The 279238-nt window shown below is 48.0% G+C and overlaps 12 protein-coding genes and 1 long non-coding RNA gene across 51 annotated transcripts in view; 7 read left to right on the plus strand and 6 right to left on the minus strand.

The window, feature by feature from the left end:
- The first annotated feature begins 12505 nt into the window (after positions 1-12505).
- On the plus strand, positions 12506-25517 carry LOC113598527 (uncharacterized). Its single transcript, XR_008298588.1, has 5 exons — positions 12506-15369; positions 15499-15580; positions 23755-23877; positions 24608-24660; positions 25061-25517. It is a non-coding gene; the product is annotated as an uncharacterized LOC113598527 (long non-coding RNA).
- A 36670-nt stretch (positions 25518-62187) lies between these two features.
- MRPS18A (mitochondrial ribosomal protein S18A) lies at positions 62188-78573 on the plus strand. Of its 3 annotated transcripts, none has more exons than XR_008298589.1 (6): positions 62188-62344; positions 69646-69677; positions 72071-72178; positions 73512-73573; positions 74036-74475; positions 74849-74972. XR_008298589.1 is itself a non-coding variant. In XM_015071199.3 (6 exons), the coding sequence occupies exons 1-5, from the start codon at positions 62233-62235 to the stop codon at positions 75243-75245; spliced, it is 471 nt and encodes a 156-aa protein (XP_014926685.1). In that variant the 5' UTR covers positions 62190-62232; the 3' UTR covers positions 75246-75281; positions 78209-78350. The 3 variants fall into 3 exon arrangements, 2 of the variants coding, with proteins under 2 accessions (XP_014926685.1, XP_014926683.1); XM_015071199.3 differs by lacking the exons at positions 73512-73573; positions 74036-74475 and adding exons at positions 75151-75281; positions 78209-78350 and having other exon boundaries at positions 62190-62344; XM_015071197.3 differs by lacking the exons at positions 73512-73573; positions 74036-74475 and adding exons at positions 75212-75281; positions 78209-78573 and having other exon boundaries at positions 62192-62344.
- Positions 78574-79052: 479 nt separating this feature from the next.
- RSPH9 (radial spoke head component 9) lies at positions 79053-92199 on the minus strand. 2 transcript variants are annotated; one of them, XM_015071203.3, is made up of 5 exons: positions 91339-92190; positions 87843-88008; positions 85491-85620; positions 84886-85032; positions 79053-79287 (listed from the first exon to the last, which is right to left on the minus strand). In XM_015071203.3, exons 1-5 carry the CDS (start codon positions 91755-91757, stop codon positions 79127-79129), a joined length of 1023 nt encoding a protein of 340 aa, XP_014926689.2. In that variant the 5' UTR covers positions 91758-92190; the 3' UTR covers positions 79053-79126. The 2 variants fall into 2 exon arrangements, with proteins under 2 accessions (XP_014926689.2, XP_026913467.2); XM_027057666.2 differs by lacking the exon at positions 79053-79287 and adding an exon at positions 79297-84666 and having other exon boundaries at positions 91339-92199.
- A 1973-nt stretch (positions 92200-94172) lies between these two features.
- Positions 94173-101200, minus strand: MAD2L1BP (MAD2L1 binding protein). Of its 3 annotated transcripts, none has more exons than XM_015071205.3 (3): positions 99314-101200; positions 98545-98997; positions 94173-95099 (listed from the first exon to the last, which is right to left on the minus strand). In XM_015071205.3, exons 2-3 carry the CDS (start codon positions 98875-98877, stop codon positions 94587-94589), a joined length of 846 nt encoding a protein of 281 aa, XP_014926691.1. In that variant the 5' UTR covers positions 98878-98997; positions 99314-101200; the 3' UTR covers positions 94173-94586. The 3 variants fall into 3 exon arrangements, with proteins under 3 accessions (XP_014926691.1, XP_026913469.1, XP_026913471.1); XM_027057668.2 differs by having other exon boundaries at positions 98545-98810; positions 99314-101196; XM_027057670.2 differs by having other exon boundaries at positions 98545-98850; positions 99314-101196.
- Positions 101201-103076: 1876 nt separating this feature from the next.
- GTPBP2 (GTP binding protein 2) lies at positions 103077-116347 on the plus strand. 4 transcript variants are annotated; one of them, XR_008298591.1, is made up of 12 exons: positions 103077-103308; positions 105077-105103; positions 105402-105586; positions 105940-106048; positions 106245-106442; positions 106741-106915; positions 107076-107295; positions 107706-107841; positions 108188-108246; positions 108854-109025; positions 109499-109617; positions 114459-116347. XR_008298591.1 is itself a non-coding variant. In XM_027057662.2 (12 exons), the coding sequence occupies exons 1-12, from the start codon at positions 103123-103125 to the stop codon at positions 110027-110029; spliced, it is 1809 nt and encodes a 602-aa protein (XP_026913463.1). In that variant the 5' UTR covers positions 103078-103122; the 3' UTR covers positions 110030-116347. The 4 variants fall into 4 exon arrangements, 2 of the variants coding, with proteins under 2 accessions (XP_026913466.1, XP_026913463.1); XR_008298590.1 differs by lacking the exon at positions 114459-116347 and adding an exon at positions 109853-109991; XM_027057662.2 differs by having other exon boundaries at positions 103078-103308; positions 109453-109617; positions 109853-116347.
- POLH (DNA polymerase eta) lies at positions 111107-151885 on the minus strand. Its single transcript, XM_015071207.3, has 11 exons — positions 151609-151885; positions 144728-144868; positions 144362-144496; positions 139027-139244; positions 125450-125619; positions 123630-123733; positions 122341-122460; positions 121460-121583; positions 120859-120924; positions 116851-117020; positions 111107-115138 (listed from the first exon to the last, which is right to left on the minus strand). The coding sequence occupies exons 2-11, from the start codon at positions 144862-144864 to the stop codon at positions 114244-114246; spliced, it is 2139 nt and encodes a 712-aa protein (XP_014926693.3). The 5' UTR covers positions 144865-144868; positions 151609-151885; the 3' UTR covers positions 111107-114243.
- A 108-nt stretch (positions 151886-151993) lies between these two features.
- On the plus strand, positions 151994-200388 carry XPO5 (exportin 5). 3 transcript variants are annotated; one of them, XM_015071212.3, is made up of 32 exons: positions 151994-152296; positions 154037-154158; positions 155045-155117; positions 156844-156981; positions 157126-157308; positions 161003-161029; positions 161422-161607; positions 162595-162671; positions 166228-166327; positions 167515-167598; positions 168334-168459; positions 169437-169527; positions 170916-171044; positions 172297-172415; positions 175875-176030; positions 177195-177236; positions 177560-177649; positions 178391-178590; positions 179412-179511; positions 180381-180562; positions 190066-190166; positions 191943-192039; positions 193464-193600; positions 194250-194347; positions 194903-194949; positions 195397-195494; positions 196051-196113; positions 197247-197329; positions 197788-197895; positions 198030-198167; positions 198349-198513; positions 198673-200388. In XM_015071212.3, the coding sequence occupies exons 1-32, from the start codon at positions 152192-152194 to the stop codon at positions 198808-198810; spliced, it is 3603 nt and encodes a 1200-aa protein (XP_014926698.1). In that variant the 5' UTR covers positions 151994-152191; the 3' UTR covers positions 198811-200388. The 3 variants fall into 3 exon arrangements, 2 of the variants coding, with proteins under 2 accessions (XP_014926698.1, XP_026913462.1); XM_027057661.2 differs by lacking the exon at positions 161003-161029; XR_003419602.2 differs by lacking the exons at positions 198030-198167; positions 198349-198513; positions 198673-200388 and having other exon boundaries at positions 195397-195457.
- Positions 200389-201404: 1016 nt separating this feature from the next.
- Positions 201405-205411, minus strand: POLR1C (RNA polymerase I and III subunit C). Of its 2 annotated transcripts, none has more exons than XM_015071216.3 (9): positions 205262-205411; positions 205075-205146; positions 203505-203612; positions 203136-203268; positions 202728-202847; positions 202485-202637; positions 202161-202310; positions 201931-202047; positions 201405-201782 (listed from the first exon to the last, which is right to left on the minus strand). In XM_015071216.3, exons 1-9 carry the CDS (start codon positions 205328-205330, stop codon positions 201664-201666), a joined length of 1041 nt encoding a protein of 346 aa, XP_014926702.1. In that variant the 5' UTR covers positions 205331-205411; the 3' UTR covers positions 201405-201663. The 2 variants fall into 2 exon arrangements, with proteins under 2 accessions (XP_014926702.1, XP_026913486.1); XM_027057685.2 differs by having other exon boundaries at positions 201564-201782; positions 205075-205167; positions 205262-205354.
- A 49-nt stretch (positions 205412-205460) lies between these two features.
- YIPF3 (Yip1 domain family member 3) lies at positions 205461-210199 on the plus strand. Of its 3 annotated transcripts, none has more exons than XM_015071213.3 (10): positions 205461-205702; positions 206316-206513; positions 206710-206816; positions 208128-208173; positions 208313-208405; positions 208554-208685; positions 208883-208996; positions 209195-209318; positions 209411-209538; positions 210011-210199. In XM_015071213.3, exons 1-10 carry the CDS (start codon positions 205622-205624, stop codon positions 210071-210073), a joined length of 1086 nt encoding a protein of 361 aa, XP_014926699.2. In that variant the 5' UTR covers positions 205461-205621; the 3' UTR covers positions 210074-210199. The 3 variants fall into 3 exon arrangements, with proteins under 3 accessions (XP_014926699.2, XP_014926701.2, XP_014926700.2); XM_015071215.3 differs by having other exon boundaries at positions 205462-205702; positions 210007-210146; XM_015071214.3 differs by lacking the exon at positions 210011-210199 and having other exon boundaries at positions 205462-205702; positions 209411-209636.
- A 1-nt stretch (position 210200) lies between these two features.
- On the plus strand, positions 210201-215252 carry LRRC73 (leucine rich repeat containing 73). Its single transcript, XM_053222763.1, has 6 exons — positions 210201-212253; positions 212882-213042; positions 213385-213507; positions 213896-213991; positions 214139-214366; positions 214515-215252. Exons 1-6 carry the CDS (start codon positions 211982-211984, stop codon positions 214583-214585), a joined length of 951 nt encoding a protein of 316 aa, XP_053078738.1. The 5' UTR covers positions 210201-211981; the 3' UTR covers positions 214586-215252.
- A 49-nt stretch (positions 215253-215301) lies between these two features.
- On the minus strand, positions 215302-238505 carry TJAP1 (tight junction associated protein 1). Of its 17 annotated transcripts, XM_027057674.2 has the most exons (13): positions 238414-238505; positions 237806-237901; positions 229691-229801; positions 229470-229598; positions 222729-222826; positions 221867-221992; positions 220236-220264; positions 219340-219501; positions 219059-219125; positions 218795-218824; positions 217967-218074; positions 217782-217865; positions 215302-217023 (listed from the first exon to the last, which is right to left on the minus strand). In XM_027057674.2, exons 6-13 carry the CDS (start codon positions 221963-221965, stop codon positions 215926-215928), a joined length of 1677 nt encoding a protein of 558 aa, XP_026913475.1. In that variant the 5' UTR covers positions 221966-221992; positions 222729-222826; positions 229470-229598; positions 229691-229801; positions 237806-237901; positions 238414-238505; the 3' UTR covers positions 215302-215925. The 17 variants fall into 17 exon arrangements, with proteins under 17 accessions (XP_026913475.1, XP_026913474.1, XP_053078728.1 ...); XM_027057673.2 differs by lacking the exon at positions 229691-229801; XM_053222753.1 differs by lacking the exon at positions 238414-238505 and having other exon boundaries at positions 237806-238325.
- A 15631-nt stretch (positions 238506-254136) lies between these two features.
- DLK2 (delta like non-canonical Notch ligand 2) lies at positions 254137-259204 on the plus strand. Of its 3 annotated transcripts, none has more exons than XM_053222766.1 (6): positions 254137-254255; positions 255304-255433; positions 255703-255766; positions 256756-256886; positions 257336-257480; positions 258283-259204. In XM_053222766.1, exons 2-6 carry the CDS (start codon positions 255358-255360, stop codon positions 259016-259018), a joined length of 1152 nt encoding a protein of 383 aa, XP_053078741.1. In that variant the 5' UTR covers positions 254137-254255; positions 255304-255357; the 3' UTR covers positions 259019-259204. The 3 variants fall into 3 exon arrangements, with proteins under 3 accessions (XP_053078741.1, XP_026913494.1, XP_053078743.1); XM_027057693.2 differs by lacking the exon at positions 254137-254255 and adding an exon at positions 254544-254805; XM_053222768.1 differs by lacking the exons at positions 254137-254255; positions 256756-256886 and having other exon boundaries at positions 254997-255433.
- ABCC10 (ATP binding cassette subfamily C member 10) overlaps positions 259129-279238 on the minus strand; it is a 24299-nt gene continuing 4189 nt past the window's right edge. For 4 of the 8 annotated variants that reach the window (XM_053222764.1, XM_027057687.2, XM_027057688.2 and 1 more), the window contains 21 exons: positions 278880-279051; positions 275248-276466; positions 273696-273923; positions 272914-273070; positions 272521-272630; positions 270823-270902; positions 270000-270171; positions 268522-268620; positions 267937-268126; positions 267091-267168; positions 266737-266931; positions 266182-266335; positions 265807-265996; positions 263485-263828; positions 263027-263196; positions 262377-262537; positions 261793-262046; positions 260473-260618; positions 260280-260377; positions 259920-260032; positions 259129-259616 (listed from right to left, as the gene is read on the minus strand). In XM_053222764.1, the coding sequence (XP_053078739.1) occupies positions 259463-259616; positions 259920-260032; positions 260280-260377; positions 260473-260618; positions 261793-262046; positions 262377-262537; positions 263027-263196; positions 263485-263828; positions 265807-265996; positions 266182-266335; positions 266737-266931; positions 267091-267168; positions 267937-268126; positions 268522-268620; positions 270000-270171; positions 270823-270902; positions 272521-272630; positions 272914-273070; positions 273696-273923; positions 275248-276466; positions 278880-279051 (4484 nt within the window). In that variant the 3' untranslated portion in view covers positions 259129-259462. Of the gene's footprint in view, positions 259617-259919; positions 260033-260279; positions 260378-260472; positions 260619-261792; positions 262047-262376; positions 262538-263026; positions 263197-263484; positions 263829-265806; positions 265997-266181; positions 266336-266736; positions 266932-267090; positions 267169-267936; positions 268127-268521; positions 268621-269999; positions 270172-270822; positions 270903-272520; positions 272631-272913; positions 273071-273695; positions 273924-275247; positions 276467-278879 lie in introns of those variants that run through there. The other 4 variants (XM_027057690.2, XM_053222765.1, XR_008298592.1 and 1 more) reach the window with 4 other exon arrangements.

Genomic DNA, 279238 nt, shown 5'->3' on the forward strand with positions numbered 1-279238 from the left:
ATGGTCATGACCATGAGAATGTGGAGGCTTCCTTTTTTTTTCAGGTCAGAGAGGAGTTGTCATTCTCCGCCACTCTAAAGACTTACTCAGAAGCAAGGGGAAGCTGTGAAGCACATCTATCATTTTCTCTAAACCTACTGTCCCAACCCCTCGCCACCAGAGAATCCTGAAGAACCGGGGGCCCCCCATCCCAGTTACCCATTTATCAATATCAGCTATCAGATCTTTTAAAGGGGTTCCTTTCCCAAGAGAATTTGCAATTTAACAAGGAGGCAGTCTTAAAGAAAGCAAATGTTAATTGGTGAAGTTTCAAGTATCAGCTGGTGGGTGGAGGGAGATGTTTTGATAGGGAATATAGAGCTTTGTTCCTGCATCCAAAAACACACCCCTGCCCATGTGGTAGGATTGATGTTAATAAAAGCATGGCATGGGACACGTGTACCTCCCCCTACAGCTAGGAACAGAGCAAGAATCCACAAAATGGACAGGATCCAGAGTGGGGGGCCGGAAGGAATCCCCAGTGAGATGACAGGAAATTTGTGAGACGCCCCATGCCCTGGACAACTTGACAGAATAAAAGAAAAGCTTCTCTCACTGTCTTCCCCACCTGAGGCCCCTTCTCCTGCACCCCTACGTGTCAGGCTGGCTTGGGGTGGGAGGGTGTCACTCAGTCTAGAAGCACAGGGAAGGCTACCATGGCTTGGTCATTTTTTAGGCCCCCAACCTCAATACCAACCCCAAAGAGAGTGGGCCCCTTTCCGCAAGTCCAGCCCACCCCCTACTGAATGATGGAGAGGGTATCTTCTGGATCTGGCAGCCTCTCCCTACTTTGCCCGATTCCTACTACTGAAGCCCAGAGGAGGGGCCCCCTTTGCAATGCTTTCCTCCCCACAATTGTAGCCCACAGTTTCCCCGGCCCAGAGAAGGGAAGCCTGTGTGCGTGTGTGTGCGCGGGCGCACGCACGTGTGCGTGCAAGTGGGGAAGGGTGGGGGTAATGGAAAAAGGAGGAAGGGAGGAAGATGCGCGCAGCTGGGGGGCTGGCCTTCTGGCATCCTGGGGGAGTCTTCCTCCTTAATTGCTTGAGTTCTACAGCTGTCATCGCTAACGAGAAATTAAAATGCACCCTGACCCCTGCCTCCACCCCTGCCCCCACACCCCACAAGTGCTCTCTCAGCACGTTGCTCTCAGAGAAGCACCCGGTGGAGGATGCTGTAGAAATGTGGGACGCCTAGGGTGACCACCTCCAGCCCCCTGATCCTGTGCAGCCGGCATCTGGCCATCTGAGCTGGGACACAGAGGCAAAAAAGAAGCCCAGACCAAAGGAGGGTTCTGTTTGCAGGGTACAGACTAGGTCCTAAGGGAGGCAGGAGGCCACAGCAGGGAAGGGAGGTGGGAGGGGGTCCCAGCTTCTCTACTGTGTTCTACTTTGGGCTCTGGTTTTCTGGATGGCCCTGTCTTATATATCCCGCTTCAGAATCCCCGCAGCTCTTGTGGGACTTGTCAGACCTCAGGCCCAGATCTGGGGTTTGGAACTGCAGATTGAAAATCTACACTCAGCTGCCCTGGGCACGGTGAGCAATTATATATAATGGAGAGAAACGAAGACGGGATGGTCAGAAACTACAGCAAAAGGGATCTCAGCACAGGGAAGAATTTCCCGGCTGTCTCTCACATGGGCACCCAGGAAGGCACTCTCCTCTCTAAGGATAAGGAGCCTGGGCTCAGCATCAGCACGGGAGTCTGCAGGATCTAGCCCCTGCCTGCCTCTCTCTCCACACCTCCCCCCCCCCCGCCCCCGCCCCGGGTCTTGAGACCAGACACTAACACACTTGCTCTCAGAATGGACTTCCCAATACCTACACACTCGAGACCTCAGCACAGCTCCGCCACCCACCCTCCCCCTCCTCCCCCAAGGACGACTGAATTTTCATGAGCAAAATGCTGTGTTCTAGTGTCTTCCCTTCCCACTTCTCACCTGCCCCCCATGGTTCTGCACAGGACAGCTAAATGCGGCATCACGTACCCAGCTTATGGACGATTTCCCCCAATGGATCCTAGTCCTTCCACTTTAAATAACAACAGGAACATCTTTGTTCACAAAGTGGAATGAATACTATCCCTCAATGCCTTTGCTATTGTTGTTCAAACTTGTGTCGATTCTATGGAGACCAATGGCATGCCAATTCACTCAGATTGTTCCTCTGACCCCATCATAGCTTGCTGCCTTCACAGACTTTCTCAGATGATGGATACCTGTCGTCTGAGTTTGGCAATATTTTGGAGTTCGGTGACATTTTGACGCTTTTTATTCATTTATTTATTTTAATTTTTTAATGTTTATTTTTGAGAGAGAGAGAGAGAGAGAGAGAGAGAAACAGAGCACGAAAGACAGAAGGGCAGAGAGAGCGAGAGACACAGAATCCGAAGCAGGCTCCAGGCTCCGAGCTGTCAGCGCAGAGCCCGAAGCAGGGCTCGAACTCATGAACCGTGAGATCATGACTTGAGCTGAAGTCGGACGCTTAACCGACTGAGCCACCCAGGGGCTCCATAAAGCTTTTTAGTGTTAACATAGGGTTTTCCAGCTACAGATACAGCAGGGATCTGGACATGAAAACCGACCCCTGCTGTACCCGTGCAGTGCCCAAATCAGGTTAGTGTTCCATTCTGGCAGATCTTATGTAAGTCTGTTTTTATATCAGTCAGAATCCTTTCAAATCAGGAGATAAATGAAGCAGGTATCTGCTTGGCAGCAATGTAAACATGGCAGGGTGGGGGGACGGAAACCCGTCTAGTGAGGGTGCCCGTGAACGAGGGTTACTTCGGAGTGAAGGAGCAAGGAGCATGACACGCGAGTCTACACCCTGTCAGCCAGTGCTCTCGGTCACCAAGGCTGCTGGAAAAGCTTGACTCAGGCTGAGTTTACATAAGTCAGCCTTGCATAAGCGTATAACCTACGAAGACATTGGAAGGTACCAGAAGAAATGTAAATAGCTGGGATTATGGGCGTGAGTTTAATTTGGGGTACCTGCTATTGCAAGACCGCTTTAAAAATAACGTAAGCGTACTCAAAACCTGCCTTGGGCAGAACGCCCACTATGCACCCAGCCCTGTGGAGGGGTGTCAGATAATTAAGAGAAGTTATGAGACAGCCCCGGCCTTAACCAAGCTTATGTTCACGTTGGGGAAGGGAGCGCCTGATTTGCTAAAGCAAGCTTCCATTTACCTCCCTCTCAACTGGGCCCAGGGTCCAGGCCACCATCTTTCATGTTTAATGCCCCTCCCCCTCTCCCACACCACTCCTTAGCCAAACCCTTCCCTCATACTGTCCCCTGCCTTGTCCCCACAGAGGAGTAATCCTCTCCATTTGGGAAGAGGGCTATTCATTCCTTGGCTGATAGTCACAGCTATGACAACATCTATGACAAGGTCAAAAGACACACACACACACACACACACACACACACACACACCCAGAGCCCCCTCCCTCAACTTCCTTCTTTGCCTCTCCAGTATCTTTGGGGGCACACCAGTGTTTCTGACCTCTGTCCCCAGCCTCCTCCCCAAACACAGCCGGGCAGATTCAGATCAGGGATTGGGGGAGGGAGGGACAGACAGGCCTCCACCGTCTGCATGTTCTCAGCAATCAGTCCTCCCCAACGCCCATCCCTGGAGGGGGGGGGGGGGCGACTGCTGAGTCAGGATATTCCTCACATTCCCTCCCTTCTCCCCTGCTGGCCCAAATGCCACAAACCCTGCCTCTGAGTGACGGGCCTCAGCTGAGTGGCTGCTCTCCCTCCCCCTGACCCCAGCCCAAGAGCAGCCGTCCTCCCTCACACCCCTGAGGGGGAGGCCCACTCTCCTTTGGGGCCCTGCTGGCAGGAGGAATATGCAGCCACACTGCCTCCTGCTGCCCCTGTTTCCTTCCCTCACCCCTGACTCCATTTCCCCCAACCAACCTCACTCACAGGATCTGCTGCCCCTGATCAGGAAAGGACAGAGAAGGTGGCAGACAGCCAGGAGCAGCACCCCCCAACACACACAGCCACCTGGGTATCAACATAAGGGCACACTCATCCCCTTAGTGCAACATCAGAAGGATCTCGGCTTGGCAAGCAGAGGAGAGCCTAGAGGGAGGCCCAGAACTGCCAACCCCAGGGAGCCCCCAGTCCAAATGAAGGGCCTGCCCTGTCCTCAAAGAGCTCCTAGTCTGAGGAGGGAGACCTGGAGAGGCTGGTGGGCACGGGAGGAAGGAGGCTGTTCTCTCTCATTAACATAGACTAACATATAAAGAGAGAAGTTCAAGCGTAGAGCTGTGTGTATGAGCCTGGAAGGGGTAAGAAGCATGGGAATAATCAGCAGGTAAAACTGCTCTAAACAGGAAAGAAAGGCTCCTTGAAGAAGGAGATTGTGAGGGACAGAGAGCATTTCAGGAGGCTCAGAAGCAAGCAAGGAGGGCAGGAGGAAGAAGGTCCTCCGAGGGCAGTGGGGCCCAGGGACGAGCACTGGACAGGGAGCAGGAGTCCCAGGCTCCATTCCGGGGTGCCAGTGGCCAAGACCCTGCCTCTCTCAGGCCACAGACCCCTCCTTGGGACAGTGTGGGGCTTGGCCACAGGAGTCCTAGGGTGTCTCCAGCAAGATGTGTGTGATCGGCCCCCATGCTCAGCGTAATGTTCTGCTGTTGAACGAGAGACCTGCATTTTCATTTTGCACCGGGCCCACTGGGGCCAGTTTCACCCCACAGCTAGGAAGGTCTATTTTTCTTCCTGTCTTCTCCTCTGGAGAAGCCCTAGTGGGGAGGAAAATAGGAGGGAGGCCTGAGGGACTTGGCTCCCCACTCCCCAAAGCTCCCTGCTCCTAGAGGCTGATGCAGGGAGGAGATGGGCCCTCCCTAAGGCTGAGGCCTGAGCCCTGGCTCCCACAGGACCCCAGCCTGACCCTTGGCAGCCTGTAATGGCCCACTCAGCCCACAAATGGCCTCATCTCTTGGAGGGCCCAGCAGGATCATTTCACAACTATATGCACTCAATGGAGCCTGTTCTTGGAAAGCTAAGGACAGGACAGCTCAGTCCTGGGTGTGAGAAAGGCTTTGGCCCCTAGGGTCTGCACTTGAACAACAAACAACGGAGGGCCTGCTTGGGTAGGAGAGAGGGGACAGAGTTTAGGGAACGCTCTGTGGCTGGCTGGGGGGAGTCAAGGGTCTCTTGAAGAGCTTAGCATATACAGCCTCTCTCCCTCAACAGGAATACCCCAGTCTGATGGGGGACATAGGATGGGTCCCCACTGGAGGAGGTCGGGATCCGAGGAGTGTGTTGTGACAGAGGAGGATATCATAGCCCCGTAGGTGGAAAAGGCTCTGAGGGCAGGGCCACCCCTGCCTGTCACAGTGTCTGATTCCCAGGAGCCCACCAGAAGGGTTTGGGAGATAAAAACTCAGAATAAAGTCAGGAGGGCAGTATCCCAATGCCAGGTCATCTATCCTGTGTGGCCATCTGAACCATCTGGCCATCTGAACTGGGACACAGAGGCAAAAAAGCCCAGACCACACGAGGGTTCAGTGTGCAGGGTACAGACTAGGTCCCGAGGGCACTAAGAAATAGCTGACTGGGGGCCAGGCATTCTCAGAGAAGCTTCCTGGAGAAAAGGCTTAAAGCCCTCTTTGTAACAAAGGGGACTGAGGCTTTACACAGAACGGGCTGAGGGTGTCCTGGCAGAGAGGACAGCATCTGCAAAGGCCTAGGAGTGTCTGGGAAATGAAGATGCCCTCCCCTGTTGTGGGTGAGATTAGGGATGGCGAGAGGGGAGGAGCTGCCCTTCTTGGCTGATCCATGGAAAAAAAGCCCCTAATGAGGAGTCAGGGCCATTCCGCCTTTGATGTGCCAGTTCAAATAGCTGAGGCCTGGATTGTCCTAACAGGCAGAGGCCAGGCTGGGGCCACATGGGAGGTGCTGGAGGAGGGGATTTAGCAGTGCCTGTGAAGGCACAGGTGCTCAATAAATGTCTTAATGAATGAGTTGACCCAATGACTGATTGATTGATAGGGGTAATGAGTCGGGATGGTGCTTCTCTGAGAGGCTGGCAAAAGGGGTCTTTGGGCTCAGCCCCCTTCCGATGCCTCCTTGGGGATTACACTGTAACCCCCTAGGTACACTGTATATTTCACCCATGGAATAGTGCCTCCTCCAAGCTGCCTCCTTGGCTCTCCTGACGCCTCTGCCTTTAGCCACTTGTGTTCCCAGAGACCTTGGCCTCTGAACAGTACAAAATTAGCAAAAAGGACTTCCATGTACATGTAATAGCAGTAGCAACGATGGAGAGCGTTTCGTGACCGTTGACTATGCGCCAGGCACCGTGCTGATTTACATGCTTAATCTCATAAACCTCAGAACAACCCTTCTAAGTAAATGCTGGGAGAAGCAGGAAAAAATGTGTGTCCAAGAGAAATGTTTTTAGCTTTTATTTTTGTTCTCTGACACACATTTTTGACATCTTAACATCACTGAAATCAGGATGCGCCTTGCAATCAATAACAAGAAGGCACTGGGTCATAGTTTAATTAGCAGTGTTCTTCCTTTTTGGCGGCACGTTACTTAACCATGTGTCTTGCTGCTGATGAGATATAGTTGATTATGTCCACGGTCTAATGACTAACCACCTGCCCCTTTGAGTCAATAGTGGATGACACACCGTGCACGTTTCTGTTTGCAGGCCTGTGTCTCAGCCCCTCAGTCTGGAAGCTGCCTAAGGATGGGTTGTCTTCTCTTCCTGGGGACCCCAGCAATCCCTGGCCCAGCACCCCCAGCTAGCACCCAGTAGACCTGGGGGATGGGTGGGCCCCGAGAACCTTGGGCCTCCCGAAGAAGCCCACTTTAGGCATTATTCAAAGAAGAGCCCTAGGAAGCTGCTGTCGGCAGTCCAGGGGGAAAGGAGGTAAAAGGGAAGGAACAGGATTACTCCACATCCACAAGGAAGCTCTAGGCCAATGGAAACGTTGCCAGCCTGGCCCAGGAGCCAGTTGTGAATGCTGGCCTCAGCCTCCTCCAGCAATTGCTATGCTTACCTGCTAGAGTGTGTGTTCCCCTTGGCCTTTGGAGGCCCCAGGAGGGGAGGCAAGAGCAAGGGAGGAAGTGATCAGCCCTATTGGAGAAACCCAAGGAAAATAAGGGTGCCCTGGGTACCCACGCTTACCCTGTAGGCATCCCTCAGTGGGGGATCTCCAGGGTGGCAAGGGGCGAGGGAAAGAGAGAAGTGTCACTTGCCAGGGACTCTCCCACTTGGTCAGAACATTGCCATCACCTCCTCCTCTTTTCCCTCTTTTCTTAGGATTCCTCCCCTCAGAGGCCTGTCTTCTCCCTCCTCTACTTCCCAGAAGCTCTACCCTGGGTTCTGGTGGCCCTCAGATGCCCGTTGACGACTCAGTCAGGTGCCCAAGCCCAGTCTTATGGGTGGGGGTGGGGGAAGGGCCAGTGAAACCATGGTTGTTTGTCCCCTTCCCGCTAGACCTGGGGGTAGAGGCCTCTGAATCTGCAGCCGGCAGACGGAGGATTAGGGTCTTTAATGAGGACCAGGGACTTAGAGGGTTAGTAAAAAGAGCTTGCATTCTGGCCTGGGTGGGGGAGGGGAGCCCACTGTCAGCACCGACACCCTCTCGCCTGTCTTTGGAAGCCTGCTGAGGTACAAGTGGGAGGCCACCTATACATAATGGCGGCCCCTCCTGTCCATGGCCCACCAGGACTCAGGCAGGGCCTCCCAGAGCCACACTCTCAGATCCCCACTTACAGCTGTGGCCCTTAAAGACAAAGCTGTCCCTCCTGCCCATCTCATGCTTCATACCCCTGCAGGTGAGTTCAGAAGTACCTTCCCTTCTCTCCTTGCCCCCTGGCTGTGGGCCTGGCAAAGGGGTAGGAGGGTGAGATGTGCAGGCACAGGGACCCAACTGCTTCCTCGGGTGACATTGAGCTTAGTCCCATGTGCAAATGGAGGCAGAGAAAGAGGAGTTCGGGGTTCAGGCCATGGACTGGGAACTCAAGTCCCAAGACTGAAGCTGGAACTGGGGAATTGGGGCTGGGGCCCCTCAGACATGAGTGAAACAACTCCCCATTTGTCAGGGAGAAGTTGGTCCCTACGAATGGGGAGGGCAAACCCCACTTACAGAGGCTGGACCCCAGGGACAGAATCTTAAGATCAAAAGCTCTCAGAGGCGGGAGGAGCCTTGGAGAGGAGTACATACCACTCCTGATCTTACAGCCTGGGAGACTCAGGCCCACACAGCGAAAAGGGCTTGTCCGAGGTCCCAAAGGGCATTGGGAGTGGGCCAGGGATCGACCTGGGGCTCCTAACTCCCAACCTAGTGCCGCTAACCCATAATAATGCAAAGAACTATAGAGGTATTAACTCGTATAATTCCTCCTGTGACGAAATGGAGGCCCAGGGAGGCCAAGGATCTCGCTGAAGTCACACTCAGGAGCCTGCTCTAGAGCTTGTACACATCTGATTCACAATTATCTGTCCAGGTTGCATCATGGGTGTACGTAGTGAATCCTAACGTAAAAGCTGGGGATGCGGGAGTGCAGGGAGTGGGGGCTGACCCAGAAGCTGGGGGGTTTCCACCCAGCTCAGTCACTGGACCTGTCAGCACCATCTCAGTCCTCACCCAGAGGATGTGAGGCACCCCAAGTCCAACCTGCTCACTGCTCCCTGACTGCCAGCTCGACCTTGCTCTCCTAGCACAGAAGGCCACACTGGGGGTAAAGCTGCCCCTCGGCGGTCAGCTGAGCCTGGGCTTTGCTGGGCCCTGACCTTCCAGCCCATTCTAGCCCACCCCATTCCAGCCCACTTCCAGTGATGCAAGGAGACACTAGGTAGCAGAAGGAGGTGTCTGCAAACAATAACCTCGACACAGAGCCAAGTGCTATAAGGGACGTATCTTTCACCGGCTTATCTCCAGCCCCCTGGCACGGTGCCTGGCTTTTGAAGGCACTCAGTAACTGCCGCATGAATGACTGAGAAAACCGAAGATCAGTGAGGCACAGCCCCACCCTCCAAGAGGTGACAGTCTGATGGAAGAGTTAGTAATACAGACTGTTAATTATAACACAAGGCAAAGTACAGTAGGAACCCGATGGAGGAAGGGATTAATTCCGACTGCAGAACTGGGGAAGGCTTCGTGAAGGAGGGCAGCATGGGAGCTTTGTAATAACAAGAGTGATGACCGGATGTGTCTGGTACACTTCTCAGTGCTTCTCATGCATTAGCACGTTTATTCTTCAGACGATCATCAGATGTACATACTATTAACATACCCATCTTACAAATGAGGAAATTAAGCCTCCAAGTGACTTGCCCTAAGTCACCCAGCTATAGGAAATAGGCAGAGCCATGACTTGAGCCCAATTCTGGCTTAAAGGGGTTGCAGGGCAGTGGGGGAGGGGGATGCGGTTACATTTGCCCGGTTGACGTTCATTCAACAATTCTTTATTGAACGCTGCCCTGGGCCAGGCAGTCAGAAGTTACCTGACCACAGAACCAACCCCGACAGGTGATTCAACAGGAATATAAATAACCTTAACATAAGGCCGGAAGTGCAAGGCAAGGGTGATAGAGGCTTCATGGGGAAGGTGGCCTGTGAGCTGAACTCTGAAGGATGGATGGGATTTGGATGCCCAGAGATGGCAGAGGGCATTCCAGGCCAAGGGAACAGCTTAAGCAAAGGCACAGAGGCAGGAGTGGGAGGGGCATATACACGAAACAGGAAAGGTGCAATTTGGCCAGATGGGAGGTTGCAAACTGGCACCCGTGGACCACATCCGGGCCCTCAGACGTGTTCTGTCTGGCCCACCCCGCACTGGCCTGCAGGGCGTCCTTGAAAAAGGCGCAGTCCATCTCCAGAGCCAGAAGGTAAACAATGAGGCTGGGGGTGGGGGGAGGACGGGCTTTGGAATCTTAAATTCCAGAAATGCAACAACCATTGAGAAGCTGAGTAGCACACCTCCCCCTTCAGTCCAGTCCACTTCCCTTGTCCCCAGTTACCTGTCTGGCCCCTGGAAGGCATCTGAGTTTGAGGACCTGGACAGGAGCCCAGGGCACCGAAAGGAGCAGCAGTGGATAACCATGGGAAGGTGCCTTGAGGTCTGAACACAAAGGGCCTTGAACATCAGGCTAGAGAATATGGGCTTTATGTTGGCAACGGCTCTGTAATTACACCCCCTCCACCACCAGCAACTGGGTGAGAAGGGCATGCACGCACGCACGCACACACACACGGGGTTTGGGGACAGTCTAAATTGGTGTCAGCTGAACCAGAGTGGCCTCAATGTGCCTTTATACACATTGTGTTGGCCTCAGCCTCAGATTTCACGTCTCTGCCGCCCCCATACGGAGCCCCACCGCTCCCCAGCTGTGCCCATACCAGCCCTCCTTAAGCGAGCCACTCTTTTCTTGATGCAGAAGGGAGTCCCATAGGTGTGCCCTGGCCCCAGTAGCTCCCCAACCCCCAGTGCAGAGCTGGCTGGCCAGGGTGAGAATTCCGGACAGGATTTAGGACTGGAATTTCCCTCTATGGGCGGGGCCATCAGGTGAGCCATGTTACAGGGCTGGGGGCTGAGTGGAAAAGTTTGGTCTGTCCCATCCCCTTGCCCCAGTGACTCAGGGCCCCAGTGGTGGTGAGTCTGGGGAGGGGACAAGACAGAACCCACAGAAAAATTTTCCCTTGTCTCTCTGGCTCGGCCACTGCCCAGTTCCCCTCCCCCATTCCACACACACCCTGCCTTGCCACTCACACAACCACTGTCTGTACCTGCAGTAACAGCCACGGAGCCAGCACAGGGCCTTCTCAGGCTGCCTGGGAGCAGGACGGCCAGCCCACTGGAAGCTGGGCCTTCCCCATTTGCAGGCAGCCTTGGGGAGACAGGTGTCCCTGACAAAGGCCATGGTGGGTGTGGGGATAGGATTGCCAGGTTTAGCAAATAAAAAATACGGGACACCTATTGTCCCATGCAATATTTGAGATGTGCTAAAACTTATTTGTTATTGGGGCGCCTGGGTGGTTCAGTCAGTTGAGCGTCTGACTTCCGGCTCAGGTCATGATCTCGCGGTGTGTGGGTTCGAGCCCCGCGTCAGGCTCTGTGCTGATAGCTCGGAGCCTGGAGCCTGCTTCAGATTCTGTGTCTCCCTCTCTCTGCTCTTCCCCTGCTCTCTCTCTCTCTCTCTCTCTCTCTGTCTCTCAAAAATAAATAAACATTTCAAAAAAGTTTTTTAATTATTTCTTTATTCTCTCCTCTATGCAGAAAGGGGTCCCAGAGCCAAGAACTCTGAAATTCAAATTTAACTGGGAACCCTGAATTTTGTCTGGCAACTTTTTGTGAGGGGCAGGAGTGAGAATAGGGAATACCCGAGTCACCCCCATCACTCAGGCCCACCCATGTCCAAGAGCTTCGGACCCCCGCCCCCTCACATGCACCCCTGCCAGACCTTACTATGCTTCTTTGACCTCAAGATCTCTCTTAGAGGTCTTACTTAGAAGTAAGTCCCCAGGCACCAGGCTCTTTCTCCCAAAGACAGAGTCCTGGGACCACAACCCCCATGCCAGACAGGGAGCCAGCAAGGATGTGGGACATAGTTTCCTGGGAGTAACCGTCTACGTCTGAGGAGTCGCCACCCTCACAGGATTCAGCTTCCAGCTAGAAGAATTGCGGGAAGGAGGAGAAGGGTCCACAGCTCCAGTGGATCTCTTAGGGGATCCAACACCCCACCTTCAACCTTCTTCTGAGTTTCTACCCCATCTCCTCCTCTGGATGAAACAATGTTTCTCTTACCCTCTCTTCCTCTGGATCCTACATGGCTCCCAAAACACACTTGCCCGTGACCTCATAATATCCCCCTTTACTGAAATATTGGAGCCCCAGCCAGAGGCTGGGTACAGGCCAGGGTACAGGAAAGCAGGCAGGGGTCAGGTTCCACCAGCCATCCCTGCCTGCACCAAATGAGCATGTCTCATGGCAGACATTGTGCTCGACCCCAGAACAGCAGCGGCCGGTGCTCACAGCCTGCTGGGAGACAGAGGACGTTCCCCTGCCCGTGAGGGAGAGGCAGAGAGAGATGAGAGAAGGACAAAGGACACGGCTGCCTTTGGGGCTGGTCCGGGAAGACCTTCTGTGGTTTTACAAGGCAGGTGTATCTGGCCAGCCATGTGTCCAGACTGTAGCTATGGGGGCTCCTCTTTCCCCTCCTCCTCAGGTCTAAATTGGGCCTCTGTCTGCCCCAGCCTGTACCTGCTGGCTGGGTATGACAGTAAACTCTCCGAGGGCAGGGCCACAGCCTGCCCGCTGCTGTGTCAGATGTTCTCTGGAGATGGAGGTGTTCTGACTCAGGACGGGTTGACAATTGTCTCTTTGGAGGCAGCTGCCTCAGGCTTTGGGGTGAGGGGTGGGTAAGTGCCGAAGGACCATCTTGTCCCAGAGACCCACCCTCTCCTTCCTAGAGATTTCCACACCCACCTGTGGTCGAGAGAGGGCAGGGCAGAGACCCATTGTCCAGATGGAGAGAGCAAGTCCCAGTGACTCACCTAAAGTCATACAGCCTGGGGTGGGGGAGAGGGGGGGTATGGAGCCCAGGGAAGAGCCCCAGGAGCCCAGAGCACACCCCAAGACTCCCACAGCTTCCCTCCCCCAGCTCGCTGATAGCTGTGTCTGGTGATGCTGGCCAAAAGGGAAGACATTGGCTGTTACTGTAGTGAGGCCCTTGCACTCCTTCAAGCAGGAAACAGAAGTCAGAGGGGGAAGAGAGGCATTTCCCTGAGGCCTTAGGGACCCCTCTGCACTCCAGCCTAGGTCCTGATCCTCAGAGGGGGCTGGGCCAGGGCAACACAGCAGTCTGGACCCCCAGATACCTGATTCTGAGTTTGACTCAGCCAGCCCTCCCCTACCTGGAATCCTGACTTCTGACCCTCACGGGTCCTTCCCGGGTCATTGCCTCCATAGCTGTACACACCCTCCCCACACCTTGGGGTTGCCTTAAACAATCGTATTCTGGCAGAAGTCAAATATATCAGGCATCTGTCAGACTCCAGCTGGATTATCCAATGGGCAGACCACTGAGCTGTGAACCCAGCAAAACCAATCTGGCCACTGCCCAAAGCGGGCACTCCCCACAAAACTGCCTCTGGACCCTTAGTCCACAGGAGGCTTTTGTTGAAAACAGAGGCTAAACCTGGTGGAAGGTTCCTTTTCCTTCACCCGACCCCCAGCCACCTCCACCAGCAAGCCTAGGCACCTCCGCAGGGGAAAATAAGCTGGGAGGGAGGAGAGATTCTGAGCAGGCTCCCAATATCAGAGCTAGAGGGGAAGCAGGAAACTCCTTGGCAATCCTTCAATACACAGGGAAATGAAGGCTGCAGGGTAAGGAAAGGAGAGTAGCATCTGAAGTTCTGGGTTCTAGCATTAGCTTAGCTACTGTGTGACCCTGAACAAATGCCTTCTGCACCCATGCTCTGGGGTCTCCCCACCACCTTGCTGTGCCAGGGTTCTAGTTAAAGCATGTAAGGAGCTCAGGCCTGACCGCTGCAGTCAGTCGCCTGTGGAGTCCTCTCCTGACCACCCCTCCAGCTCCTACCCCCACCCCAGGTCCTGGGGACTTAGGGCAGGTGGGGTGGGGGGAGGGAGGATGTGGTGTCACCCCAGGGAGGGGCAGCAGGGAAGGGAAACTGAGTGTGTCCCTAGCTTGCCCCAGCCTGTCCCCTGCATCCGGGGAAGGGTAAGAGTGACTGTCAGCTGGGGAAGGGGGGCAAGAGGGGCAGGCTGGGAGGGGCAGGGAACCCCCGTCTGGACTTGCCGGGACAGCCGGGTGCAGCTGTTTCCGGCTGATGAAAGGGCCCTGATTGATATGGCAGCAGTGACTGACGCTAACCCCCAAATCTGAGCCCTTCCCATCCTCCCCAACCTGGGCACGCCCAGGGGCCCCCTTTAAGCCAGGGAGAAAAGAAGAATGGGGCTCCTGCTGCCACTGGGTACCATCCTCCAAAGGCAGGGAGGGGGGGCTTGTCTCATCTTCCCTGCCCTAGCCCAGCAGGGGCAGGGAGGCTGGGGCTGGGCCAGGGTCTGGGAAGACAGGGCTAGGGAAGAGGGGCAAAGGGCTTGCTCCCTCCTCTCCCCACCCTGCAGTGCATCCACACACGTTTGAACATTCACATGCATATCCGTCTAGCCTCTGGGGATGGCTGAGAGGAGAACAAAGCTTGTTACTGAGCATTCGTTTTACAATCTAGCCATCTGTGTTTTGCTAAACAATAGCTAACGTATATTGAACCGGTCGTGCGTGCATAGTATCCTGCTAAGACCTTTAGGTACACAGCCTTATGAGGTAGTGCTCACCTCACCCCCATTTTATAGATGAAGATGTAGAGGCCCAGAGTGGTTAAGGAATTTGCCAGTGGTCACACAGCAGTCAGAGGCAGAGTGAAGATGTGAACTCAGTCTCCAGGGCCTGAGGCCCTAACCACTGTGCTATACTGCCTTCAGAGGCAACTTGTAACCAGCTTATAAACAAATAATGACCTTATAATTGGGATTTCTTTTTTTAGAATTTTTTTAAGTTTAGTTTGAGAGAGAGCAAGAGGGGGAGGGGCAGAGAGAGGCAGGGACAGAGGATCTGAAGTGGGCTCCGTGCCGACAGCAGAGAACCTGATGCGGGGCTTGAACCCCACATGGAGAGATCATGACCTGAGCTGAAGTCAGATGCTTAACTGACTGAGCCACCCAGGCACCCCTGGGAAAGGTTTTAAATAGAGATGTACAAGGTACAATGAGTCCTCAGAGGAGAGGCACTGTGGATGGGGATGGGGGGAAAGGGAGAGGAGAGGTTTCTAGGACAGTAAACATTTGAAATGGAATTGAAGGGTTTTCCCTAGTTTAGTTATTTTTTTAACTTTTTTTATAGTAAAATATACAAAACATAAAATTTAGCATTTTAAGCATATAATTCAGTGGCGGTTTTTAATTTTGATGGAGTCCAATTAATCTTTTTTCTTTTGTTGCCTGTGTTTTGGGCATCATACTAAAGAAATCATTGCCAAATCCAAGGTCTTAAATTTTTTCCCTAGGTTTTCTTCTAAGAGTTTCAAAGTTTTAGCTCTTAAATTTGGGTGACTAATCCATTTTGAGGTAATTTTTAATGTTTATTTACTTTTGAGAGACACAGACAGAGTGTGGGGGGGGGGGGAGGGGCGGAGAGAGAGGGACACAGAATCCAAAGAAGACTCCAGGCTCTGAGCAGTCAGCACAGAGCCCAAAGTAGGACTTGAACTCAAGATCCATGAGATCATGACCTAAGCCGCAGTCGGAGGTTTAACCAACTGAGCCAGCCAGGAATCCTTTGAGGTCATTTTTATATATAGTAAGGTAGAGTCATCTGCAAACAGATAATTTTACTTCTTCCATTCCAATTAAATGTCTTTTCTTTCTTTTTCTTGCCTAATTACTCTAGCTGGAATTTCCATTACTGTGTAGAAGCAACAAAAAGCAGGCATCTTCATTTTGTTTTGGATTGCAGGGGAAAAGCTTTCTGTCTTTCACCATTGAACGACATTAGGTGGGTGGTTTTCATATATGGCCTCCGTTGTGTTGAGAAATTTTCCTTCTATTCCTAGTTTATTGAGTGTTTTTTACATTTATTTTAGGTATGTATGTATTATGTATGTATATTGAGAGAGAGTGATCAAGCAGGGGAGAAGGGCAGAGAGAGAGAGAGAGAGAGAGAGAGAGAATCTTAAGCATGCTCCACACCCAGTACAGAGCCTGATGAGGGGCTTGATCTCACTACTGTGAGATCATGACCTGAGCCAAAATAAAGGGTTGGATGTTGGATGCTTAACTGACTGAACCACCCAGATAGCCCATTGAGTGTTTTTAATCATGAATTTGTTTGTATCTTTGTCAAATGAATTTTTCTGCACTAATTGAGATGATCATGTGTCTTTTTCCTTTTGTTCTATTAATGTGGTGTATTACATTGACCGATTTTTTTTTTTTTTATTGAGCCATCCTTGCATTTTAGGGGTAAGTCCCAGTTAATTGAGACGTGTAATTCTTTGAATATGCTGCTGAATTTGGTTTGCTAGTATTTTGTTTAGGATTTTTACATCTATATGCATAAGTAATACTGGCCTGTAGTTTTCTTTTTTTGTATTGTTTTTGTCTGGTTTTGGTATCAGGGTAATGCTGACCTCATAGAACAAGTTGGAAATGTTCTCTCCTCTTTAATATTTTAGAAGAGTTTGAGAAGGATTGGTGTTAATCCTTTACATTGTTGGTAGATTTCACCAGTAAAGCCATCAGGTCCTGGACTTTTCTTTGTTGGGTTGTTTGGTTATTGATTCACCCTTTTTAATTGTTGTACTGTCTATTTCTGTTTAAGTCAATTTTGGATGTTTACTTGTTTCTAGGAATTTGTCCATTTCATCTAGGTTATCCAATTTGTGGCATAAAACTGTTCATAGTATTCTCTCTTTTTTTAACTTTTAAAAAGTTGTTATTTATTTAAATAATCTCTACACCCAACATGGAGCTTGAACTCATGACCCCAAGATCAAGAGCCGCATGTTCCTCAAACTGAGCCAGCCAGGCACCCCCATCATATTCTCTCATAATCCTTTATATTTCTATAAGGTCAGTAGTAATGTCCCCACTTTCGTTTCTGATTTTAGTAATTTGAGTGTTCTCTCTTCTATCTTAGTCAATCTAGTTAAACATGTGTCAATTTTGTTGATGTTTAGTTTTTAGTTTTATTTTCCATATCGCTTTTCTATTCTCTATTTCACTTATCTCTACTCTAATATTTATTAGTTCCTTCCTCTATTAGCTTTAAGTTTACCTTGCTCTTCTTTTTCTAATTCCTTAAGGTGTACACTTACATTATTGATTTGAGATCTTTCTTTTTTTTTAATGTAGGCATTTACAACTATAAATTTCTCTCTGAGCACTGCTTTCTCTGAATCCCGTAAGTTTGGATATGTTGTCTTTTCATTTTTGTTCATTTCAATGTTTTTCTCTTTCTTATTGTTTTATTTCTCTACTTTTGAGAAAGAGAACACAAACAGGGGAGGGGCAAAGAGAAAGGGAGACACAGAATCTGAAACAGGCACAGAGCCTGACACAGGGCTCGAATTCATGCACTATGAGATCATGGCCTGAGCCCAAGTCAGATGCTTAACTGATGAGCCACCCAGGTGCCCCTCAATGTGTTTTCTAGTTTTCGTTGACATTTCTTCTTTGACCCATTGGTTGTTCACAAGTGTGTTGTTTGATTTCCACATATTTGTGGATTTTTCAATTTTCTTTCTGTTACTAGTTTCTAGTTTCATCTCATTGTGATCAGAAGAGATACTTTGCATGATTTCAATCTTTTAAAATTTGTTAAGATTTGTTTTGTGGCTAACATATGATCCATCCTACAGAATGTTCCATGTGCACTTGAGAAGAATGTGTATTCTGCTATTATCAGATGGAGTGTTCTATATATGTCTGTTAGGCCTAATTGGTTCATAGTGTTGTTCAAGACCACTTGACTTTATTGACTTTCTGTCCAATTGTTCTACTTGCTGTTGAAGGTGGGGTATTGAAGTCTTCACCTATTGTTGTAGAATTGTCTATTTCTCCCTTCAATCGTGTCAATTTTTGCTTCATATATTTTGGGGGTCTGTTTTTAGGTATATAGAGGTTCATAAATGTTATATCCCCTTGCTGATAAGAAACTTTTATTAATATATAATGTCCTTCCCTCTCTCTTATGTTTTTTGACTGACAGTCTATTTTGTATGACAATATTTATAGCCACCCCAATTCTCTTTCGGCTACTATTTGCATGGGATATCTTTTTCCATCCTTTTACTTCCTATCTCTTCATGCCCTTGTATCTAAAATGAACTTCTTATAGACAGTGTATGATTTTTCAAATCTAATCTCTACCTTTTCATAAGAAAGTTTAATTCGGGGCACCTGATGGTTCAATTGGTTGAGCGTTTGACTTCAGCTCAGGTCATGAACTCATGGGTTCGTGAGTTTGAGCCCTGCATTGGGCTCAGTGCTGGCAATGCAGAGCCCGCTCAGGATCCTCTGTCTCCCTCTCTCTCTGCCCCTCCCACATTCAAGCTCTCTATCTGTCCCTCCCCCACTTGTGCTCTCCCTCTCTTTCAAAAATAAAACATTTTTTTAAAAAGGAGAGTTTAATTCATCTGTATTTACTGTGAATACTGATAAAGAGTGATTTAATTTTGCCATTTAGCTGTTTTCTGTATGTTTTTTCCCCAAGTCCTTTATTACTGCCTTTTTTTTCCCACTTAGTTGATTTTTTTTGTAGTATACTATTTTGATACCCTTCTTTTTTCCTTTTTTGTGTATTTTTTATTATTTACATAGTGGTTACCTTAGAATTACAATTAACATCTTAAATTTATAACAACTTGGTTTTAATAATATCAGCTTAGGGGGCACTGGATGGCTCAGTCAATTAAGCATCCGACTTCGGCTCAGGTCATGATCTCATGGTTCATGGGTTCGAGCCCCACATTGGGCTCTATGCTGACAGCTCAGAGCCTGGAGTCTGCTTCAGATTCTGTGTCTCCCTCTCTGTCCACACCTCCCCCACTCACTCACTTGTCTCTCTCTTTCTCTCTCTCTCTCAAAAATAAACATTAAAAAAATTTTTTAAAATACCAGTTTAGTTTCAATATACAAATACTCTGCTCCTTTACGCCTCCATCTCTCCCCCTTTATGTTATTGTCACAGATGATATCTTTATACGTCGTGTGCCCGTTAACATAGATTTATAAATATTGTTTCACGCATTTTCCTTTTATATCAAATGATGACCTACAAGGGGGAAAGGTTTCAAAGAAAGAGATACAAGGTGCGATGAGTCCTTGCAGGAGGGACACTGTGGATGGGGGCTGGAGGAGAAGGAGAGAGCCAAGAGATCCTTCCAAAACAGTAAACATCTGAATTGAAATCGAGTTATGAAGAAAAAAAATTACTATATAAAAATGATTATTCACAGGAAAAGATATCCAAAATATTTCATTTTGGTAGCTTACCAAATAGCACAAATGATCTCATTTTTGTAAGTATGTGGTATATACATGTATTTAAAAACATATCTATCTACAGAAAAAACTCATGATTATACTCATAGTACTTGAATAATGATTATCTCCAATTGTTGGAACTGTGGAAAGAGGAAACACTTCCTTTTTTTTCCCGAATGTATTCCATATTGTTTATTTCCAATAAACATGCATCACTTTTATAACCAGAAAAGGCAATGATGCTTTTTTTGTTCTGAAGGGTAAAATGAATGAGTGGGCATTCACTGTAGAGATAAAGTCAGAAAAGACCTGCTAGGCAGAGGGAACAGCATAAGCAAAGGCAAAGAGGGATGAAAATCCTGCTTTATTACAGGAACGGCCAACATATGGCATGGCTGGAGGGCACCGGGTGGCCTGGAAATGAAGTGTTTCCAGGGCCCACATAACCAAAGGCTTAATGTTTCATAAAAAAAAAAGTTTAGTCAGTTCTTGGCATGAGGGCAGGAGAGTGACAAGTTTTGATTTACATATTAAGCAAATTAGTTAATAGAGGTGAGAAAGAGTCCAGAGGCTGAGAGGCCCGTTGGGGAGACTGTTGCAATAATTGAGGAAAGAGAAGATGGGGTGGGAACTGAGTCAAGGCTTAGAGAGTAGAGAATAAAAATGGAAATAGGAGAGAAGTGGAGGCCAAATCAGACAGTAATTATCTATGAATGGGAAGTGGATTTATCTGTCTCCAGGGTTGCCAGTGCTGGCATATGAATGGCAGGAGACCAGTTGTAAAGATGATCCTGATCCTGATCATGATCAAGATAATGGTGACTCATGAGGAGGAAGTGGAAAATCCCATTAGAAGAGCCCCGTAGCCCTTTACAGTTTGCAAAGGCCTCTGACTTCGGTCTCCAAACACATCACGATGCGTGTTCCCATTCTACAGATGAAGAAACTGAGGCCTGGAAAGGTGACACAGCCAAAGCAAGACGCAGAGAACATCATTTACTGGCCACACAGATGGACAGCCACTGCTTTTCCCAGCAGAGCCTGAGCAATGACCATGTGACACTTTTTAGTCAGATGACCTTGTGTAATTTACATAACCTCTCTTGTGCCTCAGTTTCCTCTTCTATAAAATGGAGAAAATAATGCAACTTACTTCATATGTTGCTGAAAGGATTAAGCTACTTAACGCATGTAAAGAGCTTAGAGCCTGGCACATAGTTAGTGCTCAGTAAACATTCAGTCATTTTTTTGTATTAGTATCTACACACTACCCCAGATAGATCACCTGGAAAGAACGAATAAGGGGAAGCCATGCTCCTGGCATTGCGCCTTCCTTACTTCTCAGACCCTAACTCCTGTGGAAAAGACACAGAGGCTAGAATTTGCCTCCTTGGTCTAGTTCGCTAGGGCTTCAAAGGCTCTTTGCAAGACCCATCTTTTCTAATCATTTCCATACATCTTGGTACCAACTTGTTCATTCATTCATTCATTCATTCATTCATTCAGCAAACACATATCAAGCCCTGATGTGGGCCTATGCTTGGGAGCTAAGGTCACCAAGAAAATGAGCCTGTCTTCGAGGAGTTCACTATGTAGTTGGCTCAACTCACTCCCTTACTCACTCACTCGTGTGTTCATCACTTACGACGACGAGCCTCCTCTGGGCCACGCACATACGCTCTGTTTATATCTCCTGCCTTTGGACATAAAGCAATTAGATCTTTTCCCAGCAGTTGTTATGTTTCCAGTCTCCTACTCATACTTTGCCCCCCTGTACCCACTCTGTGCCCACACACAAAATCACACAGGGAAACCAAAACACACAGGGAATTTAACCAAGAAGGATAAATTCTTCCCCCATATATCCTGTGGCTGAACATCTCTCACTAGTTCCTAGAGTCTGAAGGGGACACCAGCAACAACTGAATTCTCTGGACCCTTTTACATTCTTTGACTCATTTAGCAAACTGCTTCCCGGTCTCCATGCTAGGCCAGGGCCTGTGCTGGGCAGCACAGGAGTAACAGAGTGAACCACGGGACATACCCTCAAGGAGTCCCCACTGAGTGGCTCAGCACCTCGTTCTCCCCGCAAATATTTACTGAGTATCTACCATCCACCAGGCACCAGGACAGACTCTGGAATGTGAATAAGAAAGACAAAGTCCCTGGCCTCATGGAGCTTGCTGTGTAGACAGAGAGACAAACAATGAGTAAGCAAACACACGAACACAAGACAACTATCTATGATCAAGGTTCTGAAGAAAATAAAACAGCGTGATACGATAGTGATTGGAATTAGACAGCACAGGTTATTTGAATCTGAGCAGGACACGCTTCTCCGAGCATCAGTTTCCTCACAGATAGTGTTTGTACATACCTCTGCTGTGAGGAGGAAATGAGTTAATATATGTGGAGCCTAGCACCCAGCAAGCACTGTATGCTATTACTACTTTTATTTTAAATGTTTATTTATTTTCGAGACAGCGCAGGCAGGGGAGGGGCAGAGAGAGGGGGACAGAGGATCCGAAGCAAGCTCCTCGCTGACAGCAGCGAGCTCCACGTGGGGCTTGGACTCACAAACCGCGAGATCACGACCTGTGCCGAAATCAGACGCTCAACCGACTGAGCCACAGACAGGCGCCCCTATCATTACTTTTAAATAGATGCATAAACAGATTATCAACCACGAGGGAGTTGGTGCAGGATAAAGTGATACAGACACAAGGCATTCTGGGGGCACTGAGGAGGAGCCCCACAGGGGGCCTGTGCAGCCTGGCCAGGGAGGGAGGTGAGGACACTGGACACAGATGCCCTTCTTCCCCTTCCCTGGCCCTGCAACCCACCGGCTACCCTAAAGAATGTTGCCTCTCTCAGAGACTGGAGCAGGTGGAACGGGACAGAAAAAACAAACATACCTCACCTCCCTCAAGGACAAGAGTGGAGGGAGGGCTCCCAGGTGGCCGCTGAGATCCTCGCCAGGCACAGGGCAGGCAGGACAGTGCCTGCTTTTCCTGTTCATCCCCTTCTAGGTCCCCTGGCCCTTTAAAGTGCCCGTTGCCCCATCTGATGCTGAAGATGCTGTAAGTGAGGGTGCCCAGATGCTCAATCCATGTGGGATTGAATGAAAGGGCAACGCTCATTCGTAAGACCCCTTCCTAGATATCCTAGCGTCCCTTCCAACAGCTCTGTGGCAGAAGCCTCATTGCCCCATCTCTCAGACATGGAGGCTGAGGAAGAACAAGGATCCTTCTCACTCATTCTGTTCGGAAACAGCAGTGGGCAGTTGGAATCTAGCCTGGCTGCAATATGGCTGCTTTTTCTCCTCCCCCATTCTGCTTCTCCTCAACGGGGGAATATGCAGGAAAGACCATGGTTCGGGGGTTTGGGGGTTCAGGAAGGTAGAAGGAGTGAAAGACAGATATTGCTGTGCAGAATGAACTGGAACTGAGGTGAGGGCTCCAGGAAGGGGGGGTGGGGGGGAGGGGTCAGTTTTCCAACCGGGAAAAGATGAAACAGACGGAACCACAGAGAGGAGGCCCCACTTGCCCCCACCCCCATCACAATAGGCATCTAGGCAAACAGGATGAGGATGGGACGAGCCCCCCTCTCTGCACCAACACCCTCCTCCAGCATCAGCCGGCCAGGCAGCCCCATTTCAAGCCCTGTGCCCACGGGGACCAGGATGTGGGCACCCAGGAATGGACAAGCCCTGACGTAGACAACTCTGCGACCCCCGTGCCTGGCCTCCACAGCTACAAGCCAAATACTCCTTGTGGTTTGAGCCCCAGCCAAGCGCCCACACCCCAGCTCACGGGACCGCAACTTCCCTGTTGCATCAGGTTTCTAAGCGCGTGCACACACCCCAGAGCTTGTTACACAACCGTGGTGCGCGTACCCAGCACCCACACAGCCCGGGTGGCCTGACGGTCCCACAGAGGAAACTGCAGCCTTGCTCGGAGGGCACAGGCCCCTCTCTACAGCCTGCTGGCTTCGAGAGCTGGAGGAGAGGTGCGGAGGGCACCTGGCCAGGACCCAGGATTCTGCCGGCTCTACCACTGGCTCGTTGTGAAGCCCCAGTAAGCCACGTCCCCTCTCAGGGCCTGTTCCCCCACCTAGAAAGGAAGATCTCCTTCTACCCTGATTATCTGGGTACCCACTTCTCCTCCATGCCACTCAACACCCGCTAAACCACCACCAACATCCTCTGTCCCCCTAGGGATGTCCGCAAGAAAGGGAGGCAAGAATTGCACAGCGTGGAGACAGAGGATTGGATAAGACGACCCCTAAACAGGGCTCTCTTCTGCTGGGGAGAAGCCCAGAAGTACACCACCAGTGGGTGTACCTCCAGGGGAAACCCCACGGTCACCTCCTGCTCCCTAGAAAGAGGGAGGACAGTGGCCAGAGCTTTCTGAGGTAGCTCTAAGGAGCAACAGCTGGGGGAAGCAACTTTCCTCTTTGCACTTTTGATTTTTTCCTTTTCTCCACAACAAGCATGTGTTACACATTACTTTACAACAAAAGGTGGGGGGAGGGGGGGGCTGGACACACTCACCTCCTAGGGCATGCGCCCTCTGCCCAGGACGATCCCTTAATTCAGTATTTCCCTAAGCATGTTGTGAAAACGTTCCCATAAGCCCAGGAAACCGGGGCCAAACAAAGCCTGACAGGTTTTTTTGCCTGCAGGACTCCTCTGAGCCTCCAACACGCTAATCTGGGCCACGACCCTCTGAGGGGAGGAATGAGACAAGGAAACTCGTTTGGTCTCAGAGCTCTTTATAGAGAAGCATCTCAAGAGACACTTGCAAGGTACGGCCGGAACTCAGGGTCCAACGAGGTGGAAATTCAGGCACACACCCAACATAAGGGCCTCCATCAAAGAGAGACAGCTCAAGCCCTAGAGGGCACTGAAGGCAGCCATCCTCGGCAACCACCTCCAACTGCATGAGCCAAACCCCAAACCCACTGCCCAAAACTGGCCTGAGCCCCACATCCCGGCGATGACAGTTACTGAGGCAGGTAGTAGTGTGAGAGGGCCCTTGGGTGGCCTGCAGCCTCCCTGAAGTTATTTAGATCTGCAGTGACCCCTGCTGGCTCTGCCCAAAATCACCCCTCCCCTTAGTCCTCACCCTCCTGGCCTCCCTCACCCTCCTCTCCAGTCCCTGGCCTTCCAGCATCTTCTCACTAGCCTCGACCCAGCCCTACTGTGATCCACCCTGACCACACCCTCCCACCAGGCCCCCACTCTTTTCCCCATCCCTGGGTTTGGAATATGGCTGGACTTTGATAGAGCCCACGAGTGAGTTCTGAGGTCTGAACTGGGGCACTCGGACGGCGTGAGGAATGGGGGGCTCTGAAGACTGCCTGCGCCCCTACCAAGGGCGTGAAACAAACCCCCAGGGTCACTGTAATAACAGCAAATATTCTGGGGCACCCATCTGGCCCAGTCAGTGGAGGAGGTGGCTCTTGATCTTGGGGTTGTGGGTTTGAGACTCACAGTGGGTGTAGAGATTACTTAAAAGAAATTTTTTTTTAATAGCAAACATTCACTGAACACTTACTATCTTCTAAGAACGCGGCTAAACCCTTGAGGTAGATTATTCCCTTTAATTCTCATAAGAATTTTAAGAAGTAGGCACTATTCCTGTATGAACCCAATTTTCAGATCAGAAACTGAGACTCAGAAGTAAAAGGGTAAATGGCAAATCCAGGTGGACTCAAGTGGAGTTTCTGACGTTGGAGTCCATCCGCTTAACAACTACACTCTTTTACCGTCCTTACATTTGCCCCCCACCGAAACTACCTGTTCGTGCAAGTCTCTGCCTAGTACTCACTGCCTTGAGGAAGTATGCCTCAGTAGCCTTGCCCCATGCCCTCAGGTATGACTCTGTGACCCAAACCTGGCCATCTGTAACCTTCCCCCTGGTAAATTAGACTGCCAGTTTGGTTGCCAAGCCCAGGACCCATCCCCTCTTCTGATGATTATGTCTAGATTTATTTTTGGGCAACACCGAGGACCTCAGTAAAAGGGGCTTCGATGAAGATGCCTCCCCCCGCCCGACCATCTCCAGGGGGAGCCGTGTGATTCAGCCCTGGCCACTCAAGCACCAAAATATCTTGGCTTCAGTGATTGGCTCAAGAAGGACAGACGACCCAAACGAGGCCAACAGGGCTAATCCCCGGAGTTCGCTGGAGTCACCAGTTTTCTGCTCTGGAATTGCTAGTGGGTGCGTGTCTGGCAAGAGCTGCCAGGAGTCCTGTCTAAGGAGGTGATGCCTGAGGAGGGAGCTGACACAGGAGAGCAGACCTGATGACATTGTTCGAACTGTGCCAAAGACAGGTCCACCCCTGGACTTTTCAGTGATCATGAGCCAATAAATTACTTTTGTGTTGTTCTTGTCTTAAGCAAGTATGAGTTGGGTTCCTTCCTTTGAAACGGAGATCTAGCAAAGCCTCCCCACCATTCTTAATCATTATTAACAACTGTGTCTCCTTCTTGCCTGTTCCTGCTATGCTTATTTAGACATACTGGACATTTTTTAAATAAAAATTGACACCGCTGGCTACTCCTTCCTTTGAGATATACCCTTTTGCTTATTTTTGTGAAACCTCACTCTCTTAGTTTCTCTCGGGCCCCTCTGAAGTCCTGCTCGGTTCGTTTTGCTTTTGCTGGCTCCTCTTCATTTGCAAGTAACAGAAACCAACCCTGGCATTTATAAGCCAAAAACTAGGGGGGAAAAAAAGAGAATTTATCGGAAAAATATTGAGGAACTAGCTAGGGAATGAACTAGAAGGCTAGAATACCTCGCTTGGAAATGGAACAGAAATTACTTGGCTGAACTCCAAAGGCCTCTTCCATGCTAGCGTCAGGTGCTCACGATGCCCAGTCCCGAGAGAGAATCTGTCCAGCTGAGCTTAGGTCACATGGCCACCTAGACTCTGGACCATCCCATGGAGGTGAGAGGGAGGGTCTGGTGGTACATGTCTCTAGGGATCCTTCCAAACTATGGAATGGGAGAGCAAATCATCTGATATATCATACCACAAAATGGTGGAAAGATAATGCTTCCAAAGGGAACCAGAGACCAGGAGGCCACAAAATGAGGGTGAACATCTTCCTTGGGTTCTTGGGGCCATGCCCTAGGTGTTTTCTCTACACTGCTCCTTGGGCCTTCTCATTCCCTCCCATAATGGATGAAGTTGCCACTGACAATGCCACTACAATTCCCAACAGAGACCTGTCTCCTGAGCCCAGACCCTGTATCCACGAGCCTCCCTACATGGATGGCTCACAGGCCCTTCAACTCAATGGGTCCAACACTGAACTTGTCCTGATCACCAAACCTGCTCCTTCTTCAAGGTCCCTTAGCTCAATAGATGCAGTCACCAAGCACTCAGCTGATCACACTAGAAACAGGGAGTCAAGGAGTCATTCTCAAGGCCCTACCTGCTTAAGGGGCTTCAAACATGGAAATCCCTCTATCTTGACACTCTCGTCTTTATCAACCCCAGCTTTCACCCCAACTAATTCCTTGTGGCATAGACTTCTATCCATCACCTCCTCTTCTTCTTTAGAAATAAAACTGTTGATCTGTAGCTAGATCCATGCTGCCCAGAATAGAGACAAATTCCCAAGCCTCCTTTTTAGCTAAGTATACAGCAACCTCTACACAGTGGTATATAAGTAGAAATGATGTGTGCTACCGACAAAGATGTGTCCTTAAAGGAAGGGCATGCCCTTCTCCCTCTTCTTTTCTCCTTCCCACTGACTGGACTGTGGGCATAATTGTTGGAGTTCAGCAGTCATTTAGGACCATGAGATGGAAGCTGTGTATTTGACAATGGTAGCATGACATCATTAGATAGAAGGCTGGATCCTCGATGGTTATGGGGGATGCCCTACCAGCCCTGAATGACCTAGCTCTGAGTTTCATTTATGTCAGAGAAAACTAAACTTGTATCTTGTTTACATCACCATTATTTGTGGAATTTTTCTGTCACTCACGGCTGAACCTGACCCTAACACACTATTCTCATCCTATACGTCTCAGCTGAAATGTCATTTCAATGTCATTTCCTCAGAGAAGTCTTCCCCAATCACACAGACCCAGAGAGGCTCTTTCCCTTAAAGTTCTGGGATCATCTACTCACCACAGCCAAGTTGGCCCTAACAGGTCTCAGGATTCCAGCTCAGCAAACAGGCTACTGTCTTGCTAGAAGTCTCCAGCAAGGAGGAAGATGGCACCCACCATCCTCCTCCCACTCAAACACTGGCCCAGGCAGATGTCAAAAGGGTTCCAGGGCCAGGTGCATCTGTTGTGTGGCCTACTGTCTCCAGATCCCACTCTTGCTTCTTGCTCTGGTGCCCCCAGATCTACTCTGATCTCCAGACCCCAGAGAATCCCTCTGTCCACCTCTGTCCCCTACCTTTAGGGATCCTCCAAAGGCATGAGGGTGTGGCTAAGTGATAACGTATGGAGAGTAAGGAATGAGGGACTGGTTTGGGCTCCTCAGGGCAGGAATCAAGCTTTATCCCCGTCTTCTTGCACCTGGCGTGGCACCTGGCACATAGTGGGCACTTAGCAAATCTACTGGATAAATAGAAAGGCTCTCCAGGGTGTGGTTTGGAGGGGAAGAAAGGGCTTAGTGCACAAGGAGGATAATTTGAGATGCTGCCCACTGGGTGTTCTGAGGACTGGAGAAGAGAAGGATGGAAGGGTAGTGAGAGCCAAGGGTCTGACCCTATCCCTACCACTGCCTTTGTGGAGGTGAGCACAGTCAGAGGAGGCTGGTGGGAATCAGATGCCAGCAGACCCTCTTCCTGCCCCCACTGCACACCCAGATGGGGGTCTGGGTAAGTGAGCAAATTTGGCCAATGTCTCTGATCTGTGACGCTGCTGCTCCTCTTGATAGAAAAGAATTAAAGAGGCAGCCACCACAGGGACACAAAAGAGCTGTCCAGACACATAGGTCTTTCAGGCCATTGTCTTCTCCTCAACTCCCAGCTGTTCCCAGGGGCCCAGGATGATCCCAGGGAGGCCCGACAAACAGGAGTTCCAAGCTAGGGGGGGCACAATTCCAGGTGGCACCTACAAGGTCCTTCAGGAAGCAGTAGGTTCAGTGCAAGGCCCGCACAGGGCAGATAAGGAAACTGAGGCCGGAGAACAAGGACTGGCCCACAGCCACAAAGCATGCTAGAGGTACAAGACCCCAAGGCTCCTGGCTCCCAATTCTGTGCTGTTTGCCACACCAGGTGGGACACTGGGGAAGAGGCAGGGGTCTGCAGGTTTAGAGTAGGGACTCAGGACTTCACAGGAGGACATCTACCCCCACCCCAACATGAAGCAGAGAAGAGCATGAGCTCTGGAGTTCAGATGGAATGAGCCAAATCCTAGGCTCACTTCTCATCAACACTATAACCTTCAGCAAACATCAGAACATATCTGTGCCTCAGTTTCCTCAACTGTAAAATATAGATAACACTAATGGTATTAATCTTACAGAGATACCGGGGCGGGGGGGGGGGGGAATTAAATGAGTTGATATGCACTTGGAATGGCACTGCTATATAGTAAGTGCCCAATAAACACCTGCTGTTGCTATTGTGTGGTCATCAAAAGGTCCTCGTGACCTGCCAAAGTCTTTCCTGACTTAGCAAAAGGCCTTCCCCTGAGGAGTGATTTGCAGTGGTGAGTGGGAGGTGGCTCAGCCACACCCATTTCTCAGGGTCCGGGGCAAGCCGAGGCCCCTCCCCAGTGCTTACTGACCGAGACCTCCAGTCTCTGGGACTCAGTGGCCCCTCGGCCCCCCTCCAGTCGCCAGCCTGTCTGCCGGGCTTTCACGCCTGATGCAGAGATAAACACATCCCACGATAGCATTGTTCCCCACTTCCCGAAGTTCTCAAGTACAATCCTAGAGGGTGGGATTAGCTTGGCATTTGGGCAGCTCAAGGGTTTGGAAGGATTGAGAGAGGCTGTTCCCAGAGCCATCCAGTCCCATCCTTAAAGGTGGTGGAGGTGGCTGGGCATACAGGGAAGGGGCAAGGGAAGCAGCTGTGGCTTGAGCTTCTGGAAATTCTGCCACACTCTCATCACACACGTGAGCATTCACGCACACGCACGGGTGCGTGCACCCACACTTGGCTTAAGGTAGAAGGAGGGGTTGCACACCTGAGTAGAGAAATGAGACACCTGTCTCCCATAGTCAATTCTCTCTCTGCCCCCATATCAGAGCTGTCTGGTCCCTGCATTCCCTCAGGTGGCTGAACTGAATAGCCAGGTATCTCTGGGAGAGAGTAACTCAGAGCCCATAGCACTGCAGAACTTATGAGGAGCCAGGCAGGCAGAGGGGAGGGGAGTCGGGGGGGATGGAGCATCAAAATGTGCTTACTTCATCATTTTGGGTAGAGTCAGCCTGGGGAGAGAGGCCTCCTTCCTCTCCCAGCCAGGGCGGGCCCCTTCCTCCTGTCCCCACTCCCCAGTGCTCCCAGTACAACCACTCGCATGACCTCACTGCCACGGCCAGGCCAGGCTGATGGCCAGCAGCCAGGGCCCCGCCAAAATCCACATCCCCAGAGACTAGCACGAGCCAGGCAGGGCCTGAATATGTCACTCAAGCAACCTCCACCCGCTGAACCCACGCCTGTGAAGACAGCCTGTCCCACTAAGTGTTTACTCCGGCCAGGCAGGCTCACCTCCTCTCTCAACAAGGCTGAACTCAGAGCAGTCTTCTACCCCTGATGGTGTCTGTCAGCCAGACCCATCCTGACTCTGACTTCTCCCCTGCTAAATCCTGCTCAGCTGCCCCATCACAGGACAGCCCCCCTGAGTCCCCTGGCCCACCTCTGGCCTCTCCGTTGTCTCACGAAGCCAAGGCAGCGGTGGCAGGGGTCGAGCAGAAGGGATGGGGGTGGCTCCCGGGACGTGGCAGTGCGGCTCTGACAGTGGCTCCAGCAGTTTCGGTGGCACTGATAGTGGTCATGGTACCAGCGATTACGGTGGGGGAGGATTGTTGGTGACAGTGGGGCTGGTGATGGTGACGGCAGTGGAGGCAGTGCGGCTGGTTGGAGCGGTGAGATTGCGGCAAGTAGGGGTGTGTCCCTCCCCTCCCTGAGGCTTCGGGACATGAACAGACCATCACAAGGGTCCCTGAGGGCTACAGGAACAGGGGTGAGTAAGACGATCCGGTCACAGAAGGCCCCCGGAACAATGGAGTAATGACCCCTGGCCCCATTCTGCACTGAGGCCTAATATGTTCCCCCTCCTGGACCTCTAGAGACCCTCCCCGCCACCCCAACCTGAAGCACATATCATCTGACCTAGAAGCCCCCAGAACTCCCCTTGAGAGAAAGTGGGAAGAGGCCAGGCTTGGGAGACAGAGGATGCAATACTGGAATCCCAACTATTAGAAAACAAACTTGGGCCTGAACTTCACCAAAGAATGGGAATCATAATTCTTACTGGCAGGATCATTGTAAGAACTGAGATAAGTATCTCTAAAAGTGCCTGGCACAGAATAGTAGCACAATAAATAATAAATCTTTTTCATTCTATTTTCCAGGCCCTGTTCCCACATGCCTCCCTATACCAGTTTTCTGGAGGCGCTGTAGCAAACTGCCACAAACCCGGTGGCAACAGAAATGTATTCTCTTGTAGTTCTGGAAGCCAGAAGTCTGCAACCAAGGTTTCAGCAGGGTCGTGCTCCCTCCAGGCGCCCGAGGGGAGAATCCTCCCTCGTCTTGTCCAGCTTCCGAGCAAGGCGTACCCTGGCTTGGAGCTCCAGCCTCGGCCTCTGTCTTCATGCGGATCTTCTTCACATGGCCTTCTCCCCTGGGTTTCTGTATGTTCTTTCCTGTTTCTTACAAGGATTCTTCCACGAGATTTAGGGCCCACCTGATCCAGCACGATCTCATCTCAATCCTTACCTTAATTACACCTGCAAAGACCCTAGTTCCAACTAAGACACACTCAGGGGTTTCAGGTGGATATAAATTTTGGGGGGGGGAACTATTCAACCCGCTACACCCCCTCCTCAACCTCTGAGTGAGCCGAACCTAATTCCCCAACCACCCCCCCCCCCCCCCCGCCACATGGCACAGTCACGGCCCCCGCCCCTCTATCCCTCCCCAAGCCTGATCCTGGACACCCCTACGCCACCCCGACCCCCATAGCATCCCAGGTCCTCAGGCCCTGTGCCCCGGGCTCCCTGGTGCCATGCGTGCATGTCTGTATGCATGTGTACAGATTCTCTTTTTCACTTGGCGATGATAAAGGGGGATTCTAGGCTTGAGTCGGAGTCCACAGGGGCCTCTCTGCTCGGAAATGCTTCTTCCTCTCCCCCTGGCAGCTGTTTGGTTTGGCGGGGGCCCAGCTGGCAGGCTCTGCAGCCAAGGAGCCCTGGGGGGCAGGGGGAGGGAATGGTGGGGGGCAGGCAGCTCCCTCCTCAGGCCCAGGCCCTGAGAGCTGGGCCAATCGCAGGCCTCCGTGCTGGCCAGCTCCAGCCCCCCTCACTCTTGGTTTTCCTCCTCCCTGCTCTCCTGTGCTCCCCATATGACAAAGGGGAATTCTGGAGACCCTCCACTACCCCGTCCCAGCCAAGGGGAAGACGTGCAGAAAAGGAGCAGCCACTGGCAACGGTAGAAACACACACTGAGAGAAAGATCAGTCAGCGGACCCTGGCGCTTTGCTCAGGGGGGCTCTGGGTACTCTTTGAGGCCACCCCAGGACAGTCTGGACTCCTTCCAGCCTCTGGATACCCTGTCCTCTGCCCCTCCCACGGTTCTGAAATCTCCTGTTCTTAGTACCCTGTTCTAGGGCACCTGCCTTTTCCTTCCGGGGCCCCCTCTGGACACCCAAACTGTTGCCAGTTTTTCTGAATCAGTCTTCTCTTCAGATAAGCGGGAATGAAAATGATTGCCTCCCAGTCCTCAGCAGGTCCTACAACTTTTTACCACTGATGGAAAAATAGTAAAGAGGGGCACCTGGGTGGCTCCGTCAGTTAAGCCCCCGACTCTTGATTTCGGCTCAGGTGATGATCTCACGGTTTGTGTTTGTGCGTTCGAGCCCCGCGTCAGGCTCTGCGCTGACAGCTCAGAGCCTGCTTGGGATTCTCACTTCCTCCCTCTCTCTCTGCCCCTCCTCTGCGCATGCGCTCTCTCTCTTTCTCTCAAAGTAAATAAATAAAGATTAAAAAAAAAATTTTTTTTAAATAGTAAAGAAACACAGGGAGGGACACAGGATCCTGAGCCCAGGTTTTAAGGTCTAACTGGCCTGGCTTTATGTCAAAGCCCTGCCACTTAACACCTGTGTGACCCCGGACAGATAATTTACCTCTCTGAGCCTTGATTTCCTCTCATAAAAATGCGGGTACTCGTAGGTAACTTCCAGGTTGCAAGGATAAAATGGCAAAGCTTCTGAAACAAGGAAGGTGTCCTCTAAACAGTACTAACTTACCACATGCCAGGCACTGCGTTTAAGTGCTTTGCATAGATTATCACATTTAGCCCTAAGAATAACTTCAAGAAGTAGAAACCGTTTCACGGCTAAGGGAGCTGGGCACTTTACCTTGAGTGTCGGAGCTGGAGAGCGGCTGAGCGGGGGCCCTGAGCTCTAAGCCACCACGCTCTGTGCCTCCACCCCTGGTGGGATGGCCAAGGTGGAGTGTTACTATTAATATTGTTGGGGAAAACGTGTATTTTATGTACGTTTTGGAAGGAATCTGTGAGAAGGGCATGATTTTACCCTTATTTCGGCTTCATTTTAAAACTTCTGGGGCGCCTGGGTGACTCCGTCGGTTACACGGCTGACTCTTGACTTCGGCTCAGGTCATGATCTCACAGTGAGTTCGAGCCCCTCATCAGGCTCTGTGCCGTCAGCACCAAGGCCTGCTTCGGGTCCTGTCTCCCTCTCTCTGCCCCTCCCCCCACCTCTCAACAATAAACGTTTGAAAACAATTAAAACTTTTTTTTAACCCGGTTACATCACTTGGTTTGCTAGCCTCGGAGAAGAGGTCTGAATTTTTGACGGGGGGCTAAAGGTTCAGTGTTGCCATGGCTTGTGCCGGCCCACGGTGCCACAGTCCCGTCGGAGATGAACCGTGGCCCCAGCGCGCATTCTTCCTTGTCAGTCCTGAACCCAAGATGTCACCAATCCTAGTTATTTGTCCCCGCGTAATTGGTGTTGATTGGCAACTTTCCCTGAAATGGGGCAGAACTGCTTGGTTGTCTCTTCCAGGCAGCTTAAGTGTAGTAATATAAATAAAACAATAGTTGAATGTTAAAAACGAAAAACAGAAAACAAAAAAACAAAAGCAGACCACGGAAAGCAGCTGGGCCACAGGGGTTTTCCCACAGGCCCCTGCAGGTGCAACACGAAGGTCTCCTTCACTCTGCACACATGGATTTGCATGCAGTTTTTGAGTAGGGGATCTGCCCAGCTGCCTTGGCAATTCTGAAGTCCTGGTCGCGGGGCCCAGCCCATCCCAGCCTCCCAGCCACGGCAGGAGACCATGGGGCTGGAGGCTCCCTTGGCTCTCATGCCCTGGCACATCTGGAAGCTGTTAGCTTCCATCCCTTCTCTCACTTCCCCCTCCCTTCTCCAGCTGTTCCTGGTGGCTGATTCTGGGAAGTACCCCTCAGTTGTGGACGCTTGCAGAGGACGGGGTGGGGGAGGGGGGTCCTCACCGCTGTGTTGGTGGGTGGGAGGGAGGTGGGCAGGCTGTAGAGGGTTCATGTGAGTCACTCAGAAGAGTTGGTCTCCTCCTCCCCTGGCCCTGCGGACAGCTGGTAGGGTTACTAGGGGTTGAGTAATGAGGAGGGGAAGACAGGGAGGAGGCAGGGGTGCGTGTGGAGAGAGACCAGGGAGCAGAGACCGAGAGAATGTTTCTGCCGGAAGAGATGGCCAAAGGGTCATCTGATAGTGTCCATTCCCCTGCTGCCTGGGGGTCACGACGACCGGGTAGTGGACAGAAGGCAGCCTTTGTGGTTGAACAGAGCTGGGTCACGAACCTAGCTGCATCGCTGTCGGTCTACGTGATCTTGAGCAAAGCCCTTATGCTCTCCAGGCCTGAGCAGCCTCCTCAGCGCAATGGACGGACGGCACCTCCCTGGCAGGCGGGTTCCGTGGCCCAGCCCACACTCAGTGTTTACTCAGTCCCTCCTAAGTACTGCCGGAAGTTGCACCAGCCACCTTCCCCACTCTCTAGTGCCTCCAGCCCACACCTGGACCCGCTCTGAAAGCCGCACCCTCCCCAGATGGAGTCTCACTCCCCCTCCCCTCGGCTCGGCTCTGCCCTCCTCACTTCCCAAACTTGCGGAAGATGCCTTCCCGAGGGAGACTGCCCCCGAATCTCCCTCTACCTCATGGCACCCGTGGCCTTGGGGAAGCTCCTGAACACCTCTCCGAGACCCGATTATCCCAGAGGTTAAATGTCATCACTGCTGCAAAGATGTCTCCCTATGTGCTTTCGCGTGCCATCTTCCCAGCCATTCTGGGACACGGATTTCTCAGCCGCCCTCTTGGACACGTGGAGGGAAGGACGGATGCTAGCATTCACTGAAGGCCTGCTATATACCAGGCCATGTGCCGGGCCTGAATGAAATCCTAGCTTCTCCCCTTAGACCACAAGTGGTTTCAAAAGCCAAGGACTGGTTAACAGCTCCTACAGGTATCACTGCAAAGAGGCAGTGCCCCCAGGTGACCAGACAGCCTGCCGTTCATCATCCTGGCTGGGACACTCAGAGAACCGTCACTCGGTCCCAACCCAAGGAGCTGGTCTGTCAGCTGCAGTTAGGTGCCCTCTATACTCCGTTCCAGAGCAGCTCCCCTTGCTGCTGTCCCACAAGCTCCAGTCCCCTGGAACGATGAAGTCACACCACCCTGCTCCAGCCTCACTCTTGGCCCTTTCTCTCCTAGCCCTTCCCGGTCCACACCCCTTCCACCCATCCGAAGATTGACCTGCAGGAGTCAATCCACGTTGGTTCCTTGTTATATCGTCACTACCGTTCAAGTGCTTCTTTTGTGCCAGGCACTGTGCTAAATGCTTCACGGCTACTGTGTCATTCAATTCCCCACAACAACCCCCAAAATGAGTATTATTGAACAAATCTTGCCAAAAATGAAACCGAGCCTTAGAAATAGGGCCACCCAGGGCACCTGCATGGCTCAGTCAGTTGAGCGTCCGACTCTCGATTTCAGCTCAGGTCATGATCTCATGGTTCGTGACTTTGAGCCCCGTGTTGGGCTCTGCGCTGATAGTGTGGAGCCTGCTTGGGATTCTCTCTCTCCCTCTCTTTCTCTCTGTCTCTGTCTCTGTCTCTCTCTCTGCCTCTCTCTCTCATAACAAACAAATAAACTCTTAAAAATGTGAAAAAGAAAAGAGGAGAAAAGAAAAGAAAACAGGGCCACCCCATAAGCCATGCAGTCTCAGTCTATGGGAACAGCACCCTCTGTGCCCAGCAGCAGCCCTGCACAGGTGTTCAAGAGCAAACTCAAGTCCACGCATAGCAAGGGATTCTAGGCCTGAATAATTAATTGCCTGTGTGCATCAGTGTCACCAGGTCCCCACTAGACTGCTCAAGTTCAACATGTCCAAAACCAAACCCCTGATCTTTCCCTCTAGATGTACTTCACTCACAGCTTCCCCATTGCTGCTAATAGCAACTCCATCCTTCCAACTCCCAGGGCCAGAAATCTTGGAGCCTCCATTAACACACGTCCCCAAGATCTCACCTTCAAACATCTGAAAGCCTTGTTGGCTCTACCCTCAAAATATGTTCAGAACCCACTACTCCCAATCACTGCTTGCACCACCTGCCCCCTGCTCTCAGTGGACGACTTCAATGCCCTCTTATAGCTCTCGCTTCTTCTGCCATTGGGCCCTACTGTCTACACAGTAATCAGAGTTAGAGTTGACCTTTTAAGCCAACCCATCCCTCTGCTCAACACCTTCCAGTGTTACTTCCCACTCAGAGTAAAAGCCAGGGTCTCACAATGGCCTCCAGGACCCAGACCATCTGACCTCTGCACTCTCCCCCCCAGCTCTGCCCTCTGTTCCAGCCTCGCTGGCGTCAAACACTCCAGGATACACTCCTCCCTCAGGGCCTTTTCTTCAGCTGTTTTCCTTGCCTTGAATGCCCTTCTCCCAAATATCTACGTGACTCACTCCTTCACCTCCCTCAGTTTTCAATCCTAACTCTCATCTCTCAATTAGGTCTACTCTGACCAAGCCATTTTTTTCTGTAACTATCTCTCCCTCAATACTCTCAATCTTCTTCCCTTATCCTGTTCAACTTGATTTCCAAAGCCCTTATGGGTTTCTAATATACCTATGATTTACCTATTTTTCTTTTTAAAATTTTTCTAATGTTTATTTTGAGAGAAAGAGAGAGAGAGACAGACAGAGAGAGAGAGAGAGAAAGCGCACACACACACAAGCAGAGGAGAGGCAGAGAGCGGGAGAGAGAGAATCCAAGCAGGCTCTGTGCTGTCAGCACAGAGCTCGACGTGGGGCTGAGATCATGACCCGAGCTAAAATCAAGAGTTGGATGCTTAACTGACTGAGCCACCCAGGTGCCCCTATGATTTACTTATTTTTGTTTTCTTCTTTATGATGTCTCTTGCCCACTGGAATTTCAGCTCCACGTGGGCAGGCAAATCTGTTTTGTTCACTGCTGCATCCCAAGTACCTAGAATTATGATTGGCGCATGGTAGGTGCTGAATATTTCTTGAACGAATGAGGCAACTGAGCTGCTATATATCCTCAAGTCACCTTTGGGACAGCACATCTTGGGGGATTCAGGTAAATCCATTCTTTTGGTCAACACTTTTGGAGGGCAGCCATGTGTCAGGTCCTGTGCTAAGTCCAGGAAAGTGATCAGGGACAGATGTAGTCCCTGCTTTGGAGACTCTTTATCCAGAAGAGGATACAAGTACCACTTCCATTATCTCTAACAATGGGGTGTTGCAGGGGGAAGGGCGGCCATTCAACTTAACGCAAACAGTAATCGTTGAGCACACAGCATACATAAGGCTTCTTGCTTAGACATCAGTTTTACTTTGCCCTTAAAATACATTTCACAATTGAAAACACCTTCATATCCATATCTCTTGGGATCCTCACTATCACTACCACTGTATCACCCCCCACATTCTTCCTTCCATCCTGTCTTCCTTCCTTCCTTCCTTCCTTCCTTCCTTCCTTCCTTCTTTCCTTTCTTCCAGAACACTTCCCAAGCACCTGCTCCTTCCACAACACAGCAAGGTGCGGGTTGTAGGCTACCAATGTGGTTCCAGAGCCTAGGAGATTTAAAACTTTGCCCACAACAATTTCAGTAACAAGACTAAGCTGTTAGATGAGGAACAAGAGAAGCTGTAGCCCTCAAGAGAAAGTAGCCTTGATCAAAGATACAGGAAGTTCTCCTGGAGAAAATCCATCTGAGGCAGATCTTTTAAAAAAGGATTTTCAGATATTCCAATGTTGAAAGGAGGAAGGAAAAGGATGCCAGGTGAAAGGCAGAGCTTGAACAAAGGTTTGGAGAAAAGAATGAGCCTAGCATGGAGGGCAATAATCTGGTTGCCACAGCAAAGTTGTCTGAGGGGTGGTGGGATTCAAGGAGCACTTTGCCCAAATGATGAATGGGAAGGCCAGCAGGTTGGCCGGATTTGCAGCAGGGATGGTGTGCAGACCTGGGTTCAAATCCTGACCATGCTCCTAGGGCAAGTGGCTTTCTCTCTGTCTTGGATTTCTTGCCTCTAAAATAGAGATGATAATTCCCTGCTCACACAGTATTTGTGAGGATTAAATGAGGTGACATATATGAAAACCTCTGGCATGGTGCTTTGTAGATGCTTTTTTTTTTTTTTAATGTTTACTTAATTTTGGAGAGAGAGAGTGCAATTAGGGGAGGGGCGGGGGGTGGGTACAGAGGATCCAAAGTGGGCTCCACGCTGACAGCAGCGAGCCCAACGAGGGGCTCGAACTCACGAACGGTGAGATCAGGACCTGAGCTGAAGTCAGACGCTCAACCGACTGAGCCACCCAGGCGCCCCTGTAGATGCTTTTTTTTTTTTTTAATGTTTTTGAATCTGAGAAAATTAAGGCAGTGGGTGTGAACCCTCATTCAAGAAGTTTAGTCACGAAAAGAGGGAAACATATTGCACAATGGCCACAGAGTGCAGAGCACGGTCAAGTGAAGCTTTTTTTTTTCTTTTCTTTTTTTTTTTTTTAAAGTTGAGGAAGACCTGCGGGTGTTGGGAAGCTGAGGAGGGTGGGTGCTGCCAAAAGACGGGCTGGTGATGAAAATGCTCTAAAACTGATTGTGGTGACGGTTGCACAATTCTGCCACTAGACTAAAAACCACTGGATTGTCACTTTCGGTGGGTGAATTGTCTGGCATGTGATTTACATCTCAATAGACCTTTAAAGAAAAGGCGGGCTGGATAGAACCACAAGCTCCTTTGGGACTCAGGAAGGGGCGGGGCGGGGGGGCGGTACTCAGCAGGGGCCAGACTTAGAGAACAGAGGGGGGGATGCAGCATTCCTCGGAGACCCAGTGGCAGGCTGGTGGACTCACTAGTCACTTCCGTGGGCTTTAATGAGTGCCTACTAAGTGCCAGGCACCATGGCAGGAGCTGGGAGAACTCAGATGCCCTCAAGTTGCTCACACTGCTTGGGCGAATCCGACATAAGCAGAGCTGTGAAAGGGCACTTGGAGTGTGCTGGGAGCAGGAGGATCAGGTGGGAGCAGAGCGAGGATGGCTTCCCTACCCCAGGTCACAGTCTTCACCCATCGGAATGAGCTTGATCTCTCAATCACAGATAGACTTGCAGGTGGGCTTAGAGCTGCAGCAGACAGACAGATGCTTGGGCTGTGACTGGGGAGCAGGGACCAGTAAGGCAGGGAGCTCCATAGCCTAACTGGGAGAGTTGTTGGAAGTGCCCCAATTTGAAGAGGCCAGACAGTCCTGAAGCCATCATCTCCAATTCTCAAGTCACTTCCATTAGCCCTTTTAAGGAAGGGGTGGGGGTGGGGGGCTGAGAACATTTAGGAGTGCTCATGATGCATACAGTTCTAACCTGCATGTGGTTTCTTCGTTTCCTTGAATAAAGGCTGCTCCCCACCAAAATCGCTATGGGGTCTGCTTATGTGGTAAAGCGATTCCACTGATGATAGGTGGGTAGAGAGGGACCTGGTGGGTTTGGGAACAGGGCAAGGAGCCAGTGTGGGCCACAGAGAAGCCACCAAGTGGACAAACTACAGTTGGGAGAGCACCGAGAGTCAGATATATCTCTTGAACCAACAGCAAGGGTCTTTGGGACACACCCCAGACCAACCTGTAATGTTCAGCATGACCCCGAGCACCAGGATGCCCCCATGATCACCACCCGGAACTAATCACAGCCTTTCTCTTCATCCTCACAGACCCGCACCCCTGTTGGCCCTTTCCCTACAGTTCATCAGGCAAACTGAGGCAGTGTGCTGGAGAGAGGTGGTTCCTAAAAGGGATCCTGGATTCTAGATCCCCTGGCTCTGCCCTCAGCTTGCTGTGCGGCGTCCCCCCTGGGCACCGTCTCCTCACCCATGTAAGAGGTAGAATGAGGAGAGGTTCAGAGCCTGGGTTCCACACCAGACTCCCAGGTTTGGATTTCCAGCTCTTCGCTTACTAGCTTTGTGAACTTCAGAATGTGACGTATCCTCTTTGTATCTCATTTTCTGTATCTAAAATGGGGATAGTAGCCACCTCAAAGATTAGTGTGAGGATTAAATGGGTTAATCAATATAAAGCACTTGGAATGCTGCCTGGCGCAGAGAAAAGTCTCAATACCTGTTAGGTATTTGTGTTATTATGACCGTGAGGGAAGAGTGCTCAGTGTTTTCCAAGGATCCTTCTAGCTCTGGCATTCTATGACCTTGAGATTCTGCCTGTACGTTCATATTTGTCCACATTTCTAATTCTGTTGCCATTATTTGAGTAACCCGGGCATCTCGAACCTGATTACTTGACCTTGGGCTTCCTTGACTTACCTTTTCCTATAAACATCCCCTAGGATGCCTTGGGCCCCCATCCACATGCTGTGGGAAGTCAGGGCCTTTCCCCGAACCCCTGAGGGCTGGGATTGGGGTGTTCTCCGAAACCTTTCCTCGCGAAGGCCTCAGCTGTGTGGTGATCTGCTCCTTAGCCTCACCAGGCCCACATCTGTGGGGCAGACTTTCCTGAAGGTCCAAGTGTACAGTGGGAAATTACAGCACAGAGCAGGAAGCAACTTGAACGTCAAGGGGAGGCCATAGGAATCTGGGTGAATAAACCTCTGTGTGCAAACACAGTAGAACACCATGCAGCTGTCAAAAAGTGAGAAAACTCTGCTGCTCGTGGACTAATCAGTAAGCAAACACTAAGCTAAACAAATGCTGAGTAAATACAAAGCTAGGTGCAGATACCGTGAAAGACGTATTTGCGAAAGAAAGGTAGAGAAGGGGGAAGGAAGATATGTTTATGTACATTTGCCCTATATACATAGAATATCTCTGGGAAGCCACATAAGAAACTGGGGGAACCTTAGTGGCCAGGGGCAGGGGGAGAAGGAGACTTTTCATTATAGGCATACACCTCTGTGCTCTGAAATTTTTGAAATATGTAAATATATTATCTACTAACAAAAAATAATTTTTTTAAAAAAATCAAGACGAGACTTACTTCTACCTAGAGATTTCTTCACTGGTGCTCAACCGCTGGCCCTCTTTCGAGGGCCCTACCCACAGCCCTCTCTGCCCAGCTGCCTCAGACTTGTCAGTTTCCTGACCGCTTCAGGTTATGCAAAACTTTCATTCTGCCTGAACCTTCATCTTCACCCATTGAGGCCATGCCTTTCTCACCCAAAGGGCCCATCGCTGTGTTTTCCCCACAAAAGAACCACTTCCCCAAGAGGAAACATACTGCATTCCTAGAAAGCAGAAAGAACGGCAGTCACTCCTGCGTTAGACGGCCCTTTAGTTTCTCTGCCGGATCCATTTCCATGCCAGCCTCCCGTCTGGACTGTGAGTTTCTTTTTTTTTAATGTTTGTTTATTTTTGAGACAGAGAGAGACAGAGCATGAGCATGGGAGGGGCAGAAAGAAAGAGGGAGACACAGGATCCAAAGCAGGCTCCAGGCTCTGAGCTGTCCGCACAGAGCCCGATGGGGGGCTCGAACCCATGAACCACGAGATCATGACCTGAGCCGAAGTCGGACGCTCAACCAACTGAGCCACCCAGGAGCCCCTGGACTATGAGTTTCTTGAGGGCAGAAACCTGTCCTGTTCACCCCCTATCGCCAGCATCACAAGTGCTCGCATGCACACCACGTCAGGTCTCCGGGAAGACAGTTGCCGTGGAATAAGAACAGCTCACACTTATTGAGTTTTTTACTCCGAACTGGGTACTCCTCTACATGCCTTTGGCGCATTAACTCCTTCGGTCTTCAGAACAACCCTAACATCAGCCCTATTATCATCCCCCTTGTATAGATAAGAAAACTGAGACACAGAAGATTAAGGAACTTACCCAACATCACCGCTAATAAGTGGCAGAGCTGGGATTTGAACCCAGTCTGAGCCCAGAATATATGTTCCCGATTCCTCAGATCATCTCACATGACCACAGTATGAGCCACATGCTATCCAGAGAGAGGCTCTCCTGGCCAGGCCGCCACACAGATGAGTCCCAGCCAGAACCTAAGACTGAGAAGTGGGGAAAAGGTCTCATGGAGTCTCCTTCTCCAGAGACTTTTGAAGGGAAGGGCGGACCCCTCTCAGTCTCATCCTGCCTGGAGGCAGAAAGCTGGACAAGATCCCCTTCCAAGGTTTTCAGCATCTTCTGATTCTCACCTACGCTGAAGGCCCTAAGAGACACCTGTGTGCAGCGTCTGTCACTGGGTACCGCATGGAGCGGCCACCAATGCCAGAGGTTAAAGGTAGGGAGCAACACAGCTCCTGAGAAAAGACAAATGTTGGTCTGGTCCCAAACCCGTGCTTAGCAGTCAGAGACCCCAATGAGGCTACCAGGAAGCAGGCAGGGGGCAGAAAAAGGCTGGTCTTCCAGCTCCCAAACTGCCAACCCCTTCCCGACCCCCTTCCCCAATGCCCACACTCCCAAGTGTGTGCTCACAGAGGTCCCGGCCCAAGCAGATGTGCCCCACATCCCCTGAGGGTGCAACACCCCTCAGCTTTGACATGTACCAGTGAGTACATGGGCCAAGAAATCCATGCCTCCCTCCATGCTTCATTTCACAAGTTTCCGCTGGGCTCGCGAGGGCACAAGCCCCACATAAGGCACCAGGGATGCGGGCCCACGTAGAGGTCACCTGTCTAGTGGAGAAAAGCAGCACCTGAACAAGGAAGCAGACTAAAGGTCCCCATCGGCTGGACGGCTAGAAAGGGAATAGGTGAGACCAGTGATGCAGGAGCCCACAAAGACTTCTTTTTTTTTTTAATTTTTTTTAACATTTATTTATTATTGAGAGACAGAAAGAGACAGAGCATGAGTATAGGAGGAGCAGACACAGAATCCGAAGCAGGCTCCAGGCTGTCAGCACAGAGCCCGGCGCGGGGCTCGAACTTACAGTGAGATCATGATCTGAGCATAAATCGAGAGTCAGATGCTTAACCGACTGAGCCACCCAGGCGCCCCCGCACAAAGGCTTCTTAAAGGAAGCAACGTTTGTGCTGAGCCTTAAAAGAAAAGTGAATGAGGGCAGGGGAGCAGGGGTGAGGATGAGCTTTCCAGCAGCAGCTGGAGCCCATCTCTGTCTGGACGGAATATGCTTCATATTGTGGGAGACTGAGGGCCAGCTGGGGAGGGTAGATCATCTGGGGCGACGGGCATGTGGAGCCCAAGAGTAACAGCCACACACAAGATGGAGAGGGGAGGGAAACAGAAGGCTGGGAGCCACGCAGGCCCTACAGGGTCCTGGGCTTATGCTGCAAGAAACAGTGAACTGTGGAGGGGCGGTAAGCAAGGGGGTGACATGGCCTTCTTTCTGGCTTAGAAAGACCTTTCTGGCAGGGCAAACAAGGATACGAAGGGGGAGAACTCTGGGCCTTATGAGTCAGCCTCACGGTCTACAGGCCCCTCCTGCCCTTCACACCAAGCAGGACTCTGTCCACATGTGTGTGAGCCACGTTTTCATCCACAAGCGTGTTAAGGGAAAGGAAGATGGCCCCATACATGGCTGGTCTGGGCACTGTCTTGGGCCCCAGAAGTGCACAATGCTGGATCCAGCTGGTCTCCACCAGCAGCTGTAACCCCAGCAGGGGCTCAGAGGAGAGCAAGAGTGAGCCTTTCATGGGGGAGGTGGGGCTGGAAAAGGCTAGAGGTTTAAGACAGCAGCAAACACTTACTGAGTGCTCAGCATGTGCTAGGCACTGTCTCAAGACTTTATACATATTAATCCTATGAAGTAGGTTCAATTGCTGTCCCCATGTTGCAGAACAAAGCAAGTAAAGCACAGAAAGGGCCCGCACTGTCCCCCGTGGGGATTCAAACCCAGAGTCTGGCTCCTTTCGTTTAGTCAGTAAATACTTACTGAGCATCTACTATGTGCCAGGCACTGTCTAAGCCCTTAGAACACACTGGTGGATACATAGTGAATTTCCGAACGGGCCACACAGTCCACAACTCTGCTGTGCTACCTCCCTGGGGTGTCATGAACAGCAGCGAGGGTCAGTCCTCATGGTCGACGAGACTGCTCAGTACCCCAGGGCATTATTGGTCCAGTTACCAATGAAAAAGAGTAACCGCTCTACTGAGAGGCTGGTGGTCTCCAGGGTTCACGACCCTGTCTGCTATCTAGGCTACTAGACAGAGGACCCAGGGCTTGGGCCCTGTGGCACCCTCACCACTGGAAAGAGTGCCCCTCCGACCGTCTCTTGGGGCCGTGCCCAGGCTCTTGGAGGCCACCAGGGAGAGTCAGGGAGTGAGACAGGCAAAGAGCAGTTTGTTAGACTTCCTAGAGGAAACAGGGGTGACTCAGTTTCTCACTCCCCCAGTCTGCTCCTGACCCTGTAATTCAGGGGGCCTCTCTCAAGTAGGCAGGGGGAAATGGCAGGACACTGGGGCAACTGGGCTGCTCTCCTGCCTGGGTGATCGGTAGCTACCTCTGCAACGGTCATGAGTGGCTGGCTGCTGAAGGGGGCGCACGGGAGACAGGGCTTCAGTGCTGCAATCTTGCGCCAGCTGCTCCAGGCAGGCGGGCTGTGGGCCAAGTCAGCCTCAATTAGTCAGCAATCTGAATTTATTGACTTCATAAGCCAAGGGCAAGAAAGACATTGTCCGAATTTGTATTCCTGCCGCAGGCTCGAGAGAGCCCCCGCCCATGCCCTTCTCCCAACCGGTTCCTTTCTTCCCTCCCTGTGCCTGAGAACCTCCCTGAAATGCTGCCTCCTCCAAGAAGCCTTCCTGAACTGACAGGAGTTAATGCTTCTCCTTGCCTCTGATCCATGTGCTGATGCGTAGCCTGACTCAGGGCTTCTCCAGTGTTTTGCTCAAACTGTCAGGAAGTATGACCCACTGTCCATGCGTGGGCCCATGCGTCCTGACACGATGGTCACACTGTGACATCTGATCTTTTTTTACCTTCAAATATATGTGAGCTTTGCATTCTACTCCGGGATATAGCCGTATCTCTTATCAGATTTTCAAAACTACCTTAGGTTACTTAAGATGTGAAGCATGATTTTTCTCCTAAAATCTTCCAAGAAATTGATGCTCCAAGAAGATGTCCCCTGTCCAACCTGTAACTTTGTAAACCACCTGGGACTTCAGCAGGACCATCACGTATGCCTCAGCTGGAGGACCAGTGAGGCAATAAACAGCCGGAAGGACATAAGGGTGTCTTGCTGGTACAGAAACACTTAAGCCCCACGGTTCTCAGGGGCAGCTGGGGCCCCCTCTGTTGTCACCTCTGCTGACAGGGCTGTCCAAATACAGTCTCATTCTAGGGGTGCCATGACGTGACTGCGGTCAGGAAGCAGCTCTCGAGAACACTGCTTCTCCAACTTGACTGTAAATTCGAATCACCTGAGGATCCTCTAAATGCCCCCCCCACACCCCCTCCCCGCCCCTGATGCTCAGGCCACAGCCTCTACCAATTAAATCGGCATCTCTGAGGATGAAAACAAGAGTAGTTTTTAAAGCTCTCCAAAGGATTCCAATGTGCGGCTGAGTTTGAGAACCAGCATCTGAGCCAACGCCTTTATAATGCAGATGGGCTGCTGAGACCCAGGGAAGAGAATCGCCCAAGGTAACACAGCATGGCAGCGACTAGACTGTCTTCCAGTGCCCAGGGCAGGCCTCCTTCTGCCATGCCCCCGCCCGGACCCTGCATGTTGCCCTGGGAACTGAGCCGACCTACGGCAACTCCCACCTGGACCTGACCGGGGAGTGTTTGGCTCAAGTCTAGCTCAGAGGAAGGAATCCAGGAGAGGCTGACAGAGCCCCCTCACCCCAATGTGCTCTCCTTCAAGCAGTCCCAAGGCTGGTGACCTTAGGGCAGAGCCCAGCTTGGAAATTCTCCAAGCCTTGACACCAACCTGGATTTAACAGGCCATCAGGGAGACTGGAGGATAGGGGAGGAGGGGCGGGAATGGGTGGGACTTGGGGCAGGGACACCAAAGAGAGATGGGCTATGTGTGACCACAGGCAAAAGCTGGGGGTGGGAATGGATGATGACTTCGCTGACCCCACCCTGTGGGGCCCTACTACTCCCCACTCCCCACCCTCTTAATGACGTCCTGACCCCTGCCCTCCACCTCACTACCTTCACCCCCCGTTTGGGGAGGTGACCAAAATGCCGGCAGCCTGAAGGCTATCAACAACTGTTTTCATTCCAAGGTTTGGCTGGGCTTGGCAGGTCCATCCAGGGCCCCACAGCCCCCTGTGTCTAGGCTGCGGGGCACACACCCACGAAATGGAACCCCTGGAAACAGAGGAGGAGGCATTCCGGGGGTTCTGGGCCACTGGACTTGGGGCATTCATGACCCTCGGGGAGGGGGGGATTTGCAGGGGAAAATAAAGACCTTCTGTCCCCTTCCTCTCCTGTCTGCTAACCCTGCGATTCTCAACCCTGACAACACAGAGAAGCACCTGAGGAAATTTTTTAAATGCGGGCGCCTGGGTTCCAGCCCAAGAGAGTTCAGTTTAACTGCTGAACTCAACTCTGGGGAGAAGCTGGGGCATCTTCTGCTTTTAAAGCTCTGCACGTGAGGGGCACCTGGGTGGCTCAGTTGGTTAAGCGTCCGACTTCGGCTCAGGTCATGATCTCACAGTTCGTGATTTCGAGCCCCACCTCAGACTCTATGCTGAAAGCTAGCTCAGAGCCTGGAGCCTGTCTACTGATTCTGTGTCTCTCTCTCTGACCCTCCCTCACTCATGCTCTGTCTCTCTGTCTCGTCTCATCTCTCTCTCTCTCTCTCTCTCTCTCTCTCTCTCTAATATGTATAAAACATTAAACAACATTAAAAAAAAGAAATCAGTGCTCTTTAAAAACCACAGAATTAACTTAAAAAAAATTTAAAGCTCTGCAGGTGATTCTAATGTGCAGCCAGGAGCAAGAACCCCTGCTGGAACCATGATGGAACCATGCAGACAGGAAAATGGATGCTCTCACTGGGCAGAGGGTCAAGGAAACAGTCTGCTCTTTCTGGGGCTGCAGGGCAGGTAATAGACCCTGAGACTCCTTCTTCAAGTCCACTGTAAGAGGTTGGGCCTAGAGCATGGGCAGGTGCTGGTCCTTGCTCCCCCTTGCCTTGCCTTGGGCAATCTGGCTTCTCAGGACCTCAATTTCTCCATCTGTAAAACAGAACAGTTGCCACCTGGCAGGTACTTGTGATAATGAAGTGATTAAGCCTACACACTCCTGAGCATAGAGTAAGCACCAAGAAAAGGTAGGCTTTGATTATAAAAAATAAAAGCCGATGTGCACACTGGTGTTCACAGCAGCTTTCGTCACATTAGCTAAAACATGGAAGCAACCCAAACGTCCATGACAGATGAGCGGATGAGCAAAAGGTGGTATATATATATACCCCAGAATATCATTCAGCCCTAAAAAGGAAGGAAATCCTAACTTCCATGGCACCACGGATGAGCACTGAGGACATTATGCTAAGTGAAATAAGCCGGTCACAAAAAAAGACAAATATTACTGTGTGATTCCACTTATACGAGCTACTTGGAGTAGTCAAATCAGAGAGGCAGAGAGTAGAATGCAGTTACCAGGGGTGGGGACGAGAGTCAAACGGGGAATTCGTATTTATGGGGACAGAGTTTCAGTTTTAGAAGACGAGAAGATCTCTGGAGATGGACGGTGGCGATGCTTGCACGACACGAGGAATGTGTGGGGCACAGCTGGGCTTCACGCTTCAAAATGGGTCCGACGTTGAAGTTTCTATTATGCGTGCTTTACCGCCGTGAAACAAAACGTGGCGAAGAAAGAAAATCGAAGCCAGAATCGGCGATACAGCTGACTACTGGTCTGAGTGCGAGTGAGGCTGTTCCCAGGGAAGAGCAGACACATAGCCCTGCCTTCGGGCCTCCCCTTCTGAGATAGATGGAGCAGGACAGATGCGCAATGAACGAACCCAGGATTTACACCACTAATAAACAGGAACTAATACATGGGTTTAAATATTTACACGGCACGCAGGCTTCTGGGCAAGGACATTCTCGGGGAGGGCAGAGAAGAAGAGGGGGAGGAAGGGGCAGGAGATAGAAGAATGAAAGGCCTCGGGGGAAAAAGTGGGGGTTGAAGCTGCCCAAACGCGTTTCCAGTGCACCCGGGAAAAGAGGGACAGCTACAGGAGGGGGAAACCCCTGTCCAGACCCAGGGGAGTATGACAGAAGCCTGGGCCATGCTGTTCCTTCCTTCTGTGGAGATCCTTGTTTACCCTGAGAGGCTGGAAGAGAATGTAATCAAATTATGACTCGTTATTCTAAATTACTGTCTCCAGTGGGAAAGGCAGGCAGGCAGGAAGCCTGGAAAGGGGAGACAAGTTGTTTTCTAGGACATTGTTTGTTTGCTCATTCTCTGGCTCCCTCTGTCCCCAAGCCCTTTCCCTCCCTTTCTGCCTTCCCCCATCCTGGCCTCTCCCTCCCTCCTTCCTGAGCTCTGCTCCCTACCCCACCCCCACCCCCAGCTCTGGGGCTGACTCAGGGTGGGGGGTGGGCAGAGCAGACACTCCTTAGTCTCAGCAAGTGACCCTGGGTAGGACCACAGGAATATCCTGTCCCCCAGGACTACAGGACCAGCCAAACAGAAATTCTCCAGCCTCCCCCACCTCCCAACCAAGGAGAGCAAATACTGAATCTCTCTCTTTCTAGATGGGCAGGTCAGTTGGTTGACCAGGACTCTGTCTCTAATTTGCTGTGTCACCATAGGCAAGTCATTTGTCCTCTCTGGAGCTGAGAGGTCATTCCAGAAAGGGGACCACCCTCTCTGCCCGCCACTTCTTGCCTTCCAGGACCCGTGTAAGACAGGGGGTGACTCCCTCACCCGGAGACCCTGGGAGCCTGGAAGACTGAGGCAGATGACATGCGCAGGCCTTCAGGGACAGGGACAGCTGGGGTCATAGAATGGCCTGTGCCCTGGCCCCCACAGGGATGCCAGGACCAAGCTCCCCTGGAAGCCACGAGCTCGATGCCCCTTGAAGGGAGCACCCCACCTATCTCCTTGCCTCCACTCAGGCCTGCAGGCAGATTCTCAGAGAGGGGGCAGAAGAACAGATGTCCCACTGAGAGGTCAGATGGGCTAGAAAGGGGAAAGGAGAGAAAGCACTCCCCTCTCCCTCTGCTCACTGCCTTCTGGTCATTGGGATTCTGTGTCTCCCTCTCTCCCTCTGCCTCCCCCACTCGTGCTCTGACTCTCTCTCTCTCTCTCTCTCTCTCAAAAGCAAATCAACATTAAAAAAAATTAATAAATAAAATAAATTCACCCTGAAACTATCAGATCCAAAGGTCACCCAGAAGTTGCCACGAGCCAGGAAGGACGATGTTGAGGGAGTCTCCTCACCTCCCCCATCTCCCGCCACCCCCAACCCCACCCCCACCCACCCCCTTCCAAAGCCTGTCTCCTGGGGTGCCCGAAAAGGCCTCTGCAGGACCAGCAGGGCCAGCATGAAGGAAAAGAGAAGGAAGCTTACTCCCCTACTCCCAGCCTCTCCCTTCAGCCCATCCTAACCCCAGCAGCAGAAAAGCAAAGGAAGGACTTCAGCTCTAGGGTGATCAAGCCACACAGTGAGAGATGAGCTCAGAGACGTCCTACCCGACCTCACTCTTCGGGGGAGGTCACAGGAGTCCAGAGCAGTCCAGGGACACACCCCTGGTCACATGGCCAGTCAGGGGCAGGCCCGTCACCCAGACCCAGGTCTCCTGACTCTACTCCTCAGCAGTGCCTCCCAGGTATTCTTCAGCTGCGCCCTTCCTCGCCTGCTACCACCACTGCCCTCGTCAGCCCCGCCTGCTGCCTTCCGGCTTCACACACAGACATTCATTTCTCACAGTTCTGAAGGCTGGGAAGCCCAAGATCAAGATTCGGCTCTTGGTGAGGGTATGCTTCTTGGCTTGTGGACGGCCCCATTCTCGCCAGGTCCCCACAAGGCAGAGAGAGAAAGCCCTGGTGCCTCTTCTTCTTATAAGGGTGCTAATCTCACCATGGGGGATCCACCTTCATGACTCATGGAAACCGAATCAGCTCCCAAAGGCCTCGCCTCCTAATACCATCACACTGAGGGTGAGTGCTCCAACATATGAAATGGGGGGGGGGGGGCACAAATATTTAGTCCTTGACAACCACTCTGTGACTTTTGTCCCCCACCAGGCCTGTCTAGGACTCTGAGGAAAACCATTCCAAACAGTAGAGCTCCCAGGGGCCCTTGCCGGCCGGTCCCTCAGGCTGCCCCCCTCTCACCTAGATGCCCACCCCTGGCCTGGGACCCTAGTGACCTCCGGGCCCTCTGATAACTCCCACAGTAAACCAGATAAAGCTGGAGATCATGGGAGGGTGTGGGAGTCACCTGCAGACTCAGAGCAGGTCGTTTAGAAGAGCTCCCACCAGAGCTGGATCATGGCCCACGCTCAGCCCATCCCACCTGGTGACTCCCCCGACATCATTCTTTATGGGAAGAGAATCTGAGGCTCTGTAAGGTGAAAGGACTGGCCCAGGCTCACCCAGCAGAGCCCCCAGGTCTTCCACTCTGTGGTAGATGCCGTGATGCATTGTTCGGACTCCATTTTAGGAACAAAGGACCTATTTTTCCAGCTGCTTAGAGTGCTGTAGGCAGAAACCCCTGAGCTGCCAATTCCTCTCTGGCTGAAGAGGGACCCACACCGATGGCTGATCATCATCAGGACAGGAAGACCTGGCCATCTTGTCCCTACTTGAGACAATCCTGAAGGATCATCTCGGCTTCAGGGCTCCCTGTGGGAGACTGGGACATTTCACCGAGACCCCACTGCAGCTTGACCCCTCCCTATGTCCAATCCTCCTTCCTTCCCTCCCTTTAGGGCAGACATCGGTCCTAAGAGCACTCCCTAAAAAAAAAAAAAAAAAAAAAAAAACCATGCCATGCTCTCCAATTGAGAGAAGGTTGGATGAAACAAAGTGATGGATCATCTGTAGCTTTCCAAACCTGTCTTGACACCAGTTCTGTTCATTTGATTATGTCATCATTTCTTAGAGTCTTTGTTAGACAAATAAAAATATTTTCTTTGGTAAACAAACAAACATTGCACGCTAACCTCCGTCTCAGAGGCCACTTCTAAGGAACCAAGTCTGCAACATACTCTGAAGCCAGGGTGTTTTCCAATTGCTCCGAGAGGCCCCATGCCTTACTTAGGGAGGAAAGAAGCTTACCCAAAGGAAGACAAAAAATAAGCAGCTCCAGGGGGGACATGGAAGATGGCTCCTGACCTGGCAGACGTCAGAAGGAAAAGCAAATCTACCCGCTGACAATGAAGGCATTAAGGGAAGGCTCCACAAGAGCAAGACGGGCAACTGGCATAGACACTCGTAAAGACCAACTGTGGAGTCAGCCTGCCAGAGGAGCAGGGTGCAGAGTGTGAGCATCACGGCACCATGATGACCACAAGAGGGTAAGTGTGAGGACAGCCAGCCAGCAACAAGCCCATCAGACACGAGATAGCACCTTCTCTGTCAATCTTGATGGATTGGCATGTTGACGGATGTAGCGTGTTGAGATGGGGCTTTACCAAAAGCCCAATTACATCCTCTACAGGTCACACGACATCCGGGACACGGGGCCCAGCTTAAGGAGAGGGTCAGAGAGAGGGAGACACAGAATCTGAAACAGGCTCCAGGCTCTGAGCTGTCAGCACAGAGCCCGACGCGGGGCTCGAACCCACAGACCACGAGATCATGACCTGAGCCGAAGTCAGCCGCTCAACCGACTGAGCCACCCAGGCGCCGCTGACCACTTTTTTAAAAAAAGGAAAAAAAAAAAAAAAAAGGGCCAGGGGAGGCACCTGGGTGGCTCAGTTGGTTAAGCGTCCAAGTTCAGCTCAGGTCATGATCTCCCGATTTATGAGTTCAAGCCCTGCATCGGGCTCTGCTGTCAGCACAGAGCCCACTTTGGATCTCTGTCCCTCTCTCTCTCTCTCTGCCCCTCTCCCGCTTGCTCGCTCGCTCGCTCGCTCACTCTCTCAAAATAAATAAACTTAAAAAGAAGAAAGAAAGAAAGAAAGAAAGAAAGAAAGAAAGAAAGAAAGAAAGAAAGAAAGAAAGAAAGAAAAATACTGACCAGCCTCAGCTGCACACCAGGGTACTGAGGTCTGGAACTTATGAGAGAAAAACAGAAGATAAGGATAATTGGAGCAAAACCTCCTTGGGTGCCAGTGCTGTCTTCTAAAAATTTAAAGGCCATAGTGTGGAAAAGAGTTAGAGGGCAGAGCAAGGACCAGCAGGTAGAAGTCAGAGCAGGGCAGATTTGAACTGTCCCAAAAATGGAGCAAGTCGCCTTGCATAGCAATTTGTTCCCCGTCAGCTGGAAATGCACCCTCAAAGCACGTCATGGATTATGGTCATGGTACAGGCTGCTAATTGTCCAACGCCCATTCCATCCTTCTTCCTCAGTGCGTGACAGCACCTCTGTTTTTTAGCCGTGCGTATGGCTGCCCAGAATTAAGGCATTTCTCAGAAACCCTTACTGCCAGGTATAGTTATATGTCTAAGTTCTGGCAATATGAGGGCTAGAAGCTGCAATGTGTACAACTTCCAGAAGGCGTCTTAAAGGATGGCGGGTCAGGCCATCCTTCGTGTATTTCTCCCGTCCTCTCCCTAGACTATATGGGCAGAGTGGCTGGTGTTCAGGCAGTCTTCTAGAACTATGGCAGAGCAGCAAGCTAGAGGGAGCCTCTCTCCCCAGAGCCTCCTTTGCATCTTATTTAAGTCACTGTTCTTTGGGGTTTCCTGTCGTGCATGGCTGACCCGACTCCTAACTAGCACAGTTAGCGTGACAAGTGGGTGATCATTGGTTAATTTTTCTGTCCAGCATTTTTCCTTTTTTTCTCATTTTTGTTTTATTTTGAGGGGGGGGGGCAGAGGATCTGAGGCGGGCTCTGTGCTGACAGCAGCGAGCCCAATGTGGGGCTTGCATTCACGAACTGCAAGGTCATAACCTGAGCCAAAGTCAGACGCTTTAACCGACTGAGCCAGTCGGTTAAACAGTACTTCTTCTCTGGGGAAATGTCCCCTCTTTTGCCTTTCCTGCAGATTTTCCATACAGTTCCCCCGGGGCCTGCCAATCTTAATATCTCCACCCCTATGTCAAGGCTAGGAACCTCTGGCAGCCTTATGGAGAAAGAATGAGTGAATAAAGCCACAAAGCAGAGAGAAACAGAGACCAGAGAAGGAGGCGATGGGCCTGGTGTTTCTGAGTTTCTGGCTCCAGTTGCCCCAAGGCCCCACGGAACCGTGCCCATCCTGGGTCGGTTATAAGAGGTAGCACGTGTCCTCCTGCAGGCTTGATGACCGTCACGTACAACCCAGAGAGTCCTGGCTCATGTGGAATAGCGTGTAATTGAGTAGCCAGAGGTAGGAGCAGCCCAGCACTAGAGTGGCCGGTAGGCAAGGGAGAACACACAGACAGAAAGATCAAATGCAGGAAGTCCTGACAAAGGAGGGGAGAAGTGGGCTGGGCCTTGAAAGCAGGGGAGGTGCCCCTGAAGAGGAACATGGTTGAGTTCAGGGTGGGGGTGGGGGAGGAAAATGGGCACAGGGTGGGCTTTGAGGATCCATGTGGGAGAAGGGGGAGGAAGTGGGGAAGGTGGCAGGGCCACACTGCAGAAGGAAGGCCCCGTATGTCAAGCTGCAGAGTTGGCCTTATAGTTCTCAGACTTTAGTATCCCAGGACTTCTTTAAAAAGGCAGATTCGGGGGCACCTGGGTGGCTCAGTCGGTTAAGCGTCCAACTTTGGCTCAGGTTAGATCTCGCCGTTCGTGAGTTCGAGCCCCGTGTCAGGCTCTGTGCTGACAGCTCGCAGCCTGGAGCCTGCTTGGAATTCGGTGTCTCCTTCTCTCTCTGACCTTCCCTCGCTTGCACTCTGTCTCTGTCTCTGTCTCTGTCTCTCTCTCTCTCAAAAATAAATAAACATTTAAAATTAAAAAAAGAAAAGCACACAGATTCAGAGGCCAGCTGTGGATAATAAGATGCCATCAAGCAGGGAAGTGGCCAAGCATGTTTGGGAAAATTAGACGGGGACAGTCGAGTAGACTGGAAAGGGGGAAAATGAGGGCAATAGGCAAACAGGGGTTTTGGAAAATGACAGATATGGAGATGGTGAAGGAGGGGAAATCAGAGTGTAACTGTGAGATTTGCGAAACGAATGAAAACATTGGAAACTGGATGGGAGCAGTAGATGGTGACTGTGCGAGTGACAGGGAGACTTCGAGCATTGCTGGCTGGCATTTATCAGGAAGACGGCGGTGGCCCTACTTAGGCACAGCGCACGCTTAAGCTCTTCCAGAAGAACCAAATAGAAATTTCTATAGACAGTTGGAGATGGAGGCTGGGGCTCAGAAGAACATGGCTGTGGATTTGGGGCTGACCAGCATGGAGGGGGACACTAGGGTGAAAGTGAGGTCTCTGAAGGGGAGCAGAGTGGGGAGGGGGAAGCTGAGGACTGGACTCCCCTGCTCTGTGTCTTTATGGAATCAGAATCCTAGAACCAGGCAGGACTCCTGAGGGGGAAACTGAGGCCCAAACACATAAGTGACTTAAGGTGGCCAATGGGGAGAGCAGAGGTTCGCTTTCAGTCTGCAGCTCTTCCCCTTCTGTATGTGTCCCCATGTGTGAGCAGGGGACAGCATCTGCCTAGGGTGCCATTTTGGTTTTTGTTGTTGTTGTTGTTGTTGTTGTTGTTTTAACGTTTATTTATTTTTGAGACAGAGAGAGACAGAGCATGAACGGGGGAGGGTCAGAGAGAGAGGGAGACACAAACTCTGAAACAGGCTCCAGGCTCTGAGCTGTCAGCACAGAGCCCGACGCGGGGCTCGAACTCACGGACCACGAGATCATGACCTGAGCCGAAGTCGGACGCTTAACCGACTGAGCCACCCAGGCGCCCCTAGGGTGCCATTTTGTACCTAGTAGAAACAATGTGCCAACAATTCCAAAGTGCTCTGAAAGGTAAAAATCTCCTTACGCAAGAATTGAATTCAGGCACCAAGAAAAAGAAATCTGATGAGTTCCTCAGTGTGACAGGGACACGAAGACCCTTTCAAAAGGGGCATCCGGCCCTCTGCAGAAATGTCCAGCCACAGCCAGGACTGCTTGTGGTCCAGCCTAGAAATGAATCGATTTTGCCTTATGATGAATCTGTTATATGGGACATTTACATTTTATGTGCTTTTGCTTTTGCTGTTTTTTAAACTTTTTAAAAATGTTTATTTCTTTTTGAGAGAATTCGGGGGGGGGGGGGGATGCGCAGAAGGAGAGGGAGACAAAGGATGCCAAACAGGCTCCGTGCCGACAGCAGAGAGCCCGAAGCGGGGCTTGAACTCTCAAACCACAAGATCATGACCTGAGCCAAAGTTGGACGCTTAAGCGACTGAGCTACCCAGGCGCCCAAGCTTTTTTTCTTTTAAGTTTATTTATTTATTTAAGTAATCTCTACACCCAATGTGGGACTCGAACTCACGACCCCAGATCAAGAGTCGCGTGCTCTTCCAACTGAGCCCGCCAGGTACCTCTTATGTGCTTTTTCTGAACATATTTTATTTTCAAGAAAAAAAACATGCTTTTTAAAAAGTGGGGGAGGGGGAGAAAAAGCAAATAGATCCCAGGGCAATCATCTCGAAACAAAATAGTTCTTTGTCAGACAAGAGCTTTCACCTCTGGGGAGTATCCCCTGGTGCATGTAATCATTTGTTTACAAAAGGCACATAGTAGCTCCTCAATTGATACTTGCCCGCCAGAGGAATCAATGAAATAAACGAGGGGATCCGGTGACTAACTTGGACAGCCTGAGAGTCCCAGTGAGGAAGAGAAACAACTCTGAAAAATGGATAGGCAACACTGAATTACCCAGGACTCTACACATAGCCTAATAGTTCCTGGGCCCATTGAGTCAAACAGGGGACACCTGTGGAGAGGCTCCCACCACGCCAAGGGGTTTTCTGTCCGAGGTCTCCTCGCCCACCCCTTTTCTACCTGCGGAGGCAGCAGCCCAGACAAGCAAGAAACTGCCCTTTTTTAAAGGTCATGAGAAACACGGGTAAGCAGCCAAGGGAGCCCAAAGCAAGCAGCCCCTGGCTGTCCCCCCAACCTCTCATGCTCTCCATTGAGGTGCCGTCCCTTTCCCTCATCTGCACAAAGCCAGTTGGGGAGGAGGGGCAGTGACTACAAATGAAACCAAACCTTTCTTGGGAGGCTCACAGCCTCAGCTCCTGGCCTGCGCAGGCCAGGCCATGTGTTGTTATGGTTGAGTCAACCAGCTGGGAATCAGCAGGGGTTTGTAAGGAAACCACGTTAATTAAGAGAAAGCAAATAGGACAGTCATTCACTCTGTCAGGCCTTTCTTCTGACTTCTCTTGCAGCCTCCTCCCACCTTGGTCTCTATCAGCTCAGCTCTCTCCACCTTCCCATGCCTTTTCTCTGCCTCTGTCATTGTCATTCACAGGGAACATCTGTGTGGCTCTTGGCTCTGATCCACTCTTCCTGGGCGAGGTGGGAGGAAGGCTGAAAGAGCATCTTCATCCACAGCTGGGACCAGAACTTCCTCAGCCCCGAAGCCATAGACAGGCTGACCCACCCGTGGCTTCCCAGCTTTTGCCTTTGCTCTGGCCTCAGCTGGTTGGCCTGGTGCCTGGCAGCAAGTCTTCAAACCAGATCATTTCTGCCGCGAGTTTAAGTTTCTCTTGGCAAAATGAGCGTTTCTGGGCTCATCCCTCGTGAATGTTTCCCCAAACATCTTCGTTAGGACAGTTTTCTCGGGACTTGAGTTATCTCCAGATTTTAGATATAGGTTCCAGAACAAGTAATGGACAAAAGAAGGAAGATATCCCTGGCAAATGGGGTAGAATTGAGGGGGCTGGGCTCCTCAGAAGAAGGGGTGGAGGGGCCCCTGGCTGGCTCAGTCCCTTAAGCGTCTGACTTTGGCTCAGATCATGATCTCACGGTCTGTGCATTGGAGCCCGCGTCGGGCTCTGTGCTGACAGTTCAGAGCCTGGAGCCTGCTTCAGGTTCTGTGTCTCCTTCTCTCTCTGCCCCTCCCCCTTCTCAAAAATAAATAAACATTTAAAAAAGGAGGGGGTGGATAGGAAATTTTGTCAGGATAAGGAGAGGTTCATCAGTCTTCCTTCTCTCATGTATGTGCATACGAGGTCACTGCTGCTCTTCGAGTTCCAGGATTGCAACCGCAGCTGGAAACAGGTAACCCCATGCAGGAGAATGACTCTGCCAACAGCCCAGAAACTCTGGCTCTTGAAAAGACCCTTCCTTTGCATGGTAGCTACCATTCTACAGCCCCCAGAGAAGGGTCCTCACTCCCTCTTATTCCACAGCACAGTTTTACTTAAAAAAAAAAAAAAACCCACACCATACTGAGGGATATGTAAGACTCACCGATGAAATAGAAGATGCTATTTTTGAAGTTGGGAGATCAGTCTTAGAAAATACGTTTAAATTAAAAGCAACTTAAATGTCTAGCAATTGGGGATTGGTTGAGTAAGTTATGACACTTCCAGACAATGAAATAGTATACAGCTATTTAAAATAATGTTAAAGATGGGGCACCTGGGTGGCTCAGTTGGTGGAGCATGTGACTCTTGATCTCAGGGTTGTAAGTTAGAGCCCCACATTGAGTGCAGAGATTACTTAAAAATAAAATCTTAAGGGGCGCCTGGGTGGCTCAGTCGGTTAAGTGTCTGACTCTTGATTTCAGCTCAGTCATGATCTCAAGGTTCTTGAGATTGAGCCTTCCATTGGGGTTCCCCACTGACAGCCCTGTGTGGGGCTCTCTGCTGACAGCACGGAGCCTGCTTGGGATCTTGGGATTCTCTGTCTCTCTCTCTCTCTCTGCCCCTCCCCTGCATGTGTGCATGTATGTTCTCCTTCTTTCTCTCAAAATGAATACATTAAAAACTAAAAAAAATAACATTTTAATTAATTAATTAACTAATTAATATAATGCTAAGGGATAGAAAAAGAGATCAAAGAGAAATTCCAGGAACAGATCTACACCAGATAAAATGCAATGGAGGAATATATGATGCTTTTAATAAATGATGCCCAGTCAGTTAAATATTGCTATGAGAAAAAAAAATGAATCTTAATCCCAACCTCAGATCATATAATAAAATTCCAGGTGAGTGTTGATCCAATGTAAAAGGTAAAACAATAAAGTTTTTAGAAGAAAACATAAAAGAACATCTTCATGATTTTGAAGAGGACAAATTTTTAAATAAGGAGGGGTAGAAAAAAAAGGGGGAGGACACCTGGGTGGCTCCGTCGGTTAAGCGTCCGACTTTGGCTCAGGTCATGATCTCATAGTTCATGAGTTCAAGCCCTGCACTGGGCTCTGTGCTGACAGCTCAGAGCCTGGAGCCTGCTTCGGATTCTGTGTCTCCCTCTCTCTCTGCCCCTCCCCTGCTCGCACTCTGTCTCTATCTCTCTCAAAAATAAATAAACGTGAACAAATTTTTTTAAAAAAAGAAGAAGGGGTAGGGGGCCTCGCTGGCTCAGTTGGTGGAGGGTGCAACTCTTGATCTCAGAGTCATGAGTTCCCCACGTTGGGCATGGAACCTACTTAAAATACCAAAAATGCCAACGACAAAAGAAAAAACTGATAAATTACACTGTATTAAAAAAATTTTTTAATGTTTATTTATTTTTGACAGAGAGAGAGAGACAGAGCATGAGCAGGGGAGGGACAGAGAGAGAGGGAGACACAGAATCCAAAGCAGGCTCCAAGCTGTCAGCACAGAGCCTGACGCGGGGCTCGAACTCACAGACTGCAAGATCATGACCTGAGCCGAAGTCGGACGCTCAACTGACTGAGCCACCCAGGCACCCCTGTATTAAAAAAAATTTTAATATTGCTTATCAGAAAAATATACTACAGAAGGCAACTCAGAAAGGAAGATGACATTTGCAGTACTTATAGCCAACAAAAAACAAGCATCCAGAATATACAAAGAACTTGTACAAACCAAGAAGAAAAAGACAGGCAACCTAATGCAAAATGGGCCAAAGACTTGAACAGACATTTTACAAAAGAAACTATCTAAATGGCTTATAAACATATGAAAAGTGACTCGTCTTCATTAGGCATAAGGGAAATGTAAATTAAATGCCCAGTGAAATCCTATGGCATACTCACCAGAATGGCCAAGGTGAAAAGTACAAAAAATATCAAATATTGATAAGGAAGTGGAGCAACTAGAACTCTTATACACAAGTGGTACCAGAATAAAGTGTTTGGTAGTATCCACTATCTAGTATCTAAGTATATACACACCCTATGACCCAACGGTTCCACTGCTAGATCTATTCCTGAGAGAAGTTTGTTCTTGTGTTCACCAAAAATCATACAGAAGAATGTTCATCACAGCACATTTTGCAGTAGTCCCAACTGGAAAGTATCCAAATTCTATTAACAAAAGAAAGGATGAATAAAGTACAGTATAACCACAGTAGAACATTATATAGCAATGGGAATGAACAGATGACAAGTATACATAACACTCGGGATGAATCTCACAAATATGCTGTTGGTGAGTAGATGAAAGCAGACCCAAAAGTGTACATGTTACGTAAGATTCTGTTCATACCAAGTTCAAATGCAGGAAAAAGTAGTTTATGATGCCAAAAGTTAGGGTAATGGTTACCCTTGAAGGGGGGATAGTGTCTAGAAGGGGACACCAAGGGGTCTTCTGAACTGCTATTAATGTTCTTTTTTTTTTTTTTTTTTTTTTTTTTTTAGTTTATTTATTTTGAGAGAGAGAGCACGCGTAAGCCGAGGAGGGGCAGAGAGAGAGGGAGAGAGAGAAAATCCTAAGCAGGCTCCGTGCCATCAGTGCAGAGCCCTGCGTGGGGCTCAAACTCATGAAACTGTGAGATTATGACCTGCGCATAAACCGAGAGTCAGACGCTGAACCGACTGAGCCACCCAGGTGCCCTATGAACTGCTGTCAATGTTCTACTTGTTGGTGTGGGTAGTGTATTCCCTTTTTGAAAATTCATCAAGCTGCACACTGATAATTTGTGTACTTTCTCATACAGGTTATTGTTTAATTAAAAAAAATTTTTAAGCTAGTCTCCTGAGCAAAATAGGGTCTCAAAGAATTTTTTTTTCATGTAGCAACTAATAACAAATGGATTCAGAAAAATATATATATTACAAAAAAAAGTATTATTTCATTTTGCTAAACGTACATAATGTTTATCTCTGGATTATGAGTGATATGTATCTCCTTTTTACCTTACTGTTTTATTTTTTCTATAATAATCACATTACTCAGCATTATATAAAATACAATTTGTTTTTTAAATATTTATTTTGATAGAGACAGAGAGTGTGAGGGGGGGAGGGGGAGGGAGAGAATCCTAAGCAGGCTTTCACCGTCAGCACAGAGCCTGATGCAGGGCTTGAACTCATGAACCATGAGATCATGTTCCAAGTCAAATTCAGATGCTTAACCAACTGAGCCATGCAGGTGTCCCACAAGTTGTTTTTTAAAATAAAATTTGATTATAAGAAGTCAGGATAAGATAATGAGGAGAGGGTTGGCACTCAAATACTTTAGCTCACTGTGCCCCAAAGACAGGGCTGTCTTACTGCCCTGGTTGTGACTGGATCCCCAGAAGCTGGAGACTTGTAAAGAAATGGGAAACGGGGGTGCCTGGGTGGCTCAGTCGGTTAAGTGTCTAACATCAGCTCAGGTCATGATCTCTCAGTCCATGAGTTCGAGCCCTGCGTTGGGCTCTGTGCTGACAGCTCGGAGCCTGGAGCCTGCTTCAGATTCTGTGTCTCCCTCTCTCTCTCTCTGTTCCTCCCCCACTTGTATTCTGTCTCTCTCTCTCTCTCAAAAATAAATAACGATTTAAAGAAAAAAAGAAAAGAAAAGAAATGGGAAACAGTACAAGCAGGAAGGGCTCAAGGTCAACATACAGAAGAAATGTGGAAGTTATAGGGAGAGGCCACGGCTTTCCTGATCCTGGCCAGGACATTTCGACATACACCCCACCAAAACCTTCTCCTCCACTCCTAATCCATGTGTCTCACTCACTCTTACGGACCTTTCTCTCCAGGATCTGCCTTTGCCGAATGCAATGTTTTATGGTAACCCAATGCCACATTTCTACTGTTCTCCTTGTCCATGGTGGTATCACTCAAGCTCCCCATGGAGCAGCTGTTCTGCATCTCCCTAGTCCACCAGGGGTGACAGTCCCAACTGGAAGATGGATTCCTTCCCTCCCCTTTGTCAGGAAACATGCTCTGCCATTTAATGAGCTTGGTTCTCCCATTTATGAGTCAGAGTAGGAAAACCATAAAATCCCCCTTTCAGGTTAATTATGGAGAGTGGGAGAGGAATATCCTAGCCACCAAGTGGAAGAATTGAGCTGTGTGTGTTTCTTATGTAGCTCTAGGGGAGCATATTATTTATCCTGCAAATCCAAAAGAGAGAAAACCAGGCCGTTGTGGTTTAAGTACTGCAAGCTTGCTCATTATGCAAGTGCATCAAACTTATGTAAAGTACCTAGCACGTGGGCCATCTCAGTAACTGCCTTATAATTAGCTTCTGTTTATTGAGCACTTAGGTCTTATCTAATCTTCGCAACCCTCTAAAATAGATTCTACTCATTCATTGTTCAACAACTATACGTTGCATTTATTATGTGTCAGCACTGTGCTAATTGCTGGAGATAGAAGTCAAAACAACAACAACACAATATCCCTGCCTTCGTGGAGCTTACAGTTTGGTGGAGAAACAATATTATACAAATAGATGTAAAACCGCGACTGTGCCAAGTACTAAAATGGAGTTATCTAGTGCTGAGAGCCAGTAACCCCTGTTAAGGAAGACTCTAATGTGGAAGTGAATTTTGAGCAGGAGAAATAAGCAGTTTTACCAGGTGGCCAAAGAGCAGGCAGAAGAAATAGCTATACGAAGGCTCTGAGGCCAAAGGGAAGTGTTAAATATAGGAGAATGAAAGGCAAGTGTGTATTGGGGTTGGAGGAGAGATTGATGGAGAAGGGAGGAATTAATTCTATGCCAGATCTACCTGATACCTGATGTTCCAGAACCGGAGTCCTAACCATTGTACAGGCCTACCCCCACCCACAAGAAGCAAAAAATCCGCATATGAATTTTAAAAGCTTTAAGGAAATAGGTGTAGTGTATGTGATTTTACAAAGAAAACCTGTCAGGGAACGAAAGAGACCTTGAGACTTCGAGGCCTGGCATATGAGAACTAGAACACCTGCCCAGGACCCTCGGAATGACTCAGACTTCACACAGGGCTCCAGGCTTAGCCCCAAGGCGGAGAGGCGAGGAAGCTAGAAATTCAAGGCTACCGGGGCGAGACTCCCACAGCCGCACACTTCCTGCTCACCATTGCGGCTGCGCGCGCGCCGTTCCGGAAGCGGAAGTGCACTAGGGGTCACCGTTAATTGTCAAGATGGCGGCTCTCAATGTGCTGGTGTATTCTTGTGGACGGCTGCTCCGAGGGCTCCTGGCTGCTCCAGTCGCGACCTGCTGGGCTCGGCCTCCAGCTCGCGGGTTCAGGGAAGGTGAGTCCTGGGTCCCGGCTACCTTCCAACGTTGAGGGAAAGAGCGGGGGAGGTTGCTTCTCTCAGCCTCCATACGCCCCTCCCTCCCTTTCCTTAGCGCGGTTCTGAAACGCGGGAGATGCAGGCGCTCTGGGGGTGCTTGGAAGCACTTTCCGGACCCTGAGGCTATTATCTTGACTTCCCACTGCTCGCAAGTGTTCTCACTAGTAGGGGAGGACGGGGGGGGGGGGGGAGGACGGAAAGAAAGGCCTGCTTAGTTAGCAGGGCAGGAAGAAACCTGTCCCGGGGTTCAGAAAAGTTTTCGGTAAACGTCTGCATGTTAGTTTTGATTTCCGTATTCTCCCAGCTGCTGCCTCCCTCGTTTAAAAAAAAAAAAAAATCCCTGAACCATAAGCGAAGGACATGTGGCTACCCTCCCCAGTTTCTCATCCGAAAATGTTGTGTTCTGATGGCGGCTTTTTCCGCCCTGGCCGCTAGTCTCCCAGAGAAGTGGAAGCTAAGGTGGAAAAGCCACTGAACAGCTGAAGCAGGCACATGCTAGATGGTGGTTCTCCTTTTCTATAATCGTTAAGTCTGGAAAGGCAGCCTGCTTCCAGCATTGAACTGAGAGCTTACAGAAGGCCAAGTACTGGACTTCAAATTGTCAAGGGATTCTGTCTGGAAAAAGAAAAGATACAGCCCCTTTCCTGAGAAGTTAGGTTCTAATGAGATGATATGTATATGCTCCAACAAATGCAAGTTTTTACATGACTAAATATAGGGAGATTTGGTTACTAGAAACAGAAACCCAATTGGAAGTTTTACTGAGGGGAATGTGTCTTGAACAGGCTTTGTAAAAAAAGGATGGACTGGCAGAGTGAAAAGGTCTTTTGGGACATAGCCTTCCTTTGTGCATTGCTGGAAGCAGGAAAGGATGAGTGGTGTGCAAAAGAAGTGATACTGGTTTTTGGTTTTGTTTTTTAAGATTCTGGCATAGTATTGGCCGACGTATCCTTCAAAGCTGAAAGGTATCCAGAGGGAAAGGGTAATCCTTATTGTCAGAGGGAACAGAAAAGTCCAAAAAGAAGAACCAAATGAAGCGTCCATTGGATTTGTCTCAGAAAGGGTCTCTTTTTAGCTTTCAGACAGCAGTGGCAGACCGGGCTCCTGGTAGGCCTGGCCCCAGCTAGCTGGGCTTGGCCTCCAGCTCGCAGATTCAGGGGAGGTGAGGGGGGTCCCAGTTTGGGGAAATCAAAGAGAGATCTCATGAAGAAACAGAAATAGGTATGTTAGAAGAACTTAGCGGTGAAGGGAAAATGGAACATTTACCAGAAAGAACAACATAATTCAGATGCTGCCTGGTTAACATTAGACAAACTAATCCATTAATAAAGAAAGGTACCGGGGCGCCTGGGTGGCTCAGTCGGTTAAGCATCCAACTTCGGCTCAGGTCACGATCTCGCGGTCCGTGAGTTCGAGCCCCACGTCGGGCTCCATGCTGACGGCTCAGAGCCTGGAGCCTGTCTCAGATTCTGTGTGTGTCTCTCTCTCTGACCCTCCCCCGTTCATGCTCTGTCTCTCTCTGTCTCAAAAATAAATAAACGTTAAAAAAAAATTTTTTTTTAATAAAAAAAAAGGAAAGAAAGGTACCAAAGAGATCATGCTGATGACAGAAGGACTTGGTAAGATGTTTCATCTCTACCCCCATGCTGCACAATAAGCATATACCCATAAGATTTTTGAGGGTGTCTACCAAGCATCAGGCTCTAACACCTGCTGTTTACATATCCATTGTGAAATTGAAAGTTGAAAACAGTTTTTTGCCATGTTTCCGGAGAATGCACGAGAGGAATCAGGGTTTCCTGATTCCTGATCAGGGTTTGTTTGTTTGTTTACAAAAGAGTATTTGAGATTCAAATTTTTTCAGCTGGAGATTTTGTGAGATGATGGACTGTATAATCAGATTGGTCTTTGAACTCTTTCTCTCCGTAAATATCTGGGTTGGTAACTCTTTGGTGTTACTTGCCGTCAGACCTAAAAGCTAAATCATTGAATCATGTGACCTTACATAAAGGCATTACCATATTCTTTATTCTGCTTGAGAACCACCTGTCTTCAAAGCCTTTAAATGAAACCACTTTGTCTTGATACACTATTTAAAGTTGTGGGGAGGAAGCTGGTGTTTTGCTGAAAATACTCATCCTACTTTTTAGAGTATCAGACAGTACTCTCTAATTATAGGCAGAGTTCATGAACACCCAACACTTGCCTGTAGAGACTCTCAGGCTAAAGCAGTGGTTCTCAACCGGGGGCAGTTTTGTCCCCCAGGGAACATTTGGCAATGTCTAGAAACACTTTTGGTTGTCACAACTGGTAGTCCTGGCATTTGGTGGGTAGAGGCCAGGGATGCTGCGAAACATCCAGTGCACAGGATGGCATCCCCAGGAAGGGACAGCCTGGGCTGAAATGTTAGTTGTGCTGCTGGTTTAAGGTTGATCAGAGGGACACAAAAAAAGCAAAAAAGATCCTGGAAAAAGCAAAAGTGAAGGAAGATAAAAATGGAAATTGTGGTTTAGTATGCGCCCTGCTGCAAGCACTGTGCTAGGTTTTCCACATACATTTATTCAGTCTTCTCAATTTTTTTTTTAATGTTTATTCTTGAGAGAGACAGAGACAGAGTGCAAGAAGGAAGAAGCAGAGAGAGACGGAGACACAGAATCCAAAGCAAGCTCCAGGCTCTGACCGTCAGCACAGAGCCTGACACAGGGCTCAAAATCACAAGCCATGAGATCATGACCTGAGCCGAAGTCGGACACTTAACCGACTGAGCCACCCAGGCACCCCCTTCTCAACAGTTCTTACAGGTGGATATTACTAACATTTTTACAATGAGAAAATCTGGCCCAGAGGAGTTCAGTAGCTGCCCAAGATCACACAGCTAGTAAGTGATGGCCTCAAAGTAGAGCCAGCACTCTTCCCTCTCCACCATTAATATCACTGGGCTACTCGACAGAAGGGCTTCCCTGTGGTTCTCCCCCAGTGAAAACTCTCATCACTTAACTCGCCGAGGACCATTAGTACTTTTTATGGGAAAGATTGTGTTAGATCTCATTCCTGCCTTATCACTCTTGGGAAGGAAATGTATTTAAATTTTTTTTTATTTTAAGTTTATTTATTTTTGAGAGAAAGAGTGAGTGGGGGAGAGGCAGAGAGAGAGAGAGTGAGAGAGAATCCCAAGCAGGCTCCACACTGTCAGCATGGAGCCCAATGCAGGGCTTGAACCCCACAAACCGTGATACCATGACCTGAGCTGAAACCAAGAGTTGGGTACTCAACTGACTGAGCCACCCAGGCGCCCCATGGGAAGGAAATGTATTTAAAACAAGAAAAATAAACAGACGTGACTATCTGAATGAATAATAATCATCTATCAGAAACCAGTGCAGAGTATGTTGAAATGAGTAATGGCTGAGGGAATTTTCTTCATCTTTTCCAGTTAGCTAAGGGGTTTTCTGGAGGACTTAGCAATTCAGACAAGGATGTGCATGTCAAGTGGACATCTCTATAGCTAAAAGCTTTAAGAGACGAGTGTGTGAGTTGGAGGCTTTCCAGACTTGAAGGGACATAGTCCAGAGTAGCCTGCTAGTGGAAAAAGCATAGTAAAGTGTAATACACAGGGACATTCCCATCAGAGGTCCAAGGGAAAAGAACAGGCTAGGTGATTAGGGAATCAGAAAACTTTGGTAACAGGGGCGCCTGGATGGCTCAGTCGGTTAAGCGTCTGACTTCGGCTCAAGTCACGATCTCGTGGTCTGTGGGTTCGAGCCCCGCGTCAGGCTCTGGGCTGATGGCTCAGAGCCTGGAGCCTGCTTCCGATTCTGTGTCTCCCTCTCTCTCTGCCCCTGCCTCATTCATGCTCTGTTTCTCTCTGTCTCAAAAATAAATAAAACGTTTAAAAAAAAAATCTATAAATAAAAAAGAAAAAAAAGAAAACTTTGGTAACAGAACTAAAGATGAACAAAAGGGAGTGGGGAAGGAGTTTGAGAAAAGTAGTCAATAGCCAGAAGTGCTGCCACACATCCCAAACCCCCACTCGACTCCCTGGCCCTGCCCTAAGACTTGTAAGTGCCGCCTGTTAGCCATCAGTGACTCCGTTCTGTAATACTGTGCTTGGGACTTGGTTTCCATGGATCCTGTCCAAGAAGGACTTGGTCTCTGGGCACTTGCTGTGGCAGCGCCCTCCACATCATTCATGGGTCCTCCTTCCAACTTTACTAAACAGTTGAGTCTTTATACTGCCGCAGTTCACTGTGTCTGTGTTTATGTGGCCATCAAGGTCTTTCTGCGTTCACTGCAATCTCACCACAGCGCTGTTTGCTCTCGACTGTTACAATTCAGTTATCTTGGATTCCATCCTAGGCGAGTATTTATTGAAGTACTCAAAGGACCTCTTTACAAGGCATGGACTTTTATTGTAGTGAAGTTCCCATACTTGGTTTCATTCCTTTTTCTCCTCTAGGCCAAAGACTGTCTTCCTGTTCTGTTCTAATTCTCCACAGTAGGTAGAGCAGGGCTGTACCCTCCACAGGTGCTCAGCAACTTGTGTTGTCTCACTCACATGGGACGGATGATTTGATGTGTATGAGAAGTGCCTATCTTAGAAGATTCGACCCCTAATTCCAGTTTAGAAAACTGCTTCATGTCTTTCCTTAGTTTACTTGATAATAGCCACACCTCAGAGCACAAGGGTGATTCCATCTTTTTCTAAACAAGTTTTCCGTTAGTACCTGAACCTCTTAGTCCAGCTTTTCATGGCCATCCCTATCTTGAACGGAGAGGAGGTCAGGGACAAAATGGATCTCAGGGTTTGTTTGGTTTTGACTTGTTTTTGTATGCACACTGAAAATCAATACTATTTTGATTCCTATCTCCTGTTTTCGGAGGCTTAAAATCTGCTAGGGGCCTCTTCAGGCTCCAGCCAGGCCTCCTGCCCCTGCACTGAGACACAGCCCTGATCACTCTCAATCCTGCAAGAGTTCTCGGGTCATTCCTTCTGGTTTGACAAGTTGTCTGCATAAGATAAGCATCTGCCTATTGTTTTACCCACTGGATTATAGTAAGATGATTCACTGGCTCAGGGTTGCTGTGTGGGGAGCTGGCCACAGGCTTTTGATCTCTCTTCCAGGGGCCAATGAGATGACTTCAGGGTTTGGTTCTTTGCCGGGAGTGATGTGTGTTCTGTTAGATTTGTTTACCTCATGGTTAGGACCCAAGTGCCTCCACAGAGAGGGGAACCACATGTTTATCCGCTTCATGTTTCAAGACATCGTTCTCCTGCTGGCTTGAGTGTACCAGAATGTGTCTCTCCTTTTGTTTCCTACCGGGATTATTAAAAACTTGCCCCTCACCTGTTGCTGCTTAGATTTGGTTGCTCTCTGCCCCTCTCCCAAGTTGGTTTTTGCAAAGTTTCCGGGGTGCCTGGAAGCCCTGCTGAGCTGGGGCTGAGTCCTTTTTCTGCTCCCCCCGCGTTTGTACATTGACACGTTCCAGTGACCGTCTCCCTGCAGCTGTGCTGGCCTCCTGACTGAGCATCAGTCTGAGTCTCACCCACATCCCGCTTAGGCTGGTCTCTGTTCTGAACAAGTAGATCCGTGTGTGGGGTGACGCATTTTCTTTTACAGGGAGAAAACTAGTTTGTCTTTGAATGGATTAGTAACTACAGTGTTCTGGAGGAAGCCTCAGGGCCTTTCTGGCCATCATTACTCCTTTGTGTATCTGGAGTGGGAACATTGAGGGGCTCTCAGGTTGGTCGTTTTGGAGTAATGAGTCTTTCTGAATGGTCTTGCCCAAAAAATAAATGGGGGACAATTCCAGACAGTCTGTGTCCAATTAGGTGTTGGTCACAGAACTCAGTGATCACAGATGCTGCCCTGGGCCTCCAGTTGAGTTAGAATTGCCTCATTTTTTTCTTAGACATTCTCTTTCTCTCTTTTTCTTGTTTATTATTTATTGCAAAAGCAGTACGTGTTTATTTTAGAAACTTTAGAAAATACGGACAGGCATAAAGAGAATAAATTCACGTACTGCCACCACTGAATGAAAACAGCATTACCATTTGGGTACACAGCTTCAGGGGTCTGAGCCTCCTGAAGTCTACGTCTGATTGTATGCTCATCAGCGTGTTTCCAGGAAAAGATCCATAATTTTCACTAGATTTTTTTTTAATGTTTATATATTTTTGAGAGAGACAGAGCAGGAGTGGGGGAGGGGGAGAGAGAGAGGGAGACACAGGCTCCAGGATCTGAGCTGTCAGCACAGAGCCTGGTGTCGGGCTCAAACCCACCAACCGCAAGATCATGACCTGAGCCGAAGTCGGACACTTAACCGACTGAGCCACCCAGGCGCCCCTCCAAGAACTTTGTTTGATCATGTTTGCCGAACATGCACCATGGGCTTGGTTCTTCTTTGAATATTGTTGAAGTTGTCATTCTGCATCCTGGTTGAGTACACCAGGAGTAAATACATACAGCCTGATGGATGTGTGTGTGACTTACTGTCTTGCCCTCAAGTTTTCTTCTGACTGCCTCAGACCTTAACAGGTGGAGAGCTCTGTCTGGAATTGCAGTGCTCTCCTGAAAACTCAGCCTGGACCAGCGTCTGCAGGGCCCTCTCCCCCACCACCCTCTCCAGTGTACATGCAGCAAAGGTACAACCCTGCAGGAGAGGAGTGGAGAAGGACAGAGGAGTTAAGTCACACTGCTACCTCATACAGCTATAACCCGGCTTCCCAGGCTGAGTTCTGGGAGTGCCATCTGCTTGTCTGCTGTGGGGCCGCTGGCACAGCATTAGGTCAGTCCTGTGTCTGAAACGTCAGGGTCAGAAGCCATGTTTGTCTGATTCTTGTCACGAAAGGACACATGCAGTAGGTACTTTTGAAGACCTTTTAGATGCTTCTGTCCCCACCCCCACCTCACCACCTCTGAGGTCACATCGCTAGGCATGGTAGGGTAGGATCTTGCCAATTCCCCTGGTTTAGAACCAAGATGAATTCTGGCTCAGAACAACAAAAACAATGTGGAGACCCTTAATCCCAGAGAGATGATATTACTTGGGGATCTAGGCTTGTCCCCACCTAGCCTCAAGGGCATAGAGCCTTGGCACTTGGAGGTGAACCCTGTACCCTTTTCTCTTCCAGGTGGGGATAGTGGGAGAGTGCAGACTGAAAGCTCCGTTTTTCTGCATGTGTAGAATTTGAGCTATTATTTGAAACTCCCTGTTCCTTATTAAATGGCTGACCTAATTTTTCCCCTTTATCTCTGTAGTGGTGGAGATCCAAGAAGGGAAGACAACTATAGTAAGTATCATTGAGCTGGCCACTACAGCCTCTTTAATGCTTGTAGCTGCCTGGGAGGGACAGATGGACGGAGGCCCAAACTGGACTCCTGGCTTCAGGAGCAGCTCCCTCTGTCATCATAAATCCCACAGTCTACCATTTTTCAAGCTGTGCACTGTAGTGGTTGAATCAGAAACAGTCACTGTGCCTGGACTGAGGCCTCTGTTATTTGATTAAAGTGGCATTTTGTATGACAAGGTCTCAGAGGTCTTTGTTGATACGTTCTTTGGTGGGTGATTAATCAGTTTTCTAAAGGGGAAACTAAGGCAGTGGTGAGACTGGAAAGCCCAAATAAGCTGACCCATGGTGGGGAGCCTGGATCTCAGTCCCTTTCTTTCCTGCCTAGAATGACCAAGCTACTTCTTAAGTGACACAGTTAAAAGGTGACACTGTCTGGGCCCTGGGCTCTCTAGCTAGTGCGCTGGCTTGTCTGTTGGTTAAGTAGTTAGAATGATTCTTCATCCACCTACTCCCCCCTTTCCCTCAGTAGGCCCATCTCACCTCCCTTCCTCGGGGAGTCATGGGGCCTAGATTATCCTATAATCCCTAAAAGACAACGTTGTTTTCACATGGCCTGCCATGCTTCCAAGAAACCCTCAACTACTCCACAGAGCTCCCAGAAGCCTCTGACTTCCATGTCAACCAGGGATTTAACCCTTCTGGCAGCCAGCCACGCTTGATTCTCCTCAAGGCAGTCTTATCCCCAGGACAAGCCCTCTTTGGGTTCCCTCTTTGGGTCTTCCCCAGAATACTTCCTCCAGCTTTTCACTGGTTAACCTCAAAACAGTTCTTTTTAGGGGGCTCCCATCCCTCTGGGCACCTCTTTTGGTTCCCTTATTCAAAGCCAAAACAAGCATTCACCCTAGAAACTCCATGCTGGTGGAGAAAAATATATCTGACCTTTGAATATGGAGTGTTTTTCCATATGGAGCGTGAATTTGCTATTTGCAAAATAAACGTGGAGACATTGTGGCACTGTGAGACCCCTGGCTAACTTTGGGTACTGCTCACTTTCTGGGTCTCACTGTCTTCATCTATAAAATAATATTATGATGCTTCCCTCACTAGGTCATAGGGGTGAAATGGGGTGATACATGTGAACCATTATTAGCACAGAGCCAGGCATACAGTGGGGAGTCAATAAATGTTAGCTCTCTCCCCCGTCAGGTCCGCCTTAACTTCCTCCCAAGACCTACCATGCGTCTCCACGTTTTCCCCAATGCACTTCTCCATTTCTGGCATGGCTGTGATGGCCTTGGTAGAAAGTTAGGTAGCAGTGCCCGCACAGCCTTGCATTGCATCCAACCCCCTTTCCCTTTTGCCAGTTCTCCCCCAAGAGACAGTATTGCTTTCCTCCCAGAGCCCAGCCTCGCTCTCATAATCCATGGCCTCAATCAGCAAGGTTTTCTAAACTCCCCCTCTTGTAATCAGAGCTGCCTCCCAGATCATTGGCTTATTAATTCCAAGGCTGTGTCACAGGATACAGCAGCAGTGGCGGAGGTCATTGCACACGTGGCCTCAGCAGGATTTGAAAGGTGGCATCCAAAATGATGAAAGCAAGGAGGAAGGCGGGGGAGTGTATCTTCCCACGTGTGTTTTAAAGAGAGAGAGAAAAAGCAGGAGGGTACACGATACCTGCTTGTAGAGGGATAGATCAGGCTTTCTCAGCCTCAGTGCTGTTGGCATTTGGGGCTGGCTAAATCTGTTGTGGGGGCTGTTCTCTGCCTTGTAGCACAGTTAGCAGCTTCCCAGCTAGATGCCAGTAGCACCCCATCCCCCAGCTGTGGCAATCTAAAATGTCTCAGACATTGTCCCACATCCCCTGGGGGGCAAAATCCTGCCTGGTGGAGAACCACTGGCATAGACTTACCTCTGTAAGATGAAGCTGGAAATGGCACTGTCCTCTGAGAAGGATATGTGGGATGGGAGGGAGACTTCCTTTTAACTGTGTATCCCTGCACAGTTTGAAACTTCTTAGCATATGCATTTATTACTTTTTCCCAAAGCACGAAACATGATGTTCTGGTGTTTTCTTTTGCTTTGTTTTGTTTTGTTTTGTTTGAGGAAGGGAAGATAGTGTTCAGCTGATAAAGCAAACCCCTCCCTCTTGCCATCAACATTAAGTCTAATTGCCACTACTCTTACATGCCACCGTGTGTCTCTGGCCACCCCTAAGGCCCAGTATACAAAAGCTGCAGAACCACCAGCACAGTTCGGGTGGAGAGACCTATCAGCCACTCCCACATGTCCCCAGAGATGAACTTTCCCCAGCATCTCACCATTTTGGGGGTTGCTCAAGGATCTGAAGCCCCACGTGGCCTTCTCCTCACTGGCTCTCTTTCTCTGCCTCCTAGATTGAAGGCCGGATGACAGGGACTCCCAAGGAAAGTCCAAACCCCCCTAACCCCACTGGCCAGTGCCCCATCTGCCGGTGGAACCTGAAACACAAGTATGGCTATGAGGTGAGTCTACTCAGACATTCGGTTCTGCATGTCATGGAGGTCATGGTCCCTGGTTCACTTAAGCAGCATCCCCACTCCCCAACCCCAACCCCCCCTGCCAGCCACTGCATCTCATGGAGCCACCAAAGACAGGAGCATTTTGTTCAATGGCTCTCAACCCTGGCTGTGCCAGGGAGCTTAAAAAAAAAAACAAAAAAAAACCAGCCCCGCCCCAGACACTGATTCCATTGGTCTGGGGTGGAGCCTGGCCATCATGATTTTTTAAAGCTCCCAGGGTGATCCTAATGTGTAGCCAGGGTTGAGAGTCACTAACTTAGATCATGGTCTGGTTGCATGCAGTTCAGACCACCAGGGCCCTGTAACCCAGTCTTGCAGGGCGTGTTCCCAAGGGAATGAAATCAGAATCTAGATTTGACTTTTTGCCTTTTCTTAGGAGGGTATATTTGGAGAGTCCTCACTATGCTCTGGGGACACATTACTGTCTCTTTCCATACGAAGCTATAAAGGCTCCTGTTCGCTCCAGCTCTTCTAGAGCTGTTGTCTCCACGGAAAGGTGATAATGGTGAATAACAACAAGACGTAACCCGCACTGAGTGCAGGCTCCATGTCAGGCACTGTTGTAAGCATTTACATGTCTTAATTCACTTAGCTTTCACAATATCCCTGTGAAATAGGTATTTTTTTCACCCTTGTTTTCTAGATGAGGAAATTCGAGGCATGGAAAAGTTGGTGAATTTGCCTCAGTTCACCCAGCTAGTATCAGAGCCAGGATATAAACTCTAGGGATACAAAACCCAGGCAGAGCCTACTATCCTGACTGCTGTTCGCCATCCTCTCTAGAAACAGGGAGGTCTTGGGGGAAGGGACGCAGCCCTAGAAAAATCCATACTTGTCCTTCAGAGTTCTATTGGTGACATTAAGCACCCTATTTTTAGCTTTCAGGTGATTCAGGCTCTGGGCCAATTTGACCTGCAAGTTGTCCCTGTGCCCCTCTGTGGAATGGGATGACTAAGGGCAGAGATCCCGGTCAGGTGGTAAGAGCAGGAGAGGCCACATGCCCATGGGATCTGAACAGAATGACCCGACTAATCTCCTGGGCCGGGAGCCTTGGCTCTGGGCCACCCAGCAGGGAGGGGGGCTCCTTTCACTCTGCCCCGGGCCCTTCTGCTCATAACTGCCTGAAGTAATCGGAAGCCTGCAGGTCACGGAGCAGTGTTGACAGCTTCTTGTGACATGAAGTTAGTGGGGTTGTGTCCATACTTAGAATCCCAGCTGAAAATGGGGAAGTGAAGCCCACACCTGCCTAACCACCATGGGGCACTCTTTCTACCAGCCGTTTCCAGGAAATGGATTTGGCTGTGTTTATCCAGCAGAAGAAATCCAATCCCCTCCGAGGTAAAGGCTAAAGTTGTTTTCCTTTTACCCCTTTCCACTCAGGACAATGTTAGCCTGAGCTGCACAAAGCTGTCGGCTTGCTTGGCAGCCTGCAGTGGGGGGGCTGGGGCTGTGGGCCCAGTTTATTAGCCCTGGATAATCTAATCCAAGTTCTTTTCACCAGATTCTAAAGATTACAGGGGTGGGAATTGGGGGCTCGGGTCCCTGAGGAGCTGTCCAGTGATTAAAACAAATCTGCGGTTATACAGCGAGGCGCCTGCCAGGGCAGCAAGTCCGTTTGTGGAACATGACTGCTGAGACTGGCATGCCAGGCCCCTCAGGGTGGGCGGGGCTGCCATCTCCATCGGGAAGTAATAGCCTTTTATTTAACCCCCTCAGCCACCCTATGAAAGTTGGAAGGGGAACTCAACTCTGGTCTTGATTTTGGCTCTGTTTGTCCTTGTTTCCTTCACTTGTCCAAAGCGGTCTCACAGTCCAAAGGAAGCCTGAGGATCCATTCACATCTGCTCACAGGGGGCTTAAGAAGATGTGGCATTCAACTTCACAACCCTCGTCCCCTCCCACTCGGCTCATATGCTGCCTCGCACTTCCAAGGGAAGAGCATAGGTTGGAGGGGTGGTCTGTGTGTATTCTGGTCCCATGGCATGTAGGCTTTGGGGTAGAAATGGTACCCATTTTCCCACTTTCCCTCTTGTGTGTAAATCTGTGACGTGCCCCCTATCTCACCCAAGGAGAATAATAGACGTTTCATTACCAAAAAAGATGCTGCTGGTGCTCGAAAGATTAATGCACTTTTTTTTTTTTTTTTAAGAGCAAGCAGGGGAGGGCAGAGGGAGAGAGAAAATCTTAAGCAGGCTCCACGCTCAGCACAGAACCCAACATGGGGCTCAGTCTCACAAACCGTAAGATCATGACCTGAGCTGAATCCAGAGTCCAGTGCTCAACAAATTGAGCCACCCAGGTGCCCCAAGATTAACCCTTCTTGAAGAGTTTGTTTTCTAATCTATCAAAGATTCTTATGGAGGAGCTGAGAGCCTTTGGAGTTGGTTATGGGTTAGAAAATCTTATCAAGGTGGGATTTAACTTTTGTTAGGGTAAAGGTGGAACAGTGTGCAAAGCTCTATATAGAAGGTGTGGTATCAGGTTGGTTCCTGAGGGAGACCTCAACCCCCTGGAGTGCTGGGGTGGGACGGCCTCCCCTGTAGGCCACAAGACCCTGGTTCCCTATATCAAACACCTACCAGCTGAGTGTCTGCAGTTTTCCCTTTCCACCAGGATGTTCTGCTGCTCAGTCAGTTCATCCGGCCTTGCGGGGGCATGCTGCCTCGAAGGATCACAGGCTTGTGCCAGGAAGAGCACCGCAAGATTGAGGAGTGTGTGAAGATGGCACACCGGGCAGGTAGAATGCCCCCTCGGGGCTAAGAGGGGCAGAGGGCTATCGGTGCCATCCCCCCGATCCCACCCCTCGCTGGCCACCCCATGTTCCAGCCCCTCCTGGAAGAGAAATGGACATCCAGAGTCTTCATTATACCCGCCACCTGGTGCCAACTTCCTGCCCCCCTGGGCTTTCCCTCTAGCACCCGAGAGCTGCAAAGGGAGCTACAAGACCATCCCACATGTGCTCTTGCTTCCACTCAGGTCTGTTCCCAAATCACAGGCCTCGGCTTCCTGAAGGATTTGTTCCGAAGAGCAAACCCCAGCTCAATCGGTAAGCAAACCTGGGTGTCAGCACCAGGAGCATTTGGCAGGCCCTCTGCTCTCACTGTATTCCACTGGGGAAGCCATTTACTGGAGCTCGTCCCACAGCTCTGAAAGCTAGAGGGCTGCTTGGCTGTCCGTTCCATCCCTCCCAGCATGAGCACCCACCGCCGCTGCGGTTGACGCCGTGCACACTTCTGTGAGCCTCCCCTGCTGGCCTCAGCCTCTCTCCTCTTCCCTCCCCAGCTGGGCACTTAGCATAGGGGCAAAGAGGGTAAGAAGGTCTGCTGGTTGGGCATTAGAATGTGCTAATCCCCTGTTTATGACATCATACTGAGTTGCTATGGGAATGTCAGAGCACTTCTACAAACTTCGGTATCCCAGCACTAGGGTTACTAAAGGGCAAAATGAGGCCTTAGAAATGGGAGGGCTCTTTGGGGTAGGGCCACTGTGCACGTCCTACACTACAGAGCTTTAGCATCCACATAGACCAGATTTGCAAATGGCGCTCCCTAGAGTCCTGCAGTTAACCTGCAAGGCTGTTCATGGCAGCCTGGGAGGTCCTGAGCTTATGTAGAGGAGAGGAAGGCCCCTAGATCCTGGAATCAATCAGTCTGCCTTTCAGCCTAAGCAGGGTGGCCCCCTCTGGTATAGAAACACATTCCTGTCTCACACTCCCAGACAGCTCCTTTACCATACTCATGTCTTCCTAGATCTGTAATACCCCCTTGTTGAGAGTAGATCTGGGTTTATAAAGTTGATTTTGGTCTTCCTTCTTGTCCCCCCCCCCCCCCCATCAGCAGCCCCTCCCTGCCCTCCGCAGTCTGTCCAGCTGCTACTATAACTGCTGTCTGTAGGGGACCAAAGATGGTTGAAGCAGAGCAAGACACCACACCCACAGCGAACCTCTAAGGCTGATCCCCAACAAAATGGCAGACACAGAGGGTGGGAGGCCAGGCAGCGGACCGGGGGTGCAGGGCCAGAGCTGGGTCTTCACTGACACCTCACCAGCACCCTGGCCCCATGCCCATCTCCACCTGTACCTCCCACGTTGCTAGCTGTGTCATTTGCCCGCAGCCCTGGGGGAGCAGATCATATTAACCTCTTCCTGCCTTTCCTGGACCATTTGGGGGTTGAGCCTACCCTCCCTTCTGACTTGTAAAGAGACAGCAGCCGGCCTGAGGACACAATCCATCCTGCCCTCAGGCCTTTGAAGCAAGGCCAGGCTCCCTCCCATATATCCGGTGTCCTTTAACGTGACACGGGATTGATGATGTGTGGGGGCTCTTGAGTTGCAAAAGGCCACTCGGGGGGGGCGGGGGGGGAAGTCCTGACTACGAGGGAGTTTGATTCCCTTGCAAGGGACTTTATGATTCCATCCAGAGGTCCTTGAGCTGTCATATACTGGCCCAGGCTCTGCTGGGCCCTGGGGAGCTACACTTCCCTCTTCCCTGGCCCCTTCAGGAGAGATAGAAAGGAGCCTCAGTTCTTCCTAGAGCTGGAGTGTTCCCCAGAGAGCTAACTGGAGGCCACCTAGGCACTCCCCCCTGCCAGCTGGCTGTTCCATGTGGCACAGGCATCAGGCCCAGGGCTAGCCAAAGCCCGGCTTCCCGCTGGTCTCTCCAGGGCAGGGGGAAAACAGCCTTAGGGTAGCAGCTCTGAAGAACCTGGTCAGCCTCAAGATTTTCTGGGGTCCTTGATCCCAATGAGCATTCCTTTTGGGGAGCCTGTTCCCATACTACATCTCTTCACCCCTTCTGAAAACTGGGAGATGGCAGCTCGGGGACCTGCCGGGTGTTCCCCTCCCTTTACCTTTACTCTTCTGCTGTCCCAGCACCACCAGCCATAGACAGGCCATCCCTGGGCCCCACCTACTACACAAAAGTCTCCCTGATGGGGGCACTGACATTGACAGTATACTGGAGAGCCCTTCCCTCCCTGCCCATACTTGGAGTATAGGCCAGCACTTCCCACAGCTTTTTACTTCCTCTCAGAGCTGATCCCTTTGCACGAGGCTAAGAGCAGGAAACCAAGGTCCGGGGGAGTTCAGCTGAAATGTATAAATCAGCAATCTTTTTTTTTTTTTTTTTCCCAGTTTTATCCAAAACTTTTCAACCAAGGTGATTAATTTTTTTTAATGAAAAAGTTTCTCATATGAGGGTCTCTAGAGGTGGCTGGGTTGAGCCCCAGCCTCGAGTGGAGGCAGGGGAGGAGCCTGGCTTTGCCATAGCTGAGCTTTCAGGACGAAGGGTGGGCCTCTCTGGACAAGATCCAGGTTTCATTCTGGATGGAGTAAACCCCAGTCCCAGCCGGCATGAGCCACTTTTCCGGGAACCGTCAGGGCCCTGGCCATCCCCAAAGGAGGCCAAAGGACTGTGGGCGGCAGCCATCTTTCCCCACCCCCCTCCTGCTTACAGGAACCTTCCTGGGCTAGGTCTGTGCCACAGGCCCTCACCCTTGGCTCCCATCATGGATTGGGTGAGGGGCAAGGGTCCTACACCAGTATGGCTGCCCAGGGGAGCTCCCGGAAGGCTGGGTTGGCAGAGGGAGCCAAGTGGGGAAGAGGGAAGGATTCCTCCAGGCCTTACATCAGCCTCTCCTCTCCCCATGACTGAGGCCAGAGAGGAATGATCTGCTCTCTGGGCAACCTCTTCCCCCGCCTCCTCCCCCAGCAAGTATACACACAAACACTGACAACTCATAAAGATCAAGGGAGCGCGTGGCCCTGGGCTGCCTGACCCTGGCCACACACACTTGAGGCAGCAAGAGCCCAGCCCATCTGTTTACAGCACACTCAGTCATTGCTCCCAGGAAAAGCCCCTGCTCCTCAAGAAGAGAAACTGGTGAAAGGCTCTGGCCTGAGGAGACAGTACCCACTCTCCCAGCTCTAGCATGGGCCACTGCCCTCACAGCCACCTCCCTACCCTCCCTCCACAGGTACCTGACCCGCTGGTCTCCCCGCTCCGTCAAGCCCATCTATAATAAAGGCCGCCGCTGGAACAAAGTGTGCATGGCTGTGGGGTCACCCCTCCTGAAAGACAACATCTCCTACTCAAGAAAGCCTTTGGTGCTGTATCACTGACGGGGCAGAGCTTCCTGAGAACGTGACCAGAGCTCCTGTACTCTGGCCCAGCTCCTCCAATGGGCACGGCAGGCACAGGAGGCAATGGACCAACTTCAGTGCCCTCACCCTGCCTGGTGACAGCACTGGGAGGGTGGCGGGGTCCCTGAGCAGCAGTTGTGGTCCTATAACTGGCAGTTCTCCCAAAAAAGAATATCATAAACCAGGCTCATGGACTCCACCACTGGTTATGTGTGCTCACTGCCTGGGAAGTGCAAGGGCCTTGAGCCCGTTTCTAGCCAGTTACCAAACGTTGAGTCACTAATCCCTTGTGATAGGCCAAGATGGTTCCCTAGCCCTGTGTTGACCGCCTTCAGCTCTTCACCCTGCAGGGCTTCGAGGAAATAAGTTGAGCTGCCTTCCTCGGAAGGCTCCTGGCTGTCCCCTCCCCTCCCCCCCCCCCACTCCCAACAGTTTCCACCCACCATCATCTCTCCATCTCCTCTCCTCTCCTCTTCCTCTCTCTCTCTCTCTCTCTCTCTCTCTCTCTCTCTCTCTCTCTCCCTCCCTCCCTCCCTCCCTCCCCCTCCCTCGTGGGCACATTCCAGCCCTCTGCCACTTGCTCCAGAGCTGGGTCTCCCAGCGCAGTGGCCTCTCCTCAGAGCCTGGCCACCAGATGAAGGTGGAGGTGTGGAGAAGCAGCAAAACAGAACAGACAGAGCAAATCCACTGCAATTTATGAAAATAATGTTCAGACTCTACATAAACCCTCCAGGCTGACACCCCTGCCCCCCCTAGAGCATGAAGGGGAGGTCTATGTTCTTCTCACCGGTACCCACGTAGATGTAGCCACAGTTCTTGGTGCGGGGAGCATGGAAGAAGGTGAGGCCTGGCCAGAGCAGGCTGCGCAGCACCACCAGTGCGTTGCCCCTCTCCATCTGGATGCTCCAGGACCCTGGAAAGAAGCGGGCAGGAGGGGAGACCTTGGATGCCATGGAGCCAGAGCCCTACCCTGTGTGCAAAGGCCCTCAGTTCCTAGGCAGCCTGGCCTGGGTGCTAAGGTTCCGCTGGGAAAAGGGAAGACAATTTAATTATCTGGCTCTTTCCTCCTCCTGATTGCCTTTTAGCCATTTTGCTGCTCATTAAAACCACTTCCAGAGGGAGGGCAAAGGAAATGAAAAGAGGTGAAGGACACCCTAGTCCATTTTGTTCCTGTCAGCAAGTCTAGTTAAAGGTTGAGTGGGGGAGGAAGTGGAGTCTGCAGGCCGGGGAGATGGGGCCCAGCTCGGGGAGGCTTTCCCAGGCTTCCTCGCCCTATTTGAGAGGTAGTCACCAGTGGCCTGCAGTCCTGGTGCAGTCTGTCCTCTTAGCCACTTTGCTTTCTCTTCCGCAGCCCCAGAAGCCTCTGCTCCGGGACGGATTAGACCTGACCGGGGACGCACAGAAGTTGGGCTGTTTCAGGCCTCCCAGCTCAATAGCCCTTCCTGGCAGCTGGGCGCCTGGGAGCCATGCTTGGCAGGAGGGGACTTGGGCTGCAGCTGATGAGCCTTTGTGTGTGCTGGGTTCTGCCCTGGATTTTTGCTCCCCAGACAGAAGCGGCCCAGCCCGGGGCTGAGTTGTGCAGCCATGAGGACTTGGCGGGAAGGGCCTGATCCAGCTCCAGAACCAAGGGAGGGAGCCCCTGTGTGGGAGGAAGGAGCCTGGGAAAATCGCCTCTGGATGCAGATCTGGAGCTTCTATTCCCCTGCGCACTGAGGCCTCTCCCCGGCCCAGCCACAGCTCTGCTCCGGGCCCTGCCAGAAAGGCAAATGCTTTGAAGGTTTTGGTGTTGGACCAGCCAGTGATGCACTGAGAGCTGCGCTGAGGCCTTCATCGGCTGCCAGCTCAGCCCGGCTGCTTGGCTCCCACCACCCCAGCTTCCCACAGGCCTCCTCCAGCCACGGCCCACCCTGGTCACTCCACACCCAACAGCCTCACGGCTCAGTCCGCACCCACCAGGGGCCACCCTGCGTCTGAGAGACCTGGCCACCGGGAGCCCCTGGGCCCAACGGCGGCTCAACCCTGCTCAGGGGGCCATCACCTTCCCCAGGTCAAAGCCAGAGCTTTCCCCGGGTGCATGTAGGTCAGCTGGCACAGGCCTGCTCAGGAGAGGCCGCCGGCTCAGAGCCCAGCTGAGCACTGCAGCAGCCTGCGCCAGGTGCCACCGCCCCTTCAGGAGAAGGTGAAGTAGGAGCCACAGTGTGGGCTTCACTCCACTCCCCCAAGCCCACACGGTGCTGGCCAGCGGCGTCGAGAAGGAAGAGGGCCCCTGGGTTACCAGCCCCGACTGGGGCACTGGCTGGCCAGAAAAGGGGGTAGTAGTTCCCCTAGCTCCTACAACTTTCCTGTCTGGGCACCTGAGGTTCTCTGCCTCCCAGACCTGCCCTCAGAGTTCGAGAGGCCCTAGCCTGCTGCTTTCCCAGTCACTCATTACAGAAAACAGGTTGCCTGAGGGTAATGAGAGCAAGGGTGTGACAGAACAAAGTGTCCCAGTGCACCATATTCAGCTTTTGGCCAGAAGCACAGACCCCAGGAAGGTACGTTCCCTAACCACCCCCCCCACCCAATCCAGTCACACACAGTACCCAGAGCATCATCTGGGGACAGTCCCTGCCCTTGGAGCCCACAGTCCCACAGCTTTCTTGAGCTGAAAAGGGTCAGGCTCTGCCTCACTTGTCTCTGCCCACCCAGGAGGGCAGCTTACAGCCTGCCTGAGCCAAATGCCCTGGAGAAATGAAATCCTGGAGTCCCCCAGCCTAGACTGCTCTCAGTTCACAGTTGCCAGCCCTTTGACACACCCTGGCAGGGGCCGGCTCCTGACCTTCCCTTGCACAAGGCTGCCCACCTACAGTTTGGCCCCCTACCTCCTGCTCCCCAGTAGATGAAGGGGCCCCACCCCCACCAAGAGCAAGGGGAAAGATGGCAGGGATGCTAGAGAAATGCAGTGCCCCCACTGGGGTAAGGGGGCAGTGCCAAGCAGGCTGCAGGGTGCTGATGGAGAACGGAAGTGGCGTGTGAGGGCCCGGCCAGCCAACAGCACTGCCTCCCTCCCTCCCTTGCATTCCTGTCACACTCCTGTCCTCCTTGTCCCTGGCTCAGCTGGTCGCCCAGGAAACACAGACTCTCAACGTGCCAGGAGTCACGTAGCGTCTACCTGGAGAGCCAGGCACTTGCTGTCACCTTCACCCACTTTTATTGCAAATGCTGGAAAGGCTGGACCCAGCCACTGCCACCATGTCCTCTCAGACTCCAGAGGAAGCAGCCTCCTATGGTCCTGGTCTCTCCCAAGTCCCCAAAACGCGCGTCCTGCTCCCTGGCAGCCAGCCAGTCCTCTACAAGCTGTTTTTTGAGGATGTGTCAGGGGGCAAGTTAGTAAATCAGGAATGGAGCCTCTTGGCAGGAAGTCCTCCTGGGTTGCCCCAGGGTCAGGGGTCTCACTTTGCTAGTGGAAGCCTCAGTCTAGGGTACGTGTCAGAATTACATTCTCCTGCCCTCCTGGAAAAAAGGGTAGCAAAGCTCTGAGATTACATTTGAGGGGGAGAGTGGGCCAGACTAGGGAACAGGGCTCTCCAGCCACAGCAGATGGTTTTAAACTTTCTCCTCAAATCAGCCCCACACTTCTCACACACACAGAAATAGCCATGGGTCCCTTTTCTCAGAGCAGCCGCTCCCCCCACACCAGGGCCACAAGTTATGGGCAAGCCCCCCGGCCCAGAAGCACCCGTCAGCCAGGCTTCCAAGGGACTGGGTGGAAGGAGCCACCTGCACACACACCCCCAAGAGAAAGCTGATCTGGGCACTGTGTTCCTCACCTGTCTGCAGCATTCCTGACTCCTGTCCCCTGCCTCCTCCCCAACCAAGGCCACATTTGAAAGGTAGTTCTCCTGGCAGGCAGGCATCTTGCTGCCCTCTGCTGCCTGAACTGGGCGTTGCTGCCTGGCTCCCAAGTGCTGGAGCCCAAGCGGTCCGGCACCTGGCAGTTTCCTGAGATCTGTGGGCTCCAGCCTTCAAGTGGGGTAAGGAGAGGAGCCCTGCTCCCCAGGGCACCGGTGACCTTTTGTGTGAGGCACCTTCTATTTTACATTTTCACTACCCATCCAGTTTCATTTGATCTTTCAAAACTCTGCGAGGCAAAGACGGTGTCGTCTTGGTCACGACGGCATCCTGCAGCCTGGCACACGGCACCTGCTCAGTGGCTATCTGCTCAGTGAAAGGTTAAGGAGCACTGAACGGCAGAGTGCTGCCGAGAAGTCTGGCCTGACCTGGTGCTCCATCTGTCCCACCTGACTGCAGCCCAAGTTCCGAGAACTCTCGGCTGCTGCCCTTCATGCACAAGGAAGAAGGCTGCCCCCAAAGCTACCCACTCCCACAAAACTCTGCAGACCCCAGGGCACAGCAGGACAGCCAGGGAGGGTAGTGGTGGCACCAGGCAACGTCCCTCCCTCCCCATCCTCTCTTCAGCCAGGGCTTGCCCAGGAACAAGCTGCTGAGCTGGCCCTACCTCCACAGGCACAGAGAGCAGGAGTCCTGGGGACAGGCCCAACCTAAACCATACCTGCTAACAGGTGACAGAGTCCCCTAAGTAGTCACCTCAGTCCCAGAAAGGAAACTGATCCTACCTGGGCAGAAAGCGACTGCCCAAATCCATTCCTCCAGCCAGTGCTGACATCCCAGGGAAGAACTCCTGGGCCCCACTTAGCAGCCAGGCCCTGTGGCCACTATCTGCTTTGCAGACAGCCTCCCAGCACCCTCTCCTCCCTCCCTGGCAGGTAAGGGAGTCTGGGAGCAAAATCAGAGTGTCTGCTTTTCCCCTGACCACCCACACTTCCACCCCCCACACCATGGGCCCCTTTCTAAGCTCCGGGAGGTTTGACTCGGGTACCCCCGTGTGGCAGCGGCCAGAGTGGCCATTCCTTGCTGGCAGCCCTTACCCACTTGGGACCATCACTGGCCCCTGGGGTGCTTCAGTAGCCATGAAATGGCCTCCAGATCCTTGTGTGGCCCTATTTCATCCCTCCATGCACCAGTGCCTTATTGTCACAGACCTGTTCACGAGCCGCTGGCAGCTCCTGCCGCCTTGCCCTAGGCCTCCTACCCCTTGGCCTTCTCGATCCTCCCTGGCCTGCCCCAACTCCCCTCTAAGGCCTTTTTGCTGCTCAAAATAGCACTAATAGAATTCCTGATTTTCATTTGAGTCCCTACTGTGTGTGAGGCACTGCTATAAGCATTTTGTGTGCACACTAACTCAGTTCTCACGACAACCCAATGAGGTAGAAAAGGTCAGTATTCCCTTGGGGGAATGAGGAAATGGAGGCACGGGGAGACTGAGGAGCTTGCCCGAGGTTACACAGCGAGTAAGTGGCAGATTCGGAATCCCAGCCCAGAGCCCTTGCCTCTGCCATCCCACTCTCACCCTGACTGGGAGTGGCCGTGGCTCCTCAGAAGTGTTTCCCCTGTGTGGTGGGCGTGGGTGTTGTCTTGCTGTTCCCACTACCCGCTTAGAAGGAAACACTAATCTGCTTGACACCACAGTTCATGCCAGAGGCCTGGAGTCTAAGGCTCTAACATTTGCTGTGTCGTGGACTTTAGCCCTGTTTCTTCACCTGTAAAATGGGGATAACAACAGTCTCTACCTCCCAGGTTGGCTGTGACAATAAGGGATGGAGAGGGCTGAGTGTAACGCCTGGCACACAAGTAGTGCCGTTGCTTTTATGCGTCATTACTATCCTTATCGCTGTCCCTAGCGTTGCCATCATCAACAGCAGGTCCCTCCGGTTGGAGAAACACCAAACACGGGGAGGAAAAAAGGCAGGGGTGCTGCATCAGCACCTTGAGTCTGGCCCCCAGTTGCCCAGAGCCTGGCAACTGTCTTGGGCTAGGGCATCCGAGCAAGAGCGTCTTCCCAGGGCTTGTGAAGCTCAGAGGAAGGAAATGGGGTCTCTGTGACCCCATCCCCCAAACTCTGGGTGTGTGCCTGGGCCAGGTGGGCCCTGAAGAACAGGAAGACCTCGGAGGCTGCACGTCTTAAGATTAAAAAGTACCACACACATAGCAGGAAGCAAATGTACAGAACTCATTTCCTTAGCAGGTGGTTTGCCCTTCGGTCGGTCAGCAGCCACTCACGGAGCACCAGCTATGTGACAAGCACCGGATCTAACCGCAAAACTTACAACGGAGATGGATGTGTGGCTGGTATTTTCAGGGATCTTTTCAGAGATGGTTGGGGGAGGATTCTCAACCTGCCTCCTTCAAGACCAATAATGGAAATCAGAAGAGGCACCGAGGGACTTCCTTTCTGTGGAAGACAGTACTTCCTTTTGTCTGCAGACACGTACCGTCTGTTTATTATGAGCTGAGCCTGTATTGGGCCCTGGGGAAGCCCCCACCCTCAAGGACCTCCAGTGAGCCACCCGTTCCCACTCAGGCCCTTGGTTCCAATCTCAGAGGAGAATGGCAGATAGCATGGCCCACTGCTCTGACCTGGGGGCGGACCCAATGTCCTCCAGGCTATTACCTTTGGGGATGTCATGCTCTAAGGAGTCCATGAAGTCCAGGGAGGGATCCAGGTCAGCCTTCTCAAGCAAGGTCTTGTTCTTCAGCTGAACAGGCTCCCTGAAGTGGAAGTAGGAACTGAGCTTCTTGGCTTCAGACAAGGAGAGTCCTAAAAGAAGGTGGTATGGTCAACCCCAAACCACACAGCACCCCCTTTCTCCACGCACAGGGACCACATGGAGGGGCCTGCAAACGACTCAGTCAGAGACTGACCGAGAACTAAAGGGAGAAAAAGGAGTAGTGTTCTGTCAGCCAAAGCTTGGCCCAGGCCCTGCAATGAGGAGAGATCAAGGAGGAAGAAGGTGGGAAAGGCAGGGAGCCCAGACCCACGCAAAGCCTGGGACCCAGGTAGGAGAACCCTCAGGCAGAAAAGAGTGGGGTCCAGTGACTGGGCAGCCCATGCCAACCACCGATGCCAGGCCATTGGGCACATCTTTCCAAGTGATATGGCCAGAGCTGTTCTTTCTCTGAGGAAGTGAACAGTTTCCCCAGAATTCTCAGAATGTATCCGACTATGCTTGGAAAGAGATGCTTTCCTGCCCTTGAGAGGGGCCCTGGAGAACTCACCTTCAAAAGTCCGATTGACATGGATAGGTCCGAAAGGGGTCTTAAAAAGGGCTCCTCGGGGGATGATAGCCACAGCCTTGTCAATCTGGTCGATGATAGACACCAAGCGGGTCTCTTCCTTGATCTGGACCTAAGGAGACGGGATGAGCCATCCTACCAGAGTACTGTGCCCACTCACCACTGGTGCAAAGGCCCTCTGTATGACCATCTGACCTGGGTCACCACAGTGTAATGCCAACTCCATGGAAAATCATGCTGGGCAAGCCCTCGCCTTCCCTCCGCTCAAGATTTTCTTCCGTTCTTCCTTCCTTCCTTCCCTCCCTCCCTCTTTTTTAAATTGTTAATACAGACTGGTCGTGCAATATTCAAAACTACTATAAAAAAGTAGTCTCTCTTGCCCCATCCCTAGCCCCCCAACTGCCTTCACTGGAGACAACCACCATTAACAGCTTCTTATATTCTCTTCCAGAAACATATCATATTTAAATGTTCTTATTTTGCCTTTTTAAAATACAAAAGCAATCATGCTTGTTGTAGAATATTAGGTAACATAGAAATCATTTATTAAATACTTAAAGGAGGGGTGCCTGACTGGCTCAGTCGTTAACCAGCCAACTCTTGGTTTCTTTTGGCTCAGTTCATGATCTTGTGGTTCATGAGTTCAAGCCCCACATCAGACTCTGGGCTGATGGTGCAGAGCCTGCTTGGGATTCTCTCTCTCCCTCTCTCTGTGCCCCTCCCAACTCTCTCTCTTCTCTCTCTCAAAACAATAAACTTTAAAAAATAAATAAAATACTTGAATTAAAACCACTTCAAATCCCACCTCCTAAAGAGAATCACTAATAACATATTGGTATATTTCCATATATATATATATATATATATATATATATATATATATGTAACAAAATTAGAGTCACAGTTCATATTGTTTCAGATCCTGCTCTTTAACATTATTTCTCAAGCATCACCTCATATTATAACATTTTTATGCAGATGAAATTTGGTTACAATCAATATCAAGGGCCACCCTGAATAAAAGGACTTCATAGAGGTGTCTGTGGGAAAAGCAGCACTTGACAGGGAAAATGTGTCACCAGGGACCCTGAGAGTCACTCAGCCACCTATTTCCCATGAGCTGCCAACAAGAAATTTTATAAATTAGATAGAAACTAAGACTCAGTATGTGGCCAGGCCAGGGGCTTCAACTGCGTCACCTCATGTAATATGCACAAGCCTACAAAGTAGTTATAATTATCCCAATTTTACAGGAATAAGACTCAGGAGGGTTAAGTTTGTCAGGGGGAAAGGGGAAGAGGAGTGGGGATGCCAGGTGAGGCATCACAGGCCTAGACCTAGACTTTTGGTATCATCCAGATTCAAGGGCAAAGACTGTGTTTTGAATTCCAGGTTTGTCGAGTTTCAATATGTTGAGCTCCTTATGTTTTGACCTAGCAATTCCATTTGTAGGAATTGAACCTTCAGACAGCATGCACATAAAATGGAAATGACGTTATGTACAAGGTCATTCACTGTGCCCCTGCTTGTCAGAGCTAAAACTTGAAGACCTGCATTTCATGATTAAGACTCGTGAAATTTGGTACATTCATGCAATGGTAAAAAGAATGGGGAGGCTCTTTAGAGCACTGCCATAGAAAGACCCCCAAAATATATTAGGTAAAAAAAAAAGCAAGGTGCAGAGCTGTGTTCATAATATGCTGCCACTTGTTTTCTCTTAAGATAAACAGAGAATATGTAGAGGTAAGGTATTTGCCGAGGCTTGTATTTGCATAAAGTGCCTCGGAAGTTGAGCTTCTGAAACTTTAATGTGTATTCGAATCCCCTTGGAATGTGTTAAAATTCAGATCCTGATCCCAGCCCAAGATTGTACATTCCTAACTCGCAAGGCATGGTGATGCTTCTGATCCAGACTGCAATTTGTGTAGCAAGATTTGGACACGCGTGCACATACACATAAAATGGTTACATTGATGCCCCCCCTCTCCCAGAAAGTGGGCCTGGGTGACCGGTAGACAGGGACGAGAGGGACATTTTCGCTAAATTCCTTTTTGTGTCTTTGAATTTCGAACCATGTGGATATATTATCTAGAAAAATAAAAACATATAAAAAGATACAAGAGGCTGTGCACATCCCAGTGCCCTAGAGCGCAACACAGACCCCCCTCTCCCCGCCCCTGCCCAGAGCCAGGTGGCTGATAGAGTGGCTCATCCACTCTCCCCCGTGTCGCTCAGGAGCTGAGTGGGGTTATGCTGATGCCCCCACAATTTCTATTGGGCTGGGTTTTGGATAGCCCAGGCTTTCTTTGTCCTCCTCCGCTTGTCTTCACTTACCACCACTTCCTCTTCAAAGACCTTTCCGCCCTCGTTTATCTTCTGCAGCTCAGTGTGTTCATACTCATGTGAGGGGTCCCCCATGAAGCGGCCCTTCACCACAGACGTCTGTGCCATCATCTCCTCCGTGGCAGGGGGCAAGAGGCTCCACTCCATGCAGTTCAGGCTGCCAACAACATCCCCACGGACCTGGTTCCCAACTACCCCTCTCACTCAGGCTTCCTGCCACTGCCCCTTCTCTTGAGGGATGAAGCTCAAGAAAAGAGTCAGTCACAGCTCTCCCCTTGGAAGGTGTACCCCACCCCCACATGTGATGCAAATTCCATTTTATTTTGTAAAAGTTCACAAAAGCTTCGTGTATGCCAAAATTCCAAGAACTTCTTCCTAGATATCTGCACTGTGAGATTCCTGATGAATTTCTAGAACTTCAATTACAGGCAACTCCGCTTTGCTGAACCCCAAATTCATGCTCAGCCTGCCTACTGAACCAACAGCATGGCCGTCTTCCCGCATTTCTCAGGGAAGCCAGCTCAGGCCACAGGGCCCATCCTCTGAGGTCTCCAGCGCTGACCAGCCAGATGCTTCTTTCCCCTCCCACCAGGAGAGGGCATCCTCCCCTCCACTCTAACCCACTTGGCCTGTGTCGCAGGCTGCTCATCTTTCTGCCCTTCCCTCTCTGCTGGCTCCTTTCTCAACATCAAAACTTCTCAGCTTCCCAAATCAACACCCCCCCAAGTCCATGGCCTGCTAAAAAATATCCTCTTCCTGTTCCCCTCTCCTCTCTCTCCAGCTCTGAATAATAATCTCAGAACAGGGGTGCCTGGCTGGCTCAGTCCGTAGAGTATATGCTACTTGATGTCAGAGTCATGAGTTCAAGCCCCACATTGGATGGGAAGCCTACTTAAAAAAAACAAAAAACACCTCAGGGGCACGTTGGTGGCTCAGCCGGTTGAGCATCTGACTCCTATTTTTGGCTTAGGTCATGATCCTGGGGTTGTGGGATTAAGTCTACTTGGGATTCTTTCTTTCTCCCTCTGCCCCTCTCCCCCATGCTCGCTCTCTAAATAAATATCCCAAAACAACTTGCTCTGTGAAAGCCTTTCTTCCCCTCCCCTTTACTCTGCCCACTACATGGTCATTTCTGCCCCCACCATCCCCCAAAAATGGCTTAGGAGGTCATTCATGGGACCTAAAAACCAACAAATGCATTCCATTTCTGTTTCCTTTGACATCTCCCTTCTCCCTCCTTCACTGCCCTAAATATTCCCAGGGATCTATTCTTGCCCCCCTTTTTCTCTCTGCAGGCTGGCCCACCTGACTCTTAAGAGACTTAGGTACTGTCTAGTTGGTGTCCAGAATCCAACCACCTCTTACCACTCCACTGTTCCCCACTGGTCCAAGTCCCTATCTACTCTTACCTAGATATTACAGTAGCCTCCCAACTGGTCTCCCCAATTCCATACCTGCTCCCCTTTCAGTCTCATTCCCACCCAACTGCTAGATCATGTCTCTGTGCACAAGCTTCCCACACTTCCCATGAAGCCCACTCCTTGCAATGCCCTGCAAGATTGTCCTTGGTCCCTTACCTCTCTGACCTCATGTCTTACAATGCTCCTGCTCACTTACTCCTCTCCAGCCGCACTAGCTTCTATAGGGTTCCATCCACCAACACTAAACACACATCTGCCTTGAGCCCTTTTCACTTGCCTGGAATTCTCTTCCTTCAGATAAACACATAGCTCACTTTCTCAGTTGCTTCAGGACTCTTCACAAATGTTACCTTATCAGAGAGACTGTCTCTGACCACCCTATTTAAAACAGTACCCCATCCTGTATTCTCTATCCCTCTCAGCACTGCACACCAGCAGACATGCAATGTATGTGTTTATATATTGTTTCACACACACACACACACACACACACACACACACACACACACACACTATAATGTAAACTCTATAAAGGCAAGGACTTTGTCTCATTTACTACTGAATTCCTGGTGCCTAGATCAATGCCTGGCACATAGTAGGTGCTGAAGAGATAAAAATCTTATGGAACAAAATGAGTCCCAAATCTTTATCTTCAGTCCAGATTTTTTTATCTGGACTTCAGCTTTGTACTTTAATATGCCTCCTTATGACCCTGCTCCCCAGTCACCTCATATCAAGTTCACTGGGGCTTCCCTAGTCCTACTTCCAGATTTCTGTCCCTGTGGGTGGCACCAGCACTTACCCAACTGCCTTAGCTGGAAGGAGGGTCAACCTTGACCTCTTCTTCACCTGCCCCATTCAGACCCAAGTTCTGACAGTGCTACCGTCTACATCTTTCCCACCCATCTCCTCCCCTATTCCCTCAGCTACCTCTTCCTTTCAGTCTCCTTCATCCGGACACTGCAACACACTCCTGAATGCTCACCCACTTCCAGGCTGGCATGCCCACTCAGATATAAACAGGCTCTTGTTGCTTAAGGCCCCTCAATGGCTCCCCATAGCCTACAAACAAAGTTCAACCACCGCCTCCCCGAGCCTCTCCATCCAGTCTGCATAAACACCCTTGCCCGCCACTATCATGTTTACCTACCTGCTGTTCTCCCAAACACTCCAAGTCCATTGCAGCCAAGATTGCAGAACCATTCCCTCTAACTGGCATGCCTTTCCCTCACACCTTCCTGAGGAACTCATCAGCTTTCAGATCTCAACAGATCTCTTACTCCCTTAGCAGTCTTATTTAATTGCTCTCTAGAAGGCCTTGGTCCCCCTTTGTATACATTTCTGTTCAGGTGTTAACACACTTTGCTGTAATTGCAGGGTTATGTGTCAGTCTTCCTTCCTAGGATGTGAATAACTTGGAGACTGGTGAGACTTGGCCATCTTTGTAACCCTGTCTACACAGAACGCATCCAATCAATGTTGCATTGATGCACGACAGATACATGAAGTCTCCCAACTCCCTGCGGCCTGAAAGGGTTGTTTTGTAAGGTGGTGAGCTTCCCAGCATCGCTGCAGGTAGTCAAGACTGGCAGGATGGCCCTGTATGGTAGCGTCCAGTGAATTTTCCCCAGTTTGATATCCCTTTTCTACTATTCTGCATTGGTTCTCTACTTCCTAGACTGCCTCCTTTTGTGAGCCAACTCCTACTCCACCAAAGATGCTCCTGCATCCCCTTCTAAACAGCACCTCATTACCCTCCAGGACTTCTAACCCTTTCCAAACTGCCCTCAATACCAGGACGTACCTAGCGTCCACGCCGGGTCTCCATTGTCCAGGAACTTTCACCTTGCTCTGCCTACGTTCTTAGCCCGGCCTCTATTATAAACCCACCAGCCTCCAAATTGTTCTCCTCCCCCTGTCCCGCCCCTGCTCTGCGCTGTTCTCATGCCCCCCACCCCCACCCCACCTTGCCCTATAGGCCTCGCTCCTTTCGATTCCATCCACACCCACCCCATCCCAGCCTCCTAGTGGCGCCCCCTTCAGTAGCCCGGGGCCTCTGCCTCCACCTGTAGAGGGTCTTGCGTGGTGCGAGCTGGTCCTCACTCAGGCCCTGCGCGATGTAATAATCGGCGACAAGGCCGAGGATGCGGCCCCAGAAGAGGACCCGATCATAGCGGTAGTCGCGTTTCACCAGCAGAAGAGAGGTAAGTAGAGAGGCCCGACGGTCCGGGCTGAGGCCCTGCCCACTGCCGGACGCCAGCTCCAGCGACAGCAGGAGGCTCTCTGCGTCCATCGTGACCAAGGCTCGGCTCAACGCCTGCCAGGTTGCTAGGAGAAGCTGTCTCCGTGGAGACCAAAGCCCTGCCCTCCCTAGGGCAGTAAGGATTCCACTCACCGCCTGTGGGCCCCGCCCTCTTAGAGCCTTAGGCCAGCCCTGCTCCCCACCCAGCCCTTCAGAAAAGCTGGGTCGCACACTAGCTCCCATACTTTCCTTCTTGCGTTGGGGACCTCATGTGTTCAGCTGTGACAGTAATGGCGTAGTTTCCCCTAACATAGGTAGGCTACAGTGTGGGATTGAAGGTCCCCAGTTCCATAGATATTTTTGCCTTTCCCTGAGCCCTTCAAATAGTTGACATTTATTGAGTCCTCATTCTATATGGAATGGGGGCTCGGGAAAAAAACAGAACAGTGACATTAGCCGTATTATTTCACTCCAGTTGTGTCCCTTCTTAGCCTCAGAATTGTGTAAAGAATTTGCGATCCTCCTGGCTCTAAAAGTCTAAGAATCTGGAGCACCTACGTGGCTCAGTGGGTTAAGCACCCAACTCTTGATTTCCACTCAGGTCATGATCTCGCAGTTTGTGAGTTCAAGCCCCCCATTCCGCTCAGTGCTCACAGCGCAGAGCCTATTTCGGATCCTCTGTCTCCCACTTTCTGCCCCTCCCCTGTGCATGCTCTCTCCCTGAAAAATAAACAAACATTGAAATAATAAAAAAGTCTAGGTATCTAAGATAATTAATCCCCCTGCCCCCACCCCCAAGTCCTACAGAATGGGGTCCATCGTTCCATTCTCTTCAGTCTTCATGAGATGTCTATTTACTCCTTCCATAGGACTATTCCACCCAAGTGACAAATGGAAACCTAGGCACTGGGGCAAGGTACAGACCTACACCTTGGGAAAACAGGATGTGAAGAGAAATACAAAAAGGATGACATCACTTGCCACCTACATTTAGCTATCTCGGGCACCACAACAGTTGCCTTTAGGCCCAAATGGTAGCAACACATGAAAGGCCAGAACCCCACTGCAGCTGGGGCTCTTTACTCCCTGGGCTAGAGACACTACTTCACACCCACCTCTGGAGTCCCCAGTCAAGGTCAAACAGATGAACAGATGCCTACAGCATCTACTTCCCTGTTGTCAGGGAAGGAGATTGGACTTGTTAATATTAACTGATCTCATTTCTGGATTCCTTTGGAGAGGACTCATGGAATTAGAATGACCTGAGCCCCAGTGCCAAGCCAAGAGAGAAATAAGTGTCTAAATTACCCAGATAATTACTTTGTTTTGATTATCTGGACATTGTTTATAAAGACTTTTAAAATTTGAGGGAGCTGATGGTCTAATGTGTCTTCCATCTCAAAAAACAATTTGTAACTCCCCTGTTGAACACTCTCCCTCTGCTCAGACACTTTGGTCTATCCATTCCCAAGTGGGAGGTATGGCCCCGTTCCTTTTGTAAGGCAACATCCTCAGATAGAAAACTAGCAGAAATTCTAACTGGTGAAATAGGCTTCAATTGGTCATAGCCCTGAAAGTAACTCAGACCTTTTGTTCTCATTGATTCCAGATTTACTTACACTTACTAATGGCAGGTGCCTTGTCAGGAACCATTGTGAAGCCAGAAAAGGAAGTCCTGAGGCCTTCCGATGCTAGCACTTTTGGCAGACTAAATCAGGTTAACTATTTCAGAGTAAGACCACACAGTACTAAGCCTCTGGAGCCAAGTGGACTGGGTTAGAATCCAGGTTTCACCATGTAGGCAAGTTGTTCAATTTCCCCAAGCCTCATCTATAAACTGGGAACAATACGTACTATGGAAGGTTGTTACATGAGATAATGTATGTAAAGTGCTTAAAATGTAATATACAATATAAACTATTTTTTTCTTAAAAGACAAGAACATTCTTCTTAAAAATAAAAAATAGTAAATATTTATATTGTCCCCATTTACACACACACACACACACACACACACACACACACACCTACCTACCTATCTCCAACACCAGCAAGGTAAGGATTCTGTCTTCAATTCGCTTCCAAGAAATAAGCAGGTGTTCTCAGGAACTAAGAGCATCAGTGCTTAGCAGTCAGGACACCATCAAGCCGGAGAGAACAGCAAGGATCAGGAGGGCCAATTCAGAGGTGCAGCTGAGGAGGAACTGCCACAGGCAGGAGAGCGGGGTTTGCCTAAGGACAATACTGCCAACAGTAACTGCCAGCGGTGACCACACAGCTGCAATGGAGACAGGCTAGGCAGAATCCCCAAAAGGCCATTTGGCCTCAGGAGCAGATCCCACAGGCTTTACAAAGACTCTCTCTTAGCCCAGTCTCTCAGCCCCCTCCCTTCCCCTGTGTGACCTGGGGCACACATACTTTAATGATCACAAATACCAGTATGTGACAAGGAAAAAATGCCAGGCTAGGAGTCAGCTGATGAGGACTCTAGTCCCAACTCTGACATCAAAGTGTTATAGAACTTTGGCCAAGTCACTTAACTTCCCAGATCGGCCTGGGGCTGATAAAGAGAAAGAACTGCAGCCGAAAAAATCCTAGAAGCCCTGGAGCGTAAGAGACCAAGGAGAAAGATAAAATATTCCATCTGAACCCTGGAAATCTTTAAAACAAGAGTCTCAGATAATTTAATATGGATCCATTCATTTTTACATTTAAGTTCATTATGTCCCTGGTAAAAATTCTGAAAGGCCACAGCAAAAAGCCACTTCCATAAGAGTGTCTGTCTATGGACTCATACTTGTTTTCCATCCCTGAACAGAAATGCCTCACCCAGCACCTTCTGGGAAAATCAACCTTTGATTCAAAGAGATGTTGTTCAATGATAATTATGACAGCCACAGCCATACAATCAGCCCACCAGGAAGTCTGAGGAAGGGAGGCAGGCAGCCGGAAGAACAGAACATTCCTCTCACCAGGAAACAACTCTAGCTCTAAGCAAAAGATGGGTGACCTGGTGCCAGAGGGGGGAAGATAACTGAAGCCATTGTGTTCATGATTAGGAAGCATCCCCATTCACTCATGGAAGCCTTTAAGTGTCACTGGTGCCTGGAACCAAACGTAGTCCTCCCAGGCTGTGGTTGGGATAGAGGGCCTGCCACAGGACAGGGTCACAGTCAGTTTGTGACCCCGGGTAGGCACTCGGTAGTTGAGCTTGGGTTGAAACCAATCTTCTCCACAGTCACGGTGCCCCTGTGCCATGACAATGGTGCCCATGAGTGGAGGAGCCTGTAGCTCACTGAAGGCATCAGCCATGAAAATGGCTCGGAAGAGACGGCGCAAACAAGCTGCTGTGCTCAGGCTCTGGTCCATGCTGTTGGGGGCCAACCGGGACAAGTCAAGCTCGTAGAACTCCTTGGGATTTAGGGCACTGCCGCCAAGGAGGATTAGCACTCGGGGTACTAGTGTCCGGGCAAAGAGACCCTCTAGGTGGCTGAGGACACTCTCCAGTTCTGCCAGGGATTGTTGGCATTTCCTGCTGCTCACTTCAACAGTGGCCCGAGGTTTCTTCTTCATCACCTCTTCTGCCTGTGAGGACAAAGAATGGTGAAAGGGAAGGACAAGATGGGGGAAGCCGTTGCCCTCTGAAGATACCTGTTGGGATGCAGTAGACTTCTGGGACTGGGCTTCCACGGCAAAGACGCTGGATTTTATCAGAGGGCAATAAATCAAAAAGGAAAATGTATTCTTTGTACAAAACCATATTTTTTCCCACATTTAGAACAGAAAGACAGGTGGGAATACAAACTGGTGCAGCCACCCTGGAAAACGATATGGAGATTCCTCAAAAAATTAAAAATAGAACTACCCTATGACTCACCAGTTGCACTACTAGGTATTTATCCAAACGATACAGGTGTGCTGTTTTGAAGTGACACATGCACCCCAATGTTTATAGCAGCACTATCAACAATAGCCAAAGTATGGAAAGAGCCCAAATGTCCATCGACAGATGAATAAAGAAGATGTGGTATATAAACACAATGGAGTATTACTCAGCAATCAAAAAGAATGAAATCTTGCCATTCGCAACTACGTGGATAGAACTAGAGGGTATTATGCTAAGCAAAATTAGTCAGAGAAAGACAAAATCATATGACTTCACACATATGAGGACTTTTAAGACACACAACAGATGAGCATAAGGGAAGGGAAGCAAAAATAATATAAAAACAGGGAGGGAGAGGGGCGCCTGGGTGGCTCAGTTGGTTAAGCATCCGACTTCAGCTCAGGTCATGATCTCGTGGTCCTTGAGTTCGAGCCCCGCGTTGGGCTCTGTGCTGACAGCTCAGAGCCTGGAGCCTGCTTCTGATTCTGTGTCTCCCTCTCTCTCTGACCCTCCCCCATTCATGCTCTGTCTCTGTCTCAGGGTAAACATTAAAAAAAAAAAAAACAAAAAACCAGGGAGGGAAACAAAAACATAAGAGACTCAAATATGGAGAACAAACAGAGGGTTCCTGTAGGGGTTGTGGGCTACACAGGTAAGGGGGCATTAAGGAATCTACTCCTGCAATCATTGTTGCACTATATGCTAACTTGGATGTAAATTTAAAAAATAAATAAAAATAAATAAAAAGAACAGAAAGACAGTACTCTGAAGCAGGAGAGCATCCGGAAATAAGCAACTAAAATAGTCAAGGAGATCTGGTGGCATGGCAAGTAGCAAATTTTGCTGTGCCATGAGTGACAACAGGAAATGGGGATAATTTCACTTGAGAAAGGTGATTCTGCAGTTGGTCTTCCAGTTAAACATGAAAAATTGAACACATGCTTATTTGTGGTCCCATCTGAAATACTAAATGAGGGGAAAAGGAAGGGGAAAAAGGAAGGGGAAAAAGGAAGGGAGGGAGGGGGGAAAGAAAGAATTCCCAAGGGCAAAGAACTGGGAAACAGACAAAAGCAACAACAAATTTTTGGAAAACAGAAGGCACATGGAAGAGTTCAAGGGAGCTTATTACCAAGCGCTAACGGAGGGAAGGCCCATGAAAGCAAAATGATTCATACTGCAGAACCCCAGAAAGGCTTAGGAACTGGCAATTCAGGCATCACAGAAGAATGAAAAGAGGGGGACTGCATGAAAACCTCTGTGAGGACCCTTAGATCACCTGCCAATTTCCTCCACCCAGTCTTCTCCAGAGAGAAGACTTTCCAATACTGATGTTTTAGAGTCCTCCAAAGAGACCACGAGATTCCTACCCAGTATCCTTGAAGTGAAGTCTATCAGCTCACAAGGCCCAGCCAGGCATACAGAGCTTTCACCGATTTATGTTTTTTTTTTTTTTTAAATGTTTATTTAGGGGCACCTGGGTGGCTTAGTCGGTTAAGTGTCCGACTTCAGCTTAGGTCATGATCTCACAGTCCGTGAGTTTGAGCCCCGCGTTGGGCTCTGTGCTAACAGCTTGGAGCCTGGAGCCTGCTTCAGATTCTGTGTTTCCCTCTCTCTCTCTCTGCCCCTCCCCTGCTCATGCTCTGTCTCAAAAATAAATTTAAAAAAACATTAAAAAAATTTTTTTAATAAAAAATGTTTATTTTTGAGAGAGAGAGAGAGAGAGAGCAAGAGAGAGAAAGGGGCAGAGAGGGAGACACAGAATCTGAAGCAGGCTCCAGGCTCTGAGCTGTCGGCACGGAGCCCGATGTAGGGCTGGAACCCATGAACATGAGATCATGACTTGAGCCAGTCGGACACTCAACTGACTGAGCCATCCAGGTATCCCTCACCAGAGACAGAATAAAAGCCTCTAACATGACCGAGACCAAAACAAACAGGAAAATGAATCTAAAAGAAACTGAAAGGAACAGAGGACAACTTCAAAAATACAGCAATTAATATTCTCAAGTAAAAGAAAATCATATAGATGTGAAACAACAGGATGGTATTTAAAAAAGAAACATGATGGGGCACCTGGGTGGCTCGGTCGGTTAAGCCTCCGACTTCAGCTCAGGTCATGATCTCACAGTCTGTGAGTTCAAGCCCCGCGTCGGGCTCTGTGCTGACAGCTCAGAGCCCAGAGCCTGTTTCAGATTCTGTGTCTCCCTCTTTCTCTCTCCTCCCCCGCTCATGCTCTGTCTCTCTTCTCAAAAATAAATAAATGTTAAATTTTTTTTTTTTTTTTTTTTTAAGAAACATGAGAGGCATCTGGGTGGCTCAGTTGGTTAAGCATCCAACTCTTGATTTCCACTCAGGTCATGATCTCACAGTTTGTGGGTTTGAGCCCCGTGTCAGTCTCTGTGCTGGCAGCATGGAGCCTGCTTGGGATTCTCTCCCCCTCTATCTCTGCCCCTACCCCGCTTGTGCACGCACGCTCTCTCTCTCTCTCAAAATAAATAAATAAGCTTAAAAAAAAAAAAAAAGAATAAACATGAAAAAGAGCTCTTAAGACTATGATTGCCAAAAAATAAAAAAATTATAGAAGAGTTAGAATATCAAGTCAAGGAAGTCCCCCATAAAGTAAAACATAAAAACAAAGAGATGAAAATTTGGGGAGATGGGGTGCCTGGGTGGCTCAGTCAGTTAAGTGTCTGACTTGATTTCGGCTCAGGTCATGATCTCACAGTTTGGGAGTTCCAGCCCCAAGTCAGGCTCTGTGCTGACCCTGCCAAGCCTGCTTCCCTCTCTCTCTCTCTCTGCCTCTCCCCTGCTTGCATGCTCTCTCTCTCAAAATAAATAAACTCAAAAAAAAAAAAAAAAAAAAAACTGGGGGAGAAAAAACACTAAAACTACAGGGTCAGTTCATGGAGCCAAAATGCAACACAATAGCAGTTTACCAAAAAAGAAAATGAGAAAATGCAGAGGGGTTAGGCTATCAATATCAAAGACTGGGGTGAGGAGAAACTAAAGTCCTGGGGCTGAAACACATTCCTTACAGCTGCTTAGGCTGACAGGCCCTGAAGACTCTTCAGAACCCCTTTACAGCTGTTTACGGTCTAATCATCACAGTCTCCCCACCAGCTTTCTCCCAAAGCCTGTGCCTACCTGGGGAGAAGGTTTTCGGTAGAAGTGCTTAAGCTGTTCATAGGGCAGAGGCAGTTGTTGGCGTTGGTACATGATATGCTTTAGAAGTTCACAAGTAAACCGACAGCAGCCTTCCTGGCTCACAGGCCCGGGAAACACCACTGGCACCATGCAGTCTCTGGGGCGAAAGGGCTCCGAAAGGTTGGAAGGTTCTTGAGCGGAGGTAGTCTCAAGTAGTTCTATCTGGGGGGCGTGGGTTTCCTCTGACTTCTCACACCATTCCAATTCTAGTAGGTGCGCAGAGGAACAAGGCAGACACTTGAAAAACTTAAAAGCCAAAGTCAGTCTTCTCATTCCCTTGTACTGCGGAGGGAACAGCCCGACACATTCCCTCCGCAAACTCCTGTGTGGGTGGCGGCTAGGAGACTCCCGACCCCAGACGCTTACGGGGATTTAAGTGACGCCGGATGGAAGCTGGGGGAAAGGAGAATTTCAGACACCGTGACCAGGCCTCCGCTCAGAAAGTGGAATCCCTGATCTGGGGATATTAGTTTACTGTAACTGTAATCAAGCGGGGTCCAGAGTGCCGCCCAGAGGAAGACAACAGTGGGGACGAACCAGTGGGATCCAGGACCGAGGGGGCGATGGAGTCCGTGGGGCCGGGCGGGAGCCAGGAAATGGGGACAAGGAAGAAGGGCCAGAGAAAGGGTCATGGGCTAAAAGGCTGGAGAGCGGTGTAGAGAAGAAACAGGTCCCCAAGGCTCCCCGAGCTCCGGACCCCAGTCCTTACCAGGTACTGTGGCCGGACACAGCACTTCCGGCTCCGGAGCCGCCATCACTACCTCCTCCCTCTTCTCCGTGCGGTTTGAACAGGCGCCCCGCGAGGTATCATGGGAAGCCCACGCCTCCACTTCCGCTTCGGCGGTGGAGGGGCGGGGGCACTGCACCGCTGCAGTAATGGAGGCTGGGCCGAGCTAGGTTTTGATCCCTGTGCTCCCTAGCAACACTCCCTCACAGGTACGCCGAGCCCTAACTGTACAGAGAACCCACGCTGTCTCAGACACTAAGTTCTGCCTTCCAGAGGACCCTCGCCCTCACGCATTCTGTCCTGCGTTCACTATTCGCTGGGCACCTACTTCGTGCCAGGCCCTGTCCTAGGTGCTGGAGACTGTGGCAAACAAACAGGAGGCAGTCGCTGTCCTCAAGGGGTTTGCCACATATAAATACGATCCCACGTGATGAATTATATACAGGGAGGTGTGCACGGGCTGTGGATGCGAAGAACCGAGTGCCTAACTTAGCTGATGTGGAAGAGAGGGGTGGTCCCAGAGGAAATGTGCCCAAGAAACTGTGACTTATAGAATGAGTAAAGGTAAAGAGGAGGACCTACCTATCCTGGAGACCTTGAGAGACAAGAGCATCCTTCATCCAAGGAATGAAAAGGGTTCACATTATAAAGAGTTAAGGCTGTGGTAGACAAACAGGATCCAGATTATGGCAAAGCTTTATAAGCCATGTTAAAAAGTTTAAACTTGATCCTGTAGGGGGATGAGGAAGCTTTGAAAGCTTTAAGTAGGGGAGTGACATGATTAAATTTATAAATTTAATCTCTACACTGGCTGCAGTGGATAGATTATATTACAGGGAGGATGAGAGAGGAAGCAGGAATACCAATTAAAGCTAGTGACTGCGGTTACCCAAGTGCATTGATAAAAGAGGCCTGAACTATGGCAGTCACGGTAGGGTGGAGAGAATTGGGTGAACCCTAGAGATATTTAGGATGTCCAATGACCATGACTTGGTGGTTGTCCCCAGGAAGAGGAGAAGGGATAGAGACTACTAAAACAAGCAGGTTTTTTAAGATGAACAACTATATGGCCAGTTGTGCCATTCAATGAAGGGAGAACACTAAAGGAAGACCAGGTTTACTGGTGTGTAGGTATGGAGAAAAGATGAGTTCCATTTTTTATATAGTGAGTTTCCTGTTCCATTGGACAGTAAAGAGATATTTAGGAACACTATTGATAATAGAGATGTGTTTGAGAGTCATCAGTATAGGTGTGTATAAGATCACCCAGGGAAGGCAAGTAGAATAAGGATGAGCTAGGATCCTGAAGACACTAATATTTAGGGGATGAGCAGAGAGAGAAGAGACTGTGGAGGGGAGTAAGGAGTAGCCAGAGAGGTATAATGAAGAATAAACAAGTGTGTCATGAAGGCCAGGAGGGGTGTGTCTCAGGAAGTAAGGAGCAGAAATCAAAACATACTATAAAAATACAATGATTAAAATACTTTGGTGTTGGATCAGGAATAAACAAACAAATAATAAAACAGGAGAGAGTCCAGAATCAGATCCATGTGTATGTAGATCTTAGTGTATGATGAGGGTGACTTTTTAAAACAAGTAACTTGAGACAGCTCCCTATCCGTTTAGAAGGAAAAAAAATCAAATTAGTTCATACATAAGGATAAATTCCACATGGATTAAAGATCTAAACATAAAAATAAACCTCGGGGCTCCTGGGGGGCTCAGTCAGTTAAGCATCTGACTCTTGATTTAGGCCCAAGTCATGATGTCACAGTTTCTGAGTTTGAGCCTCACATCGGCTCTGTGCTGGTGGTGCAGAGCCTGCTTGGGATTCTCTCTGTCTCTCCCTCTCTCTCTCTGCCCCTCCCCTGCTCGTGTGCTCTCTAAATAAATAAATAAATAGCTTAATTAAAAAATTGGGATGGAGGAAGTGTGTGTTGGGTGGCTGAAAGACCCAGGAAGATGAGAGGACAAGTGTTATCAGGTGAGTGCAGCAGGCCCTGGTTATCAAGAGAGCCCAGAGCTCGTGGTGGTGAGAATGTTGGGGGAATGGACTTGGCTCTCCCAACCCCCATCCTTCTTGAGATCTCTTCCTGAGTTCCTCAGTCTCAGCCTCTATTAGCAGTTTCCCTGGATGGGTTGTGCCACTGGCTGGAGTTGACCTCTGCAGTATAACCTTCCTTCAGTGGAACAGAGTCGAGAAGAGAGAAGTCATGTGTGCTTTCAACCACTGAAGACCACAAAATTGGCTGGATCTGCTAGGCCCTTTTACAGATTTTGGTCCTTCTACTCCCACTGCTTTGGGGAGTTATGCCACGTGGACAGCAACCACCCTGCCTCCCTCCTTGTGGTGGAGGGGAAGCCAAGGACTCCACCAGGTGTGAACTCCTGAAAGGATCACCAGAGGTGAGCCACTGCTGCTGCTGCTGCTTCTAGTTTTCCAGGGAAAACTGAGATCTGGAGGGAAGGGCCTTTTTACTTCTTGGCTGTGTGAGAGCATCTCGATGTTTGTGAAAGAGGGGAAGTGGGCACAGGGTGAATGGTGAATCATGAGACAGCCATGGGGCTAGGAATTGAACCTTGGCGTCCTGACTCCCAGCGCAGCAACATGCTTCTCCGCTTTGCCTTTCTCGTGTCTTGTACACTGGTTTCTGTCGCTGTGTTTCCTCTTTGCCGACTGCAAGAGCCCTAAAAAGCAAGAGAGATAGCTTGGCAGGAAAGTCAAAAGTCAATAATCCCCTGGGCCCTTGGCCAAGTTTCTATTACCTGCTACTTCCCCCCAGCCACAACCTTAGCAGTGGCTGACGTAACCGGAGCCCCAGCCCCGCCCCAAGTGGGGGCCAGGCCCCTCCCACAGCCCTGGTTATTTTAAAACTAAACTCGCTGTGCCGGGATTGGTTCTACTTCAAAACAAAGGGGAGGGGTAATTCTCGCTGTGGGCATCCGTGTAGCCCTCAGGCTGCAAGGCTGGTTTACGGGTTTGGGCCTCGTGTCGATGGCACCGCGGTGTCTCGGGTTGCTAAAACCAGCCCCCGGAGGGTGCCAGCCTGGTAATAAAGCAGTGACTACTGTGTAAAGGTGGCATAATCATCGCAACAATAAGAGCCATAATTAGGCTAACCACCATCTGCCTCCGCCCTGGCATTCGCCCTGACTCACCCCGACGGCACGCCAGCAGTCGGGGAAGAAATTGAGGCGGGGTGGAGCCAGCCGGCTGGAGGGATCAGTCTCCGTGAATTTTGTAGCTCTTCAGGTCCAAAACCTGTTGTCTGGGATCTCGCTAAGGGCCCAAACCCTGGAGCGCCCACAAAGCTCGATTCTGATGTAAGCCCTCGGTTTCGGGTGACTGTCCCACCTCCAGTCCGCCGGGCTCCTAAACTTCCCCTTAAAGAGGCCCTAAGAAAAGACCCACTCACAGCACCGAGATTGAGAACCAGACTACAGCTCCCCTAGGCCTTTGCGCGCAAAGGCTCGCTCCTTGCCTACGCCCCAAAGCCGCCGCACGGCCCCTTGAGCCGCAATGCCTCCTGGGAGCTGTAGGGCAGCAGGCAGCTCATTCAATGGAGATCCCAGACTTGAGGACTCTATCTCCCGTGGTGCCCCGCGGCTGTTTCTGACGCGACCCGGGGCCAGAGAAGGGTGGGGGCGTGGCCTGCGCAGGGCCCCACCCCGCTCTCCTCTGGCTGGCCGGACGCGGCGGTGGCAGTAGGGGCGGCGGCGGCGGCGGCGGCGGCGGCGGCGGCGGTGGCGGGGGGGGGAGGGGCCGGGCGGGGGGCTGGCGGCAGCGGCGGATGGACTCGCGGGTATCGGAGCTGTTCGGCGGCTGCTGCCGGCCCGGAGGAGGCCCGGCCGTGGGCGGAACCCTTAAGGCAAGGGGGGCCGGCGGCAGCAGCGGCTGCGGGGGCCCGAAGGGGAAAAAGAAGAACGGAAGGAACAGAGGAGGCAAAGCCAACAACCCTCCGTACTTGCCCCCCGAGGTGAGCTCCATAAGAAGTGGCGGGTGAGAGGAAACCACTCTTTCCGGTCCCGGTACTCCAGGGAGGCGGGACAGAGGGAATTGATACCCCCTTCCGGTGTCAGAACACGGAGGGGAGAGGAGAACCCTTCCTTCCGGTCCTAAGACCCCAGGGAGTACCTTCCCTCTGGTCAGACAGACCCCAGCGAGGAAGAGTGGGGAGGGAGGATCCCTCCCATTCTGGTCCAGTAACCTCAGGAAGAGTAGTGGGGAAAGATGATCCCACTTTTATCCCCTTGGAAAGAGCGGAGTAGAATACCCGCGCTTCATCCTTGTGAAGGGAGGGAGATTCAATCCTGGGATGAGGAGAGAGTTTTCTAAACTTGTTCCACAGGGGAGTACTGGGGAAAAGAGCAATATGTTCCGTCTGTATCGTTGAGTACACAGTATAAAAACAGACAACAGTCAGGCTTAGGTCTTCCCGCCCTTTGTCCTATGAGGAAATAGGGACAGCTTCCACATTCTTGCTCCATCTATCCCTAAAGCAGAGAGTAACTGCTATTTCGTCCCTCTTAGGAAAGGAGGACTGAGGGGAAGAGCTGAGCCAGTGGTTATCAAATTTTAGCATGTATCAGAATCCCCTGGATTGCTACCTCACCCCTGGAGTTTCTGATTCAGTAGGTCAGAGGTGGGCCTGATACTCTGCATTTCTTACAAGTTCCCAGGCAGTGCTAATGCTACCTGGTCCTGGGACCACACTTTGAGAACTACTGGCCTAGACCGTCATCCTTCTACCACTATTCTGCAGCTACCCATCCTAATTTTTCATTTTTAGCAAGATGATAAAAAGGAAGGTCTTTGCTAATGGGAAAAGATCTCCCTTATATTCCATGAAGTAGAGATTATGGGTGAAGACCTGTGAGAGCCTGGAAGTCAGAAGGCGTTGGAGAGATGGAATGATGACAGGAAGGAAAAAAGAAAAAGAAATGGCCAGGGAGGAGCAGTGCCAAAATGCAGGACAGGCAGAACAAGCAAATCTCTTACCCCGTTGCTCCCTAGAGGGGAAGGGTCAGGCAACAGGTTGCTTCTCTGGTGGGTCACCTGATAGAGGGAAGAGGTAGAGGAAATTATGTGGGTGGATTCGGGATTTCATCATCTGAGGCGTGTGAGTCTGGTTGGTGGAGTCTGTCCCCTTTATTGCATTTTCTGAGTTTCTTCTCTTCATCTCAGCCCCAGCTTTGGAGCCCTGCCCCTCATTTTACCTGGGCTCCTCTCTCATCAGGCTTATAGTGACCAGTACTGAGCTCACCCTTTGGCCCTGATCCAGAACCTCTTGCAGCCTCTTACTCTTGAGGACATCAGCAGGGAGGGGTGGGCAGGAAGGAAATGGTGTCTTCCAGACCAGTAGCAAAAAAGGGCCTCAGCAGCCTGAACACGGAGGAGATCTAGACCCCTGGGGACAAAACTTTGAGGCCCCAGGGGAAAGGAGGGGGTGAACTTGTGTCTAGGAAGAATGTACCACCATTGATCAAAGAAAGGAGGGGCTAAGGGTTCAGTTTCTGGCTTAGATGGGTGACTCACAGTATTCCTAGAGGCCTTTCCTTCAGAGAGGTCCACTGGGGCTGAGTAGAGGGCTTGTCTGCCACTGACCTTTGGCAGGCACCTGTCTAAGCAGGTGCCACTGAGCTTCCTGCTTTCTCAAGTTAGCTGCCTGGGCCCCAGCAAGAATCAAAGGGAAGCAGAAGTTGGGTCAGGACAACGTGTGGTAACTGTTCTCTGTTTCTTTTCAGGCTGAAGATGGAAACATCGAATATAAAGTGAGTCTTAGGCTCGGGTGTTTGGCGGGGGGGGGGGGCGGAGGGGGGGCGTGATTTTTCTGAGATCCTTTCAATTTCATTATCTATAGCAGTTTAGGAATATGATTCAGGGTAAGGGCCCTGCACCTCATTCTGATGGAGGGGGACTGACTGTTAGAAGAGGCCAGGGATGGGGGGTGGGGGGCGGTTAAGGAGGAAGGGAAGGTCTTGGTCCTTGGAGCAGGACAGGTGGGAAGCACGTGGGTTTAGGAGGAGTATCTTTGACCTTATTTTCTTGCGATACCTCGCCTGTCCTAAGCTGAAGCTGGTGAATCCATCCCAGTACCGCTTTGAGCACCTGGTGACACAGATGAAGTGGCGGCTCCAGGAGGGCCGCGGTGAGGCTGTCTACCAGATTGGGGTAGAGGACAATGGGCTGCTGGTGGGGCTGGCCGAGGAGGAGATGCGGGCATCCCTCAAGACCCTACACCGGATGGCAGAGAAGTATGCTTCCCATTCTCCCTCGGTTCTCCTCACCCGCCTCTGGAGAAGACCTGTGAATACCCAGTTATCTTGGGCCCGAGGGGCCAAGGAGGGACTTTCCCTCTGCTGCCTACTCTTGACAAAAGGCTAAAGTAGGGAAGGCTAGTGTTCTGGGCTCCTCCATGTTGGACCTAGGCTTTTTTGCTCCTTGATTTAAGATTTGTTTGTTTCAAAGGATGTAGGATAGATTGAAGGGTGATAAGAAGTGAAGTAGGGTGTTTGGGAGGTGTGGGAAGGCCATTTGGTCCAGAGGGCGGAAGGTGGGGGGCAGGAGAATAAAGTTGAGGTGTGGCAGTATGGCTTTGTGATGACAGGGTCGGGGCAGACATCACTGTTCTCCGGGAGCGAGAAGTGGATTATGACAGCGACATGCCCCGGAAGATTACCGAGGTGCTGGTACGAAAGGTCCCTGACAACCAGCAGGTGAGCACACACCCTTCCCTATCTCTCACGCCCATGCTCCCAGGAGGGCCTCTGGTGGCAGGTTGTTCACTGGCCCGGGAACCTGGGGGTGTCCAGGTCGTTATTTGGTCCCCAGGGAGTGTCACTGCCCTTAACTCAACCATCCATGGAGCGATGTAAGGGATTGGAGCCCTTACCTCTGGCAATTCATCCACAGTTCCTAGACCTCCGTGTGGCCGTCCTGGGCAATGTGGACTCAGGGAAGTCGACTCTGCTTGGAGTCCTGACCCAGGGAGAGCTGGACAATGGGCGGGGCCGGGCTCGACTCAACCTTTTCCGCCACCTGCATGAGATTCAGTCTGGCCGAACCTCCAGCATCAGCTTCGAGATCCTGGGCTTTAACAGCAAGGGAGAGGTGCATGAAATCAGCGGGACCCAGTGGGGCCAGACTCTGAGGATGGGATGGTAGTGGTGAAGGACAGAGTCCGAGGGCAGAGTGTGGAGACTTGTCGGAGTAGTGTAGAAGACAACCCTGAGGGCACTGAACAAGCTCTGTCTCCTTAGAAAACAAGTGGGGAATCAGCTGAATCAAATCAGATATGGGGCTCAGGGTTAAGAGGCAGGGTCACCCAGCGACCGGTTTAGGTCCTGGCAACTCTTAAAGGGTTGGGGAGGCTGGCAGGGGGCACTGAGAGCCCTGGGCTCTGGGCCAGGTGGTGAATTACAGTGACTCACGGACGGCAGAAGAGATCTGTGAAAGCAGCTCCAAGATGATCACCTTCATCGACCTGGCAGGCCACCACAAGTACCTACACACCACCATCTTTGGCCTCACCTCATACTGCCCTGACTGCGCCCTGCTCCTCGTCAGTGCTAACACTGGGATTGGTACGAGGCATCGGGGCAGGGACGGGGCTGGAGGGGGGTGCTGACTCTCCTACCCTGGGCCTCCTCAAATCTGGGAGCCAGACAAACTCTCCTGTTCCCTCTGCTCCCTCCCATGTTCTCACCCTTTTCTCCTACTGCCCGCCTTCCTTCTCTGAGGCAGCTGGCACCACAAGGGAACATCTGGGGCTAGCCCTGGCCCTGAAAGTGCCCTTCTTCATCGTGGTCAGCAAGGTGGACCTGTGTGCCAAGACCACAGTGGAGAGGACGGTACGACAGCTAGAGCGGGTCCTCAAGCAGCCTGGCTGCCACAAGGTCCCCATGCTGGTCACCTCCGAGGATGATGCTGTCACGGCTGCCCAACAGTTTGCCCAGTCACCCAAGTAAGCCTTTCTCACCCCAGAGCCCTGATCCACAGGGAAGGCTGCCATGGGGCCCCAGGGTGTGGTGTCCCACCCCAGGTCCAGACCAGTTCTGGCTCAGTTCTGTGGTTTTTCTGGTTGGCATTGTGGGAGGGAGTCTGTGGTAGCCAGCCTGGAGCTTTGCTAGTGCCTGGAACCCAGGAGACAAAATGCTATGCCAGGCATTCGCTGTCTCCCTTGGTCCCTGAGATAAGCCTCATGAGCCACACTCCTTGGCTGGCTCACAGACAGAGGACTCAGCTCCTGAAAAGGTGAGCAGATAGGAGAGAGGTACCCCTGCCCCAGAAGCTCACTTTTGCACGCATGGAGCTCTAGCCTCTGCTTCCTGTTAGAAGTTTCCTTATCTGTCCATTCGCTGCCTTCCTTCACAGTGTCACTCCTATCTTCACACTGTCCAGCGTGTCTGGAGAGAGTCTGGACCTGCTCAAAGTCTTTCTGAATATCTTGCCACCACTTACCAACAGCAAGGAGCAGGAGGAACTCATGCAGCAGCTGACAGAGTTTCAGGTAATTGGCCACCTGAACAGGCAGTGAGCTGAGGAACTGGGCGGTGGGGGGGGGGGGGGGGGGCACTGTTTCTTTTAATTTTTGAGAAAGCATGCATGTGAGGAGGGGAGGGGCAGAGGGAGTGGGGGAGGACAGAGGATCTGAAGCAGGCTCTGTGCTGACAGCAGAGACCCTGATGTGGGGCTTGAACTCATGAACAGTGAAATCATGACCCAAGCGGAGGTCAGACGCTCAACTGACTGAGCCACCCAGGCGCCCCTGGGAGGGACTATTTCTGACTGAGCCCTGAGCCTGTTTTGAGATTTTGGGCTTGGCTGGCCATTGATAGCATTTTCTTTGGCTTCAGGTGGATGAAATCTACACAGTACCAGAGGTGGGGACTGTTGTTGGAGGAACACTTTCCAGGTGAATTGCTTTGATTTGCTTGCTGCCTACCCCATTCAGCCCTCACATACCCATATGCTGGGTCATGGCCTTAAGGACCCTGGAGTTGAACAGAGCCCTTCAAACTATGTGCTTGTTTCTGGATTGGGCTGTCACAATGAGAAGAGCTAGAAAAAGCTAGTCTGTTGGTTCACGAGGGAACAAGCAGTATTGCTGCTCACTGGGCATCTCCCGGCCCCTGAGGGAGAAATGTGGGTCTTGAGCCCCAGATGTATTCAACTGACTTCATTTGCATGTAGGGAAATAAAAGATCCCTTAAGACTCTTTTCAAAGCAGAGAGTGAAACCCAAGGGAATAATTTGCTCTTTCAGGGACCAGGTACTCAGTGTCAAAGCAGCAGGTATCTCTCTAGCCATCACTACTGGCCTTTCCAGGTATTAGCGTTCAGAGTCTGAACCTTGAACTGGGCCTCTCCCCTGTCTACATGCCAGAGTTTAGGGTCTTTCCCCCCCACCTGAGGGAGTCAGCCTTAGAAGGGAAAGAATGTTCTGGGTGACCCTCACAGAGAAGCAGGTTGCGGGGGGGGGGCCCTAGGCTGATGCTGTGCCACCTGCCCTCTGGGCTACAGTGGGATTTGCCGTGAGGGAGACCAGCTGGTAGTGGGCCCCACGGACGATGGCTGCTTCCTGGAGCTGAGAGTATGCAGCATCCAACGCAACCGCTCTGCCTGTCGTGTGCTGCGAGCTGGTCAGGCTGCTACGTTGGCCCTCGGGGACTTTGACCGTGCACTTCTTCGCAAGGTGAGGTGGGAGGATGGGTTGCAGAGGGAACACAGAGAAGTGCCTGGGACACTGGCTGCTTGAATGAGAAGCACCTAAGATGCTTCAGAGGAACTCAAAGGAAACACAGTCTCTAACCCAAGAAGCTGGTTCCACAGACTGTTTGAAAAAGGCTTAGAATACCCAGGATACTTAAATATGGATCGTTGTCGTGCAACCTGAATATCCAGGACCTTACAAATACTAAACATTAGCAGAAGGATTAGAGGACGTGGGAGGGATAAGGAAGGGTTTTAAGTGGAGAGTTTTGAATATTGTCTGTTGAGGTCTTTGTGTTTGAAGTCCTAGAGGAAGAGGAAATTCAGGAGCTGGAAAGGGTGTGAGGGTGGTGGGGGAGGGAGAGACTAATGCAAGGTCTGCCCTTGGTCTGGGGGCTGTGCCTCCCCAGGGCATGGTGATGGTGAGCCCCGAGATGAATCCCACCATCTGCTCAGTGTTCGAGGCAGAGATAGTTCTACTGTTCCATGCCACCACGTTCCGGCGAGGCTTCCAGGTGACAGTACACGTGGGCAACGTACGTCAGACAGCAGTGGTGGAAAAGATCCATGCCAAGGTGAGAGGGACCCAGCCATGCTGTTTTTCCAGGGGAAAGTCATAATTCTTCTGCCTCCAGAAAGGAAGGAGACCTGGCCCCAGACTCCTAGAGAATTCTCTGATCCCGTAAAGGGGACAAAGCCCCACTCTGGGTGGGTAGAAGCCTGATAGGCCCCTAAGGGTGGAGAGCCAAGGCTGGTAGAGAATGGGATGGGAGGTACTGCCCAGGACCCGTGACGGCATATCTGCTGCAGGACAAGCTGCGGACAGGGGAGAAGGCAGTGGTACGTTTCCGCTTCCTGAAACACCCAGAGTACCTGAAGGTGGGCGCCAAGCTGCTGTTCCGGGAGGGTGTCACCAAGGGCATCGGCCATGTCACTGATGTGCAAGCCATTGCAGCAGGAGAGGCCCAGGCCAACATGGGCTTCTGAACTCCTCCAGGCAGGCACAGCTCTACTGCCGTCCCCACAATATATAAGGTGACTTTTGGCCATGCTGCCCCCGCTGTTGGCGGCTCTGTGTGTTAATAGGCTAGGGAGAGACCGGTGCTCTCTGCCCCTTGCTCCCTGCCACCCTTCTGGAGAGGTGCCAAGCTTGTTGTGGCCAGGGATGGGCAGTCCTGAGGTTCTCAAGAAGACAGGAGAATTCAGGGCAGTGCTCAGCAGCTTTGTGTCCACCTGGTTGGCTCATCAACCCTGGGAACTCCACGGCCTGTCTACCGGAGGGAGCTGACCACCACCACCTTGGCCCCACTGTCTGGACTGGGCATGATCTGCCGGTGTGGTCCCTGCACTTCAGGAATTGTCACAACAACTGGGGGTGGTCCTCAAAAGCACTCCTTTTTGTATACCTCTTCTCAAGGCCATGTAAGTTGCCCATCTCTACTTGACTGTGGACAAAAGACAGCTGCTCCCGGGTCTGAAGCTGGCCCAGCTGGCCCAGAGTCTGAAGAAATGGCACAGGGGCAGTGCTCCCACCTTGTGCTGAGACATGAGGTCTGTTCCTCAGCTTTGTCTCCCTTCCCTTCACTCAAGGGCCATTCTCCATTTTTCTGCTCATAGGCCCCACAGGTGCTATTTGTTGTGCTGGCCCAGGAGTGGGGCTGCCGAGCTGAGGCTTGGCATACCGAAGGTCAGCTGCATGTCAATCAGTCTCGTCCCTTCCTCTGCAGTGATTTGTTGGTTTTAATGCTGGATCAAACAGTGTTTTACTTTCCCAGACTAGTGACTGGGGACCTGACCCACAGCTCCCCATCCTGCCATCCTTTACCCCCTCCACCCTTCCTGCTCCCATGTTAAATCCTCCCTCTGTTGCAGGGAGCCTGGGGGAAAGGGAAAGATGTTGCCATATTTCCTACACTTTAGGGCGTGGACTCCTTCCTTTCCCTTTGTTAATGTCCTGGGTTCCCCGGACTCAGGGATTTGTTGGTTCAGGTTTCTCTGCATATACATATATATATAAATATAAATATATACATACATATATATATTTAAATACACACATATATATTGTACAGAATAAAAATGTTTTATTGAATACACTGTGCTCATGCTTAAGATACGGGCTCAGCTTCCAGAGCTAGATTCCTCTTCAGGATTAGAGACAAGTGAAACCCTAGCACCACTGAGCCCTGGATGGAGAAAAGAGCCCATCTGGTATCATTTACCATTCTCCCTTTCCTGTCCCTCCCATGTGATCAGCGTTCCAGTATTGTGACCTGGGTATTCTGGCTTATTTGCATTGCTCTTGAGCAAGCAGAATAGAAAGTGAAACCGCTGCCTTTTCAGCTGAGACAGGTAACCAGCCCGCACTTGAGGAGTTGGCCACTTGCTATGGTCACAGTGATGAGGAGCCCACTTCTGTGCCATGTCAGAGATGTGGAGATTAGCGTGTGAGCTACTTAATGAAGAGTGGAATTTAAGAGTCACGTTAATCTGGCCCTCACGCTCTCCCTAGCAATGCAGAAAAGCTCGAAGTGAGGTTTACATAGCCTAAATTGGCTTCTTGGAACCACCTGGCCACACCTTAGTCGTTTCTTCGTGTTTCTGTGTTCAGAGTACCTGATGGTCATGTTTTATGGGACTGCGTTTTGAGTAGTGATCCTTGCAAAAGAAATTTAATGATAAATGTGGCCCAATGTCCAGCGAGGCATTCTGTCTCCAGGGTATTAAAGTAAAAGCTTCCTTAACTATTCAAGCTCTGCTGCTTTTAAAAATACCACTGGCTTGACTGGCTACTATAAGTAGCCTGTGGTTGAAGAACTTCCTCCTGTGTCGGGGACTAAGAGCGGTTCGTTTCCGTCTGTACAGTTGCTGATAAACGGCTATGAGAAAAGCTTGTGTTCAGCAAAAAAGGTACTATAGCTTTCAGCCAACACTGACCTTTGCATGTCCGTCTGCTCGTACCTCCATGGGCTTATTGCCACTATGCTGGGGCAGGGTTGGCATTTCCAAGAAAATAGGTGTGCTGCTTTGTATTGTTGTTACTGGTTACTCACTACTCCCGCCCATCTTGGCCTCTTATAAGTCCAGTGAAACTAAAGTTTCTACTCACAATTTCTCTTTCCAATCAAGCAAAGTGTTAAAAATTTGTTTCACTTGATCTGTACAGTACCCAAAGGAGAGTATTGCTTCTTTAGGCTTTAAAAAACAAAACAAAACAAACTTTTCACTGGATTAAGAAAGGAAATTTTAGAAAATGATCTCAGTATTTAATGAGATATCTTCAGGAACCACTGAGCTATACCTTGGTACATCAATGGAATGTTTAGGAGGATAAAAAGATGTGTAAGGCAGCCCCTCACCCCCATCAGCTGTATGTACATTTTTACTGTTCCAGTTCTGGTAATCTAAAATTGCTTACTTCATATGTTTCATCCAATGAATATCAAGTACCTATTATGTGCAAGAATTCTTGCCTTCAGGAAACTATAAATCTAGCAGGGAAAGGGCCATGGTACACAGCATTCAACTACCTCAAAAGAGGAAGATAGTTTTGAAGAGAGTTTCCTGCTAGACTCAGGGTTTTCAAATGCTCCCCACTTTCTTCAAACTAAATACAGACCCCTAATTTATAAACAAGCTTTAAAAGCAGTTGGTTTTTGTGTACATATGAGAGATGGGATGTGTACACCATTCTTCCTACCCACTTCCCCCAACACACCACCTAATTCAGCTCATCTTCGGTTGGGTTCTCTGTGTGACTCAAGGTTTCCTATATCAAAAAAGCTGACTTCCCACATATAAGAACAGAGATTAAGAATACAGTACTGTAAGGGCACCTGGGTGGCTCAGTTGGCTGAGCGTCTGACTCTTGATTTCGACTCAGGTCATGATACCAGGGTCGTGGGACTGAGTCCTGCGACAGGCTCCATGCTGAGCATAAAGCCTGCTTAAGATACTCTCTCTCCCTCTATCCCCCCACCTCTACCCTGCTCGCGCACTCTCTAAAACCAAGAAAAAGAAAAGAAAATGGAACTATCAGCATGGACAAGTGCAGAAAGCTACGATAAGCCCTAAGCTAAATATTCAAACATCAAAAGGAAAGAGATGAACATGCCAGTGACCCTGAAAGCCAAGCACTACCTCACATTTGTACTTTAGGGTTTAAGGAAATGTCATGGCCCTCTACAAACCTGGCTTGCCATTGGCATCTTCTAGATCAGTAGTCCTCAAACACCCTGGAGAATCTTTAATATACAGATTCTGGGTCAGTACAGGTGAAGGTGAGGCTGAGACAATTTCTTAGAAGTTCCCTGATAATGCTGATGCTCCTGCTCCTCAAAATCACACTCAGACCAGCAAGATAATTTTTTTTTTAAGATTTTAGTTTTAAGTAATCTCTACACCCAGCATGGGCTCGAACTCACAACCCTGAGATCAGGAGTCACCATCTGAGCCACCTAGGTGCCCTAACTAGCAAGATCCCAGAGAGGATCTAGTTCTGATCATGACTTACCCGATCTAAACAGAGTTCCTGAACTAGTCCACGAACACTCTCATTCTACATTAGACCAAACACAAGAGATAGAAGGACCAGTGGCTAAAATTGTGGTCATAATAGGGTTTACTTGTATGAAATTCAGTATTTATTGGGTAGCTTCTGTGTATAGAGCCCTGCCCTAAACTAGTTACCACTTTAGGGTTTCAGGCCTTTACCTCACGTTCTCAAACCTCACATTTGGTCAAAGCGTTATCTAAACTGCCCCTGTCGCAGAGCTTGAGGAAAAATCTTTTGAAAACGTTTTTTCTCCATTACTTTTCTGTTCCAATCTTTAAGCTACAGACTTTAAGTACCTTGTCTTTGATTTCCAATAATCAGTAAGGTATATCAGTTTTACAGATGAAAAAGAAAGTGCCTCTCGTGGGCTTCAAGGCCCACACATTTTTACCGACACTGCGTCCCTAAACTTTAATGATTAAAAACTCCAAGCAGTTGTATCTCTGCAAGATAAGTCCGTTTTTACATCTCTGTCAGCAATGGAATTAGAATCCATGCCCGTGAAGAGATGGGGGTCTTAACTCAGCATCTAACTGGATTATTTTTCTTATATAAAAGTTACAGGTTTCCTTGAGAAGTAAACACGTTTCCATCTCCTAGTTTACAGGTAAAATATTAAAACCCTGCAGCAAGCCTGAGGGCAGCACTAGTGTGTTAACGGCTTGAAAAATGATTCCAATGTCTGCATGCCCTCAGGCCTAGGGCGTTTATTACTGGAGGCTGAAGGGCTCTTGGGATTTCTTTTGCCCTGAGGAGAACTGGCAGGAACAACCTGTGAGTTTGAGGAGTTGGACTGCATAAAGGATTTCTGTAACTCCAATGCAAAATGATAGTCCATATGTTCAGGCATTTCCCATACAGGCACCAGAGAGCCACACTTCTCACAGGGCACTTGGTCCTCAGCTGCCACAGGACTTGGGGTAGTAGTTGACTTCTGAGCCACCTCCGGAGCAGACTTGGAAGTTACGGAAGCAAGACTGCTTGGGCTATTCTGGGCCAAATCCATCCCTGCAGGAGTCGTTTTAGAGGATCCCACCTTCAATACTTCTTGACAGATGGGGGTGCAATCTGGATATTCTGTTGGAAAAGAGTTTGTTAACTTTTTAGGGCTGGACTGGGGATTTTGTGGAGGGAAGACAACTGAAGGATTATTAAGCTGTTTCTGCTTTAGAAGTAGACTCTTCTGCTTAAAGAAGGGCTCGGTTCCTGCAGCATGACTGGTTTGGAAAGGTAACAAGGGCTTGGATGGTGAATTGCTCGTGGGGGCCTGGGGAGTGGCAGTAAGAGATGACACTGAAGCTTCTTTGACTTTCTGCTTTTCTGCAGCTTTTTGGAAGAATGATTCCAGAGAAGTGGCTGCTCTCTTAGTGGCTGTCCCTGCCAGGCCACATTCCTGGGTCTTAGCTTCTGAACTGGTAGCTGGCACCTTTGGCAGAGAACTTGGGTCACTGCTCAAGAAGGTGGTGATGTCTGTGCAAGATGAAGGGGCAGAGGCAGAGAATTTGGTAGCACAGAGGAAAAGCATTGTGAGGGGAGGAGACCTGTATAGAAAGTAAAGGAACAAGATTAGCACCAGGTCACAGATTCAGTTTGTAAATGACTGGGATTATGGTTCTAGGATTTATGGTTCTTAAATATTAGGGTATCAGATGAATACTGATTCAGTAGACCTGGGATAGGCACTCTTCACAAGTTCCTGGGTGATGCAGATATTGCTGGCCTACGACCACATCTTGAGAACTGCTGATTTGGTGAACATCTAACCAGGTCAGACATAGAAACTGGATCCTCTGACTGCTAGGTATTCATAAGGTATGTCATAACATATGTAAAAACAGCTATAATCCTGGGTTGAGGCAAGAAATTTTATTCAGGGCAATAAAAAGGCTTTAGAGTATTCAGACTGGAAAGTCTCTTAAAAAAATCCTCTTAGCCATTCCATTCTGTTTTTAAAGAGGACACCATCTAACCCTAATTTTGACAGACTTTCAACTCAAATTTCTAGAGCATGAAATCCCACAACTGGGATTACCTATCTTAGTCTCAGAAACATTTCAAGAAATTCCTGTCACAAAGTTACTCATTTTGTTTACTCAAATACATTTTCACATGAGTTGAATTTCAGAAGATAAAATGTGCTTTTATAAACAGATTAATCCCTCGACAAGGTAAGGAGTAAGTGCTGTTTTAAAATTATTATAACAATATATCACTATCCTCTGGTTTCATGCTCTGGACAGTCTTACAATCAGATCATTTTGATGCTTCCCTGTCAATAGGTTTCACACTCCTGGTAAGTGTTAGAGTCTGTTAATTTATAAGGTTTCATATGAACATAGTATCATAATTTATCATTTGGTTCAGTGAAACTGTTCAATATTTGAAAATAAACATATATATAAGGAAGTATAAGTTAAATAAATTATTCCAAATAAAGAACAAAGGACTCCAGCTTTAGAGACCCCATCGTATTGTAGGTCTGCACAAACAACAGTAGTATCCACATGTTTAGATAAGCAATAACTTAGGTGTTCAATGAAACCTTTTCTTTTCTTTCCTTTATTATTTTTTACAATCTCTAGTATAGATCTATAAGTAAACAACCAATTTATGTTTCCCACAAAATTATATTTCCGTTGTGAATTAGGAATACTTTTCTCAATGTAATAGGCTATGTTAAATAAATAAATAGAGGATCCCAATACTGAAAATCATTAATATCTGAACAATAAATGAACACGTTCCAATCATATATTTGGTTATTTTTCATGACCAAATGAAGTGAAATGTAATACGACATTTGGTTTTATACCAGCGGAGCTTGTAACTGAGTTGGGATGTTAGATTGAGATTATCAATGAACATAGGTCGCTTGCATTGTCAAGGAAGATGTTTTTAAGATAGAACAATTAAGTGCTGAAATTCCCAAGTTCAAGATCCTTGAAACTTGAGTTTCTATACTCCCACATGCCATTGCTTGTTCCTCCTGACTGCAGCAAAGGCGGGGATAGTACTGGATTATTCTGCCTCTGGAACCCACCCCTGAACTGAAATGCACCAAAGGCAGGCAAAGAAGCTGTAGGCAAGCTGCCTTGTTTCTGGCGTGCTGTTTTCTTCCATTCCTCTCTGTGATAGGTCCCACTAGCCAGAGTCATCAAGAACCTACCCCAGCTGGAAAGCTATATACCCACTAATTTTAGAGAAAGACAGGGTACAAGTGTCTTCTGAGAAGACAAGCTGGAATTAAACTCACCAGCAAGTTTGGATTCCTGAAGTGTTACAGTTCCTGATAACAGCAAATGCGTCACGACTCATCTTGTGAGCATCGTAGTGGGTAAGGGCACAGCAGCGGCGTAGGCTGCTGAGACGTCTGTCTCCTTGTACACGAATGCTCACAGCCAACTGTGTGGCCACCCTGTCATTCTGTGGGTATAAAAGGATTGAGACCAGAAAGTTACTGTGAGCATCTGGGTTCTATATATTGAATTGTTTGAGAGGAAATTAAAAGAACCAGGGTGACGAAATGGTTTGGAAATAGTCATGTTTAATTTTTTTTTAATATTTTATGCTTGTTTCTTAGTGCAAGAAGTAATTGGAGCAGACAGAATTGAAGGATGAAATATTAGCATATCTAGGATATTTTGACAGGTGATGGGAACAGGACAGAATAAATGAAAATGGAAACTCTTTCCCTGAATGTTTTTTTGTGCTGTCTATGCAGGAAGATTATAACAAATACTTATTCTATTTTGTGACTGAGGGAAAGATTCATTTAAGTAATTGTCTGAGAGGAAGATCCAAGCTAGGATGTCAAGATTGAGTAGTAGGTCTATTATTTAATCTGCTGGTGATGCTCTTATACTTAAGCACAGAAGTTTCCATTAGCACCTCCTCCTTACACCCTGTCTATAGAAGATACAGTGTAGTGAGCTTGCCTCTAGAAAGCAAGATCATTGACCCAATTTTCAGTGAAGTCTAGACATCCAAATGAACACTATTGATGCAAGGCAAACTAAGAAATAAAGGTCAAGGGGCAGAAATATAAGAAGGCGAAAAGTCTACATAGGGATCCTCCAGAATCAGGAGATGGTGGTGAGAAGAAATACCCCTAAGGCAAACAAGCCAACAGCAGCAAATATTTTGTTGGGTAAAAATGTATTTTGTATTTTTGTACGTTTTATAAATACAGTTCATAAGAATTTATCTTCAGAGAATAGAAATAGGCAATTGACTAAAACCACGTATCAACTACACCAAAGAGACATAGGAGAGAACAAAATAAAGTTCAGGCCCTCATGGGTCTTGTCTTGTAATAGGAACTGCAGAAAATAAACAAGTAGGCATGTAATAGAAATAAGAAATTTCTATTTTCTTTTTTTTTTTAAGTTTATTTATTTTGAGAGAGAGACAGACTGAGTACAAGCGGGAGAGGGGCAGAGACAGACGGGGAGAGAGCAAGAATCCCAAGCAGCCTCTGCACCATCAGCACAGAGCCCACCATGGGGCTTGAACTCACGAACTGTTGAGATCGTGACCTGAGCTGAAACCAAGAGTTGGATGCTGAGCCACCCAACGCCCCTGTATTTCTATGAGAAAAAACAGAGTAAGGAAGAGAGTGATTAAAGCTGCTGATGTGATGGGGTAGTTGGGAAGGTCTCTTGAAGAAGGTGACTTGAATAAAGCAAGAGAGGAAATTTTAAGAATATATGAGGAAAGATTCTCCAGGCTGAAGGAATGGCAAGAACAAAACTGCTAACGTGGGAGTTTGGTGTGTTAAATAAAAGGGAAGGCTGCCAGTGGGGTAGAGGCTACAGCAGAGAAGGGAGGGGGACAGGACAGGAGATAAGGCCAGAGAAGTAGCCAGGGACGAAATCATTTTGGTCATGACAAAATAAAAATACAAAATTAAGTCTACACAAGACTTAAGTATGAAGGGAAACCACTAGAATACTTTAAACAGTGAAGTGACAAGGATCTTCTATGTCCAGAATTACTTTTGACATAAAATCCTTTTAAGGTTAAAGAGAAAGAGATTTTCAAGGGTCCCCACTGTGTTGCATGAAGGCTTATAAAGAGAAATGAGAACGGAGCGACACCTAGTGGGCAAAGGCAAATTGGCCCATAACACAACTGGGATTGCCCACCCAAGAACAAACATTTCACTACCACAAGGGGCAAACGGGTAGTTTGGGATGATTTCTGACAGTATACAGTTGACCTGTAGGACCCCTAGATGCTGAAACATGAGAGAACACATCGAACAATACCATCAGGAAAGTGAAAAAACCCACAGAATGGGAGAAAATATTTGCAAAATAAATATCTGACAAGGGACTTACATAGAGTATAATATATATATAGAGAGAATATATATATAATATATACATAGATAGAGAATTTTTAAAACTCAATAATGAAGAGACAACCACTTCAAAAATGGGCAAAGGATGGGGCGCCTGGGTGGCTCAGTCGGTTAAGCGGCCGACTTCGGCTCAGGTCGTGATGAGCCCCGCATCGGGCTCTGTGCTGACAGCTCAGAGCCTGGAGCCTGTTTCAGATTCTGTGTCTCCCTCTCTCTGACCCTCCCCCGTTCATGCTTTGTCTCTCTTTGTCTCAAAAATAAAAACAAACGTTAAAAAAAAAATTTTTTTTTTAAGAAAATGGGCAAAGGATCTTGATAAATTTCTCCAAAGAAGATAAGAAAATGGCCAATAAGCACCTGAAAACCACAGTGAGATACCACTTCACACCCACTAGTATGGCTAAAATAAAAAGACAGTAACAAAGATAGTAAAATTAATTTTACACTGCTAGGAGTGTAAGTCTGATAGCTCCTCAAAATGCTAAACATAGTTACCATGTGAACCAGCAATTCTAATCCTAGGCATCTACCCAAGAGAAATGAAACATGTCTACCCAAAAATCTATACATGCATGTTTGCAGCAACATTGTTCGTAACAGCCAAGAAGTAGGAACAACTCAAATTTTCACTCACTGATGAATGGATAAACAAAATATATCCATATAATAGAATATTGTTCATTCATAAAAGGGAAAAAGATACTGATACATGTTACAGTATGAGTGAACCTTGAAAATATGTTAGCCAAAAGATTTCAAGCAAGTCAAAAGGCCACATACTGCATTCTTCCACTTATATAAAATGTCCCGAAGAAGTGTATGAAGATAAAGCACAACAGCAGTTTCCTAGGGCTAAGTAACTGCTAATGGGTATAGATCTCTTTTCTGGGTGATGACATGTTCTCAAATTGATTGTGGAATAGCTGAACAACTCTGGAAAGTCCTAAAACCACTGAGCTGTGTACTGTAAATGGGTGAATTTTATGGTATGTAAAATATCAATAAAGCTATTTGATTTAAAGGAGAGGATAAAGAAACTAATCAGATGTCAAGTCTTTGACTTCATGCGCTGTCTCTAAAACTGCCAGCACTACTTTGTCACATGGACTGCAAGTTCCAATAATTTACAGTCTAATCCCTGAGTGTCTTATTTAATGGCTTTGTACTCTGATGAAGATCCACTGTATATTCAGGATTATAGGAGGGGTTAAATAAGGAATATACAAAAGAGTAGAGGCAAATGGCAACGAGGGAGATGGGATACTCAGATCTTATGCTAAATTTTATGAAAGAAAAAAGATTTTTTTTAATTTTTTTTTTTATTTTTGAGAGAGAGAGACAGAGCAGGAGCAGGGCAGATAGAGAGAGAGAGAGAGAGAGAGAGAGAGAGAGAGAGAGAGAGAATCTGAAGCAGGCTCCAGGTTCTGAGCTGTCAGCACAGAGCCTGATGCAGGGCTCAAACTCACAAACTGTGAGATCATGACCTGAGCTGAAGGCGGACGCTCACCCAACTGAGCCACACAGGAGCCCCAAAAGATTTCTTAAAACTTCCTAGTCTGGTATCTTTTTGTATCTTTGTTTCTACTCCTTAAGATACACAACAACTGGTATTTAAATCCCCAAACTCGGGGCGCCTGGGTGGCGCAGTCGGTTAAGCGTCCGACTTCAGCCGGGTCACGATCTCGCGGTCCGGGAGTTCGAGCCCCACGTCAGGCTCTGGGCTGATGGCTCGGAGCCTGGAGCCTGCTTCTGATCCTGTGTCTCCCTCTCTCTCTGCCCCTCCCCGTTCATGCTCTGTCTCTCTCTGTCCCAAAAATAACTAAAAAACGTTGAAAAAAAAATAAATAAATAAAAATAAATCCCCAAACTCACCCCAAGAATAAAGAAAGAAAGTCTTACATCATTTCGGTCCTTGGTTAGTCTCTCCTCTAGTTCCTGGGCTAATTGCAAAAGCCACCACTGTACCTAAAAAAGTGTTGAGACTTTAATCTTTGATTTAAAAATTCTAGGTTTATTATAGTACGAGATGGAGGATTTGTTCAATTCTCCCACAAATGTAAGTGTGCAATAATGTCTCCCTTATAACCAAGAGATCGCAGATCATAGAAATCTTCAGTACTCTGACCTGCCTTAGCTCAAGATTCTCATTTTCTTTTCCTGCTGGAATGCCATCAGGTGAACTTCAGGCATGTTCCAGCTCTGAGAAAAAAAATAACACACAAGCTTGAGGCATAATATCCTAGGCCTTCCAAGTTATCATCTGCCAAAAAAATGAGTAATTCCATTTCAAATTTCAGTCAGTTTCATCTTATTTCTTTTTGGATAGAAAAAATAAATCATGGAAAAAATAATAAGTTTAGTCCATTTTCAACACAAAAAAAGAACTTCATACTTTACAACAGAATGGCCCCGTCTAACTTACTAAACGTTCTGCAGTTTCCCAAACCTACCCACTAACCCCCTCAAAAGAGGCAATGTTCTCTCAAGAATGCTTGCCTACCTGTTCCCGAGTAGCCAGAGCTGTCTTTCCTGGGAAGTTCTTGCTGCAGCCAATGGTTTTAGGTATTTTTCTGGGTCTAACTGGATCATGTTCAATCCCACGACACATGGCATATAGCCAAGATCTAATAAAAGCAGGAAAAAAAAGTTTAAGGTGAAAGCAAATGATAATTCTTGTTAAAATAAAATGCCTACATTGCACTACCTTTTTGTCTCCTTCATAGAAATGGAAAAATTTGTCCAGAATTAAGTATACCTCACCTCTGACAGAATCCCTGCCCTTCCCAATGAATGCTAGTGGAATATATTGCCAAGGAGAGGGATACTGGTTGTGCTTTTTAAAGCCAACTCATCATTTGTATTTTTGGAAAAGTGCTGAGCAAGCCACTGATTCATATCCCCAAGTTTTTTGGTATAAGTCTAAATACAAAGATTTTAAGGGAGGGGTGCCTGGGTGGCTCAGGTGGTTAAGTGTCTGACTTCCGCTTAGGCCGTGATCTTCCAGTTCATGGGTTTGAGCCCCACATTGGGCTCGCTGCTGTCAGTGCAGGGCCTGCCTTGGATCCTCTGTCTCCTTCTCTTCTGCCCCTCCTCCCACACCTCAAGATAAACATTAAAAAAAAGGTTTTAAAGGAATTACCAGCATTTCAGCACACGGAAATGCTCTAAATATCCAAGCCTATCAACCTACTTAGGGAAATGAAAAACTACTCTAGAATGACAGGCCACAGTGACCTAACATTTCAAAGCAAAAGAACCAAAGAAATTATCTCGAGGAACAAATGTTAAAGATAAGTCTAAATTTTACTGGATGCTTTTGTCTGTGTTTGACTTTAGCATCTTCATACAGGTCATGATTGAAAAACATTAGGAATCACTTACCCATTCTTTTCCCCAAAATGACTCTGGAGCTGGGATTCAGTGAACTGGGTCAGTTCACCCATGTATTCCACCCCCAGGATTTCAATGACAGAGGCCCCTAGCTTTCCTCCAAGATTACGGCTAACAAGACAAAGAATTTATAAGTCACATCATAAATATCTGGTTATCAGCAGACATAAGAAATTTTGCTTCTGTAAGTAGCTCTCCACAGGGTTCAGGGACAATGAGAGCATGTACTGCTCCTGTAAACTATTAATTTCCTAGTATAAGACTAGATGATTCAAATTCTCTGGGAGTTAGGACCTGGGAAGATTAACAATAGCATAAACAAAAGGTTAAAGTCATTGATTAGTTATCAAAGTCAACTGTATAAAAATTTTTCAATTTTACAGGATCTACTGTCCCATTTAGGGATTAAAATTCCAACCCCAAGACAAATCTTTTTCATGACTAAAACCTTTTATATTTAAGAATATAATAAAAATTCTGAAGCTTTGCCTGTAAAGCTTCCTATAATATGTCTTCAACCTACCTTTTCAGTCCTATTTCTATCATTTATCTTCTCCAACATGGTCCAGTTAACCTGGTTTATGTCCCAGCTCACCACAAATACCTTATACTTTCCCCCCTTTCTGTTCAAAACATTATCAAAATCAGAATTGCTCTTCAATTATCATCTGGCAAAATCTCATGCAGTTTTCATAAATGTTTCTCAGATTTCTCTTCTCTGAACTCTGATGACTACCTGTATAACTCATTTAGCAAATATTCATGTACAGTCTTAATAGCACTTTCACTGTTCCTTTGAACTGTCTTGTCCCTTCATCTTGTCCCTTCAACAATAGTGTAAGCCCTTATCAAGGACACACAATTGGTATGCACAGCCTAGTTATTCATTTATTTGGATTTTTCTCTCATACCTACTTTGGGAGCAGTTTGGTAGCCCTGAACACCTCGGGATGATATTAGAAGAAAAAAAAGAAGTAAAATTCCTATTGGTTTTGTTATTTAGTAACAGACTTGAACAAAAAGGCTAGAAGGAAATTAAAGACACAGCTAAAAATCAGTTCATTTTTTAAAATTCAGGATTAAGTAACTTCCATAGATAATCCAGAATTGAAGCCTCATTAGGAAAAAAGTCTGTGTTTTTCAAAATTTCCTGTGTTCTCTCTCTTCTACCTTCCTGGTTACCTACATTTTCTTGCTCCAATCTCTCATAAGGGACAGAAGAAACCAGAGTGCTTTCACAAGTATATGAGTGACACTGAAGGTACTCCGTGAATACTTACATTTTGTAGATAGGCATTTGACTGAAGAGCTGTGGGACTGACCCATGTGAGACCAGGGTCTGGCGGTTGGGCTTGTTAAGTCCACAGGCCAGTTTTGCCAGGACCTGGAGCATGGAAAGCATTAAAACTTCGTAACTGTCAACCTCACCCACACAGAGAGCTGGTGAATATTAACATACACATAAAAACACAGGCACAGCTTAAGGGCTGTTACTAATGGTTTCCACATTAAAAACAAAAACAAAACCAGAAACTCAAGACATCTCTAAACCTTGGTGTCCCACAACATCCTCAGTGGAAACTATGACCCACTATCATCATCCTCATTGTTCTTTCCACATCTATTCTCGGTTTCCCTTTGGTCGTTTTTTTTTTTTTTCCATTCCCATCAATTCCTTAAGGTTCTCCCACTTCAAGAGGGGAAAAAGCCCAGAGAAGCTGCGGAGGACACTTACATAAGGTGCATTTCTAGGCATGTGCATATGAAAATGCTGAAACAAACCTGTTTTACCCTACCACATTGATCTACATTTCTTTAAAAAAAATTTTTTTTAATGTTTATTTATTTTTGAGAGAGAGAGAGACAGAGAGAGACAGAGACAGAGCACAAGTGGGCGAGGGGCAGAGGGAGAGGGAAACAGAGAATCCGAAGCAGGCTCCAGGTTCCAAGCTGTAGCACAGAGCCAGATGCAGGACTCAAACCCACAAACCATGAGATCATGACCTGAGCCGAAGTCGGACGCTTAACCGACTGAGCCACCCATGTGTCCCTGATTTACATTTCTTGATTAATGGTTAATCCATTTTGAGTGCTAGATTTAACACAGATTACCATAATTCAAGTATCTGTGATAGAGATCTCAAAATCATCCTCCAATAGCAAACATCTTCTACTAGAAACAAGGCTTCAAAATGGGGGGGAAGAAAACAACAAAACAAACCCAAACCTTAAGTCCTTGAGAACTCTTTTGAAAGAATAAGGTGCTTCAGTGGTATCAGTTCACAAATTATAATTGGTAGGAAAAGTATAATATCATCCTTTAAATTCACTGGAGAGATTCTCTAGAACTTCTACTAGGCAACATTTAGTCTTGTTCAAATTACTACAATGGGACCTTTGTTTCCCCTCCCTTCACTCAACCAGAAGAAACCTCTAAAACTCTGTGGGATAGTTTGGCAACTTTCCTCTTCTTGGAGGAAGGGGGAAAAGGTAGTAACCAGGGATAATCAGCCACTGCCCAATTATTGAGCCTCGTCAGAAGGGGACAAAGATTCCAGACCCTCACAGCACTTTAAAAAGAAAACCAGTTATTCTGCCCCTATATTATTAACAATTGTCTATTCTCTAAGTCAAAATAGGGGTCCAAACTAATAAAATTTTACTATTCCATCTCTCTTATTGTTCTCATTAGAAAGGAGGAAATAGGCAAAAGCAGAAAATACTCAGGCAATTCCACAGAGGAAATGAGATAATTCAGGGATATTCAGCAAGTGAAAAGAAATAGGTTCACATATAAAATGCAAAGACTAACCTCCTCCTTTCCACAGATAGTTCAGTCATTAAGGAAATCTTTTGGATACAACTGTATAAGCATTTTCTGCAAACTTTTCAGCCTGCTTCTTAGGAAAGCGCATGTTTCATGACATTTCCCTCGTTAAGGAATTACGAACGCATTTATTTGGTCCTCAAAATGAATTTTAAATAGAAGCCCATTTCAAAATGTACACGTAATGATTTAAATGTCCCAGTCATATCCATCCTTGCTGTATTTAACTGCAGATATCTATGTTTCGCCTTGAAACCTATAATTAGCCTTCACCTTATTGTGTGAAATTCCAGCTGAACACTGAAAGCCCGTCTCCCTCTCTATGGCTGCTCTCATTTCCTCCACAATCACTGCTCCAACAGTGAGCTGCAGGTCCGGAGAGGTGGTGTTACCAGTCTGAAGAGAATCAAGCCATTGAAATAAGCCTTGTTTTCGCATCTCCTCTGAAAAATTGAAAGGTTGTATTTAGACATTTTTTTTTAGAGTCAGGACTTTATTTGTGTTATCTAATAGAAAAATGCTTCAATTTCAGGGTACTTTAAGAATGTACATTTTCACACACACACAAAAAATGGCAGTCATTTACAAGATTTCTCAGTACTTAAGAGATCAATTTCTCCTTCCTATCAATTCCAGCAGCCTTAGCTTCAGCATAGGCTGAACCTTATAGTTCTAATATGCAACACATATTGTATATTCATATTGTCTTTCATGATCATTGATTTAAAAGTACATCTGTTTTCTCTCTCTGGTTTTCTGGAATTTTCTTCCTCCAACTTTCCCTTGCACACTGCCAAGAATCCTGTTACTTAATTAGAAAATATTCAGAATTAACTCACACTTTAGAATAAATGTATTTATATATTTTTGGAGACTGGTTCTCCTGATGAGTAGCTAAAATCCAATCAGAAACACTATTTTTATTCTTCTGATAAGCTATTGAAATTAGATATAGCTTTGGACTCAGGGCCTTGAAAATATCTTACTATCCAATTTTGAACTAGTCAGTTTTGAGAAAAGCCTAAAAAATGATTATATATAGCAAGGGAGGTAGGTATATAGAAAATGCAGACATGCTGGTTTATTTATTTACTTATTTAAAAAATTGTTTTAAATGTTTATCATTTTTTGAGAGACAGAGCATGAGTGGGGGAGGGGCAGAGAGAGAGGGAGACACGGAATCCAAAGCAGGCTCCAGGCTCCGTGCTGTCATCAGCACAGAGCCCCACATGGGGCTCAAACCCACAAACCGCGAGATCATGACCTTAACCAAAGTTGGATACTTAACCGAGTCACCCAGGCACTCCTAAATATTTCATTTTTTTTTTAAGTTTATTTTGAGAGTGAGTGGGGGAGGGGCAGAGAGAGAGAGAGAGAGAGAGAGAGAGAATCCAAGCAGGCTCTGTGCTGTCAGCACAGAGCCTGACACAGGGCTCCATCCCACAAACGATGAGATCATGACCTAAGCCAAAACCAAGAGTTGGACCCTTAACCAAAATAGCCACCAGGGTGCCCTAGGAATGCTGGTTTAAAGAGACAGTAATGAGGGGTGCCTGGGTGGCTCAGTCATTTAAGCATTCGACTTCGACTCACATCATGGTCTCATGGTTCATGAGTTGAGGCCCCACACTGGGCTCTGTGCTGTTAGCACAGAGCCCACTTCGGATCCTCTGTCTCTCTCTCTCTTTTCCCCTCCCCCATTTGCACTCTTTCTCTCTTAAAAATAAATAAAATATTATAAAAAGTAGAGCGTAATGAGGTATGAACAAGGCAAGAAAGTACACTCAAATAACTATGGGGAGGTATAGTGAAGGTTCATGTATATAGAGGAGGAAGATGAGCACATAGAAGGAAGTATTTTCCAACTCTTGATAACTGCTGCTTCTCTCCTTTGCAGGCTTGTCTTCTTCCTCTAACACCCTGGTAGATACTGAGCAACATTCTCCTCCTCCTCCTCTCTGTATATATACTTTTTTCTTTTGGTGAACTACTACAGGCTTATGTTTCAATTTGCTTATGCTGAGTACATGCAAATCCTAATTTCTATCCCCAAACTCCTAAACTCTAATTCTTATCTCCACCCCCCTACAGAATAACTCTTCTTGAACTTTTCATTATAGTTTCAAACTATAGTTCACTAAATTTTCTAAAAATAACTAAAATCAACATTTATTATATCTTCCTTCTCAAAGATTCCCTTTCCCAAACAACTCCCTTTTTTAAATAACCATATTTTTTATTTTGTTAATGTTTATTTATTTTGGAGAGAGACAGAGAGTGTGTAGGGGAGGGACAGAGAGAGAGGAAGACACAGGATCCGAAGCAGGCTCCAGGCTCTGAGCTGCCAGCACAGAGCCTGACGTGGGGCTCGAACTCACGAACCGCAAGATCATGACCCAAGCTGAAGTTGGATGCTTAACCGACTGAGCCACCCAGGCACCCCAACAACTCCCTATTTCTATTAAAGGTTTGAAGGTTAAATAATATTGGCTTCCTTTTGCTTTCATTCCCCATTTAGTCAACGAAACCCACTTTAAAACATTTCGCATATCCACCCACCCTATTTTATTCAGGTTTTCTTCATTCTTTCCCAGACCACCTTAACTCCTAAACCACCCTCTCCCTAAATGCATTTTACACAATACCCATGAATGAAATGTTCTCAAATACCAGTGTTATCCATCTTATCCCCTGTTCAAAACTGTTAGCTCTCTCATACCTACAGAATAAAGCACCAACTCTAAAAACTGGCATTGAAGACCATCTGGCCTTTTCAATTCATCTTCCACTAATCCCAAATTTATTATATCCTTACAATTTCCTGAATATCCAATGTTTATTCTATTTCCATGTTCTCACTTCTTAACTCTGTTCTCCCCTTTGCTTAAATAAATCTTATCTATACTTGAGGGCTTATTCAAGTCTCATGTATCATGTGGTCTTCTCCAGCTATTCTAGCTAACTTTGGGGTGCCTCACTAACGTCCTTTAGAACTTTTAAAAAATGCTTATTTATTTTTGAGACGGGGGAGGGGCAGAGAGGGGGGAGACAGAGAATCCGAAGTGGGCTCCGCGCTGTCAGCGCAAAGCCCGATGGGGGCTTGAAACCATGAACCATGAGATCATGGCCTGGACCAAAGTCAGATGCTCAACCCACTGTACCACCCAGGCACCCCTAAAGTGTTTTAGCTCTTATCTGTAACACATATAGCATAATTGTTAAAAGAATATTTTGCAGTCAGGCAGTGTTCAAATACTGGCTTTTGAACTTACTATGGGACGTTGAGCAAGTTCTATAATTTTCTAAGATCCAGTTTTGTTGTCTATGATACGAACATAGTACTGTACCTCATAGGATTGTGAGGTTTTATATACATATATATGTATATATATGCACACATATAGACGCATACATACAATCTTTAATCCTTTAAGAATTAAATTTTAATGTTTTATTCATTTTTGAGAGAGAGAGACAGAGCAACAAGTCAGGGAGGGCAGAGAGAGAGGGAGACACAGAATCCAAAGCAGGCTCCAGGCTCTGAGCTGTCAGCACAGAGCCCCATGCAGGGTTCAAACCCATGAACCATGAAATCATGACCTGAGCTAAAGTTGGAGGCTTAACTGATGGAGACACCTAGGTGCCCCCAAATCTAATCCTTCTTTTAAAACCACCTATTATAGGGGTGCCTGGGCGGCTCCGTCTGTTAAGCATCCGACTTTGGCTCAGGTCGTGATCTCACAATTTGTGAACTCAAGCTCCATGTTGGGCTCTGTGCTGACAGCTCAGAGCCTGGAATCTGCTCCCAATTCTGTGTTTCCCTCTCTTTCTGCCCCTCCTTGGCTCACACTCTGTCTCTCTCAAAAATAAACATTAAAAATTTTAACAAAAAATAAAAAATAAAACCACTTATTATAGGGGCACCTGGGTGGCTCAGTCAGTTGAGTGTCTGACTTCTACCCAGGTCATGATCTCACAGTTGGTGGGTTCGAGTCCCGAATCGGGCTCTCTGTTGTCAGCACGGAGCTCACTTCGGATCCTCTGTCTCCCTCTCTCTGCTCCTCTCCTGCTTATATGAGCTTTCTCTCTCTTTCTCTTTCAAAAATAAACATTAAAAATAAATAAACCACCTATTATTGTTTGGGAAACAAAAAATGTGAATTTATTGAAATTGTGAGATTTTCTGGACTCTTTTCTCAACTAGTAGAGCTCAATTTTCTCTGCTTTAGATTTCATTATTGCTCTCCCAGATTAAGTAATGTTACAATCCTGTCACTCTACATCCATGTCAGTTGAACAGGGCGACAGAATATAAGCAGCATTTGTTTCCTTCTCTAGTTGGTAAAAATCTATACAACTTTGGTTTTTCTCTGATACACTAAAGTGGACTAGGGGGAAAAGATTCAGGCAGTTTTGGGTATAAAATGCCCACTAGAACTGAAAGACTTTCCTTTCCTATTGAATTATCTGGGTAGCTTTGTGGAAACCAACTGACCAAAACTGTGGGGATCTGTTTGCACATTTCCTATTCTGTACCATTGATCTGTCTCCTCTTACACCAATACTACACTGCCCTAGTTACTATAAGGTTATAATTAAATATTTTTTAAGTTTATTTATTTTGAGAGAGAGAGAAAAAAAAAAAAAAAACACAAGTGGGGAAGGGTCAGATAGCAAGAATCCCAAGCAGGCTCCATGCTGTCAGTGCACAGCCTGACCCAGGGCTCAGTCCCATGAACTGTGAGACCATGAGCCAAAATCAAGAGTCGGATGCTTAACCGACTGAGCCACCCAGGTGCCCCTAATAACTTTTAAAACCAGGTAGTGTTTAAGTCTTCCAACTTAGTTCTTTTTCAAAGTTGTTTGGCTATCCCCACATCCTTTGCATTTTCATACAGATTTTCAAATCAGTTTGTCAATTTCTACAAAATCCTGCTGAGATTCTAGAAGGGAAAACAATGAATCTCTAGGTCAATCTGGGGAGACTTGAGCTCTAATATTTACTATTTAGTCTTTTGATCCATGAGCATGGTATGTTTCTCCATTGATTTCATCTTTTTTACTTTCTCAGGAATGTTTTGTAGTTTTCACTGAACTAGTTTTTCATATATACGTATATACATATATGTGTGTGTGTATATATATATATATACATTTCACAGTACATATTCATATACATATATATATATATATATTTTAAGTATTCATTTTTGAGAGAGAGTGCATGAGAGGTGGAAGAGCAGAGAGAGGGAGACACAGAATCTGAAGCAGACTCCAGGCTGTTCCAGCCTGACACGGGGCTCAAACTCACGAACCGTGAGATCATGACCTGAGCTGAAGTCAGACGTTTAACTAACTGAGCCACTCAGGCGTCCCTTCACATATATATTTCTAATAATTTCGTAATTGTAATGCTATTGCAAATAACATTGCTTTTAAATTTCAAATTCTCATCTAAAATTTTAGTGTATAGAATTGCTATTGATTTTTGCATACTGACTTTGTCACCTGCAACCTTGCTAATCTCACTTACTGTATTTTTTTAGGGCGGGGTGTAGATCCCTTAGGATTTTCTACAAACACGGTCATGACACCTGCGAACAAAGTTTACCTCTTCCTTCACATCTGATTTTATTCCCTCTTCTGTTCTGATTACACCATCTTGTACCTCCAGTGCAATGATGAACAGAAGACTGAGCACTGATGACTTGTGCCAAAACTTGGGGTTAAACTGATAAACCTCTACCTAGACTCCACAACTCCAGAAACCAAAACTACAAAAGAGAAGTTCCTGCACTGATAATAAGTATGCCCTCCTCTGTGCTATGAGCTGATTGGTGTCTTCCAAGCTCCCTCTGGTTGTTGGTAGAATTTGGTTTCCATTTTCTTTCTGGCTGTCAGCAGTGGGCCAATATCAGAGCCTAGCCATGAGGGCCTTCTCCAAATGCCCTCTCACAACATGGCAGCTTACCTCTTCAAAGCCAGGAGGGGGTCCCACCAATCCCTGCAACTCTCATCATTAAAAAGGGTTTATAATTTTATTTATTTTTATTTTAGAGAGAGTGTATGCAAGTAAGGGAGAGGGGCAGAGAGAGAGAGAGAGAGAGTGAGAGTGAGTGAGAGAGAGAGAGAGAGAGAGAGAGAGAGAGAGAGAGGAGAATCTTAAGCAGGCTCCACGCTCAGCATGGAGCTGTTACAGGGCTCACTCCCACGACCCTGGGATCATGACCTGAGCCAAAATCAAGAGTTGGATGCTCAACCGAGCCACCCAGGCACACCAAGGTTTATGATTTCTTGTACTATTACCCAACTGCTTCACGTCCTGGGCATTCAAAAGATGTTCAGTATATGCTTTAAATGAAATATATTAAGACCAAAGGGAGGAGAAAACTAAGGCATTCCTTAGCTAATACAAACTAGTTCCAAAATGGCCCTGAAGGGAAAGTTTTCACTCTGGCAGTTTTTGAGTATTATCTTTATGTAATCCTACCACTTAAACTTTCCATGCATGTAACTATTTCAGAAACAGAAAATACAAAGTTGCAAACGCAGTATGGCTGAGCAGGACTGCTAGCTTTGAATTAAAGGGCAGGATGGGAGAGTTCAACAGAAACTTCAGTTATCAAAATATCACAAGCGCCTGGCTTCTTTTCCTAGGTTTGAAATATGCCACATCCATGAAAAACAATTTCTGGAAGATTATATGCACTTAGATAAGCTAATTTCTGTTACCAGTTTTTTGGTTGCACACATCATATGAAGACTCAGGAATACAATATGAAATATAAACCATTTACTAGACATTATACTGTTCTGAGCACTATAAATAAAAAAATGGTATCACTCCATCTGGAAACTAAATACTTAAACTGGACACACTAAGGCAACAGATACATAAGACATACAGAAATAAACATTGGCATTTTTAATAAAAATGTACATAGATAAGAAAGATGGGTATAGAAGAAAGAGGAACATGTCCATTTGAGTTGAAGTAAACATTTTCCACCAGTGAAGGTATACACCATCATCTTCAGTCGGAGAGCTCTTTAACAATGAGTTGCAGCCAAAAATACCAATATAATGTGTAATAACACGCCTTATTCTGAGGTATGCGGGTTTCAGAGGGTCTGTGAATCTCCTGAAAACTGCACACACAATTGTCTTATGTGTAGATATGCATTTTTCTGAGGCACGCAAGGGTCAACAAGCTTTCAAAAAATTTTCAAAAGGGGATACAGCCCTCAAAAAACCCTTAAAGACTTAATGACTTAAACCATTATAAACCAATTCCAAGTGTTTTAAAGCATTAGACACACAGCAAGATGTGGTACACAAAGTTAAGACCAAAGAAAAACCTTCCTTATTATGACCGTTAAATTTCTGACTCGGGTCCCAAAATAATAAAGAAAATCAGGACATATTTCATCGAATGTTTATGTACCATAACTCTGCCTCCTTTAAGTGGCACAATTTTTATTGTCCATGTACTGCCCTGAAAGAACTGAAGGATATGCAGCCTCCAGCTTATAAACTCTGCTATAATTCCTTAATGGTCTTTCTCACAAGCTTCCCTAGTAGAACAAGCAGTTCTACTACTGCCCTTCAATACAACATATTAAAGGCATATCCTACAACTGTTCAACAGCAAAAGGAAACTTTACATCTTATGTCTCATTTTAAAACATGGAACCCGTGGGAAATTCACCACTTTAACCAGAAGTAAGCTAAACACTCTTGGACCTTTTTCTGGGAAAATCTGTATTGTTTCTACAAGTAATCACAGACTGCCTTAATGTCGTCCCCCCCCCCCCCCCCCCAGAAGCTAACTTGCTATAATATGGTATCCAGACAGTTTCCTTTTGGTTACTGGCCAGCATTCAAAATGTTTTACTGAAAGAGCACTTACAAGAATAATGTTACAAAATAATAGTTGTAAAAGTACCAATGTTCATGTTACAAATGAAGGGGAGATCCACTGTTTTGAAGAGAGCTATTATGAAAAGTATTAGAAAATGTCTAGGAAAAACTGTAGATACCCTGTTCAAAAAGCCTCTAAATGCCAATTGTTTTGTTCCGTAAGATCCAGCTGAATTCAAGTTTCATAATATCTGATTTAAAACATTTAAGACCCAGGGGTGCCTCGGTGGCTCAGTTGGTTAAGCGTCCAACTTCAGCTCAGGTTATGACCTGATGGTTTCATGAATTTGAGCCCCATGTCAGGCTCTGTGCAATGACTGTGTGGAGCCTGCTTGGGATTCTCTCTCTCCCCTTCTCTGCAACTTTCCCGCTTGCACCCTCAAAAAAAAAAAAAAAAAAAAAAGTTAAGACCCAGATCCTCTTAGATCTGGTATGTAGAAATATTACAATCCAATATTACCACAAAAGCAAATTTTCATTGCCTTAATTTTATTTTTTAATTTAAGAGCATCTTTTTAAATGTTTATTTTTGGGAGAGAGAGTGTGGGCATGTGTGTGCATGCGTGTGTGCAAGCAGGGGAGAAGCAGAGAGAGGAAGACAGAGAATCTGAAGCAGGCTCCATGCTGTCAGTGGAAAAGCCCTTCGTGGGGCCAGAACCCTTGAACCATGAGATCATGACCTCAGCAGAAGTTGGACACTCAAGTAACTGAGCAACTCAGGTGCCCTGCCTTAATTTTGCTTTATTTAAGAAAGTATTTTTAACCATTGGATACATTTTACTTATCAAAAGCATTTTCATGCAGATTACAGGCATACCTTGTTTTATTGTATCTTGCTTCAATGTGCTTTATAGATACTGCATTTTTTAAAAAACTGAGTACTTGTATCAACCCTGTCAAGTAAATCTATTGGCACCATTTTCCAAACAGCATTTGCTCACTTTGTGTCTCTAAATCACTTTTTGGTAATTCTCACAATTATCTCAAACTTTTTCATTATTGTTTTATTTGTTATGGTGATCTGGAATCAGTGATTGTAACTTCCTGAAAGCTCAGATGGTTAGCATTTCTTAGCAATAAAGCTTTTTAAAATTAAGGTATGTTCTTCTTAAAGATCTAATGGTATCGTACCCCCAATAGATAACAGTATAGTAAACAAAACTTCCCTATGCACTAGGAAACCAAAAAATTAATTTGACTCAATTTACTGAGATACTTGCTTTATTGTGGATGGTCTGTAACCAAACACAAAATATCTCTGACATATGCCTACATATCAAAAGTTTTTGTCAGATAGGTAAATGAAGCTGAATTTAAAAAAACAAAAATCACTTATCACTCCCCTACACATCAACCAAGTATAAAATAAAGAAAAAAGTAAAACAATAGCAATAAAAAATTAAAGCATTTATGAACATAACAAATGAATGCACAAGACCTTTATAAAAAACGTAAAGCTTTAATAAAGATATAATTGGATACTCACATAATAAAAGGAATTTGATCCCTCTCTCACACACACAATGGATTATAAATGAAAAGCAGAATAAAGCTTCTAGAAAAGACAACAGAATTGCTTCATAACCTGGAGGTAGGTTAAGTATTTCTTAAACAGGACATAAAAAATATTGTCCATAAAGAACAAAAAAAAATACATGGACCAAATTAAAATCAAGAACCTTTCTGTTTCATCAAAAGCCACCAGTGATAGAGTGAAAAACAAGTCACTGACCAGAAGGTATTTGCAATATATTTATATGCAATATAATAATACATCATAATATATGCAAATAAATATGCAATATATTCAATAAAAGATTCATTTCAGATTATATAAAGAAGTCCTATAGATGGAGATAAGACAATCCAACAAAAAAAAATGAGCAAATGATTTAAAGAGGTACTTAATGAAAGAAGATATCTAAATGGTCAATACATTTAAAGGTGGTCAACTTCATTAAGACCAGGGACATACAAACTAAAACCACTGATATCACTACACACCCATCAAAATGGCTAAAATGCAAAAGAGAAAAAAAAAAAAAAAAAAGCATGTGCTGAAAAGCATGTGAAACAACTGGAATTTTCATATATGCTACTAGTGAGATTATAAATTGGTACAACCAGGGACACCTGGGTGGCTCAGTTGGTTGAGCGTCTGACTCTTGGTTTCAGCTCAGGTCATGATCTCAGGGTTTGTGGGCTTGAGCCCTGCATTCGGCTCTGTGCTGGCAGCGTGGAGCCTGCGTGAGATTCTCTCTCCCTCTCTCTCTCTCTCTGCCCATCCCCCACTCATGCTGTGTCTCTCTCAAACAAATAAACTTTAACATTTACTCATTTTTTTGAGAGACGGAGACAGAGCACGAGTGGGGGACAGGCACAGAGAGAGGGAGACAGAATCTGAAGGAGGCCCCAGGTTCTGAGCTGCTGGCACAGAGCCCGATATGGGGCTCGAACCCACGAACTGTGAGATCATGACCTGAGCCAAAGTTGGATGCTTAAGCAACCAAACCACCCAGGCGCCCCTCAAACAAATAAACTTAAAAAATAAGTAAATAAATTGGTACAACCATTTTGGGTAACTGTTTGGCAGTAAGTACCTACTAAAGCTGACTATAAGCAAAACTAAAGCTGATTTTAGGTAAATCCTACAATTAAACACTTCTAGTCCTATACCCAACAGAAATCATACATTTGTTCACCAAAAGACATTTACAAGAATATTCATAGCAGCACTGTTCTTAGTAGCCCCAAAATGGAAACAACCCAAATATCCATCAATTATAGAATGGATAATTTGATATACTCATGTAATTCAATACTACACAGCAATGAAAGTAAACAAACTCAACTACATACAACAGAACGGATGAATCTCACAATGTTGACCAAATGAGGCCAGAATCAAGTATATATTGCATGATTTCAATTTTATAAAGTTCAAAAATAAGCTAAATAGAAATAAGGACAATGATTACTGTAGGAAGGGGAGAGGAATGGATAGTGTCTGGAAGTGTAGGCAGGTGTGCCTTTTAGGATTCTGGTTTTGGTTTTGATTTGGATGCTACTTACAAATGGGGGTTTACTTTGTGAAAATTAGCCAAGGTGCACTTACAATTTGTGCACTTGATGTGTATTACATCAATTAAAAGTGTAGATGAGAAAAAAAAGAAAATATACTGGATTCCAGATCTCAGAGGAAGTAAAAATATTATAACAGATAAAATAAATAATTTTAACTTAAAAAAAATAATTAAAAGGGACACAACTGAAGACCTAAAAAATTCAGTGATATGTTTACGGATGGCAAAAGTTAACATTAACATAACTATTCTCTCTAAATATATAAATTCAATGTAATCCTATCAAGATTTTTTGAGGAATTCAACTATTGTATTCTAAAATGCACAGTGAATAACAAAGGTACATGTATAGGTAAGACAAGTTTGGAAAGCAAAAGCAGAGGGACATCCTTATCAAATAGAACATACTACAAAGAGAAAAAAAAAAAAAAACAATGTGTTTCTGGAGCAGGAGCAGAGAGACAAATGGGATACTACAGAAACTGACCCACTTCTACGTGGGAAGTTGAGAAAGAATGGATTATTTAATAAGTAATTGTCAGGAAATTATTATAATAATAATAATAAAAAATAGGGGCACCTGGGGTGGTGGCTCAGTCGATTAAGCGTCTGACTTCAGCTCAGGACATGATCTCACGGTTCAGGAGTTCAAGCCCCACATCAGGTGAGTTTGAGCCCCGCTTCGGGTGAATTTGAGTCCTGCTCCAGGTGAGCTCGAGCCCCACTCTGGGCTCCACACTCTCTCTCTCTCTCTCTCTCTGCCCCTCATTCACTTGTGCTCTCTCTCAAAAAAAAAAAAAAATTTTTTTTAAATAATATAAATAAGATTTTTATAAAATCAAATAAAAAGGTTGAACTCCATATGGCCAAAAGACCTAAAAAAAATTACAAGGCAAACAGAAGTGTAGAAAAGGTCTTTGTGAACTTCTAGTAGAAATGGATATCTAAAACAAGATTCAAAATGCACAAAAGATAAGGTGAAAAAAATGATGGACTAAAAGAATCGTGTTCAACAAAATACAGCATAAACAAAGTTAATGGATGACAGATTTGGGAGAAGATATTTGCAGTGTCAAAAATAGACAAGACACTAATAACTGCAATATATGAGGAACTCTTGCAAAAAAAAAGGCAGGAAATCCAATGATAAATTGGGTAAAGATTATAAATAAGCAATTCACAAAGGTATAAACTAGCAATATACGAAGAAACGCTCAACCTCAACTAGTAAATAGAGAAATATAAATTTAAACAAACTGAAAACATTAAATAAAATTTCATATTTTTACTTTTCTACTTATCCCAAATCTGTCATCCATTAACTTTGTTTATGCTACACTTTGTTGAACCACTTTGCTGTTTAAAGGCTTTTTTTTTAAGTTTATTTATTTTTAGTAATCTCTACACCCAATGTGGGGCTTGAACTCACAACCCCGAGATCAATCGTCACATCACATGCTCTTCCAACTGAGCCAGCCAGGAGCTCCTTATGAAATACTACTTTATTATAGCCATCATATTGGTGAGTACTTTTAACCATTCAAAAATACCAGCTGCTGGCAAGAATATGAGGGCAACAGGAATTCTTGTGTACTACAGGCATGGGGTAACCATTGATAGCCACTCTGAGGAATGATTTGGCAGTATTTAGTGAAACAATGTATGTGTATGCCTTATGAGCTAGCAGTCCACTCCTGACAACATTTTCAGAAAAACCTCTGCATAGGTCCAAAAGAGGATGAATGAGAACATTTATCAAATAAATATTAAAAAAAATTAGAAGTAACAAATGAATTAATAGCTAGGAGAATTGTCTGTAACTACCATAGATCCATACCATGGATTATGCTGTAATTAAAAGCAATCAATTACACATAAATACAACTACATGGAAAGACCTATAAAATCACCACTAAAGGAAAATTAAGAAAAGGAATGGAATCTACACTATATGTTAATGATACTGGAATTAAAATTAAAAAATTAGTAAAGTAAGAATGAAATCTATAAGATAATACTATCTTTTAATTAAAGAGCACAAATTTTTTTTTTTTAATTTTTTTTTTTAACATTTATTTATTTTTGAGACAGAGAGAGACAGAGCATGAACGGGGGAGGGGCAGAGAGAGAGGGAGACAGAATCGAAAGCAGGCTCCAGGCTCCGAGCCATCAGCCCAGAGCCCGACGTGGGGCTCGAACTCACGGACCGCGAGATCGTGACCCGGACCCGGGCCGAAGTCGGACGCTTAACCGACTGAGCCACCCAGGCGCCCCAAAGAGCACAAATTTTAAAAGCACACACATAAAGCAACACTGTGTAATTTGTAAAGACATATACAAATTTAAGAAGATATACCAAATACATCAGTGGGTGCCAGAGGGAGAGTTAGATAGGGAGGGGGAAATCACTATGAAAGTGAAAGTAAGGAAAATAAAATGAGACCCTGAAGAGTCCACTGATATTTTTCACTCTAAACTGATCAGAAATTCTGAGTGACTCAACTCCCTGTCCTTGAGGTCTCCCTTAAAAAACTTAGATGATGAAGAAACCAAGTTACAACACTGTAAGTTAACCTACAAATGACAGAAGTGCTCAGTCTACTGATAACTCTAACCTGCTCTAGTGATATCTAAAGAGAAACTTGATTTCATACAGATTTCACAGCTTCTCAACATCCATATACCTGAAAAGATAAAAGAATTTGTATATCCTTCCTTGTCAGTCCTTGTGATTCATTCAGGTTGTAGTGTAAGTTTCCTTTCAATCAATCCAAGAAGGATCAGCGTGACCAAGCAAAGCAGGTTCCAAAGGCAGGAAGCAGAAGCAATACGATGCTATGGAAGTACCTTTCTGATCAGTCCCTTCTGCTGTTGTAGGGCCTTGGGGCAACCCTTCAATGTAGGTGGTTGGCAACAAGTCGGCCGAGATAGGTTGACCTTGTAGCTTTTGTAGTCTCTCATGTACAGCACTGGTCAGGTCTACATAAGCCTCATCGATGCTGCCACGTTCAATCCCAGCAAAACGAGACATTACCCCCATCACTTCCACACTGGCTTCCCGGTACCTAAAAAGTATAAGGATTGCTATATATGTAGGCAATAAATGAACACAACAATTGAGATAGTCAGCCCCATCCCCTCCATCTCATAATGGAATCATCATATACATAACCAATGTAAGATCTCCTTTTTTTTTTTAATGTTTATTTATTTATCTTCATTTTTGAGACAGAGGGAGACAGCATGAGCAGGGGAGAGGCAGAGAGAGAGGGAGACACAGAATCAGAAGCACGTTCCAGGCTCCGGAGCTGTCAGCACAGAGCCTGACGCGGGGCTCAAACTCGTCAACTTCAAGATCATGACCCCAAGGCAAAGTTGGACGCTCAACCGACTGAGCCACCCAGGTGCCCCTGTAAGATCTCCTTAAAGAGAGGAATGGCTTGGCAGATGAAGTGGTCAATGCGCAGGCAGATGGTAACAGAAGCAAAGAAAAAGAAGCAGCACAGAGGCAAATATTTTTAGTGTGACTCTAGCACTATGAAGGTGGAAAGTGTCCAGACCATGAATGTGTTTATGTGACAAGGATCTCTCCAAAGATGAAAGAAATGCTTCAAACTTGTTTAACTACATTTTACTAAGATCACCTACTCTTTCTGTTATTTTCATATATCTACCATGTAGTATTCTGCTTCAACTTTTGTCTTCAAATATGAGATTTACAGGAAACACTGCCCTGATCCCTGAACCCAAGTATTTGGTCTTCCTCAAGATAGCATTTCTCAATATACATATATGTGTGTGTGTGTGTATATATATATACACACACACACACATATATATTTGTATACACACATATATATACACATATATGTTAATATGTTTTTTGAGAGGGAGAGAGAAAGAGAGAGAGGGGTCATAAGTGAGGGGCAAAGAGAGAGAAAATCCTTTAAGGGGCAGAGGGGGGGGGAGGGAGGGAGGAGGGGGAGAGAGGGAGAGAGAGAGGGAGGGAGAGAGAGAGAGAGGGAGGGAAGGAGGTGGGAAAGAGAGAGAGGGAGAGGGAGGGAGAAAGAGGGGGAGAGAGAGGGGGGGGGGAGGGAGAGAGGGAGGGAGAGAGAGAGAGAGAGAGAGAGAAAGTGGGGCTCACCCGAAGCAAGGCACGAGCTCATCTGATGTGGGACTCAAACTCACTAACTGTGAGATCATGACCTGAGCCAAAATCAGATACTTAACGACTGAGCCACCCAGGTTCCCACACTATATATTTTCAACGTTTATTTATTTTTGGGACAGAGAGAGACAGAGCATGAACGGGGGAGGAGCAGAGAGAGAGGGAGACACAGAATCGGAAACAGGCTCCAGGCTCTGAGCCATCAGCCCAGAGCCTGATGCGGGGCTCGAACTCACGGACCGCGAGATCGTGACCTGGCTGAAGTCGGACGCTTAACCGACTGCGCCACCCAGGCGCCCCCCCACACTATATATTTTCAAGTTTTATTTATTTGAGGTAATCTCTACACCCAATGCAGGGCTCGAATTCACGACCCCAAGATCAAAAGTCTTCTGACTGAGCCAGCCAGGAGCCCCAGTGTTTCTCACTATAAATTAACAATGTGACATTGAAGACTTTAAGACACAGAACAGATGAACACAAGGGAAGGGAAGCAAAAATAATATAAAAACAGGGAGGGGGACAAAACATAAGAGACTCTTAAATATGGAGAACAAACACAGGGTTACTGGAGGGGCGGTGGGAGGGGGGATGGGCTAAATGGGTAAGGGGCACTAAGGAATCTACTCCTGAAATCACTGTTGCACTATATGCTAACTTGGATGTAAATTTAAAAAATTAAATTAAAAAAAATTTTTTTTAAAAAGTGACATATTGGATTTTATACCTAGTCAACAGTAAGTCTGACCAACATGTGAGCTGGTCCTTGCTACATATACACACATACATATACATGCACATGCGTGCGCGCACGCACACACACACACACACACACACATCCAACCAACCAAGTCCAATCACTTCTGGGTATACTAACATTCAAATTATCAAGCTGAAGATAAGTGCCTAGAATGTGGTGACAGCCTTCCCTAGCGGATACCCGTTTCACCATACACCTTCTATTTAAACCCTAACAAGCAGCTCTTCTGGCTGTAGATAGCTAGTTTCCTATGGCAACATGTATATATTTTCTTTGCTTTGAACCTGCTATGGAATTTAAAGTAGGTACTGTATTCCTATTGAATCTATCATAAAAATGAAATATTTGCACCATTTCACAAAGATATCTATAAAAAACCTGTATAATTATTGCTGTAAAACATTCTCAAAAGAATTGGAGAAAAGACTTGGCTTTTTTTCTTTTAATCATTATTTGTGTTGGAAAGAGGACAGTCAGACTTCAAAGGAAAAAAAAAAGTGCAAGCACGTGCAGGAGCATGAGGGCACGATAGTCACACACAGAGTGAGAAGAGGATACTCTTGCGATAGTTGGTGTTCCTTCACAGCCTCTTGAGCAAATTACTCCAAACTATTTTAAGAATATTTGATAGGGGCGCCTGGGTGGCTCAGTCGCTTAAGCGTCCGACTTCAGCTCAGGTCATGATCGCACGGTTCATGGGTTCGAGCCCCGCATCGGACTCTATGCTGACAGCTCAGAGCCTGGAGCCTGCTTCTGGTTCTGTGTCTCCCTCTCTCTCTGCCCCTCCCCTGCTCATGCTGTCTCTCTCTGTTTCTCAAAAATAAATAAATGTTAAAAAAAAAAAAAGAATATTTGATAAACTTCAATATGCATACATTTCTGCAAATCATATTTTATAACCTGGTTTTACAAGTTATCAAAACAGTAATTTTACATCTCTAGGTCTTAATACCTCTTTGTCTATAAACTCCTAAATTTGATAAAACTGGCTTTGCTCATTATTTGATGAAGAGTAAGATAAATGATCCAGTTTAAAGTTGGTGGCATGTGGCCTTTCAAAATTACATTGTGATGTCAACCATTATTTCCGGAAAGTTACACTGTCTTTACCAGCATAAAATTCCCTTCAATGCAATGTAGCGTATGTCCATTAGCTGAATTTAATTCTACTTCAGGGCTAAGGTATTAATCTTCAGTCAAATCTGTCTTCTTTTCTGGCAATAACTCCAGTGTGAAGTTGGTTACGGCATGTCACTTTTAGACTTAAAATTTATCTTTTTTTTTTTTAAGTTTATTTTTATTTATTTTGAGAGAGAGATAGAGAGCAAGTGGGGGAGGGGCAGAGAGAGAGGGAGACAGAATCCCAAGCAGGCTCTGCGCTGTTAGTGCAGAGGCTGATGAGGGGTCGAACTCAAGAGCCATGAGATCATGACCTGGGCCAAAATCATGAGTCAGATGCTTAACTGACTGAGCCACCCAGGTGCCCCTGGAATATCTCAACTCTTAAGTCAAACCATAATCCCTACACACCACACCTACATGGCAGAATGTACTGTGAGAATGTGGATACTGAAATCCAAAAAAAAACCCCTGAATCCTTAGTCTACTTCCTAGCTGTGTGAACTTACACTATTTAACCTCTTTAAACTTGCTTCTTCATGGAGGTAGGGGGTGGATAATACTAGAACCTACTTTATAATAACGTGAAATTTTTAAGAGATGTTGCCTGTGGAGAGCTTAACACAGGCTGGCATGGAACATATGCTCAATACACATTCTCTATTAGGATTATTATAGTGGCTAGAGCTTGTACCTACCTCTAACTTGGTTATACCCAGACATACCTCTATTCTAAGGCTAAGACTCTAAAATCTGGGGAGCAACAGTGCACTTTAAACACAGAGAAGGTAGTCTCCTTTGAGATTGTTCACTTCTGGCAAGTAATTCTATTTTTTTAAATAATTTTAGTGTTTATTTTTGAGAGAGAGAGAGCGCACGCACATGTGCAAGTAGGGGAGGGGCAGAGAGAAAGGGAGATAATAGAATTCGAAGCAGGCTGCAGGCTCTGAGCTGTCAGCACAGAGCCCAACGCAAGGCTCAAACCCGCAAACTGTGAGATCATGACCTCAGCCAAAGTCAGACGCTTAACTGACTGAGCCATGCAGGTGCCCCTGGTTCTGGCAAATAATTCTAGATACTGCGCTATAATGTCAGTTTAACTTAGCCTTCTCTGGAAAAACTTAGTTTCAGTCAATTTAATTACTTCAAACATTTCAGACTTTTGGCTTGAGAACATGGAAATTGGTATTAAGTTTTTCTTTTTTAAAGTTTATTTGTTTTGAGAGAGAGGGAGGGAGGGAGAGGGAAAGATATGCAATGAGGGAGGGGCAGAGAGAGAGAGAGACAGAGAGGGGGAGAGGGGGAGAGGGGGAGAGGGGGAGAGGGGGAGAGGGGGAGAGGGGGAAGGGGGAAAGGGAGAGAGGGAGAGAGGGGGAGAGGGAGAGAGGGGGAGAGGAGGAGAGGGGGAAAGGGGGAAAGGGGGAGAGGGGGAGAGGGAGGGGGGAGAGGGAGAGAGAGGGAGAGAGAGGGAGAGAGAGGGAGAGAGAGGGAGGGAGGGAGGAGAGGGAGAGAGGGAGGAGAGGGAGAGAGGGAGGGAGGGGGGGAGAGAGAGAGAGAGAGGGGGAGACAGAGAGAGAGAGGGAGACAGAGAGAGAGGGAGACAGAGAGAGAGAGAGGGAGACAGAGAGAGAGAGAGGGAGACAGAGAGAGAGAGAGGGAGACAGAGAGAGAGAGAGAGGGAGACAGAGAGAGAGAGAGGGAGACAGAGAGAGACAGAGAGAGAGAGAGAGAGAGAGAGAGAGAGAGAATCCCAAGTAGGCTCTGTGCTATCAGCATGAAGCCTGATGCAGGGCTTGAACTCACAAACTGTGAGATCATGACCTGAGTCAAAGTTGGACGCTTAACCGATAGAGCCACACAGGCACCTCTAAGTTTTAATTATAATACCAATTTTTAAATAATTAAGGAACTGAAAGGGTGTTAAGGGCACCAATTGTTACAGGTTGTAACGACTCTGAACTGTTCCTGAAACATGGTATCAAATCTATTTTCATTTCACAGAGAAAAGCTAGCTGTCGAAAGGGAACTTTTTCAGACATTATTTACACCAAACAAATTTGAAACTTCAGTTCCTCAGGGCCACATATTATATTATTTCCAATCTTCCATTCCCTTAAACAATCTTTTCTTCTTACTTGGTAAGGTTAGCTTTCCCACGAGACTCACGAACTTGTGCCAGTAGAAGATCTGGACATAACTTCTTAGCATCATCTGCCCACATGCTCCTAGCGACCCCAAATGCACGAGCTTCGTAACTCACTGAAATTATTCTAAGGTTAGGAAAAAAAAGAAAACAGAAAAGTGTTAAATGATCACAAGCAAAAATAACTAAAATTTAACATCAAGGCTATATAAACATAATAGTAGAAACTCTTTGGTCACAGATGCCACTATTACATCTCAAACACAGCAGCTGAGAAATCTCAAAACAGGACCTAGCATACTGCCATGTATTCTTATAGATTAAAATAGTCGATAGTTATAATAAGTATGATACATACCCACCACCCTTCCATGATTTGTACTGTACAACTGCACAAGGTTTATTCTTCAAATGAGGATTTTGCCGCTGTTCCACTTGAACAAAAAAACAGTCCATGTCCACTAGAGCAACTACCCGGTCCTGTCCAGTAGCCATTTTTCTGTAAGACGATATTTTATGATCAGAAAAGACATCTAATCCAAAGCACCATAGAAAGCTGTATTTCCGTACTTCTATTGTTGAGTTATCCTGAACATGAACAGTAACAAGAATGAAATAGCCATTTTCATATGATGCTGGTAAGAGAATAATAAATTGTTATAATTTTAGGAAGACAGTATATATCAAAAGCTTTAAAAAATCCCCACCTCCCAAAGGAACTGAACACACAAAAAAGATATACATATAGTCAATAAGCACAGGAAAATGGGCTCAACATCATTAGTTATAGGGAAATGCAAATTAAAACTATAATGTACACTGGGGCACCTGAGTGGCTCGGTCAGTTGAGTGTCCGCGTTTGGCTCAGGTCATGATCTTGCAGTTTGTGGGTTTGAGCCCTGCATCGGGCTCGCTGCTGTCAGCACAGAGCCCACTTCCAATCCTGTCTCCCCGTCTCTCTGCCCCTTCCCTGCTTGTGCACTCTTTAAAAACAATAAACATTAAAAAAAAAAAAAAAAAAACTATAATGTACGTCAACAGAGGAATGAAGTCAATAGTTAATCTAGTTGATAACAAATCTAGAGTATAATTTCAGGGAAAAGAGAAACAGGAAATGACATATAACATGATAGCATTCATGTGAATTTTTTTAACTTTTTATTTTGAAATAATTTCAGACTTAAAGTTGCAAAAATGGTAGGATTCTCTGAAATCCAGCTTCCTCTGTTAACATTTTATAAAGCACAATTATCAAAACTAAAAAATGAATGAACATTGGTATAATGCTCAACTATACACTTTACTTGAATTTCACCAGTTATTACACTAATAATCTTTTTTTTTTTCCAGGATCCAATGTTAGTCATCATGTCTCCTTGGTCTTCTCCAATCTGTGACATTTCCTCAATCTTCCCTTATTTTTCATGACACTTTTGAAGAGAACTAGTCAGCTACTTCAAGAATGCTTCTCAATTTAGGTTTGTCTAATGCTTTCTCTTGATTTGATTAAGGTTATACGTTTTTGGTATTTCTTTTTCTTTTTTTTTTTTTTAAGTTTACTTATTTTGAGAGAAAGAGAGAGACAGAGAGAGAGAACTGACACAATGCAAGTTGGGAAGGGGCAGAGAGAGAGGGAGAGAAAATCCCAAGCAGGCTCCTCACAGTCAGTGCAGAGCCCGATGCGGGGGCTCAAACCCACTAACCCTGAGATCATGACCCATGCTGAAATCAAGAGACAAATGCTTAACCAACTGAGCCACCCAGACGCCTCAAGGCTATATATTTTTGGCAAGAATATTATGGAAGTGAAGTGTTCTTCTCAGTGTATCATACGGAGAGATACATGATAACAAGTCTTATTACTGGTGAAATTAACCATGGTCCTTTAGTTGTGATAGTATTTGTCAGGTTTCTTGTTGTAAAGTTACTATTTTCCCTTTTGTAACTATTATCTTAGGGGGAAATCTTTGAGATAATGCAAATATCCTGGTTCTCCTAAAACTTTCAACCACTAAGCACCTATCACTGGATCTTGCCTGTAACACTTACTTGATAACGGTCTGATGGTGATTTTCTATCCATTTATGTAAAGTTTTGAAGACAAAAGAAAACAATACGACATACTATTCACAGATAGACATACATAAAGGTATGGATGGTAGACTGGAAAAACAAACCTTATGTACTTGACAGTGGATACAGACTAATGTTATCATTTAACATTGTAAGAAATCTAAAAGCAGTGGCTAAAGCAGTGGCTTTAGTAAACTAAAGCAGTGGCTCCCAAACTTTGCTGCAGATTAGCATCACTCAGGAACATTTTTTTTAAGCTCTATGCCCAACATGGGGTTTGAACTCATGACACCAAGATCAAGAGTCCTCTACTGACTGAGCCAACCAGGGTCCCCCAACCTAGGAATATTTAAATAATACTGATATCTGGCTTCTCTCACCCGACATCCTAATTTAATTGGTATGGGTATGTTTTGTGCTAGCTCAGCTATCAGCTGAGAAATGCTATCAGCTAGAAATGGCTAGGGTCACTCACGTGGGCTTCAGTGACCTTCCCACAGACATCTCCTCTTTCCAAAAGAAAAAAATACAACTGACCAACCCTTGTGATTCTTATTGTGATTGCAAGATGCCCTTCAGCAATAACCATCAGCAAATTGAAAAAAATAAAGGTTTAGTACTTACAGGACTGAAAAGTACATAGCATACGTGGGGCCACACAATGACATCATAGGTAGATAAAAAGAGAATACCTTATGTAATCAAGCTGGCTAAAAGTAAATTATCATAAAGAGTTTTTTAAAAATAAGTTTTAATATCAAGGGGTGCCTGGGTGGCTCAGTCTCTTAAGCATCCAACTCTAGATCTTCTAAGTTCAAGCCCTGCCTTGGGCTCTGAGATGACCACACAGAGCCTGCTTAGGATTCTCTCTCTCCCTCTGCCCCTCCCCACTCATGCTGTCTGTCTGTATGTGTAACTCTCTCTCCCTGTCTCTCTCAAAATAAATAAACTTTTTAAAAAAGCTTTAATGGGGCGCCTGGGTGGCTCAGTCGGTTGGGTGACCACCTTCGGCTCAGGTCATGATCTCACTATTCTTGGGTTCGGGCCCCACGTTGGGCTCTGTGCTGACAGCTCAGAGCTTTGAGCCTGTTTCAGATTCTGTGTCTCCCTCTCTCTCTCTCTCTGCCCTACCCCCACTTGCTCGCTCGCTCTCTCAAAAACAAACATAAAAAAAAAAAAAAAAAGAATTCCATAGGACTGAATGAACTGATGAGGATGATTATAATTCTTATGACTTTTCATTAGAAACACTGTTGGTTCTTTAATGTTGTTTCTTCCAGATTTAAGGAAACCTCTTCTCTTAACCTATCTCCAACTTACAGCAATTTGGTAAAATATACTTTTGAAAACAAACTTTTTCTCCTTACCTGATCCCCCCAGAATTAGAAAACTCTCAGTGAATATTCTGATTTTTATGGCAATGTAATTATCTGTATAAGTTCAATAAGGATCTTTCTCCTTCTAACAGGACACGATTGGAAACATTGGTTATACTACCAAACTTTGACTAGAATGATGTATGTAAGACATACATATGTAGATATAATAGTTAAGAAACTAAGGTTAACTTTGTGGAATCAATAAAGCCCCATGGAAAAATCAGTCTGGCGCCCTGCTTACCAAGTTCCCAACAGCCTTGCCAGGTGAGTAAGGAAGGTCTCTTCCTGGCAGGCCTAGGAACCTCAGGGTATTTTAGGAACCTCAAGAAGAGAGGAATTCACCCAAATCTATACATATTGCAGGCAAAGCCTAATGGCAAGTTTCTTGATTGGCTTCATAGTCTCAAAAGGCTTTTAAAAGTTCAATCTGAGATTCCTTATGAAAAGTTCCAGGAAAGCAGACTTAAATGTCTATATGGTCAATCACTATTCTTGCTGTACTTATGTATATAACCAGGCCTACTTTAATGAGACTATACTTATTTTTTTTTAATTAGCCTTATTTTGATTATCTCTGAAAGAAATGGGGGTGATTGTGAGAGAATGACTGTTTCAGTGATATAACTTTGTGGATATCACAAAGTTAATGGTCTTTGAGGTTTTATTTTTCCACCTCTAAACTGGACTGGATCCTGAATTCTTCTAGTTTCCTCCAATATTTGGCTATAACTCTCTAAACTAACATTTCCAAATGTTCTCCCACCCTTCTGACTTGGAAACACTGAGAACAAAAACTGCCCTTTCCCAAAGTCATGCAAGCTAACGTGGAACAACTTGACATAAACTTCAAAGAAATCACACAACAGCTCATGCATAGACAATTTTGGTGCCTGTTGCTGCGTGGGCCACTCAGAAAAGATCACCAGAGACATTCAAACTGCAAACCAGGAAAATCTAACAGATTGCCACCGTCTGCCCTCACTCCATCTGAAGATGCTTTGAGTCTGACATCTAGAAATCTTCTCAACTGACTGCCTTCAGAACTCACAAACTGGGATTATAATCTTAATCTGTCAGTCTGGAATTTCCTGGTCAGCACTATCTGCCTGATAGACCTCTCCCTTCCCCAAAAGGAAGGTGACCTTGCTTGAAACAATCTACTCTTTGACAGTAACTTCTTTGTCATGCCCCCTTCTGCCTTGCTTTTCACTTTGTACAGCTCTTAGGAGCTCCTTTTTATTTGTTAGAGGAGATGCTGCCCAATTCATAACCATGAATAAAGCCAGTGTAGATCTTTAAATTTACTCAGTTTTTTTTTTTTTTTTAAACAGGCCTAACTTGAGGAACCCACCTGCACAACCACTTCCTGAAATAAGACACAACACTTTAATTAAATTGAGTTATTCTCAGGACCAAGAGATTGGTTCCACTGAATATGAAACAATCTACCAACACAGGACAGGCTCAAACCTATTTATACCATGGGGCACCTGGATGGCTCAGTCAGTTTAGTACCCAACTCTTGATTTTGGCTCAGGTCATGATTTCAGGGGTCATGAGATGGAGACCCACATCAGGCTATGCTGACAGCTCAGAGCCTGCTTGGGATTCTCTCTCTCTCTCCCCCTCTCTCTGCCCCTCCCCTATTCATTCTCTGTCTGTCTCTCTCTGTCCCTCCCTCTCAAAATAAATAAACTTAAAAAAAAAAAAAAAAAAAGCAGACTACTTATTACCCAAATCCGTGAACAGATTTCCAGGGCTAGCCTTCAAGATCACTGACCCATTTTCATGGCTGGACTCTTTCAAGTTTGGGACAATGGCTACAGAGTGGATTTCAAACTATTGCCTGTATAATTATTTAACCCTGACATTTAACATACCAACTATCAGGGCAGTTAACGTCCTCATCATTGACTCTGGCACCACAGGGTAGATTGTCGTGTAAACCCTGACAGTGGCTCCCGCCACCCCTTTCTCATAATGCAGGTGGCTGATTTAAGCCGGGATTGCTGAGGCATCCACTTACTTTAAAGATGACTATCTTGAATAAACACATAGGCAGCCAAATGACTAGATAAAGTGTCAGGCCACGTTCCCTAACTGAGACTCCTTTGTTTTAGAGTTCTTGGTTGATTTCAATAACTGGCCATTTTGGAACACTTGGTTTTTTGTTTTCCCTTTTCTCTCTTCTGGTACTTTAAATTCCCGCTCTTATTTTTTAAATTCACCCGTGAAACCCTTGATCCCCACCCTCAAGCAGAACTCCAGGCCTGTCCTAGCTTGCTCCCTCTCTACCTGTAACCTTGCTGTGTGCTCACTGGTGTGTCTTGTGAGCTTCAGGGCTTATAAGGAATAAATTGTTTTTCTTTCAAAAAGTTTCCTGAGGGTCACTGCTAAAGGGTGTCCTGCAATCATATTAAGAACCATAAGAACATTGGTTTTGAAACGGGACAGGTCTGTGGGAAGCTCACAGGAGCCCAGGTGAGTGTCCTGAAGCATTTCTAACCACAGCATTACCACCAATAGGCTGAGATAGCACAAAACACGCATATACCAATTACATTAGGATGTCTGGTATTAGAAGCCAAATATCAATGTTACTTAGATATTATTTTATTTAAACTTATTATTTTAAAACATTACTATTAGGCTGAGATGGCACAAAATGGGGTGTGACTTGAGCACTGTGATTTTTAAAAGCTCTCCAGGCAGTTCTAATATGTAGCAGAAATTGGAAACAACTGACCTAAATAAGATACTTATGGAAACACCAGTAATTCATGATTTAAATACGAAAGAAAAGGTTATACAGTTGAGTAAACACTCAACTGTTTTCTAAAAAAAAAAAAAAAAAAAATCAAAAATTAACATTGACGTTGACAAGTGGCATGGAACTAACAATGACAGAAGATTAGTGGAAAGAAAACATGAATTAAAAAGTCTGAGTAGTCAAGGCATTAATTCTTTATAAAAATTCCTTATAAATTCCACTCACTGAAACTTGGCATAAAGTGTTAAGTTTAAACACTTAAAAGTTAAAACCATGATATGTCAGAAATTACCTTACCTTGAGGCGACTTTTGCGTAGTGCTGGAACAGATAATGCCAGAATAAAAATAGTAAACACATTTTAACACACACACACACACACACACACACACACACACACACACAATCACCAGGGAAGTACCATGCTAGATACAAATAGAAATAGAGTAAGAATAGGAAGCAGTGATTTAAGTCCAGCAAACATTTTACTGCGAAAAAAACACAAAACCCAATATGCAAACTTTAACCGCTGCTGAAGTTTTCAGTTTATGCATTAGGCTGGAGAAAGCAAGAACTTTTCAAAGATGGGAAATGAAAACACATTCGCTGCCAAAAACTCCCCTTTCCGAATAAGGATCCCACTATTCTGAAGTCTTATATGTAGTACTTTAAAATCCAAACTGCAAAAGCCTTCAATAATTGCAATTATTGATCTTCAAGGGTCTCGACTTAATCAGGATCTTTAAGTTTGGTGCCGATCAGGCGATAACACATCTAAGGAAAATGAACACAAGTGAAGAAGGAGATTGAAGACATAGCGAAGATACTATTATTCCACCTAAAAAAAAAAAATCCTCTTAGAGGACCATACCAGGGCCTTTACATCTCAGTGAGTATGCATTTCTGTTTCACGGAGTCTCGGTCCAACGTCCTCACCAGCTACTACTATAGCATAAAATTAACAGACAAAGCATGAAATGTCTGAAAACGGCGATACAGAACGGTTCTCAATTCTTACCAATGTGGCAAGCACCTGGAAGAACTGCCAATCACGGACGTCGAAGATGCCGGGCTCGCCGTCCACTGGAAGGAAGATGAAGGAGTCCTGAATACCCCCTCTCCGGAAGCGGACCAGTCGGTTTCGAGAGATTTATTGCCGGTGATGACGGAGAAACGGACCACGGGTCACAGACGACCCTGCCCAGGAGGGTAGCCACCGCACTGCCGGGCGGACCTAGCCAGGGTTTGAGCGCTCAGCAGCCAGACCTTGAAAAGCAGATCAGACAGCGCGCGCGCGCAGCAAAACAGCCGTTGACGCGTCTGCGCACTGTACCCCTTCCGTCCCCCGCTCCGCCCACCGAGGAGCTACAGTCACACGGAAGCCGCCACTTCCGCGGGCGCGTGCGCAGTGGCGGGTCGGGCGCGTGCGCAGCCCCCGCTCCTTCCAGGCTGGAGCTTCTGCAGCTCACGCTCCTCCTCCCGCTCCCCACCCCCCAGCTCGCCGCGGCCCGGTACCAGCGTGTGGTCCCGTGAAGGGAGCCGTCGGTGCCTCGTGCTCCCGGGACGGCCGTGGTGCGCGCTTGCGGCGCGTAGCACTAGCCATGGCGATGGATCAAGTGAACGCGCTTTGCGAGCAGCTCGTGAAAGCGGTGACGGTCATGATGGACCCCAGCTCCACCCAGCGCTACCGCCTGGAAGCCCTCAAGGTAGACGGGGTCTGGCGCCCCGGGCCTGCCCCAAGTCCCTGCCCCAGCTCCAGCGGTCCCCGCGCGGCCCCAAACCCTGCTCGTTCCCCGCCCACGCGGCCCCTGGACCTCCCATCACAACCGCGGGGGGCCTTTGCCTTCCCCCTCCCCGCCCTCCGCGCCTCTTCTCTTGGCTTTCTCTGCTAGCCTCGCCTGCCCTTCTCTCGGGACCCTCCGGTTCCTTGCTGATTCTCATCTCACCACCACTTTCCACTGCCCTCTCCTCGGTCCTTTCCCTACTTCTCTTCACTCCTGTCCGCACCAAAGCCGGATGCTTCTATTTTATTATTGCCCTAAACTCCACACACCGTAGCCTTCCCGTGGCGCACGTGCCCGTCTCGTCCCCAACACCAGCTACATTCTTTACGGTCTCCTCTGCATTAAACATTTCCTTGCACCTTCCTGACCCATCCTAGCTGAGCTTCAGTCCCTCTAGGGCCACTTTACTTGCATTCGTACTCCTCTTACTAATCCTCTTCTGTGTCTTGGGGATTTCTGGGCTAATTCTCACACACCTTCCACCCATGTTTTTTCAGTGTGTTCTATTCTCGGGTAATTTTGCGCAAAGATGAACTTCTACCACTTACTTTGCATTTTTAACAAGGGCGCTTTGGTTTCCTGAAAGTAGTTTTTCTTGAATCCGGATGCTCAGGTCCTGGGACTTATTCCTGTGTTGCAGTTCAGGAATGCTAATATAAATTGGGATGCTAATAAATTGCAGACTTATTCGCGCATCACACCATGTTATATGGGATGTGAGAAAACACTTGTGCCGCGTATATATTTTTTTCTTAAGTTTTTATTTTAGTTAAGTGCTGTGTATATTTTAAATGATGTGACTTTATAGAGTGAACATCACTTGAGAAAAACTACTTTTTAAAAAACATATAGATGTATGCCACAGGATTTAGAATCAAACAATTGAATTCTATTTATTTGCTATGAAATATCAAAAATAGACACAAAAGGGAATAATACTGCAATGATCTTGTGTATACCTCTCACCTAAATTCAAGAGTTGTAAAGAGTTTGTCGCATTTGCTTTATTCCTTCCCCCAAAGTTTTTATTAATCTTTAAAAAAAATTTAAATGTTTTTAATGTTTATTTTTGAGAGAGTGCGTGTGCGTGAGCGGCGGAGGGGTAGAGAGAGAGGGAGACACTGAATCGGAAGCAGGCTCCAGGCTCTGAGCTGTCAGCACAGAGCCCCATGCAGGGCTTGAACTCACCAGCTGTGAGATCATGACCTGAGCCAAGTTCCCGCATCCGGCTCTGTGCCGACAACAGGAAACCTGTTAGGAATTCTCATTCTCTCTCTCTCTCTCTTTCTTTCTCTCTCTCCCCCCCCCCCCTCCTCTTCTCCACCCCTGTGGGTGTTTTCGGCCTCTCAAAATAAATAAGCATAAAAAAGAGAAACTTTATTTTTTAAAAAAATTTTTAAAGTTTGAGAGAGAGAGTGCATGAGCAGAGGAGGGGAAGAGAGAAAGGGAGAAACAGAATCCCAAGCAGGCTCCGAGCTGGCAGCACAGAACCCAGTGCGGGGCTTGAACTCGGGAACTGTGAGATCATGACCCAAGCTGAAATTAAGAGTTGGATGCTTAACCAACTGAGCCACCCAAGCACCCTTAAAATTTAAGATGAATTTTTTTTTAATCCCACTTTCTCTTGGCTCCTAAGGGAAATACTAACTTTTCTTGTTTCAGTTCTGTGAAGAGTTTAAAGAAAAGTGCCCTATCTGTGTCCCCTGTGGCTTGAGGTTGGCTGAGAAAACACAGATTGCCATCGTCAGACATTTTGGCCTTCAGATCCTGGAACACGTTGTCAAGTAAGGAGCTTTTAGATGGTACCACCAAACTCTTGAGAGAACATATCTTTATTTCTTATGGTAACTCATAGAGCTAATCTTTAGGTGAGTAGAAAAGAACAATCACCGTGAAGAAAGGAATGTTCTCCAAGAGATTATCACAGCCTCATGAGAGCTCTCATTCAGGACTTAACTTTCCTCTTCCTCAGTTCTTTCATCCACGTAAAATACATGGTACATACTAAGCATTCTACAAATGTTAACTGGTTCTGCCAGCATTTATTGAGCTCCTGTTGTGTGCCAACAGACTTCAAGGTCTTTTTTGGAAAAATACCGTGTATAATTACATCTCTGATTAGGCATTGTGCTTTTAATTTTTTTTTTAAATTTGGGTGTGTTCCTTCTCTGAATGGCAAATCCAAAGGAGGATTTATATCACAAAAACTGAAAACCCTTCCTAACTTGAGTTTCCTTTCCTCCCCGCGTCTATCAGACTTTGCCACAGTTTTTGTGGGATTGTACTATTACTTCGTAAGCCAGCAGCAAAAAAAAAAAAAAGGAGTTAGTGGTATCAACATTGTATTTTCTGAAAAGCAACTACATTTGTTGCAATTGTCCCAGGTGTATATTTGCTTTTGGCCTGTCAGTAAAATCAAGCCCCGCCCCGCCTCCAATCTGTGCACAAACCTTGTGTGAATTTCAGTTAGTGGACCACTGCCTATTTCCCAAGGCATTTTTCTGTTAGCATTTTGGTTGGATATGGACTGTTATTGTCCATTCTTTGAAAGGTACAAAATCAAAGGTATAGTTTCTTAGTGAAATTGCCAGCATAATATAACACAAAATCAGAGCTATTAGAGAAAACTTCTAATGTGATTCTCTTGACTTTATGCATTTTGGTGGCCAGGTTTCGGTGGAACAGCATGTCTCGATTGGAGAAGGTCTATCTGAAGAACAGTGTCATGGAGCTGATTGCAAATGTAAGGAATGAATGGTTGGTTGGAAGACTTGTGTTTCAAAGGTAGTTTAGACTAAGTGTAACCTCTTTAATGTAGCATTTATGTAAAAACTCACTAGTTCTACATAGGTCAAACAGCATGCTTGACAGGGCAGAAGAGATTAAACATTTTCAACAAATGAACATGATTCTTAGTTCTAAATTAGGTTGCACTTTGCTGTTTGTTTCCTTTCATTCCAAACTGGACTACTGTATGGTTCTGCCAATATAAAATATGCAGAATGAATTTGTGTCAGGAGTTAGAATATGATTTTAAACATGGTTAAAATCCATAGCTGCTTTTTTTTTTTTAAACACACATGGCATGAAAAGTTGAATTCCCGTTATTTCATCTCCAAAATCAGTGCCTTTATTCCTGGGGTGCCTGGCTGGCTCAATTGGTAGAGCATGTGACTCTTGATTTTCGGGTTGTGAATTCGAGTCCCATGTTGGGTATAGAGGTTACTGTAAATTCTTAAAAAAAAAAAATTCTCTTCAGGGCACCTGGGTGGCTTAGTTGGTTGAGTATCCAACTCTTGATTTTGGCGCAAGACATAATCACAGGTTAGTGGGTGGGATGGAGCTCTGCATCAGGCTCTGCACTGAGCATGGAGCCTGCTTAAGATTCTCTCTCCCTCTCCCTCCCTCCCCCCACCACCCACCCACCCCCTCCCCCTCTACCTCCCTCCCCCCTACCCACCCCCTCCCCCTGTCTCTCCCTCCCTGCCCCCTACCCACCCTCTCCCCCTGTCTCTCCCTCCCTCCCCCACCCACCCTCTCCCTCTCTCTCCCCCTTCTCCCCTTCCCACCCTCTCCCTCTCCCCCCCTCCACCCCTCTCCCACATCCACATGTGCTTGCTTTCCTCTCTAATAAAATATGAAAGTTTTTAAAATCGCTTCAGAATTATTAATCAACTTAGGATTTATATTTTGCTAGTTTTGGGGAAACTTGATAGGAATCCTAATTCATTAATTTTGATATCAAACTTTATTTTTGTATTTATTTAGAGAGAGAGAGAAAAAGTGCACATAGGTGCATGCAGGGGAGGGGCAGGGGGAGAGAATTTTTTTTTTTTTTTAATGTTTATTTATTTTTGAGACAGACAGAATGTGAGTGGGTTGGGGCAGAGAGAGAGGGAGACACAGAATCCGAAGCAGGCTCCAGGCTCTGAGCTGTCAGCACAGAGCCTGATGCGGGGCTCAAACTCACAAGCTGTGAGATCATGACCTGAGCCGAAGTCGGATGCTCAACCGACTGAGCCATGCAGGTGCCCCGTTCCTGGGAATAGTTTTTCTGTGTCTTATAATGCTAGAACTATCAGTCACATGTTCAGTTGCTTCTCCTAATTCTCCCATTTTATCAGCTGCTTGTTGTCCTCATTTTTGTACTCTTCACGTTGGCGCTCTTACAAAATGAAAGTCAATATGAGAGCCTTTTCACTTGGTAAAGGAGAACAGTAATGTCTTCCTTGCTCTGTGTGACAGTCATTTTTTTAGCTGATGCAACCCTCACTTAAGCTTTAAGTGGGGAAAATGATTCGTGAGAATGCAGGGCAGGTGACTCAGACCTGGAGAGCAGGTTTTATTCTGTTTAGTTTAAAAGGAAGCCTGCTGAAGTTCTGTATACTTTCACAGCCCAGGTGGTTGGTTTTTTTGTGTTTTTTAAATTCAGTCTTACAGACCTCTTACTATCTCTTTTTGTTTTTCAGGGAACACTGGACATTTTAGAAGAGGAGAACCATATTAAAGATGTTTTGTCTCGAATTGTAGTAGAAATGATCAAGCGGGAGTGGCCACAGCACTGGCCTGATATGCTAATAGAATTGGATACTCTTTCTAAACAAGGGGTATGAAATATAGCTGTATCAATTCAGTTTATTTTGGAGGGGCTCTTTTGGAGTTCATTTTGTCAACAGAAAAGAGTCTTTGGGCTCACCCATAGTGAAAATGATGTTTCTATTTAATTTAATTACTTTATTTCTTTGATCTAGGAAACACAGACAGAATTAGTGATGTTCATCCTTTTACGACTGGCAGAGGATGTAGTGACCTTTCAAACCCTACCCCCTCAAAGAAGAAGGGATATCCAACAAACGTTAACCCAGAACATGGAAAGAATATTTAGTTTTCTACTTAACACGCTTCAAGAAAATGTAAACAAGTACCGACAAGTGGTAAGGGATACCTCACCTCCCAAAAGTTCTATTATCTTTTAAATGTTTATTTACTTTTAGAGAGAGAGAGAGAAAGGGTGTGAATGGGGAAGGGGCAGAGAGAGAGGGAGAGAGAGAATCCAAACAGGCTCCGTGCTGTCAGCACAGAGTGCGACACAGGGCTTATTCTCAAAAACCATGAGATCATGACCTGAGCCAAAAACAAGAGTCAGACACTTAACCAACTGAGCCACCCAGGCACCCAAACTTCTATTTTCTAATGTGAGTGGGATTTTGTTTGTTTTTCTAAGTTAAAAGTTGAGCGAAAGAAAACCATCAAAAGAGAAACAGATGACAGGAAAAACTGGAACTAATTTTCCAAGAAACTCAAGTCAATGAGTTTCCATATCTATTTTAAAAACAATAAGAGGGGCGCCTGGGTGGCTCAGTCGGTTGGGTAGCCGACTTTGGCTCAGGTCATGATCTCACGGTCTGTGGGTTCGGGCCCCGCGTCGGGCTCTATGCTGACAGCTCGGAGCCTGGAGCCTGTTTCAGATTCTATGTCTCCTTCTCTCTGACCCTCCCCCGTTCATGCTCTGTCTTTCTCTGTCTCAAAAATAAATAAACGTTAAAAAAAAGATTTTCTTAAAAACAATAAGAAAATTCTTAAATCAGTATAAAAATTATTAATTCTTAGCATTTAAAATATTTAAAGCCCGGATTTCTGGTAGGTCAGATGCCCTGTTTAGTTCTGGTCCCTTTTGCAGTGGAAACTGCTGGGTTTTATTCCTCTTGACTATATGATTTTCGGTACAGGTTTACTTCACTACCTGAAAGAAGTTCCTTTGAAACCTGTTGTAAGCCCAAATGGCATAGTATGAAGAATTACCATTAATTTATGTGGAAAATTTTTTGAGCATTCCCATGCCAAAAGAAAACACCTCTCGTTGGCTTTTCTGACATCTTAGGACACGTCTTGTTAACAGATGCACAAAATAATCACAGATGCCCACAGACAGTCTAAAGCTGTAGCTGCTTGACTGAGATGCTGACTGCCATTCTTGGAGAAGGAACTTAGTGGTGCCTCTATAAGGGCTTGCTCTAACAAGGCTGAAAGTTATTCTCACTTTGTAAAAGCAAATAATCCTCTTCAGATTTCTTTCAGTTAGAGAAAACAGGTATTAATGTGGGTCATTAAAAACAAAGTGGCATAACACAAAATTTTGAAAAGTGGGAAATACCTGTGTTCTGTTCTTCCTGATAAGGTATCTCTTCTGCAGAAAAGGGCAAGCCAGATCTATCTTTCCAACCATTGTCTTTTTTTAGTAGAGAGCTTTCAGAAGAATGTCATGTAAAAGTTAATGTAGTACAGTAGTTCTCAGCAAAGGACGGTTTTGCCCCCCACATTGTCACAACTAGGGGTTGCTACTGGCATCTAGTGGGTAGAGGCCAAGAATACTGCCAAACATTTTATAATACACAGAATTGTCCCTCACAATAAAGACTTATCCAACACAGAATGCCAAAGTATTGTGGTAAAACCCTCATCTAGAATTCTTGTATGTGTTTATTTCACAAAATAAACACATTTCCTTCTTTTTTTTTTTTTTTTTTAACATTTTATTTTTGAGAGAGAGACCAAGGCAGAGTGTGAGCGGGGGAGGAGAGGCAGTGAGAGAGGGAGACACAGAATCCAAAGCAGGCTCCAGGCTCTGAGCTGTCAGCACAGAACCCCACTTGGGGCTTGAACCCACAGACTACGAGATTATGACCTGAGCCAAAGTTTGACACTTAACCAACTGAGCCACCCAGGCACCCCTCATTCTTTTGTTTTGTTTTGTTTTTTAAGTTTTATTTATTTATTTTGAGAGGGAGAATGCACACAGGGGAGGGGCAGAGAAAGAGAGAATCCAAGCAGGTTCTATGCTGTGAGCACAGAGCCCAGTGTGGGGCTCCATCCCACAACCCCAGGGATTGTATCCTGAGCTGAAACCAAAAGTTAGATGCTTAACCTACTGAGCAACCCAGGTGCCCCTTCGTTGTATTTTTAGAGAAATGGTAGATACTAACACAAATGAGGAGAAGGTACTATGAGGTGTTGGGGTGGGGAGGAACTCATTAAGTACCTAACATATGCTATATACTTGTTTGCACTTTATGTGTTATTTAATCCTCAAAACAACCCTGAAAGTATAGTCTCCATTTTATAGATGAAGGTACAGAGAATAATTATTGAAGATTCCCTAATGTTTGTGGTGGAACTCAAGTCCCGTTCTTTACACTAGAATGGCCCATTTCCCCCAAAATATCTCCCCAAGATTTTTCAAAAGATACCAGGAAAATATTTGCATTTAGAAACTTATTTATATTGAGAGTGAAGGAGGTATCGTTTTCATTTTCCCCAGGAGATCTGATCTGTAGGAGAAAGGGAACACATTATGACCCCTTAGATGCTCTAGCAGTCTAGCCAACATGCCCGAGCTGAGACATTAGAAACATACGCTGGTGTTTTTCTTTAGCCTCAGTTTCAGTTCCCTCCATCTACCAGGCTACCACTTGTGTCCAAGACCAGAGCACAGCCAAGAGCCATCTTTTGTACCTGGAACAACTTCTTTTGCTCGAGAAGTTGCATCCCTTCTTCCGTCTCTTCTCTCTGTCCATCCCTTCACCTTCCCGATTAGGCAGTTGGTTGAATGTTAACAATGATCAGATGAGTAAGCTCACTCTCCCTGGCCCATGACCTGGCCCCTGAACTGGTCTGAGGGGAGCATAAAGGGTCAGAGTGGGAGTGAAAAATTGTTGGAGAGGAAAGACTAGACTTGGCTATTGTTGCTTGGATTCCTTTTCCTTCTTGGGCAGCATCAGTAGATGCTGGTAAGAGGGTTCTACCCGTCTCCACCCATTAACACCTCTGCTCAGTCACTGTTGACGAAGGTTTAATACTTGTCCTTTATTAACAAGTGCATTTTTAAAAGTTGAGACGAGGAATTGTGAAACAAATCCTTTATAATCCTAAAGGCAGTGAGTTTTCAGGTACTTCACAAGTTGTTATTCCTGCTTCTCTTCCCCTTCAGCTCCCCTTCAGAAGTTTTTTTGGAAAATAATTTTGTGTGCGTAAATCATTAGCATTGTGTAATATTTGTCGAATTGGACATGGAAGGGTAAAAATCAGTTATAATTGTACATTTACTGAACAATGTTATTTTTGTCTAGCATGTAATATTTGTGATTTGTAATATCCATATATACATGGTCATAACTTGTATTTAATTTTGTTTCTTGTTTTTTCTCCATTTACATTATTTCAGTATACTTTTGCTAGGTATAATTTGTTTTTATTTGAATGTGGAAAAAATGCTCATGCTTTGTTTTAAGTTAGATTTCTTTCATCATTAGCACTGTTGATCCTTATTTTCATCTGTTATATTTCTTTGTAAGCCGTGTGTTTTGAAACTATCTTTGTGGACTTTATGTTGTAACATCTGTGTAAGCTCTTTAAGTACTAACTTTTTGTCATACTGCTAAAATAACCTTTCTTTCTTAGGGGGAACATCAGCTATATGTTCTTAGTAAAGTTGTATTTTTTTCGAAGGTTGAAAGTTGAGTCTGTATTTAAAAAGTCATTATTCAAGGGACTTCATTAAGTGGGTGGAAAGTTATTACATAGCTTTTTGCTCATTAAAAACATTGGATTCTTATACTTCTTTTCTTTCAGAAGACAGATAATTCTCAGGAATCAAAGGTAAGAGCTCTTGTGGAGTTGGAAGGAGACTTCTTTGAGGCTTTCAGGTACAGAGATGCATACACCTAGTGGAGGGTGACCTCAGCCTTGGTTTGTGTGATCTTTGAGTTATGGTAGAAGGGAGTTAAAATTATAATATTTTCAGTTTATCAGAGGAGACGAAATGGCCACATGTGCCATATGGTCTTATTGACAGACATTGAGAATGCTGTTGTTTGAGAAGTGGTTGTGTGTCAGACCTTTGAGTTCCCTGTCAGTTGCTGTTACATGAGTACATTTTCTAAAATCATTTTCTTTTTAGAATTAGAAAATAGAAGGAGCTCAGGTATGACCATAGCCTCTTTGTCTGTTAGTGAGGACTTAATGATCAAAAGTTACTTCTTTTCACGCAGGCCCAAGCGAACTGTCGAGTAGGAATTGCAGCACTGAATACTCTAGCAGGCTACATTGACTGGGTGTCCATGAGCCATATTACTGCTGAAAACTGTAAGCTCTTAGAGATGCTCTGCCTGCTTCTGAATGAACAGGAACTTCAGTTGGGAGCAGCTGAGTGTCTTCTCATTGCAGTCAGCAGAAAAGTAAGTTACCACTTGAAACTGACTTACCCTCAGAGCCTCTGCTAGGGGTGGGGGGTGTTTAATTGTATGTTATAGCAAAAAGACATTGAAAAGTTTGGGATTTATCTGACATCAACTTAGCTACTTGTGTCCAACCCCTTTGGATAAGAGTATGCTGATATTATAGGGATCCATTGGCAGCATGTAGAGATTTGTCAGGCTACTTGGTTCTTGAAACAGCTATGAATCTTGGCACTTCGCACTTAAGAAACACGATAAAAGTAATGTTAAAATTTAAAACTCGGTGTTACGTCAAAAAATCTCAGATGGTGGCAGCGCTGGCTTTATATTGGTCTAGGCTAACAAATGGGACTATGACAGCTTTTCTCCACAGGAATGTTGCCTTCAGATGTAATTTACTTTGTTTTCATATGAGCATTATTGCCTGACACATTTATTTTTTTTAAATGTTTATTTATTTTTGAGAGATAGCGAGCAGGGGAGAGGCAGAAAGGGAGGGAGATAGAATCCCAAGCAGGCTCTGTGCCATCAGCACAGAGCCCGATATGGGGCTTGAACCCATGAACGATGAGATCATGACCTGAGCCAAAACCAAGATTTGGATGCTTAACCAACTGAGCCACCCAGGTGCCGCATGACACATTTAAAAATAGAAATCTTACAGGGGTTCCTGGGTGGCTTGGTCAGTTAAGCATCTGACTCTTGATCTCAGCTCAGGTCTTGATCTCAGGGTCATGGGTTCAGGCCCCACGTTGGGCTCCATGCTGGGTGTGAAGCCTACTTAAAAAAAAACAAAAGAAAAAAAATAGAGGTGTTATCCAGATTTTATTTTAAAGAATTGGCCTTTTCTCTAGTGTTCAGTTAGCCCTGGGATTGAGAAATTGTGAAATCAGTGTATTTGATTATATAGGTATAGAAGATGTTAGTACTTGGAGACTTTTAGTAATAGAGTTTGTATTACCTGTGTTTCCCTAAAATTGGTTCTAGGGCAAGCTGGAAGACCGGAAGCCCTTGATGGTCTTATTTGGGGATGTTGCTATGCATTATATACTCTCTGCTGCACAGTGAGTATCTGCTTTTCTATGTGTTTTCTAATTTCTTTGCCATTTACGTATATTATATAGATAAATCTGAAGTTCTACCTGAATGTTGGCAGTCAGTCGACAGTGTTTTTAATAAAGAAGTTGGGTAGTCTTAAAGGGACTTTTTAATCTTTTTAAAGACCTTATGCTGCAAGTAAGTTGTGGCCATTGACTCTGCACCCAGCCACTTCCACAGTTTTTCCCATTCTTCCCAGATAGCTCATCTTGATTCTGTCTGCTTCTGGTGATCCCCAAGCCTCCTACCAGCATTGGTGCCTAGGCCTGAGAATGCTCTGATCTTCTGTACTAGAGTCTGCCCCAGGCCTGCCTTGACTGCAGAACTCCAGATGCTCCTCCTTCCTTTCCTGCTCAAAGTACTCAATGCCTGAAGTGCTGAGGCTCTTGGAAACAGCGGGAACAGTGTGTTTGATGAGAAATGTATGCATGGGACCTTGTAAACACATTATCTGTCTTAAAATAATGGCTTCTACTTACTTTCTTTTAATTGCTCTGGAAAATATTTGAGCATTTACTGATACATGTTTCTTACCCAGGAAGGCAGATAGAACTGTATTACAAAGACAGTTCAACCTGTCACAACATCCTTTTTTTTTTAATGTTTATTTATTTATTTTAATGTTTTTATTTATTTTTGAGAGAGAGAGAAAACAAGCATGAGCTCATGGGGGAAGGACAGAGAGAGATGGAGACACAGAATCTGAAGCAGGCTCCTGGCTCTGAGCTGTCAGCACAGGGCCTGACGTGGGGCTCAAACCCATGGACCGCAAGATCATGACCTGAGCCGAAGTCAGATGCTTAACTGACTTAGCCAAGTGCCCCCTGTTTTTTTGTTTTTCTTTTTTTTGTTTGTTTTTTTGATATTCTTAGTACTAGGGACAAATGAAAAGATATGAGACAGACACACATGTATTACTTAAAATTTCTTGTCTGTTTATTTTCTTTTTTAATTTTTATTTTTGAGGGAGAGAGAAAGAAAGAGTACAAGGAGGGGAGGACAGAGAGAGAGGGGGACAGAGGATCTGTAGTGGGCTCCACACTGGACAGCAACAAGCCCCATGTAGGGCTCAAACTCATGAACTGCAAGATCATGGTCTGAGTTGAAGTTGGATGCTCAACCCACTGAGCCACCCAGGTGCCCCTCTTGCTGTCCATTTCAACACGGCTTTTATGATGGCTTTCTTTCCTGTAAAGACTAGCTTTGTTTTTAAGGGGTTCTCTTCATTAAATTCATAACATGTCTTTTGGATGGCCACTGTTAGTTACTGTTTCCAAGGCCCATTTCTTTTTTTTTTTTTTTTAATGTTTATTTTACTTTTGAGAGAGAGAGAGAGCGCAAGTGGGGGAGGGGCAGAGAGGGAGACACAGAATCTGAAGCAGGCTCCAGGCTCTGAGCTGTCAGCATAGAACCCGACGTGGGGCTCAAACCCATGAACTGTGAGATCATGCCTGAGCTGAAGTCAGATGCTCAACCGATTGAGCTACCTAGGCGCCCCTCCAGGGCCCATTTCTTAGTTCCGTAAAGACCATGACATTCACACTGAGGTGTCCCATCTCCATTTGTGTTACTTACTGATACCTGTGAGTAAAGGTATGATTCAAACCCAGGCGGTTTGAATCAAGACTCAAGAGCCTGCACTGGAAACCATAATGCCATATTGCCCTTCAACATCACTAGAGCCTAGGTCTTGCTTACCTTGAGGCCCATGCTTTTTACATTATACTCTGCTGGCTCCAGAACACAGCTAACATGGCTGCTGTCCACACTAGTTCTTACTCTCATTAGTGTGAATATCCCTGCATCATTTCAGGTTAGGTTTTGCCAACAAGTAAGTTATTTTTTTTTTTTAGGAGCTATCTTGATTCTGAAACAGTAGATAAAGGATTATAGATCTGAACTAAATTACTTGGAGAAATGACACACAAGGTTATGTTTTTATTGCTTTTAAAAAAAGAAACTTACATTGTTCAGAGCAGTTTCAGGTTCACAGCAAAATATAGTGAAGGTACAGAGATTTCCCGTATACGCCATGCCCCCCCACACACATAGCCTCCCCCATTACCAACATCCCCGACCAGAGTGGTCCATTTGTTAGAATTGATGAACCTACACTGACACATTATAATCATCCAGCCATAGTTTTAGGGTTCACTCTTGGGTGTTGTATATTCTATGGGTACATTCTGTGGGTTTCAGCAAATTTGTAAAAACACGTATGTATGATACAGACTATTTTCAGTATCCAAAAAATCCTCTGTGCTCTGCATTCATCTCTCCTCCCCCATCCCAACCTCTGGTAACAATTGATCTTTTTACTTTCTCCATAATTTTACCTTTTCTAGAATGTCACATCATTGGAATCATATAGTATATAGCCTTTTCCGATTGACTTCTTTCAGTTAGTAACATGCTATTTAGAGTTTTTCCATGTGTTTTCATGGCTTGAAAGTTCATTGCTTGTTAGCAGTGAATAATACCCCATTGTCTGGATGTACCAGTTTATTCATTCACCTACCAAAAGACATTTGGGTTGCTTCCAAATTTTGACAGTTAAGAACAAATCTGTAAACATCCAGGCTTCACATGTTATAAACATGCAAGTTTTTGTGTAAACATGTTTTCAGTTTCTTTGGGTAAATACTAAGAAGTGTGATTGCTGGACTATATGTTAACAGTATGCTTAATTTTGTAAGAAACTCAAATTGTCTTCAAAGTGTCTATACCATTTTGCATTCTCACCAGCAATGAATGAGAGTTCCTGTTCCACATCCTTGGCAGCATTTGGTGTTGTCAGTGGTCTGGATTTTGGCCATTCGAATAGGTGTGTAGTGGTATCTTGTTTGAATTTGCAATTTTCCTGATGACATATGATGTGGAGCATCTTTTCATATGTTTGTCATTTGTATATCTTTGGTGAGGTGTCTGTTAAGCCCTTTGGTCTATTTTTTTAATCAGGTTGTTTTCTTATTGTGGAGTTTTAAGAGTTCATCGTATATGTTGGATAACAGTCCTTTATTAGATGTGTCTTTTGCAAATATTTTCTCCCAGTCTGTGGCTTGTCTTTTCATTTTCTTGATTACAGTCCTTTTATTTTTGTCAGCGGTATAAGGAATTGTTACATGCTTTGCCTAGGGATCTCTTGTTAAGTCCTCCCTGGGTACCAACAAATGTCTTTTTGTGCAGCTTTTCATGCCTATAAGTGTATGTATGCATTTTGTATGCAGTCGTGTTCAGAGTTTATCTTATTTAACCCAAAATACTCAAAGACCATATAATGTGCAAAATTAGAGTGCTTCTTTGAGGGATAAGATTGCATTGAACCTTATTGCTTCATTGATCTTTCAGTGTTTGGTTGGAGGTTTTTTGTTTTGTTGTTGTTGTTGTTTTTTTTAGTTTTTTAACTTTAATAATCAGCAGAAATTTGAATGTTGAAGCACAGACCACATACAGCTGCATTTGGTGGTAATCCTTTTGGTTCTCTTGATGTACACCTAATCACACTATTTTCTCATCTTACAGGACTGCTGATGGAGGAGGCTTGGTAGAAAAACACTATGTCTTCCTGAAGAGACTCTGTCAGGTCTTATGTGCTCTGGGCAATCAGCTCTGTGCATTGCTGGTGAGCACTTTCTAGCAAGTTTCAGGACCATTTGAGTAGAACGTTTAGAAAGTTACATTTGTATAGTGAGTGAAACATGCCATTGATTTTAGCCTTGTTGAAATTGCCCTACAGGTTATTTCATACAATTTTATAGATTAAATTCTTGTAAAAGGGTTTGAATGATGTAAATTTCTCTTAACAAGTCAGTTATCGATGTCAACAGGAAACATCCGCATCTATTATTCCATAAAGTCACTGTTGCCATTCTTGTGAATTTTGGTACCTGTAGAATATCAGTTTGCTGAATGCATTACCCTTTGAGGTCTATTAGATTATGAAATATTATGCATTCAAATAAAGAACTCTTTTTCCCAAATTTAAAGGATATAATTGGTCATAAAAGAAAACTTTAGTCTGATTGACTTAGAAATACCTGTCTTTAGGGAAATACTTAAGAACTCAAGTCTTACAAGTTGAGAGGACAATTGGTATAGACGTTTGCATCTAATGTTACGTCTTTTTGTGGTGGTTTGAATGGTTAGAGAGGACAGATCTTCAGACATGAGATGTATACCATCAAGTGGTTGTTTAATAGATTTGGTCACAGAAATCTGAATAGACCAGGTCTGAAGCAGTAATACAGATTTTTTTTCTTTCTGTGATTTGTGAAATGAATGCTCTTTTTTATTTTCGTATTTGACCACAGAATGAGTTTTAATGATAACGATTAAGGAGGTAAATCCTTGAGTTGATGCCTTAGGTCACAAGGAAGTATATGGTCCTTTCAAAACTGAACTTTGTGGGGGTTTAAGTTCTGTACAATTGCCCCTTGAACAACAAGGTTTGAGCTGCATGGGTCCATTTATGCTCAGGTATTTTTTGACAATATAGTGCAGTTCTGTAGATATATTTTCTCTTTCTTATGATTTTCTTAACATTTTTTTTCTTTAGGTTCCTTTATTATAAGAACACAATATATAATATATATACATGTATGTATTAATTGTTTATTTTATCAGTAAGGCCCCTGGTCTATAGGAGGCTGTTAGCAGTTAAGTTTTGGGGGAATCAAAAGTTATATGTGGATTTTTTACCCCTAACCCCTGTGTTCAAGGGTCAGCTGTATTTGTTACTCTTCTTGCTGTCCTCTTCCACCCCACCCCCGCCATCAGTGTCATTAATGTAGTGGTCTTTTTGTCCCTCAGGGTGTGGATTCTGATGTAGAAACACCAGCAAACTTTGGAAAATACCTGGAATCTTTTCTTGCTTTCACAACCCATCCAAGTCAGGTAACCTTTATGTAGGCAACATCTCAAAATTTTAGTTAAGTAAACCAAAATGAAGCACTATGACCTGAAGTAATTAGGAGCTTGTGTATAAAATATGACTCTTAAGGCCCTAGGAAGTAACTATAGTGTCATTTCATTAAAGAATTATTGAGTCTTCTTCCTGAGCCAAGCATTGCGTCATGTAGGTCAACAGCTTTTCCCCTCAGGTAATATTCTGCTAGTGTTCTATCAGATGTGAGCTATATCCCAGGTGATTTGCTCCTAAAGGTATTTTAAGTGCAAAAGTCTAATTGATTGTGTTATAAAATTAATTTCTCACATTTAAGGTTTTCCTTGTAATACCACCCTGAGATTCCTGTATCCTTTTTTGCCATTAAAGAAAGTGGTAGAGGGGCACCTGACTGGCTCAGTTAGTAGAGCATATGACTCTTGATCTCTGGGTTGTTCGAGCCTCACATTGGGCGTAGAGCTTACCTAAAATAAAACAAGAAGAAAAAGTGGTAAAGCTCAGTTCACACTCCAGGAATTGCACCTGACCCATGGTTTGTCTCATTAGTATGTGGTCTGTAACGGGCCGTCATTACTGATGCAGTACAGCATGGCCAGTTTCAAAATATTACAGAGATTTATTTCCATGAAAAAATACTGTTGATAATTGCTGGGCTAAGTCATAATCTTGGTTATATAAAATGCAGACCTTAAACTGAGGTTTCTCTTTTTTTTCTATCCCTTTAGTTTCTGCGCTCTTCAACTCAAATGACTTGGGGGGCACTTTTCCGTCATGAGATCCTATCCCGTGACCCTTTGCTGTTAGCAATAATACCAAAGTATCTTCGTGCTTCTATGACTAACTTGGTCAAGGTATGCATTGGGAATCAAAATGTGCAGTGCGAATTACACACAATAAGACTTAGATTGGCATCCAAGTGACAGCCCAGTCTTGGTCACTAAGATCTCTTCCTTGGACATGTCATTCTCTTATTCACCAAGAAGAAAGCAGTCCAAACTGGTCATTATAATCTACTTTTTCATATTTTGGAGCACTTTTATAGTAAGTATTGGGCTAGGTGCTAGGAAGACGTAGGACAAGAGCAATGACCATGACCATGCAACGGGATAATGCTTTTCAGAGATTGAAAGCAGGCAGGGTAGAGTTACGATTTTAAGAGGAGGTAATATGTGATTGTTTCTGAAGGTCCGTGAGAGTATGAGGGTGACTGAGAAGAGAGGAGGGAGAGTGGAAGCAAATTGCTCACCACCTCTGTAAAGTTGCTTGTGAATTCCTTGAGATCAGCTAAGTGCTTTTGCAGCTGACAGATGCTTAATCTTGATTTGTAAAATCAGAGAATGAGACCTATTTAAGTGTCCTCTTATTTCCTCAAGGAATATGCTAGCACATGGCACACCCTGCTCTAATTCTTTGCCATGGTCTTCATTACCATTTAAGTGAAACATACAAAGTTCCATGCTTGTTCCCGGGGGTCAGCATTTAAGGAGACACATAGTTCTAGATTCTTTTTTGCTTATTGCCTACCGTATTAGCACATTGTGTTGAGACAGCCTTATACTCAGGCACCCTAAGCAAATTCTAGAATTTAATTCTCCCTGAGGAATCTAGAGGAGAGTGTCAAATGAGTGTTCTCTTTTCTACCGCTGTCAGGATTATTGGAACTAGGAGAAAATGGTGGACTTGGGGTAGACCAGAAGCAGTTACTTATTTAAAAAGATCTTATGCAGACCCTTAATTCTTCTTTAAAAACTTCTTCAGCTCCTAGAGTTTAAGACTCTTTTGATAGGTCTGTTTTCATCCCCTACCCCAATTATCTTTCTCTTTGCAGATGGGCTTTCCTTCTAAAACAGACAGCCCTAGCTGTGAATATTCTCGATTTGATTTTGATAGTGATGAGGACTTCAATGCTTTCTTCAACTGTAAGTGATAGTGGCCTGGAATTTCTCCCAGTAGTCTAAGAATGGCATCTAGTATTATGAATCATAGTGCATGACCCTTGGGGTTCTATATTAAAGGCCCAAAATCTGGACAGCAGCCTGTTTAATCTCTAGTCTCATATTGCAGAGGGTACTGGGATTGCACTCATTCTAGGTATAGTAGCCTCTCTTGCACACGCATTACATGCACACACACGCATGTGCACATACACAACCTTTGGACTTTGATGTTTAGGTAGTAACAGTGTGTTAGGCACTTGAATTTTTTTTTATACTTGGGATTAAATACCATCTTACTTTGCTGGTCCTCTAAAAAATACAGGCTATCTAATAGCCTAGTTGCGTTCTGGGTTTTCTGTAGCCTGGCTGGTTCCACACCATTCTTTTATTTTTTTAACTAACAGCCTTATGAGATATAATTTGTTTACCATACATTTCACCCATTTATAGTATACAATTCAGTGGTTTTTTATATATTTATACTATTGCCACAATTTTAGGACATTTTCATGACCCCCAGAAACCCTGTGCCTGTTAGCAATCAATCATTCCCAGTTCCCCCATCCCCCCACCAGCACCAGGCAACCAGTAATCCTCTATTTCTATATTTCATATAGAACAGATTATACAATATATGATCTTTTGTGACTGCCTCCTTTCATGTAAGGTTATGTTTTTAAAATTCACTCATGTTATGGTGTAATCAATACTTTGTTTCTTTTTATCACTAATATTTAATTGTATGAGCATACCACATAAGTTGATGGATATTTGAGTCATTTCCACCTCTTGGCTGTTAGGAATAATGCTGCTATTAGGGTGTCTGGCTGGCTCAGTCAGTAGAGCATATGACTCTTGATCTCGGGGTTGTGAGTTCAAGCCCTACATTGGGCCTAGAACTTACTTAAAAAAAATAATAATAATGCTGCTGCTATACCATGTGTGTACATGTTCTTGAGTGGACAGACACGTTTTTTATTTCTCTTGGGTGTATGCCTAGAAAGGGAATTATTTGATCGTATAGTAATTTTATGTTTAATGTTTTGAGGAACTGCCAGGCTGTTTTTCACAGCAGCCACATTGTTTTACATCTGTACCAATCTAATCTTTTAATTCCAACAGAAATGGGAGATCACTTTTAGTTTGCCTCTTTGAGGATTGAATGGTAGGGCAATCCCTAAAATTTGAAATTTGAAATCCCTAAAATTGAAAATTTCTGGATTTGTTCATCTTTATTGAACATTTGTTACATTCAAAGCACAAATCTGCAGAACAGAGTCTCTGAACATTCTTCTCCTGGGATGGATAAATGAATGAACATTAAGCACCTATTACATGCTGCTTATTGATTTACATCTTTCTCTTGGCAGCCTCCCGGGCCCAGCAAGGAGAGGTAATGAGGTTAGCGTGTCGTCTGGATCCAAAGACTAGCTTCCAGATGGCTGGGGAGTGGCTGAAGTATCAGCTGTCAATTTCTGTTGATCCTGGATCCATGAACTGTAAGATGTTTTTATTTCTAAACATTAGTGAAGTATTGTATCAAATATATATAGGAAATAAACCTTCTGAGCCATACTTAGAACAACATGCTAATAGTGTTCAAAAATAAATTAGGGTAAAACCATGCTCCTGTCAGTTTTGTCTTCACATTTGTTTTCTAACAGAGTCAGCCAATTGCACATTGTTGATTATATTACTTCACTTTGGGCACCATCTTAACAAATTGCATGTCTAGACTTAATTTTTAAAGCTTTTCTACCAAGTTCTTGCATAGAAGCATTCCTAAACTCAAAAGAATGTCTTGTTAGGCATAATAGGAGCAGTACGGGGACTTTCCATATCACTCAGCCACCTCATAGCCTTTGGAAATGCCACTTTATATAAAATCCTAATAGCTCTGTACCCAAATGCATAAGCCAGGTAACTTCTCTATACTCTATATCATCTGTTGTCTTGTTAATGCATGCTATGTGTGACAAGATTTAATAAAATAGGAAAAGCTAGAAGCTACTCCTTTGAAAAGGCTCCATATTTACGGTCACTTACCAACCACACTAGTTAGTTGACATTCACAGGATTTAACATTCTGTTTTGCATATTCACAGTTGACTCTAAAGGTCTTGGTATCTAGTAAGTTGAATGTTTGCGGAGGCCAAATGTGTTGCACCAAGAGGAAGCTAGTAAATGGAAGCACTGTATGGAAGCAAGAAAAGTAATTTGTAAATCTTTTTGCCTGTGCTCTTCTGTTTGAGTGGTATGCTTTAATGTGAAATTGGAGGCTGGCGCAGTTCTCTAGATAATAGCCCTTGCAGTTATCATGAGGCTACTGGATGTGAAGCAGCATTTTGTGTATTAGTTGTTTATTTGGAAGGACTCTGGTCTCAAGTATCTTAATTAATTCTATAGGTTTTCAAAGACAAGTTATAAAGGGCAAGGAAAGGAGAGATTAGTTGATATATTTCAGTCGCCGTGATTGACTAGGCACTGTTCTTGATGCTTTCAAAGTGGTTTTATAGATATGACTCACAGAGGTGAATTCACACAGCTCATTGTTAGAGGTGGAGGCAGAATAGAACTTCTCTCTACTTTTAGTTCTTTTTTTCTCTAGGCTGAGAGGGGTTAGAGTACCCTGTTCCTTCAACTGTGAAATTAAGTGGTCTTAGTCTAAGACCCCATTGCCTGTCTTCTGTGATCCTGTGGCAGTAGTGGTGGTGGTGGTGGTGTTTGTGTTAAAACCCTGTTCTCTTACAGCTGGAACTGGCGAAGGCAGCCTCTGCTCCATCTTCTCGTCTTCATTTGTGCAGTGGGAAGCCATGACCTTTTTTTTGGAAAGTGTGATCAACCAGATGTTTCGGACACTAGATAAAGACGTAAGTAACTGTTTCCTGTGCCGATGGCATAGTGATTTTTATCTCTTTAAAATTGACAGAGGGATTAGAAAATCTGTGGATGTGCATCCTACAGAAGAGGAAATGGAGAATCAGGTTAAATAACATACTCAAGTTCAAATAGCTAGTAAACAGTAGAGCTGAGCCTCAAATTCAAGCCTCTGTCTCTAAGTGTACAGTGTTCAGTCTTTATTTTAAGGAGATAATAAGACAAACCCTGTTAGTACAGTGAACAACAGGTATTGCAGGGAGGACAGTAATGGTAATCTTGATTTGGAAAATCTTCAGAGATGTTTGCCATTAAGCACCCTTCTCAGTTTACGGCAGGTAGACCAGAATATTCATGTTAGCTTATCAGTGTCCTCTTTCCTGAATATGAATAAATTCATCTTGTTTCTGTGTGTTTCATATGAACTATATCATTCTTCTCTTATCTACTTTAGATGCAGCTATAATTAAGTAGGTGATAGTACATACTGTATTAACTAGGTTTATTAGGTTAAAATCATTGGATCGCTCATTTTAAAGTGATTATGTCTTAGTATGTTCCAGGTTAGTTGTAGGAAGAATCTAAATCCTTTGAAGATAAGTGAGATATATAGTGCTTTTTCTCACAAATGGCATATTAACAAATTAGGTTTTAGAGTCATTAACGTCATCTGCTTTTCCGTTGATTCATTTGAGTTTGAAATGATGGTATTCAGATTTTGTTCCAAAATTTAGGTGGGAAATTGTACTTAGATTCTGCATTTTTACTAAATGCGCCCTTTTTCAGATTTAGATGGAACTGTCAAGAAAGCCCTTTTTTCACTGAATCAAGGGAAATGGTTGTGGGGTTTCCTTTCCTGGTATTTTTAATTAGACACCTTGATGGAGCCAAATATGTGGGTATGACCCTGTTGGAAAGCAGGAGAATGAAGTGGTCACGGTTTGTCAGGTACTTGTCTTTAAAATATATGAAAGGACTGGCAGTATCAGGGGAAGGGTGCCTCGTAGGTTGTAGGCTGGATTGTATGCTAAGTCATATAATATGCTAGTATTTGGTCAAAATGCCAAATATTAGTTGGTCAAAAGGTACAAAACGTTGGATTGTGTATAAGGGAAAGATGGGGACTGGAAACAAAGCGAAGGTAACAATTAGAAATTGAGTAGGTGCTCACTTTGGCAGCACATACACTAAAACTGGAACAGAGAAGGTCAGCATGGCCCCTGTGCAAGAAATTGAGTAAGAGTCTGAACAGTTAGTGGGGAGAAGAACAATAGAACGAAATTCTTTTTTCCTGAGGAGATTCCTAAGTAGTAGTATTTAGGTTTGTTAGTGACAAACCTCTGACTCTAAAACCTTTTTTTTCTTCACCAAAATAAAATGGGTCAGAATGAAGCATTCCTAAAGTGTTTGGTGAATTGTATATGATGAAATTATTCACCAACTTATTAACAAAGCTGTAACACGTTCTATGTCCCAGAAGTGTGCACATGACGGATTTCAGCCTGTTACATTCCCACTTGCTGCTACCAGTTTCTGACTCTGCATAGTATCGCCTAATCCAGTGGTTTTACAAACTGCTCACATTGTGCTCTTGGTCCCCACCCTCACCCAGGGTCCATCAGAGCAGCTCAGCTTTTTATCCCGTGAGAGAGTTTGACCAAGAGGTTCTTTGGCTAGGCAGGATTTTTGAAAAGCTACTTCTCGTTCATAGTGGCATTAGCTGAGCTTATATGTCCAGAGGACTTATTTTAGCAATGGATTAAGGTATGGAATAGCTTTGGAGGGGGAGGAAATCACATTTTGAAAATGACGATTGATTTGCCTCAAACAGTAAAATATAAAGCTACATTATTTTAAAGCAGTGTGGTACTCACATTAGATACGGCTCATTGGAACAAAATAGACCAGAAACAACCTGGAGCTTATATAAGCATCCCAAAGAAATTGAGAGGGATTGGGTCATTTAATAAACAGTATTGGGGAAAATTAGTGTTTGAGGAAAGGTCCCTAAGTTGAAAAGCAATGGAAGTAATGACAAAAAAGTGAATTGAATGACTATAACTACGTATTTTTTTCTTAACTTGCAAACTTTGAAAGGCAAACTTGGGGCAATATTTGGAGTAAATACCGATGGGATTAATATCTTTACTATAAAAGCTTATATCTCTTAAACAATTGGTATCCCAACTTTGGAGAATAATTTGGCAGTGTCTAGTGGAGATGCCTCGCCTTATAACCCAGCAACTTCACTGCTAAGTCTGTACTCTGAAGAAACCCTGCATGTGCATCAAGCCCCAATATTGAAGAGAATCCTTGTGTGTTGAGCCAAGGAAAAAACTTACTATCCCCCAATAGACTGTACAGAATAGAAGATAACATATTTATAGAGCAGTAAAAAGAGAACTAGGGTATACTTTGAATAAGGATGATTTTCAGAGCACCTGGGTGGCTCGGTCAGTTTGGCATCCAACTCTTGATTTCAGCTCAAGTCATTATCTCAGGGTTCTTGGGATCGAGTCCTGCATCAGGCTCCATGCTAGTGCAGAGCCTTCTTGGGATTCTCTCTCCCTCTCTCTCTACCCCTTCCCAGCTTGTGCACGTGCGTGCGCGCGCTCTCTCTCTCTCTCTCTCTCTCTCAAAATAAATAAACTTTAAAAAAAAAGGATGATTTCTCATGAACATAATGTTGACCCCCAACAGCAAGCTACAAAAGTAGGCATACAATTCTGTGTAACTATGAATGTGTATATTTGTGGAAAAATATACAGAAACGAGGGAATCCTTGAAACTGTGAACATCAAATTCAGGATAGTGGCTACCTCTAGGGTATGCACACAAAACAACCACTCTGTCAGTAACATTGTACTTCTCAAAGTGGTCATGTGGAGAGCTATTAAAGTATTGCTTACACCTTTTTAAAGGCCTGGAATATTTCACAACTGAAGAAATGCAAATTTATATAAACTCCTTGTTTTACTGCAAAGGTTTTAGGGAATAAACTCAAACTGCTGCTGAGAACATGGTAAGAAGGGCATATGGGTGGGTAGAGAATCAATTGATGCAGCTTGTAAAGAAGAAAAATATTAATTCAGAAATACCCATACCTCTTGATTAAGTAATTCCAGTCATCCCCAAAAATTTCTTCTTCAAATGAAATAACTGAAAATGTAGCCAAAATCTTTTTGCAGAGATATTTATTAGCACTGTTTTTAGTAGTAAAGAACTAGCAACATTCTCAGTGTCTAGTAGCAGGAAAAGCTACATCTTTATGAAAGCACATAGTAGCATCATTTAGGAAAAGTTTTAATAACATGGGGTACTGCTTATAAAAAGCAGTATATAAAACCGTATGTGGTGAACCATATTATGTATTTATAAACCAAAACCTAAAGGTTAATTTACCACAAGTGCTTATTAGCCCTGCCAACCTCCTTTTCATGTCTGTATTATAGGCACTTCCTGTTAATGATGGAATAGAGCTGTTGCAAATGGTCCTGAACTTTGACACCAAGGATCCTCTCATCCTGTCCTGTGTCCTCACTAATGTCTCTGCACTCTTTCCATTTGTCACCTACAGACCAGAGTTCCTGCCCCAGGTCTTCTCTAAGGTAAATGCCATCTCCTTTATAAACTTTGTTTTGGCATTTTTGAGCTAATTATTGTTTTTTGTAACTATTTTTGAGAGTCTTTGAGACAAGCTAATAAAGAGTCATTTATTCATTCATCAAATATGCAGTACTTACTGTGGATCAGGTACCATGTTAGTAGAAAAGGCTTATCCTTTAGATGCTCTGTTTGGAAATAAAATCACATAAACTGTTGTTGTGCCCATGTGGCATTGCAGTTAATAGCCAGGTGTACTGAAAAGTGGAAAAGAATACCTAAAGAAGGATATCAAAGTGTGCTATCAGATTATTAGGAGGGGATTTGTGAGAGGAATGGTCAGTGCGGATGGTTTTTGGGTTTCCTGTTTAGGTGAGTAAGTGGAGCACCATCTGAGTGAGAATACTGGATTTGGTAAGAGTAAGGAAGAGGAGTAAGTTCAGTTTGGGGATACTACATTTGAAGTATATGTACAACATCTAGGAGGCACTTCACAGAATACTATTTGAGGTTAAAGGTCTGGACTCTAGAAAATTATAATATTAAGGTGGCATCATCATAGAAGTGCCTACAGTAGAGGTGAAGCTGTAGGAAAGAGGGTGATATGTATGTAAAGATGGACATGTAGCTCAAGCAGGGAACCCAGGGGATCGTCACTGGGGGAGGAAGGCAAAGAACAAGAAGCCCCCAAAGAAGAAAAAAGAAATGAGAACATGCGTTACAAAGTTCAGTAGAACTTCAAAAAGGTGGACTCATTTGTTGCAACAGAAATACTCTATGAATTGGGGAATATCCATGGGGTTTCTTGATTAGACCTTTGTTAGAGTATAATTCTGTCCTAGTGACTAGGGCAGTAGTCATGCTGTATTAGGTTAAAGAGTCGAGAAGTTACACCATGGTGAGGGAATCACCATAGTTGAGTGTTTGGCTGTTGGCTTGGATTAGTCGGGGTTTCTGGGACCTTCACCTTTGTGAAATGGTTGATAGTAAAGTTGTGAGTCTCAAGCCTTTTGTAGAGTTATCTGAGAAAAAGTCTGAAATTTCGTAACACTGATTGAAAACCCTTTTGTTACACTTTTGGGATTTTGTGGGAAACCTAGATCTAAGTGTTATTTTTAAATACTTTATGCATTTGGTACTGATGAGTGACTTTTTTTTCTTACCCTTAGCTATTTTCATCTGTCACTTTTGAAACTGTTGAAGAAAGTAAGGTAAGACCATTAATTCAACAAATCCTAACTTCTGGAGAGCAAAAGTATGAATGCCTAACCCATAAGGCTAGATTTTTTTTATAAGTAGAAGGGGTTATTAGTAAAGGCAGGACATAGTCGTATGGTATGGTGTTTATAGTAGAGATACTCTAAGGCAAAATTAGTGAACATGTGTATTCATGGTGACTATAAATGTCACTCCATTAAACTCCCACAGTGTGAAAATTGTGAATTTGTCTCTGAAGGAGGTATTTTATGTGATTCTGTGCAGCATCTGTAAATTACATTAAAAGTGGCCCCAAGTTTGTTGAATGTCTTTCCAGGCCCCCAGAACCCGGGCAGTGAGGAATGTGAGGAGACATGCTTGTTCTTCCATCATCAAGACATGTCGTGACTACCCCCAGCTCGTACTGGTAAGCCCCTGGACTCTGACCAGTAGCCACTGAGACCTGTTGAGTTTAGTTACACTGTTCTGTAAGTCCAGCCCTAAGTATACCTCATATAAAGAGAAAGCTAGGAACTGTATGTAGCTTTGCTTCAAGTAAGTATCCCTGAGTTGATGGCCTTCTTCCTCTCCTACTTAGTAATGGAGTTAAAAATGCAAATTATTCCCTCAAAATGTGTGGTTCTTTTCCATATAGATGACCAAGTTTTCGCTGTCAGTGTACACGTTTTTACCGTACTAGGTGGTATTCTTTACTACTGCCAAATGGTGTGCCTAATCTTGAGAGAAGCCAGATGCAAATCCCAGCCTGTTTTGGACAGTTGCTAGAGGAAATTTTGTACTATTCCAGATTACAAATTAACCAGAAATTTCTTCTCAATACTGGCAGTTATGTATCTTCCTAACATGTATAAACAAACTGATCTTTGTAAATATACTATAAAAGTTGATATAGAAAAAAAAAACATTGTTTTCACAGTTGTACTGTGGGGAAGTACAGTTACCCAAATGAGACAAGAACCACCTTCTGCCTGAATTGCCTTGCTTGTTCAGGCAAAAGAACGCTATAACTAAATTACTAAGTGACAGTCTTATAGGCCTAACCTTCCTAGGAATGCCTTGATCCTCTTTCCACCTTCCTTGAGTGACCCACCTCTCCTTGAAAATCAGATCTTCATCACCTTTGGGTATTTTTCTTTGTAATCTGCAGCCCAATTTTGACATGCTTTATAACCATGTGAAGCAGCTCCTCTCCAATGAGTTACTCTTGACACAAATGGAGAAGTGTGCCCTCATGGAAGCCCTGGTTCTCATTAGCAACCAATTCAAGAACTACGAGCGTCAGAAGGTGTTCCTAGAGGAGCTGATGGCACCAGTGGCCAGCATCTGGCTTTCTGAAGACATGCACAGGTAGAGGAGATCCTTTGCCCCTGACCCTCACTGCACTGGAGCACCCATTCTATTTTAAGAACTATTCCCAGGGTGGGAGTATGAGGATATCAAGGCGTGATGACCCCATTGGTGATATTTGAAGTTCAAAAGCAGTCTTTAATTCTCATTGTTGAAAATGTCACCTTCAGTACAGAGGCATAAGGAGAGAGAAGAAATGAGTAAAAGTAGGTAGTATGGTCAGGAGGCCACAGAGTCAGAGTTGCTATGGTGTCTACATTGCAGCATGAACCAATGTAGAGAAATGAGAACAGCCAATAGAGGCTATATAGTAGGCATCGCATAGACACTTATGTGTGCCCATGGAGCATTCTCAAGCTCGCATTCTTTTTGCTAATGACATTTAGAAGTGGGAAGAGAAGTAGGCGCCCAGGTGGTTCAGTCAGGTCAAGCGTCCAACTCTTGATTTCAGCTCAGGGTTCCCAAGGTTCGTGAGATCGAGCCCTGCGTTGGGCTCTGTGCTGACAGCATGGATCCTGCTTGGGATTCCCTCTCTCCCTCCCCCTCTCTCTCCCTCCCCCTCTCTCTCCCCAACTTGAGCATGTGTGCGCTCGCTCTCACTCTCTCTCTCTCTCTCTCTCTCAAAGTAAATATTAAAAAAAAAAAGAAGTGGGAGGAGAAATTTAAACCTTCAAATGACAGCTAACAATATGATTAGGTTCCTTTCACTTTATAACAACTGCTCTTTGGAGCTAAATAATCATAGCTTATTAGCTTTTGTGGAAGAAATTCACTTTGCTTAAAATCATGGTATAACTTGTCTTTGCCACTGCAACCTTCAGAGTGCTGTCAGATGTTGATGCTTTTATTGCCTATGTGGGAGCTGATCGCAAGAGCTGTGACCCAGGCCTGGAGGATCCCTGTGGCTTAAACCGTGCACGAGTGAGTAAACGGCTGGGAATGGGAAGCTGCATTGGCCCCAGGTGGGAATAGGGTGTTGTCATTTGTTGAGTTTCTTAAAGATGTATGTTTTTTTTAATGTGCATGAGAAATCTGGGAGTCTCCACTTCCCTAAGCTTCTCCTTTCTTTTCTTCTTTACTCTTGAATTCTTGTGTTAGTTCCTACAGCAAAGCAGATGGTCTTTTCTTTGAACTCGTTATTTTGACTTTAAGGATCTCTAACTAGCTCTGAAGAGTGAAGTGTAATGAGGAATTAGGTCAGAATTTGGTGGGCAGTATGAGTCCTCCCTGCCACTGCTGTCTGGGAAGTAGAGTCTTAAATGATGATCTAACTTGCAAACCTGAGAGTTTTCAGTTCTTTGCTATTCAAATAAACATTGTTCTTGGTTCCAATATGGCAGAATTCTACTTAACCTGGCAAGTAGTAGGTTGGTTGAGAGTGCCATGAGTGAGGATTAGAGCAAAAGCTGTGAGGGCCCAAGATGGAGGGTGGGTGGGGTGCAAGGTCAGCCAAAACAAGACGAAATGTTGGCAGTCTAAACACTTGGTTGTGAAGCATGTCCAGGCCATCTTCTAATTGGGATCCTACAAGAGGGTCAGTGCAGCCTCTGGAAGGACAACCTCATGTAAAGGAAACTTCTAGAGCCTACCACTGGTCCTAAAGATGGCAATGAAAGGATCCCTCTTAGATTGACCTTAAAAGAAGGGACAGGAATTTATTTAAATAAATGGGGCTCCTTTCCTTCTCTCCGGCTTCTGTATCACGTTTGCCATAACATTGCATACACATAATAACACTTGTGGTTTTTCTTGCTCTTTATGGGTATCTTTTGTTTTATGTTTTTCTATAGATGAGCTTTTGTGTATATAGCATTCTGGGTGTTGTGAAGCGAACTTGCTGGCCCACTGACCTAGAAGAGGCCAAAGCTGGGGGATTTGTCGTGGGTTATACACCCAGTGGCAATCCAATCTTCCGTAACCCTTGCACAGAACAGATTCTGAAACTTCTTGACAATTTGCTTGCCCTTATAAGGTGAGTTGGAATAATAGTTTTTCTGTTGTCGGTGGGTTTCTTTTACCTTAAGAATCTCAGAAGTGTAATCTCCTTACATTTCTTCAGATCATGGTGGTAGTAAATGGGGGATTAGGTCTTCTTTCTCTCTAGATTGGGGTCTCTTTTTAAAAATAATTCTAGCTCTCGCTTGCATAAGTGTTGCTGTCCAAGTGAACACGTGGAACCTAATCCCAAAATGGCTTTTCTCATTTTGAGCCTTTCCTCTGTGTTCCTCTATTCCTTTATACTTTAAAAAAAAAATTTTTTTTTAATGTTTATTATTTTTGAGAGAGAGACAGAGTGCAAGCAGGGGAGGGGCAGAGAGAGAGAGGGAGACACAGAATCTGAAGCAGGCTCCAGGCTCTGAGCTGTCAGCACAAAGCCCAGTGTACAGGGCTCGAACTCATTAACTAGGAGATCATGACCTGAGCCGAAGTTGGACGCTTAACCGACTGAGCCACCCAGGCGCCCCTTTAATTTTTTTTTAATGTTTATTTATTTTTAAGAGAGAGAGAGAACGTGAGCAGTGGGGGAGGGGGTGCAGAGAGAGAGAGAGGGAAACACAGACTCTGAAACAGGCTCCAGGCTCTGAACTGTCAGCACAGAGCCAGACATGGGGCCTGAACTCCGGAACGGCGAGATCATGACCTGAGCCAAAGTCGGACGCTTAACCTACTGAGCCACCCAGGCACCCCGACTTCTTTATGCTTTATCCCTGCTTTTTACTTTAGGTTTTATTTGTCCAGATTTTTGTCACTAAACAAATTGTTGGAAGCAGGACAGTTGCTTTCTCTAGTAGTCCTTCTGGGTGGTATTCAAATGAGCTCATCTGAATTTATGAATAATGACTCTCAAATGGACCAAACATGCAGTGGCTGAACGTGGCAGAGGAAAGCATGATACATGTTCCTCCTCAGACCGGCAGCATTAGTGTCACCTGAGAACTTGTCTGAAATACAGAATTGGGGCCCCACTCTAGTATTAAATCTGAATCTGTTTTTTAACAAGATCCCCAGTTGGTTTGTGCATACACTAAAGATTCAGAGTCACTGTTATAAATCATAGGAGCCTAGTGTAAAGTGGAAGTAGGCCAAGCCTAGGCTTGTCGGTTACCTGAGGTATATTTGATGATTCAGGGACATTCGATGGTGAAAAGTAGGTTATAGCTAGAATTTAGTTCTTACTGGCCAAGGCAAAGTTTGATTCCTTTTTTATATTTTATAGTATTTCTGAGTTATATGTACGTTAGAGCTCCGTTCCAGTGCTTTTGGCCTCTTACTCGGTGGGAAGAGCAGCATCTCAACTGGGCGAGCCAAATTACTCATGTCTTTGGGACGCTGCCCTAGAAGCATACTCCCTAGATCATCAGCCTGAGAATCAAAGGTCTTAATGTTGACCAAATTGGAGAGCTGGAGTATCTGAAAGAGTGGTCACTGGGGATATGTCTGTGGAAATAGGCAGTATTTTGTTCTGATTTCAAAAAGAAGAAAGATTTCAATAAAGAAGTAGGGCGTGCATACTGAGAAGGTAGTAAAATATTTAATCAAGGAAAGTTTTTTTTCCATATTGATGTTTTTAAAACCAAAAGGTTCTTCTGTAGCTTGGAGAAAACTGAAAGTGATGAGGCCGGGTAGCAACACACACATCAACTGGGCCTTTCTAGGCTTGTGGCTGGAGGCCATGTGGTAAGAACCCAGACTTGGAAAGATGGTTCGTTTCTATTTTGGCGAGACCTCAATAGTATGGTTGTCCCTATACTTTTCTAAGAGTTCAGTGTTTTTGGAAAATCCCAAAGTCAATCAAAAGAGATTTTGAAAAGTGTTTACCATGGTTATGGAGCAGTTCCATTCTTTTAAGTCATGTACATCTGGAGCTATTAGAGTTTTGTCTTGTTTTTTCAGTAAATTTTATCTTCAAGTATATAAGGGCACAAACAGATACAAGAAAAGGATAGGAATTACGGGTGCATGTAGATGAATTTTCACAAAGCGGACACATCCGTGTGATCAGCATCCAGATCAACAAACAGCATTAGCAAACGGTCATTAACCCACTCCTCAAGGGTAACCACTATTCTTGCCTTTCAACATTTTGCCTGGTTTTCTGAGCTTTATTAGTCAGAAGCATGCATGCCTTCTTGTCTGGCTTCTCTTGCTCAGTAACATGTTTGTGAGAGTCATCCAAGTTACTGCATGTAGTTGTGGTTTGTTCATTCTCGTTGCTGGTGTGGTAGTCTATCATGTAATTATGCTGTCACTTGGTCATTTAGCATTGACTTTTCAGTAGTTTCCAGCATTTCATTATGACAAACAGTGCAGTGGTGCTGCAGTTTGTATTCTAGTAAATGTGTTTGGTGTACACATAATTTCTGTTGGGTTGGGACAGAATCCTACATGTAGGAGTGGAGTTCTTAGTTTATAAGATATGCATATTTTCGGGTTTTTTTTTTTTTTTCAACGTTTATTTATTTTTGGGACAGAGAGAGACAGAGCATGAACGGGGGAGGGGCAGAGAGAGAGAGGGAGACACAGAATCGGAAACAGGCTCCAGGCTCTGAGCCATCAGCCCAGAGCCCGACGCGGGGCTCGAACTCACGGACCGCGAGATCGTGACCTGGCTGAAATCGGACGCTTAACCGACTGCGCCACCCAGGCGCCCCTATTTTCGGTTTTATAGACGTCTAGAACCAGATAGTTTTCTAAAGGGATGTGCTCATTTACATTCCCTCCAGTTGTGTATTGGAGCTTTGAGTTTTAACTCCTTGTCAAATAGCCTTATAACACAAGACTGGCTCTTGAGCACTTGAAATGTGATTAATCTGAATTGAGGTAAGGTTTAAGTATAAAATACACACCAGATTTCAAATACTTAGTACAAAGAAGGAATGTGATATATCTTGTTAATAATTTTTTGTATTGATGTTGAAATGATGGGTTTTTTGTTTTGTTTTTTGTTTTTGATTTTTTTTTTTTTTTTTTTTTTGGTGCATTGGGTTAATTAAAATATAATTAATGTAACTTGTTTTTGCTTTTTTAAGTTTGCCTGGCTAGAAAATTTTAATTGGCTTATGTGGCTTACATCATATTTCTGTTGGACAGTGTCATTCCTAGTGGGTCAGATGGAGACCACTGAGCAGTACAAAACATTCCTGAAATTAAAGATGATCTAAATAAATGGAAAGGAATCCCATAATCATGAATTGGAAGATTTAATTTTGTTAAGATAGAAAACTACACAAAGCAAACTGCAGATTCAATGCAATCCTTGTTAAAATTCCAATGGCCTTTTTTGCAGAAATAGAAAAGTTGGGATCTTCAGATTAATATGGAATTGCAAGGGGCCCCAGAAAGCTAAACCAATCTTGAAAAAGAAGAACAAAGTTAGGGGACTCAAACTTCTCAGTTTCAAACTCCTCAGTCTCAATTCACTATAAAGTTAATTCTCAAAATAATTCGGTGCTGCCATAAGACCTGTAGAATGATGACCCAGTCAGAAAATGGGCAAAAGAGGGGCACCTGGGTGGCTCAGTCAGTTAAGCGTCTGACTTCGGCTCAGGTCATGATCTCATGGTTCGTGAGTTCAAGCCCTGCGTCAGTATCTGTGCTGACAGCCTGGAGCCTGCTTTGGATTCTCCCTCTCCCTCCCCTTCTCCCCCCTCCCCCTCCTCTCCCTCCGCCCCTCCCCCGCTCATGCTCTGTCTCTCAAAAATAAAAATAAACATTAAAACGTTAAAAAAATGGGCAAAAACCTGAACAGACATTGCTCCAAAGAATTATCAAATGGCCAACAAGCCCATGAAAATATGCTCATCATCATTAGACATTAGGAAAATGCAAATCAAAACTATGAGCTACCATTCCACATTCAGTAGGATGGTTGTAATAAAAAGTAATAATTTTTTAATTAAAAAAATGTTTTTTTCATGTTTATTTTTGAGAGAGAATGTGAGTGGGGGAGGAGCAGAGAGAGAGGGGGACACAATCTGAAGCAGGCTCCAGGCTCTGAGCTGTCAGCACGAAGCCCATCGCAGGGCTCAGACCCACAAACTGTGCGATCATGACCTGAACTGAAGTTGGAGGCTTAACCAACTGAGCCACCCAGGTGCCCCAAAAAGTAATAATTAAAAAAAAAACCAAAATTCTACGTGTTGACAAGGATGAGGAGAAACCCTTGTTCATTGCCTATGGGAACGTAAAATGGTTCAACTACTATGGAAAATACTTTGGCAACTTTTCAGAAAATTAAATATAGAATTACACGACTTAGCATTTCCACTCACACATATGTACCCAAAAGAATTGCCAACAAGTACACAAACGAACACTTGTTGACGCAGACGAATACTTGCTGACAGTTGTTCTTCCAGCACTGTATCACGGTAGCCATTTGGTGGAAACAACTCAAATGTCCTTCCGTGGTTGAATGGATGAACAAAACCTTGTACGTGCACATAATGGGATTTTGTTCAGCCATAAGAAGGAATGAAGTACTGTTAGCATTTTATAATGTAGCTGAATCTTGAAAACATTATGCTAAGTGAAAGAAGCCAGACACAGAAGACCACTATTGTGTAATTCCCTTTGTGTGAAATATCTAGAATAGGTACATCTATAGAAACAGTAAATTGGTGGTTGCCAGAAGTTGCGGGATGGGAGAAATGGAGATAACCTGCTACTACTTAATTGTTCCTACATTTTTAGTGCAGGTGTACAGGGGAAGGCAGAGGGAGAAAGAATCCCAAGCAGGCTTCACACTGACAGCACTGAGCCTGATGTAGGGCTCCATCTCACAAACCGTGAGATCATAACCTGAGCCAAGATCAAGAGTAGGAGGCTTAACCAACTGAGCCACCCAGGCCCCCTGTAACTATTCTACTTAATGGTTATGGGGGAAGAATGTGATCTGTCCTTGGCCCCTATAGTTCCCTGGTGTGAAACCTTTAAAAGTTGAGCTGGTTATTGCACAACATTGTGAATGTCATAAATACCACTGAATTGTATACATTTCAAAATGATTAATTTTCAGGGCGCCTGGCTGGCTCCGTTGGTGGAGCATGTGATTCCTGATCTTGAGGTTGTGAGTTCAAGCTCCACATTGGGTGTAGAGATTACTTAAAAATAAAATCTTTAAAAGGAAAAATGTAGTCTTTTGTGTTACTCTTCATTCCAGGAAATGAGCACAACCTTGGGGCACAACTGCATTTAGCAGCAATTCAACAATTGGCTATTAGTGTATCCATGCCCATGGCTTAGTGACTCTAGGCCACAGCCAGGCTCAGAAAGCTCAGATAAATTAAAGAATGACCACAAGGCCACAACTTAGGATGCAGTTTCCTCTACCCCTGCCTTGGTACAGGAGGAGGGCTATGAGACTAGTGTGCAATATATGCGTATCAGCCCCCACCTTGTTTCTAAGTGTGCCATCCTCTTGCTCACCTTTGCTCATGCTGTTCCCCCTCACCTTTCCTCTTCTTTGCCTCAAATGCCTATTAAGTTATCAGGCTTCAACTCCAATGTTACCTGACCCTTCATTCTCTCCATGAGAGTTAACTGCTCCTTTCTGAATGCTCCTGAAGCCTTTTTAATGTGGCCGTCAAAGATTTGCCTGCCCCGTGAATGATTTCTTAAACAAGATGCAAGAAAAACAAATCACGGTAAAGGTCAGTACCTTTGTGTTAAAACAAAAGCCCAGGAGGGGGCGCCTGGGTGGCTCAGTTGGTTAAACCTCCAGTTCTTGATTTCAGCTCAGGTCAATGATCTCACGGTTTCGTGAGTTCAAGCCCTGTGTCGGACTCTGCGCTGGCAGCACGGAGCCTGCTTGGGATTCTCTCTCCCTCTTTCTGCCCCTCCCCCACTCGTGTTCTCACTTTTTCTCTCTCAAAATAAATAAATCAACAACAGCAACAAAAAAACTAAAGCCCAGGAAGATGACAGAGTAGGAAGCACCAGGAATCTGTCACCCCATCTAGAGAACAGTTGTATTGGCAGAATCTGTGTTGATTTTGGAACTCTGGAATCTTGAAGGCTTGCACCTTCCAGGGGAAGATTTGAACAGCAAATTGTGGTAATTTCAATCAATATCAGCTCCTAGCACAGTAGCAGCTACCCAGACCCCAGCCCTTTGACAGGCAGCTGGTGTTTCTGGAACAGTTTGTACACAGCTTGCAGAGCCAGGGTGAGCAAAATGGATCCAGCTCCCTAAATATTAGAGATCTGTGCTCTGATCACTGATTGCTACTTCTGATCACAGAGGTGCAGATACAGAAGTTGGCAGTGGTTATTGTACCTTCTCCCATTGTTGTAAGCCTCTTCCCTTCCTACTGAAGTAACATTGAGGAGATTTAAAGGGCCAGTCCCTTCCCCCCTTCATTTTTTGCCTTTCCTTTTTGTGAGCCACACTTTAAAGATTAGGGCATTCCAAAACAACCGCATATATGGGGGAAAATTAAAAAGTGGTCATGCATGACCAGGGAAAGGCTCAGAAAAGACCTGAAAAACCATTAAGTTAATACCTCAGTGGATCTTTGGCACAGAGATAGCCTACAACAATCAAACAACAGGATGGGGAAGGAGAAGAATATGATTTTCAGAATTAACCACAACGATTAGACCCAAATGTCTGGTGTTCAGCCAAAAATCAGAAGGCATGCAAAGAAACAGGAAAATATGACCCATTCAGAGGAGAAAATAAATTAACAGAATCAGTCTCTGAAGAAGATCTAATGGGAGATCTACTGGACAAAGACTTTAAAACAGCTGTCTTGGGGCGCCTGGGTGGCTCGGTCGGTTGAGTGTCTGACTTCGGCTCAGGTCATGATCTCATAGTTCATGGGCTCAAGCCCCGCGTTGGGCTTTTTGCTGACAGCTCAGAGCCTGGAGCCTGCTTCAGATTCTGCATCTCCTTCCCCCTTCCCCATTTATGCTCTCTCTCTCTCTTTCAAAAATAAATAAAGATTTAAAAAAAATTTTTAATTAAGAAAATAAAACAGCTGTCTTAAAGATGCTCAAAGAATTAGATAAAGATGTGGAGAAAGAAATAATGTGTGAACAAAATGGTAATATCAATAAACAAAACCTAAAAGGAAGCAAAAAAATGCTAGAGCTGAGAAGTACAGTAACTGAAATGAAAAATTCACTAGGGAGATTCAAAGGCGGATTTCAACAGCAGAGTGCAGGGATGCCTGGCTGGCTCAGTCAGAGGAGCATGTAACTATTGATCTCAGGGTCATGAGTTCAAGTCCCATATTGGGTGTAGAGATTACTAAAATATTTTTTTTAAAGAAGTGCAGATAGGACAATGGAAATTAATGAGGCTGAAAATGAAAAAAAAGATTAAGGGAAAAGTAACAACCTAAAGAACCTGTGGTCACTCAAACTAATATGAATCGTGGGAGTACAGCGTTGGTGGGTATATAAAATGGTACAGCTGCTGCAGAAAAGAACAGTTCCTCAAAAAAAAATGCTATATGATCCAACAATTCCAGTTGTGAGTTTTCAAAAGAATTGAAAGCAGGGTCTCAAAGAGGTATTTATATACTCAAATTCATAGCAGGACTATTCACTAGCTAAAACGTGGAAGCAGGAGTGCCCTGGCTGGCTCAGTCAGTAGAGCATGTGACTCTTGATCTCGGGGTTGTAAATTCGAGCCCCACATTGGGTATAGAGATTATTTAAAAATAAAATCTTTTTTAAAAAATGTGGAAGCAACTCAAGTGTCCCATCAGAGGATGAATGTGATAGATTAGGTGCCATAGAGTATCATTCAGCTTTTAAAGGGAAGGAAATTCTTCAATATGCTACAACATTAATGAACCTTGAGGACATTGTGCTAAGTGAAATAAACCAGTCACAAAAGGACAGATCCTATATGGTTCCAGTTATACAAGATGCTTAGTATGGTCAGAATCATAAAGACAGTATAATGGTTGCCAGGAGCTGGGGGAGAGAGGAATGGGGAGATATTGTTTAACAGGTACAGAGTTTCAGTTTTATAAGTCAAAAATGGGGGGAGGGGGGTGGTGAAGGTTGCACAACAGTATGAGTGTATGTAGCACCACTGAACTGTATGCTTAAAAATGATAAATTTGGGGGTGCCTGACTGACTCAGTTGGTAGAGCATGCAACTCTTAATCTCAGGGTTCTAAATTCAAGCCCCACGTTGAGTGTAGAGATTACTTAAAAATAAAAATTTTTTAAAAATGCTCAATTTTATATGTATTTTACCAAAATGGGAAAAACGGGGGGCATAAAGCCTACTGGAAATATCAATGTAAGCAAGTCAGCCACAGACGGGGAGAAGGTATCTGCAACCCATGAGTTGCAAAGCACCAGTATCCAGTGATTCAACAGACTCTCGCACATGTACCCAAGGATACCTCTGCAGAAAAGCTCATTGCTAGAAATGGAGACAAACTTACTAGCTCTCAGGGAGTAAACATACTAGTAAACTTACTAGCTCTCAGGGAGTAAACTTACTAGCTCTCAGGGGAGACATACTGGAATTAATTGGTATTCTAAAAGTTTAAATGATTGTACTGAGTGTAAATGGTTAGATGTACAATGTTGAGGGTACCTGGCTGGCTCAGAAGAGCATGCGACTCTTGATCTCAGGGTCATGAGTTTGAGCCCCATGTTGGGTGCAGAGATTACTTAAATAAAACTGGAAAAGAAAACAGTGCTGAGCATTTTTTAAACTTAAATAAGCATGGTCTAAAATGATCTGGTCGGTGTGCTGCTTAAATATTTAATCCTGATGGTGTCTCTTATGTAATTTTCTCTCTGTTTGAAATGTTTTTATAATTAACTTTTAGAAGAAAAATAAGTAGATATGCTCTCTGGCTGTAGATGGTTCAGTGGTGCCGTTGGTTATGGGCAAGAGGGCTGACATCTGTGGATGGCAGGTAGCTCGGGCCTATGGTCATTGCTCCCTAGCCATGCATAGCCAGTGAGTGCTCCGGTGAGTCATTTTGGTCTCATGTTGGGAACTGTGACTCTTCTTTGAGGAGGCAGAAACAACTGTCAGAGCATTCTAGGGTCCATGCTCTTAGAGTGAGACCCAAATATCTGAAAAGTAGGGGCATTTTATTACCTTCTCTGTGTTCCTGCTTATAAAAACACAGTGCCTCTGACATTTCATCCTATGTCACCTGCAGTCTGCAAATTGGGAGTGTTTAGGCAATTGTCTCAGGATTAAAAGAATTTCCCTTTCTGGCTTTAGACTGTGATGCCATCCAGCTGTCTGTAGGATTTGCTTCTCGTCTTGATTGCTTCTAGGTGTTGAATACTATACAACCAAATACTCTATTCCTGTTTCCAGGGAAACATTTAAATGTTTATACCCTATTTTCTTTTCCCTGCAGAGAGCAGTGTTGACAGGGAGATCCTGTCTATGTAAAGTATTTCACCCTAATTGCAAGGTGAAACCCATTCTTTCCTTCTGCAGCAGACTAGGAAAAGTTCACATAGTATCCTTGTTTCTTGCAGAACTCACAATACTTTATATGCACCAGAAATGCTAGCGAAGATGGCAGAGCCTTTCACAAAGGCTCTGGATATGCTTGAAGCGGAAAAATCTGCTATTTTGGGTAAGAAATCTAACTTTTGTTTTCTTGTCTTGAAGTTTGCCTAATCTCTCACAGACTCCTCAGGCAGCTTCAGTGTGCTGTGTGTCATCACCTCCTTCTCACCTAGCACTACTTGACTGTTTTTGTCATGGAGTTCCTACAGGGTCTCTAGGAACAAGTGCGTTTACTTCATTATCTTAGCATATAGAGGTCTTTGGGGGCTGTTTTTCCCCTGTGTTAACCCTGTGTAGTGGCATGTGTCAGAGCCTTTAGATTATAAATAAACCACGGTTTTCTGCCATGAAGGATATTAACATACTTTCCTGCTTTCATATGTGAAGAAAAAAGGTGTTAAAATAGTTAAGTTCAAATTGCTTTAATTAGCAAAATATTATGTGTTACCAAAAATTTCAAAGGAATAGATCCTAAACCATGTTTCCCATTTGTTACCTTGATTTGAATGTTGCTTTAACTCATTCTTCCCATTAGCAAATAACTGTGCAATTGTGTGACATGTGCTGTGAAGGAAAGTGGCCATGTGTTTATTGGGAGACCTCACCCAGTGTTGGAGAGGAGTCAGAAGACTACCTCCTAGTGGAGACTTGAAGGAGGAGTAGGAAAGATCTCATCAGGCTGGGGGGCAAGAGAAGATGTTGAGCATTGTGGGCAAGCAGAATGGCAGGTAGAAGATCCTGAGGCATGTAGGAAAGAACTTGGTATGTCTAGGGAATAGAGAATGGTGACTCATGTGGCTGGAATAGAGAGCAAGGCAGTGGTTAGAAGTTAGAGCCAGAGACATCCAGTGTTGTCTAAATAAACCGTGTGCCCATTTTTAAAGCTTCATGCTGGCTCACCATCACAGTCCCCACAGTATCTCTTCATTCCCAGCCATAACCTCTGCCTGGGCCTAGTTGTGATTAAGCAGTGAGCATTCCCCAGCCGTGACATTCATGAAAGGAAGGGTATTAGTTTGCCTTTCCAGAACTTGTGTCTGTCTTGGCCTACATGGTCCTGGACCATTTCCTGTAGCACCACTGCATTAAGGTCCACATTACAGGGGGAAAAAAAGAAGAAGAACTTCCAAGAAATATCTTGCAATCAATTTAAAAAGTAGCTGTCGCTTTACCACCCATCACCCTCGCCTCCAGTCAGCCATTCAAACTAAGCCAGGAATTCCTGTTGTAGAAATAGATGGTGACCCAAAACGTACTAGAATGGACAAACAGTTCCCCTCTAGCAGATTCCAGCCATGAGCAAGACTTGAAATATAAAACTGTCTCTGATGGGATGTATAGATCTTTTGGATCTTATAGAACTCTTAAATTATACTATGATTAGTTTTCATTTTGGGTTTCATTAGTTTCATGATTAGATCATTTTGATCTGCTATATATCTTGGGCTTTTGCTTAAAATGCTGCTTGAAAAAGAGGTTCCACAACTGAAAAAGGGAAGAGGGCATTCCCAGTGCTTTTGGAGAGATCATTTTGAGCTGTCATTGTGTGTTTTGGTAGAAGTCCCATCTGGAGAAACCCCCCAGCAAAAGTTGGAGTGCCCAGGTCTAGTCTGAAGTCCTGCATACTTAAATAGTTTCCACCTTTCCCCACCAAAACAGTGTTGTAACAGTCACTTTGAGGGAAGCTCTTAGCACCTCCAGCTGGTAGAAGACTCAGCCAGCTGTTTTGCATTTACAGCACTTCTCACCCCCACTTCCAAACCATATCTGCCTGCTGTAGAGTGTTGGCAGGTAAGACCCGTGGCAGCAGAACAGCATGTTCCTGACCCATCTTTCTCCGTAGGATTACCTCAGCCCCTCTTGGAACTGAATGACTCTCCTGTCTACAAAACGGTCTTGGAAAGAATGCAGCGTTTCTTCTGCACCCTCTATGAAAACTGGTAAGGAACTGACGCTATCTCCCCATATTTTCTTTTTATTTCTTTTTAAAATTTTTAATGTTTATTTTTGAGAGAGAGAGAGAGAGAGACAGTGTGAGAGGGGGAGGGGCAGAGAGAGAAGGTGACAAGAATCCAAAGCAGGCTCTAGGCTCCGAGCTGTCAGCACAGAGCCCGATGTGGGTCCCAAATTCACAAACAAGTGAGATCACTACCTGAGCCGAAGTTGGACACTTAACCAACCGAGCCACCAAGGCGCCCCTCCATATTTTCTTTTTAGACATGCATAGTAAAGGAATGTCATGGATAAGACTTTCGATGTAGAATTCTAGTGTACAGGTAAGATGAAGCAAGAATTTGACAGGAGACCAATGATTGTAGTGTCACACCAAAATGAACTGGCTGGCTTTCACGTGTATGCTTTTTTATAATTGTCATAGTGCCTCAGTCCTAGCCATGACTTGAGTGAGATTTTATGCCTAACTTGTCTGCTTCCAGTGCATAAAATGATGAGACCACAGTATAAGATACAGTGAGTGGTGATGCATTTTCTCAGAGCCCTCACTACTCATAGCTGCTTTTTTTTGTGAGAGCATGAGCAGGGGAGGGACAGAGAGAGGGAGAGAACCCCAAGGAGGTTCCACACTATAAGTGCAGAGCCCAGCTCAGGGCTCGATCTCAAAAACGGTGAGATCATGACCTGAGCTGAAATCAAGACTCGGACACTTGACTGACTGTGCCACCCAGGCTGCCTCTGGAGGCAGCTAGCCGGACTTTGTCTTTGGGTCCTGGTTGTAGGATGGGGAGGTAACTTGCCCTCCTGTAGCACACCACACTCCAGGCATTGTCCTTAGTCACCCACCGCTCCAATCAGCCAAGCTAACAAAAAGAGAATCTTCATTGACAATCCATATTGCTTATGAAGTAATGATTGCTATTGTTGCTCTTGGGTGCCAACATCTGTCTTTAAAAAGATGCTACATCGGGGCACCTAGGTGGCTCAGTCAGTTGAGCATCCAACTCTTGGTTTCAGTTCAAGTCATCATCTCATGGTTCATGGGATCGAGCCCCATGTCAGGCTCTGCACTGACAGCACAGAGCCTGCTTGGGATTTTCTTTCTCCTCTTTCTCTTTCTTTCTCTTTCTCTCTTTCTCTCTCTCTCTCCCTCCCTCCCTCCCTCTGTCCTTCCCCCTGCCCCTCCCTCACTCACACATGCTCTCGTGCTCTCTCTCAAAATAAATAAACATCTATCAAATGTCTAAGCTTAAAGGTGGGTGAGGGGTGTGTTACTGATTAAGCTTAAGTTCTCTTAAGGAGTAAATGCAGTTTCTTTTCTAGCTGAGAAGTGTAGACTAGAAATTCCTGGGGCATTCAGAGCTAATAATAACAAATGTGGGATGTAAATGCTGTGGTTTTTCCCTTACAGTTTCCATATCCTAGGGAAGGCAGGTCCTTCCATGCAGCAGGACTTTTACACCGTGGAGCACCTTGCTACTCAGCTCCTCAGCTCGGCCTTTGTCAACTTGAACAATATTCCCGACTACCGACTCAGACCCATGCTTCATATCCTTTCCAAAGTCCCTAGATAACCCAGAGGGCCAGAAGATTGAAGACAGGAACAGCTGTCAGACACCGGAGGAGGCAGAGCTGAGCAGTGTGGAATAGATGGAATCCTTTATCTATGCGTGTGATAACCACATTAAAGAGAAAAAAAGATTCATATAAACGGCAGGAAAAATATGAAGGCAGTCCAGGGGTCTTGAAAGTGTTCTCCTGAGGGGTAGATCTTGACCATCCCACTTCTTGGAAATGTGAAAGATAAAAGCTTTTATCTCTTTTCTGTATCCTGTCAGGTGCCTCCTCATACTTCATTCTCATTTGGACTCTTTTCTGTTTTCGAGAGTATCTCTCTTCCCAGAAGTTACAAGGAGAATGGTAAAAGAGAGTTTATTATGAAGGTGTCCCTCTTCTTTTTTCCTTCCAGGCAAATAAGTGCCCATAATGGGCAGCCTGGGATTTCTGGAAAAGAGCTTGAAGAGTTTTGCCTGTTAAGACAGAATGTCCATGGCATCTTGCAGGTCCTTTGGGGGTTGACTCTGCCCGAGGGCATAGCCTGCTGCCTGGCAGGTTTCCAGCCTGGCAGGTGAGGGGATGCCTTGGAATGGGAGGGGTATGTGCTCATGTTCTAAAACTTCTTAACCTGCCGCGGCATGGGTCTTTGTGAAGCCTCTGGTGCTCTTCTGTCCCCCAGAGCACTATGAAGCCCTGGTGTCTCCAATCCTTGGACCTCTTTTCACCTACCTCCACATGGTAAGAGATCGGTCAGAAAGGATAGCAAAGAGGCCTCTTGGGCAGGTTGGCCTCTCATGCGTCTTGCAAGTCAGGAGTTCCTGAAAGTATTTCCTGGCTCTGTCCAGATGGCCACACAGCTGTCCCACTCCAGCAGACTTTCCTTGCTGCAGTGGATTGAGCACCCCCGAGAACTAAACTGGTTTGGTTGCCCTTGAAGACCTGCAGACTCCACTTCTGCTCCTGACCTCCTATTAACTGAGGAGAGGTGGTCAGGGGAGTGCTTCCCCTGGGTCTGTTTCCCTGATGGTGGAATTAAGCAGGAGGACCAGCTGGGTGGAGAACAGATGTGTCCAGAGAGACCTGGGAATTCTATAGTATTGTTGATCCTTTTGAAGCAAAGAAGTGTTTCGTACACTGTCCTCGTCACTTTGTTTACCTTATGGGGTCTCCCAGGGCTCTGTCATTGAGATCTAGAATCATCCTTGGCTAATTCTAATCATGAAGTGGACTTAGATATTGTGTGTTCCAACCTCCTCACCACTACTGCCATTTATTTCCCTTTTGTTTTCCCAGAGGCTTTCCCAAAAATGGCACGTCATCAACCAGAGGAGCCTGCTGTGGTAAGGAACATCTCTCCTCCTGTGGAAGTACTGGCAGCCAGCTTTGGGGTGGGAGATGAGAGACAGTGGGAAGGGGAAGTTCTGCCATTCAAGGCTAGAAAGCACTAGGTTATGGTCATCCTCAGCCTGGATGGTAGATGGCTTGTCTGTGACCATTAGGCATACTCAGGTCAAGTCTTCATAGGGGGCATCTTCAGCTGCCTTAGGAGGATACTGAGACATCCTTATCCACTTTGGATTTTGATCCAGGACCTCTATCCAACTGGATATTGTCAAATAATGTCTTCCTCAGTGGATCGTTGCTGTCCGTTCCCAACATTTGTGTGAAATGTAGACCACAGGGAGCCAGGAGAAGGAAATGAGCACAGAGGGTCTGGTTAAGGTCACTGTTTTCCTTGACCTTCCCTTTTGCACTCCCATGGAACTTGGCCCCCTGCTTTTCTGCAGTGGAGAAGATGAGACCGCAGATGAAAACCCAGAGTCTCAAGAGATGTTAGAGGAACAACTGGTGAGGATGTTAACCCGAGAAGTCATGGACCTAATCAGTAAGTGGCATATGGGAATTAGGGGTAGTAGAGAAGACTTTTTCTAGAAGAAGAACTGGTCACTCACTCAATTCCCTTAATGCATGTTTTACAGCAATACTGACAGATTAATTAAGAAATAATTAGATAGAAACCAGGTAGTCAAATCAACTTAAGGACATTCTACGAATTGCAAAGCAAGAGGAATTTCGATTAATGGTAGGGGTAACTTCCTAGTTTTGTCAGAATATGGAGAATTAATTCTTAGACATGAAGATGCCCAATTTTCTTTGTTGGTCATTTCATTTGTTTGGGATCCAAAATAGACCAAGGATGTATCAGGCTTCCTCTTTTGGTCACTTACTCTCCGAGAATCCTATAATTTCTCTCTAGTTAGCTGAACTTAAAGAGGGACCAGAGCAGTCTGGTCAAACACCTCTGTTTCTCCTGGTAAAAGTGATTTTGTGCCTGGACAGTGTCCCACTTTCCCCCATCTTCACCTGCCTGAAGACCGTTTGGAATTCATTGGCCTGAGGTGGCTATTGTTCAGTCCAGTAACCCCACTTTCTTGCTTTAGCGGTATGCTGTGTTTCAAAGAAAGGTGCTGACCATGGTACTGCTCCCCCTACAGAAGGAGATGGTAAGTGAGCTTGTTGTTTGGCCCTCAGAGGTCTGCCCTTAGACTCCTAAATATCATCCCTTTTGTAGCCAGGTCAGTTCCTGTAGAATAGCAGTTTGGGGTGGGTGAGATGTACATCTAGCTTTTCTCTCTGTTGGCTCTTTTGCTGTGTTCCTCCGGCATACTCCCACCTCAGAGCTTTTGCACTTGCTATTTCCTCTATTAGGATAATTTTCCTCCCAACTGTATACGTGGCCTGTTGCCCTGCTTCATTCAGATACTCTGCTCAGTTGTCACCTCTGAGAGGTGTTCCATAACCAACCTATAAAAACTAGTGGGGTGCCTGGGTGGCTCAGTCAGTTGAGCATCCGACTTCAGCTCAGGTCATGATGTTGTCATTTGTGAGTTCGAGCTCTATGTTGGGCTCGCTGCTGTCAGCCTGTCCACGCAGAACCAGCTTCAGATCCTCTGTCCCTCTTTCTGCCTCTCCCCCACCCATTCTCCCTCTCTCCCTCTCTCTGTCTCTCAAAAAATAAATAAAACATAAAAAACAACCCAGCCACGCTTATTCTTCCTTTGCTTTATTTTTCTTCATAGGACTTATCACTGCCTGACATTGTTTTATTTCACTTGTTCATTTGTCACCTGTCTTCCTCATTAGAATGTAAACTATCAGGGAAGGGACTTTTTCCTATTCCTGTTACATCCCCAGTAACTAAGTGTCTGCTACAGTGGGGTCCTCATTTTTAAGTAACTGTCCAGAGTTTCCCACTGTTTTCTCTTTTGTTTTTGTTTATTTTTTTTAAGAGAGACAGTGTGAGTGGGGGAGGGGCAGAGAGAGAGGGAGGCACAGAATCTGAAGCAGGCTCCAGGCTCCGAGCTGTCAGCACAGAGCCTGACACAGGGCTCAAACTCATGAACCATGAGATCATGACCTGAGTGGAAGTTGGATGTGTAACTGACTGCAGCCAGATGTGTCTCTAGACCTGCCATGAGCTGGGCTTCTACACCCTTCCATGAAGTTGGGGGGCTGTCCAGGACTACTTACTTACCAGTCAGCCCAGGTTACTCAGGTTTCCTTTACTTGGTGGACTTCTATCAGAACAGGATCCTCTGTTCTGAAAGGATGAAGCTTAATATCTCTCTGCTTACAGATGAAGAGATGATGGCCACAGAGGTAGCCCCCTCAGCCATGGCGGAGCTTACAGACCTGGGCAAATGTCTAATGAAGCATGAGGTGTGTGGAGGGGACAGGTGATGTTTTTCTCCTTTCCTGGTATGGCACCAGTTTCCACTTTTCTCAATCTGTGATGCCATCAAAGAATTTTGGGGGCTAATGCTGCTTTATTAACTTCCTGGTTCCTAAAGCCTCCAGAAAGCAGTAGAAAAGGTCAAGGTGTCTCCCATGCTAGCATGGGCAGAGGCTTTCAGAAAAACACACGGGCACACTGTGGTGTTCAGCCTCCCCCAGGCCTGAGCTTGGTCTCCTTGCACACTGGTTTTCACTTCTATATTGGTGGTTTTTTCTTCTTTTTGACTGCTTGATATACATAGAGAGGAAGTAAGTTTGTCCTCAGTTGCTATTTTTGTCATGTTCCTCCTCACCTGTTAAAATCCCAGCTCCTCATGTATAGGAATACTCAGAAAATTAATGTGTAAATTTTCTCATTGTAATCCTTCATCCTTTTCTGCTAGGATGTTTGTACGGCGCTATTAATTACAGCCTTCAATTCCCTTGCTTGGAAGGATACTCTGTCCTGTCAGAGGACGACCACACAGCTCTGCTGGCCTCTGCTCAAACAAGTATGGTTATTCACCCCTTCTCACTCCTTATGAAAGGCTGGGGTCATGAGGATTGACTGAATCAGTTGGAAGAATCGGGTTGCTGGGGCTTTCAGAGAATAATCCTTTGGCCCTGAGCACAGCTGTGTCCCCAGGTGCTGTCGGGGACACTGCTCGCAGATGCTGTTACATGGCTTTTCACCAGCGTGCTGAAGGGCTTACAGACGCACGGGCAGCACGACGGCTGCATGGCTTCCCTGGTCCACTTGGCCTTCCAGATATACGAGGCACTGGTGAGTGCAGAAAGCACAGAGGCAGGGCTGGCTGCAGCTTCATGTTGAGGGGCCTGCTCCCAGGCAGTTGGGACTTCATAAAAGTAGACAGCTGCCCAAAGAGGTGGGTGTGGTGGGGTCATAAGAAAGGTGGCAAGGCCCAACCTACCCCATTGAGTGGTTTTATATCCCCACTCCACAGCGTCCCAGGTACCTGGAGATAAGAGCTGTGATGGAGCAGATTCCGGACATACAGAAGGACTCTCTGGACCAGTTTGACTGCAAGCTGTTGAACCCCTCTCTGCAGAAAGTGGCGGACAAGCGCCGGAAGGACCAATTCAAACGCCTCATTGCTGGCTGCATCGGGGTAGGTCATGCGCCTTCCCTGGTGCTCCCAGCTTGACCTACCCTAGTGGTCTTCTTAGACCATGTGTACAGGCAGACCGGACGCCAGCTGTAGTCATAATTTTTGAAACAACCCACTACTCGGGGCCCAGCATCAATTCTTTTCCTTTGTTTTCCACAGAAACCCTTAGGAGAACAGTTCCGCAAAGAAGTCCACATTAAGAATCTTCCCTCACTTTTCAAAAAAACAAAGCCAATGCTGGAGACGGAGGTGCTGGACAACGAGGAGGGCGGCCTGGCCACCATCTTTGAACCCTGAATCAAACTTTTGGGCATTCTTCCTTGGCCTTTATTGTCATCTCTTCTTCCCCTTCATAGCTAATCTCTAGGCCCCTCTCCACCGCCACTTCACTTTCCACCATTGTCAGCCTGGAGAGAAATCCAGGTCTGGAGCTGGAGAGAGTGGGCTCTGTGCAAGGCACAAGTAATGATACCTAAGGTATCAAGAAAGGGAGTTTGCGCTCACACCATTCTGTCTAGATCTCCCATCATTCTACTTGGAGTTTCACCTTTTCTAAGAAAGAAAAGCTAGAGCAGACTGGCCCTACTCCCCAAGCCCTCCCATCCCCATGTAGCCATACACCTGTGTAGAGGGGTCACTAGGGGTGCTACACCCAACACTGAGACTAGCGGGGCTTGCACAAGGGCTTGGTCCCGCACTGCTTACGCCAGAGTTTTGCCTGGGCCACTGCAAGCCCCACTGAGTCCCTTTGCTGCTGGGCTGGTGGAAAACCTTCCCCATCCCTCAGGGGCATGTCTGGGTCAGGTGCTGAGTGCTGAACTGAATCTGGCCAGTTTCCTTTCCGTTTTGAGCAAGAATCTGGTCACCTGATGGGATCCATGGTACAGACTACTGCTAGGCTCTGAATGCAGTGTCAAGTGTGGTACCATCAGGGACCAGGGCTGGGCCACTCTCTGGAGTACTTTCTGGCACCCCCTTATAGAGCTCATACGTATTCCATGCACAGTCCCTCAGTGTGGGTTCCCCAGCCCCAGGGTCCACTCAGGCATAAGAGCCACAGTACCCTATCTAGTGTCACGTGATGCCATTGGCATCTGAGGATAATGCACACCAGCTAGGCTATGTCTGTGACAAGCAGCTGGCAAAGCCACTGGTCTTCTCTCCTAGGACTAGTTGAGTCCAGGTGCCTTCAAAAATCTCCTGGTCTTTTGGGTCCCTGGTCACTTCTCTCATGGACCATTTCCAGAAGAAAAAATATGCCTTCCTGTCACAACCTGTATTGCGAGGCTCCACTCTGTTCTCAAGGTCACTAGATGGCCCTGTAAGCAGAGGCGATGTGAATGCAAGACTCTAGCCTTGAGATCACTACTGGCCATATACAGGCTTCATTTATACAGAAACCATATAGAGTATGTCTGCATTCTGTACAGAGACCTGTCCTCAATCCAGTCCACTGATGACAGTTTTGGTAAGGACTGTGCAGAACAGCCTGGGCTCAAGCTCCACCTGTGAGCTGGTGGTCCCTGGGCAGGGTCGGAAAAAGGCCAACCTGGGGAAATGGGACTTGGAAGTTCTATGTAGCTGTTTCTATGGCACAGGTTTGCCCCATGCCCTCTTTCCGGGTGGTGCTTTGGGGTGCTTCCTATTGACTATGAAGGCCATCTCAAAGCATGTTTCCCTCCAAACTTGATGGCTGCCTACTCCTCTCTATGGTTGGGGCTGTGGAGGGCACAGTTGTATTTATTGTGCTGTAGTATTTTTAACATCCTGTGACTTCATGCTAGAAGTTTTCTATTGTTTATAGAACCTTTTTGTAGAAACATTAACTCTAAAGCACATCTGCATGTCAGTAAAAATCTCCGTTTCATACAGAAAGGTCCCCATCTGCCTTTTTCAAACCAGTGACATACTCTAGGGTCATTGCTCCGGAGCATCCTGCTAAAGGGACTGGACAGGAAGAATTGTGACCATGAACCTGCTGTCAAGCTTTCTCAAACAGCATGCCAGCCAGAAAAAGACCTCTATTCCTGACAGACCTAGACCAAGCAGCCCATACCACTCTCCCAGTGTTTTCTGTGGCCACTAGACTGGACTCTGAGGGACTGTCCAAATGGAACTGCTGCTGTTCCTTGTGTCACTTTTTTTAAAAGATTTTTTTTTTTTTTAAATGTTCTATTATTTATTTCTGAGAGAGAGGGAGACACAGAATCCAAAGCAGCTCCAGGCTCTGAGCTGTCATCACAGAGCCTGATGTGGGGCTTGAACTCACAAACTGAGATCACGACCTGAGTGGAAGTCAGATGCTTAACCAACTGAACCACCTAGGCGCCCCTAAAAGATTTTATTTTTAAGTAGCCTCTACACCCAACATGGGGCATGAACTTACAATCCTGAGAACAAGAGTGGCACGCTCTACCAACTGAGGCAGCTAGGTACCCATCCCTCCTTGTGTGACACCTGATAGCCATGTGACTTGATGGGTACGGACCACCCCTTTTCCTCAGAAACTTGTAGTAATCTAGGAAACAGATTAAGTGGCGCAAACAATTTTCTGTGGTCTGGCTGAGCCCCCAAAGACCACCTCAATTTGGTAGGTTTTTTTGTTTTGTTTTACCTGAGCGTGAGGAGGGGAGAGAATCTTAAGCTGGCTCCACCCTCAGCACAGAGCTCAACGCGGGGCCTGATCCCACAACCCTGGCATCAGGACCTGAACCAAAACCAAGAATCAGACATTCAACTGAGCCTCCCAGACACCCCTGGTATCTCTGATGAGGCTTCAGAGGACTTGGCCCTGACCTGCAGTAACACCGAACCCTGTGTTCCTAAGTGCCAAATAATGCCAAACCTCTTCTAAGGTGAGGCCCCATATATTGGGGCTAAAACTCCAGAAGTAGTCTCTGGCAAAAAGATTTTTTATTTGGATGTGAGTTTATTTACATTAAGGCCTTACAAAGGCAGGAAGTCACATTTTGTGGCACATTTAACGAAATGTATTGACTGAAAATAAGGCTGGGATTGTCTCAGAAAACCCAGGACCTGCAGTCACACTGGACTCTAGCAGTCCTGTGACCAGCAAGTCAGGACCCAAAATCTTCAGCTAGGATACTTGAGTATCCAAACACAGCCATGCCGGTAAGTCCCATGCAAACCTCAGTCCATCTGAACTGCATCTAGTTCATCCAAGAACCGTTGGCACTTCCCCATCAGTACCTTGATGGCTTCACTCACTAGCACCTCTGGCGGCAACACCCCTGTTGACTCGACAGAAACTGGAAACCAAAGAGACACTTCAGCTCAGGCAGGGCTCGCAAAAGCTCCCGTATTAAGCTACGCAGACTCTACATCTGGACTCTACAAAGAAGCGGCAGCACCAAAGACCTGCCCCACTTCACCCTACGCCCCCAACCTGACACTCACAGATATAGTGGTCCCGAACTCGAGCAAGTCGTACAACCTTCTTTAGCTTCTCGTTCCGGAACACTTCTCTGCTGAAGGTATCTAGCCGGGGATTGGCAACTCTGGCCACCTTTTTACCTAGTGAAAACAAACCGTGTTCTAAATACACGAGCCCAGAGCTTTCACTTATGCTACCTTCACAGGAAATATACTTTAGGTCCTGACCTGAACGGGTATCCCAAATGTCATACCTTGGACTTCCTGCACCTCAATAACACCAGGCGAGAAGCACCGCCTCAGCTCCTCCGCTGCATCCCCTTCCACAGGCTCAAGCAGGGTGATGTCTGGCAGAAGCCTGTAACTGGCTGTTGCCACAGGTGAAAACTTGGCATGATCCTTGCCTGGAGGGAAGAGAGTAAAACAGCCTGGGGGGAAACCTTCACATTCTACAAACCCCTAACGGCAGAGGCCCACCAGCTTGCTCCTTGTTAGGACATCTCAGCTGAGCCCTTCAGTCACACCTCACTCCACTGTAATCAAACCACTCTGCCCAGGACAGCCAACAAAGTTCTTACCAATGCCCTTGACACAGTGCATGAGTAAGTCAATCTCCTGGCCAGGCCGTAGCTGAGCGATGAGAATATCATCATGCACTGGTCTGATCGTGCCCTCTGGGAAGAGGTCAGCCTGATTCCCCAGGGGCACCCATGTCATGTGCCTGGTGTACACTGGGGAAAGAAGCACATCAGAAAAGCCTCACTCCTTAAAACCAGCACCTACCAAGAAGTGGGCCTCTTGCTCGCCCTACCACTACTTACCTTTATGGTTCACATAGAGTTCATTGGGGTCAGAGGAATCTTTAGCAGCATGGGGGTTCCGAGTGCACCTGACCTGAAGCCGAAACTGTAGAGTATCTATCTCTGTACCTTCTTCATCTCCTGCACAAAGGGAGAAAGTAGAAGCTGTTAAAGAACTACTGAACATTTGGGTGCTAGGCACTATGCTGAGTGCATTAACTTAAATTTATCATTTAGTCTTCCGGACAAGTTACAGTAGGCAAGGGCAAGTGTTCACACAGATAAGAACAGATACACACCAAAAGATCAGTAACTTGCTCGAGGTCATACAGTAATCAATCCAGGATTTGAACACAGGCAGTATGACTCCAGAATCTACTTCAGAAGAAAGCTGCTCCCATTTTCCCAAAATTTCATTTTCTCTCTCACCTTGGTTCCGATATTCAAAAAGACGGGGATCAGCATGAATGGGAATGAGCCCCAAGCGATGAGCAAGGATCTCATCCTGGACAATGGACGTGTTGTTGTACACCAGGACCTTTTCCACAGCCATGGTTGGCACCTGCCCAAGAAAACAGAATCGTTCTCCAACAAAGACCCTACAGATTCCCCATTTACTCCCACTTCCTGACAGGGGGACCTCTTCCTAAAAGAAGAATTGCTTAGTAAAAAGTGTATGAGGAATGCTCAGCAAAACTGCAAGAAAACTAAAGGAAAGGGGCACCTTGAGACAATTCTACAAGTATGGTGATGGCACAGTTTCCCACGCAACTCCACCTTTGTCACCAAAATAAATACCTCAGCTAATAAAATGCGCCGAAAAGCATTGGCAATGGCTGCATCAATTCCCACCATGTCAAACTCCAATGAGTTTTCATCCAAGTGCACTACATCCACACGGAAATTCTGCGGGGACAGAAAAAGCACTAAATGAAGCCTGCTCTCTGGAGTCAACACCTTCCCCCCTGGACATTCCTCCCAGTGTATTAACATTCGCACTCACCCAAGAACCTCCCTTTGACCAGGTGTCCCTGATAAATGTTCCTTTCTCCCCCAATCCCTTATTAGGCTCTTGAAAAGTTTCCCTGTTTTCATCCTCTACTTATGTAAAATTCTCTGTAATGTGGCTTCCAGCCCAACTATCCTCAGAAACTATTCTACTAGAGAATAGGCTTCCATACTGCTTAATGGAGTTGACATTACTCAATCCTTATCCTACTAGACTTCTCTGCTGCATTCAGCATTGATAGAATCCCTTCATTTTCGAACTCTGCCTTGACTTCTGAGTACCAATCTTCTGGTTCTCTTCCTCCTTCTCTGACGAATCCTTCTAAATTCACTTTCTTCGACCCACTTCACCAATGTCACTATTTCCCAGGTTTTTCTGTCTCTCTCCAAGATGACCTCAATCACACTCATGGTTTTAACAACCACATATACTAAAAAACCCCAAATTATATCTCACTTCTGATCTCATTTCAAACACACCTAGTACTAGCCTGCTAAACTTCTCCATATACAGGAAACTTAAATGCAGCATCATTCCCTTCCCCTAGATCTATTTCTCATCAGTAAATGACACCACCAGCCATCAAAGCAGCTCCTCAAATTAGGTCCTTTTATATTTCCTCCTCAAAGCCCACACCAAAGCAATTATCAAACTTACCTTCTATATCCCTTTTGCTCTATTTTCCTGATTACAATCTGAGTTCATGTTTTCAACCTCAGTTCCTCTATGCAATTCTGTCACAAATCTGACTGCCCTATTGGATCTTCAACTCGTTCTGTCCCAATCATTTAGGCTGCAGATCATGTCCACTTCAGAGCTCTTCAAAAACTCCCCATTACTTACAGGGTCTAAGACGCACTTCAATCTTGCCTACCACTCATGCTCCCCATTTTACATTCTAGCAATAATAAACTGCTTGGACGTTCCTGGAACACAGTTCACAAAGCCTTTATAATTTCGCTTCTAGTCTTAGTCCCTCCTCACCCTTCCCTGTTCTCAGATTCTACTCATCAGGGCTCAATCCAGATGTCATCTTCTTCAGGAAGTAAATCTTCCATACCGCTGCCCCCAACCCCATTCCCCTTCTAGATTAAGTGCCTTTGTGGGATCACCCCATCCCCGGTTGTCCTTATCTCTATCAACCGCCTTTACCGCATTACACTGGAATCACTTACGTACGTTCTTCTCCCACAAGACTAAACATCTTGCTCCTCGAACAGGGCAGAAACCGTGTACACGAAGCGCCTTAGCACATTGCTCAAACGTTTTAGGAACGGAGCATACCACCAGGGCTGCTTCTGAGGCACAGGCTGCCCAGATACACGGTCGGTTCTTAACACCCTCTCCAAATCCACGTACCTTCTCGAAGCGGTCTTGGTCCCAGGCATCATCATAACCCGAATAGTTACCAGGAAAGTCAGTGGTATGAACCTAGAGTAAAAAGACGGGAGTCTGCGAAAGGGCAGGTAGGGCAAGCCCGCCCAACCCCACCCCATCCCTGTCCCACTCTCATTTTTCCTTCCCGAGTTCAAGGCCATAGGCTTACATTGCGAACCCCGAACTCTCCTAGAACCACGCGGGTCCGCATTTCTTCCACCGCCTGAGCAGCCGCCATCTTCAACCCCTCCACGTGACTAGGGCAGCAAACTGGCGCGCGCGCCCCCCACCTCCGTCTCCGTGGCAACGCACCCGGGATCTAAGTATCGCGAGACTCTGCCCAGACTCCGTCCACGTCCCCAGCTTCCGGAAGTTTTGGCCAAACATCCGGGTTTCTCCTTTTTGCGTTCCGGTTGAACTCACCTCTCTTTCTCGCCCCTGGACATCTCCCTCCTTCAGGCCCGCGTCTCTCCCACTCCTCCGCGCGCTGGACTAGCGCGGGCTTCAGTGACGGGAGCCCTCGAGGGACATGGCAACTACAGCGGCGCCGGCCGGCGGCGCCCGAAGCGGGGCTGGTCCGGAATGGGGAGGGTTCGAAGAAAACATCCAGGTAATCGCCCCAAGGCTCCGGCTGCTACCAGCCCCGGGGCTGGCAATCGCCCTGAGGTGTCGTGGAGACTCTCCCTCGGAGCTTGGAAATCTGTTCCATTTGCAACACTTGTTCCCTCCTTTGGATCTTGGTATACACGAAAGTCTGTGGGACTAGTGCCGACCTGAAAGGTCCAGCCAGAGGGCCTCAGCTCTCTGCGCCCCCCTGCTCTTGCTTTCCAGACAAGTTTGTGTTGGCCGATCGGGGTCAGGCATGGCGAGGGAGCGGGCGGTATTCACTGGCACTGGCTAAAACCATGCTGTGTGCACAGCCTGGTTTGGGGGTTGGAAAAGACAAAGGAAATGGGTACTTTTGCAGCCCTCTGAGAATTTAACTGGGAAGGTAGAAGAAAGACATATATGCAAGACAGGGAATGGGTTTCCCAGGCTAGAAAGGAGAACCAGACAACCAAGCATTCTGAGAGCAAATGAGGGAAAGAGAGCGGCCTGATCTATGGCGATTCCAAGCCATATCCCCAGCAGTGGACTAACAAAGTCCCAAACCCTGCGACCAATAGGAGGACGTACAGGTGGAGCAGAAAGATCTTGCACTCCAGAAGCCATTGTCTTCACAGGGTGGAGGCTCAGCTGTGATTGACATGGAGAACATGGATGATACCTCAGGCTCCAGCTTCGAGGACATGGGTGAGTTGCATCAGCGCCTGCGCGAGGAAGAAGTAGATGCCGATGCAGCTGCTGCGGAAGAGGAGGATGGGGAGTTCCTGGGCATGAAGGGCTTCAAGGGACAGCTGAGCCGGCAGGTGGCTGATCAGGTAAGCAAGACTGGATCCCTAGCAGGTGGAAAAGTATGCCTAGGCAGGCCGCAAGTTCTGAAGTTGTGTTGAAGCTCACCCCACGTTGTCTGACCCCATAGAACCATGTAGAAATCCAATGGAAAATAAGCAACGGGGACTATAGTCTAGGGTCTCACAATCCCAACCCACCCCACTTCTGTCTTCCTTACTTCAGATGTGGCAGGCAGGGAAGAGACAAGCCTCCAGGGCCTTCAGCTTGTACGCCAACATCGACATCCTGAGACCCTACTTTGATGTGGAGCCTGCCCAGGTGCGAAGCAGGTGAGGATCCTTCTCCTAACACCTAATCCTTCATCCAAACCACAACCAGATACCAAGCCCTTAGGCTCCCCTCTTCATGGCCCCACCAGCCCTCATCATTGCACCTGTACCCCAGCTACACTGTATGTCTTACCAGTCACAGAACAGGACATGGTGATAACACATTGCCTTCCTCCTCTTCCTTGTGTAGCAAACTACTCTTCTTCTCTCAACACCTAGCTCAGATGTCACCTCTGTCCCCCATTCTTCAACCCCATTCCCAGTTTGTCCTCTCCTGGTGTTCCTACAGAACTCTGTGCTTTCCTCTAACAGGTGACACTTGGGCGATGCTGATTCCGAGTCAGTCTCCCCAGAGACCTCAGAAACAAGCTCAGTTTTATTTTATTTATTTTTTTTATTCCCACCACCAGAACAGTCTCTGAACCACAATATCAGCACATAGTTTTGAATGACTTTTCAAGAAGTGGATCTAATTTTGGTTTGGATCTTTTGTTCATCCTTTAATTTAAACAATATTTATCAAATACCCAGTACCACTTAGCAGCCATTTATTAAGCATTTGCTCTGTGCTGGGCCCTGTAATACTTAGGTCTCATTGAAGACAGAGGGTGAAGATAGCTGGGAGCCTTGCCTTCGAGTGCAGTTACAATAGAGCATTTATTTGCTCTGATGGAACACACAGAAGGGATACCTGACCCAGAGTAGGTAGAGGGTGGGACAGGATAGGTTTTCCAAAGGAAGTAAAATGAAGCCACAATCCAAGGTATTATTAAAAGTTGGCCACCTAAGAAGTGGGCAGAAGTGACTTGTACTTTTATTCCTTCTGTGTGGAGTTTTCATACCAGTTCACATGTACTTTCCGAGACGATGTTCAGTGGTGCCTGGAGAAATTGGTAAGCAGGAAGATGCAGGAGACACACTGGTTCCCTCCAGTAAACCTTTCCCTCTAAACCTCTCCCAGGGCTTCATCATCACAGCCCTGAATTCTTGGCATTCTCTGCTGAGGTTTGCCTGTCTTTAAAGGGGAGCAGGTCAAATAGGTAAATCGCCAAGCCCTCTCACAAGGCCCAGGTGGGCTTTCTGAGTTCTCCATATTGCTTCTGCATGTTAGCACAGTATCCGAAGGATGTCCTTCCTGGGAGCATTTTTAGGGACAAGGAAGTTATTTTCTCATTCCTTGTCTGTCTTTACTACCCTCTTTTCCCTTTGCCATCTAGCATGTTCTCTGGAGTTAGAGATGTAATAAGATTCAGGCCCTCCAGAACTTCATAGCCTAGGGCTACTCATCTCTCCTCTCCCCTCTTCTCCCAGGCTCCTGGAGTCCATGATCCCTATCAAGATGGTCAACTTCCCCCAGGTGAATACCCAAGGTAGCATGTCTGGAAGAGCTGGGGGAGGCACGAGGGCAGAGGGTGGGGCCACCAGGCAAAGCCAAGGAAGACATAAACAGAAGAGCCATTGTACCCTCCAGCCTGAATGAGTTGGTATATTGACAGAAAATCGCAGGTGAACTCTATGGACCTCTCATGCTGGTCTTCACGCTGGTTGCCATCCTCCTCCATGGGATGAAGACATCTGACACCATTATTGTAAGCAGGACAAAGGACTTTGGGGGGTGGCTGAACTAAGTTGAAAGCTGCCCACGATGGAGTGAGGTAGAAGCAGCCCCTGAGGAAAGCCCTAGGTGAGGCTGAGTCCAGAGGCCTCCCAGGACTAAGCAGAGCCTTCACCCCACAGCGGGAGGGCACCCTGATGGGTACAGCCATTGGCACCTGCTTCGGCTACTGGCTGGGTGTCTCGTCTTTCATTTACTTCCTCGCCTACCTGTGCAACGCCCAGATCACCATGCTCCAGATGCTGGCATTGCTGGTAAGGAGTCCAGCATGGTGGTGGGCAAGGGTGGTCTTAAAAAGAGCAGCCAGGCCTTGCTCTGCATCTGTCCTAGGGCCCCAGGGCCTGGAATGGGATGAGCTGGCCACTGGATCATTTATTTCTCAGAGTCTGCATGAGAGCTCAGAGGCCAGCCCGGCCTGAGTGATTTTCCTCCCCACCATTTTCTTTCCCAGGGCTATGGCCTCTTTGGGCACTGCATTGTCCTGTTCATCACCTATAACATCCACCTCCATGCCCTCTTCTACCTCTTCTGGTTGCTGGTGGGTGGACTGTCTACTCTACGCATGGTAAGCTGGGCAAGAGGTTGCCAAGGGTGGGCTAACCTCCCAGGGAGTTAGGGAAAACCGCCCAGACCTTGGGCTGAACCCCACAAAGGGCTCCAAATGGCTAAGAGCCCAAAAGTGGTTCCGCTCTGGGTAGGAGTGTCTTCTCCACACTGCTCACTTTGGAGCTAGGCCCTCTGAGCTGTATTCCTGTGGCCCTAGGTGGCAGTGTTGGTGTCACGGACTGTGGGCCCCACACAGCGGCTGCTCCTCTGTGGCACCCTGGCCGCCCTACACATGCTTTTCCTGCTCTATCTGCATTTTGCCTACCACAAGGTGGTAGAGGGTAAGTGACAGGAGGGCCTGAATGTGGGGGAAGGAAACAGCTTCCTCGGGCAGGGTCGAGCCAACTCTCACCTTCCATTCTCCTCCTTTCAGGGATCCTGGACACGCTGGAGGGCCCCAACATCCCGCCTATGCAGAGGGTCCCCAGAGACATCCCTGCCGCGCTCCCTGCTGCTAGGCTTCCTGCCACCGTGCTCAATGCCACAGCCAAGGCTGTTATGGTGACCCTGCAGTCACACTGACCCCACCTGAAACCCTTGGCCGGCCCCCTCTCCCCCCATCTTCGGAGCAGAGGAAGATTAAAGAACAGTATTGATGACATGTGTCTTTTTGATGGGGTCTGCAGCTGCCTCAGAGCTGTAGCCACTTAAGCAACTCCCTGATGCCTCTTGGGGCTTCTGAAGGGCACAAGGCCAGGAACCCCTGGCCAGGACTGCAGGGCTCTGCAGCCAGTGCAGAAAGTGGGTCAGCTCCTCTGAGGCCCTCTCTCCACCTACTCCTTCCTTCCTCTTTAACTCTCCCACGGTGTCTTGCTAAATATAGACTTGGTAATTAAAATATTGATTGAAGTTTGGAACTGCAGCTGCCATTCCAGTGGTCCTCCCTGCCACCCTACTTCCTATACACTTTGCTGTTTTTCTGTCACTGGTGGTAATGGCACGTGTTCTCTCTTTTATACCCTCATCCAGGCAGGATGATGGTGGGACAGCCCAGACTACATTGAAAGCAGTGACTGAACCTGGAACCTGCCCCTGAGGGCAGGGGACACCTGACCCATGGAGCAGCAGGGAGGCCTCAGACACAGGAACCATTAAGTCTGATGGAGGAGTGCACCCAGCTTGAGTGGGCTCAGCCTCACTCGGGACACCAGTGGAGCAGTGATAATTTTCCTGTGGGAGCTCACATTTGAAGCCAAACTTGGCTTTGTGCTGGTTATACTGGGGCCAGAGGAACAAAGCCATCGGTTTCTTCTGTCCTTTTCAGGAGTGCTATTCGTTCCTAAAAACAACCAGCACCCCAAGCATAGCACCATCCACCCCACCATCCATTTAATCGGCTCTACTTAACGAGTTAAATCAGGTGGTTAATGAAATAGAATTGTCGACCTCCCTTCACTATGCTTATTTTTTTTATTTATTTTTTTTTTTTTACCTTTACCCGAGTTAATCTGGGTCAGCATCTTTCCCTCCTAGTAAAAGGCAAGAAAGATGTGCCCTTCATTTGCCCTATGTGGCCCCACGTTGGGGGCACTTTGTCCACTTGGTGATGGTGTGGATCAGGTAACATGGGGCCTCAGGTAACTCAGGTGACATGCCCTTATGTGGACAGAGTGCGAACAGAACAGCACTGTGCACCCTCTGCAGTGTACTCTTCCTGAAAGTTCCAGCCCACTTAACAGTTGTCACCACTCCAGGTCGCCGAATCTAGCACGCCCTTTAATTGGGCTACCCCAATGTCACAGGTACGGAGAGGCTCGGTCACTGACGTCAGCATCTGGGGAAGGGGTGGCACCAGCACCCTGCACCTTCTTGAGGCTTACCTGGCCCAGGGACCCTTCAGGGTGCCCGTGTGCCTGGCAGCTACGACCACCTCTGCCCGTGGTCCCCCGAGGCCTCCGCTGCGGGGCAGCCATCTTGGCGAGGGGCGAGGGGAAGTGCTCACCTGCCGCCCCGCCCCTCCTCAGCGTGCGCGGCGCCGCTTGTCAAGGAGGGCGGGCGAGGCCCGGATTACGGGGTCGTGGGGTCCTCCAAACTGGATGGGAGGGCGTGCACAAGATGCAGGCGAAGACACCGAGGGTCTGGCCCTTAGGGAGAAGGAACGACGGAGGAATGGGCAGAAGCAGCTGGTAACAGTCCCAAATGCCACCTCCACGTGACGTGACTGCCTTCTCCCTGCCACACCCCCTGCTCTTCCCAGGCCTCAACTCTACTACCTACTTTCCGAGCGGTGTTCGGGCCCACGCCCAGGGGAAGAGCGGCCCCACCGCTCCAGAGCTCCCGGTGTGCGCAAACCCGGGGCCGCGTGGCCTAGGCCGGGCAGGGGGCGGGGCAAGCGGCGGTGACGCGACCGTTGCCATGGGAACCCACCGCCCGCTCAGGCGCAGGAGCCGCAGCCCCAGCCGGTGCTGCCGCCCGCCGCCGGCTGCCCGCTGCCCGCCTGCCCGCTTCGGGCTCTCCCAGCGGGGCGGTAGGGGAGCCGGGCTGCAGGAAGGGAGAGAGCAGATGCGGCCTCCGAGCCGGAGCGGGTCCCGCATGACCTGAACCGAGGCCCCTAAGCCGCCGCAGCGACCGCGAGGAACGAGGACAAGCGCGAAGCAGCGCCCGCCTGGCCCCGGACCGCGCGCTCCGGCCCGTCTCCCAGACACGGACGGCACGGTCCGCCCCGACCCCAGCGCCGCGCGGTCTCAGCCCAGCCGGCGACCTCAGAGCCTCCGCAACCTCCGCGGGCCCCGAAGCTCTTTGCCTTCGCCTTCGCCGCCGCCGCAGCCGCCGCCCCCGCCCCCGCCGCAGCCGCCGCAGCCGCCTGCACCTCTGCCACCGCCTCTGCCCCCGCTCCGTCCGCGACCCAAGCCCAGGCCCCGACCCCAGCCGCGACCCCGCCCTCGGCCCCGCCAACCTCGGCCGCGGCCCGCGCCCCGGCCCCGGAGGCCCAGCCGTGGGTACGATGCTGCCCAGCTCCATCCAGATTTCGGGGGAACCGCTGTCAGGCGCCGAGGTGCGGGACATCTGCCGCGGCCTGCGCGACAACGCCGTGCGCCTGCTCTCACTGCGCGGCTGCCGCCTCTGCGACCGCGACTTCGGCCGCATCTGCCGGGCCCTGGCCGGGGCCACGTCCCTGGCGCAGCTCAACCTTAACCTAGGCGTCGTGTCCAGTCCCAGCCGCATCAAGCAGCTGGCAGAGGCGCTGCGGACCAACCGCTCCATCCAGTCCCTCTTGTGAGTGCGCTCCCTCGCAAGGGGGTCCCGGGCACTGCATCCCTCTTCACACGCCCCCTGCCACCGCCTGTTCCTCCACACACCTTCCTGTAGCTGTCTCTGCACCAGCCTGTCTTCTCACCCCTGCACACCATCTCCCCATCCCTCTGCCCATGCCTCCACGACCCCCTCCTAGCACATCCCTTACCTCCGGGCTTTGCACCCGCAGCCCCACCCCAAATGCGATGGGATACCCACCCCTTTCTGGCAGGGCACGTGTACCTCCCCACCTAATCACCGGCCTTGACTTCTTGGGAGCAGCTCCTCAGGTCTCAAGAAGGAACTCTCCTGGGGATTAGACCCCTGCCCCTACATTTGCCCACTGAAGAATCCCAACCCACCAACCCACCACACTCCTCTGTGCTCTGTCCTGGATCTCAATCCCTAACCTAGAAAAGAAGCCAAATTCCCCTTCTACCTGTATTCCTTTAGAATCTAGAATTTTCTTTCTCCCTCCCCAGGGCCTCTCCCAAGTGCTATGACAGGTATCCTTCTCACCTTTAGGGCTCACATAAGGGAAGGGGATCCTTCCCTTACAGATAGGGCTGATGACTGCAGTGACCTTTGCTCTCTGGTCTCACCCCCTCAGCCTACATGGGAGTCCCCTGACAGATGCAGGGCTGGCCTTGCTGAACCCAGCCCTGGCCCTCCACCCTGCCCTTGTGGCTCTGGACCTGGGGGACTGCATGCTGGGTGATGAAGCCATCAACCTCATCTGTGGCCTCCTCCCCCCAGATGGAGCCAAGTCAGGTGAGAGAGAGGCCCTGCTGAGGGCATGGGCTGATATGGCCTTGATGAAAAAACCAGGTGCAGAGAGCAGGGGGTGTGGTCCAAAGCTGAGGGCTCTGAATGTGGGTGAGAATGTGTTTTAAATCCTCCCAGGAAGGAGATGGATTGGGGCCTCAGCAGAACAGAGACTCAGGCATCCAGGCTGCAGTGGACAAGGAAGGCATGTGTCTCTAATGGCCCTGGAGCTCTGTGGTGGGGGTAGGGTGGCTCTCTGCCACCAGGGAAACCCCAGAGATCCAGGGCAGGGGAGGGGCTTGAAGAGGAACAGACTCCATCCTGGTTTCTCCCTTCGATTCTGCCCAGGCTTGAAGGAGCTAACGCTGAGTGCCAACCCTGGCATCACCCCTAAGGGCTGGAGCCGCCTCGCGATTGCTGTGGCCCACAGCTCCCAGGTCCGCGTCCTCAATCTGGACTACAACCCCCTGGGTGAGGCTCAAGGAAGCCCCCTGCGAGTCTCACCACCCCATCCCCATCCAAGAGCTCCAGTTCAGGACCCTTTGGTTGTCATGGTAACCCCACCACGGTGGGGGGGGGGGAAGGAAGGGGGATCTGGAAGATAGCAGAGAAGCCGCTTATGTGGAGGACCAAATGACCAACAGGTGCATCAAAGTATCCATCACCACCCCTGGGCCTGGCTTGCTTCATCGGTTCACTGGCCACAGTGCCCCCCTATTGGCCACCTACCAACTGTCAGCATTTGCTGGCGCAGGGGTGGGATCTAGGGTTGTTAGGACACTGGGGAGGCAGTGGGGAGGAAGGGTTAGCAGGCCCGCTCACGACTGCAGGTGACTGTGCATGTGTGCTGCCTCCCCAGGTGACCATGTGGCAGGGATGCTGGCTGTAGCTGTGGCCTCCAGCCGCACCTTAGAAGTCCTAGACTTGGAGGGCACAGGGCTCACCAACCAGTCAGCTCAGGTGAGAAGTTTTCATGTCTGGGTATGGGCTAGAGGTGGGGGTGCAGGGGAGCTCACGTGTCTGTGGACATACTGAAGGGGTGGCAGGCTGGAGTGTGAAGCCGCCTTAACTGTGTTCCTCCTCTTCCGCATTCTTCCCCCACCTCAGACCCTGCTGGACATGGTAGAAAATTACCCCACGGCTTTGCGGAGCCTGGTGTTGGCTGAGAACAGCATTAGCCCAGAGCTGCAGCAACAGATCTGTGACCTCCTCTCAGAGGGAGAGGAGGAGGAGGAGGTGGCGGGAGGGGCTGGCGACACCCAGGAACGAGAGAGAGGGCGGGAGCCTGCTGCCCACCAGAGGAGCAGCAGCTCCTGGATGTGCCCCAGTGGTAAGAGCCCCAAGGGTTGATCAGAGCCAGATCTGGAAGAGGCCCGGGACCAGGGAGAGTGGGTGTGGGAAACCTAGGCTATGTCTCACCAGATTTGTGTCCCTGGTGGAATGAATGGCGGTCTGAACACCCCTCTGCCCTTCCACAGATCCCAGCTCTCAGATGGTGCTCATGACTTCAGGACTCGGTGACAGTCTGTTGGCTGAGACCGAGATGTGACTCTCCACTTGGGCTTCTGCACATCATTACATTTTGTCTATGTCCCCAGCACCTTGTCCCAAATATCAGGGTCAGGCCCTGGGGCCTGGGAGGGAGGGAGGGTGGGGGGTGGCTGGGGCTCTGGTAGCTCCCGGCAGTGGTGGGAAGCTCTGGAAGCTGACTGAGCAACAGCCTCGGGGGCACTTGAACCCAAGGCAACGCCTCTGGACTTGTTGGCAGCTCTGGCTGCAACCCGCTGGCTCGGAAGAGATTTTATTAACTCTACAACCTGGTGTGTGGCTGTGGTCCCTGGGGGGCTGGCAGTAGGGGAGGAATTGGAACTATTAGACACTAGGGGGCAGTGCCACCCCGCAGCCCAAGTTCCAGGCAGCATCCACTGGCCCCAAATATCTAACAGGTCAGGCTCAGGTCTCGGACTTCTAGGACCTGGGGTCCTGGGGCGACACCTTACACAGGCCCCCCGTAAGAATCGTAACTGAGGCAAAGAGACCGCCTCCACAGGTGGGCTGGACCCTACCTACCTCAAGGGGAGACTCAGGGGCCCTGCCAAGGTCACTTGAGGTGCACCTTCTCTCACTGCCTGACGCTCTGTGGCCACGGACATCCCAAGCAGAGAAGGGCAGGGGAGACTCACTAGCAAAGAGCAGAATTTGACTAGAACTGGGAAGGCTCAAGAATGGCACCAGGAAAATCATTAAGAGACAAATTGGGCCATATCAGTAAAATAGTTTTAATTTTAAAATAGTCATCGATGTGAAAACTTCCCAAAGCTGGGAGTAACAGTCTAGAGCCAAGGTCGGGAGGGGGCCAGGCCTCACCTAGAGCCCAGCTTGAGGCCCCTGAATCCCTCCCTCTCCTCCCTTCCAGAGGGAGGATGGACACAGCTGAGGCGAGCCCTGAGTGAGTCCTCTCCCTCATCCCCCAAGGGCCCCTTGAAGGCAACAGCTCGTGCAGAGGACTTGAGGGAAGAGGAAAACAGGCAGAAAATAGAAATTAGAGGTTAATCGTCCCCGACGACGTCCCCCTCCCGACCCCGGGGGGGGAGGGGGGAACCACAAAAAATAAAACTTGCGGGTACGAAAGGGGGATGAAAGATGAACACTGATACGATAGACCCCTCCGCGGCCCAGAACAGCCCAACTTGGGCCAACCGGAAGAAAGGTCTTGGGCCCCAGCTGCATGTTACCCTTGGGGAATAAATATTCCAAGAAAAGGGAAAAGCCATGAGACAAGCTGGTGCCAGTCACAGGCAGCGCAGCTACAAGGCCTGGCGTGGCCCACCTGACACCACTGCACAGGGAGCAGAGCAGCAGGGGCAGGAGGGCGACGGGGGGGGGGGCCTAGTTGAGCAGGTTGCCCTGCTCTTGGGCCTGGGTCAGGCTGTCCTTGCGGTGAAGGTGGTGCACCCCCATCCTCTTGGGGCTGCGCTGGGGACGGCTGGAGCTGGGGAGTGCCCAGGCCCTGCCATCAGTGTGGGAAGTGACAGGCCCCTGATCTGTGCCATTATCACCGGGCAGCAGACTCTGGCGTTCTTCCTCAGGGCTGATGGGCAGGTTCAGCTCTTCTTCCTCCTCCCTGGGAAGGCCAGAATCAGCTTCTGTTGGCAGCAAAAGCCCACTCTCACCAGGTGGGGAAGAAGACGCCAGAACCTCCTCATCTCTGTCAGCGGGGCTAAGAGCAAAGTGGCGCTGCAGGTCAGGGAGGGCATCACGTCCAAAGGCTGTGCGCTGGGCCACGGCGGCTGGGGGTGGAGTGCGGTCCACAAATGCTCGCTGCCAGCTGGCTAGCAGGTCCTCCTCAGAGCTGGCAGAGCTGGCCGGGGCACTGAGTGCTGGGGGGACAGGGCTGGGCTCGTGGCGGGGGGAGGTCTGGGCTGAGGCAGGGCTGCTGGGCACTGGGCTGGGGCGGGCCCGCTCACCGCCCTCCTCCACCAGGCTCAGGGAAATGGCCTGGCGGGTGGCGTAAGTGCAGTTGGGCAGGGGGCTGTTGCGGGGGATTCGCACCTTATCCTCAGAGAACTCGATTACCTTGCGGCCAGGATACAGCGGGTGTGGTGGAGATGGGGTGGGGTAGGGGCTCAGCTTCTCAAAGGCTGGCAGGGGCAACTCCTCCTCTGGGGAGCCCCCAGCAGTGCCCAGGGAGCGGCATTCCCCATTGGGTTGTGAGGTGGGGCTGCCAGGGGCTGGGGGACTGGCTGGGTCACCCAGGCCCCCCCCACTCATGTCCACGTGCACAAAGACATCCTCGGCCAAGGGGCGCCCGGCACTGCCTGACTGGGCCGAGTTGAGCAGTAGAGACTCTGGCTTCTCTAACACCCGGGCAATGACCGAGGTGGGTACCACAGCCCCTGGCATCAGGCTAGGGGCGGGGCCCGGGCTGGCAGCCTCTTGACCACTGTGCAGATGTTTCCGAACCATGTCCTGTAGCTCACAGGGCAGCTGGGGAAAAAGAGTGGGAGAAGGGAAGAGAGACATGAACGATCCCAACCTCAGAGCAAAAATAACGACCGGCACGTACAAGCACCACTGCGCGCTCAGCACTGTGATCTTCCGGCCCCCCGGCATGCCAGGGTATAGCCTCATTTCACAAATAAACTGAGGCTCCGCAGGGGTGAAGTAACTTGCAGCTTTTGATGAACACAGCCAGCATCTGATCCCAGAACTGGTGCTAAGGCCCACATGCCCTCAAACGTCCATCTCCCTGCATCTCAGCAGTGGCTTCTGCCCAAACCAGACAAGTTTGAGGACCTGTACTGGCCAGCAGCCTCATGAGTCCCTCCACTCCTTCTACAGACCCTATCAACCTTGGGCCTGAAGCTCTGGAGTCTAGAGCTTGCCCCTTGGGGTAAAGGGATCGGCTGGGCCTCATACTCTCTCAATATTCTTATGACTGATACCCTGGCCAACCCCACCTTCCCGCATGGGATTCCGAAATTGAGTGCCTCTCTCCCTGCCTCTGTTCCAGAAATACCAGCAGGGCCAGCCCCCCAGTCCCAGTGACTATCTCTTGACAGCACACGGAACACCGACCAGTGGCAGAGTTGACTGGCTTGAGAGGAGCCATGCAGACGAGGGCAGGGCAAAGCAGAAAGGAGGAGTCAAGGCAGGAGGATAGAGGGAAGTGTGAAAACTCAAGTCAGAGGAGTCCTGAGAAGGCAGGACTAGCGCTGGCAGGGGGGTGGGGGGGTTCTGCTCACATCGGCGAACTTGTGGTTGCGGAAGTGGGACTTGTTGCACTTGAGGAGCTGCACAGCCAGGTTGCAGTCCATCCGGTACCGCTCCTACAGATACAGGCAAGGGTCAGAGGCCGGCCCCGCCCCAGGCAAGCAGGGCCTGGGCCAGGGCAAAGCCAGGGACACGGGAGGGGTTCCCCCCGCCATACATTGAGCTCCTCCAGCTTGTTGATGGTGTTCTTGGCGTCCAGCAGCTTGTTGGTCAGCTCCACGATCTCCCAGTCCAGCGTCTTCCTGTCCATCTCCGCTTTCTTGATCTGAGGCACAAAACGTGTGTGAACCCCGCCCTCACCCCAGCCGGCCTTCCTCCCCTCCACTTCCTCCCGACCCAGAGACACAGGAAGCCACAGGTGCTGGGGCAGCCAAGGCGGACAAAGTAGACAGACGATGGACAGACAGAAGAAGACCAGCCACCTCTCCTGTTCTCCGGGCTGGCTGTGGGGTAGGGGCTTTCTGGATATAACCTGCTGCCACCTGGGCCCAGGACAGAGGCAAGAGCTGCCCCTCAAGGGGCTCTACACAGGAGGCAAAGCAGCTGGACTAGAGAAGTAAGTGTGCAAACCCAGGGACTAAAGCCTACGTGTGGAGCTGCTCCCAGGCTCAGGCCAGGAAGAGGGAGGGGTGGGGCTGGGAGGCAGCTGGGGGCGCCTGTGAGATTATCTAGTTGAGCCAGGAGGGAGCGGCAGGCTCAGCAGCGGCCTTCTGATCTTCAGTTCAGGGACTGGCTCTACAGCCCCCCCTCCCCCTTCAATGGCTTGGGCTTGTTGCCACTGCAGCGGAGAAGCTGTGAGTGTTCGGTGGTGACATCAACCGGTTCCTCTGCCAGAGCCAAGGAGGGAGGCACTGTACCGAATGGGCCTCACGTAAGGAAGAGGAAAGCAGTGGGCAGAGGGACAGGGAAGGGGCCCCGGCAACCCCAGAGCTCATCTGAGGAGAAGGCCAGGGCAAGGGAGAAAACACACAAACTCAGACGCAACTGCAAAGATCCAGCTGTGGCTAAGAGAGGCCTGACAGGAGAGGGCGGCGGCGGCGGCGGCAGCATGAGGGGAAGACGGGAGAGAAGAGAAACAGTATGAGCACTAAGACCGTCCTGACGCGCACAGCACACTGCGGTCCCCTCCCCGCCGCCGTCCCAACCCCTTCCCCAAGCCCCAGTGGCATTCCCCCAGCAAGTCCCAGCCCCCTGCTCTGCTATGAGCACAGTGCCAGCGAAACCGCACCCCCAACCCCGGACAGATTACCAGTGTGTGCAGCTTGTCCTCCAGCTCCTGGTTGGTCCTCTGGGAAGCCGTGTAGCTGTTCTGAAGCCTGTGGAGGAACACGAGGCAGACCCCTGGGTCAAGATCTGCTCTTCAGACCCTGCTCGCTCAGCCCCTCCTTGATAGGGGATCTTGGGCAGGCTGTTCTCCCCGAACCACAGTTTCCCCATCAGAATCAGATGATCTCAGAGGACTCTTCCAGCTAAAATCCTATGAATGGTGGGGGCTGCATGCAGGTGTGTCCTGGCCCCTCCTTTCCACACCTGCGGAACTTGTCCTTAAATTTGTCCAGCTCCTCGCGGCTCTGGCCCAGCTCCAGCTCCAAGCAGTCCTGCCCGATCTCCAGCTCGCGCTCCAGGGCCTCGGTGCGCCTGGTGGCTGAGGCCAGGCGCCGGCGGAGCTCCTCGTTCTCCTGCTGCAACAGCCTGGCGGGGTGAGGGAGCAAGGGCAGAGGAGCATCAGAGGTAGACAGACCAGCCCTGGAACCCCAGCCTGGACTCAGGAAGGAAGGAGTAGGGATGACATGAACACAGGCAACTGGGGACAGGGGACTCCTTGAGACTGAGCCTGAGTCTGGGGCAGCATATCCCATAGGCCTGCTGGCCCTGAGAACACAGCCTGGCTTGGGGGCAGGGGCGGGAAGGGATGGTAGAATCCACTCCCACCCGGAAGAAGAATGAGAAGACAGAATTGGTGTGAGGCGTGAAAGTTCCCAGTCTGTCTCTGGTTACAGCCCAAGCCAGCTGGCCACCAAGCCCTCCAGCTCCAGTTTCCCCACTGCACAATCAGGCTACTCCATTATTAATCTCCTGGAAATCCAGCCCAGCACTGCCCTCCTCTCCAAAGGCCTCACGTGGCTGACAGAAAAGGCTGCAGGGAGGCAGCTGGCACAAGAGAGCCAGGAGCTGGGGGAAGGCTCTTTGGCAAGAGCAGGCCTCCAGAGCACCTTGGTTCCAGGTTCTCTTGGAGCCATGGAACAAAAACTCTTTCCGGAAGGAATATCCATATCCAGCCTCCTCTCAGAGCCCTTTATGGCTCCACACCAAGCTTTACTTCTACCTAATCCAATGAAACCCCGACTATACCAACAGCCTTGCCTGGCGCTAAGAGGGAAGTGCTGAGGCAAAGCAGGGCAGGCTCTCAGGCAGCAGATACTCACTTCATCCTCTCTGCATCGGTCAGGGGCTCCTGTGCACAAAAGAACAGAAGCCTGAGGCTCAGCCCTAGACCACTGACCCACCCTGCTTGCCCATCCTCCAAAGAGACCTGGAAAGGACCATGTCTAAAGCCCAAACAAGCTCACAAAGTGGGCCCTGTAGAGATGGAGGCAATCCAGTATCACCTGGATGAGCCTAGACTACTCTCTGCCATGCCAATGAGAAGGTTCAAGAACCCCTTCCGACCTTCACCCTTACCCACACCACTTCCAATCCCCCTCATAACGTTAGAGCAGGCTGCAAATGAGTCCTGGTACCCACGCCACATCTCCCAGGGATAAAGAGAGCCTCTCAACTGTTCACTGGGCTCCCCCTGGGCCCTACAGGCATGGCAGAGACATTCCAGAGAAGTGAAGAAGTCAGGCAAGCTACAGTAGGGTTCTGAGCTCTAACAAAGCCCTCTTGGCCCTGGAGGAAGTGGGGGCAGAATCAGGCCCTTACAGAGGCCCCAGAGGAACAAGTACATAGATGAAGGACAGCCTTTAGGCCAAGCCTGACTGAGAGGAGTAAAGAGTCTCATCCTTATCCGGCTTTTTACCTCCTGCCCCATCCTCCCCAAGCCCCCACACTGGTTACGGCCCAAGAGCCAGAGCTCAGCCAGCCACAGAGCAGGGAAATGTCAAGCAGCCCACTCTAAATGGAGCTGACTGCCGCAGAATGCCAATCCCAGGCAGGAAAATGAGGGGGTGGCCCAGACCATGGACTTTGAAGCTAATGACACCTGGATCTGATCCCATTCTGCCACACTCTGCTTACATTAGCCTTGCTGAGCCTCAGCGTCCTCATCCACAAAACCAAGGGAATGCCCACTGGGTGGCATCTAGCACAATACCTGGCCTTTTTATTTAATGTTTCCTGAACTGAAAACAGGCAAGTCACAGCATTCCTGACCTGAATCTGACCAAAGTGGGCCATGGTACGCCTGATGTATGCATGTATGATGATCTCTCAAGTTCTGTGAATGTGCTCAACATGCTGCAACAGGGTAGAAACACAGTAGCAAGGGACCTAAACTGCAAGCTCCTTTCCTCCTGAGAGTAAGCTGAATGAAGGAGGCCTATTTGGACAATGTTTTACAGTTGCCTGAAGAAGGCCTCCTAAGAACCTAACAACAGTTCCTGGCTGGGAGCATGTATTAACAAATGTTGGCCAAACAAGGCAAAGCTGGAGGAAGGGCCAGGACTTCCGGGGGCAGCAAAGAACAGCTGGTCTGTGGGGAAGAAGCCGGAGCACGACCTCCTCCACAGAGACCCAGCCTCCAGCAAGTTAGGACCCCTCAGTCCGGTGGGCTGCCTCTTGCAGGAAGAATGATACAGCCTGGGATCATTTCTGTTGAGCCATGAAGACTCTGGGTTCCCTGACATGTGGACATGTACTCACAGCTGTCCCCTATAAGCCTACATTGCCCCCACCAGCAGTGCTGCAGCTAGGAGACCCCAAACATGTACCAGCAATGCCACACCCACACCCCAACTGGGGGGACTAGAATCTCCTCAGGTGGGAGAAGTCAATCAGACACCCAGCCTCAAGGGCCTGCATCTGGCAGCCAGGGCAGGAGTACCAGTCTTCTGACCTCCTGCTCCAGCCGGGATCCAGGAACCTCCAGCCGCAACTCCCGATGCTCAGGTGGGGCCTTACGGTACGGTTTCTTAGCAGGGGCTGCGCTGGTCATCCTGGGAGGTGAGGGCTCCTCAACCTGCTGAGGGGAAGCAAGGGAGGGGAAGGCTCAGAGACATGGGCAAGAGGCCCCCAGACTGAGGAAAAAAGGACAGTAAAAGGGACATGTGTAGGAGCCACCAGGCAGGCAGACAGGCCTGGACCATTGCTGGGATCATTAGAAACCTGGACTTTGGTATCTCAATGCCCAAGGGTCAGGGGAGTGCTGGAGGCGACAAGGGCCCAATGCGCCAGGTGGGTGGGAAAGGCAGGGCCTAGGTTCTGGGCACCAGGAAGAGCGGATTATGGTCTAGGAGTGGGACAGTATATCTAAGAATGGCCCACCACTCACCTTTGTGGGCTATAAAAAAATGCCTCAGAGGGAAAAACTGTTCCCTATGAATCGGTTTCCCCAACTATAAACTGGGGATGAGGAGAGCACCAATTTCATACACCTTCTGTGAAGATTACATAAACCACTAACCTTTTTTACAGTTACCTGGCATTTAGGAAACATTCGTGTTAGCTCAAAAAAACCAAAACAAAACAAAACACACCAGTAACCAGAAAATGAGGGTTTGAGGGTACTCCTCCAACCCAGTTTCCTCAGTGGGGTCTCTACGCTTGTAAGCCCTGAAGGCCAATCCTCTCTGGCCTCCACCGTTCTCTTTTCACCAGCCCCCACCAAGAGAGGCCACCTGCCTGCCCCCTTACCTGCCAGCCTCCCAGGAAGGGAGCCCTGGGGGTGGGGGTGGGGAGCAGGTCTCACAGGGACATACCGTCTGATCGTCGGCAGCTCTCTCTGTTCCGCTGTCCCAGAGTTAGCCCTCGGCTCTCTGCATCCCACGGCCCCTCCACTTCCTCTAGCCAACAGCTCCTGAAACCGGAGAAGAGAAGAAAGTGGAAACCAGGTGTCAGCTGCGTGTCTGTCAGGGCCACGGACTGATCTACCCAGTCCAGGACTTGGAGGGCCCCCCAGGAAGAGCCAGGCAGAAAAGTCATGGACCAGGAGTTTTGGAAAAAGGAGAGGAAGCGGGAGAGGACTGGAAGCACTGGGCTCCTTTCCCCGTGAAAGCACTGTCACAGGCCCACACAAGACACATGTGTGTCTTGTATGTGCTCGTGGTCTCTGCTGACCACATGCCTGATTTGGGAATAGGTCTGGCCCTGTTCTGTCCCGATCCTACCCCACACCTGTCCTGTTCATCTCTCAGGCTTCTCAGAGTCTGGAAACTAAGAGATTTGGGGAGCATGGCTTGCAGAAGAGAACACCAGGAAAAAGCCTAGCAGAGACCAAGAAGATGTGGGGAAAACTTCCTAGCAATGTTCCCAGGAGCCCAAAGACTGCTTCTGTGTGTAACGGTGGTAAACAGACTTTGCAACTAGGGAGGGGAGGTCGAGGAGAAAAAATTCTGAAAAAGCAGCAGAGCAATGATTGAGCAATCTCAACGGGGGAGATTTTGGTGTCCCACACCCCCTCTCACTTGCCCCCTCCCCCTCCCAGATACCTGGCAATGTCTGAATGGCTGTCACAATGGTGTGGGTGCTAATGGCATCTAGTGGGTAGAGGCCAGGGATGCTGCTAAACATCCGGTAACACAAAGAACAACCCCCCATGATGAAGAATTCTCAGCACAGGGTTGACAGTGCCCAGGCTGAGAAGCTCTGGGGCAGAAAGCCCAACTCTGGGGAGCTGAGACACAGGGCTCCAGGCTATGCTGCTTCTGACACACTGTGTGGCCCCGGCTAAGTCCCTCACTGGTTTCTCTTCCACACAGAGGTGGCTAGACTGAGTGACCCGTGAGGTCCTGTCCAGGTTCGTGGGAGCACTGAGCTGAGCCCTGCACCTACCTGTAATAAGCGGGGCCACAGCACGGGGGCAGCAGCCACCACAGGGACCAACGGAGGCAGTAACCTCAGGTGGCCTTCTGGGCATAAACAATCTTCCCGCCACCATTCACATAAATAGAGCTGGGGGCTGAGGGAAGCCTTGCGGGCTAAAGCATGTGTTCCTGCTGTCGGGACATGCCCTGGCCCCAACTCCTGTCACATTCCAACAGAGCCTGAGGCAGGAAGAACAGTGGGGGTAGGGAGGGCGGGGAAGCAGGAGTGGCCTCCCTTCTCTGTCTGGGCAGCCTGGTCTCTCCCTTGGGGTTCTGGGGGGAGCTGGGGCATGGCAGCAGGCACGAGCCGCCAACCTCCACCCCTTTGATGGTGAGGCGGACATGTCCCCACAGGGCACAAGCAGCGTGCTGTGTCGGGCTGACTCCCTGCACAGGAATCCGGGCGGGCCCAAAAGGACAGCACATTCCTGGGGTGTGGGGGAGCAAACAAGACACCCCCGCAGGTTCCCTGGGGCCCCTCCTGAGGGCCCCAGGGTGGGAGCTCCTATGGCCTGAGGGAGAGGCCCAGAAAGTCACAAGCCATCCTGGATACCTGGGGGCTGATACTCAGGGAGCCTAAGTGTGGGGGACATGAGTTAGAAAAGGACAGCCAGAAACACAGAGTAAGAGATACAGTAGCCAAGAACCTCTGCAAAATCCAGGGAGGGTGACTCTAGAGTTGGGCCTGCTCCCTTCCTCATCTGCATCCCCATCAGCTGCAGGCCACGTTGTGGGCCCCCTTGATTCTCAGCCTCTTCTTTTCTTCCTTAGCCCTATTCATACCCATACCCACGCTGGCCTCTAGGCACCAGGACACCTGACGAGGTGGCAGGCGGGCAGGCAGGAAGCAAACTGACGCACTCATGTATCTGGGGATCTTCCCTGGAAGGAGGGAGGCCTTCACTCCACAGCCCACAAGCCCTAGCTCTACTTGTCACACATCCTGGCTCATCTTGACCTCAAGTCCCCACTCCCGGGCCCCACAGCACACACTCCCAGGGCTTTCCCAGCTAGATAACCTGGCTTGCTGAGGGAGCAGACAGTGTGGAAGTGGCTGGCAGGGAGACAGGGAGACAGGGAGCACCGCAATCACCCATGCTCCAGGATGAGTGGTGCCAGCGATGGCAGGCAGTTCTCTCTCCCGGCCAGAGCCTGCTCTCTCCATACACAGCAGAGACACAAGAAAGGGAACCACTCCCAACTGGGGAAGCAGAAGGCAATGCCCACCAGGGAAACAGTCTGCTAGGGAGCCTGCAGTGTCCCAAACACAAGCCCACGAAGGAGAGTCTGTCTCACTCCCTGCCCCATGTCCATAAATACCAGTACGTGTTGGGGCCCACAGCAGCAGGGGGTAGGTAGGGGTGGGGGTGGGACGATTCCATCACTGAACAGGAACGCAACAGGGCTGACAGGCCACTGTCCTTGACTGGAGTGTGGCAGGGAAGGACAGACCCTAGAGTGAGAGCAACGCCAGGTGCACTGGAGAACAAAGCAAGAAGCAGCTGGACACCAGGCTCACAGCCAGGGGAAGATAAAAGGTGGGCTGCAAGACAGCAGGGCAGTCCCGCCAGGAAGACCCAGCTACCGGTCTCGGCCTCCAGTGGTCACATCTCCTTCACCCAAAGATTCCCATCTTGCCTTGGAGTGTTTCAGCCCAAACAGGATTTCCCAATCCCACGTCAAGAAGAGGAAGTCCCCAGGGAAAGTAGCCAGATAACTCGGAATGAGACATGGGCCACCATAAGCAAGCAAGCAGCCTTTGGGGTCTCTTGGCCTCTGGCTGCTGGCCTGGTTCCAGGGCACCTCCAAGAAAATGGTCTTTTGGAAAGTCTAGAAACTGACCAAGAAGAATCCCACTCCCAACCCTCACCCCAAACCACCTGAGCTTCAAAGAAGTGGGGGCAGAGGACTCAGGACGTAGGGCTACCAGGTCATGGGCTGGGTTTGCACTACAAGAACAGCTGTGCACCAGGAGAAAGGCTGAGGCCTAGGTTAAAACCTCTGGCTGACCCAGTGTGGTCTGGGGCTCCGCTGACACTGCTGAGGGAGACACCCACAGCAGCAGTGGGAAGGGAAAGCTGCTCTCCTCATACCCCGGCCCCGCCTAGCCCTGCCTAGCCCCGCCTCCCCCTTCCTCCTCTGCATAGCATTCATTCTTCACTCACTCAACTCAGTTCAGATAGACTCAGCCTGGCTCTGCTGGGGTGGAAAGGGGGGTGGATAGCTTCCTAATTGCCATGTTGCAATCTGCCAGTCAGTGCGGCCGCCTGTTGCCGCCTGCCCTGTGTTAAATACCTTCTCCCTGATTACAGCCCATGGGGCACGATTAGCTGCCTCCTGAGAACAAAGTCTACTTTCATTAGAAATGGGACTCAGCACGCACAGCAAACCTGCACTGTGAACCCACTGAACAGCTGAGCAGAGAGCGTAGTCAGGGGCAGATATAAGGAGAAACGTGTGCCAGGCTCTGGCTGAGCGGTATCCTTTAATCAAAGGACAAAAAAATCTGCCAAGCATCACTCTTTAAGTCAGGAGATGGGACTCACACCTGTGCCCTTTCATGGGTAAGTGCCCATATGTGACCTGGGCTTCCATCATGGTTAGGAGTCACCGCTGCTGGAGATGGAGTAGGATAAGGAAAAACCTTTAGCATCCTGATTTTCTCCAAACCATATCCTTACTCCACTCTCTGCCAACACCCAGAGTAGGCAACAGCAAGAAGGTTCAAGCCCAAGAGCCAAAGACGCCCTCTCACTTCCTTCCGCCATCCTTTCTGCGGGTCTGCCCAGGGCAAAGTCAAAGGTGCAGGAGAGGAGGGGAGGTCCGAGCACCCAGCTTTCTCCCTACTGAGGGAGACGGGAGTGAAACCAAAATGGGTGGGGCTCTTTGGCTTTTCAAACTTGAGCCTGCCCCCGTGGACATCTCATCCAGCTCCCCCAAGTTCTGCACTGCTACCTCCCTCCACCCTCCCCAGTTCACTTGCCCTGCCCTTGAGAGACCAACCGCCTCCCCTGCTCCCCACATCACCCACACTCTCTGTAAGAAATTATGGCCCCAACAGTTTATCTGGGCTCAGACCATTTCCTAACCTACTGATACTCCTTTCTACTCACAGCTGTCACTGACTCAAGCAAATGAGGGACCATCAGAGAGAGGCCACACAGCACCACTAAAAACATTAAAATTCTTCATAATTCACCTGAAGAAGTCAAACAGAATCACTCATTAGCAATCACTACTGCTTTTAGAATAAAAGGAAACTGGCCCTTTTCCAGAACACTCAGCTGTGTTCTATACTGCCTTAATTCCCATGGAACCCAGCAGGATACAAATAAGTAATAAAAATAAACACAGGACCTTCCTAAAGCCCCTCATCAATGGCTACAACATGAATGTCTGATCACGCAGGGACTAGTGTCTCCTCCGTAGGAATCGCCCTCAGCTATAAGCCCTGGATATAGAGTCTCTGAACTCTGTAGGCCTGGAGGAGACTGCACCTCTGGGGGCAGGACACACTCCAGCCATACAAGTCTGGCTGCTTCTTGAGCCTCTGAAATTCAGGGTCTGCATCCAACTGAGGCCCAAGAAACACAAACCCCCACCTGCAAGGGTCAGCCCTGTACCCAGGTGACTGAGCAGAGGCCCTGGGGATCGCTCGCAAGGGCTCTCCCGCCCCATTAACACAGCCCCTCCCGACTTTGGCTGTCAGTCCCTCAGATCCCACCAAAGCTGGCTGGGTTCAGCCCTCTCCACATTGACCCCTGGGTGCCCCTCCTGCTTGCTACCAGCCCCCAGTTTCCGGCATGCAGCTGTTCCTGAGGTACATGAGCAAAGCCCTCAGCAATCCTGGGCGCGTGGCAGGCAAGCAGCCAGCAGAGCATGGGGTGGGGCCTGAGCAGGCTCCGCTCTGGGCCGATGACTAGGCTGGGAGATGCCAGTTTGTGCCCAGACCAGCCCTGCTGCCCCTCCAACAGCCATGCCTGCCACCTTTCTGGGCAAGTACAACCTCACCCTCTTGGGACAAGCTGCCTGCAGCCCTGACCTGGCCCTCTGCCTGCTCTAAGCAGAATCGACAGACAGGTTTTTAAAAACCAAAATGGGTGGGAATTATTCTGCCCCAGAGTAATCCTGAGGACTCCAAACCACTGCCGGGGACCTGTAAAGAGCTCACCTGGCTCCCACCTGAGTAAATACCTCAAGTCTATCCAGCTGGTGTCTCATTCAAGCAAACACCTGACAGAACAAAGGGGCTGAAGACAACAGTTGACGATGATCCAAGCAACCTCCCCTAAATAAAGGGAGGACCAAAAAGTCCCCAAGATCAACCAGCACTTGACAGCAGTCCCCAAGCCCTCACCTCAGGAAAGGCAATGTAAGGGGTGGTCCTGAACCAGCCTTCTGCTCCAGGCCCCTTTTGTTTTCCCGGTCAGCCCAGCCACCAGGCACCCCTCCAGCTTGCTCCTCCCTACTCAGGGTCCCTACACATCTGTGCAACACCTATACCCTCTCCCGTTTACACATTCCCACCTCATACTCACAGGAAGCTCCCTGCCTCCCCCTCCTGAGCCAAGGGAAACAGAGCCTACCCAGAGGGCCTTCGGATCCCAAGTTCCCCCACCCAGTTTACCCCATACTGCTCTGCCTCCAGAGGCTGCAGCCAGAGAGCCCATCTAAGGAGCTACCTGTGCAGAACACCAGAGACCCCCGAGCCCTCAGTCTTCCTGCTATCCCCAGAGCCCCCTTCTTTCCAAACCTGGAAGGCAATCTGGTGGGAACTTCCCCATGGCAAGCTGTTCACCAGTCTCCCAGCCTGAGGCCAAGGCTTCTCCCAGGCCCACTGTGGAGTCCAAAGCCAGGTCCCTCCTGTCGTGGCTAAGGCGCCCTTCCAGCCCTTCTTGGCCAAAGTCCACCTGAAGTTCCACATGTGAAAGGCAGTGGGGAGCCTGACTCCACCCACTCCACCTGCCGGAGCAACGGACACCACGAGCTACGTCTCAGGTGGGTACCTGGTTCTGGGCTCCAGCTTTTAGTCCTAAGTAGCTTCACTCAAGGCCCTGGGAATTTCCCACAGCCAGACCGCGGTTTTCCTCAACAACAACCTTAAGGAGAACCTTGCAACTGACCCTAAATTATTATCCCGGGGTGAGACTAATGGGGACACCATTCAATCTTCCCCTTTTGACAAAGGGAAGCAACTATCCAGTCGAGAAGAAAATCCCCCTCCCACTCTAGCTCCATCTATCTCTGAGGTGTGAAACAGAGCGTGGTAACTGCGCAATGTTCTCAAACTCCATAACCCTTAAAGCAGATTGAACAGAAACTCCAACCAATTCTGTTTTAAGGGAGAACCGGGCAACGCGGTGCTGAGGGGATCATGAGGTGGGCAGAGGCCAGCAGGCTGGCTGGCAGGTGTCTGTGCATAGGAAAGCCCCCTCCTCTGGCCTTAGAGGGAGCATGTCCCCACCCACAGCAAGGAGACTGGGAAGATGGAGGGAACCCAGCAGTAAGGACAAGAGAGCAGAAGAGGTGGCATGAGGCAAGCCAAGGGGAGGAGGCAGCCAGGCTAGGGGGAGGAGGGGTGAGAGGCACTGCTGGTGGTACCCCCAGGGCAGGTTAGCTGGCCCACGTCAGACTCACAGGGTTAGTGTCTTCTCCCCAACCAGCCAGCTCTCCTGGTTAGCACGGTTAGCGACAGACTCATGGCAGACGCCCTCCAGGCACTCCATATAAACAGACAGCTTGGTTGAGAGCAGCCCAACTCCGGAGCTGCAAAGAGAGAGCAGAAGGAATGCCAAGCTGCGAGATGCCCGAGGGTACACACTGCGCTCTTCCGACAGGGGAAGCTCCTGCAGACTTACCACTAGAGCCTCGGGGGCTTTCTCCCATCTGAAAACCATGCCAGGTGGAAGTGCAGCATGCCCCCTGCCAACCAGGGAGTCCAGCTTGCTGACCCCAGGTAACAGGGCTCTCTGGTTGGTCAACAAAAAGAGAGGAGAGCTGTGGTGGAAGGGGGCACTGCTGCGGGAGTGGGGGTGGGGAGCTCCCCCGTCTTGCCTTTTCCCTGGACCCGGCTGCCAGGCTGCACCACAGCTCTGAAAGCTGGGGTGTCAGAACAAAGCCAGCCCCAGCTGCAGCTGCCGCCCATCCCCTGCCTGTGCCAGCAGAGTCCACCCCACCACCTCCCACAGGCTCTGAGGAATGGGGCCGAGAGGGAACCGGCCCAGGGATCAGAGGCTGCAACAAGAGCTGCATCGAAGGCACAATACAATGGGGCAGTGTATGACCCAGCCCGGAGCTGGGCCAGCCAGGGAAGGGGTGGCACACTGCCACCTTTCAGTTTCTGAAAGGGGCGGGGGGATGGCGCTTCCCAGGAAGCTGGCCCCAGAGGAACCCACAGAGCAAGGATACAGGCTATGCTGCAGCCAGGCTCCTCGGACTCCAACAGCGACTATTCCACCCGCTCAGAATGAGCAATGCCAGAGAGGCTAGTGTTCCCATCACAGAAAGCCCAGGAAACAGCAGAAAACACCTTTCCTGAAGCCTCCAATACCATCCTAGGGGAAGGGACACACCCTGGCTTAGAGATCTCAAGGAAGATGGAGCCACAGGAGTGGAATCCCCAAACCCCCACAAGATGTGACCCATGGAGCAGCAGGAGAGGAAAACTACAGCAAATGTATCAGCAAACACTGCCTGTGCTTATGGAGAAGGGCAGCATGTTGGCGAGAAAAAGCAGAAGGATTCCCCTTCTGTCTGGAAAGCCCCGCAGATGATGAGATGGCTCAGGGTAGAGGAGAACGGTGACCACCCTGGCGCTACTTATGGGCCTGGCCCTTCTCCCAAGCCCAAGTTAATCATTCCGAACTGCCTACTCCTCGGGCTCCCAGTATTACTCTGACAATAGCCCCGGAGCTCCAAAGGCCAAGGCCTTACCACAGAGGGGGAGATAACCATCTGGAAGAGAAGACAACTCTTCCTGTGGGCTCTGACCTCTTCCCTAGACCGGGAAGAATGCATGGCCATTGACAGGCTACCTTCAGAATCCTCACCCACAAATAAGACCAAAAAACATCAGCTGGGTCTGGCTTGATTTCAAAACAGAGCAGCAAAACACCTAGGAAACCCAAAGGTCCAGAAATCAGTGACGCTCTCTGCATTGAAACAGAGGTTGAGAAATCAGGTAAGTTTACTCTCTTCCCAGCCACAGATAACACAAGAGCAAAGGGAGAAACACACGGGAGACGGAAGTGGTGAGGCCCACACCGCGTTTACAACCGTCCCGATTCCCACTCAAGGGCACTCCTGCCAGACTACTTCACCTCAGAATAAAAAACAACCCCTCAGATAACCAGGGTACCTGCTGTGGGGAGAACCCCTAGGGAAGATTCTCTACCCCTTCCAAGGAGCCAGCCCCAGAGGAAGGCCCAATGCTGGGAAGGAGGCTCCAACACGGGGCTGCTCAACGTGGAGGGGGGCACCCTCCTCCTGAACTTGTTAGGTGAACAGAGCAAGCTGAAGAACAGAGCATGTACCACTATTGAGTCTTGTTTATTTTACAAAAGATACGTGATGAGGAATGTCTAGAAGCACACAAAAATGAGCAGAAGGATACATGATAGTTCCCCGTCTCTGGGAAAGGGAGAGAGGGTCCTTTTACTTTTTCTTTTGTATATTTGTCCATATGGTTGGTGTTTTCTACAAGGACATATATTATGCTTATGGTGAAAACACAGAATTCCTAGACAAACAGGACAAACCCCTCCATCTGCCATGTGTTTTTACTATCCTGAAAACACTTCCCCTTCCATTATATGTCCTTTGATCCTCGTGGCCTACTGAGGCCCACAGAACAAGTGGCGTTCTCCTATTCTGAAGGGAAAGGACAAGTGACTTGCCCAAGACCACAGACAGAACTGGACGAGAACCCTCTGTGTCCAATCCCAGGGCAAAGATGCCTCCTCTAGGGAGCCATAGGAAAGCCATGACAATTCTGCCCTGATGGAAACACCCTCAAAGGCTTCTGAGACTGAAGTCCCCATGGGCTTACCTGTGAAGGTGCAAAGAGGTTGAGTACCCAAAATGGTCAGCCCAGCATTCTATCCTACCGTCAGCTGAGCACCATCTAGACTGCCTCCCGCCAGGCGGCCCCGGCCCTCAGGGAGTCCCCCCTTCCACAGTTCACTGGGAAAGCACAGAAGCTCTTCACAAATAGAGTGCATGTCCTTTACAGATTCCACGTGTTACCTCACAGACAGCCGGCACCTATGAGAGAGTACTAACAAAGAAGAGGTCCCACTCTTCCACTCATGGCCCGTCCAGGAGACTCAGCCTCTTTGAAACCGAAAAGTACACAGCACAAGCCAGTCCTGCTGGCTCACCCAATCTCCTCTCAAATCTGCCGAACATACGATGCAGCTTACCAGCCCTGCCAAGAAATGCCACACTGCAGTGTGCACTCCCACACGGAGCGACAAGGAGTTGAGCCCAAGGAAAACCCCATCCATCCCTCCACTTTCAGCTACTGGTCTCATTCTTTTGATTTGTCTCGGCATTAAGAAGGTCGTAGTAGGTCCTGGCTGTGAGTGTGGAGCATACCTGGACAGAATGAGCCATACAGCCAGAAAAGCCAGCAGCTTATGGGGCATGAAAAGGAGCTTAATGAATAACAAAAAAGATGCCAGCAGCCAGACTTTTTAGAAGATAGTGATTAGCAAGAAAATATACGGGAGTGTACTTCACCTCTGCTCTTAACCTTTTCTGCTGGCTTAGGGATGTGTTATTAGAAGATAAGAAGGCTAAAAAAAAAAAAAAAAAAAAAAGAATATAGGGCTGAAAAGGGAGGCAGCTGAAGCCAAGCACCTGGATGATCATTTAACCACCTTAACTTAACTCTAGAAAATAATTAGTAATGCTATTGCTAATACTATCACCTTTTGCTTATGCAGGACCTTCCTTCCTAAGAGTTCAAAGGATTTTGCCAATCGGATCCTATCTGCTTTCTGTCACCCTCATTTTATACGGGACGAGACAAAGAATCCTACCAGTTAAGCAACTTGCCTGAAGTCACACAGCTGGTAAGTGCCAGAATCAAGATTTAAACCAGGTCTGCCTCCCTCCAAAATCAGACTCACCCTCACCCCACAATCAGGGAGGGACCCTCCTCTACAGAGGGTCAGCTCAGTGAAAGAGGCCAACAAGCACCAGAGAAATCACCACACAACATGAGAAATGCCAGAACTGAGGCCGCTCACACAAAGTGCTGCTGGGGGTCGAGAGGAAGAAAGGAAAGCAGGAAGTGTTCTCACTGGAGGTTACACAGGAGCTGGTCTTGGGGGATGAGCAGAGTTTTAGAGACAGCATTACAGAGAGAGCAAAATGCACAAGCAAAGAAGAATACAGTAAACGGATGGCCATGACAGGTCCAGGAGCAGTGGGAAATTTAGGAGCAATGACGCACAGGACAGAAGTAGAGGTGACAGCATCTCAAGCCAGAAGCTGGAGTCTGGGCCAGAGTATAAACAACCTTCCCGCATGCTGAGCTAGAGTGTGGACTTTATCCTAAACAAGGCAGAAACCATGGCATTTTTAAGGGAACAGAACATTGTTTTTCACAGGAAAATAATTCTCACAGCAGCTTGGAAGCTACAGGAGTGGAGAGTCTGCCCACCACATTTCATTCATTGTCTAAGCCCCACCACATGGTAGAGCGCCTATTAAGCACCACACACTATTCTAAATGGTAGAATACAATAATGAATAAGACCTAGTACCTGTGGACAGGACACTCACAGCCCTGTAAGAGTCAGACAAGTAAACAGACAATCACAATGCAGCCTAAGCGTTAAAACACAAGCACAGAGGAAAGGCAGAAGGAGTGAGGATCCCCACACAAAGTGACATTTGTCTAGAGGACAAAGAGGTAGGTAAAGGGTGGAGGGGGAGCGCATCCCAGAAAGGCCAGCATGTGCAAAGGCCCAGAAGCTTGAGAGAACAAGTTCCGAGAGCTGTTAGGAGGCTGAATCCAGGTGAGAAACAAAGACCTGGTTTACCCAGACATCCTCAGCACTCAAAATATGGAGGTGACAAAAAGGTGGTGAAGGGATTAGATGCAAAGATTACACATGATTAAGGGGTGTGAAGAAAGTGGCTTTAAGAATGACAAAACCAGAACAGTAAAGGCAGAGAACCGGCTCCAAATCTATCAGCCTTCACACCACAGTTCATTCATTTGCGAAAATGAGACCTGAATCATGAAAGTCTGAGGACTTCTACCAAAACACAAAGGTGTAGGGGCACCTGGGTGGCTCAGTCAGGTAAGCGTCCCACTCTTGGTTTTGGCTCAGGTCATGGTCTCGCGGTTTCGTAAGTTCAAGGCGTATGTCAGACTCTGTGATGGCAGCACAGAGGCTGCTTGGGATTTTCTCTCTCCCTTGATCTCTGCCCCCCCCCCCCCCCCCCCCCCCCGCCAACTTGCGCTCTCTAGGTCTCTCTCAACATAAATAAACTTAAAACACACACACACAAAGGTGTACTCTATGGAGATTACACGTTTCAGCACGCTGTTTGCATCACAAATTGAGATAAAGTACATTCTTCTGAGATATATGGCTCCTCAGGTAATGGTGGAGGGCAACAGACACAGACAGATACTAATTCCAAACTTCATGTGCCATAACAATAGAAAAAGGTCATCTGAGGGCTGGGTCAGAATTCCCAGAAAAAGCCCTAAGTCCTGAGCCCCCAATTACCCTGAAATCTGGTCAGACTTCAGACGCGTGCCTAGTCTGATGGCAAGTTGGAGAGTCATTTACTAAAGAAAAAGATGGGCCCTGAGGGTGTGTTAAATAGACAGAACATGACTCAGAAGGAGGGGAAGAGTGAGTCTTAAGTGCAGGGCAAAGGAAAAGCCAGTCAATCAAACCTTGGGCACACCTCTGCCCCAAGGCTACACACCAGCCTCCCGCTTGGCTAAAAGGAAAGAGAGAAGCACTAGGCCAGGACCTTCCAGAACAACACAAGTTTCAGCAGAAGCACATCTGTTTTCCATTTCCCCTCAAGCTGGGGGGGAGGAGGGTGAGTATTTAAAATGCCACCTATTTTTTTTTTCCTCTGTAGTTTGCTACCTGCTATTTTTAAAACAAAGATGACATCCAGATTGTCTATGAATTTAACACTATGGTTACTTCAACACTTCATGTCAGTAATCAAAGTCAGAAATGAGCCTTAATGTCCACACTAACACACACACACACCCCTTTAAGGTATGCTAAGAGTGGATCCTTAGGTCAGTCTGCTCACCCAACCCAGGCCCAAGGTTTTCCAAATGACAGTCACCAAAGCCAAATCATGAAGAGGGAGTCCAGATGTGGCTACCATGGCAAAGGGCTCCCTCACCACAGTCCCTGCACCAGTTTTTAATCTCTGGGGAGAGAGCTGTGGTGAAGAGCTCAGCATCTACAACATTTTTTAAATAACTGAAAAAAGTCTACTACAATCTAACAATCGTGACAAACAAAAGATACAAATTGCCACTGGGCATATTTAATAAAGTTAACTTCATACCAACCCCCCCCCCCCGCCCCCTCAAAAGTTCAATTGCTGAAGCCAGACAGTCAAATCCTAGCTCTGCCCCTTACTAGCTGAGTGACCTTGAACAAATTAACCACTCTTCACCTCTATTTATTCATCTGTAAAATGGGGATAATGAAAGTATTTCCTTCATAAGGTTATAAAAATTAAATTAGTTAATACATTAAAAAAAATTTTTTTTCAACGTTTATTTATTTTTGGGACAGAGAGAGACAGAGCATGAATGGGGGAGGGGCAGAGAGAGAGGGAGACACAGAATCGGAAACAGGCTCCAGGCTCCGAGCCATCAGCCCAGAGCCCGACGCGGGGCTCGAACTCACGGACCGCGAGATCGTGACCTGGCTGAAGTCGGACGCTTAACCGACTGCGCCACCCAGGCGCCCCTAGTTAATACATTTAAAGCACTCCAACAGTGCCAGACACACAGAATGTGCTCAGTAAGCACCACTATTATTACTGTTCAAATGCAAAGATAATCCTAAAGCCTCACAACTTCAAACAGGAAATCATGGGCATTTTTTTTTTCAATTTTTTTTAACGTTTTATTTATTTTTGAGACAGGGAAAGACAGAGCATGAACAGGGGCGGGTCAGAGAGAGGGAGACACAGAATCTGAAACAGGCTCCGGGCTCTGAGCTGTCAGCCCAGAGCCGGACGCGGGGCTCGAACTCACAGACCGCGAGATCATGACCTGAGCCAGAGTCGGCCGCTTAACCGACTGAGCCACCCAGGCGCCCCCAATCATGGGCATTTTAATGTCACTTTAAATAGTTTGATGAAGATGCTCTCACTACATCCAAAAGCTAAGCCCCATTTCTCTAACATCAAGACAGCAGCCCAAACCAGTACGGGGCCTCCAAAGAGAGACACTAGGTTCAATCATAAAGCAGAAGTTAGTACTGAGATCTGACCAGCGTAACAACAACAAATACGTACAGAGAGTCAGTCACTGTTCTAAATATATTAATGCATTTAGGTTAAGGTTGTTACCTTATGAGATGGGTACTCTTACCATCTCCATTTGATTGATGAGAAAGCTGAGGCATAGAGAACTATGCAATTTCTAAAGGTCACAGAGTTACAAGTGGCAAAGCCAGAATTTGAACTCGGCATTCTGGCTCCAGAGTCAGTGCTCTTAACCCCTAAGTGTGCTCACCACACTGTCCTTGCTGTTCAGTTTCCAAGGGGGCATCCATAAATTGTCCTCAGAGAAAGTTCCCAACCTTCTAGAGTCACAGCTAAATAACATCAGTTCGTCAGATACCTGAAGGTATTGAAGCTGACCTAGTGACAGTGATTTGGGTTGGTCTGTCTGTAGCAAGCCTCTTTTTTTGGGGGGGGGGGGGCAGGGAGGGAGCAGGAGATGGTCAGTGAGGAGTCCTGGATCAAATGAGATCTGCTAATCTAATCATGCAGCAGATACCAGTCATGAAACAAGCTTCAGTAAGCTGTCCCCAATTCTGGCTTGGGCATACCCACAGGGCATGGAAGGAAGTGAGGACCATATTCACTGCACTCTGTGGCTCCAGACCCCTTCTTCCCTTTTTTCCAACCCCAAATCCACCATCTCTTAAGCCATGCTTAGTTTGGTTAGTGACACTGATTTTTTTTTTTTTCTAATGTGGTTTGACAGGGAGACTACAAAGGAGAAGAAAGCTACCCGAAAAGTTATACAATCCTTTCCTTCCATCACCACACTGACCCGCTCTGTATAGCAGCTCTCGAATATCAGGGATCTCAGGGACAGAGATTGATACAATAAATATTCCCAGAGCCTTACACCAGTCAGTTTGACCCCTTACCATAAACTAATCTGGGTTTCTTCTCCCTAATCGCAACCTGATTTTCCTCCTCCACTGACCCCACCTACCCACCAAATCCACATCCCCAAAGGAACACTAATGAGCCCTTCTTACAAAAAGAAAGATCAAAAGAAGTAGACCTGCAGCAAGAATGAATTCATGAGTTGGTGACAGACCGCAATCACACTTTTTCTCATGACTCCCCCTCCTCCCAATCTGTCACCACAAATCTCTATTTCAGGTAAGATGACAAAGTGAAGATGTGATGGGGAGACTGAAAAAGACACAGGGAGAATGTAGGAAACTGCTTGTGACAGGGATGTGTTCAAGTACTTTCAGCCTGATCTCTAGGCCCCCGACCATGTTCATTGGCACAGGTGACAGCACCCAAGGCTCAAATCTACACCCAATTCTCAAAAATCACCATACAATCTAAACAGAACACTAACTTACAGACCACAGGCAAAAGGTAACCTCTATAGAAGAGAGCCCTTTTCAGATTAAATGATTCTCAGTATCACTCTGAATTCATGCATCCTGCTTGCAGGGAGCATGCCAGCCTGTCACTGGAGGCCACCTTACCCGCTCTGGGGTTGAGCTGGGGCAAGTCGCTACCTCTTCTTCTTTCCAAGCAGGCACTGTGATTTCTTCCAGTCCCTGGGGCCCCTGAGTCTTCAGCTGAAATTGGGGCAGATGCTATAGGAACTCTGGAAAGGCTGATCTAAGTCTGGAGAAGGGTCATCTGACTGGGTTTGGTTCCCTCCTTATCAAACCTGCCCAACATCCTCCAGGTCTCTCTTCTCCCCTTCCCCACTATCCTCCTCCACGGGAAAGACCTCTCTCCTACCGGGCGGGTACAGTCGGGCCTCGGCCACAAGCTCCAGGCTTCTTTCTTAACTCTTGGTTAAGAAATTCCCCTCCAATTCGTCACTGCTTCTTCAGGGCCTGCACACCTACTAATTGTTCCCCGGCGCTAGACCGCTCCCCCAGGGCCGCCACTGGATCCTAGGCCCCCTCCCCTCCGCCCCTGTCTCCCTCTTTATTTCTCTCCGCCTCCAACCTTCCCCCATTCCATTTCCTCTTCTTAACCCCGGAGCTAGTGCCTCCTCCGCCCCTACTCCGCGCTAGTGTCCCTACGATCCCCCCCCACTCTAGCCTCCCGGCCCAACTACTCCAACCCCACAACAAACTTTCTGCTGCTGCCCGCCGCCTTCACGCCGCCATCTTGCCGCGGGGCAGGCCGGGTAGCGGCCAAGGCCGCGGGAATCCCCACGCACTGGGCGCGGAGCGTCATCGGGGGGTGTGGCCAGGGGCGTGGCTTCGGGATGGAGAATTAGGGCACCAGGTGAAGAGGAAAGATGGGATCTCCGGAGAGTAGGGTTTGGAGGCCAGGCGGGTGGAGAAGGAAGGAGGTGTCAAGGGTACGGCAATAGCGGGAAGGGTGAGGAAAGATTCTGATACTAAAGAAAAAAAGAGAGAAAGAGAAAAAACACAAAAATATGGTGGAATAGTGTTAGCACTGGTTCCCCATCATCCAAAGAATGAAAGCAGCTTCTCAGTTTGCCACGCAGAGGTCCGTGTGACCCACCCTCTTCCACCTTCACCCGACTAATTTCCCACCTCTCCCAGAGACTTCAGGTTCTCAATTGTCCTGTGTTTTCAGGCCATTAAGCCCTCACTTAGGTGCATCCCTCACTAAACTGCTGCTCCTTCAGGGCAAAAACTGTGTCTGATTGTATGTTCATATTCCCTAGCAGGTGTCTGGCACACAGTAAATGCTTAATGAATAAATAGCGTGGTGTCCTCCAATGCACTAAGCATACTCAGGGCTTTTTAGGCTTGCTGTTCCCTGTGCCTGGAATGTTCTTCCTCTAGATATTACTCCCATTAGTATCTCTGTTCAAATGTTAGTGCCTTAGAGAAGCCTTCCCTGGCCACTCTACCTAAAACAGCATCCCCAGTCACTCACCCTTACCCTGCTTTAATATTTCTTTTCACAGCACTCATTATCTGATATTTGTTTATTGACCATCTCCTGCTATAATGCAAACTCCAGAGATCTAGAACTTTTTCTCATTCATCGCTGCATCCTCAGTGTCTGAAACAATGCAAGGCAGAGTAGGTGCTTAATAAACATTTACTGAATGAATGAATGGTATGGAGATGAATGATAGAGGGATTTGGGGATATCTTGGTGGGGAGGAGGGGCTGAAAATACTACAAAATGGGGAAATGCATAGTTGGAAGTTACAGGCCTCCAGGGCCAGACTTGGCCCTATCAGGAATGGTAGGAAAGACAAAAGCCAGGCTCAGCAAAGGAGGGAGGGGGATGAGAGCCAGATGGAACTCTGGAGGTGTGTAGTCTGGGAGCAGAGCCCTCTTGGGAAAGCCACAGTTCAGGTAGAAGGAATGGGGTGGGCTGGAGGCTGAAGTTTACTCAGATCTAAAGACAACATCCACCCCAAGCCCAGGCCCCTCTTGGCCAGATGGTTCCGGAGAAGCCTTAGCATCTGTTCCTCTGTAAATTATCCAGTGCTCCCTCCTGCCTGTCCTCTCTGGTGACAGCTGGAACAATTGTCCAGGAATTCCATCTGCTCTCTTGTCCTTCTCCCCTCCACAGCTCATCAACAATTCAGAACGGAGAGGTATCCCATTTCCCTGGGCCTACGGGTGGGAGCTGGGTCTGTCCCTTAATGGAGCTGGCCTCAAGCCCTCAGTTCTCCACCAACACACAGAAATAAAACCTTGGCAGAGACTCCCAGGGTCAGTCATCTTTATTTGCCATCCTGTCCATGGTTTTCAGTCCCATACAACTTTTTATTATTGTTAACTTAATAAGATTACACTAAATGAATCAATCATATTGGTTCTTGCAGAGCTTAAAATAAAGACTCCCAATCATTAGACATCTCCACATGGTTTCCCTTAAATTGCCCATACAGTACTTTCAAAATGTGACATTCATTGCGTTGCAAGAGCACAAACACAGTTTTTTTTTGAAATATGACTTTTACCATTTTCCTAAAAGAAAATTTCCTAAAAGAAATTTGTCTGAAAGGAAGAACAGAGGAAGCTGGTTTTCTTTTCTAAATAGGCACGACCTTCAGATTCCTGCTCTACCTTTCCAAAAATTGCGTTCGGATCTACATCGGGAGGGAAGCCCATGAACTCTCAGGTAAACAAACTTACGATATATAAATTTGAAAAGTAACCCAAGTTTATATTTTGTAAACAGGAAAATGATCAATAAATGTGAACATACCTTTGAAAAGAAGGGGAGCCACAGTCCTCCACAGTTTCAAGCTTCTAGGATATGTGAGATTAAGTTCTTTTTACTATGACACTGTTTTACCTCATCACTCCCCACTCTGTGGATATAAAAATGCACATGTGTACGCCTCTATACTCATTAAGCCACAATTACATCATTGTTCACCATCACTTAAGAGACCCGTGAGGAAGGGGGTGAAGATTAAAGACCCCTTCTAGGCTTTCAGGGTTTTACGAACTAGATGCAATTTACAGAAGAGTCAGGTTCACTATGTTCTGATGGCAGTTTTCATATGGTTGTGCCTTGGTGTCCACAGGACTGGGGGGCTGCAGGGCCCATCTGTACGAGCATCATCGAATATTTCCTAACACACAATCCACCTAGATCCAAGATGATTCTTTCTCCTGATTTCACTTATGTAGACCTAATCTCCCAGCTGGAAGGGATGTGTCAATGTGGAGTCCAGGGTTGGCCTGACAGACTACGTAGGTGCAGAGGGCTTTGGACTAGAAGTGCCATCTTGGACAAGAACAGCAATTTGAGCTCCAGGTGTTGGAGGAAACTGTTGGGGAAAGACTTGAAATTGGCCAGGGCTCAGCCCCAGAGTCTTTTGAACTGTTCATCATGATAGCTAGAAGGGCTATAGGTCATATGCAGCTTTTTTGGTTGCAATTGACCTTGTCTACTAACATTTTGAAATCTATATTCTTATTTATGACCCTGATTGGACATGCTGAACCCTATTTACATGGTTTTTTGGAGAATGATTTCAAAACTTCAAGAGGTGATAACTTAGTGTGCTTCCCTAGATTTAAGCTGTACACATTTCCTGGGGCACTTGGGTGGTACAGTTGGTTAAGTGTCTGATTCTTGGTTTCAACTCACATCATGATCTCACTGGTCACGAACTCGCCGTTCGTGGGTTCGAGCCCTGTATCGGGCTCTGTGCCGCCAGTGCAAAAACTGCTTGGGATTCTCTCTCCCCCTCTCTCTGCCCTTCCTACGCACACTCTCTCTCAAAATAAATAAACTTTAAAAAAGTTATCCACATTTCCTAATTCTTATATTCATAGAAATCTACCACTGCCACCCAGGTGGATAAGCTTTTATTATAGGTAAATGTCTTTTCCTAACTTAGGGTATTGAATTTGATGGGAACCTAAGAAATATCATTTTATTTTTTTATTTTTAAATGTTTTTATTTATTTTTGAGGCAGAGAGAGACAAAGCATGAGCAGGGGAGGGGCAGAGAGAGAGGGAGACACAGAATCCAAAGCAGGTTCCAGGCTCTGAGCTGACAGCACAGAGCCTGATGTGGGGCTTGAACTCACAAACTGCGAGATCATGACCTGAGCCGAAGTCGGACACTTAACCAACTGAGCCACCCAGGCGCCCCAGAAATATCATTTTAAAGACCTTGAAACTTGGTGGGATCTTGCAGCTTTAATATTCTTAGAGCCACTTAACTCTTGGAAAATACTTATGGAAGGCAGAAATCCAAATAAATATTTCTACACCCATATATGTAATAATGCTATTCATATCAGCATTATTACCACAGCCAAAATGTCCATCAATGGATAAATGGATAAACAAAATGTGGTCTATACATACAAGGGATATTTTTCCAGCCTTAAAAAGGAAGCAAATTCTGACACATGCTACAACATAGATGAATCTGGAGGACATTATGCTAAGGGCAATAAGCCAATCAGAAAAGGACAATGACTGTAGGATTCCCCTTACATGAGGTAGCATCTAGAGTAGTCAAATTCTTAGAGACAGAAAATAGAACCGTGGTTGCCAAGTGGTGGGGAAGGGGGGATAGGGAGTTAGTGTTTAATGAGTACAGAGTTTCAGTTTGGAAAGATAAAAAAATTCTGGAGCTGGATAGTCAAGCTGGTTGCCCAGTAGCCTGAATGTTGGCAATCAGTTCCAATGCCACTGAACTGTGCACTTAAAAACTATTCAAATGGTAAATGTTATATTATGGATATTTTACCATAACGGAACATATTTCAAGGTAAGAAAAAAACTACTTAAAATATATTCCATAAATTTTACATGACACCAAGTCTTGTTTTCTGGCTTCTGGTGGAGTCTTACCTCTCCCAACTCTAAGGCAGGGATTCCCTGGGGCAGACTTTGGGACTCTCCCTTCAGACTTTGGGTACCCTGAGATAAAATCCTGTGCCTCCCCTCTCACACTTCAATTTTGAGTCCTGGGGAAGCTCAGAAAGTACAGAAGAAACAGCTTATCTCGGTCTTCTGGATGGTACTGGGACCCATTCACCAGGCCCTGCTTCACTCTGACCCAGTAGGGGCTGGATAGTTCTGCAGCCTCCTGGTCTCTTTGTTGAACCCAAAACTTGGCTTTGAATGAATGTGCTATCCCATAGATTAAGCAACTCTTTATACGTGAAAGGTTAAGAGAAGAGGCTCAGGTTCTAGAAGCCTCAAATAAACCTCTTTTAGCAGCTGCTGGAGCAGCTGGAGCATGACCTGCCTGGGCTATTGATGCCTCTTTCACTCCATCATGGGCATCGGGTGGTTCCAGGGTAGCAAGGGCTTTACGTGTGTGTGTGTGTGTGTGTGTGTGTGAACAATTGGTACTGTTATACTTTACACCATAGTTCTGGATATGGGTGAACCCCTTGCCTCTCCAGGCCTATGCTCATGGTCAGCACACTCTGGTGGTTCCAAATAGACATGTTCCCTCTCTTGATATTAAAAAAAAATTTTTTTTAATGTTTGTTTATTTTTGAGAGAGAGAGAGAGAGAGAGAGCATTGCGAGGTGGGGGAGGGACAGAGAGAGAGAGGGAGATGGAAGATCAGAAGCTGGCTCTGCACTGACAGTAGAGAGCCCGATGCGGGGCTCAAAGTCACGAACCACAAGATCATGACCTGAGCCGAAGTCAGGTGCTTAACAAACTGAGCCACCCAGGCACCCCTACATGTTCCCTCTCTTGACATTTTGGACACTGGCTACATGACTGCATACTGGGTTCACCAGCAGGCAAAGTATCTCCCCTCTGCCATTTCTCAAGTAACACCAGAGCACAGAGTCAGTATCTACCTTGCCCAGCTTCTTCCCTTTTTGTGAGCTGGTATCTCCTGGCACCCCAAGCATGGCATCCCAGGGCCTGAGACATAGCATTCCAGCCCCTGAGGCACACAGCGGGCCCTGCCAACACACACACACACACACACACACACACACACACACACATCGTCACACACCGCCCAAAGGTGGGACACAATGGCTGGTTTGGATTTCAGCCCTTGAGCAGCCGGCTCCAACTCCTGCTGTGAGATAGGAGTGGGGGTGGAGGACAGGAAACAACGAGGGGGGAGGACACTGGTTTCGGGACCTAAAGGTCCCTGCTCTGGCAGAAAGTATCAAGGGAGTGGACTATCTGGATATGCCTGACATCCTCCCTGCACCAGCTCCGCTCCCACTTGCAGCCTCCACTTTTTGGGCTGGTCAGACTGGCTCAGAGAGATGGTAGTAGGACAAAAGAAGCAGGTGGGTGCTTGGCCCTTAGCTGGTGAGGACTAGAGCCAGGCCTGCGTGCCCCTGGGTCTCCATGAGGTCCAGGGCCCTCAGGTGTGTCTGGTCCCCCTTTTATCTGAAGTGTATGTATGACAGTGAGTGGGTGTGCCTGCCCTACTATGCTATAAGCTGCTTGAAGTCAGGGCCCAGCACTTCTTTTCAATCATATTAATTCATTCACTTATTTAACTCACGCTTACTGAGCTTCTGGGGTCCCCTCCTAACCTCTGGCCACAGCGCTTACTATCATGCTAGGCTCTGAGAGGGACGAGGAGAAATATTTGTAAGTGGGTCAACCAATGTGTGAATGAATGACCGCCTCCCCTTGTGCCCCATTTTCTTCTCTCTGTACCCCTATTTGGTGTTGGTAGTACCCAAAACTTGTTTGGAAAGGAGGCTAGGGAGAAAAGAGGGTAACCTGGGGACCCACCCTTCAAGTGAGCAGCAGAGAGGCCAAGAAAGATGAACCCATGTAGCTGGGGGGCCCTGGAGGAGGGATTTATTGACAGGTACTCAGGAAAGAAATGCTAGGAAAGTGGAGAACCCCACAGGTTTGGGAGAATGGGGTGTTCTAGAGCATAGTTACTGTCCAGGTCTGGGATAAAAGTCAGAAGGGAACCTCCTATGTCTATTGGCACCTACCCAAAACAGAGGCCACTATTAGGGTAGGCTTAGGAGGACCCTAAAGTGATCAGGCTCCCTGCCCAATCCACTGCCAAAGTCCTCCCTAAATTGCACTGTGAAGCAAAAATTAAAGCTAAGGTTTGGTTCGCATCAGCCAGAGGGCTCTCAGCACCGCATAGCCCATGCCAGTCACTTCTCCCAAGGATAGGACAGTGCTGAAGAACAGGGTCTCTGAAGCAGCCTGTCTGGGTTCATAACTTGGCTCTATCACTTAACGAGCTGCATGAACATAAGCAAATGACTGAAGTTCTCTGTGCCTCAGTTTCCCTATCTATAAAGTGGGTTAAGCACAGTACCTACCTCACGGCGTTGTTGTGAGGCTCAAAGGCGTTCATGCATGTAAAGTGCTTATCTATTTACCAGCAAGAACCTCGGGCTCAAAAAAGCTGGATGTCTCCTGAAGGTCACGCAGCTACGAATGCTGGAGCTAGGATCTGCAGCAGCTTGTGGTACCCTTGCCTTGACATTGCACAGCCTGGAGAGTAATCAGAGTGATCCCGGGCTGCTCTGAGCCAAGGAGTGAGATGACAAGGGTGGTGTGAGAACATTTATCCTCAAGGCACCCGGCAGAATGGATGCACGGGAGAAAGGGGCAGGCCTGGACCCGAGAGACCACTTAGGAAATGCTTGTCATGAGTCTAGTGTAGCCAGGAAGGTGTTAATACGGCCTGAGGCAGTGGGATAGAATGAACCCGGGACCACAGGAGGAAGACCCAATGACATTTGGTGAGCAGCCAGAACAGGGGAATGGGAAAGAGAGGAATTAGGGATGGCCTTAAGATTTTAAGCCTCAGTTATCCAAAAATTAATGGGAATCTCTGCCAGAAACTGATGATTGGTCCCGGGGGGTTCTTGGAAATCCAAGCAGTGAGACAAGCCCTCTTTCCTGGGTCATTGTTAAATGGGGGAGGGAGTGTAAGTTAGAAGCAGTTTTGCAGGGAAAAAAAGGGAGGGAACCTGGGTGGCACAGTGGGTTAAGCGTCTGAATTTGGCTCAGGTCATGATCTCAAGGCTCATGAGTTCGAGCCCCACATGGGACTCTCTGCTCTGATAGCAGAAAGCTCATTTTGGATCTTCTCTCTCCCTCTCTTGGCCCCTCCCCTGCTTGCATGAGCTGTTTCTCTCTCTCTCTCTCTCTCTCTCTCTCAAAAATAAATAAACATTCAAAAAGAAAAGCAGTTTTGCCGAGACGAAACGCTGCCTTTTATATCAAGGGGACTCCATCCCTAGTTGTGGATGGATTCTCAGAGATACTGCCTCAGAAACAGTTGCTAAGAGACAAGCACAGCTCAGAACAGCCCAGTTCAACGTCCCATTTTTTTGTTCTTGTTGCCAACCCCCTCCCTACTCCAGGGCAGGACACTGACTTTACCAGGAACCCCCAAAGCCTCAGTAACCACTCACCCCCAGGCCTCACCCTCCCGCCACCTGTTCACATACCTGCACTTTCACGTTCACTATCTCATTCTATCCTTATAGCCACCCTGAGAGAGAGTAAGGCTGGTACTATCCTCCCCATTTTACAGATGAGTAAACTGAGGCCCCAAAAGATTATGAGACTTTCTCAGAGGTCACACAGTCAATGTCAATCAGTGACCAGATTCCAAATCCTGTTCATTTTACTTCCATACACCACACCTCCATTTCAAGATATCTCAAGGAAATTGGGTCCAGAGGCGCCCACTTCTTTTCCCCAACAGATCCACAGACATCTGTTGGTGTCCAGGGGTGTTCGTTTCTCTCTGGAAATAATAGAATGGGGCATAATGATCTAGTATTAAAGGGGGAGTGAAAATGGATAGTGGAGGATGTGGTAACATCATAGATAAGCACTAAACATCAGCATTGGAACCACTCTTGGAGACCATGGATTAATGCCTACTGTTTACAAGGGAAACTTAAGCCCAGAAGGAAGTGACTTGCCCACCGAATACTTCTGACATTTTGTCATCCCTTTGTTCCAGTTGTTTACCATTGCATATAACAAATTACCTTAAAACTTAGTGGCTTAAGACAACAATAGTCTTTTCTCTCTCAGATTCCTGCGGGTCAGGGATTTAGGAAGGGCGCAGCTGGGCAGTTCTGACTTTGTCCCTCATGCCTGCAACTGTAGTTAGTCAGTGGCTGGAGTTAAAACAGCAGACACACTCAAGGACTGCCTGGGCCTCTCTCTTTCTCCACGTAAGTCCTCTCCTGGTAGCCTCTCCACTGGGGCTAGTTTGGGCTTCCTCATGGAACAGTGACCTCATGGTAATCACATGCTTTACACAGCAGCTCAGATCTCTGAAGGCAAGTGTCTCCAGAGAATCACATCAAACCTGGATCATCTTTTGTGACCTACCCTAAGAAGTCACATAACTTCACTTCCATCATGGTTCCAAGACTGCCTGAAGTCGAGGAACAGGAACACAGAACCTACCTCGCAATGGGAGGAGTGTCAAGGTCACATTATAAAAGGGGCACCTGGGTGGCTCAGTCGGTTAAGCACTTGGTTTAAGTCAGGCTCTTGGTTTTGGCTCCAGATCACGATCTCACGTTTCATGAGTTCAAGCCCCAAATCGGGTTCCGTGCTGACAGTGCAGAGACTGTTTGGGATTCTCTCACTCCCTCTCTCTTTGCCCTTCTGCCTGATCGCTCTTTCTGTCTCTCTCAAAATAAATAAACTTAAAAAAAATTTTTTGTTTTAAAGTCACATTATAAGAAGAGTATGTGGGGTGGGAGATCTGTGGCAGCCATCTTTGGAAAATGCAACTGCCACCCCCGTGCACAATTGCCTAGGAACAATGGCACGGGAGAAGCACGCCTGGGTCTGACACCTGGCTTCATCACTCACTCGTTCTGCGACTTTGGGGAAGGCACCCAAGCCCTTGTTATCTTCTCCTCCCTCATCCACAAAGTCGAAACAATAGCAATGCCCATCTTGCAGGGTTGTAGGGAGGATGCAACAGAAGGGCCCGGCCCATAGAAATTTTGTTTTTTCTTCTTCCAGGTTATGAGAAAGCAGGGAGCACACCATCAACCTAAATCCTTCCTCCTGCCCATGAAGTAGACTCGAATTTCAATAAAAACAAAAACGAAGGCAAATAAGAGTGCAAATTCAGTGCCAAACAGTATAAGACATGACATGATAGATCAAGAGCTACTTATAGAAGTAAACAAAACAGGGCTGGGCCCCTGGTTGGCTCAGTCAGAAAAGCATACCACTCTTAATCTCGGGGTCATGAGTTTGAGCCCCACCATGGGTGTAGAGATTACTTACATAAATAAATAAAGCTTTTAAAAAAAATCTTTAGGGGCCAAAACAATTTTTAGGGGCGACTGGATGGCTTGATCAGTTGGATTGTCCAACTTTGGCTCAGGTCATATCTCATAGTTCGTGAGTTCCAGCCTCGCTTGGGCTCTCAGCTGTCAGCATGGAGCCCGCTTCAGATCCTCTGTCTCCCTCTCTCTGACCCTCCCCGCCGTCTCACTCTCAAAAATAAAACAAAACATAAAAAAGATTTTTAATCTTTAAAGAAAAATAGCAACCAAAAAACAAAGCCCTTGCCCTCACAGAGTGGAGGGAACCAGTCAATATATAATAGATGTGTATGCCAGGTAGAGAAAAACATTGTAGAGAAAAATAAAGCAGGATAAGGGAAATATGCCAGGGTGAGGGTGGGATTATTACACAGGGTGATCGGCAAGGGCCTCTTTACTACCATGAAACTTGAGCAGAGAACTGAATGAAAGAAGGGAGTAAGTTATGAAAATATCTGGGTAAGAGCATTCTAGGTAGAGGAAGCAGCTAGTGCAAAGGTCCTGAGGCAGGGAGCATGCTTGATGTATTCAAGAATCAACACAGAGGCCAGTTTAGCTGGAGCAGAGTAAAACAAGGAGAATATAGGAGATAAAGCCAGATGGGATCCACTGGAAGGTTTTGAGCAGAGATGTGACATCATCTAACTTCCACCTTTTAAATAAACTTTATTTTCAAATAATTTTAGATTTAAAATAAAGCTGCAGAGATAATAGACAGTTCCCATACACCATTTACCCAGATTCCCCTAGTGTTAATATTAGACATTACTGTGGTACATTTGTCAAACTGAAAAAGCCAGCAATGGTACCTTAGTGTAGTCTAAACTCCAAATTTTACTCAGACTTCACCAGTATTTCCACTGATGATCTTTTTCTGTTTCAGAATCTGATTTAGGATACCACATTGCATTTTGCTGGCTTCTTATTTTATCAGGATCACCTACAACTACCCAGTTGTGGTAGTCCAGGCAACAAGAGATGATGGGGCTTGGACCAGATGTCAGAGGTCAGATTGTGAAAAGTGGTCAGATTCTGGATGAAGTTGAAGGCAGAGCCAACAGGATTTGCAGGATGTGGGATGTGAAAGAAAAAGGAAAGTCAAGTATCATGCCAAAGATTTTGGTCTAAAACACTGAATAGATGGAACAGACACTTACTGATCTAGATAGACTAACATAGGAAGCCTGTTTGAGGCTGAAAGTCAAGAGTTTGTATTTGAACATGGTAAGTGTGAGCTGCCTGTTGGATAATCCAAGTGGAGGTGTCAAGTAGGCAGTCAGATACATGAATCTGTATTTCAAGAAGAAATCTTGGCTGGAAGTATGAACTCGGGAAATAAGAACTTAGCTTATAGCTAGGACTTAATTAAGACTCCATTAGGCTGGACGTGATCATGATGGAAATGAGTGAAGGTAGAAAAGAGAAGAGGTCTGAAGGCTGAGCCCTGGGGATGCAGAAGAAATTGGAAAGATGAGAAGAAAGCAGAGGAGACTGGGGGTGGGGGTGGGGAGGGGACAGCCATTGAGGTAGGATGGAAAAGCCAATGAGAAGGATCCTAGAAGCCCGGGGACAACTGTGTCAGACGCAGCTTACAGAGCCACTGTAATGAAGCCTGAGAAGTCATCATTGGATTTGACAACAGTGAGGGCATTGGTGACCTTGACAAGAGTAATTCCAGTGGAGTGGTGGGGTGAGAGGGTTCAAGAGAAATTGAGAGAAGAAGAGGTAAAGACAACAAGCACAGACAAATCTGTGTTTTTAAGTTTATTTATTTTGAGAGAGAGAGAGTGAGTGCAAGCAGGGGAGGGGCAGAGAGAAAGAGAGACAGAATCCCAAGCAGGCTCCACACTATCAGTGTAGAACCTGCTGTGAGGCTCGAACCCATGAACTGTGAGATCATGACCTGAGCCGAGATCAAGAGTTGGTTGCCCAACTGACTGTGCCACCCAGGTACCCCAGACAAATATTTTTGAAGAGTTTTCAGTAAAGGGGAGCGGGAAAATGTCGCTGGAAGAGAACGTGGGACTGAGCGAGGACATTTATTTATTTTAAGATGGGAAAGAGGATCCCATAGCAAACTGCTGACATAGAAGAGATAGGGAGAACTGGGAAGCCCTGTAGTTACACTGTGAAAAGGATGAGAACCAGGGCCCGGGTGGAGGGGCTTATACCTCGGTAAGAACACAGGCAGTGCATCTATGGTAACAGGAGGGATGGCAGTGTATGGAAACAGCTGCATGTAGGCGGTAGAAGCATGTAGAAATTCTCTTCAGATTGCTTCTATTTTCTCCATGAAGTTGGAAGCAAGACCACCAGCAGAGTGAGGAGAAAGGAGGAGTGATTGGAGGTTGGAGGAGAGAGGAGAAGGTAAAAACAGCTTTCAGGGAAGGTGGGAGAGTGCACAGAACTGAGGAAATGCAGGAGCATTGGTGGTTAACACAAAGGACCTTTGAGGGGCATGAATTTTAAGTGAGCCCAGTCAGCCTGGAGATGTGTTTTTTCCAGCCGCCTTTGGCCACTTGGGTGCAGGCTGGAGAAGCCACAGGGGTGGGGTTTTGCTGGATGAATATGATGGGAGAGAGGAGCCAGGAAGTTGGTGTGTGCAAGGAATTGATGGTAATGATAGATCGTGGAATAAGAGTAGAGTAAGGAGGGAGAGCTGGATGTGATGGGGGTAGGGGACAACAACAAGGAGATAGCATCAATGAATAAGAGACAAGGTCAGTTTATCCACAGGAGGCACAATGCCTGAGGTCCAGGATACTTTTAGGGGTCTACAAAATGTTTTAATTTCATTTTAAAATTAGAAGAAAAGATAGGGTGCCTGGGTGGCTCAGTCGGTTAAGCATCCAACTTCAGCTCAGGTCATGATCTCACAGTTCGTGGGTTCGAGCCCCGCATTGGGCTCTATGCTGACAGCTCAGAGCCTGGAGCCTGCTTCAGGTTCTGTGTCTCCCTCTCTCTCTGCCCCATCCCTGCTCATGCTCTGTCTCTCTGTCTCTCTGTCTCTCTCTCTCTCACTTTCTCTCTCTCTCAAAAATAAAATAAAAACATAAAAACAATTAGAAGAAAAGATGACTGTAATAAAAACAAATACACAATAATGAATCCAGCCAGGGTTACATTCATCTTTATACCAGTGCAATCATAAATATAATTTTTAATATCCTTTTTCAGAGGGACCCATGAAGATGAAGTGCCTGGAACTCACAAAAATTGTAATGTGGCCCTTAGGAGTCATCCCAGTGGATCCAATTCAATATTAGTTGAATGCATTTATAATGGCAAAAAAGTAAACATAATCTAAATATCTAGAATTGTTTGAGTCCTGGTACTAAGGGCATGGGCTGAAAACAGAAGAGTTGATAATAAGAAAGTATGATAAAGGGTGCTAGGCTGGCTCAGCAAGTAGAGCATGTGTTCTAAATCTCAAGGTCATGAGTTCAAGTCCCATGTTGGGCATGGAGTCTACTTAAAAAAAAATAAGTAAATTTTTAAAAAGAAAGTATGATACTTAAAACTGAGATTATGAAGTATGTGAAGCTACTTATAGTAAAAAGGCTTTGGTGACCATCCTTCCCGTTGGTGGAGAAGAAATCAAGGAAATGGAAGCCAGTTTTATCAGTTATCTATTGCCATATTAACAAAGTACTCCTAAATATAGTGGCTTAAAACTACCACCATTGGGGCACCTGGGTGGCTCAGTTGGTTAGGTGGCCAACTCTTGATTTTGGCTCAGACCATGAGCTCATGGTTTAGGAGTTCGAGCCACACATCGGGTTCTGTGCTCACAGTGTGGAGCCTGCTTTGGATCCTCTGTCTTCCCCATCTTTGCCCCTCCCCCACTTGTGCTCTTCTCTCTCTCTCTCTCAATAACAAATAAATGTTAAAACAACAACAACAATAACAACAACAACAACAACAACCCATGGTAATATGAGCTCAGTTCAGTAGTTCTTTTGTTGGTCTTGCCTGGGCTCATTCATGTGGCTGCAGTCATCTGGAAGCTTGACTGGAGATGGCTAATGTGACCTCACATGTCTGGTGGTTATTGGCCAGGGCACCTCAAGGCTCCATGGAGCTTCTCATCTTCCAGTAGGCCAGACTGGACTTCTTTACATCTTGTTGGAAGTTTTCTAAGAGGGCAAAGAGGCAAGCTGCAAGGTCTCTTGAGGCCCAGACTCTGGGGACTCACAAGATGTCATTTCTGCCACCATTCATTAATCAAAGCAAGTCAGAAGGCCAGCCCAGATTCAAGGGGTTAAAGAAACAGACTCCACTTCTTGCTGGGAGGAGAAGCAAAATCACTACAAAGGGTCATGTGGGACAGGAGGTAGTGGAGTGGCCATCTTTGCAAACAAACTTATCACACTTATTGGAAGAATTGTCTATGTGATACTGAGTCATCAAGAATCACCGAGAAGTTGATGCCAGTGGGAGTAAAGAGAGTGACAACAAGCCAGGTGCTAAAATCTTCAAAGCATGAGGGAGTAGTGAGCAATGTAATCTGATGCCATCAACTTCAAAGCTTCAAATATCTGTATTGTTTCATTGGTGAATGTCAATGAATTTCATTAATGAGAAGGAACTGTTCATTTTTCACAACTTCTTTGACTCAGTCCTCATCAATTTAGACTCTATCTTAAGAAAATAACTTAAACCATGGAAAAAACTGTATGCATGAAAATTTGTGGCACTATTTATCTGGGAGCTGTATCCCCAGTGCCTACAATGATGTCTGGCATATAGTAGAAGCACATGGATGCTCAGTAAATATTTGTTGAATGAACTTATCATAGCAAAAAAATGTAAACAACCTAAATATCCAATAATGAGGGCTAGATTAAATAAAAATTACAGTATACCTATTTAATGGAATACCCTGCAGCCATAAAAAGTTATGCCTTTGAGGCTGTCAATCAATATATGACATGAAGTTTTTCAAAAAGCAGGATACAACATTATAGATACTGTATAAAAACATCTGGATAGGAAAAATGTTCAAAACAACAACAGTGGCCAGGAGGATAATGAGTGATTTTTTTCTTTTTGACTTTATTCTAAAAGTTTTTAAAATATTATTGCATTTCTTTTATAATAATAAAAAAAGTACGCATTCATTGTGGAAAATGCTGAAAAGCATCAATAAGAAAAAAAAATCCATAATTCCATCATTCAGAAAAAAATCACTGCCAATAATGAGATAAGTTCTGCTTTGTTCTTGCTCCCCTCCCCCCAACACACACACTTAACATATTCTTAGCTCTTTGGACATCTTTGGACTTCAAAAGGTGATTCTTAGTAGTCAGGTAGTGTTTACATGCCATAATCTATTTGGCCTACAGCGTAGGTCGTTTGCAATTTTTCACTAAAAACAACAACAACAACAACAACAACAACACTTAAATGAATAATTTGAGTCATGGTATTACTCAAATCCAGAAAGCTCTTCGGAAAAGAGATGATCAGAGTTTCGGGGAAGTTGGCTGGAGAGATGGGGTGGGTGCAATGGAGGCTGCAAGAAAAATTAGTCCGGGGGCTCCACCCTTGTGTGTTGCGGGTGTCTGTAGGCAGCTGCTCTACACGGGCTAGGGACTCCTCCTTCCAATGTTTTGAAATTAAAGATGGTGAAATCTTGATCTGAAGGACTAGAAGATGGGCAATGGCGTCCCTGCCCTCTGCCCTCTTGCCCTTCGAGAACAGGAAATTGTTTCCTGTCCTTGCCTTACACAGGTGTCTCTGAGCCATCAGCCTGGAGGAGTAGTCCTTCCCCCACCTCCAGATTAACTCTCTCAGTATGAGCTCTGGATTTGGGCAGTTGACAATTAGCCTGAGTTCAAGAATGGATATGACTCGAGTACAGAGGTGGGAACTTGCGGGGGGCACATCTACAGAAGTCAGGGGCGTTCCCGTCCAGAAAGTCTTCCCAGTAGTGGTCGCAGAAAGGGATGGGGTGGAAAAGACAGATCTGACGGAGGGAGGGATGAGGCTGATCCTTAGATTGGCAAGGGTCAATCCTGGAATGCCGCGGATGGCAATGAAGAAAGAAGCGGAGGGCGTGGAGGAGGAGAAGAGCAGACCGACGAAGCAGGTGATGTAGGATTTACAAACGGAGGAGGCGTGGGCTGGTGACAGGAGGAGGGCCTGGAGGCGCAAGGGTGCCCTAAGCGTACAAGGGATATAAAAGAGAAGCGTGATGGGAAGCTGACTGGCGAGAGCAGAGGTGGGGCACTGGGTGAGGGGCGTGGGTCAGGATAGCGGGGATGCAAGATGGGAGAATAACGGCTGTGCACATTTGGCCGGCACTTGGCAGTCTGCTTCCATCTAGATCCCTCTAATTTCCTCCTTTCTTTGAAGAAAGCGAGGTTCGGAGAGGTTAGGTGGCAGCGGAGGGTGGAGGCCCCGGGGGGCGCGGGGGGCGCCAGGGAACCGGCGAGCGCAGGGGCGAGGTGTGCGCCTTGCGTCGCCGGGGGTGGGCGCCCGACGCGGGCGGGTGGGGGGCGGGCCGGCGGCAGCTCCGGGAGGGGGAGGCGGGCTCCGCCGGCACACGCCGCCCCTGGCAGGCGGCCTGATCGAGCGCGAGGAGCGGCCGCAGCCGCTGCCGCTCGGGGCCGCCTTGAGCCCCAGATTCCTGAGCGCTCCGCTCGCATGGCAGCCGCCTCGGCGCCCGTCCCCGAGGCCCGCTAGGGGCGGCCCAGCGCCCCGGCCCTCGGCGGAGCCCGTCGGATCCGACCCCGCTCTGCGTCCCGGGGCGCGCTGCCTCCCAGCCCGAGGTGAGCACCGCGAGCGCAGGGGCGCGCAGGGCTAGGGGCGCTCTGGGGAGTCCAGGCCCCGCGCCGCGGCCGAACCGAGTGCGGGGGAGATAGGAAGGGAACGTGGGAGCAAGTCCCGGGGCGGGCGGGGGGGAGGGGGGTGGAGGTGGGGGGCGGAGACTGCTCGCTGCCCGGAACCGGCCCCCGCGTCCCCTTCGTGCCCGAGGCTATCTCTCGACGCTGTCCCCATCCCCACGGAGTCCTCCTTGCGGACTGCGTTCCCTGCCCGGGCCCCTCCAGCGCCTGACCTCGCTCGGCGCTGCCCATCCTTCGCTTCCTTCCCACAGAGCCCACTCCCGGGCTCCTGTCTCCAGTCTCCTCGCCTGCTCAGTCTTCCCCGCCTCCGCCCTCCTGCTGCCCCCACCTCCTTCTGTCCGGACGCCCCTCTTCCCCCTCGGCTCCTATCACTCAGAACCGGAATCCAGGTCCGGCCGCCTCCCAGCCTGTGCCGTCCCACAGGTGTCCGCAAGTCCGGCCGTCCATCCGTCCGTCCTCCTGGGGCCGGCGCTGACCATGCCCAGCGGCTGCCGCTGCCTACATCTCGTGTGCCTGTTGTGCATCCTGGGGGCACCCGTTCAGCCTGCCCGAGGTGAGCGCGCCCCCGGACTCAGGTCGCGGCCCTGCCCGGCCATCCCTCGCTTGCGCGTTGACCTCTGCCGGCCAGAGACGGCACTGCAGCCGCTCGACCCGCGGGGTTGGCGAGACCCAGGTAGTCCCGTTGCAATTCGAGGAGTCTCTGTTCTGCCTGAGCCCAAAGGGGAGCTCCCCAATTACTGAGACCCCTCGTCCTCCAAGCCCCACATCTCAGGGAGACGAACCTTAACCCGGTCTCACCCGTCCTACGTCAATCTCTTGCAGCCGATGACTGCAGCTCCCACTGTGACTTGGCCCACGGCTGCTGCGCGCCTGACGGCTCCTGCAGGTAGCTCTCTCGAACACGTGCTCCCAAACCCCCTTGTTCCCCGTTTCCCAGCAGGTCCACACCCACAACCAGGTCAAGCCCCATGGCAGAATGTCTACGGGCTTAGAATCCTGCTGTTCACTCCCTATTCCCTCATGGCCACAGGACAGACTAGTCAGCCTCTTCTTTACCCCCAGTTCTCCTCTGCTTTGCCTCTCTTAATGCTGCTTCTCGCTTATGCCTCCCCACTTTTTTACCCTCCCAAGGCTGATCCAAGCATTCTGAAATGTTCCTCCTCAAGATACCAGGAGGAAGACCTGAAGCTTGAGAGAGTTTGGAGATTGGGGCCCATGAGGGAAGGGGGGAGATAATGATATAAAGAGACTGGGTTTAGTCTGAGAAAAGCTGCGGAAGGGTTGCTGTGGAGAAGCACTCAGGAAAGAGGATCTTTCTTGATGCATTTGAGTAATTGACTCACTGGAGTGGGGGATGGGCAAAGTCTGTAGTAGGAGAAAAGTGCACATAAGGAAATGAGCTGACAGAGCAAGGGGCCGGAGGGGCTGGCAGTGTTTGGGACACTCTGAAATAGTTCAGACCTTTGTCCTGAAATTAGGATGGGAGGATAGTCCTGATGACCTTTCAAGGTCACTCTTTTTAAACCATTTCTGAGCACCTCAGACATGCTAGGAATGGCACTGGGGTTATTTACAAATATCTTAATTTCTTCCTCAACCCATCCCTGCCAAGCATATCTCCAGTTTACAGATGAGAACACTGAGGCCCAAAAAGGTTAGACAAAGTGCAGAACGAGGACTTGCATGCTGGCGTCTGATGGTCTGATTCCATATGTATGTCCTCTGACCCTGTAGAACCCTATGCCTACCTGGGATAGGCCTGCTTTCCCTTTAGGGGCTCTCATAGGTCCTGTTTTCTAGAAGATCTGGTCCTCCCTCATCCATTTCCTCAGATTCCGCTACCCAGAGCCCTGCTCCTGTGCTTCTCCCCATCAGGTGTGACCCAGGCTGGGAGGGGCTGCACTGTGAGCGCTGTGTGAGGATGCCTGGCTGCCAGCACGGTACCTGCCACCAGCCCTGGCAGTGCATCTGTCACAGTGGCTGGGCGGGCAAATTCTGTGACAAAGGTAGGGGAGTAGAGAGGTTAGTTGTTGGGCTGGGGACCCTGTGTGTTTTAGGAAAAAATCCATCCAGATTTAATACCTATTGTGTCTAGCTCAAACCCTCAAATACATGGTATTTTATCATTTTAGACTTTATACCTGTTGCCTAAATTGGGCCTCAACATAATCCTGTGAGGTGAGCCAGGCAGCTGCTGAAAATATACTCACATTTTACCAATGAGGAAACTGAGGCCCATGGATGATACAGCTTGCCCCATCACTTTGAGACAGGTTGACAGTGCTAGTGCTAGGAGCCTCCAGAGTCCGATTCAGTGTTGTTTCCCCACACCGCACCACACAAGCTCTGGGTGGGTTTGTAGTGCAAGTCACGCCCACAGAGTTTTGGGTGGGGCCTGGGCAGGTCTGGGTGCCAGATGAGGGGCTATCCCAGAGCCTTCCCGGTCTCTTTCCAGACGAGCACATCTGTACCACGCAGACCCCCTGCCGGAATGGAGGCCAGTGTGTCTATGATGGGGGCGGCGAGTACCACTGTGTGTGCCCACCAGGCTTCCATGGGCATGACTGTGAGCGCAAGGCTGGACCCTGTGAACAGGCAGGGTGAGTGCTGGCCTGGGGGTGAGTGGGAGGTTAAGGGACAGTCTGGTGACAGAGAAGAAGCAGGACTGTAGAGAGAGTGGTGGTGAAGTATTAGGGCTGAGGAGAAGTCCCACATGGGGGCACCTGAGGATAAAACCCCAGTCTGCCAAAGTGTCCCCAGTTCAGAGTTTCTCAACTTTTCGGGTACCATCGGAACCATTTCCCCAACAACAAAAACCTGTAGGAGCTGGAGGTGTAACTCATCAATGTGTGACTGCTCTGGTGGGGAAGGTGGGTGTGGGGAGGTTGGGGACGTAGGACTTTACCTCGGGAAAGCTGGCACACAGCCCCTAAAGATGTTGCACACAGCAGCCTTGTGCCTCACTGTGAATGAAAGAAATGGGGCTGCAGGGCTGGACTTGTCCTCATTTCTGCCTCAGGCCTGAGAGCTTATGAGGATAATAATAGCACACTTGCCTTGAGCCTGGCCTTTGTTTGACATTGGATTATCTCATTTAACTCTCACAGTTTGGGAAGCTGGGTACTATTCTCATTTTCTAAAAAAGATTTTAAGTAATCTCTATGCCCAATGTGGCACTTGAACTCACAACCCCAAGATCAAGAGCTGCATGTTCTACCACCTGAGCCAGCCAGAAGCCCCCTTATTCTCATTTTTAGAATGAGGCGTTCAAGGCTCGGAGACAGTGGCTCAAAGGGACATAGCTAGAAAGGGGGTAGAAGGGTGGCGGTGGTCAGGATGCTGACCTGGGCTACCCTGCAGGTGCCAAGTTGGCATCAGTGGCGTCTTTCACCCCCACTGCAGCTCTCCATGCCGGAACGGTGGGCAGTGCCAGGACGACCAGGGCTTTGCCCTCAACTTCACCTGCCGCTGTTTGGCTGGCTTCGTGGGTGCCCGCTGTGAGGTCAATGTAGACGACTGTCTGATGCGGCCTTGTGCCAATGGCGCCACCTGCCTGGACGGCATAAACCGCTTCTCCTGCCTCTGCCCTGAGGGCTTTGCTGGACGTTTCTGCACCATCAACCTGGATGACTGTGCCAGCCGCCCATGCCAGAGAGGGGCCCGCTGTCGGGACCGTGTCCATGACTTTGACTGTCTCTGCCCCAGTGGCTATGGCGGCAAGACTTGTGAGCTCATCTTACCAGTCCCAGATCCTGCCACCACAGTGGACATACCCCTGGGGCCCACCTCAGCTGTGGCGGTACCTGCCACAGGGCCTGTCCCCTACAGTGTGGGGGCAGGTCTGCTGCGCATCTCAGTGAAGGAGGTGGTGCGGAGGCAAGAGGCTGGGCTAGGTGCAGCTAGCCTGGTGGCCGTAGTGGTATTTGGGGCCCTCACTGCTGCTCTGGTCCTGTCCACAATGTTGCTGACCCTGAGGGCCTGGCGCCGGGGTGTCTGCCCCCCTGGACCCTGCTGCTTCCCTGCCCCACACTATGCTCCAGCACGCCAGGATCAAGAGTGTCAGGTTAGCATGCTGCCAGCAGGGCTCTCCCTGTCTCCTGACTTGCCCCCTGAGCCTGGAAAGACCACAGCACTGTGATGGAGGTGGGGGCTTTCCAGCCCCCACCTTCACCTCCTTGGCTTCTCAGACTGGAGTAGCCCTTTCTCGCCACCCCTCTCCTGGGGTACACACACTGAGGGACCTCAGCCTCACACCAGAAATATTATTTTTTTAATACATAGACTGTAAGATGGAAATTTTATCAAATAAAACTCTGAAAGCGCACGTGGGCTCCTTTGCCAGAAAAACCTGCCTGGAATCCCAGCTGCCAGATGGCCAGAGCAGAGGCCTGGCTCTGGGGAAGCCTCAGGACTATGTTCCCCAAGAAAGCACAGTTTCCAAAGGAGAACCCAGGGTCCCCTTTTCCCCTCTGAGAAATGAGGGAGAGGTAGAGCCACAAAGGAGAACGTAAGCAAGGTGCAAGCCAGCACCTCTGTACCTGCTCAGGATAAGACTGCGGGACGGGGGTCAGGCTCAGGGCCCTCAGGGAGAGGAGCGAGATCCCTGGTGGCTGCTCTGTAGCAGCTGCTGGAACAGTGAGTGGGGCTGGCTGCGCAGGGCGGCAGGGGAGTCCAGCTCCACGACCCTCCCCGCTTGTAGCACCAGCACCCGGTCAGAGTTCAGGATCGTGTTGAGCCTGTACGGGAGAAGGTGGTCAGTGGGGAGTGGAGGACAAGGCCCTAAAGAAGAAAGCTGAGCTGCTTGTCCCTCCTGTCGTCCCCTGGACAGCACAGGTCTGCCCCACAGGTGTTAGCTCCTGGCTGGAGATACCCTTGGACAATGTGTTACTATATAAAGGGCCTGGAGAACGAGGAGCTGAGATTCACAAGGGATTGGAATCTCCAGAGCCCTGAGCCCTGGGGTCCCTGAAAGGAAGGGAGGCTCTGGGTTCATGTCACCATAGTCCCTGATTAGATTCTCACTCTGGATGCGGGCACACCTGTGGGCAATGGTCAGCACTGTCTTGTCGGCAAAGCGCTTGCAGATGGTCTGCTGGAGCAGTTGGTCTGTCTTCTGGTCCACACTTGCTGTGGCCTCATCAATACACAGGATCTGGAACATGTGGAGAGGGTTGGGGAGGAAAGGGAGGAAAGGGAGGAAGAGGCTTAGCCTTGGCTCCGACCTAAGCACCATCCCTCCTGGCCAGGCCCAGCCCAGCCCAGCCTACAGATCCCCCACCTCGAGCTCTAAAAGGAAAGCTGTCTTAGTCTCTCAAAACCTCTCCCCAGCTCACTTCCTCACCCTGACTGTCCCCTCCCTTCTTCTGGGCCCTCTTAATTATCTCCTCCTATTGCCTTACCTTGGCATCCGTGAGGAGAGCCCTGGCCAGACACAGCAACTGCCTCTGCCCCAGGGATAAGCTCCGGCCTCCCTCACCCAGCTCACCATCCAAACCACCTGCAAGGCACAGCATCCTCACTCCCAGGTCCCGGGCCTCATCCTGCTCCCTCCTTGCTCCTTCCTGCCACCACAGGGTAGGACCTAGTACTCACCAATGGACATGATCACCTCACTCAGGTGGCACTGCTCCAGGGCCTGCCACAGGGCCCTATCCTCATGCAGGCCCTGGGGGTCCAGGTTTTCCCGAACAGTCCCACTGAACAAAAAGGGTTCCTGGGGGATGACAGCCAGCTGGGATCTGGGAGATAAGGTGGGGACAGGACATAGAGTTCTGACTAGAGATGTGGTCACTTCTGTTCCTAGCACAGGATTTTAGCTAGCCCTTCTGGGAAAGTTTGGGGCAAGACCCGAACATAACTCCCACTCTGGTCCCAAGTTGGCCAGCCACATACTTAGATCTGTGCCAGTACCAAGAGGAATATCAAAGACATCCAAGGCCTTGACTCTATCCTTAAGGAACTTACATCTCACTGAGGTACAAGACACAGAGAGCAGGAGTGAGATAAACTGTGGGCCTGACTCCAGCAGCCACTGGGGCAGCAGTGGCAAGGAATGACCAGAGTGTGAATGGGTAGGGGACACTTCAAGGTTGGAGGTGGGCCTGGAATTGGGTCCTGAGGAGCTATATGGTAGAGCTATAAGATAAGGCCACCACAGGTAAGAGAAGAAAGGAAGAGGGGTGCCTGGGTGGCTCAGGCGGTTAAGTGTCTGACTTCAACTCAGGTCATGATCTTGCAGTTCGTGGGTTCAAGCCCCATGTTGGGCTCTGTGCTGACAGCTCAGAGCCTAGAGCCTGCTTTGGGTTCTGTGTCTCCCTCTCTCTCAGAAATAATAAACATTTTTTTAAAAATTTTAAAAAAATAAAAAAGAAGACAGGAAGAGCAGAGCCAGGCCTTGGGATCAGTATTGGACTTTAGAAGACAGAGCTGCCCTACCTCGTGCATACCATGAAACCCAGCAAAAATGATACTAGGTAAACCTGGAGGTTGGGGGTAAGGAGATGATTAGCCCCAGAAGAGGCCACTTGTGGCTAGAGGCAACTGGCCCAGGTCTCGAGCTGTCCCAAGCACCGCCTGCTGAGCATCAGATCTGAGGGCATCAGTATGGGGCACTGCCCTTGGTAGGCTCGGGTTCAGGAGGCACAGACTGGTGGGTCTCAACCAGAGGCTATGTGCTGGGAAATAGAACGTGAAGCTGGAAAGGTGGGCCTGAGTCGGTCAGACTGCAGACCTTGAGACCACAGCTATGAGTCTGGACCTGATCACCGGGAGCTCACCATCCTCACCTCCTTGTCCTATGCTCCATCCCGCCCCTGATTGGCCCTGGCTGCCCCGAATTGATATATAGCCTTCCTAGCTGGACCTTCCTCCAAGTGCCAGTAGTCTGGTTCCCTTCTTCTCTCTCCCCCAGACCTGAGCTCGGCCAGCTCCAGCTGGCTGGTGTCCACACCGTCCAGCAGCACTCGCCCCGAACTAGGTTCCAGCAGCCGGAAGAGCACCAACAACAGGGAAGACTTGCCAGAGCCCGTGCGGCCCACGATGCCCAGCTTCTCTCCAGGCTGCACGCGGAAGGTCACCCCATCCAAGGCATTCGGCAGCCCTGGCCGGTACACCAACACCACATCCTGGAACTCCACGCTCCCCTGGGTCAGCCAGCCAATGCCCAGCTGGTGGGTCCGTGGGTGGGAGAGAGAGGGAGACAGGTGAGGTGGAAGAAATCAGGAGGAGGAGGGGCAATGGAGAGTGGAGAGAAGAATAAAGAGAAAGGGTTGGTGTGAGAGGAAAGGGCGCATGCCACAGAGACGGGGCCCTCTCGATGGGCACAAAGATGAGGGAAGCTGTGAAGAATGGGGGATCACATGGGGACGTGAGAGGAGCTGAGAAAGATAGTGAGGAGCGAAAGGAAAGGAAGTGGGGGAGAGATGGGGCATGTCAGGAGGGTAGGAGGGTCCTCCAGGGTTCCAGTGCCCAGGCCTGGGGCGGGGGTGCAGGCCTACCCGTGGCAGCTGGCCCTGGGGCTCTTGGGGTAGGTCACAGGAGTACTCCTCCAGTCGCTCGACGCTCACCAGCATGGTTTCTGTCTGTGTGAAGCTGCTCACCAGGCCCGAGAGCAGGCCCGTCAGGGAAAGTGCGTAAGATAGTGACAGGCCCACCAGTCCTAGGGGAGAGGAGCACAAGCCACTAAGGGATGCCTACACACGGGGGTGCATGTGGAGCAGGGGTGGGGCAGAACAGGAGAATTTCAAACCATGGACTGTGGGCATGTAAAGGAAGCCAGCAGTGAAGCAGAAAGACACCAAGACCTAGATAGGAACCACAGGAGGCTGGCCACAAGGGAGCACAATGGGCCTGGAGAGGCTGCAAGGGAAGACCATGGAAGACGGGCCTGACAGAGTGCTGGGGATGGGGAAGAGCAGGAAAGGGGTGAAGATTAGGAGACTCAGTTCTAGTCCCAGACCCACCACCACCTGGGCGAGTTTCTCCCTAGGACTTAGTTTCCTCAACTCTACAATGCAGGCAATGAGAATCACAACACTCCTCCCAGGACCCCTGGGTGGGAGGTGAAATGTTGGTGGGGAGAGGTCTGGAGTGAGGGGACAACATGCTTCTGAGGTGAGAGTGAAGTTTCTGAGGGGAGAGGTGGCACCTGGGTTGGCGAGGCCCTGCTGGTGCTGCACCAGGGCGATGCCCGCGATGGCACTGACCACTGTGGCCCCCATGAGCTGCAGCCGAATGTCCAGCCACTGCATTGCAGCACTGGCAGCAAACTGGCACCTCTGGTTTAGCTCCAGGAGTCTCTGGTTCTCCTCTTCAAACCTGGTGAAGGCCAGGAGGGAAGCAAGGCCACTCCATTGTTGCACTGACCCATCCAGACTTCTTCCCCGAAACACGTCTTTCTTGGAGCTGATCTACACACCCACAGGCCTCTCCTCAGGGGTATAGAGGGGCCAGTGTTTGGCCTCACTATCCCTTTATTCTGTTTCCTTCCTCTTTCCCCTAGGGCACCGCACCCACGTGCCCTTCTTCTCAGGGGTCCTTCTCCCCTCCTTCGGCACCTCATCCCTCCCCCACTCCCCGTGGCTGGGAGAGGCAGACTTCATACACCTGTGAGTGGCCCCGGCGGCCCGGAGCACTGCGAGGCCAGCCAAGGTGTCGGCCAGGTGGGTGTAGAGGGGAGACAGCGTGAGGCTGCTCAGGCGCCGCAGCTCCCGGGACGAGGCCCTGTAGTGGCGCTGCACGCGGTAGTAGATGATGCTCAAAGGTGGCAGCAGCAGTAGCAGCCAGGGCAGGCCGGAGCCCAGCACAGCCAGGAGGCCCAGCAGGCCTACTGCGTTGGCCAGCAGGATGTTGAGCATGAAGGGAAGGCTGTCATCTGCACAGGCCACGTCGGAGGAGAAGCGATTTAGGACCCGGCCCGCGGGTGTGGACTCGAAGAAAGTCACTGGCGCCTGGGAGAGGGGGTGTGGTTGCACAAAGGCAGGGCCTGGCAGAAGAGGGGTTGGGAACAGCACTGGGGGATGGTGGGGTGGGGACAAAGGCCCAAAGTACAGAATAGGAAAATGTTCCCAGAGTTTGGGAGCAGAGAGGAGGGGCATGTGGAGCTTGGAGGGAGACTACCCCAGGGTGGGAAAGATACTATCCCATCCCTCTGGCCAGTGGTGACCCTAACAGGTCATGCTGGCCATTCCTCTACCTCCATGCAAGACATACCTACTCCCCTTTCAAGGGCAGGGAGCCAGTCTCTCGCTAGAAGATGGGCACTTCAGGCCAGTGAGTGAGATTGTTAGATGTCAGGAGGAACATCCTGATTACCCGTGGGCGGACAGAGTGATAAGGACAGCAGTCAAAGTCAGTATTATCTCATGGCTAAGCATTCGGATTCCAGCCCTGCCAGTTACTAGATGTAACCGGGAGACTCCAGGCAAGGAGCTTAATCTCTTAAAGGCCCCTGTTTCTCATCTCAGAAACAGGGATAATAACAGAATGGTAGCTCCCAAGGCTGCTGGTAGGATTGAAAGCCACATACAGCAGTCAGGTGCTTAGCACAGCCTGCCTGGCCTAGAGTAAGTGCTCAGCAACCACCAGCTGTTTAGATGGCTACTGTGAGGGACTGTCTCAAAGACAGCCCGTCCCTTTCCTCACCTTCTCCATCCCCCCAACTCTCTGCCTTTACTTGGGGAACAATCCTCTTAGGGCAGGGGACTAGGGAAAAGGACTTTCAGAAGCACCTCCTAAAGCCAGTTTATAAGAAAGGAATTCTATCACAGCCTGAAGATGCCCTGCTCCTGGAGGAGAGGCAGAACAGTGGGCAGCTACTCCCTGACAGGCAACAGGAAGACCTATGTAGTACCCGGTTCACGGCCTGGCTCTTCACAGAACTAGGTTTGCCCAGGTCACTTCACTCTCAGAACCTCAGTTTCCTCACCTGCAAAATGGGGATAACAGTACCTACTTCACAGGGTTATTATGAGACCCAGGTAACAGACATGAAAGGGCTTTATAACAAGAACAACATCATTAACAATAATTACTAATTGAGTAGTATGTGTCAGGCACTATTCTAAGCACTTTCCATGTACTAATTTAATCCTCGTAAGTCTACAGGGTCAGCAACAGACTAGATATACACATAGCAACAGGGATCAATCTTAGAAACAGTCCTAAATAAAAACTGTAAGAAATGGATCGTCATTTATAAAAATGCTGGCACACAAAACATACGCATTTGCAAAAAGACAAACACAAAGATATATACTGGGGCGCCTGGGTGGCTTAGTCGGTTAAGCATCCGATTCTCGACTCTTGATAGCAGCTCAGGCCATTATCTCTGGGTTTGTGAGATCCAGCCCCACATTGGGCTCTGTGCTGACAGCTTGGAGCCTGCTTGGGATTCTCTCTTGCTGTCTCTATCCCTCCCCCATGCACGTGCTCTCTCTCTTGCTCTCTCTCTCTCTCAAAACCAATAAACATTTAAAAAAATTTTTTTCAAATCCCACAAAGACATACTAACTAACCACACTTAGAATGGTTGCTTATCAAGGAAAGGACAGAAATGGAAATAGGGTATGCAGATAACAGGGAGCAGATAAAAAAAATTAAAAGAGGATCTTTCATGATCTAAGGGGTGTCCTATGTTCCATGAATAACTCAGGCCTCTGCACTTGAAGTCCAGAACAGAAGTGACTCTGAGAAAGATTCTCTTCTCCCCATTTTACAGATGAGAAAGCTATAGGCTTAAGTAACTGGGTCTGAACCTAGGTAGATGCTCTCCAGGTGTAGAAGGCTCTCCAGGCCTTCTGAGTCAAGTGCTGTACCCTCCTGTGAGGGCTATCTTTTTCTGAGGACTAGGAGGTAGGATGGGGCCCCAATGGAGCCTAGATACTGAGAGGGCTCCCTCATGCCACCTCCACCCTCCCATCCCCTCACCATAAGGACTCGACGAAGCAGGCGGTGATGCAGGGTGGTGGCCGCTCGGATGGTGCCCGCTGCAAAGAGCATTGCCCGGAGAAGGGTGCAGAGGGAGTTGACGCCGGCAATGGTCGCATATACGGTGAGGTAGAAACGGATGTCTGAAGAGCCATTGGGGGCAGCTTTCGGCAGTGGGGACACTGAGGTGCTGGGTGGTGAGGAGGGGGCTGTGGGTAACCAAAAGTAGGGCCCCCCAGGTGTCCCTTCCCCTCCCCCATGCCAGCTCTCCCCACCAGAAGACACACCCCTGGAACACCAGCCCCCTACCTCTCAAGCCCTGCCTGGTAACACCTCAGGGAGACTGCCAGGCTTGCGCTAGCCCCAGCCACTCACTAGAGGCTTCCTGGGGAGAAGAGGAGCAGCTGGGCAGAGAGAAGCCCCGTGGATCCCGGGCTGCTGGGGGCTGGTGCCTCCTGGGAGCTATTCTTGTCTGCCTTCAGCTGAGAGATCCAGTGGGAGAGCCACCAGTCAGCAGCATTCCTTGTGGCTGGGTGAGGATTGGGAGGGAAAAGCTGTAAGTGAGACCCATTCTTTTGTTCCCTTCAAACACCCCCTTCCTCTGCCCTGGACTCTGGTTTCTACTCTTCTTCACCCCCCTGGCCCTCCTCACCTTGCAACTATCCCATGTCCTCCTCAGTGTGCCTATCACCCTTTAGCTCTGAGGAGTGCATGATCTGGCATTTGCAGAGTCGGGGCTAGTTGGGGGATGGGGGGGTGTGGTACAAATCAGAAGATGGCCTCAGAGTATACCCCTCCTGCCCTTGGGACTCTCTCAGCTGCTGCCCCTGCCTGGTGAGTCTCAGGGCTTTGTAAGTATCCGGACAAAGAGATGGCTGTGATGGGGACCTTGGCTGTGCTGGGATGAGGGGCTCTGGGGTTCACTCCAACCTTGCATGAGCAGCAATGAGAGGAGGATAGCTAGGGCCAGGCCCTGGCCCACGGCCCTCCAGTATGCTTGGTACACGTGGAAGGCCACAGCACCCTCCTTCTTGCTTTCTTCCTGCAGCAGGCGGCCACATATGTTCCTCTCCACTTCCAGCCCCGCCTTTGTTTTCTCCAGGTTCTGACCAGATTGTGCTGTGGCTGTGAGGATCAGAGAGGTGGGGGGTGGGGATGGGGGGTTATGTCTGCAGGACAACAGTTAAACCTCAGGGTTGCAGACGGGCAGGGGAGCTTTGAGGAAAATGTAGCTCTACAGTATGGTGGTGACAGGCAAGCTCTTTCCTCACCCCTGAGCCATACCTGAGTCAGACTCTTGTCCATCCTCAACCCAGGCTTTGGGGACAGCCTGCACCAATGGCAAGATCTCAGAGGGAGGCCCTGGAAGGCAACAGGGAGATCAGCGTGGGGCTGTCCTGGGTATGTACTCTGCCCTTCTCAATGCACCTGCCAATTCACTTCCCGTTCTCTTTGGACCTCTTCCCTGACCCTCCCTAGCAGGGCCCTGCCCTGGACCCCCAGACTCTGAGCAGGACCCTCAAGTCCATCTCTCTGTGTCTGCAGTCCAAGCAGCACAGACAGAAAATGTTCACCCCCAGAAGGACAGTCCTAGCCACCCATGAGCACTCTTCCAGAGTCACCTCTCCTAACTACAGAGCTTTCTCCTCATGTCACATGAAATTTTTAAAACTCTGGTGGAGCCTCATTTCCTCCTGTTTCTCTCCTAGTGAACTTGCAGACGGTCATGTCCCGCTGGATAATAATCCATCAGAGGTGGGGTTTTTGTTGATTTTTGTTTGTTTGTATTTTTAATAAAAAGACTATTCTAAACCTGATTGCTTTCTCTTCTCAAAGGACAAGAGTGTTCTCAGAGATCCTGGGCCTCTGTGTTCCCAAAGCACCCAGTTACACAGCCCAAGTCCCAAATCCACTGGCATTGCACCAGCGTGCTCCTTTCTCTCTTCCTCTCTTGCCTCCCACCAGTTCTGTGAAGGCAGGACAGGGTCTTTCATGAGACAGAGGATGACAGGGGCCCAGGCCACACACGGAGGAGGTGGCAGAGTCTACATGTAACAGTCCACCTGCCCCTGTTACACCTGGGCAGACGGCTCTCTTCCTTGGGGCTCCCACCCTTGTGGCCCACATTACCGGCTTGTACGAGGCGCCCGGCCTCCATCAGCAGCACCACGTCCGCCCTCTCCAGGTACTCGATGCGGTGGGTGCACAGCAGCCTCGTGGTGTGGCTCAGCACTCCCAGGATGCACCGATGCAGCAGGTGATTGGCCACATCTGTATCCACAGCAGCCAGAGGGTCATCGAGGAGATAGAGGTCCTTTTCCTAGGGAGAGGTAGGGGCACAATGGGCACCAAGTCCAGGTCCTCTGGTTAGAACCCAGACCTCTCCTAGGACACAATCTTGAGGTAGAGAAGACAATTGAGAGCAACTCTAGGGGTTACCCTTAGAGCATAAGAGAAGGAGGTAAGAGCTGAGGGTGAACTTCCCTCCAGTCAAGCAAGGCCTGTGCTCAGCTTTGCTGGGTCCCAGCAATTCAAATTACACAATGCTTTTTAAAGAGCCTTTAATTCTGCCTTCAATCTGCAAAAGGGGGATGGGGTGGCCAAGGGCCCAACACCTCAGGAACATTCAGTAAGGAGGAAAGAAACCAGATGCTAATGAAAATATCTCCACCCCCCCTCCCTCTAAGGCTGCAGACTCCCCTATCTTTAATTTACCTGGTAGACAGCACGAGCAAGGGCAATCCGGGCCCGCTGTCCCCCGCTGAGGGTCACACCCTTCTCCCCCACCTCTGTCTGGTCCCCAGCAGGCAGGATCTGACAGAAAAGGCCCCCCAGCACTGGTCAGTGGGCTCCCCAATACCTTCTACTCCATCTCTTTGCAGGGAAGAGGTAGAGGGGGTCAAGAGAGCCAGAGAGCTTGAGGAGACTTGAATTTGGGGTAAGCAAGCCACAGGGGATAACCCATAATTCCAATAATCCAATCCCCACGACCTCATGAAGTTGGTATTTTTGTCTCTCACAGATGAGACCAAAGTTCAGAGTAACTACCTTGCCCAAGGTTGTTCCACAGCTCGTAAGTAGTAGGACATGAATATAGATTTTTAACCACCCTGTCCCACTCACTACCTTGCCTTTTTAACAGGCAAGGATGATGATGGGCAAAATCAGTGTGATAGCTTTCATAGGTTTTTCCAGAAGGAATGAGAAGGAATGTACCCCAAGTCTTCCTGTGGCTTCAGGAGTGGTCCCCTTAGCTAAGGGGTATGCATACCAGAGGAAGCACCTGTGGTCTACCAGACAGCTTTTCCTTCTGAGGGAACAGCTTTGTAATTCATCTTTTTTCTTAGTGCCTAGAACAGTTCCCAGTACCCAGCAGACATCTGAGAAATGCTTGATGTAGAAACAAATGATATGAGGCACCTGGGTGGCTTAGTGCGTTAAGCATCTGCCTTTTGATCTCAGCTCGGGTCACCATATTATGGTTCATGAGATTGAGCCCCGAGTCGGGCTCTGTGCTGAAAATGTAGAGGCTGCTTGGAATTCTCTCTCACCCTCTCTCTCTGTCCCTCCCCTCCCTCAAAATAAATAAATGAACTAAAAAAAAAAAAAAAAGGGAAAAAGAAATAAATGATACATGGGCATAGGATACCCCATGGTCAATGTTAAAGGTCCTCTTTTCCAGGGAAGTTCCACATTTACCTGGACAGGGTAGTGGTGATAATAGTCCTACAGGGAACATGGGATTGAGTGGGAAAGTCACAGGAGAAATCTGGAATCTCATCCCTCTAAATTTAGTACATAGGATATAGGGGATCTAATGGACTTGCCTGGAGTAACCTTGACTCTCTTGACTCTCTTAAGCCTCTCTCTAAGTGGGAGGTGGGGGAGCCTCTTGAATCAGAACCAAACCTATGTAGGGCGAAGCCTGAGAGGGAACCCTCCCCTAGCCTCAGAGGCCTCAGGGTTCCCTTAGTGGCTGTGTGGAACACCCCATCACTACCACGGCTCTGGGTCCTACACGGAAGGGGGAACCACGCAGCTGGACACTCTGGGAGGACCAAACCTAACAGCCAGTCTTTGGTTAATGGTGCTTGAGTAAAAGCAACCCCTTCCCAGAGAAGCAAGTCTCTGACTTGAGGTATCAGGGACATGGGGGAACAGGTAGCCAGGAGGTTTCAGGGCCAGGCACTCACACTGAGGTCATCACTGAGGGCGCAGGCTTCTAGCACTTTCTGGTACAGCTGGGCATCAAATGTCTTCCCAAAGAGAATGTTGTCCCGGATGGTGGCAAACTGGATCCACGGTTCCTGGGTCGCCAGGCCAAAGCCTTTGGACAGCCCCCACAATGCCACCCGTCCATGCAGCCTGCATAGAGCAGGGACAGCAGCATGGGGAGCCAGCTCCCACTGGGTCCCTCCATACCCAGCCCCTGCCCCCCAGAAGCTTCTTTAGACTGCCATCAGTCTAGAAGTCTCTAGACTTCTACATCAGGTCCCCCTTCATGTCACATGGGTCTCTGAATTGGCAGCCACTGAGGTTGAGGCGTCCTAATGAGGCTGGGGGAGGGGGGTCATTCTGGTCTGGGAAGGGAAGAAATTGCTCTTTGGGTACAGCCAAGCAGCTGTCAGATCTGGATGTGCTCAGAAGCTCAGAGGAGAGCATGGCCACCACCCTGCACTCACTCGTTCTCATGACAAAAGCCCTTCTTTCATACTTCTGCTCCTCTCTGGATCCCTCCCTGCATAACCACATTTTCTGAAATAGCGGCTGACGCAGGATGTTTCCATTTATTTCTTCACTCACTATTATACCACTTGCAACACGTTGGTGTGATGATTATAACTCACTTTCTTGACTGCCTTTCCCTTTCCAGACTGAAAACTCTCCCAAGAAAGGGACAATGTCTTGTTCTTGGCATCTCTGGACCCTAAAATGGTGTCCACCACATGGCAGGGACTAGGCAAGTATCTGCTGAAGGTCAAAGCTGAGGACAGCGGGACACTAGAGGTTGCTCACCTGTGGAGCTCCCCAGCAATGGCGGCCAGCAACGAGCTCTTCCCACAGCCCACCTTCCCCACGATGCCCACCAAGGCACCCTGCAAGGAAGCCAGACAGTAAGTATCAGGTCTCCCTCCTGAGGCCCTGGGCTGCCAAACATTCCACAGAGGGTTCTCTCTGGGCCCCCACTAGTCTGTAAGGAAAGAATGTTCCAGCCCTCAGGCTGAGCTATGCCTCAGAGACACTGTGCAGCACCTAGAGAAGTACAGTGCTTTACTCCCCACTCAGAGGAGCGATCAGTTTCACTGTCTGTGTGAAGGGCCTCTGGAGAGAAGCCAGAGAGTATGCTAGAGAGAATGGGTGGAAATCTGCCCAGAATTTCCAAGGAAAGGTCAAGGTAGGGAGCCCAGGAGAGGGGAGGGGAGGGACTCCAGGCTTTGGGGCCTGGATGCTGGGCTAACTATGTCCACCTGTGGCTAGACTGCTGCTATCTCAGAGTAAAAGGCAGTACTTTGCACAGATGCCCATTTCTGTGATTTACAGTTTCAAATTTTCTGTTCTCCCTTCATTTCTTAGTGGTAACATACATTCATGGGGCTATCTCCCTGCACAAAAAGGAAAAAAAAATCCCTTTTTTAAGAAAGAAGTAGAGCTCTCAGAAGCTCTATAATGCCCCCAATCTGTCAGCCAGTATTGACCCGTCTCTGAGTGGCCACCAGACCAAGCTGAGACCCTCCCCTGGGAATTCTCCCTTTTTCTGGCTTAGCCTGTAAGTGGGAGGGCTGTCTGCAGTCACATCTTCTGCTCAGTGGAGAGCAAGTCCACTGAGAGAAGCAGGAGGCAGATGAGAGAAGTAGACAGAAGGAAAGTTCTAGGAGTTGAGTCCTGGTTCTGGGTTGCTGCTGAGATCCAGCTGCATGCATGCCCTTGGATTCTGCAATTCATCTTTATATCCTCATTATAAATTCCTGTTTGCTTAAGCTAGCTCCTGTTTCTATGACTTATATCCAAAAAGCCCCAACCGACACATTAGTAAAATTCCTTTGAAAAATTCCAGCCTTGTCTTGCCTGAACTAAGAAAAACAAAATATACAGCCCATGCCAGAAATGTGAGCCAAATGTGGTAGAGACTAGAGAATGCTGGGTTGAGCTGTGGGGCAAAGGGTTGGATAGGGGTCAGAAAAGAGTGAAAACTCAGAAGCTGGGTAAACAGAAGTCACTGTCCTGCCAGGAATATTCTTTCAAGTGTTTGTCTGAGGGTGTATGCTATGGTGTGAGTCACAAGGTGTGATTCCTTTTCACCAGGCTAAATAGAGGATTATCTACCCTCTTTGCAAAATCCTTCTCAGAAGAGACTCCTGGGCCTCTCCCCTGGTCCCAGCCTGGGGCAGATGCTGAATAAGCTCTGGGGTCTGTTCTCAACTTGCTGGCCTCTGAGGGACAATGGAGAGACAGACATACTTGTTGGCCTGCACTAGGAGGATATACCTGTCTAAAGACCAGGGAGAGCGTGGACAACTCTGAGAAAGCTGTGTTAATGGGAGGGTGGTCAGAGATAAGTGTAGACCTGCTCACCACAGTCCCTCCAGTCTTTCCCTCAGTGATTAGAGACGTAGGCCACCTAGCTACGGTTGGCACCATCCTTGCTTATCTGTCACTGAGTCCGCATCTCTCTCATTCATCTGGGGACTCCCCTAGGTTGTCTAACCAACAAACCTTCTTCACTTCGAGGTGACTGATGAAGGTCTCCTGGCTCGTTCCAACTGGGTCCCAGGAGAACAGGGCTTCATGCAGCTCCAACACCGTAGATGGCGCTGTGGGGGGATCTAAACAGGGAAAAAGGCACTCAACTTGGGATTCTAATGCACAATCTACCTACTTGGGGAGGGTAAACCAGGAGTGTGTCATTGGCTTGCTTGTCTTGTATCTACCTGCCCAGTGCTAATTCAGCCTATCTTGGTCTGAGGATTTTCCCGCAGGAAATGGCCACTTGCTCTGCCTGGGTTCTGCTGCCTCTGGCTCTTCTTGCCAGCACCTATGTACAGCATCCTTGGGGCTACAGTTCCCTCCTCACCCTGTGCCAGGTTCTTCCCTTTAGCTTCCCATTACCTGAGCTATAGTAGGCTTGGGGGTTCTGGTTGGGAAGGTCAAGGAAACGCTGAATCCGGTCCAAGGACACTTTGGCCTCCAGGAGGCCATTAATCACCCAAGGGAAGCTGTTGAGGGGAAGAATGAGCATGCGCACCAGTGCCAATGCCGTGAACACCTAAGTAGGATAGAAAGGGGATGAAGCATCACCTGAAGCCCAGGAGCTATCTGAAGGCCTGCTCTATGGGTGGCCTTGTGGACAGGTGTGTGGAGGGAAGAACAGGGCAGCAGCAGCAGAACTGAGGGGTTGGCTAGAAAATCCTTGGGTCAGAGATGGCAAAGGTAGTCACTTCAGAATCCTAGAAATCCCAGATGTTCCTCCAGGGATCCAGGTTGCACCTCAATAAGCACAGAGGCCTGGCGCATTCTGAGACCCTCTCAGAATTTCTAAGGACGGACATCACCTGGCCCTGGCCAGAGCCAGCACTACATCATGGACCTTTTTTGCCCAAGGCTATCAGAATGGAGATCAGGGGACCTAACATGGAGACTGGGCCTGAAGTCAGAGAAGAAGGAAGAGAGGAAAAAAAAGGAATGCCTTCACAGAGGAGAAAGGGTTATAGATCTGAGACCCCAGAAACTTCAGAGAATTCCCGCTTGGTTAGGAAAGGGTAAGGCAGCCAGGGATCCTCCTTCCCAGTAGTCCCGAGGGTCTGAGCCCACCTCCCAACTCCATCGCAGTCTCTGGCTGCTGCCTCTCTCCACGCTTTGCTACAGCCATCCCCTCCTCTCCTGGCCCTCACCTTGGTGGCAGTGAGCTGGTGCCCCATGAGAACATAGGTGATGAAGATGACGATGGAGATGACAACCGGCAGGGCAGCCCACAGGTACACACAGGCTGCATCCAGGTATTTGATGACCCTGAGTCGCCCCAGTTCTCTAGCTCGACAGGCCTCTACTCGGGCCCCTAGGGCCTGCTCCCACCTGAAGAACTTGATGACTCGAATGCCACTCAGCAGCTCTGTCATGAGCTAGGGATAGAGACCAGAGGGCAGTGTGAAGTGGAAATACTGCTCATGTGTGTCCATTCTCCTCTACCCAGTCTTCCCCAAGCTCCTAACAGAGGAGGCCAAGTACTCCAAGCTCCCAGATACTCTGTACTTCCTAGCCCTGGTTTTCTTCCCACCTCAGCCCTAACTTGAAACCCTGCCTTCAAATCCCTTTCAGCCCCGAGTTGCTTCCCCTGCCAGTCTTTTACTTCTCCTCCATGTGTGCTCCAGCAGGGAACAAGTCAGAGTTGGAATCCCCCCCACCTTCCTAGGAGATGAAGTGATAGAAACTACAGGGGTGTTACCACACTGGGGTAAAAGCACTCCTTCCATGAGATGAGGGACTAAGACTACTTCCCAAAGCCAGAAGATGGTTTCAGGAGCTAGTCACCAGTATGGCCCATGGCTAGAGTATACAGGTGTAAGAGGCCACAACAAAACCCAGGGTCAGACAGGCCAACGAGCCCAGGCAAGATGGGCAAGGGCCAGATAAACTCTTCGGATCCCAACACTCACACATCCCCAGCCTGCAAGCCAGGTTGGCACTGGAAGTCTTCCCAGATGGTGCTGGAGATCTAGTCTGTAGCTGTCATGGGTAGGGGAAGAGGCCCTGGGCCATAACCAACTATGAGAGTCCTCCTCCCTGTTAGCACTCTGAGCTACTCCCAGAAGAGGCTGATAACTATGCTGTGTGAAGCTCCAGGCCTGCCATCCCTCAGTCACCAGAACCCAGAATTGACTTAGCCAGACCCTCCTCACCTAGCGTTGGTCTAGTCCGAAGACTGACCTACTCCCTCCCCCACAACCCACCCCTTAGAGGTAGCTGGGGTTCTCCCAGGCCTCTGTACTATGGCTACGGGATGGTCTGTGCCCTTAGATGAGGAGGCAGGAGGCTCGGGTCCTAGCACTAATACTAAAAACCCATTTGGTCCAGACAGGCTACTTCCTACCTCCTAGGATTGCTGTATAAGCTAATACTATAGTATTACTAATGGGTCCTGTTCATTTAGTGCTTACTTTGTGACTTGCCCTGTACCCAGTGTTACCTAATATAATTATGGTCATTTCTTAGATGAGGAAACAGAGGCCCAAAGAGGTTAAGTGACTTGTCTGGGATGATGAAACTAGTAAGTGGTAGATTTGGGATTTGAACCCATGTCTGTCTTTCTCTAGTCTGAGCTCTTAACTTCTAGCTCTTAGCAGTCTGAGATCTTAACGCCCTCAGGCACTGTGCATGGGAGGACCTGGGGACCAGGATGCTGGGCGGGGTCTCCGGATTGCTGAGGGACCCCAAGTAGCCCCTCACCTTAACCCGCGCATCCTTGTGCTGTAGCATCTCCCGGTTGCTGGCCATGATGCGGGTGGCAATCACTTTGTTGACAGGGACCAGTAGCAGTGCCACGATCAGACCACCCACGAAGGCCACGCCCACCTGGTGGTGCAGCAGGTAGAGGGTGATGGCCAGCTGCAGGGGCAGGCCCCAGGCCTCATGGAAGCTCCCAGCAAAGTTGAGTAGCCGCTCAGAGTCGGTACCTAGCAGGTTCAGGGCCTCCCCAGCAGGAGGGCGTCTGGGCCCCAGCTGTAAAGCCTTTCGGTACAGAATATTCAGCACAGCCCCCCGTGCCTGAAGTGTCACCTTCCGTATCTCGTACCCATACTGATTCTGCAGCACAGCACCCAGGACAGCCCCACCAGCTAGCGCCAGGGCATAGAGCAGGCCATTGCTTAGTGGCTCCTGCCCCTCCTCTAGGAAGCCCACCAGTAGGGAAAGCAGCAAGGGCCCCGAGAATCCCAGCATGGTCCCCACCAGTTTTAGCAGTCCAAGTGCCAGGTAGCGCTGCCCAAAGGCCCCATACAGGGCCCTCCACAGCTGGGCCCCTTCCTGCCAGCATGCTTGGAAGACTTGAGCCAGGTAGGTGGGGTGCAGCCTGTGTGGAAGGCGGCAAGTGTCCTGGGGCTGCCGTAGCTCTCCACGGGCCCCTCGGGACAGCAAGGGTGTCAGCCAGGCATAGGAAAATCGTGACAGCCAACTCTCCCCATCTTCAGCTATCTCAGGTTCCTGTTCCTGGGACAGGAGGGGCTCCTGGGCCCAGGGCTCCCGTGGTCCCCCGGGGACTGCCCAGCCCAGTCCATAGGCCAAGAGTGCAGCCAGCTGCAGGATGAGAAGGCACAGGCGGGATAGGGGTCCTGGGAGAAGTGGGGGCAGAAGTGTGCCTCGTTGGCAATGCCATAACAGGGTGAGCACTAGGGCTGGGGCTGGCAGGAAGGCAGCCAGAGCCAAGGCCAAGGGTCCCCGGGAGTGGCCATGAGGGGAATGAACCAACACCCACAAGGCCAGGCAGTGGCTGGTCCAGGCCACAGCTGCCACGCCCCCTGCCAGCACTTCCAGCCCTATTGGCCCTGGGCCTGCCCCTGGTGGCAAAGCAACTGGAAGGAGGTCTAGCAGTGGAAAGACGGAGAGCAGGAAGGAAGCTGCAAATCGGAGCCGCCAGCCAGGACTGCAGTGCAGGATGTAATCTGGATTCCTAGAGACAAGGGGGCAAAAGAAAAGGAGGCACATAATGGCCGACTGAGACCCAGACATTAAATAATAACTCACTTACCTAGAGGTAGTCAGTTCCCTTTCCTGCCTTGTACACCTTATTTCTATCCCATTTTACTCTGAAATTCAGGGCTTTTCCTCCAGGAAGTCTCCCTGTCACAACCTAATCCATTTTCCAATCTACCCAATCTGACCATTATTTTGCCACAGAAACTAACAATTTTTAGTTTAGGTTGTGTGGAACATGAAGACTAATTAGAAAAAAGAAAAAAAAATCCCAGGAGCACCTAGCTGTCTCAGTCAGAAGAGCATGCAATTCTTGATCTTGGGGTTGTGAGTTTGAGACCCATGTAGGGTACAGAGATTACTTAAATGAAAATAAAAAGGTTTTAAAATCCTAAATTTTCACACAGATAACAACTAAGGAATGAGTATTTATTTTTATAAAATTATCTACCTAAAATAACCCTTAAATTCACCTGAAGCACTATTAGATGAACTTATATATGGCTTCTACACTCTTATACTGTAGCCTAAATTTTATGAAGCCTCAGAATATTCTACTCTCTGTCTTTCCAATGGTTGTAGAAGGTGGTATAGATCGTATTCCGTGACTCCATTTGCTGAAGAAAAACCTCTTTTTAGTTTTGTCTCTATCTTCTTGGCATGCAAAAAACAGTTTTAGCGAACAAAAGGGTGATCTGTCTACACTGAAAACCAAGTACAGGATAACACACCTGTAGCAGTGAATATTAGAATGCCTTGAAGGTTCACACAGTGAGGTTAAATCTATTATTCCCTTTGTTAGCAAGGCTGGATTACTGAAAAAGTTTAACTGTAGATTAGCATGCTTTGGATTGCCTCTAAAAAGTCCAGCTAACCACAGCTATGTGGAGTGCTTTATATCGGAATATAAGTCAACCTTTAAGAATTTTATTTTCTAAGATGTGGGGACAGAACATTGGGCCCTTGGAGGTCCCAAGTTGGCCATCAGCCAGTCTTATGACCTTGGGCAAGTCTCCTTCTCTCTCTGCATCTCATTTTCTTCATTTCTACAGTGAGCAGTAAGGAGTCTGGACTCAAAGCCCTCTAATGTCTTTTCTTGTCTGAGATTCTGGATCTCTCTAAACCTTTCAGCAATGTACAAAATGTCTGGTAAGTGAAATGAGATAATCATGGTTTCTATTGATTATATGATGGTCTTTCTTGCCTGCTCCTTAGACTGTGAGTTCCCAAAGAACTGTGTTTAATAGATACACCTCTGAGCAGGTTTTGGATGTCTGTGCTGACTAACCCTCTCTAGACTTCTGTCTCATTCTGTGTAAAATACAAATCAAGAGTCCCCCCCCCCCCCCCAGACCAAGCAGATCCCAAGTTTCTCCTCCTGAAGGGAGAGATTCATAAGCCCTGACTGGTCTTGGATAGGGACACATTCCATCTATCAGACTAGGGACTCTCAACGGCAGAGACTAGATTTCTCTCCTGCCTTGTCAGTAGCCAGAGTAACAGTAACTTTAGACATATCTAGTCATACAGGAAATAAATACAAAATCAAAGTGGGTTTGGCACTTGCACCTTAGAGACCCAAACCCAGAAAGACTAAAGTTTTGATTTTGCTCTTCTCTTCTACTAACTGCTTCCTCTCCAGCTGGTTACATATGCCTCTCTTAGTCTAGGAACACAGTTTTTTTTTTTATTAAAAAAAAATTTTTTTTAAGTTCACTTATTTATTTTTCAGAGACAGAGACAGTGTGAGCAGGGGAGGAGCGGGGGAGGGGGAAGAGAAAGAGAGAGAAAGAGAGAGAAAGAGAGAGAGAGAGAGAGAGAGAGAATCCCAAGTAGGCTCTGCACTGTCAGCACAAAGCCCGATGTAGGACTTGACCTCAATAACCATGAGAACATGACCCGAGCCGAAATCGAGTGGGAGGTTTAACTGACTGAACCACCCAGGAGCCCCAAGGAACACAGTTTTCATACATGGAAGTGGTGGTGATAAACTGATCCTACAACTTCAACACAAGTTATCCTTTCCGTCTAAAAACATTGTTCACTCAATTATGCCTCCAATCCATGGCAGTTGGGTTTGTGCATCTAAAAATCTACAGAAGTGATGCTTTCTACCAAGCATCTGGCCTTTAAAAATGTACCAGGCACGGCGCTATATGCTTAAAAGCATTATCTGATTTAACCTCCCAATAATGCTTATAAGGCCCAGAGAAGACCGGTAACTTGACCCAAAAGAGCCACACTGCTGCAAAGTGCTAATGCCCAGATCCTATTCTATTTTTGCCCAACTCCGGAGACCTCACTATTCTGGTTAAACTGCCTCGGATATGCGGGTTTCAGGTGAGGTCTGCAGGCACATGGACAGATGTCTTGCACCTGTTTCTACCCACCTCGGGGTGCCCCAGTGGCAGGCACTCAGCACGGCGAGGAGCGCGTGGGGCAGGGCGCTGAGCACCAGCTGGGTGAAGCAGTGGCCCGTGGTGTCCCCCTCCCACACCGGGAGCGGCTGCAACACGCTGGTCTCGCACAGCTGGGCCAGGAGCCGCTCCATGGAGGCTTCACCTGTGGAGAAAGCCGAGGTGGAGGGAGGAAAGGTTCCTCCCAGACAGGGGGGAATCCGTGTTCCCAACGGCGAAGTCCAGGCAGGGAGCCGACACCCTGGGAGACGGAGTGGGGGCGCTAACCAAGAAGCCGGAGTGGTGTCAGAGGGCTCTGACAGCCGGGTCTGCCAGCCTCTAACCCCGCCCCC

Source organism: Acinonyx jubatus, chromosome B2, assembly GCF_027475565.1.
Source record: "Acinonyx jubatus isolate Ajub_Pintada_27869175 chromosome B2, VMU_Ajub_asm_v1.0, whole genome shotgun sequence".
NCBI classification, from domain to species: Eukaryota; Metazoa; Chordata; class Mammalia; order Carnivora; family Felidae; genus Acinonyx; species Acinonyx jubatus.

Excerpts from the sequence above, each read along its gene's own strand:
- POLR1C (XM_015071216.3), bottom strand. The coding sequence starts at position 205,330 with ATGGCGGCTGCTCAGGCGGTGGAAGAAATGCGGACCCGCGTGGTTCTA. Across the intron at positions 202,848-203,135 it reads TTTTGAATATCGGAACCAAG|GAGATGAAGAAGGTACAGAG; the intron begins GTGAGAGAGAAA and ends CCCTTTGTGCAG. Across the intron at positions 202,048-202,160 it reads TGAGGTGCAGGAAGTCCAAG|GTAAAAAGGTGGCCAGAGTT; the intron begins GTATGACATTTG and ends TGTTTTCACTAG.
- RSPH9 (XM_015071203.3), bottom strand. The coding sequence starts at position 91,757 with ATGGGAGCTAGTGTGCGACCCAGCTTTTCTGAAGGGCTGGGTGGGGAG. Across the intron at positions 85,033-85,490 it reads TGTCAATCGGACTTTTGAAG|GACTCTCCTTGTCTGAAGCC; the intron begins GTGAGTTCTCCA and ends ACCTTCTTTTAG. Across the intron at positions 79,288-84,885 it reads AGAGCATGACATCCCCAAAG|GGTCCTGGAGCATCCAGATG; the intron begins GTAATAGCCTGG and ends GCTTCTTTCCAG.
- POLH (XM_015071207.3), bottom strand. The coding sequence starts at position 144,864 with ATGGCTACTGGACAGGACCGGGTAGTTGCTCTAGTGGACATGGACTGT. Across the intron at positions 144,497-144,727 it reads AAATCATGGAAGGGTGGTGG|AATAATTTCAGTGAGTTACG; the intron begins GTATGTATCATA and ends TCCTAACCTTAG. Across the intron at positions 123,734-125,449 it reads CTGGAATTTCACACAATAAG|GTCCTGGCAAAACTGGCCTG; the intron begins GTGAAGGCTAAT and ends TCCATGCTCCAG.
- LRRC73 (XM_053222763.1), top strand. The coding sequence starts at position 211,982 with ATGCTGCCCAGCTCCATCCAGATTTCGGGGGAACCGCTGTCAGGCGCC. Across the intron at positions 212,254-212,881 it reads CGCTCCATCCAGTCCCTCTT|CCTACATGGGAGTCCCCTGA; the intron begins GTGAGTGCGCTC and ends TCACCCCCTCAG. Across the intron at positions 213,043-213,384 it reads CCCAGATGGAGCCAAGTCAG|GCTTGAAGGAGCTAACGCTG; the intron begins GTGAGAGAGAGG and ends GATTCTGCCCAG.
- TJAP1 (XM_027057675.2), bottom strand. The coding sequence starts at position 221,965 with ATGACCAGCGCAGCCCCTGCTAAGAAACCGTACCGTAAGGCCCCACCT. Across the intron at positions 220,265-221,866 it reads GATCCCGGCTGGAGCAGGAG|GAGCCCCTGACCGATGCAGA; the intron begins GTCAGAAGACTG and ends TTTTGTGCACAG. Across the intron at positions 219,126-219,339 it reads TTTAAGGACAAGTTCCGCAG|GCTTCAGAACAGCTACACGG; the intron begins GTGTGGAAAGGA and ends GTTCCTCCACAG.
- XPO5 (XM_015071212.3), top strand. The coding sequence starts at position 152,192 with ATGGCGATGGATCAAGTGAACGCGCTTTGCGAGCAGCTCGTGAAAGCG. Across the intron at positions 157,309-161,002 it reads TAAACAAGTACCGACAAGTG|AAGACAGATAATTCTCAGGA; the intron begins GTAAGGGATACC and ends CTTTTCTTTCAG. Across the intron at positions 196,114-197,246 it reads TCCCCCTACAGAAGGAGATG|ATGAAGAGATGATGGCCACA; the intron begins GTAAGTGAGCTT and ends CTCTGCTTACAG.
- YIPF3 (XM_015071213.3), top strand. The coding sequence starts at position 205,622 with ATGGCAACTACAGCGGCGCCGGCCGGCGGCGCCCGAAGCGGGGCTGGT. Across the intron at positions 205,703-206,315 it reads GGTTCGAAGAAAACATCCAG|GGTGGAGGCTCAGCTGTGAT; the intron begins GTAATCGCCCCA and ends TTGTCTTCACAG. Across the intron at positions 208,174-208,312 it reads AGATGGTCAACTTCCCCCAG|AAAATCGCAGGTGAACTCTA; the intron begins GTGAATACCCAA and ends GTATATTGACAG.
- MRPS18A (XM_015071197.3), top strand. The coding sequence starts at position 62,233 with ATGGCGGCTCTCAATGTGCTGGTGTATTCTTGTGGACGGCTGCTCCGA. Across the intron at positions 62,345-69,645 it reads AGCTCGCGGGTTCAGGGAAG|TGGTGGAGATCCAAGAAGGG; the intron begins GTGAGTCCTGGG and ends TTATCTCTGTAG. Across the intron at positions 74,973-75,211 it reads GAAGATGGCACACCGGGCAG|GTCTGTTCCCAAATCACAGG; the intron begins GTAGAATGCCCC and ends GCTTCCACTCAG.
- MAD2L1BP (XM_015071205.3), bottom strand. The coding sequence starts at position 98,877 with ATGAGAAGACTGACTTTGGCTTTTAAGTTTTTCAAGTGTCTGCCTTGT. Across the intron at positions 95,100-98,544 it reads ACCGAAAACCTTCTCCCCAG|GCAGAAGAGGTGATGAAGAA; the intron begins GTAGGCACAGGC and ends TTGTCCTCACAG.
- DLK2 (XM_053222766.1), top strand. The coding sequence starts at position 255,358 with ATGCCCAGCGGCTGCCGCTGCCTACATCTCGTGTGCCTGTTGTGCATC. Across the intron at positions 256,887-257,335 it reads GGGCAAATTCTGTGACAAAG|ACGAGCACATCTGTACCACG; the intron begins GTAGGGGAGTAG and ends GTCTCTTTCCAG. Across the intron at positions 257,481-258,282 it reads GGACCCTGTGAACAGGCAGG|CTCTCCATGCCGGAACGGTG; the intron begins GTGAGTGCTGGC and ends CCCCCACTGCAG.
- GTPBP2 (XM_027057662.2), top strand. The coding sequence starts at position 103,123 with ATGGACTCGCGGGTATCGGAGCTGTTCGGCGGCTGCTGCCGGCCCGGA. Across the intron at positions 106,443-106,740 it reads GCTTTAACAGCAAGGGAGAG|GTGGTGAATTACAGTGACTC; the intron begins GTGCATGAAATC and ends GCTCTGGGCCAG. Across the intron at positions 107,842-108,187 it reads AGCAGCTGACAGAGTTTCAG|GTGGATGAAATCTACACAGT; the intron begins GTAATTGGCCAC and ends CTTTGGCTTCAG.